This window comes from Anticarsia gemmatalis, chromosome 2 (assembly GCF_050436995.1).
Source record: "Anticarsia gemmatalis isolate Benzon Research Colony breed Stoneville strain chromosome 2, ilAntGemm2 primary, whole genome shotgun sequence".
In the NCBI taxonomy this organism is placed as follows: domain Eukaryota; kingdom Metazoa; phylum Arthropoda; class Insecta; order Lepidoptera; family Erebidae; genus Anticarsia; species Anticarsia gemmatalis.
The window spans coordinates 11,690,559-11,978,916 of NC_134746.1; the positions used below are offsets into that span (position 1 = coordinate 11,690,559).

The 288,358-nt window shown below is 35.0% G+C and overlaps 15 protein-coding genes, 1 long non-coding RNA gene and 1 other non-coding gene across 20 annotated transcripts; 9 read left to right on the plus strand and 8 right to left on the minus strand.

Annotated features, from left to right (window-relative positions):
- Positions 1 to 9,264: 9,264 nt before the first annotated feature.
- On the plus strand, positions 9,265 to 54,916 carry LOC142984810 (protein obstructor-E-like). The gene is made up of 6 exons (XM_076132646.1): positions 9,265 to 9,421; positions 24,502 to 24,559; positions 46,019 to 46,258; positions 46,736 to 46,924; positions 52,638 to 52,858; positions 54,063 to 54,916. The coding sequence occupies exons 2-6, from the start codon at positions 24,526 to 24,528 to the stop codon at positions 54,120 to 54,122; spliced, it is 744 nt and encodes a 247-aa protein (XP_075988761.1). The 5' UTR covers positions 9,265 to 9,421; positions 24,502 to 24,525; the 3' UTR covers positions 54,123 to 54,916.
- Positions 54,917 to 73,525: 18,609 nt separating this feature from the next.
- On the plus strand, positions 73,526 to 80,038 carry Kyat (Kynurenine aminotransferase). Of its 2 annotated transcripts, XM_076132672.1 has the most exons (10): positions 73,526 to 73,690; positions 73,824 to 73,982; positions 74,594 to 74,747; positions 75,943 to 76,069; positions 76,611 to 76,720; positions 77,652 to 77,904; positions 78,300 to 78,466; positions 78,781 to 78,967; positions 79,273 to 79,436; positions 79,735 to 80,038. In XM_076132672.1, exons 2-10 carry the CDS (start codon positions 73,918 to 73,920, stop codon positions 79,795 to 79,797), a joined length of 1,290 nt encoding a protein of 429 aa, XP_075988787.1. In that variant the 5' UTR covers positions 73,526 to 73,690; positions 73,824 to 73,917; the 3' UTR covers positions 79,798 to 80,038. The 2 variants fall into 2 exon arrangements, with proteins under 2 accessions (XP_075988787.1, XP_075988786.1); XM_076132671.1 differs by lacking the exon at positions 73,526 to 73,690 and having other exon boundaries at positions 73,731 to 73,982.
- A 38-nt stretch (positions 80,039 to 80,076) lies between these two features.
- Positions 80,077 to 89,516, minus strand: LOC142984830 (CIMIP2 protein GA14893-like). The gene is made up of 8 exons (XM_076132680.1): positions 89,340 to 89,516; positions 88,058 to 88,196; positions 87,759 to 87,855; positions 85,444 to 85,619; positions 85,093 to 85,255; positions 84,591 to 84,729; positions 80,647 to 80,745; positions 80,077 to 80,230 (listed from the first exon to the last, which is right to left on the minus strand). The coding sequence occupies exons 1-8, from the start codon at positions 89,384 to 89,386 to the stop codon at positions 80,161 to 80,163; spliced, it is 930 nt and encodes a 309-aa protein (XP_075988795.1). The 5' UTR covers positions 89,387 to 89,516; the 3' UTR covers positions 80,077 to 80,160.
- Elp3 (elongator complex protein 3) lies at positions 81,080 to 84,444 on the minus strand. Its single transcript, XM_076132658.1, has 7 exons — positions 83,807 to 84,444; positions 83,498 to 83,662; positions 83,155 to 83,269; positions 82,584 to 82,834; positions 82,155 to 82,320; positions 81,616 to 81,828; positions 81,080 to 81,295 (listed from the first exon to the last, which is right to left on the minus strand). The coding sequence occupies exons 1-7, from the start codon at positions 84,367 to 84,369 to the stop codon at positions 81,101 to 81,103; spliced, it is 1,668 nt and encodes a 555-aa protein (XP_075988773.1). The 5' UTR covers positions 84,370 to 84,444; the 3' UTR covers positions 81,080 to 81,100.
- A 5,276-nt stretch (positions 89,517 to 94,792) lies between the features above and the next one.
- On the plus strand, positions 94,793 to 158,871 carry LOC142984839 (uncharacterized). 3 transcript variants are annotated; one of them, XM_076132690.1, is made up of 4 exons: positions 94,793 to 95,228; positions 119,526 to 119,895; positions 136,954 to 136,986; positions 155,495 to 158,871. In XM_076132690.1, the coding sequence occupies exons 2-4, from the start codon at positions 119,776 to 119,778 to the stop codon at positions 158,708 to 158,710; spliced, it is 3,369 nt and encodes a 1,122-aa protein (XP_075988805.1). In that variant the 5' UTR covers positions 94,793 to 95,228; positions 119,526 to 119,775; the 3' UTR covers positions 158,711 to 158,871. The 3 variants fall into 3 exon arrangements, with proteins under 3 accessions (XP_075988805.1, XP_075988813.1, XP_075988821.1); XM_076132698.1 differs by lacking the exon at positions 94,793 to 95,228 and adding an exon at positions 114,407 to 114,536; XM_076132706.1 differs by lacking the exons at positions 94,793 to 95,228; positions 119,526 to 119,895; positions 136,954 to 136,986 and adding an exon at positions 151,335 to 151,477.
- TRNAK-CUU (transfer RNA lysine (anticodon CUU)) lies at positions 142,439 to 142,511 on the minus strand. Its single transcript has one exon. It is a non-coding gene; the product is annotated as a tRNA-Lys (tRNA).
- Positions 158,872 to 162,208: 3,337 nt separating the features above from the next.
- LOC142978608 (40S small subunit processome assembly factor 1) lies at positions 162,209 to 163,407 on the minus strand. Its single transcript, XM_076123120.1, has 3 exons — positions 163,030 to 163,407; positions 162,510 to 162,694; positions 162,209 to 162,304 (listed from the first exon to the last, which is right to left on the minus strand). Exons 1-3 carry the CDS (start codon positions 163,289 to 163,291, stop codon positions 162,227 to 162,229), a joined length of 525 nt encoding a protein of 174 aa, XP_075979235.1. The 5' UTR covers positions 163,292 to 163,407; the 3' UTR covers positions 162,209 to 162,226.
- Positions 163,408 to 163,830: 423 nt separating this feature from the next.
- Positions 163,831 to 180,685, plus strand: Smyd3 (SET and MYND domain containing, class 3). Its single transcript, XM_076132718.1, has 9 exons — positions 163,831 to 164,283; positions 165,943 to 166,027; positions 172,931 to 173,090; positions 174,288 to 174,415; positions 174,713 to 174,889; positions 175,280 to 175,379; positions 176,402 to 176,731; positions 177,125 to 177,287; positions 177,703 to 180,685. The coding sequence occupies exons 1-9, from the start codon at positions 164,156 to 164,158 to the stop codon at positions 177,905 to 177,907; spliced, it is 1,476 nt and encodes a 491-aa protein (XP_075988833.1). The 5' UTR covers positions 163,831 to 164,155; the 3' UTR covers positions 177,908 to 180,685.
- A 548-nt stretch (positions 180,686 to 181,233) lies between these two features.
- Positions 181,234 to 183,077, minus strand: LOC142984868 (RNA-binding protein 45-like). Its single transcript, XM_076132730.1, has one exon. It carries the CDS (start codon positions 182,731 to 182,733, stop codon positions 181,321 to 181,323), a length of 1,413 nt encoding a protein of 470 aa, XP_075988845.1. The 5' UTR covers positions 182,734 to 183,077; the 3' UTR covers positions 181,234 to 181,320.
- Positions 183,078 to 183,901: 824 nt separating this feature from the next.
- On the plus strand, positions 183,902 to 226,834 carry fzr (fizzy and cell division cycle 20 related). The gene is made up of 9 exons (XM_076132743.1): positions 183,902 to 184,525; positions 201,252 to 201,517; positions 214,668 to 214,901; positions 215,999 to 216,133; positions 217,913 to 218,027; positions 219,642 to 219,763; positions 220,737 to 220,905; positions 221,371 to 221,480; positions 221,877 to 226,834. The coding sequence occupies exons 1-9, from the start codon at positions 184,378 to 184,380 to the stop codon at positions 222,051 to 222,053; spliced, it is 1,476 nt and encodes a 491-aa protein (XP_075988858.1). The 5' UTR covers positions 183,902 to 184,377; the 3' UTR covers positions 222,054 to 226,834.
- Positions 226,835 to 227,205: 371 nt separating this feature from the next.
- LOC142978614 (uncharacterized) lies at positions 227,206 to 229,620 on the minus strand. The gene is made up of 5 exons (XM_076123134.1): positions 229,484 to 229,620; positions 229,058 to 229,194; positions 228,372 to 228,473; positions 227,868 to 227,997; positions 227,206 to 227,514 (listed from the first exon to the last, which is right to left on the minus strand). The coding sequence occupies exons 2-5, from the start codon at positions 229,192 to 229,194 to the stop codon at positions 227,227 to 227,229; spliced, it is 657 nt and encodes a 218-aa protein (XP_075979249.1). The 5' UTR covers positions 229,484 to 229,620; the 3' UTR covers positions 227,206 to 227,226.
- A 257-nt stretch (positions 229,621 to 229,877) lies between these two features.
- Positions 229,878 to 236,530, minus strand: LOC142978621 (uncharacterized). The gene is made up of 9 exons (XM_076123146.1): positions 236,439 to 236,530; positions 235,625 to 235,801; positions 234,640 to 234,825; positions 233,856 to 234,020; positions 232,969 to 233,049; positions 232,267 to 232,422; positions 231,370 to 231,555; positions 231,061 to 231,173; positions 229,878 to 230,935 (listed from the first exon to the last, which is right to left on the minus strand). Exons 1-9 carry the CDS (start codon positions 236,524 to 236,526, stop codon positions 230,381 to 230,383), a joined length of 1,707 nt encoding a protein of 568 aa, XP_075979261.1. The 5' UTR covers positions 236,527 to 236,530; the 3' UTR covers positions 229,878 to 230,380.
- Positions 236,531 to 241,661: 5,131 nt separating this feature from the next.
- On the minus strand, positions 241,662 to 249,272 carry LOC142978631 (uncharacterized). The gene is made up of 12 exons (XM_076123159.1): positions 249,089 to 249,272; positions 248,801 to 248,936; positions 248,202 to 248,295; positions 247,763 to 247,862; positions 246,955 to 247,131; positions 246,374 to 246,559; positions 245,881 to 246,072; positions 244,913 to 245,053; positions 243,792 to 243,947; positions 243,331 to 243,498; positions 242,665 to 242,780; positions 241,662 to 242,556 (listed from the first exon to the last, which is right to left on the minus strand). The coding sequence occupies exons 1-12, from the start codon at positions 249,147 to 249,149 to the stop codon at positions 241,975 to 241,977; spliced, it is 2,109 nt and encodes a 702-aa protein (XP_075979274.1). The 5' UTR covers positions 249,150 to 249,272; the 3' UTR covers positions 241,662 to 241,974.
- A 13,935-nt stretch (positions 249,273 to 263,207) lies between these two features.
- On the plus strand, positions 263,208 to 265,872 carry LOC142984884 (uncharacterized). The gene is made up of 4 exons (XM_076132755.1): positions 263,208 to 263,441; positions 264,208 to 264,309; positions 264,996 to 265,125; positions 265,484 to 265,872. Exons 1-4 carry the CDS (start codon positions 263,236 to 263,238, stop codon positions 265,772 to 265,774), a joined length of 729 nt encoding a protein of 242 aa, XP_075988870.1. The 5' UTR covers positions 263,208 to 263,235; the 3' UTR covers positions 265,775 to 265,872.
- Positions 265,873 to 268,844: 2,972 nt separating this feature from the next.
- Positions 268,845 to 270,364, plus strand: LOC142978643 (uncharacterized). The gene is made up of 2 exons (XR_012959776.1): positions 268,845 to 269,882; positions 270,053 to 270,364. It is a non-coding gene; the product is annotated as an uncharacterized LOC142978643 (long non-coding RNA).
- Positions 270,365 to 272,771: 2,407 nt separating this feature from the next.
- Positions 272,772 to 274,753, plus strand: LOC142978654 (uncharacterized). The gene is made up of 5 exons (XM_076123161.1): positions 272,772 to 272,820; positions 273,322 to 273,512; positions 273,736 to 273,831; positions 274,025 to 274,163; positions 274,380 to 274,753. The coding sequence occupies exons 2-5, from the start codon at positions 273,328 to 273,330 to the stop codon at positions 274,671 to 274,673; spliced, it is 714 nt and encodes a 237-aa protein (XP_075979276.1). The 5' UTR covers positions 272,772 to 272,820; positions 273,322 to 273,327; the 3' UTR covers positions 274,674 to 274,753.
- Positions 274,754 to 277,041: 2,288 nt separating this feature from the next.
- On the plus strand, positions 277,042 to 280,290 carry LOC142978665 (uncharacterized). Its single transcript, XM_076123171.1, has 5 exons — positions 277,042 to 277,143; positions 277,961 to 278,097; positions 278,630 to 278,731; positions 279,118 to 279,247; positions 279,769 to 280,290. The coding sequence occupies exons 2-5, from the start codon at positions 277,961 to 277,963 to the stop codon at positions 280,060 to 280,062; spliced, it is 663 nt and encodes a 220-aa protein (XP_075979286.1). The 5' UTR covers positions 277,042 to 277,143; the 3' UTR covers positions 280,063 to 280,290.
- The last annotated feature ends 8,068 nt before the right edge of the window (positions 280,291 to 288,358 follow it).

The following is a 288,358-nucleotide window of genomic DNA, read 5'->3' on the forward strand; positions in this document are numbered from 1 at the left end:
GTACACAATGGCTCGTTTGGTTCACAATGGTGGGAAACTCCCAGTCGTAAGCTTATACTATTTCTGCAGGCGAAGCGATGCGTGGATCCGATGGGTTAAGGCATAAGCGTAAGCGAGAGCGAAATTAAACTATCTCATAAAATTTTCCTCCGATTTGTGAGGTACATATAGTTAGAGATATAGTTTATCTATTCAATAGCGTATAGTTTATATAAATAAAAACAGTTTGAATGGATAAACTACCGCTAAATGTTTCTTAGAAACCGAACATAAGTCACCTATCGAATACATAAAATACACTCAACATTGTTGCACTATTTCGCATGAGTTTATTATAAAATGTCGTAAATGGAATATAATCATTAGCATAAGAGTACGATCCTGACCAAGATAATGTTTAATGATGTAAGAGATTTTAACTCTTCGGATAGACTCTCACAAAGTTTAAGTACCCGTATAAGCAACAATTAAATACATTTTATCGACATAACATCAGGAACAAGACAATAACATCAAACGCCTAACGACATGCTTACTTACGACGAGTATAAAATAATATAAATTCTCTTTTATATTATTGTGTGTGTGCGTGTGCCAATGAACGCTTTTTTAAAAATGAAATTAAAGAATTATCTTTTTTTAAAGCTCTCCGTAGTCTTATGACTTAGGACGTCGACTCAAAGCTGAGTGGACATGAGCGTCGACCTTGCGATGGGACTATCTCGTATTTAGAAAGGAAACAGCGATGGACCTTGTTTTGACTGGTCCGTTTCCGAAACCAGGCCATATTGAAAGTTGGCTCAATACTACAACAAATCGTTATTACTACATTATTATTAATAGCTTAAAAACAAGTAAAATTTAAAACTTAATTGACTTTGCAAACTAAAGTATCACACTAATTTCAAGTTTAGATCACACGCTTAATGCAACAATACTATTATTTCGTTTATCTTTTAAGTGCAAAGTAATTTATGTTGATTTAGCTTCATTCAAACTACAAAATACACTTACTACACACTACACATACACAATACACACGTAAACCTGCCGGAATGAGTTTACTTATACAGCCTAACCTTTTTTCCAACTTTGTTGGAATCGTCTTCCAGTCTCACCAGATGCAGCTGGATACTAGTATATTACATGGAGTGACTGGCTATCGCAAATACGGATAAACCTCGAAAAGACTGCTTCTCAGACTTTCAAGTTTCTCACTACTGTTAACGAATGTCAAAGATCCTTAAATATGACAGCCGGGACCCACAGTTTAACGTGTCTTCCGAAACACGGAGGAAATCGGAATGTATCATATAGTCACCTATCCACAGAACAGCAACGGTAAGCGTAGCTTAAACTCAGAGATTGATCCGCGGGGCCGTTGTTAACTAAGCCGCGCTCTTCCAAAATGAATTTACTTGACATTCGCAATATACCTACCTAACCTAACATAGTGTTAACACACATACCAGCGTCGAAGAGCTTAAATAAAATTTCTAGAGTCAAATAAAGAGTCCTGAGACATCTCAACGAGTGATATCCACGTTCCACTCTGCTTAATGAAAGAACGTAAGGGCCATTAGACGACAGGCAGACAAAATTGCGACCCCACACCCCCTCACCCCCGATTATATTCGAGAATGTGAATATTCTCGGCAAAATGAAAGTATTTCTACAATAGATGTGTTGTTTATATTCAAATCATGTTAGTTGAATTAATTTTCAACCATATTCTAGATATTTCATTTGTCTATTGTTTAAAATTCTGTACCATTGTCGTAGAAAATGAGAGTGAATCATACTGGAAAATTGATTTCGTTATAATTAAAGTTCAATCTAAACAAAAGTTGCCAGAAAAAATGACCCTATGCCGCTACCATTGCATCGGAAGGTCGTGGGTTCGCACAACTAACTGTTTCGGATCTGGATGTGCATTGTATCCGTCTTTTGTATGTTTGTAAACGCGACACAAGTGCAATTCTTAGTACGGGAGTTGTCTTTTTAAAACAAACAAAAAAAATAAAAATAAGGTAGGGACTGTGTTGTCTAAATACGGAGTAAACCTGAAACGGACTTAAAAACTATACAAAAATTTCAAAAATCAATTCCAACTTGTTCCTCAAATAAACAATCAATATTTTCTCAAAACAGCATCCATTGCAAAAGTATCAATAAACTGTGTTCGTAACAAGCACTAGTATATATCTCGGGAAAGTTCCTACGGTGGCGCTAAGCTTGGAAAATTCCTGGCTGTAAAATAGGACGTCCTTCTTTCTAAGTAGTGGCAATGTAATACAAGCCTCATATCTAAGGCCACTCCACGGGACAACTGTAACTAAGTGGAATCTACTAATTAAATAATTGTTTTGTTTAAATTTAATTTTAATGATGACGTAAAACTTATTTTGCTGTTGTGGATGTATAGTTTCAGTTCCGATTTGAAACTGCTAGTGGGAATTTATATGTTTATTTTGCTGTTGTTGTTGTATTTGTATTAGGTGGCTCACCAAAATGTAAGCTTGGATCAATTATTCTTTTATTTTGTTTCTATTACTGGCAGACATTTTAAGACTTTGTTTCAAATAACAAAACAAAAATTTACTTCTTTACTGTTATGAAGATGGTATATTAAATCATATAAATTACGCTATACTACTATTATGATATATATTATATACAAGAAGATTTGCAATACGCAAAAAATGTTATTCATTGAACGATTCTGTCATATCATATTATAGAATTATGAATGACTTCTAAATTTAATATAATTATGATATCTTAACGTGTCTATTTCAAGGTTCTATTTCAGACAGAAATATCAAAATATAACTGTAGTATCATTGAATATTAATACATTTGACTTGAACACCAGACAACGTGGGCGTAGTATTAACGAGTAAATTGAAAATACTGGTCTAGCCCTTTATAGTATTAAAATGTCTGGCAATAAGCTAAAAATAATCCTTGCTTTTATTGCCTTTACACTATTGCAGTGGTATAGGTATACAGATATTATAGAATCGAGGAAAATGAAGTTATTAAACGTCACGCAGGTTTTTCCATAATAAAAATACTTTTTTAAATTGATATTATATGTTATCGTCGTTGCATGAATATGAAATTAAATACATTTATTACAGCAATTATACACGTAGATACAAGCTTCTTCAACAAACACATAATTTTATAACTATATCGAATGCTTGTACATTAACAAATTATAGTACAATTTCTAGTGGTCTTCTCACTAGCTATGCCTGTGTCGAGAAGACCTAGTTTAATGTTTTTTTAATAATAATATAACGTTTTCTTCGCCACGTACAAGTTGAGAGAATAAAATTATTTTAAGTAGCAATGTCCTAATTTTTAATTCAAGTCTAAACTTCTGCGATGCGATTCTAAAATGTAAGTAAGATAAGATATCTACGAAAGATACGCTTGAGTTTTAAAAATCTGTTATCTCGAGTGCACTTAATTACCCGATTTATAACTATTTCGAAATTATAACAAAGCTTTGTGGATTACGCAATTCGAGTTTTACAAACGTTTTTTTCCCACAGATCTCCGAAATCGTTGCAAATTTGCAATACATAACAGTGCTTTAAATTTTTATTTTTATATCTGTGCGATGTTTAAATTGTTTCCAATCAAACAATTACACGTAAATCTGTGAAACAATCGAGGTTGAATTAAAAACTCGCATTTAAAGTCACGTATTCACCGGAAACCGTAATTTTATTTTATTTTGCGAAATGTGCAAATTGTTTTTTTTTATCAAAACAATACCTCTTTCTCATTTTGTGTTTGACTACTATAGATACTATTTCCTGACTACCGATTTTGAAAAATATTTTTAGCGATATTATGGCTGTATGCTTAGAAATGTAGACACGAATATACATTTAAGCATTACGTCATTCTAGTAACAAATGAATACCTCGAATACATTATTTTAAAGCCACCAAAATTATCTTCAGACAAGTTTGTCAAGATATTTCGTTACACCTTTATAAAATATGGTTCCTTTTACGCTAAAACGCAAAAGAAAAGAGTTGGGCCTAACACCTTCACATAAATCGCTACCTCGGTACCTTTCAGGCATATTCTTTTAAGATAACGTCACCGATATACCGCGACACGTTTCTTAAGTCTGTCAAGTTAGAGACCCTTGGCATGCACGATTTTTCTAGATTACTAGCTGGCTCGGCAAACGTTGTTTTGCATTATAAATAAAAAAAAAAATATGTTAGCCGATTTTCAGACCTACTCAATATGCTCACAAAATTTCTTGAGAATCGGTCAAGCTGTTTCGGAGGAGTACGGTAACTAACATTGTGACATGGAAATTTTATATAATTCTATAAGATAATTCTGATACGAGTTATTATTTATTTATTTATGAAACATCTTTTTAACATAGTTATTTAGTTGATGTCCTACTAAACTACCGACGCAGTTTGACTGTAGGATTGGTACTGGTATCTGAAAGTAGATCCTGGATTTTCTGTCTGGTGTTTGAGAGTACCATTGTGGTGAGAGGTTTAGTCAGTCTAGGTACTACGTTACCGAACCTTGCTGCTTCCAGGGTGCGCCGCGGGGAGGTTTCTATCCTGCACGGATTATAATTAATAACTAGCTTTTGAACGCAACTTCGTCCGCATGGTTGGTGACTTAAGACAGAATTTTCAAACAAACTTTCAATCCCCTACTTTGATCCCCTTGTAGATAATATATATTTCTATAGTAAAGTGGCCACATTATTATTAAACAGGCCATCGTCAACTGAATAATACTTCAGATCACTAATGTTCAACTTTTGTATACCTCTAATTGTTGTTAAACGCTTTCTAGGCTAGTTGTAGTACTAGTAATCTAGGGTCTCTACCACGTTGTTGGAATATAAGTGGAGACGAGGCTTAAAGTCCTTCAGTGAAGAAAAATTGCAACGGTATGTGTAAATATGTATAATTTATAGTACGTAGCGTATGTATGTCGTAATGTCTAAGCTGCCTGGATTGTTGATATACATGTTGTAACACAAGTGTTAGTGTGTTACTATGTGTAAACACGTTACGTCTGCAATGGAGCGAGGCGCAATGAATTCGGTAATTATTCAAACGTACAGTTCACAAGTGTGTACAACATTTAGTAGTGTTTTACAACTTTGGAAGATACTACAATTTACCGTGCAGTTGATCATCTATACTAATATTATAAAGCTGAAGAGCTTGTTTGTTTGAACGCGCTAATCTCAGGAACTACTGGTCCTATTTGAAAAATTATTTCAGTGTTAGATAGCTCATTTATCGAGGAAGGCTATTTATCATCATGCTACGACCAATAAGAGCAGAGTACCAGTAAAAAATGTTACAAAAACGGAGAAAATTTTGACCCATTCTCTCTTATGAGCAAGCGAATGTTGCGCGAGACGGCTAGTAGTCAATATTTTCTTATGTAGAGTCGTTCAAAGCAGATCTTGGAAGCTGACAAGGAAATCTTTATGATAGGTGGCCTCGGTTTCACAACGAATAAATATGGTTATCTGCGAGCTTATCACGTATCGCAGTTGACAACTAGTGTACGTCAAATTGAGGTCACTAATCAGTACATTGCTGCTTTGACATAGCGTATTGATCACTATAATCTAAGGGAGAAAACAATGAACAGCATAGTGGTTTCAAAATAATTGTCAACTGAGATACGTGATAGCCCCCCACGTAGAATTTGACAAATTTTTTTACACATTTGCCGATAATTTATTGAATAGGGTATTCAACATTTACCTATATGCCTTGAAACTTTATAGTCTTTACTAGACAGCTCATGGCCTTTTTACTACGACTATATCTAACCCATTACCCCATACAATCGCCATTATAAAAGCATTTTTTTATTGAATAATGGCTATGTTCAGACACTCAAAGTTATTTGGCGCATCTTATATGTTATATCGCAAAGCAATTTTCGTTGTATCTCGTAGGGGCTATAAAGGGAATATAATTTTTGTATGAGATAAAAGATGTCGCTATTTCGTGATTTAGTGGTAGTTAACACACTTTGTGAAGGGGAAATCGTTTCCGAGTTTGAGTTTTATGTCGATTAATGTATTTTCTTATGAGTACAAAGCTATTATAGTGTTTAACTGCCATTATAAAGAGGCGTAAGAACGGTTTAGTTAGTCAAGTTTGTAAACTATAAGTATGCTTAAAAGAAGACGAAATCCTTATCATTATTTAAAACTAATACAATGTTCACTCGAAGGGTGGTAATTAAACAACTGGATTGTGAGTAATTGTGACATTATAGCTTGTTATATAATGAACATAAATCGAAATAAAAGTAGTAATTTTTACACACAATATCACGCATTTGCGTTTCCAGCAAAGAAATACCGGTAAATATCCATACCCATATAAAAAACACTTTTCCCAAAGTCTCCGGGAACCAACGACGACTGTTCCCTCACGTGAGGACTATAAAAACGTGCGTTAAGATTAAGAGCCATGTCATAAATAACACGAACATATTTAACACAATCACTACTAAATCAGACGACCGAGCACATCATATTAGTCACTTCGACACTAATTAGTGCAAAGTCATGAAGGAAGTCACCTGCTAACAAATACATGCAAGTACTTTCAATTCTCACACTTTCACGAACCGTTTGTGTTCAAACAATATAAATCTCATGTTTTACTTCAAACACAGCATTTAGAATATTAATTACTGACTATTGAAAACTCATACTAACTCCCGGTTTGAAAACAATAGTCTATACTACACTATAATATTATAAAGCTGAAGAGTTTGTTTGTTTGTTTGTTTGAACGCGCTAATCTCAGGAACTACTGGTCCGATTTGAAAAATTCAGTGATAGATAGCTCGTTTATTGAGGAAATCTATAGGCTATATATCATCACGCTACGACCAGTAGGAGCAGAGTAGCAATAAAAAATGTTCAAAAACGGGTAAAATTTTGACCCATTCTCTCTTATGTGACGCAAGCGAAGTTGCGCAGGTCAGCTAGTGAAAAATATAAGTAATGAATAACTACCTGTCAACTTATCTGATGAAATTTGGATAGCGTTATACTCATTCATTGCTCATACTATACTCACTTTATCTACTGGATAAGTCAGCAAACATTTATCCGTATGCCGTTAATTGGTCCCTATTATAAAAAGATAAGTCTATCTGAATGCCTGTCTGTCATGCTTTCGCAATTAAATCAATTGACACGAAATTGTATTTATAGGGTGATATCTAGATCACCTATCATATAAGAAAAAGGCTATCCAAAAAAATTACGCACGCGGAATCAAAGACGGAAGCAAGTTGTACCAAAAATCATATTTTTTTTTTATATCGAAACACATAATTACCTATTCGAAGACCAAAATCTACGTACCAACAGTTCGTGTATTAATTGCGAGAGCCTTGAGGATTCTCTGGCCAGTCAAGGTTGGGCACTGAACTCACAGGTTCCTTTTATTGTCTCCTACCTAAAGGGTAATCGACATTCCTGGCTGGTGGCGATGACTCAAAACTACTTGCACTCGCTGTAAAAACACTACGAAATAAACATGATCGGCAGGTTGTACTTCCGCAATCAACCTAACTAGTTATTTTTGAAGTAACCCATCTATCCTGTTTTACCATATTGTTTTTATTCGAGGGTTAATGGTTAACAGTAATAAAGTCGTATTATGCGCCATTTGATACGGCAAATGATCTATTTATTTAGTGTTAATATTGCACTTATGATAGTGTATATACAATATTAGTATATTACAATGATTGAATCTACCTTTAGCTCGGAAACGGGGTAGAGCGTTGATGCCTTGAGAAGAGCTGGCATGAACTATTACTGCCATAGATCACAACCAAGAACAATTTTTTAAAAGTCAAACACCATTAAAGGTTCACCCAGTCGCCCATCCATTACTTCGTAAGTAGCTGCTGCAATTTTTTTATTAGTCAAAGATTAAAAACGAATAATTGAAATCGCGATAAATCGAGAAAATAGGATGTCATTTTTCATCTTTAAGAAACACTAATCAAGCAACTAAAATATAAATAGTTTTATTAATTAGCGCCACCCAAATTCCTAAGATGCCTGCCTTGTCTCTACAAAATCGATACCTTACTAATATCTTATGAAACAATTTCCAATATCCAAGGGAATGTCTAATAAAATGGATAAATACGATCCCAAGATAATACTACTAGAATGCCTAAATATTTTGAAAAAACAGATTTATAATAACTATTAAAACTTCTAAATATATTTCTTAACGATTGAACTATAAAAGTTAATTAGCGAATATGGGTAAAATTCGTAATATTCTGTGGTAATTAGCAAATAGTCGACACGTCTGTCTAATGAGCCTAGTAGAAATAAAACAACATGCCACTGCGTTACAATACCTTGCTTTAAAAGTGGTGTGGAACTAGGAACAATAATTTACTCACAATAATTGCTGAAGAAAGATACCTACAGCTATTAATACTGAAAACGTTTTACATGGGAAAAAAGGCTTAAGTTTCGAAGCTTATTTCCGAATACATAATTATGTTGGAAAATGTACATCACAAGCTTTAAAAAACACCATTAAAATAATCAACAGATAATCATTCATGATCACACAAAAGGGCCGTTTTGACTACAAAAACAAAATGCCGATGGTTAAAAGCAAAATGATCTCATACATTTTCTTTCATTCTTGAAATTGGTCGGTATGAATAATTACATACGATTAAACAGAGTGGAGTCGTGAAGGCAAACGTGCTCTGTCATTCATCATTTTCATGTTTATTAAGCGTGAAGTTTTTGTGAAATTCGTACATTAATAACGCTTCTTGCGTTACTTTCTTTTTCTATAATAAAATGTCATCAAATTTGATGGATCAGCGCCCAAAAACGCTTTTCGGAGAAAACACTGGCCTGAAAATTAGAAAATTTGATGACACAGAAGAGCGGTTTTGGTAAATTTTCCATCATTCATGTAATTTAAAACATTTATGTTGTTAATTTTACTTAATAACTTGCCTTAGTAACAGTTGACAAAGCTCGTCTTAAAAGTACACATACAAAAACTTAATAAAAATGGAAGACGCATCGCGGGAACAATCGTCCATTCAAATAGGCAAAGTTCAACGTACATAACAAGTGTTATAGTCCTTCCGAATTGAGGAGACCCTTCATTACTTAAGATATAAAGAAAGGAAGGTGCATCTGTATACAGTTAATATTACGCGAAACAAGAGTGGTGGTGTGACGTGCACATTCACCTGCGCTTGCGACGATTCCGCAGTCGTACGTTGCGATCGCCGGTAACAGACGCCATTTTGGAACGTATTTAAATTTCGAACTTTTTAAGTGTGTGTTGTCAACGTTGACGGATCTTTCCTTTGCGTAAGTATTTTATTAATATCGTTTTTTTATAAATATTTTTATGGCTACAATAATTTATATTTACGAGTGTAAAGCGGTCTTAAACAGGATAGAACTATAAAATTAAGCTCGTTCATAATGAGATTCAATAAAATGAATTAGTGCATAAATTGCGCGGGCGCAGTTATGCATGTTGATAGAGTAAGGACCTTTTAACATATACATTGTTATTATCGTGTTATTCCTGTTTTATTCTTTCTAGAACATGCTAGAAACAAGTACATGAAAAGCCGGTCATTGTAGAAGTTATTATGTTACCTAGATGTCAACGACAAAAAACAAATTAAGCAAAACATAATACATTTATGTTTTTCGACTCTATTACTTTTTGCTGTATTTAATTACATGCGATTTTCATCAACTTATAAAACCGATAGCGTAATTTATTTTCGTTTTAGCTTTTTGCTATGAATTAACGAGCTTTTTGTCTTTTTATATAAAAAAGTCTAATACGACGCAAAACTATTTCATTTTTATTCGTTTTATTATTTAATACACAAAACATATTATTAGGTATATCTTAATGCACTACAATTTCGATTAAATAAACCCATATAAATGTATACTATTTCATCACGTTTTATTTTTTCTTTCCTTTTTATTTCTATCTCAAATTTACAACCTCTTAAATATTATACCATATTTACATAACAAACATTTATACATAATATCGTGGCTTATTCCACGTGCTTATAAGGGTAGGCATGCACTATCATCATTATATCACCCAATATACGTCCGCTGCCGGATAGGCCTCCACTATAGAACTCTACAATGCCCACACATACTAACATACTACTATGCTATATAGTTTAATATAACAGTATACATGAACAAAAACGATAATCCGTTAAGTTATGTCACAGTTAACTCAGTGAAAGTGTTAGGAAGTTTGACTAAGTCAATACGTTTCCTCATTACTCCTTCGTTTACTTGTATTTATATACATACGTACATTATGTATATACATACGTTATGTACGTATTAGATAATATGTTACGAGGTACATATGTGAACGAACGCCTGGGAAATGTATGTTCTAGATACATCCATGAGAAAAGCGAAAGAAATTAGGTGTGGGATAGAAAAATGTGTGTATTTATGCAAATAAAATAAGTCACTATTTAGAGTTGAGTTTGGAATTAATTAATTTTAATACGGTATTAAAGTATATTATATGATGTGGGATCTCTTTAAAGTATTCAGGAAAACGTAACATTTTCTACAACAAAACTTTTTCATGTATAAGTAATGTCCCACTGCTTGGCAAGTAAGCATGGGTCCCCCGAAATGTGGAAGGAGCTAGGTTCTGAGTTCAGAACATTCAAACAGTATCAATACTAATGTAATTTATTGAAGAAGGAGCTAGGCTCGGAGTCTAGAAAATTCAAACAATATAAAATACCAGTTTACTCTACCACTAACTAAAAAAGATTACATAAAAATCTCACACACTCTGTAGACACGTATTTATACATAATATAACGTGTTAATTTTGTGTCGCACAAAATGTTTAAAAAAGGCGAGCAAACAGTCTCGAACCGTTAAATAAATATCTATATTTGATATTAATTATACAAGAATATTTCTAAGAATCATTGGCAATTCATTTTCAACGGAGGAAAAGGTAAAAAAGCAGACTGCTTTCCGTTTTCCTTTAACGTAAAAATTAACACCAAAAACGCGAATTAATTGGTTAAATGTTTTAAATGCTTGTAATTATGTAGTTTAAATGTATTTAGAAAATGTAATGGAATCTGTTGTGAAACTACCGTTTTTAAAAGTGTTTAAGTTTCTATAATTAACTAGCTTCTGCATTTAACATGATTTTCCCGCTATTTCCCGGTAATAAAGTAGACTTTAGACATTACTTGGGAATAAATCAGATGCTCGAGTATCTATTTACAGACTAACTAGTTTCTGCATGTGACTTCGTCAACATGAAAAGATTTCGTGGGGTAAAAAGTATCCTATATGCTGATCCAGGTTATAAGCTATTCTATGAGTGTTCCAAATTTCATTAGAATCCTTCTGTTAATAGTAAACTAACTAAAAATAGATTTTCCCTGTTAGATATTTTCGCATTAAAATATTTCAAGGACTTAAAAATACGTATAAACGTTAAAGATATTGTCTCTAGAATATAATTAAACTTTTACAAATATTCTTTATAAATTAGCAAAAACATCGCATAACTAGTTTCTTCATGATAATAAGTTCAAAAGTTGTCTTACATTATTTAACTGTCATTTATCTATATGTCTGACATTATTTCTAACTGTCACAGTGTAAATAATTGTACAAGTATAAATCACAGCAACTCTAATGTATTCTAATTAATTAACAAAAATCAATAAATATAGCATTAGAAAGAATAGCTATTAAACTAATCGTTTAAACATAAAATGAATAATCTCAAAACCGGATACATCAGATTAATAGATTAAAACTATCTAATTTGAATAAACTGCTAAATGTCAACGTAACTACAGGAATTAACGTGTAGATAATTAATAAATAACTGTTTGAACTACGTTATTGATATAATATGTATAGTTATAAAAACTGTTATTGAATTTTTACTAGCTCTTAACTACTAAGTACTTGAAAAACTGTTGTTTAATTCCTGGCAGCGACTTAAACACCTAATAACTTCTTAAGCCCGGTTTACATATGTACATTTAGCGGTGTTTAATACATTTAGCGGTAGTTTATCTATTCAATAGCGTTTTTTTAATGATTTTAAACGCTATTAAATAGATAAACAACCGCTAAATGTACTCAGAAACCAGGCATTTGGCGCATAATCTTATAAATCAAACAATAACAGTCAAAACGTAAAATATCGTTTTTACAACCGTTATTGCTATAAAAAGCGGTTATTTCTTGTTGTCAACCTTTTACCCGTTTCATAGTACGAGACCATTGACTCATAGAGAACAGGAAACAGACTCGTTATTATCAAGTGTTTACAGTTCCAGAACTTTCTATATTTACTGGACAGTCTAGAAATTATAGACATAAAAGGTAATGGAGATACGGCAAGTCATAATGTAATGCTATGTGAACAATTCTTTGACTTTCTATTCACTAATGATTGCAAACGAAACGTTGCAGAAATAACATTTTACAAAACGAGTAGTTTTAAAACGTTAATTTAATTTTAAGATTTTAAACTGTACACTTAATATTGCACCTTATACTATGCTTTTTACCTTTTACTCAACCCATGGCTGTCCCACTGCTGGGCAAGGGTCTCCTTCCAAACAAGGGGTAGGTGGAAACATTTTAGTGCAAGATCCTACTTTAAGTGTCTTGAAACCTCAAAATTACTTAATACCGAAGCGCTAAGGAGGTTTATGTGTTTATAAATCTATAAGCGTAGCCTAAGTCTAGTCTCCAAACTGGTATTTTATATGGTCGAACAGATTTTTCTTTCCGTTTCGTCATTTCAAAATAGATAGCCCATCTAATGTAATAGCTAAATTCTATAACGGCTTCATAGAAGTTGGGCTACAATTCCCGAACCCAAGTCACAAGTAAACTGAACTGAAACACGCAAGTGATTCAATCATAAGTGAATTTGAGGGGTTGGGTACACTCTATACACTTCACTTATCGGGAAATTGTCGAACAAAAACACAGAGACTCAATGTTATAGAAAGAAATGTTGAATACCATGATGTTAGGATTTTTCCAAGATTTGATCCACCACAATCATGTTTTGCCCACTTTTGGGCAAAGGTCGTGTAACAGAATGAGGAAAAGTAGCCATTCAGTCAACTCTTACATAACGTAAAAACAACTAGCCGATTCCTGGCTAAAGATCTCCTTCCAGATTAAAAGGAATGAAGCCTTACAATTTCTACGTAAAGAAAATATATAACGTAAAAACAATTAGCCGATTCGTGGGTTGAAATCTCCTTCCAAAATAAGAGGAATGAAGCCTTTACAGAACTCTCTATAAAGAACATGCATAAAGGAAAAACAACAGCAAAACTACATCTCGTATTCACAAATAAGTAAACTAGTACGTCCACAAATAACAAACGTTTTTCAACAACAAACTGTGTTACTAGAATGACAGCTGAACTGCATTGTTTTCCAACCATTATTTAAACGAACAGTTAACTCTTAACCTCTTTTACCTAAAGCAAGCAAAAAGACAGTTTCACACTGTTTCTCTAAGTTTGCCGATGACACGGTCTCCTCTTAACCCGCCCGCGTCCCGCGCTCGCCCGTTTTATATCGCAATACGCACTGTGACGTCATAAAATCATCGGCAAACTGAATACGAACGTGCATGTAGTTTTATGTAGAAATTGACAACCGGTTATGTGCATACGGCAGGCAATTCCAACGAGTGAAGTAATGTACGCCTTAATGCAATCGCCTAAAGGAAACATAAATACTTAGGTGCGTGTTACGCATGCTCACATGCGTGTTATACATATATTACATAGGCGAATGTAAATATACATAATTGTATGGACATTTAATAAGGAGAACGTTTGTTAGTTTTTCCGTTTATTTTGGATTCATGCAAACATTTTTTAGGTCTTTCACTAAAAAAGAGATTTGCAAAGGTTTGGTGTTGCATAATACACGTCTTGTTGACTGTGTTTAAAAAAAATGGTTTTTCTTTTAAAATTGGCTCCCACGTTAAGATTTTTCATAAGTAACAAATGTGTAAAAAGATTTTTATGACCGGGAAACATGCGCATTAAAACTTAAATATATAGAATAACACGATACACTATGGTAATAGTATAGTAAGCATAATAGTATTTACCCGCCGGCAAAGATATCTTATACACTGTTGTTTCAAATAGTTCCTACTGTTCGTAATTTTAACTGACAGTAATAAACACCTACTATATATTTATTTTATAAGCAATACATATCATTTGTATCTTCAGGCGATTATTAAACTCAATAAAGTATTTCATACAAAATGTTACAAACAAGATTTAATAGCTCGCAAATCTTGTTAGAGAAAGATATTACATAGTCTATGAGTTACTACAACCATTAGGTAACTTTATCTATACATGATTTAATTATATAATTAGTTAATGATAAAGTGCTACTAAACAAAGACTTATAAAAAAATATGACTTACGTTAAATGATACATTTGCCAAATACAAAAACCAATGAAAATACCTATATTATTCAGTTGGTAAAGTTAGGGTACTACGAAAGTACCTTGCTTGCTCCCTATTACATGATATAGGTACATCGTACTCTGCCTGCACATTCAAGAATAGCAGGCATGATATTAAGTATGTAAAAATGTTTTTACATGTCTATTTCTTGAGGGATTTTCTATCACTATTCACATTGTCATCTTTAGAAGCTCATCACAAATAAATGCATTTCTAACTAAGAATAAAATAAAATAAACCATTTTAATTCGTATTTTCTCTGAAGTTCATTACCACCAATTTTGCCTTAAAAGCTACACCTAGAACCTAAAATATTTACGTAAACATTTTAAATATACGAAACATCTAGTGTCACTTTAATATTCCAACCCTAGTTGAAATCTCAAGCATTTTCTTTGCACAGTATCATAAACCAATTTAGCGGTACAAGCCGTGACTGAAAGGTCACGTTGTAAGGTCTTAGCCCTCCCACACATAAGTTGTTGACAAACAAATACAAAATTTAGCCAGACCTCCCGGTCGTGAGGATTTTGATCCAGGATTTTCTTATAAAATGCAAAACGATTTATATTAAAATTGTTTATTTAGTATTTTCCAAATGTCTCGGTTTAAATATAGCTTGAGGTCTTGTATTCTTGCCAAGTTTACGAAGCGTTTAATTTTATTGTCTTGTACGGTTATTGTTTGAGGGACAAAGCGTGTGGTTTCTTAGATTTTAATAGTCTCGTGTTATTTTATTTTACCAATAATGATCGTAAAATACAGTTTTATTTTTCGCTTTATTAATTTAAAGCAAAAAAGATTCTTTGATTATAACGCTCGTATGTTTAACGATCGTGTGTTTAAAGTGCCATCGGCTAGGTCTTTGAATGTAAACTGAAAATATTTATAATTCTAAATAATATTACCAAAAGCGACTGTAAAAGCTCCATAGCCTTACTTATTCCCGGTTTCTGAATACATTTAGCGGTAGTTTATCTATTCAATAATGTTATTTTATATGAGTTTAAACGCTATTGAATAGATAAACTACCATTTGCCTCAGAAACCGGGGGTTGATGTGTTTCTATCTGTACCTAGGAAGTTAATACAATGCTAGTTATTTCATACGTCCATACATCATCATCATCAAATTTTAATCATATACTTAAAAGAAGTAACAACCCAATAAAACGATGTAACAACGACAATCATTCACATATTCTTCCGCTAAACGAATCATAAATGTTGTCTAACAAATTGCAACATTAAAACCGCAAACTGTTAGATAAACTGTAAAATAACATATAACATTATATAACATACATAACGGGTGCTAATTCACATATATGACTGTATATAAACGATAAAAAGTCGGCGAAAGTCTTTAAACGCGGTTTAAAATGTTTATTAGAGAAATAAAAACTATTTTACACGTAATTTAGAGGAGTATATGATTTTTATTGTTTTTGTAGTGTAATTAGTATACTGACTGGAATTTGAATGATTTAATTAGACAATACTTATTCCTTGTTTTCAAGCAAACGGTTGTACAAATAAAGAGTCTCCGTATTTAATATAATGATAAAAAATCCAGCTACAAAATAATTACTTCTACCCAGTTTTCAACTTTTGAATAAGTTTCGTTTAGTTTCTTAGGTAGAATTTTGACAGTTATTTTTGACATTTAAAGGTATCCGATTAAAGAAAAAGATTAAACATGGTGCCTGTGAAACACATTTGCTCAAATGCTTTTTAAATTTACTCGCCATCTATCCTCAATCCATCCAATCGTTTTCAAAATGACGAAACATGACCAATAACAATAACAGTTTAAAGATTCTAATCTTACATCAAGCTACATCTCTATTAAACGAAGATAAAATCTTACAAATTGTTATCTAATAACACCGCATGAGTTCTGTATTAAATACCTCAACAATGCGAACAAACCCAAGGCTATATCAATATTTAAATCTACATTCGACACATAATAACCTATTACATAAAAGGTACTTAATCAAAACTCGATATGCATTGCCGTTTTTGTTAAAGATGTATTTCATGTTGGCCATATAAAGCGGTCGATGGTGCGTGAATATTTATTGGCCCACAAGTCGGTCACCGAGCTTGTTACCGAGATTATGTAAGAATTGAATGAATGAATGAATGAACCGTGGAATTATTGATCATGATCGAAATTAAAACGGATAGATTAAGGTTTTTGGTTGATAGAAAAAGCTTGATTATATTATGGTAATCTTGTTTTCGCGATCCAATTTTGCAGTACGCTAAACATTTTTTTTTTGGTATGTTACTTTAATTATAAGAAACAATAAGAACAACATAATTTTCGCAATCTATGTTGAGTTAATGGAATTTTATCTTTAGATATTTATTTTGAAATCAAACGAACACTAATTCACAAATTATTTACAGAACTCTTTAACTCTACAAGGGCCTAAATTCACCTAACTGTCGTTCTAAAAAAAGAATCATGACACAAAATTCAACCAATAAAAAAGTTGTACTCTGACGTCACAATACATGACTCGACTAGCAAGTCAAAACGTCTCATATAGTACAAATATGTATGTCCGTCCGTCGTCGGCGCCGAGCACGACCGTGAAATATTTCAATCAATTGTTTTACGTTTCTCCATACATTATTTATTAGAGCGGTGAAGATACAGAACCATGCATGCACGGTATTGTTGTTAGGAAGCATACACATCAAAGAAATATAACGGTAGCTATTCGTCCAAAGCAATGTTATTATGAATGATGAGTAAAATCATCTGAGATTATATCTCAACACATAGGGGTCACAATTCTTTTTAGAACTCTAATAGTGTAAAAATAAGCATCTTTAGAAAGCTAAGAAGAACCAAAATAAATCCAGTAACAAGAAAAATAATATGTTCATCATTTTAGACTGCAAGCCACTTTTATTTTTGTACTAACCACAAAAAGTCTTACTTTAATTCCTGAGAAAATGTATGAAGACTATATCCACACGCCTTAAGAATACATAACGTTACGCTTTTTAATTTGTATGGAGTATTCGACTCTATCATACATGGCATAAAGGTCAAGTATGAATGAAATGTAGTGTAACAGTTATAAAAATAATACTGATCACATACAAATTAATTTTTCGTGTCTTTAATTGGGATTCAGCTACTTAGATGTTGTCGAAGAAACCTAATTTCTCTAGAAGATTTAAAAAAAATACAATATATTTTATTATTATCATCTCTACCAATCTTACTCTTTCCAGCTCAAAGCTCAAAAGCTCAGTAACTCATAAATAAAGTTAAATATACACTATGATTAATAAAACCAGGACCTACTTCACAAATTACATGTACCTATATTAGTCTCACCTTATCAAATTAGAATTTTCTCTTTCATATTTTCTTAAAGTCAAAACAAACACAAAACGTAACAATCCTAACTCAACAAAGTTTCAAGGAACCGTTACGTTCAAAACGTGTCAAAGTAAAGCTAAAGTACTCCAACATGATTGGTTGAAGGCATCGTTGAAGCCGCGGCTAAGTTCAAAGGTACGCTTCAGGAAACTCGCTACAAAGTATCGAAGGAATCAACCTTGACGGCTTGTTATCAATTACTGCTCTTGTTTATAGCTTAGCTCGTTTTGAAAGGAAAACTTACGAGTACTGCGTTTAATGGTAAGATTATTCTTAGAAGCAAAAGAAGTTTGAAAGGATCACAGCGTGCGTTTTCTGGTTCTTGGCTACGTCCAGATGGACGTAGACGAAGGACGAAGACGAGTTTATAAGATTATAAACTCGTCTTGATTTAACATAATAATATTTATTGTATGAACATGTGATATACATATCTGCGCTTTTCACTTATATTGTTCGTAGTTTATTTATATTTTTGGTAGACGTCTCTTAAAAGTAGAACAGTATAAATATTTTCAACAGATTGGTCAAAGTTTAATTTCGTTACATTAATAGAAAATGTCTGAGAATGTATACAGAAAAGACACCTATTCAGCTTATCATAAAAAAACCCAAGCATATTCACCCGAAAAAGTATCACACCCATTTTAATTAAATAAATCTTTTACAAAAGGCACGTAAAATACCTACTGCTATTCTAAATTCCACCCAAAACGTGATTATCCAGATATATTACTTGTAATCCACTAACAATTTATTAATCCTTTGGGGGTTTAATTAAAATCTAATACCCGTATTATTTGTGTATTTGTATGAATAGTTAATCATAATAATAGGGTAGAAGGCTGAATAAAACGGGATAAAACTATGAGCCTTTTATTAAATTTTATTCAAGCAGAATTAATGTGACATAGGACGTAGGTCTAATATTCATGAAAGTATGCCTGAATTTGCGTACACAAAACATTATATTAAGGAATATTCTTTTACATACATAAAATTGTTTCTTATTGGAGGGTAGGTTGATACCAAAACATAAAACTAGAATATAACTTTTGGCGCGGTCATCCTATAGATGGGTGACATAGTGGTATTTGGTTTAAAGTCGGTCCCGGTTGTTATCAGTTAGATAACAGTCGTTAGACCATGGCGAAGGCCTTTCAACCGGCTTGAACAACTTTGACACTAGGTTTACCACTAAACATAAGTTAAATTTAAAAAAAAAATCTTTATATAAATGAACGGAAAATCGCAATAAGCTATCTTTAACTACGGATTACGAAGCGGTTAGTTAGTAAGTTACACAAAAAGGACATGATCCAAGTATAACTCGGAAATGGTTAAATTTCAAAAACTTCAGTAACAAACAATAACCGTTAGTTACCAACTGTTATCTGACACCAGATATTTCACAGTATATCTAGCTAAAGTCACTGATAAACGCGAGAGGAAACTCCACAGATCAGACAAGAGTTTGTCCCAACTAAATGTTGTTACACAACTTTCAACTTCCGTAAATTGAATCGGAGAATGCTCGAAAGTCTTTCTACTAGACGTTTAAACTTCGGCGCCAACTTATTTTAAAATATGGCTGGATAACAGTTTACTTTTAAAGTTTTAACGTGTGAAAATAACAGTATTTGATATGATATTTTGAAATGTAGATATGTTATGGTTAGTTTATGATAAGGATAAGTACTTGTAATTAATTATTCACTTCTACTAGACGACTTTATTAACGTTTATTCCTGCAGTCTTACTTTATATAACATTAACTTCTGCATATCTTAAAAGTAATAGGTCGGGTAAAAAGTCTTTTCGCTTAATAGTATATGTATGAACTTGTAATAAAATCTTTCTACACAAAAAAGCTCGATATTTGGGTACCTCACGAGCTCACTGAAAGAAACCTAATGAACCGTGTACTCATTAGAGATTCTTGAAGCCAAAGAGATTTTAAAACAAGTTCATACATACTATAATGTGAAAAGACTTTTCCCCGACCCAATATAACAAATGTTCAATCTATTTATTGGTAAAGTAACAAGAACCTCATTATCGCCTTGTCACTTACTAGCTCCTGCCAAACCTAGTTATGCCTTTGAACTAGCAAGCTTTCAGTACTTTGTTTTCAAACGCTTAGAATTCCAAGAAATTGTCTTTAATGAAATATAAATATTAATTCACTAATAGCTTTGTGGAAAAAAGAAAACACAAAAGAATCCTCGCTAGGATTTATTTATTTTTTCTAGTAATCACGTCCAATATTATAATTTGATCGTTCAAGCGCAAAATTGTTGTCCGAATCACTGACTTTGTTTACCAACTTTGACTTTGTTTATCAAATACATTATTCATACAAGTTTCTAATTATTGTTTCGTATTTATCAAATTAATAGAAATACAAACTTTTCGCCTTGTTTGTTCGCTAAAAATGTGTTTCTCGATTTGGTCGCTTTATTGTCATAATTATTTGTTAAATTTAAATTAAATATAATTTAAGATATTAAAAGCACGAATATCGTAATATAAAAAGTTAATTCTAATTTTTTAATCTAAGAAAAATCAATTTCTTACTACACGCATACGATCATACGTACAAAAACAAATTACCAATATTATCCGAGTTAACTAACCGTTAAAGCTTATCTATGGTCGCAAACGTACGGTAAACCTAATTACTAAGCATCAACTAATCAAACCTAGTCTTCTACGAATAAGGCTGGCCGCATACTTCAAGACAACTAGCCAAATTTGGACGACGCCGGCATGATCGGTTACGCAATACGCACTAATTGCGCACTTTCACCGGCGAATCTTACGACAGAAGCGTCATTTTTTGCCGAGGTCGGGGAATATCGCTGCGTCTGTCGCAATATCGTGCGAATGCCGAGCGAATCGCATGTGCGACGCGTTGCGACAATGTGTACTGATTCTTAAGAGCAATTTAGATTTTTTTATGTGAAGATGCGATTAGTGTCGCAAGTTTGTCGTTTCGTGTTTAATGATTTTTGTTTTGGGCGTTTATGTATGTGAAACTTCCTGTGTTGTTGCACAGATTATAGAATTATATTCATTTTGACTGTATTGTTTACGACAGAGTCGTTATAAACTGCCTTACTTGTCATTAAAACTGCGGACATAAGCGCAATTATCTACAGTCGGTACCGTCGAGTATCGAGAGTTTGAATTTAAAATGTAATGGTCAAAATAGTTCCTATGGAGCCCTCTACAAACGCTGATCAGATTTTCATACAAAATTTCTCGATAATGCCTCCAGTTGTCGGTAGTCGATAATGGTTGAGAATCTAGCTACTAGTGTGTGTTTTGTTTTTAAAATTATCAAAAGTAACCACACTTTCAAACAGTCTCTTTTTCTTCTGATGATACACAGTTATGAATAAATTATACATAATGTATAAAATAACATTACTTTTACTTTCACGCTACACATCCGGAAGTGCATTATTACCATCTAGACATTCTAGGAATTATATTTAATATATTTTTTTTAAATAACACGTTGCAACTTACTTTTCTAGTGCAAATATTACGTGCACTTTCTATTTTATTTCATTTGTCAGATTGTCACTTGTCATGATGCTAATTGTATCGCCTAAGTGCAAAGTTTGAGACATGTCATCTTCAATTCAGTTCAGAAAATCACTTTCTATCATTATGTTATGAATTGTACTTTATGCCTAATGCGTGGTGAACTCTAGGCCTAACCCCTTCCTCTTTACGGGAGGAGACCCTTGCCCATCAATGGGACTCTAATGGGTTCAATTTATTTTCATTATTAAACTTTTACCAGCTTTTGACTGCTCCATCATCCACGTGATAGGTTTCTCTGAATTTAAAGTATCCTTTGTTAATCCAGGCTGTAAAGTCATCAAATTTGGTTCAGTAATTTCGTTGTAATTGAGTTACAAACATCCACCCAATCATCAAAACTTCCGCCTTTGAAAATAAATAAATAATAAATGAAGAATACAATAAAATGATTCTTAATATTATTGTTATAAATAAGTAAATCGCCGTTTAATTCTACTTGATCAATGTGACTGCACCTAGGAATACCGCGTGTGTCAACGCACTTGTAATTAGCAGCTAAATTAGAAAGGAAGTCATGCCGTATGAGACGTGTGAACACGTGACGGTTCTTGAATAAATCCTAGTCATTTATGTCACTATTGAAATATTACTTTTGCTAATATGATTATGATCTAAAATGCTCAATTATTGGTACTGAACAGATTATAATAATATGATCTATTTTGTAGATAAGCTTGTCTTTTTCTAGTTTCATAGACTTTCAGACCTATTTTTTTCTATGCCCTGTCATCACTATAACACTTTCGTTTTGACATTTTGACAGCCAAATGTTTCGTACTGGAAAAAGCTATAGCTATTATTTCAGGATTTTCTACGAGGACTGATTAGTTGTTGTTAAAGGAAATCCCACCCCAATCCATCTCTAACATCCATCTTAACCAAATACACATAGCGAAGTAGAGTTGTGGTTGAGAATCATTTCTGCAACATTTAATCGATCAATCGTCTTGATTTGCATTCAATAGCACTTTTCAAACAGATTCAAACCAATTAACTTAAAATAAAAAAGACAACTGCACTTTTAACTTCAAAACAATTAATTAAATATATCTACGGGAATTCAGAAACGAGTACTCGTAATAACAAACATTGTAGCTGCTCACTTCGCCTTTCAACTAGATTGTACGAGATGAAACCACTATAAAGGAGTGCAACGAAACAAATAGAATCACTGGAAAATGCAACAGTATACACATTTTCTATGATTTTATTGAATTATACAGCGCTTGTGTTACTGAAAGCGAGTAGCGATAAGCGTTAGCGGGTTCGTACCATTACAGTTTGTTTATGAAAAGCAGATAAAGTACTGACTGAAATGCAGTTTTCTTGTAACAAAGAAACAGTTATTTACAAACCCGATAAATAATAGAATCAATCAGTTTATATACCGAAACTCAGCAAAAGTAGCTTACCTGTATTATCATGTATATGTTATGTAGCAGTCTGCTAGAATGCCTAATTTTGAGATTGGCGAGAGTAAAGCTAAATTTCAAATAAAATGTATTGGCATGTTTTTGCTTTATGAATTCAAAACCAGTAAATGAGACGCATAACTACACGCAAATATGTATGCTAGAATGTAAAATTATGCATACCAGAGATTCTGGAAATTTAACGAGTTTTACAAATAATATTATATATATTCGCTTAGCCTTTGTTCCAAACTATGTTGGGGTCGGCTTCCAGTCTCACCGGATGCAGCTGGATACCAGTGTTTTACATGGAGCGACTGCCTATCTGACCTCCACAACCCAGTTACTTGGGTATTAACACGATACCCTTCGGTAAGACTGGTTGTCAGACTTTCAAGCTTCTGACTACTGTTAGTTAACGACTGTCAAAGATCTTCGAAAATGACAGCCGGGACCCACAATTTAACGTGCCTTCCGAAACACGGAGGAACTCGATATGTATAAGATGGTCACCCATCCACGGAACAACCTCGGCAAGCGTAGCTTAACCTCAGAGATCGATCCGTGCGGCTGTTGTAAACTAAGCCACGAGCAAATAATTATAACAAATAATATTATATTGTTGTTATATTGTAATGTAGATCTGACTTATAATTTCTAAAAAAAAATTCGAATATAACTTTATTTAGAACAGAAATTAAACAGAATTTATTTGTTAATTAATTAAGATTTCTATATTCTTCATACACAACAGAGGGTTTTTTTGGTTTTATTCCGCTAACAGTGTTACTTCGCCTTTATGCCACGATACTGAATAATATTGTTCATTGTGAAGATAGGTATTTTATATTGTTACCTCAAAGCTTCGCAATTAGTTTCCTTGTATGTTGTGAAAGCATTTTAATGCGATGCCAATTATTAAAAAAAATCTTTGCTTTTTTTCAATAAACTAAGTGATGAAGACAATTTGATAATATTTAGAGCCCGTTTCAGATTATCTAATACGTACGAGCGTCTACCAAAGTTTAAAAAAAATCTACCAAAATTCTAGAAGTTAAGCTATACGATGCTCATACATTGGTGATAAAATCGAGATTTATATAGTTATGTAAAGAGATATCTGTAAGTACATGATACTTGTCGTCTATTCTAAAATAAACAGTATCATCTGGAGTTGGGGACGTTTTACCAAAAATATAGTAAATTTTCCCCCAAATAAAATAAATAGCAATACCTCACTATAGCGAAAGAGGAAAACTATATAAAAATATGTAATATGAAGGCTGACAGGAGCGAAAATTGAAGGGGAAATTGTGCTGACCCGTATCACCCCTATGTCCTCTATACTTCTTGGAAATTGGTTCAGCCGTTTACGATCTGCACTTTTGTATGAATTACTTTGAGTGGTGTTAATATTTTGTATGTTTGTTTGTTACAGGTGTTCATTGAAACAATCAGCATCATGTTATCCAGACATCATTGGGCGGGATTAGTCGGTAAGTTCAATTTTATGCATTTTTAAATTAAATTCATTACGTTCTGAAAGAGTGGGTCCTTTGGCTCTATAGTATTAATAAGACTTTGTAATTTGAATTTTTGATAGAAATAGTCTCAAAAAGAATGATTTTCAAATTCTGTTGGTATATTCTCAATAGCAGCCTGAAGCAAAGTAGTTGCCTAGCTGAAACTAAGTACAGTCAGTAAAAAATAAACAACATCAAATACTCGAACATATTTGGACATTTTTGTATGTAACTAAATTGTAATAGGCTTGTATTAACATAGGTTTTAAACCAGCCATAAATAAGTGAAAAATAAATCGATGGTTTATTTAAACAAAAATAAATTACTTTCTAAAATGACTTTACAATACCGTTTCATAACTAAAAGCCTTAATTACTTGAAGGGCTAACAAAAACTTCGTTTTCCCTAATCGATCGGCGTCTCCGGCAGAATATCAAGAGAGGCCTAATTACTTTTATATTGAAATTTAATGGAACCAAACAAGGCGAGAGCTTACTTACTTACTGCTAAGTTTGATGAAGAAAGTTTGAAAGTAACACATGATTAGCCTTAATTAGTTTGCATAGTGGGGAGATTTTTCGGGGAAATAGAGTCAGTGTTTGGGAAACGGTATCAGTTATGTGTTTTTTTCTTAAGTGGTATTTTGTTAGTTGGACTGTCAACTCAGTATAAACTTGAAAGCACGGTTTTCAAAACCTTTTTTAATAAGACAAATGGGTTTTTAAAACGGTTTTTCGATATGGACCTTAAAATACTTAGGTTACATGAACTTATTTACTACACACACATAAAAAAAATCTATACTAAATGACAACATAACGCTTCAAAATTTAATACATCTATCACTTGTTCATAGCCTTAAAAAAATAAAACTGTTTACGAATTTCCCTACTTGCCAATTCATCTGAAGTTCACTCTACATATACCAGCAAATATCTATAAAAAGACGCTCAAAAGAGACATTCGGGTAACAGTTTTTAATTTCTACCGATCCTATCTAACGAAACACCTTATATTATATAACTAGTTTCTAGTCTAGGCTCCGATAAAACCAGATTCCATAACACCGTATTTCTAGTTCTACGAACAGTTAATACAATAACACGAGGACATTCCCATATCTCAAGAAGAATAATAAGTAATTCAAGGAATACAAGTATTTTGTCCGAAAAGCAATTTGATATAGATGTCTGCTTACACTGTTTCGCCATAACTCGCTTAATGCTATTGGGTATATAGACATATTGTTACGATAACAATCTGATAACGAGATTTCTTTCTGGGTATTTCCTTGAAAACGACTAGACCGGAAAATAGTATTGTGCCTATATTTTCTTTAGGGACTTTCTTGGTATTAAAGCTAGTCATATTTTCATTAAAAATACACTCACTTCTGTCATTTATCAGGGTTTATTCATTATCATCATTACCTTAACCCATCTCAAACCAATCTTAGCTCAGCCTGCAATTGCATTTTCATGTCTTTTATGATCTTGTTATCTTTCACCCAACCATTTTTACCAGTCTTTATAAAAACTTAAAGGACAGTTTTCTCTTATGAAAGAAAATTTGTATTGCAATCCAGTTTTAAAATATATTACCCAAAATAGCACCCACTCCACTTTCGTTTAAAATATATCAAACTATCAATTTAACCACTATATCTATACCCCACTCACATTTATATCTGCAATAAGTTTAACTTATTCGAAATTCTAGCATTTCACACCCATTCCGATTTGCATGTAAAAGCCATTGAGTAGCAGAAATCATAAAATAAATCCACCTGAGACGATTTACGAGTTACTTTGAGATATCTATCTGATCCAATTTAATACTTATTCTTGTATTCGTTCAATGACATTCTAAGCTTATATTTAAGACGTCCTCTGTGGCGCACTACCAGTGTGTCAGAAGATTCCCACAAGGAGCAAATAGTTGTTTCGGGTGTGGTTGTACTATGTGCCCTTTGTTTGTATGTTTGTAAAAGTACTCGTGACACAAAAGATTTTCGTATGTTTAATGTCAGACATCATTTGTGAATTGCCATATTAATTTATTATTGCCAAAAGATTTGCCATAAAATGCACCATAACATTTTTGGTTTAACCTCAAAAATTGGATTTACTTACGCTGATTATTTAGGCATTTTGAAATAACAAAACTTAACCAACGAAGATGTTTCACAGTAATATTATTTCCTCATAGATCATTAACAAAGGAAAAATAATCGTATAACTATGATACAGCAATAACTATCTTAATCACAATTCAAAGCACGTTCTATTCATATAATATTTCGCTTCTTGCATATAACAGCGGGCTATTTCCACAGTACTCATTTTCCATAAAAATAATCCGAACCACCTGTTATAGGCAATATATTTTTATAACAATAAACGTTACGCTTTGCATCATTAATCAAAAAACTGACCAAGTGCGAGTTGGACTCGCGTACAAAGGGTTCCGTACCATGATTTATAAAAATGGCAAAAAATGTACGTATGTGCCTAGCAGCATTCGGTGACTGAAAGCCGACTCCAACATAGTATTTGTTGTTATAGCGGCAACAGAAATCTGAAAAAATTTCAACTGTCTAACTACCAAAGTTTACTAGATTAGTATTTATTGTATCAGTATGAGTGACCACACTCAGACAACAAAGTCTTAGTAAAAGAGCTCGCGTTTAACCCTTTGGGCACGGAATTCTAAAAACATATACTATTGCAATATCGTAAAAACGTCCATTTGTCAAAAGTTCAAAGTGTAAGCCTTTGAAAACAATTGCGTTGTTTCGCAAAACGCGTTAATGTGTGTTGAGGCCGCCGTGTGTAACTGGTAACCACATTAGATCGATTGAATGCGAAAATATGCTTAACAGATCCGTGATGTAACCACAATGGCCGTTCAGACTTAAGTAGATGTACGCAATATAGAAATACGTAGAATTTATGGCACGTTCATGAACTCTGATGACCCTGATTCGTCCATCATACTAAATTAGGAAACAATAACTACTATTGTAAGGTAAGTATTATAGCAACCGGCTAGATGAAATTTTTCGACAGCAACATTTGATGGCTAATACATTAAAATGTATAACATAGGCTTACAATTTTTAAACCTAACATCCGCTCTAGCCCACTAGTACTTTAGAGAGAACATTGTTAAACTGTATATTCAATTTAACTTCTGATTATTTCGCATAAAACATTATTTCACTCTTATCGTATTAAATCTTAATCAGTATAAATTCTAAAACATTAATTACCATATCTTTTCAAGGGCTGAATATTTGCGAAAATGTACATAAGAATTATTAGGTCGGGGAAAAAGTCTTTTCGCGTTATAGTATGTATGAACTTGTAATAAAATCTTTTCTCTACACAAAAAAACTCGATATTTGGGTTCCTCACGAGCTCACTGAAAGAAACCTAATGAACCGTGTACTCATTTGTGATTCTTGAAGCCAAAGAGATTTTATTACAAGTTCATGCATACTACAATGCGAAAAGACTTTTTTCTAATATTAATATACTCTGTTGTAAAATATGAAAACATTTTGATATTGGAAGCCGGGTCGTTGTTAAATTTTACGACTAATCCCTGCCGTCCGTCACGACACCATGGCCGATGTTATTAATTTACAGCGTCCCTTTGGTGGAAAACTAATCACGTTAATGGATGAAAAAAACACATTTAAGGGTTCTTGCACACACGAGATTTTTCGCCGTGAACGCTACGATTATTTGGCCGTCTGTAGACATGGTTATCAGTGCTGTACAGATTATCTAATTCGTCTTGTGTAGCACGGCAATGTGTTGTTTATTTCACTTAGTCTTTGTACACATTTTTTTAACCTTACTGTGTATCACGCCTACTTCCGTCGCGAAACCTCGGTCAATGCGCTATATCGTTGCTATGAAATGTCCCAAAAACATTGTATTTATTCGTAAGCTCGGCTGACTTTATAGGAAGAAATGAAGCCGTGTATGTCTACAGGCTTCCATAGACATCCATACAACATTAATAAGATAGCAAAATTAACGCAGATTTTCACGGTGAAAGAAAATTGTGTGTACAAGCGGCTTAACTGTTCACATTTTGTGATTAATATCCCAGTTTAAAATCAATTCGAGGACACCGTGCTCTCCATAAATTAATATAAAAGATTGAATGACGGTGCAAAATTGTAACGTGTTTAGAAAATTATAATAACGTTTGGAAAGCAAATACGTGTACCATTTGTATTTTGCTTTGTCATTTTGTTTTTAAGAAAATGTATTTTTAGTTTATTCACTAAGTAAGCTTTGGTATAATGGATAGACAAATGTTATTTAAAGTAAATACAATGACATCTCTCGTCATAAATATTTCGCTTTACTTAATTATGATCAGAGTTTAGATTTTAATATAAGAATGTAGCTCAAAATATTAATCTCTGATATCGATTATTCATTTTTCATCATTACAAAATACTTATTTTTATTTTAAAAATAAACCGAAGCATTGTCGCCATTATTTTAGAGGAACCATTTCTCTCTTGCGCGGCGGGTATCGAACTCACTGCACGCGCGTTCGTTCCAACAAACACGTGTCCTTCGAAATTTGTGTAACAAAAGGCTTATTCTAAAGCAATTACAATATTAATTTACATCTAAACAATGTGTGAAGCCTTCGCCAGGCTTTCCTTCATTGTGAACCAAATTGATATTGTATTCACATTTCTTCGACCCGAAACTTCGCAGACTAATTCTATGAGTACTAGCAGATAAATTAGTTTTCAGTTGCCGAATAATTTGAATAATTGTAAAGTTTATCAAAACATGATTTACGCGTTTAAGATTAGTATTATTTATGTGTAACTACATAACCAAACGTTTTTTACCATTTTAGATATAGCTACGTCTCTTTCGAATAATATGATCATATTATCTCTGTGAAATGTTTGGAAACTCACAAATTCTTTCATGTCTTCGTGCTTAGGGAAGCACGTAAATGGTCGTTTTGTTGCCAATGAAGATAACAGTCGTTAAACTATGTCAAAGTCTTCAAGTAAAGTAAAGTACGGCTTGAGCAACTTTGACACTAACTATACGGCAAATAATAATAAAAAACACATAGATAGCGCTGATAGAAGCTACTAGCACTTTTCATTGCTAAGTTCTCTATTATGAAAAAATAAAAACTGCAGACCAATTTTAATTATACAGTGTCAAAGTCACAAACAAACAACAGGCTTGTGCGGCTTACCCGTGGGCTTGCCCTGCGGCCAGTGTCGTGTGGGATTTGTTCGACATCAACGCGGGCAGAGCAATTTTCTGTTAAAAATATTGAATAAATGTTATATTTTATAGCAGAAGTATGTTGGTAGATTTTATTTGCACGCGTTCAGACATTGTTCAGATTACTCTCTCTCTCTCTTACTATGCCTCTCTCATCCCTGCTATGCATCACATTTGGTAGTGAAGACAGCTTTGCTTATCTTTCTCCTCCACTTAGCTTTATCCTTGACATCGTCTTCGGAAACCACACACTCGTATTAATATTAATTATTACATAATTCGACATTGTTATATCTTTTTTTTCTTAAAATTACCTAGAAACTGGTTTTAACTTAACTATATTATGATAGGATATTCGTTTTTCAAGCATCTTTCAGAGTAATCTTCAAGCGTACTCAAATTGTAAGAATCCAGTACCTCTTAAGATTATAACACCATCTATCTTCAGTACATTCATCGTTAAATTAACCTTGGATAAAAACCTATTAAGAGAAACTATAAAACAAAACGAAGGTCGTTAAACTTCAAAAACTCATTGTCTTATCATAATAGCTAGATTTATTTAGCATTCATCATGAATTGTTTTGACAATGGCGGCTTGCAAGTTGCAACATAGACGTAGTGTTTGGGTAATCTTGTAATGAGAGGATAAACAGAAGCTAAGTATTGTTGAAGAACAATGGCATGTAGGTGTCGAGTGGATGTAGCTAATGTTTGCGAAGATATGCTGAGATATACTTTGATGTACGACTGGCTTTATTGAAATCGTTTGAACTGCAGACTATAGATTTTGTGTCTGAATTTGTACAATGTTAGGACGGCAGAAAATTGGCGTATTATTATTTTTGTTTTTACTTAAGTTTTATGTTTTAAGGACTAAGTAGTTAGACAAGAAGCTTCTATCATACCCAACTGCGCGAGACAGAGCTGTATAGTGCAATTTATTTAGTGTCAGTACTCGAAAAAATAACTACAAAATTTCGTTAAATCGAAACAAATATTTTGGGCTAATTATTTCACACATAATAACTGACTTAATCATAGCTTTAGCTTAGTCAGATATCTATCATATTATTAACGATAAAAACACCGTTGCATAAATAACATAACAGTTTAACTACATGTTCCATTAACATAACCTTCACATTACCAATCAATCATAACTTTACAATTATACTGCAAATAAAACGTAACGATTATAACTACAGCTTCGCATCGCTTGCAGTACATAACGTACCTAAGTATTACATTCTCACGACCTTCACGAGTGAATGCTTAATTAATTTATCTATTTATACATTATGTATTGTATGTAGTAAGTAGGCTGGAGCTTACATGTCGCCTGTGTTATGTTTATATTTGCATGTGGAACACCTGAGTTAGGTAGTGCTTGTAAAGTATGAGGTTGCTAATTGTTTATTGAAAGCTTGTTCTATGTTTTAGAGCTGTATTTAGTACGTACTTACCTGTTATAATCGAAGGTGTAGGCAGAGATATGTGAAAATATGCCTTACACCATTGGAATGCTTGATCCCAAGTAACAGGGGGCGAGTGTGTTGTAGAAATAGGTATACCAAGCAACTAAGATTTTAAAATAATGTGTGTTCTTATTTAAAGGTCTTTGATGAGTAAAGACTCTCCTCTAGTTTAGCATCACTGTAGAATCATGTGTGCATTTGAAGTGTTTCATATATTTATAACCAATCACTAATACGATAGTTTATAATATCTGCATACTTAACTATGCCTATTGAACCTACTCCTTTTTAACTATATTTTATTAGAATCAATCACACATTACTTCAATCCCATTTAACTTTAAAACCAACCTCACTCAACTAACCATCTCAAAAATGATCGCAACAATAACACAAACAATTGCACAGTAAATAAATACACAAAAGATTTCCACAAGATATATTTCAATTAAAAGTTTCATCTTACTTCTCTGAATTAGTGTTCCGTGAAAGAAAGGTAGAAAAAGGCGAATGAAGAACAAAAGATGAACTCTCATCTCGAAGACAATGGCCACGTTTTTTGAGCTAAAGGGTAAAGAAATGTTGCGGAATTCAATGTAGCGTTGAAAAGTCGGGATTTGGAGGGTTTGGAGAAAAGAAAAACAGATTTCAGTAAGGTTTATTCAACTGCTATGACGTATAGTATAGATAAGGTAATGAATTTAAGATATTTTTTCGAGAACATAATTATTGTCAAGCCATAGCATGCATTAAAAATTATTTAAGTAGTGACAAGTTTTTTGTTGGATTCATTCGCTGCAAAATGCTAGTTAAAACCAAAGCTTTCAAAACCAAAATAAATGGCTGGCTCTTACGTAGGCATGTGCATTAATGTGCAAGCCATAGCATGCATTGTCAATGATTTCAGTGTGTATGTTTTTTACATTCCTTCACAATAAAAAAGGCTTCCAAAATCTAAGCTTTCTAACATTACACATCCTCGTCTTCATTGTCATTTACCATCATGTAAATTCATGTTATATACTGAAATAAAATACTAGCAAAAATAATAAAAAATATAATACAAAAAGAATACTGGTAGAATCGTAGACCACATGTTCTAAACGACGCATTATTTATTTGTCAATTGTCGTAGATCTTTTCTCAAGCTCAGACTATAGGCCATTTGTGTATTCTTTATATTATTAATAACTATAATAACGTATGCAGATTATATTCATCGGCCCTGACTTTGTTTCTTGACCTAAAAAGGCTGTTTACCAATAAGGATAGCTTAAACCTTGCATACACAGACATACATTTATAAATCACTATCACTTCATATTAAAGACTCCCATCGCCAAGTCTTTCTGTGTTTTTTCGAAATTCTCAAAATCTACTGAACGGCTTTTTATGCGGTTTTCACCAATAGATAAGAGTGATTCTTGAGGAAAGTTTTGGTGTTTTATTTATTAAGGTGTGCTCGTCGTAGCCTGGGCGAAGCTAGCTGACTACAAGTATGTATTATTATTAATATAAAATAACTTTCCCTCCTTCCGTCTGTCTATTCGTTTTGCGATCAACTAAGAATCCATAGAACCGATACACTCTTACATACATATAGTAATTCCTTAAGGAATTTTAAGAAGTCTATAATTAAAAACCCCAACCCGCTCTAGGCCAGCGTGGTGGACTCAAGGCCTAACCCCTCCCTCATTACGGGAGGAGACCCTCGCCCAGCAGTGGGACATTAATGGGTTAAATTTATTATAATTTTTAAGTTAAATCTGGTGTACTTCGAGCAAAGCCGGAGTGGGCCACTAGTTAATTGTTATCAAACATTTACTGCTTAACTCAAAGGTTCCCATTAAGTAATTACTCTTACAGTTACAATACGAAACACGACAAAGATGCTATCAACCCTAATCTTAGCTAATTTAAATGCCTTTACAACATAAGCGACGGCGAGTTTAGTTAAAAACTATGGTAAATTAAATACTTGAAATTTTTACTGAATCCTCAGACCAAAAATATGTTTGCATAATGATTTGTTATATGTAATGTTTAACAAATCAAGTCTATGAATGTTTCAAACACAAGGTAGTTTTTGGAAAATGTGAAAACATTACATTTATAGACGCTTATTTAGAGAAAGCATTGGTTTTTAATTAAATTGTGATGCTTTTAATTGCAGTACCTATTTACAGTATTTTCTATTGTATGATTAGTGCTCAACCTAGTCTCAAGTCATTTGTTCAAGCCGCCTGAACACCTTTGACATGACTTAACCAATGTTATCTTCAATAGCAAACAACCGGGAGCATCTTTCAACAACAGTGATTTCTTACTACTAATATCAAAAACTTTTGTCTGAAAAATGATCAGCGCCTCTAGCGTATTTCGCTAGAACTATTCTACATTTAATAACATCTACTCATTAACAAAAAAAAATAAGTGTATCAAACACGGAAACTCGCTGTATCCGCGGTCGTTTCACTTACACTACATGAACGAGCATTACAAATTCTTCACAGATAACAATGTGCATATTCTCACGAGTACACGAGTGTGCCCGAGCGCTCACGAATGCTCACGAGTGGTCTCACGTTTATATCATAGTGGAAAAAAGTGGAAAGCGTGGGTTCTAAACTCGCATTGTTGATCATATCCTGGTAACTATCTCGATGATCTGATTATGTTGATATGATGATTGTCGAATTTCTGGAACGATTTCACGTCTAATTAGGTACTGGTTGAGATAATAATGTTACTAAGAGTTGCTGCAGAGAATACCGTGGGTTTGAGTCCAATTATTACAGCTAAACTTTTTAGGAGCAAATAAGTGTAAGTAACATTTTCTTTCTGCTGATTTTTTAAGCACAAATCTCGCTTCGCAATAAACTAAATTTCATGAGACCTTACTTAGAGTAGAGTTAAATTAGCTTAAAATATTATCGCGAGGCAGCGTACCACAATTAATTTTATCGTTGAAGAAAGTAAGTCTACTGTTAGACGAGTTAACTGCATTTCCAATTCATACATATAAAATCTTCACCCTTTTACACAAAACTTATACCATAATCAAATTAGCAGCCACACTTTGGCCTTTCCCTTTAAAATACAAGCGTAATATTCAGTTACGCTACCATTACATAAAAGTCAAGGACACGATTGTATTACGAGCTGTAAACAATTACCGATGAGAACCGTATTATTGGCAGTGCAATTTAGCCGCAAACCATAGGGCACGGTACCACTATAAATAAAATACCACTATCAAGATATAAAATAAGAAGATATTAAGTTAATAAACTAAGCGAATAACAATAAAATTATTAGTTCAGAAAGAAACTACCTAGAATAAATATTTTCTTATCGAATAACTGAGAATTTTTGACTGATCAGCGCCCCTAGCATATATAGTAAGAACTAATTCTTTAAGTCGATTTCAAATGTTGAACTGTGTCTGTAATATTTATTACCAAGTGTTGGTTCAAAGTGTTGATACAATATTTAGGAAGCAGTTGAGTTTCAATTCAATTCGCAATGCGACGCCAAACTAATAAACTTACATGATATTTTAAACAGTAGCTTCACTGTTTTGAGCTGTAAAATATCTGCTAGCTTATATCTCTTGATTTGACCGCGCCCTTAGATCAATAGAGACCCGAAACCTTGAGAAGCGATCAGGAACCCCAAGGCCACTAATATCGCTCTATTAATTGATAGATTAATTATGATAGCGTGCACTAGATATTCGTGCTAAAATTCGTGAAATGAGGAATTAAATTTTCCGTGTATGATGCATTATAACTTCACGTCTGACATCATGATTGCACGCAAGTGTATTAATTTTTGTGCAATTTTTAATCGTTTCTTATGCTGGTAATGCTTTGGGATAATCACCTTGTTATAAAACAACGCACCGTTTCCAATTATGACGTGATATTTTTTGGATTAGTGTGTATTCGTTAGTGAAATAGTCCTTAGTCTTGGTAGCTTAGTAAAAAAGTTGGCAGAGTGGAGACTGTCAAACTATTTTTAACAGAGTCTAACTTTATGGTTTGTTCGCATTAAGAAAGTTTCCCAAAAAAGACAGAGGTGTGCGCGAAAGAATACAATAAACCTTCTTTTTCCGTGTTTCTTTAAAGGTAACATTCGGTTCTTAGCGACCGCGACGCGCGACCGCGACCCGCGACCGCGACCGGGTCGCGCGACCCACTGCTTAGTATGGATTTATATGGAGTACTAAACAAATCTAGCGACCGCGACGCGCGACCGGTGGGCGCGGCTAGAGAGCAGAGTGGGTCGCGCGACCCGGTCGCGGTCGCGGGTCGCGGTCGCGCGTCGCGGTCGCTAAGAACCGAATGCTACCTTAAGGTGTAAAACAAACTGCAATTTATGTCAATATCTCTCAACAACGAATATTCAGTTCAGTGAACATCAAAATGTTAATAAACGCAAATCGCCGAGACTCAATTAAGTTCAGTCTAACGTTCAACGTATCGAATTAAAGCAATTTATTCTATACCGTCTCAGATGTCAGATTTGTTGGCTTTTTTTCGTAAATTTCCCTGTCCTCCCTCTTCTGTTTCCCATAGTAACAGGGGCCATTAGATACCTTCATTAAGGCTAAAGGTTCATTAATCACATCTCCCGCATTGTTCCATATTGGTATCATGACGTCATTAGCTATTGTTTGTAACTTCCTAACAAATAATGAACATTTTTCATTTTGATTTCTTTAGTTGATGTTGCTATTAGCCTGTTTTAATACGCGCTACTAATACTAGCATACTTTTCTGAACCTTTGTATAACAGAGCATGCGGTGAGACAAAAGCGAAACGCAGGCCATTTCGTACACCTTCGGGTATAAAAGGCGTGATATTATGTGCGTATGTAGCATTCAACGAAGTCTCATTTCGATTAACGCGCTATTTAGTTGGTTCATTCGTCAATCAATATTTTTAACAATTCTTTAATTAAAGTAATTTGTGCTGGATAAGAATCAACGACTTCCATAAGCACGATTAAAAAGAAAGTAACCTATGTTTTTTGTTCTAAAAGACGTTTAATAAGTTGGTAACTTATTTCATTCTACAGACAGAAAAAAATATTACTTTTCATTGTCTCTATTTTGGGTTAAGACCTAACCAAATATGCCTCAAATACCTATCCCAAGAAGAGGCTGCAGTCAATTAAGTCTAGAAAACAAATATTGAACCTAGGTCTAGGCTGACCGTCGAAATGAACACATAGCGCAGGATATTGCTAGAATACCCGAATTGTTTGTCTGTTTGTTTATTGGACGCTGATATTGCCACAATTTTCCTTTTCAAGCCATTCGAAGAAGATATTTGTCGAGATTTCGAGTTGTTTAGATTTAATATAACAATACTTTAAGGAAAATAGTTGCCAAAATCCTGTAAAATCATAATTGATATCGCAAAAAAGTCAGCAATCTTTACTTTTGGTCCTTAACCCATGGATAGCGTAATCTTCACTTCTTCTAAACCTTTTATTTTCTACTGATAAATGGATAAAATATTTTCTTTCGAAACAATTGCTTTGGCGAAACACAATGCCATGCTATTTTGTCATAAAAAAAAAGTTTTAATTGTTTCATTACTACTGTATTATTGGTGGGATTCGGCTTAAATCCAGGATTGCTATCGGTCTTAACAAAAAAAAAAAACAATTTTTACCGACTTCGACAAAGAGGAGGTTTTATGTATACAAATTTCGTTGCTCAAACACATATAGAGTTTACAAACTTAAAACCATTACACAATTCATGTTTTAACAATCTCGTAACTTAGTAATAAAGTTTTAGTGACTCTAACTCAAGTATTTGATGGATTATATCTATAGCAAGTATTACATAATATTATAACAGTTTATAATTACATTATAGAGCGGTTACGATTATGTTGCTTTGAAACTATGATCGTGTTATAAATCTGTTTGTATATTAGTTTATTAAACAAACTGTGGTTATCAAGGAATCCTCGTTCAAAGATATTTCGTTGCTAAGTCTATCTGACTTAGCAACGAAATATTCAGAAATGGTAAAAAATTATGAAAGCAATTATTTATTTAAAATGTCAAATACACTTATTGTTATAATCTAAAGAGCTTTTGTTTTAAACACATCCTCTTTTCTCTATTTTCTCTAATCATTAATAAATAATCATTTGAAGCGATAAAATACAATACTGAGAATATGACTTAAAAACTGTTTCTATAATACGGTATCTTTAATGGATCCATGAATATATTTAGAAGATAATATTTACAATTACGGTTAAATACGGTTCAATTTAAAGAAAAGAGTTCACCTAAGATCTTATACATATGCTTTTCTCTACATCTTGAAATTGGAAATAAAGCCTCTGTCAGGAATTTCCATTTAAAGCCGTATTGTTTTTCTTTCAACCTTGTGTTTCTTGTGTCCGTCCCACCTTGACAGACTGGCTAAGGACGAAGTATTCTTCTCACTGAAACAATATCACCCGAACGTATTATATGAAGTCAAGGTTTAATGTTGAGGTCAGCATAAGTGTCGGTTTACTGGAGTCAAGGTCTACGCATCTGCCCTACCTTGGGAAAAGGACACAACCTCTTCTATATCTATGTACAAGAAGCCGCCCGCGACTTCGTCCGCGTGGAATTCCTTCCCGTGTAAATCCCGATCCCTCTGGAACTACCGGGATAAAAAGTAACCTATGTGTTATTTCAGGTCATCAGCTACCTATATACCAAATTTCATCGTAATCGGTTCAGTAGTATTTGCGTGATTTAGCGATTCATTACTTTCGATTGTCGTACATAATATAATCATAATAATTCTGCATAGATCGTTACGGTAAAACCGGAATTACGTATTGTCAAAACGCTATCCATATTATCTGCAACATCAGCATATAGCGTAGGTTTGTCGAAAAATATATATTTTCATAAGATACGATTTCTTATATGTTTATACTTCAACTATCATAAATTATTATTATATTGTAATATCACGCTACAATTTCTCAAAACAACCAATAATAATAAACTTGCCAAATATTTTCCTCATTTCTCGTAGTAATTTCATTTCGTCATTGCCCTATGGCGCAGTTTCATCATGTCTGACCATCGGATCACATCACTTCTTACGCCATTCCACCATCATAATTATTATTGCAATATAATAATAATCATCTCTTTATGGTTCAAGAACATCGAGATTATATGATAGATATAATGACTATACTAAAACAATTTAAACGAAACATAAGCGTATAATCTCTCGTACCAAAATAATTAAAACTTTGCAGAACTTAAAACTCAAACTTTTCATATTAAAGTAAGAAAATATTGCCTTTTCTGGAAAAAAATCTGACTTTACGCGTGTAAATATATTAAACGAAAACCTTATACCTAAAAGGGACAGTCAATATTTGCTAAAAAGATCTCCAAAATAAATACACTAAATAATTTCGTACATGTTATTCAACCCATTATAGCCTTATCATATTTCTACAAAAGATTCGATACACTAATATATCAAGTAAAACCGAAAAAAGTATAAGAAATTCTTTGATTTACACACCACTGTATAAACTTATCTAAGCCCGAGTAACCCGTGTCAAATAAATCGCACACGATTCGTATTTCACACGAAAAAAGGTAAAGATTTAGTTAAACAACCTTTTTAAACATATTCTTAAAATTGCATTTACTTATACCTCTTTTATTTTAACGTAAGATTTCGAGACTGCTTGTTTTATTTACGAAACGTTATTTATTTCAAATGCATTTTGGGTTTTTGCCAGAATTTCAAATTGATATACCGTAAGGATAGCATTCTCTTAGTAGGATTGGAATTTAGAAATAACTTGTCAGATTTGCGAGTTGACTGGACTGCAAAAGATTTGAGATGTTGCTAATGTTAACAAATGTCCATCTAGAGAAGAACTTTGATCTGATTTATGATCATTTTACGCAGACATTTTTCATGTTAGTTACTATTAGAATTGATTTCGATTTTATGTTTCAACCGAATATCCTTAATTATAATAATACAATACGTCCGTGGCGTAGTGGTTTAGGTCGCCACGCCGAAACCACTGCAACGGGAGGTCGTGGGTTCGATTCCCACACGGGACAATTATTTGTGCGATCCACAAATAATTGTTTCGGGTCTGGTTGTGCTTTGTGTCCGTTGTTTGTATGTTTGTAAAAGTCCCCGCGACACAAGAGCAATTCTTAGTGCGGGAGTTGTCTTTTTAAAAAAAACAAAAACAAACAAACCTGGTATATATTATATAATTCAGTTAACAAATCAATTAGACTATTATACCTCCGGGTATCTAAACGTAAATCTATTTCAGTCACCATACAAAGTCTTTTAATTCACTCCCCCACAAACAATTAATGCTATTATAATAGAATTTGTGCACACATTGTTTTAAGTAAAAGATGAGAGAAAATTACAAAAGTATCTACTAAGATGCAAGATATATTTTCTACAAGAATGAATGTCCTGCGGGCCAATATAAGAAGAAGATCGTATCCATAACATTCAATGACAATATTAATCCAATAATGTAATTAATTAACATCAGTATTTATAATGTCAACATAGCTATCAATAAATACCTTCTGGAAGGCTTAAACTATGCCTATTAATTATCTGAATACATAATTAATTGTGATACATAGTTATGTAGTAATGTGGTTGATGTAAATGTGCCTATGTGTGGCAATCTGTCTGTCATCCACTCATCACTGTAAAGTAACTAATATTGCCTTTTTAGGAGCAATTACTATTAACTAGCAGATCCGCCTGTTACATCCATTTTTTGAGAAATACGTAGCCTAGCCTATATTCAAGCTCGGCTCTTTTGCTATAATTATTATCTATGCTTCATTACTTAAAAATCAATTTACTTTGTGAGCCTTAAAGCGTAAACGACAGACAGTCAGGCATACAGTTTCTGTTCACTTTTGACGTAAATCCTAAACATCTGATTTCAAAGTATCTGAAAAAATACGAATTGAATTTGCGGGTATTCATTACTCGCATAGCATCCGTTAGTTTTATGATTCAATTATACGTAATACTACTTATTCTGATACATAATATCCGAACAGTTTCTAAGTTTATACTCCACCGATTTATTGATTGGCAGAAAATTCTAATAAAAATCGAAAAGTTAGGTAAATATCTAATAACTTACGTTTCTAAGCAAATAACTTAACAGATCCTGGTTACAGATTTTCTGCTTCTAGCTTATCAATGAGCTGAACGAAATAAATTTTTCTGCTTTTATTTACTTACATACGTACGGTGTTAATACGGTATCATACAATATAAGAAAGGTGCCAACGATAGGCCTCACAGGGCTATATCACTAGTCTAGACTCGGTGACCTGTAGCCCGGTGCAAATTACATTACTTTTAATTTACTAGCTCTAGCGGGCACAAGTTTATGATTCTACAGAAATATATTACGCAGACTATAAAATGTATAGTGACAAATAAGGTCATCAAATATTCAGGTTGCTTAAAAAAACGAACTGGTTAAAGATTTGTCTCCTTCTGATTTGTATTGAGGTTATTTTGAACGCAGTAACGGTCTATTCAATCGGTACTGTCGAGTAAAGAAATTTTGATATTTAAAATGTACTGCCAAAATAGTTCCTGCGACGCCCGCTAGCGGCGCTGAACAGATTTTCATTAAAAAAAATCTCGCTATCTAACCGGTTGTCCCTGGTCGTTAGTGTTAGAGAATCGAGCTACATAACTTTTAAAAACTCTCACCCGCTCATATCTTAAACCACAAACATATTACAAGTCGAGCCTACATACCAGTTCACGACGTGTAGTAATAAAATCTCACTAATTTCCCAATACCAGTCATTTGGTACCTGGTACCTGTCTGCAATTGCCCTCTCTCATGAGCGCTTAACCTCTCAGTAATCGCCTGTAATCATGCACTGTTCAGAGATTAAAGATTACACGCCTATCAAAATAAGACTACCTAGTTATTTGTTTATGTAAATGTACAGTTGAGTTCCGCAGTTTCACTTGTGTTTATAGTTTATTAGTCTCGTAAGCGTTGTTGAGTAACCTATAGCCTTCGTCATGAATATGACTTTCATACATAAAATGAATTTTTCAATTCTCGTGGTCATTAGTTTTAATTTTAAACAAACTTATAATCGTAGCTCATTCACTTTAATTCCAGTATGAACTATTAGAGGAAAGCGAAACTTCTTTACAATCACTTGAATTTAAAGCTGTCTACTGTCGTTCAAGTTATGGCTGTTATTGCGATCAGGCTAGTCCCAAAATGTTTTTCAAGTCTAACTATGGATTTACAAAGCATATATTACTGTGCGATAAGGCCGCCAGTTGTACTTTCATTTTATTTTCTCTTGTTGATTTTATGTACAACTAGCTGACCCGCGCAACTTCGCTTGCGTCACATAAGAGAATCATAACTTTCCCCGTGTTTGTAACATTTTGCAATGGTTCTCTGCGGCTATTGGTCGTAGCGTGATGATATATAGCCTATAGCCTTCCTCGATAAATAGGCTATCTAACACTGAAAGAATTTTTGAAATCGGACCAGTAGTTCCCGAGATTAGCGCGTTCAAACAAACAAACAAACCCTATCAGCTTTATAATATTAGTATAAATGAAGAGTTTTCATTCATTCAAGTCCAAGCCAGGATCTGCCATAACAAATGTATTATTATATTTCAGGGAATTAAATAGAATAATACAGTTAAAGATAATACCTCTCCATCGTATTTTGTCACGCAGTCCTTAACACCCCCGTGCAATTCCGGTGAACCGGTAAACCGAAGTGTTTATCAGCTCAATGAAAATGTCCTTGTTTCAAACGGAGTATAGGGCACGAAATAAGTATTAATATCAAATAATATTGTATTAGTGCTGCAACAGCAACACTTAAAATATGTGTAAGTAAATGGATCTGTTTGTTACCCCGCTGAACTGTTACTCGCGTTGAAAATTTGAAGACCTTAAGTTCGAAGACAACACAAGTACATTAAAATTTGTTTTAAAACAATTTATTTAGTGGCCTCTTGTCAAATAACGAATGCGATAGGCATTTTCAAGATCTTCTTTTTGGCTAAATTCTTATGCCAACTTAAATTACGAGATCTACAATTTAAATATTACTCCGTTACATAAATAATTAATTAGCAGCCATTAAAACTATACGTCTAGTTCACGGCGAGGCTAAATGTCATGCATCATGGCCAAAGGTCAAAGCCTCTATTAGACGTTCATTTCCGACACGTCTTCAAGTAAATAGCTAGAGAATATTACCTATATTAATACGGGAAACTTGAATTGATATCGATGGAAATAGATCTATACTAATATTACAAATTTGAGAGAAAATCAGACTGCTGTATGTTTAAGCTATTACGGCTAAAGTACTTAACTGATTAAGGTATAAATTGGTGGCGAGATTATTTAGATATATTATTATACTCTTCTACACTGCCTCAGAAAGAACATACAAAGAAATTACAAAAACAAACATTACTTCATAAAACTATAATACTTTAAATGGTTACTAAGTATTCGGTTTAAATATTCGGTCAAAATAAACTATATTGCAAAACATTTTAAGGAAAAATCTTTTAATATTATTTGAAGCGGCAGTTAATGTCACAGGTGTATTTGCGAATAAAAAAGTTGAAGGCCTTTTATAATCAACATCCGCACGGCACTAAAAATACATGCAAAGTGTCGCGGAATCTAAAGATATCATTAAATATAGTCGCAAAACAACTGCCTCACTCGGCCATTCTTTTCACACAACACGCAAATTACAACTATCACAACTACCTATGGAGTAGTCAATTTCCCAAATCTACCAAACGTACAACGAAATACAACTCACAAGTTGCCATTTTCATTCAACATACGTCCGTTAATCATGCAGGGTCAGTTACCCAATGAGAACTACTGACTGATATTAACTTAACAAATAAGCACTTCATATGGGAGTATTGTTCCATCGTTACACGGTGTTACGTGAAGCACCGTGTTATGGCGAGCGCAGTGAAAGCGCTTCCCCATTGCGCAAGAGTGCCGAGTGACAAGTGTGCGAATTTTTATGGTAAATGTTTATGGGTGTCACGTTTTTTTGGTTCAGAATGTTGGATTTTAGGCACGGACGTGATTTGATGGGTTTTATTATGATTGGGTGGTTTTGAATTGGTTATATTATAACAATTTTAAACACAAAATATTCCTTTTCTTTGTGTAAATTTTTCCCAAAGGATAAATCGTGACGTTTTTGACATGAAGAAAACCGGTAGTGACACCAAATGCATTCCAATAATTAGCACTATACTAGGACTGGCCCGACTTTCCTTGGAGGTAGAACAATTTTATCCAGTGGATTGCTTTCATTCCCGCGGCAGTTTTGATACTAACCTTGTCCCGACAGATACAAACATATTAAAAAAAGAATCATACAGTTTAGTTTTATTGTTAAAAAAAGACATGCGTTCATACATTTCACTTTTATTCATAAAAGAAGATTGTAAAAACTCCAAATGACATAATATGTTGCAATATTCCACAAACACAATTTCCACACCGTCAATAAACACGAAAACAATAACATAAGGCAACAGACCTTTTCACACAATATAAAAACAGTCAAGTTATGCGCGACCACGGAGGAGCTCGTGGCTTAGTTAACAACAGCCGCGCCGATCGATCTCTGAGGTTAAGCTACGCTTGCCGAGGTTGATCTGTGGATGGGTGACCATCTTATACATATCGAGTTCCTCCGTGTTTCGAAAGGCACGTTAAATTGTAGGTTTCGGCTATCATTTTCAAAGATCTTTAAGAGTCGTTAACAGTTGTCAGGAGCTTGAAAGTCTGATAACTAGTCTTACTGAAGGGTATCGTGTTATAACCCAGGTAACTCGGTTGTGGAGATCCGATAGGCAGTCGCTCCATGTATAACACTGATATATAGCTGTCCGGTGAGACTGGAACCCGACTCTAACATAGTTTGGAAGAAAGGCTAGGCTGATATATAATATACACGTAAACAAAAACAATATAAGGCAACAAACCTTTTCAAACAATATAAAACAGTCAAGTTATGCACGGCCACGGTGGGCTTCGGTTCATAAAATGTATTGCGCCGTGTCGTTTCATTAATCATGTGGCTTTCCACCTATTACCAATACTTGGAAACGGTTTTATGTTCAGTGATTGAACAGATTGAGGAAATTGAGTGAGGAAAGTAGAAATAAACTTGTACATTGTGCAGACTTCCTTGCTCAAAGCTTGATTAGAAAATTATGTGGTGTGGACTTGTATCATTTGGCAATGCAATCTACACTGACTACTTAAAAGAAAAATGGAAGAATAGTCAGTGACAGTCTTGAAATTGTAAATTAGTAATGCAACAAAAATAAATACGTTATGAAGCTATAATGTTTTGAGTAGTAATCTTGGATGCACAACCTCAAAATGCTTCTCAATATTTTTTTCTTAAGCTCCATGGGTACTGAGACTATTTATTACCATGAATGATTTATTTTCATTTAACTTTCACATTTATTTTTTCTTTTAAAACTTGAAAACTTTAAATTCTGCACAAATCATATTTATATGCCTACACAATGTATTAGCAGCGGTAGTCAGTTTAGAAGTTGCAATATGAATCAGTTAATTAAACAAATCTTGAAACCAACACAATAATAATATAAATCACGTTTAAGTTAATGTTACTAATTAGTAGTTACACTGAAACCGAACTAAGCACTCCTGAGAATTGGTTAACAAATTAGTAAACCTATTTGCATGAAATCGTATACTGACTTTATAACCACAGAATTGCGAGAATATCATTCAGAAACTTAAGTCTTAGTTAGTGCTAATTTAATTTCGATTAATTACTTACGACGCCTTTACCACTGGTTGGTAAAATTAAATTAGTTGTTCATTGGCTACCTAGCTTAAAAAGCTTACCCTTATTGCTTGAAATGAACACTGAGAAATATGTATAGTTAGTGTCTTGTATGGTAAATATTACAAACTAAGACTAATTGTAAAAGAACATACAATTATACGGTACAATCAATAAAGAATACAGTACCTCGATTCTCTACCACTTTCGACTACCGACAACCGGCTAGCTATCGACATTTGACATTTAGAATGTACTGCCAAAATGTTTCCTACGACACCCGTCAGAGGCGCTGATCAGATTTTCATGCAAAATTTCTCGGTGACAGTTCGGTTGTCGGTAGTCGATAGTAGTAGAGAATCGAGCTACTACTCTCTTGTTATAATCCGGACGTGTGAGCAGTCATGTAAACCATGAAAACGAGGGCAAGCCTACTGTCATAAAAATAGTAGATACGTTTCCGATCTCCGGGTTGCTAATCAGAATGTTCAAACAGAAATTAGATATTTTATCACACTTTTCCGATTCCGATTTACCCTTGCCCAACAAAAGCATTTACACATACTCTCTACTGCTATGAGTCCCATATGGTAGTGGGGTCAGCCTTCCTGGTCTTTCTCCTCCATCTATCCTGGACATCGTCTTCGGAAACCTCACATTAATTTACACATACTAATATACAAAATTACCTCCAATCTAACAAACGTCTTTTTCTTCTTTACAGTATTCCTAGCAAGCGCATCATTTATATCTTGCGCTCAAATTGAAGACCCATGCAAGACGAAGTCGCGCGTTGTCGCCGACGACAAGTACTGCGACAAATACTGGGAGTGCGACAACGGACAGTCCATCCAGTACGACTGTCCCAACGGCCTGGTCTTCGCAGGCAAGCATAGAGGAGTCACGGAGGGCTGTGACTATCCCTGGAGGTCGAATTACTGCGAGTACCCTAAGGTTCAGATAAGTAAGTGTACTTTAATGTATTTTGTATGATATCTAGTTGTAGGGAATGTCTTCTGGAGACTTCAGATGTTAGCCTACGTGTCTGTTTATTGATTTTTATCCGTCCATAAATCGTAAAAGGGTTTTTTAAGATTACAATTATTATACTTACAGTAATACTTTTGGCTATGATCTGAAAAATATTGTTTGCTGGATACCTCACTAGATAGTCTAGATACTTAGTATTATAATGACCAATTTTCTGATGCAACGATAATTTAAAAACAATATTTTTAAAATTCGGACAATCGACCCGTGATACACACGATCTTCACCTTATGCTTAACTATTACACTCTGAGATAGAAATAACTCACAGCAAAATTAACAAGAAAGCCTTGCTTGCCTTCTCAAGCATAGTAATCATCATCTATCAAACATAGCTACTCATATCACTTTGTATTATATGCATATAATTAACCACATCCTTCTTCCCGCAGACCCTCCCATCGGCACGGAGCACTGCGACTGGCTGTACGGTATCTTCGGCCACGAGACTTCCTGCACCAGGTACTGGACCTGCTGGAACGGCACCGCCACGGAACAGCTCTGCATCGGCGGCCTGCTCTACAATGAGAACGCTCACTCTTGCGACTGGCCCGAAAATGTTGATGGCTGCCAGAAACATCGTAAGTTTATAAACTATTTGTATATTTATTTTGATAATCTTATGGAGATTTTGGAAACCTAAAGAACTGAAATTATTTATCAATATTTCGTAGAAATCGTCTGATAAAATTAAAATGCACAATTGGTCTTATGCGCGGTGATTATTTCCAAAGTCACGATACATTATTTGCTGAACGAAGTTTTGATCGAAACATCTATCGTGGTCTTAGTATCATGTGTATAAAATGATTCCTACTTTAAGTTTCTTATCTAATTTGTAATCTTAGGTACAGCTCCTGAATGAGTTAGGAAAGAATAGACTATTATACTCATTTTAAATGTGTCCTTGTGATAACGTCACTACATTAGTCTACGAATAAAACATCTAGGCAAACCTAACTATAATAGAACAGCCTTTGTTTTAATAGCCACATTTAGATAAAAATATCACATATTCATATCAAATCCTTATCGTAATGGGAACGTTTAACAATTGAGTCGTTACGCGGTTGCCAAGGAAATCTGAAACATTTACAAGCCCAGCCGTGGCTTACATTGTGTAACGGCTGTTACAATGGCCGTGGCAACCGTGACTTAATTAATTTCTTCTTAAGCCGTCAGCCGAGACGTTCCTTGGTTAATCAAAGACTCCGAGCGTAGAATGAAACAGCTTTGTAACACCTAAAGTATGAATTAGTAGTATTACTTTGCTGTTTTAGTCGGAAAATAAGCTTAAAGTTTCGAGGCAAAGAAATAGGAAACGTTAGGATTATTTGTTTGGTAGTTTCGAGTCTCTATTGACAATATTTTTATGATCCTGCAATACCAGATTTTCAATATATTAATCTGAAAACCAAACGTGTTAATTAATAGGTAAAAATAATAAAATGAACTAGAACTAGTTCAAGCACGCAATATACCATCTGTCAACACTGAATCTTGTTTTAAATAAGTCATTCGCATTCAAAAGTAGAGTAATTTTAAACAATACAAAACATAAATAACATCTAAACATAATTTCAACAAGCCTATCCATCAAACTAAACACAAACATCACCAAGTCAATAACAAGTACAATGTACAGACTCTTGACAAACACGCACGCAATGCTAAGAAAATATCACATTTGATTAGGGTTGCCATCCGTCCGGGTTTCCCCGGATTTGTCCTAGTTTAGAGGGCATCCGGGGAGCGTCCGGGGAAGGTTTCATTTGTAGACCGGGTTTTCAAAAAATAATAAAAAAAAATGCACACCACGATCAACCAAGTATATTCACCGTTCCCCCACTCCTCCCGTCGCCGTTGCTCTTCTTGTTGTCCGGCTTTCTGACTCTAAAATCCGGGGTTTTCACGTGTCTTGTCCGGTTTTCCAAATTTTAGAGATGGCAACCCTACATTTGAAACATACGCAAGGATAATTTGTCACTACACACAATAACGCATTTAATAATGCGACGCTAAGCACAGACAAGCTCATAAGTAATGATTGCTATTCGTAACTGACGTAATAAGTACATACTGTGTACCGCCACTCGCAAAAGTTATAATGCTAATGATTAAATGAGATTTTGAGGGAAATATATTTGTGTTATAAAGACATATTTAGGTATGTTTGTAAGCTAGTATTTTGACGCCAAAACATGGGATTTTGGATATAATGGTGTTGCTTTATTACATACATTTTAATGTTGCTCTAGGCTTAACTGTATTTTACTAATGCAATGTTTTGTCACAATTACGATAACTATAATTTATCTAAAAAGATTTTTGGTTTCGTACTTTCACGAATAATGGTAGGTTTAGAAGATTAAAATGAAGAAAATTAATGAAATCGTGGTAGTCAATCGAAATGTTGGGCAACGTTTGGTTTTCGTTGAATTATAGTAGGCATTTTGTTTTGTTCATAGATTTTGTCTTTTTTTTCTAACGATATATTTAATTTTGTAATTATTGTGATATACGATAAACAGTGACAAAAACTTGTTCTTCGGTTAAGTAAACGCGTGTTTGCGACCATTTAATACGATGTGTATAATATACGGTATTACCTAATGTATTTTTTACCACGCTTTGTTATTTGATCTATAAATAAAGAACAAAAAGGATCGTTTTTTTAAAAAGAGACAGAAATTAAACTCCGAAGCAAAAAGTCAATAAAAGTCTAAGATACATAATTGCCACAAAACGGGTTTTTTATAAAATATATTTACTTTGTCTTCATTAACTCATGTACAAACAAAATAAAATCGTAAATTAAATTAGCAGCACAGAATTCTTTGATAAGGTCAATATAAATATTTGGGAGAAAAAACACACATGTTTTGGGCCTTATTATGTAAATACGAAAGTGGTTTTGTATTTTGTTACATCGAATCAAAGGATTGACCATTATTTATTAAATTTAAGGTTATGTTCAAACCATATGTTATGATATCATACCAACTTTGTTGGTAAAAGCTGAATCTCAAAGGTATAATTGGATGTTAATATGTTAGCTGATGTCATAGTTTTATTCGTACATGACATTACTAAAAGTCGGGTTATTAACCTTTGACAGTATATAACCAGTTTTAATAGTAGACGTAACAAAAATCCTTCTAATTTTAGTAACAAGATACTAGAGCAGAAATATAATTATGCAATTCTTTTTAAATCAGAAATTCAAGTATCTTATGAACAATATATCTGCATGCTCTAAACGATTTAAATGCCGACATAGTCAATATTATTGAAAATAATATAGTAGTAGATACAATCCATACTAATATTATAAATGCGAAAGTAACTCTGTCTGTCTGTCTGTCTGTCTGCTACTCAATCACGCCTAACAATGAATATTCATAGTAACTTATACCTCAGATACTCGTCTAACTATCATAATTAACAAAGTGTACGGAAATAGTTCAAAAAATCGCGAATTCTGTGCCCGACTATACCGAACATTGTCTAGTGAATGAACATGAACCGTTTCACCAATCAATCATGCAACTTTCACACTAATTGCTTGTTCAATAAAGCGTATAATAGCTTAATGGTTACCGCGTTCTTTATGTAATCCAATAATCGGGCGGTAGCATCATTAATTGTTCTTATCGGGCCATCGACTTGAAAACGAAAGCGATTGTCGAACATCAACATGTATGATAGACTAGCTGACCCGCGCAACTTCGCTTGCGTCTCATAAGAGAGAATGAGTCGTAATTTTTCCCATTTTTGTAACATTTTTCACTGGTACTCTGCTCCTATTGGTCGTAGCGTTATGATATATAGCCTATAGCCTTCCTCGATAAATAGGAATTTTTCAAATCGGACCAGTAGTTCCTGAGATTAGCGCGTTCAAACAAAGAAACAAACAAACTCTTCAGCTTTATAATATTAGTATAGATTGGTATCAAGTATCAAGCTTGTTAGATCGGACTAGTAATTACATTGTCGTGGTTTCTTCCTACACTTATTTATTGCCAGTAATTTGCAGTCTATTTTTAGTGCAACGCGATTTTATTGATTGATTAGATTGCTATGAATGAGTAGCTTTCGTGTAGATTGTCTGATTAATTAATAGGATGTCTACATGGAGCAATCACGAACGACTTGTGGGGCCTTTTGTCGTGTATGAAGCTAATTGTTTAATTCGAGTATCAAATACCTAAAACGAAGACAACTTAACAGTATCAAAAACTTTTTGTTCTGCTTGTTTAATTGAGAATCTCTTCTTATGTAATATACTTTACAAGGAACATTTATCAATTAGCAAGAGTTACTAACTACTAGTCTCAGGACTTTTAAAGTCACAAACTTGCACCAAATCTAAACGATATTACCAACCGAAAGTTATCTAATACAACGTCAAAGAAGTGATGCGTAACAAACACATTGTGCGATATACAATCCATTTTTTCGCCGTCACTCCAACGACATTGATTGATGACATTGTACACACTCCGCAATGGACTGTGAGGTAACAAACCTTCATATCTACGTCCATTGGTGGGAATATATCGTGAAATAATACCGCTGACATTGGGGCAAGTCGTGAACCAGGCGTGGGAGACAAATGACCTATTAAACGAGATCGCTCCCACAATGATCTGATAATTAAAAATATCGTATTCCGCAGTTTGTTGACTTTGTTCACGATCGAACACCGCAAATGGTATGTAGATACTTTTAAAGGTTAATAGTAGGAATTGTGTTGGTACAATTGTCATATAGAATAGCAAAAGAATATTTTCATCAGTGCTTCATTTAGAGCCGTGAAAGCCGAGAGATATAAGCATTCGGCTCTCACGCTGGCCCTGCAGTGAGACAATATTGTTTTTTGTATTTCCTTCTGCAAAAACATTTGTTGAATTCATTATTAAAATTTGTTGTATATCAATATTGCTAAATCTTTAGCCGTATGTTTAAATCCGTGATTTGTGCCAGAGTTTATAATTAGTAGCACAAATCGTATCACCAGCCTCAATCCTCATTTCCAACACAAATATTCTTAAACAAATAATTGTGGTAGGCCTTTTTGTACCGATCTTAATGCCAAACAAAAAATACAAATAACCCTTTTAAAAATAAACAATAAATGTAAAAGCTTCGCGGCCGTATTTACAAACGGTGCACGTTTTTCGCTCACGATCACAGAACAAAGCGGTTATAACTTATTCAATACGATGACCGACTCAATGGACATTGTATTAAATACTAGTTCTCAGAATAGCGAAAATATTATAAATGCTGCAGTTTGTAGTTGTTTATAAGGAAAATGGAATATTGTTTATTTTGCCGTGTCGAATAAAGGGGAAACTTTTGTGTAGCTATTTTTTCTGTGGAATCAACACACTTATTAAAAGTTTAGTATCAGATTTCCTCTACTTTGTCTTGTCCACCCGTCCAGTTTTCTCTCTCATTTTAATAATTAATCGTTATGTTTAAATGTTGTTGAAATTCGATGTTAAGCTCGAAGTATCAAAATCTAAGAAAGCTCGACATATAAGGGCACGATCTATTATGTAACAAATACTAACAAACCTTTTGATACATAGGCAAAAACTGCGTGCCAAAAGAATTCAACAAAAAAATCTTGCTAAGAGAGGACTTAATTGGCAACAGTAATTAATAATGACAAGTTTGTCAAACTCTCGATGGTCCGAATTGTCGAGAACCGCGCTACTGCTCTCATAGTACAGTGTAGACTATATGTGGTTGATATAATTAAGATACCAATGCGAAGATCAAGTAAACACCAAGACTTAATCGATCGTGAGATCCGTTTCTGACCCTTCGAATCATTATGGTGATTTGTCAAATGGCGTGCCACAATTGACCTCTTACGTTGATATGTCCACGAATTAAGACAATAGTGCCTTAAGTGACAATCACATGTACAATCACCAAAGACACATTTTCCTGTAATTCGATCTCATCATCTGTATTCGATGCGAATAACTTTGGGTAAACAAACTAGGTATCGTAACCTTTAATTTTAATTGCACTTTAAACTCGTTGCGTTATAATATTATGTGTACAATAATTTAAAATCGATAACATTTTTTTGTAATTATTGGTATGTAAGAGAAAGGTGAAACAATTTCTTCTGTTCGAAATCAACAATGTTAGTGTAATGTTCAATTTCTTTGATAGCCCTGACCTTAATCAATATTCATCCAATGTCTCAAAGTAAACAGTATTCGTGCAGCTATCCCAAACTTTTATTACTATATTCACCGTTGTCTTTTCCAGCCCTCTGCAACGACGATCCCAACGGTAACGTGCCCCTCGGCAAGTCGTGCAACAGATACTGGCAGTGCCAGGGAGGATACCCTCGTCTGCAGAGATGTCCCGCCATGCTGGTCTTCGACAGGAGGTCTCTGAGGTGTGTGGTGCCGCCTACTGAGGAGTGCGACGTACCTACTACTACTGCCCCACCCCCGGAGGAAGATAACCAGCAGGAAGTTAGACAGGTGAGGATGATGAGATGACAGAAGATTTTACCAAAATGTAGACTGAAGAGAAGACTCTGTCTGTATACAATGAAGGGTAAAACTTGAGTCTTCAGAAAATCGTCTTAAAGTCTTTTTAGAACAGGAAATAAAAACGTTTATTAGCTAAGTCCAAAAGATTGACAGATTTTATGACACGGTAATGTGTTCAGTAACAATTCAGGGATGTTCTGTTTAATAAAACAGTTCTATTTGATAATTGGGCTTCTGGGGGTGACCTACAGTATTTTATTAAAGAAATCCGTGTCAATTTTACTACTTTACTCGTTTATCCAAAGGTACATATTGGTACGACCACGGTAAATAGAAAACTACATAACGTCAAAACCTATACGATCCAATCGCATAGTAACAGCTACATTTCACCTCCTGAATATTTAATACTCACTGAAAGGGATACCAAAAAGGTTCTATTCTTAAGAAAACGTCGCTTTACCAAATAAATAATACCTCTAAAATTGTATAGCAAGTTGTCTTTAAGACCTAGCACAGCAATCGTAATTAAATGGAGTAGCAAATCGAATTCAGTATCCGTACTATCGATTCTCCAAACTTGTGGTTCTACTTCGAAATGCTCAATTGATTTCGTATATTGAGACATTTGTACACGAAATGGAATGTCTCTGGAGTTCACGAAATGTCTCTTAATGTTGTGGGCTGTTGGGATGATATTGATTTTTCATTTAGATTGTTTGCTCTTCCATGGAAGTTAGACCGCGTGATTACGTGGAAATGCGAATGGTTTTGAAAGGCTCATTTGTGTTTGTTTTATTTATCGAATGAGTGGATCGCGAAATGATTCACTGAATACGTGTAAAACATATATTAAAACGTGTTACGTAGACTTAAACATTTCAAGAAGATAACCTAGCAATATTTTTTTTCTTAACGGAACTCCCGCACTAATTATAGCTCGTGTGTCGCGGGGACTTTCACAAACATAACAAACAACGGACGAAAAGTACAACCAGAACCGAAACAATGATTTGTAGTTCGCAGAAATATTTGTTCTGTGTGGGAATCGAATCCACGTCCTCCCAACGCACTGGTAGCGGCGTGGCGACCTAAACTACTACGCCAAGGATTTTTAAGTTTTCTCTTAATCCCGTGCATATCAAGGATGTCTTCTGAATCAAATATTAATTTCAAAAAAAATCTGTTTCAGCCCCATCAGAGCAAGCGGCCAAGCCAAGACTTCCAGGACCGTCCTCGACCTAGAAATTAAGTTCCCCACTTCTAGAACCTTCTAGAAACACCTTTCTTTCCAAATTCTTTCTTCTTTCACCTCGAAAGTCCTTCCCACCATTCTTTCAAACCCCATTAGAAGTAATTTATACTTCATCGTTTTACTTAGTCATGTAATTATTTTAAGTTATTAATTTAAGATGTAAAATACTGCAGTGAAACTAAAATAATACTCAATAAGTGAATCTGGCGATATTACACATGGGTTGGATTATTGCGCCACTTTTGACAGCACTTTACAGTATTGCCAGCTAAAAAAGTTTGTGAAAATGTGACCAACTTAAAAAAAAAATTGCGTAAGAGGATTTATTTTGCAAATTGTATCAAACTGTTATTTAATATCGTTCGTAAAATTGTAAGCCAGCTTTTCCTCGAAGTGTTGTCTGGAGATAAATATTTACCAAAATAAAACCTGATTGTTTAGAGTGCTGGTAGTCCCGGCATCTTAAAAACGTAAGTGCCCGTTTAGGAGCTCTCAAGATGGTATAATAATATTTATTTCTTGTAATGAACTACATTTTGAAGGAAATTGAACATTTATTGGGATAATATTTCGCCTCTTTTTTATTTGATTGTGTTAAGGGATTATCCTTGACAAAGTACAAAAATCCCTACCATGTCTTATTTCTCAGTGATTATAACTTTTATATCTATGCACGTCATAGTGACGCGATAATCTTACCCAATGTCTATAAGTTCATAATAATTAGTCAATATTTATACTCGTAAGTTCTTTTGTTCTTAATAATAGTCAATAAAATATTATTTACTTAACTTTTAGTTTTAACTTTACCTGATACAACCCTTAGTACATTAGAATAATACATATACTAGAATAGGTACGACTACGTTAACTAGTCTTGTTGTAAATTTATAATTACTGCTTAGGTATACTTTCAATAAGTATGATATATTTTTCAGTGCTAAAATGGTTATACGGTTTTTCCAACTCTTCATACATATGCAAAATGCTTAATGTTAAAACTCCAAATTTAAGATTATGTAGTACTGTCGTTTTGAAAGAACGGTTTCAAAGACCTTGCACATTTGTCATACCCAAAAGCGGTATTTTTCTTTACTTTTAGTAATAGTAGGCAAGTTAATTAAAGGTAAGTAGCGACTGTCTAATTAACCGGTCCTTCAGTGAGGAAGCTGTCGGATTCAAAAGAAGTCCTTCCCCAGCCGTTTACTGGCTAAATGCCGGTAACCTCGGTGCCTACAGTAAATTGTTACATCACGACAAAGATCAAAGAAGTTAGAAGAATGGATTAAGAAAGCGAGGAGTAGAAAAGAGAAAAGAAATAGTACTAAATGATATCCAAAAAAAAAACTATTTTACTCCATGCCGCATTTTTGAGTTAGGTCACTGTTTAAACACTTTATTTATTCAAATTTATTGACAAATCCTTTATAGCCAACAATAGGCTATGTGGGCCTATATGTGGGCCTGGGCTATAGGGAAACTTAATTTATGTATAATAAAATATTAAAAAAAAAAACATTTCTAAAAAGGTTGGTGAAAAAACTTGCAGGCGCTTTGATTAATCTCTAAATAACTAGGTCGACAAAAAGGTGCCAACTGTTTGTAAGCTTAATCAACGATAAAAGTACAAAACCTATGCACATCCTTTATGCTACAAACAAAGTAAACCCTCTGTACTCGTATTAATCCTTGGCTTCTAATTGATAGTGTCGTCTGTCAGCTAGACGATAGTTTGCTGTTCGTGATTGTTACGGGCTATCGCATGTATTTCTTCGAAAAAATGTCTTTGTAAAACATTGAAAGTCTATGCTACGCATTTTGACATCAATGAAGCAATACATACACGTATACACTTAAAAACATAATACATATTAAGAAACTGGCGTATAAAGTTGCAGATATCTATATCTAATGAGTATCTTGAAATACTGTCATAAGAACTACCCACTATTTTCAAACGAATAGGCTAATTTCCATTCATTCAGTTCACCTGTTTCAAGAAAACATCTTAGTTATTTTAAATGCAATCACCTCAATGAAGAATTCTATATACTTTAATACTATTAACCTATATTATTTGCCATAAAAACCCACATGAAGCCCTCAGTGCGTCAAACAAAGCTGACTTACGTAAATCCTGACACAGAAACACAGAAAATAATCCTAACCACGCAACTTGAACCAAAATAGCGAAACCAAATTACACTAAACACGCCCCATGATATCACTCGGGCTCCAATATCTTAAAGAACCCATTAAATCAACCCTCAAGTACCCGTGGGGATTAAAAAATACTTTTTATAACCTCCCAAATTTCCGGGCCCTTTGGCTTTGGTAAGCATTTTTTCCGTGCGTTCGTTCAGTTATTACAAGACCCGAGGGAACGATGCTCTTTTGTGATTGTGAAGCCGAATTAATATTAAATTACAATGTATTGGAAATAACGGAAGCCGACCGAGGGACAATATCACGAAAATGGCTCGGTTTGATTTTCTTTTTTTGATTTTGCTTTCAGTGGTGTATCAATATTTCAGCTTTACGACCAACAAGGTGACTGATTCACGTTGCTGTGACTCATTAATGATGAAATTCTGACTATGATTTTGCTTCATATAATGTACTGAAGTTTTAATTAAAGGCTTGTTTGTTTTTCAGATTCAGTAACACTTACTGCAAATATACTACTGCAACGTTCAAAAGACGTTATGATTTTTTTAGTCCTGATATCAAATCTAGATAACACAGCTAAAAGCAAGTCCCACATGTAACTCCAAGAATAGATTGCAAATTAGGGGTGAAGTTGAATCGACATCAATTTAACAAGCGGGGTACATTGCGCGGAATTTAATTTGTCGCAAAGTGCTCCCGCGTCGCGACTTGTCGCCAACAACTTATATACGTGTGAGTCGCATCATGTGCGTCGCTAAAAAAAGATTTATTTCTTTTGAAATGAGAAAAGTGTTGGAGCTTCAAAATTACAATTGAAGGTTTTTGTATCCTTGATATTCATTTTGTTAAAGAACCTAGATTGATTAATGAGCCTGGTGGAGTGAATGTATGGTTATTCTTTAAAATAATATGATTATGAAATCTTATTTTTTGCAGGCTTTAGATCTTTATTACTATGACTAAGAACTAAAGAGTTATTAAGTTGTTAATTACGAATTAAGAAAATATGATAATAATCAATTAATTATAACGGGTTCTTCTAATTTATTGGTATAACCCCGATAGCAACCAACGAGAAAATAATCATTAATTGACCTAACGCAAACAGTCTTTAAATCAATGTCCCGAAGTATATAACCATCCCAAATAAAATAAGAACAAAAGACTATTAAAACAAAAGGTTATTTCTAAAAGATAAACTTGGTGAAAATTTATAGAACTCCATATGTAACAGGTGCAGAATATATGACTCTGTCCGCCGAACAGACTTTGATATAAGTTTATCACCTCCATCGCTGCAAGCAAAAATATCTTTCACTTGAAATTCTATCTTTATTTTTCTCTGTAGATATCATAATATGGCAAGAAAGATACCATTATAACTATGGTATTTAATATGATATGACCGAATGGTATGACTGTCTCCGTTAGCAGTGGTATAGGTCACCTCGCCGCTACTATTGCGGCGGGAGGTTGTGGGTTATTATTAATTATTTGTGAGATCCAAATAATTGTTTCGGGTCTTGTTGTACTTTGTGTCTGTTGTTTGTATGTTTGTAAAAGTCCCGACACGAGAGCAATTCTTAATGCGAGAGGTATCATTTTAAAAGCAAAGTTAAAAAAAGATAGTAGAATATTGCAAATTTGAAGCTCGTGACATAAATAACGCTCTTATAATTAGGTAGGTACATAGTTTAAAGTGCCTCTTAGGTTGCGCAGAGGCCTCAGGTTTGAAAACTGGGTCGGGACAAAAGTATTTTCTAAGTTCTCGCTCACACTTGGATACTATAAACAAAGTCCAATATCGTTAGCCGGTTCAATGAACTTGCCAACTATGGTTTATATCGGCTAGAAGAACATTATAATATGTATTTAGTATTTGTATATTATGCTTTATGAGGCCGAAGTTTTAAATTAACTTATTATTGGTGATCAAGAAAAAGGCTTAGGTGCTGCAATTAAAATGTCATCAGTTTCTAATTAAAACCCATTTTATCTAGACTCTGGTTTGCCTTGATATATATAAAGTACCTTTCTTAATTACGTTTTTTTAAATTCCATTGTGACTTTTCCAGCATTGAAAAAGTAATTAATATAATTCACACTAATTGTCATATTTTATGGATCAAAGTCAATGAACAATCAATCTATTTGCTTGGTTATTTTTTGTGTTATTTATTAAATCTCCTGAAATCTTATTTTATTTTTTAAGTTCTTAAGGATCTACTTAGGTAGGTAATTTTTCCCAATTATTACCGTTACATAAATCGATAATATTATTAAGTACTAATAAATTGGCAATATGTTTCCCCCTACTACATGGGACTAACATTGTTAATGGCAAAACGCGAAACGAAAGAATTGTATGAAACAATAATGTACACCCATATTTCATACAATTCTCTCTTCACCTTCAGGTATCATCCATGTCATTGTGTGTAATAATAACACTAATTGTTTATCAACGTACATAAGATCGATATCCTTTCAAACGAAACCATTTTACTTCAAAGAGCCAATATCAAAATGCCGAACTTTTTCCATTCTAATTGCAATTTCTCGCAGTTCCCAAAATATCCGTTTGGAAAGCTAATCTAGTTATGAACGTGAGTTATCGGTGGTAATATTAGACTCGTGTTACACCCACCAGTATAACTTGTGCAGTTTCGATAGATATGTATGTGCAGTTGATAGGGTAGTAATTAGTATGCAGGTGAAGGGATGACTTGCTAGCAAATTGGACGGGTATAATGTGATGTTTGTGGTAGTTTAGGCTGTATAATTTGGTGCATTATTCCTTTGTTCAAGAAGACACAGCTTAAGCTTAACGTTTAAACTTTCGTGTTGCATGTTTGATAGATAAAAGGAGACGGGGATTAACGCAAACTCGCATTTTAGATTAAAATACAACTCAAATTGTGAATTCAGTTAGTTTTTTTTGCTTCATTAACAACAAAACTTTTAAGTATTGAATCTAATACAGGGTTTCTTCATTGTAATCTAAAATATTGGTTCACAAAGTTGTTAGCGTATTCGGGAGCAAAAAAAATGTATCGGCGAACAAGTAATTATTTTCTTATCGATATGAAATTGATTGCAGCTAACACAGTCATAATATACGAAATCTTGTATCCTATCATTTATTAGTGAGTAACTAGTGTGTAACTGTTCTTGTTCCCGTAACTATTGTGAAACTGTATTCCCTAAATAAATAAATAAAATAATTGATTCACATAAATGCCCACACGTCACTAACAGAAGATATCGAGCATTCTGCAGAAATGCTTTTACCCCGTCCCGACTCCAATAAACCTTTCAGAGCAATTCCACGTTTGCAATAACTTATTATCGCACGTCTTTAGTAAGCAAAACGTGCCCACTGAAAATATTCTATAATATTTAGGTATAGAAAATATTATATCAGATCAAAATAAGCTAGATTTAGTGATCAATTTTAACATCTTATGCCAATTTAGTGCCTAATTCTTATAATGGTCTTCTAATTCTGATAATAGTCATGCCTGTTGCAATTGGCAATTTACTACCACTATCGTCTTTGGAAAATTCAGTAACCATAGAAACACTAGTATAGACCTCCTAGCATATTTATCCATAAATTCTAATGATTCAACGCTCTCTTTGTCTCTCCGAGAAACTGAATTGTTGTCGATCCCGCACTTTGTAACCATTCCATCTTCCATCACACTATACATATCTTGCCTGGCGACAAAAATACAAATGTCCTTGAACTGGATATAGTTCCATTATCATTTGCCCTTTTCATTCATCTACCCACACTTCTCGTTCATCAACCGAATAATAAAAACTGCAGCTGCAATTCGTCTCTAGAATTCGTGATGCTCAAACACCCACATTAATGTCTATATTTAGCTCAAAACCACAGAAACATAACCTAGTTACCCTGTTACAAGCTCTAAAAGACACCCACGTGGTGTTCGTTTCTAAAATAATTTATACGTCGTTGAAACAGAGTGGTTTTGCGAGCGTTGCCCTCGTAAGCCTATAAAGAGATGCACGTTATAATTATGAAGGCTTATTACATAAATTCATACATGCATTGTAAAGCTTCATTTCAACAATAACCTCACTATATATATGTTACTGTAAAAGCCCGGACTGTGGTAAATCCTAAGATTTTCCGGCATAACCTAAGATTTACCAACTCTCAATGGTAAAAGTCCGAACAATTCTTTTATTTCGGACTTTTACCCCTGTTCACTTGGTAAATCTTAGGATATACCTCAAGAGCAGGTAAATGTAGCTAATATAAAATAATTTAATAGTTATAAAGAAGGAGTTTTCGGCAAACCGACATGGGTAGGTTAGGTTAGAAGGCTGAGGTGGGAGCGAGCGAAGCGAAGCTCCCACCTCAGCCTTCGTAGTTACTTTTTTTCAAACCACCCAGAAGGAGGAGCCCCGCGAAGCGGGGCTCCGGCGACATCTTCAAACTTTCATTATAACTATATTACGGCATATAATTATGTCCCTAGCAATATCATTATATTACGGCTCAAACACATTATAATATGACTTTATCAACTTTTACCGTGTCATTATGTAAATCCTAAGATTTGCCAATTAAATGGTGGTAAAAGTTCGAAATAAAAGAACGTTCGGACTTTTACCATTGAGAGTTGGTAAATCTTAGGTTTTACCGGAAAATCTTAGGATTTACCACAGTTCGGGCTTTTACAGTAACATATATAACTATTTTAACCGCTGTATAATATTGATAGATTATGTATTCGTACTCAAGAGGTATAAAATAACGAGCACAACCGCTATTCTCTACCATTATCGAAATTTGATATCCGACTACCTATCGAAACAATGTATATGAAAATTTGATTAGCGTCTCTAGCGGGCTACAAAAGAACTATTTTTCCAGCACATTTGAAAACTGACAAACTCTCGATACTCTATAGTACCGACTGTGGAGAATCGCGCTACTGGTCCTACACATCGTTGCATTATTTGCATCGATGCAAATAAATTAAAAAACGAATTCTTGAATATGAAGATAATCTAGTACTAACAGTAACTTTCAGAACTTACAATGAGTATTAAATCGTTTTGAATTAAGACAACTTCTCCCATATAACAGTTTGATAGTCGGGAACATATTCCCGTTAAAGTGGGAATAACGTTGTCATTGAAATAACTCCATTCAGCATCATTTACATGAAGTATCTGAAATTCAGAGCAGCCATTTTAACTTGTAGACAACTAAGAAGTGTCTTACAAAGCAGTTAAGTAGATTAAAACAACTTCAAAGTTACAAGGACTTTTTAAAACATTGTAGAAATAGTTTAAATTCTCATTGTAAGTTTAGTAGGTAATTACATAAATTACTTATACCTAAAATACGGATAAAGGTTAAATTAATAATGTCCTGCTAGCCGATATACGGCTGCGGCGGTCAGTTTCATTGAAACTGGCCATCTGTGCAGGACTTTGTTTATAGTGTCCAAGTGTGCGCACAATACACAGGTACACTCTCTATTCCATCACTCTCATAGTTTGGTGGGACGGATAACCGACACGACCAGTGAGAGGTCAGGCGCAGGACCGACGGCTTTACGTGCTCTCCGAGGCATCGAAAAGGTTAAATTATAGAAGGAGTAACCCGGGTAATGTTTTCATTTCATCGATTTTTAGTTAGTCAGTCTGGTGGTTTTCTGTAGCATCTCGAAATGACATTAAACTAGACTCTTATCAAACAGAATACCAAAAAAATAAATGGTAATAATTTACTTGTAGGACTGTTAAACGGTATGAGGTTATTATATTCATGTCATTTGAAAGCATCTTAACACCAAAACCGCTAACCCAAAGCCCAACACAATATATCGATAACTTTAGTGTATAGACTGAAAAGTACGACAACTTTTCCTATGAATTATGCCGTTCTTAAAAGTTCGTATAAGACGTGATAAAAATGCGACAATCAAATACAAAATAGTATTAAAATTTTAATTTTAATTACAATGTGCTAACACCGGTCAACGGACACTATCACGCATCATGAAATTAATCCCTACTAATTCTTTACATTCAATCTTTACTTTTCTTCAATAAAGTTCTATTTTCGTGTGAAAAGTTTACTTGATTCGTAGTGACAGACTGATTTAATTCCAACGACTCGAGTGCGGTCAACCGCGCGAAATAAAACACGAAGGGTTTAAGAACTTTGTGTAAATATTTCACCAGAGTTCATTGAACTTTGTAAACGAATCCTTACTCATATTATAAATGCGAAAGTTTGTTTGCATGGACAATTACATATGGACATACTTTGTTATTCGTTCAAGAAAAAGTAATAAATAGATTTGACAATACACAGTGAGGCGGGCGATTTCCTTCTACAATGCACTATTCGCAGTATCTACAAATTTCTTATGAATAATTCATGAGCGCATGTAGCGTAATTTTAACCCCAGTAATCGCGTTACCCATAGAGTTCTCATACATATCGTTCGATGAAGACGAAGTCGCAGCAAAGGCTTGAAGATTAACAAAAGCAAATCTAAATTTTAAAACCATATTAGATATTTAAGTAGAAATTTTGAAAAGTTTTGTATTCTTACAGATGTTTGACGCAACAAAACCTCAATAATATATTCCCGAAAGGCAGGAAAGGTCATAAATATAAGAAAAAGTTTCGAAGACTTTAAACAAATTGTACCTAATTATGTACCGATAGCTGTCTGCCCAGAGGCTACATAATATTGTTATGTAGATCGCTTGAAAACTTCTACAAAGAAATAATAACACTAGTCTCCTAGGTGGATGTCCGTAATGCAACGTTAGTATTTCTTTTCAGGAGTGAAAGAAATTAGGTTAGTGTTAATAATTTTGATATTTGCCATAGCCTTGATTCAACCACAAATGATGTACTAATTAATTGGAAAAACCGCCACCATAATGTTTAACGTAATTAGCTCAAAGTACACTGAACGGATTTTTACCAAAAGACTGAATGATTAATGAGGAATCGATTAGGCTCCAAGTTAAGAACAGTCTGGCGGACTGTAGCCTAATAACGTAGTAAGTACCTTGTATACAAGGTTCGCAGCTGGGTGAGGTACACAAATTTAGAATTTCAGGTTTATGCATCCGACGTGGGCCTGCTTAATGGCTGCTTTTAACACAGCTACTTCTCCTAGGAAATACCTAGAACTAATAATTACAACCCGCACTTGGCCAACGTGGTGAACTCAAGGCCTAAATCTTCCCTCTTTACGGGAGGAGACCCTTGCCCGGCACTGGGATTTTAATGGGTTAAATTTATTATTATATAAATCGTGCAGGATTAGACTATTTACTCAGTTGGACTATAGTTTTAAATACGTATTCCGAAGTGTACATTAAAATATCAGCGTCTAAAACCTACATTATTTCTCGGAAAAGTCTTAACGACATCAAATCTTCCTACGCGGTTAAACTCGTGGGTAGAACCTAATGCCTTGATATATTCTAGAACGTTCTTATTCTAACCTAAGGGTCGATTCATATTTGACAGAAGATGTGTGGAGCCGGTGGGGCGCAACTTATTTATTTTGGTCTTCGGATCAACGCATTATTGATTAAATGTATTAGGTTTAACGGTTTAATATGTATTTCCGTGCTCGAAGTCCGCAAATCTTCGATGTTCAGCGATTTCAAGTGATTACCTCTTTCGTACACAAGTCTCGTCCCCGACAATGAGTCACACCAATGATTTTTGTTATGAGCATATTTAAAAACTAGGTACTTCAAGGATAAAAAATCTGTTTTTATTTTTTTCGTATCTTCAAAAATGACCGAGATATTAAATGTCAAAGTATGGCGTTCGCGCCAAACTCCGGCGAAGCGGCCGCATGGACGTGTGACGTCATCTCGCGACGCTGCTATTTCGTCACTACTTGCCGGTACCTACATAGGCTCGTTGCGCTCTCGCGGTTTCGCTTTAAATAATTTGTTTTGCTTATAGTGGACAAACAAAATGGTTAGAAAATATTGTATTGTTCCTATGTGTACTAACTCCAGTGAAAAAACACCCCAAAAATTGTTTTTTTCTGTACCATGTAAACTGTTTTATATTTTTGCAAAAGACACCTAATCTAAAACTTAAAGCCAGGTTCAGATACTGTCAAGCGCAAATGTTAAATGGAAGTTTATTGCCTTTTGAACACTTCCTCAAGATCAAGATGCCATGTTCATACCTACCTAGCAATGAACTTCTACTAAACAGTTGATACTATTTAATGAGCAGTTCAATGACCTCACAGGCGGCGGCGAGCCGAGCGCGGCGGTTGAGTTGGCGTTGGTTTTTTGTTTTGAAAAAAGAACCCATGTTTATTAAATCTAATAATATCAAAATTAAAATGTTAGTTTAATTAAAAGTTCTCATTACACACCCAATCAAATAAGACTACCTACAGAGTAGATTCATGCGTTCATATGATAGCCATCAACCTGACTAAAGTCAGGCAGGGGTGACAATTTTTTTTTTATAATATTATTTTAAAACTATGTTTTCCAAATTTACACTTGGTAGGTACGTAACACTCATTATTTGTAATGCCAGTTGTAACAAACTTTCAATTTTATTGTTAACTACACACAAAAATATTATTAGTAGTACCTATACGAGTTCAACTTTCTTTACCTGGGTCTAGTTGATGATTGTGTGCGTGGCAATCGAGATCGAGGATATCTTAGTGGAGGCTTATTTTACAAAAAACACGATGATTAAATTTATAACACATACACATACACAGACTCTTTAAATATTAAATGCAAATCACTTTTCAAAACAAAACTCCGCATCACCCGCTGTCGAACAAGCGTGTCTGTCGCGACGTGACGTCAGCGCATAGCGCGCGAAGCATCGCAAATTTAAAAAAGCAGTGTAACTTTATAACGCTGTAACTTCGGTAATTTTGACCCGATTTTGATAAAACAAAAACTATTATTATCAGCATGAGTACACAAATTAAATGCAGTATGTTTAATAGTCATATTTTGATGTGCTGGTGTGACTCATTGTCCCGCGACTGTATTTTGTAGACTTAAATTGTAGAGTATTCTTCAGGAGACTTGCGTAGCCGAAACGAAGAGCCTAATGTTACTCGACCAATAATATAATACGCGGCGCATTTTGCGTCAGATTTGAACCGATCCTTCATGGAATTGTCCAATAAACATCGTTTAGGACTTAATTATGTCTAATGTAGTAATTAAAACTACAATAACACTTAATTATAACGCGTCTGAAAAATAAACCTCCGAATATTAATTAAATTAATGAGAATTTTAACATTGTTTCGTAAATATTGTTATTAACAGCATTTACTTATTTATTGTGAAGATATTTTATGCTTCTAATCGCTCCCACCATTTTTTCATTTTTTTTGTTCTAGTTAATAACTATTTTTATGTCAAATATGGTAATCCGGGTTATAAAATTTCGGTGCAGCAACATATCATCAAATTCCGTTCAGCAGTTTTTGCGTAGCAAATATATATATATATGTATGTACCTACATAACAAATTTTCGGATCTAGAAACACTAGCTGATCAAAGAGACATACCCTGTTTGGTCTCCACGCAAAATTTTATCTCAATTAGTTCTGTGGTTTAGCGAAAACACGTAGTAGACATACAAGTTTTCACTGTTAAACTATTAAACATGAATTAGAATGAATTTAGAACATCATAGATCGGATATATCAGCTGAATTTCCGCGAAAACATCCATATTTCCTATAAACGGGAGTTAATGGCGTCGATATCAAATAATGTTCAGTATCTTGAACACTATCACACCGTATTTAACGCTTCACTACACGCAACTGATTTAAACGGCGTCTGCAAATAACTATGTTTGTATCTATGTCATAGTGATATCACATTTACCTATTTAGGTAACAATTATTGTACTATTATAGGGTCTTCTCATAATAGCTTGTTATATTTTGGGAGGCGATATTGCCCATGAATCTGTTAAAAATTTAGGATAAAATCTTGTTGTAATACAAGATTTTGAACCGGAATAGGAATTAAGACATAAAGTATTGTAAAATTTAAAATATCCCTTAAATAAAGTTGTCTGACGGTTTACCAAAAATATATTGAAAAATACCTAAGTCATTGAAAAAGCCAAGTTAAAATTCAAATGGCTTAAACAACTTTGACACTAGTTTGACCACTAACCATACGATAAATAACAATAAGTATGGTAATGTGTAGGCGTAGACTAATTTAATAGAAATATGGCTCAAGTTAAAAGTATTACGGTTCATCAGTTAATATCTCAATACGAGGCTCTAGGGACCCGTGGGCGGTATATTTGAAGGTAAAATATGGTGTAATTGTGTTAACCACTAATTTACTATAAATAGCCTGAAAATAACCCACGGGAGTCGTGTTTGTTAATGAAATGTACTGTTAAGTTATGCGCAGGTATTTAGGTCATACAAAGTTAGGACTAGACTCGGAGTCAGTAGTCTTATAGTAAGTATAGTTCTTTTACATTGATTCTGATGATACTACATAAATGTTTTATCTTATGATTTATATTCTTGCAGGTAATAATGTTAAAATTAAGCGCCATTCATTGTCCATTTTTCTATTTGTTTCGACGCTTAGTGGAAATTTTAGAACCTTTCGTAGATTGTTACTTATTAAAAAACTCTGACATTAAAGAATAGGTACATATTGTGATACCTATCTAGACGGATATTACTGATTTTGTTTATTATCTAATCAATCAAGGTAAATCTATCAAAATATTGAACACAAAACTTAACTAATCTTCTATAATAAATTCGAAATTAAAATCCCGCCAACCATCACAAATTTCAAATCAATCATATTGCCAAAACATTTGAAATGCCAAATAGCTGGTAAAAGGTGTTAAAAGCGCGATATCGTTGTAACAAACAGTAAAATATCACGTAAAATTGTTGTGGGAAGGGGTGAACCGTTGTGATTACGTTTGCATGAATATTAATTACGTAACCGAGGGAATACACCCTGCTTGCTAAAAGAGGGCCCCGGAGACGTCAATCACTCAAGCGCCACTGTGAGGTACTCTTTATGACCTACGATAAAGTAATTTTGTACCTGGAACTGAGATATACTGAAGAATATGTATGTATGATACGTAAAAGTCACCTTTGTTTGACCAAAAACGCGTCAGTACTCTGACAAAAAGTGGTTCCTTAAATTTCTGCCAAAAAAAACAGAGTTAGACGGAATTACTCGGAGGCAGGATGGCTCAATTTCTTTATAATTTGTAATGATTATAAAAAATTTAGTCGTAATTTGCTGTGCGTACACTTGGACACTAAACAGAAACCAGTACGGTTGGCTAGCTTGGCGACTGTACTCAAATATCGGCTGATAGGACAATATTCTGCAGCCGTTAGAGTTACTAAAGACTAATTGAAGAAGTATTCGGTTCTCGTGTGACGAGATCCATTTTATTAAAATGTACAAAAAAAAAGTTAACACTTAACAAACGCCTTGTGGGAAAACATTCAGTGCGAGAATCAGATGCAAGGCTCACATTGAACACCTCATGTGAAAATATTCATCGTTCTTATGTAAAAATATGCACAATATTGTACCAACAACATAAAAATACATGCACTGAGAATATGTTAATTAAATCTTATATTCATTAACGTTTCCACTACGGTCCCGTTATTGGATTAATTAATGCCGAGAACTAATGAGTGCAGTGCATAATAATTTATTTTTATCTTAATTAATTACACTTGTAGGACTGCATGTTTCTTATGCGTAATGGTAAGAAACGTGACCAATCAATTAATTAAATATGCTAGCTGGAAATAAAGACAGCTTGATGTAAGTTTTAGATTTTACGTAATTTTCTAAACTTTAGTTTTAACTAAATTTTGCGTCACTGAAATTGTCAGACAAAAGTGAAAAAATCGCATAGGTATCATCAATTTTATGACCCATTTGACAGTCGTTCATCAAACCTATTATTGATTCTGTCATTGTCCAGCGCTATCAGCAGCGTATTAATAAAAATATACGTAAAAGTAGAGAATAGAGTATACAGAACTCGTCTTTAGACAACATTTTAGACAGCCTGTCGTATCGGAACATGTAAATTCCCAGCAGCCTTGATAAATTAGTAGTTAGTTTCCACACCGCCGCGCCGCCTACAATTTCGTGCGCCAAAATGTAATTTGGTGATCATGCGATCTAAACTCTACACTTACTTTGATACTACCTTTTTACGTATTCTTGGATGCCACGAACCATAAAACGTGGATGCATCTAAGAACTGTTCATTTAGTTTTTAAACTTAACTTAAGCTCAGATGCTTTTCTCTTCTTTTTTCGACAAACTAGGCACAGTCTGTGAATAAATATACACGCAACTATATTCTACTTATTACACAAATATTTAACTACGAAGAGAGTCTAAATATAGGATTGACCCTGCTATCATTGGATACAGATGAAATCAGATGCTCAGGGCAAGGGCTTAAATCTTTGCGACATCTGCCAGTGTGTCTTCAGACTCACGCCTGTACCGAGAAGAGATCACCATTGCACCACACGAAAAGATGCATCAGAAAATCACAGAGCAAGCACATAATAATATTAAGTTAGTGAAACCTATATAATTCATTGTTACCTAATGTAATGTAGGAACGGAAGTTGAATACGTGGCCGGGATCCCTCGGGACGCCATCGTTCTTACATATCAGTTAAGGTAACTTTTAAACAGTTCCACGAACCTAACGATAAATGATGGCGACTTCCACTGATAGGTACACATTTTCATTAGGCGTTCCCCTATTGATTATTATTTTAAGTATTTTAAAGTTGGAATTCTTCTCTTTATTAGAAAAGTTCGTAGCTATAGTATCCATGTTGATAAAAATGAAAAATAATCTTAAAAAAAAACGAACTGAAAAATTTACAGGGAAAAACTTATAATTAAAACAACACACTGGGAGCATTATAAAATGCGTGTTGGGACTTATGCCCGGTAAAATAACCTATTGGGTAGTGTAATCTCTTGCTATAATCAGAAAATTTTCAGTTCCTCACAATCCGAAACCCAATTTTTTTTCATTCCATTCACGAATACTTTAATCCGTGTAAACAAATAAAAACATTGGTAGGCAATGAATAGATTACTTGGAAAACAAACTGTTCAGATAAAATCGTGTTACTCTTACAAAAGTGTTGGTGGCAATAAATTCTACATGCGAACCTTTTTCGATTAAATTCCAATACCCTTACACACGAGGGGTAAACGAAATATCAATTGAAAAGGTAGCAGGTACCAATGTTGGTAAAGGCCTTCGATTAACTTACTATGGATACTTGTAAATGTGGTTTTTATAATACTTTTGCAGATATTATTCTAAATAGCTTTACCACGAGTTTAAGAATCTAATAAACATGAAAATACGTATTTTTGAAACTCTGTGCTATGTGTTTATCTTGGTTTGAGACTATTTGTGTTCCAGATTCTAACAAAATCCATCCAATTTTTTTTTTGTTTCAAGAGTAACCAATGTTCATAGGCATCTATACGAACTGTCGCGTCTCAACGTTAGAATGAAACCCAAATAGCATCACCCATGTGTCTGTCTGCCCATCCAGTAGTCACTTAGACAAAGCCTCCTTCCACTTAATATAGTGGACCAATTAAATTTGAAACACATGAATTGTGTCCCACATAACCCATATTTCATGTAATTCAAGCCATTGATAAGCGTATTTCTGTGATTTGAGCTACTGATTCTTATTTAGAATGATCCTCAGTTTCAACACATATTTTACACCTTCAGAGAATCTACACTATTATAACTAATAGAGACACGAATTGCCTCTCCAATCTAAGTAGAGACAAGATCGATCATAAAATATAATAAACTTTACAATACAAATAGTTTATAAGATCTATCATTCAGCTAGATATTGCATTTCCAACTTATTTATCGACAGTTTCTTTGATGCATCGTTTGTTTGAGTCTGGGAAAATACATTAACTCTTTTATACTTGAAGATCCGAGTAGAGATTTAGAAAAATCTCTCACGGTTACACATGAGCCTAGTAACACTTTTGCAGAGGTCGAAAAAAAACTTTAAAAAAAAAGTATTTCTGGTTTTAATTTCTGAGTTAAATCGTTTATGACGCTTTACGTTTCCTATCATAATATTTAGCGTTAAGGCAACAGGTTGCCAGACATCTTAGATATTATACCATGTCAAAAAGAGAATTTCTCACAAATTAGCCCTCTTCAGTCCAATCTTTACAGGAATTTCCTTCAAAGCTCCAGACATTTACGGATGTCCAATATGCTTGATTTTATTAAACATGAGAGATAGTTTTCACCGCTGGTGGCAAGTGGAAATGGGAAACGTGACTTGAATATCTTTAGAATGACAATGGACCGAAGATAAAGTATACATACGGCTTTTCGATATGTTATTAAAATTTTCCTTAGGCGTCAAAGTTTTATTTATTGGAAATCAACATTTAAATATTTCTAAAGAGTAGTCTAGTATTTTAAATTTAATCGTAGTTTGGTATAGCAAATCGAAATAACAATTAAAAATAAAAACAAACAAATTGTTTGAGTAGTTAAACAACTCATTTTTTATTACAGCAATAAACATTTTTGTATGATCAACTATGATATTGTACACCTACTTCTCTATATATAAGTTTTCTTTATAGAATCGGTTGCGACAAATATAACATTTCTTCTACAAATAAATTATCTTCTATAAATAGTTGATAGAATCAGTAAATCAAGAAGCATCCCATCGTGACTGAATCACATTAAGTAGGTCTAGATTGCACTTCGTTTGACCTATAAGCAGTCTTGAAGTAGTTCAGGCATTCCCGGGTATCGCCTAGACGCCTACTCTGTACGTTCTGAAAACTTATTTGTGCTGTAAGATACTTAGTTAGTTGACTTTGCATCAGCGTGGGTTGATAGGATTGACATAGATCGCAATTTATTTATAATAGACACTGTATTGAAATGATATGCTTTTCTTAAGCTATTTTAAATTCAGGGATTTCTTTCCCAGTACCTATCTACACATTAAACATCAAACTACGTATGGAAATCTATCTATCTATCGTATGGTTAGTGGTCAACCTAGTGTCAAAGTTGTTCAAGCCCGATAGCATTTTGTTTTATTTTTACTGTATTATAAAGTAGGTTGGGTACTTTCATATAATTCCTTGGACAGCTCAAAATTAAAAATGCGTGCGGAATAATTTAAGGGAAATTTTAATACCATTAGTGTAATGATTTTGCCATCCTTCATAAATATTTTTCAGCCATCTTATCCAATAACGTAGGGTGGTTTCATTCAGAATTAAAAACCACTTCCCTTTAAAAACAAACATCTTGTGAGGAAATTGACTTTTTGTTTTTGCTTTCATTTCATTTATGCCGAGTTCTGAAATCTTTAGGTCGTACACTTTAACAAGGGGACGAAACAACAGAAAGTATAATTATTTTTGTAACTCCAGACATCCAGTGTCCGCCTTTTGAAAAGTTTATATGAATAAACACGAACTGTCAAAGATATATACCTACCTGGTCTACTGTTCTTTTATAATATCTAGCAGCAGCAATCAAAAGTAGGTATGATGTTTGCAATAATATTGACTCCTTAGCGCATACTCATCATCATAGGCCTGTGTCCATCTATTGCAGATGATTCAGATGGTGCTGGATAGAGGAACATTTTTTCATGATATAGAGCCTTTTCTCATATACCCAGAAGGCAGAACGTCACCAATTAGCAACCGGGACCTGGTAATCAACAGTCGCGTCATCAGCACTTACGCTTAGCCCTCAGAGGTAGTTTAGACCGTGTCATATTGTACAATTTTATTCGCAATACAACCACAACTCTACCCAGTAATTGTATTCTAAGTTCCGGTCGTCCGCTCAGAAGAAAGGGGAAGCTTTTCACTGACATTCTGATAAATATTGACGTCTTTTGTAGGTGCCTACCTGCCAGAAATGTTAGTGGACTTCCCACCTTCTACTATTTTGAATTAGTTTTACTCACGATGGACTATTACTTGTAGGTACCTATTGATTAGATACTTTATACGATCTAGGTCGATAGGAAAACTTAAAGAAATTAAATGAACAATACCTAGTACTTGACTGTTTTTTTTTCTCGAAAATACTAGTAGAATGTGGCTATAAGAATGTAGGTTGAACTTATAGTGGTAGCAGAATGCAGCCAGGCCACAATCTGTTTAAATTTTACCCCAGCTCCTTTACATAAACAAATTTCACCAAAATATTTCATTTTACAAGTAGACAGATAAAACAATGTCTTCCAAAATAAATTATCATTGTTTTCTCCACCTCACAGAACCTTTATCACTCAAATATCAAACAACACGATTTTAATACGATTAAATATTATTTGAATACAAACCCTTTTATTTAGACTAATGAAATCAGTAAACTGAAAACGTTCAGGGATACAATGGACCATGAATTTCCGTGCCGTTGGTCGTAAATCACGCTTTTTCAATATTTTCTTTGCTAACACTCCATTTTAAACCTTAAGGTTAAGGAATAGAGATTAAATACAATGTGTGTAAGGGTTCGTTGTACGACAATCGTGGAGGCATGTTAATAACAAGGTAATCTTATTAAAAAAAGGTCTTATTGTGTTAGTTATTAAATATTCTAAGCATAAAATATTGCACTGTCTTGTTTAGTATCAAATAGTAAGATACTTAGTAAATGAAACATCCTGCTTAGGAAACTTTTTAATTGAGTAGAGAACAAGTACTTTAATTTTTCAAGTCAATCGGCTCAATTAAACGGTAACGCCATTACTTAATGGGAATTAATCCAATCATCTAAGTCTAAGCAATACAACTGGGCTAAATATATTTATCATTCATCATTAGTATTGTCTTAAGATCACTATATTTCATATTTTTTTACCTGTTTTATCAAATAAACATTAATAAATAAATAATATAACTATTGTATTTTAAACAGCATTTTTAGGTTAATTACTTCTAATTAAAGCTATTGTTCTAGCTGACAAGAGAATGGTAAAAAATTAAGAACCTCAATAATCATTAATTGCGTTTAGTTGCCATCGGTAAATTGCTTTGACAGCTACGACTGTCTTCTCTCTATAAAAGGTAACGCAACCAATTTATGTTGATCTTACTCGCGGTCCGTAGTACAAGCAAGACCGGGCTTTACGGTCATGTAAAACCGGCGACAGAATTTAGAAGTGTTATCAATCATCTGATAAAATATTTTTTATTGTTTACATTCAACCTAATTACTGATTAGGTTCCGGTGTAAACTAGTTACTGAATATTTAGTGAGTATTACGCATTTTACTATGTCGTGTTGACATTCGGATGACTTTTTTTGCTGTCATGTCATAATAGGTTAACTTATACGCTCTCATTTATCTGTGTTTTATCATTTATTAAATACACTACGATGTTTAGGTGGGGACAATCGTTGTGTAAGGCACTGAGCGGCCGCATTTGTGTTGTGGAAAGCAGAAGTTTAGAATACATATTAAATAATCAGTGCAGAACTATGAGTTCCGTGGCTGACAAATTCAAGTTACCTGCTCGTTATGGCACCGGCGAAGCGAGTGTTTGGTAAGTGATCCATTAAAAGTAAAGACAATATTTTGATTATGCAAAAAGGTTGATGTCGTGTCAGCTAATAATCTTGTGTAGAAATTACATAATCAATGTTTAAAAACAATGGAATTCCCATAACAACACTCTGCAAACTCTAGTATATTATTTTTTATTTTGAATTGATTTTTAGCCAGTATTAAGCCAGTCATATACTCTAATTTTGCATATTGTATGTAATTAAGTCATACTCAATAAAGATAATCCCTATTATTATGATATCTTTTAACATTTACATGTTCTTAAAACTATTTTTAGGAGGGAATACCTATTCATAAATTCCACATCAAACCTTCCTGTTATTATTACTGCTAGTGGTTTTCTTTGGTTTGCCTGAAAGTCTGTACTAGGGAAGTAGAAGAAAATGTAAAACAACCTTACCTATAGTTTACCTACAATTTATAACACTTAAAACAATTCTTATAGCCTACTTTTCATCATCTTTTTAACACCAAGTAGGAAAAACAAAGAGGATCTGTAAATAACAAAGAAATCACCTGCGAGTAACACCAAAAACTTTTTCTTGAAAATAAATCTGCTTTTTTCAATTTTTTCATTGGATATTTCAGGGTAGAATATGTCCGTTTAGCAGCAGAATCCAAGCCACCAGTTAACCTCGGCCAAGGTTTCCCTGACTATCATGCACCCGCTCATGTGACTAAGGCCCTATCAGAAATATCCAGTAATGATAACCCATTAACACACCAATACACAAGAGGATATGTAAGTATTTGATCCTGCTGACTTAATTTTAAGACAATTTCTGCTATAAGTGTATGTCTCTTGTTCTGCCACCCATTACTAAAGAGACATGACTATTAACATTTTGAGAAACAAAGGTATGTTGTTTTCTGAAACTGTATAGTTTTCGATGGCTATATAATTTGTACCAAAAAATAAAAAAGTAAATTTACTACTATGTAATTGGTATCTAAGGTTAGACAGCCTGCTTCCAAAAGGTCACAACCCAAGAGATATCTTTATTATGCTCCAGTTTTGACATAACTGTGAAATTATATGTTGTCTTAAACCACAGAATAAAGAAGAGCACACAATGTAGAGATATTTAAACTTACATCAAGAAGTTATTTCAAAGAAAATACCATAAAATTGTACTGGTTTCAGTACAATTTTATGGTATTTTTTTTCAACCAGCGGCATAATACCTACCCATTTTTTACATAAGATATTCTTCTAATACTTAATGATCTAAGAGTTCCATTCCTTTCTATCCAATTTCTAACACAATAAGAAAGAAAGAGCCATCCATATTGGCATAGAAACAGCTTTTACACATGTTTACTTTGTATTTACTTCAGTATGTAATGTATTTACATAGTTGTTGAACCTGTTTAGATAGTACACTCTCAATATATTACCATATCTATCTAATGCATGTGTACCATGACAAGTGTGTGATAACGTCATGTACTGATAGTGGAGGAAACAAATGACTTGCGTTTTTATTTGTTACTTTGTTTGTTTCCTCGGGAAATGCATAAGGAAGGAAAATAATGCTACAATTTCTATGAAAAGATTCTACCTAAGATCAATTGCTGACAGTGCTGTGTACCTATTTATTTTATAAAGCTTAATAATTTATAGTTGTTTTTTAGAACTTTCAACTTACAAATATTAACCAATGTAACCCTCATTTAGCATGGTGGATTCAGGGTTCGACATTCGAATCCTGAGTCGATACAAAAAAAACATGACTTTTCTGTCAAGAAATACCTGACGCATTGCCCAAATTAGGAAGTTGCGGTGGTTGAGCTCTGTGTCTTGTAGAGCACGTTAAGCCGACGGACCTGCGCCGGACCTCTCACTGTTCGTGTTGGTTAAGCACTTATCATTATCATACTCTTGCCAAGCTGTGGAGGACAATATGTGAAATTTATTTATTATTGCTTTATTTCAGGGCCACCCAAAACTAGTACAGAACTTATCAAAGGTATACTCTCCATTAATTGGCAGAGAGATTGACCCCATTAACGAAATTCTCGTCACATATGGCGCTTATGAAGCACTCTATGCTGCTATATTGGGTAACAATATTTTTTTTACTATTATTTTATCATTTATACCTGGAGGTGAATGCAGAGGTGCATAGAATACACCTGCGTTTTGCCATTTACTATGTTAGTCCCATGTAACAGGTAGTGTGCCTACTGTCTTATATCAAACACGTTACTAAACTCCAGACAACTATCGAAAACAATAATAACTTATCTTATACTGGTACTGTATAAAAAAAACCAAAGGAAATGTTGAGTTAATATGGCGTAACAATTACATTGATAAGCGCATCAGATTTGATTAAATTGACCCATGACTTTGTTAACTAGTGGAGAATCATATGACGAAAAAATTAAGGCCATCGTAATCTGTGATAAAATTAATAAACTCTTTTTTATTACTTAGGCATTTGAGTTCAAAATGTTCGGCTTGAACTGAAATTCAATCCCGAAGTTCCTTCGCAGGGTCGCAATCTCAGCATACTAAAGAAGCATTGAATAAAAAAGTCCAAGTTGTTCTCATACTTGTTCTAACTTAAGACCTTCTTGAACTAAAGTGGTTGTCTTCCAGGTCACGTGGACCATGGTGACGAGGTGATCGTGATAGAGCCGTTCTTCGACTGCTACGATGTGATGATCAAGTCTGCCGGCGGCGTTCCGAGGTTCACTGCCCTGCGTCTAGTAAGAAATATACAGTAGGATCTATCTTCCTACTTATATTATAATCAAATGTTATAAATATGTGAGGATAGATGGATGTACTTTCGTAGAATGAATGTTTTCGTGTTTGTGTCTCGTAAGAACGTTAGATGAATGCGAACTAAAAAGAGTATGACTGTAGAAGTATTTTGTTTTCCCTCTTTCAAGTGCATGCAAACTTGTAGGATCAAGTTTTGATATTATTTGGTCCAATACTAATCATAACTTTTTATTAGTATACTTTATACCTACAAACAAATTAGGAGACAATATATTTGTTATTTCTTGTATCTTGTATATTGATTTTACGTTTGGACCAGGGTGACTCAAGTTCTAAAAGCAATAAATCAAGTTGTGAATCTCCATGCCCTCCGGTCTGCTGCTGCTGCGGCGAGGTAGACTTGTTATACTCTACCTACCGTCAAATGTAGCGTTTAGTTATTGAAATAACTAGCTTTCTTGATTAATTCTAGGTAGATAGTCTTACAGTTATTAGTATGTATTGAGTTTTTTTTATACGAGAAGTACTTTTTATTGTGTAGAGAATAACGTAGTAATAGATTGTTCCATTCCTATAATTTGAATCATGCATACCATTACTTACTATACTTAGCTATTTCTGATCAGAGAAGTGATAATCAAATCCGGGACTTTACGATTTGCATGTAACACAATCACACTCACTCTTATTTGAAATATATCTGGCGTTTCTATTGAAAAGTTCATAAAGAGATGTCGTAAGAAAAGGCTTGGCTGACGCGGGGGATTCGAGCCGAGTCGAGCGAGTGCGAATTCAGTGAAAATCATTGACCAAATCGCGGAGTCAATGAGTGAAAGTGATTAAGTGAAAATATAGCCTAACTCATTCTGTTAGTAGACTGTAGTCTACAGTAAATTTATTTATTTTCAACAGCAACAACCCAATAAATCAGGCGGTGAAGTGACATCAGCAGACTGGGTGCTGGACGAACAAGAACTGGCCTCGTTGTTCAATGACAAGACCAAGATGATAATACTGAACACCCCCCACAACCCGCTGGGCAAGGTGTTCAATATGAAGGAGCTGGAGTTCATAGCGAATCTGTGCAAGAAACACAATGTCGTGTGCATCTCTGATGAGGTGTATGAGTGGATGGTGTATGAACCTAAACAACATATTAGGATTGGTAAGTAGTTTTGGCGTTTTGATTAACCGCTTTATGTCTCATTTTGCGGCAAGACCTTCTCCCTTTTCCAAAGCCCTGCCCTTTCTTTATAAAAAAGATCTGAAGATATGCGCTTTCAACCATTAGCGGCCTCAGCAAGCTCAGGCCAACAGCCTATTTCGGCATCGCAATGTTTACGTTTCTTTTTTTACAATCCTCTATGGAATGTGGAATAGCCTTAACTTGATGAGAAATTAAAAGAAAATACCCGACGTTTCGGCCAACTTACTACATTGTTCGCTGGTGGACAATGGACTGTTACCAATATTCCATTTGCTAATAATATAATTAAACAATATCACAAACTGCAACCTTCCATTACTATGTTGAGTACTAAGCAGTGGTATTTTGTATAGCGACTCTCCCTGGCATGTGGGAGCGCACGATCACGGTGGGCTCCGCGGGCAAGACGTTCTCGGTGACTGGCTGGAAAACCGGCTGGGCTTACGCGCCCGCCAACCTCATGAAGAACCTGCTCATCGTGCACCAGAACTGCGTATACACCTGCTGTACTCCCATACAGGTGATTGAATCGCTGTATTATTATGTAGTTAAGTAAATAATAGTGTAAAAATTGCAATTTGCTACAGGCAATTTTTGTAACATTGATCATAGCTACTACTTTTAAACTTGATAATGAATTTAAAGTACAGTTCAATAGTAATTAAATAACTTATCTCAGAAAAAAAATACGTTGAAAACGTTGGTATGCCTCATAGGGGTAGAGAATTCAGGCCTTTTGCCGAAAAGATTACGTGAACTTATTGTTTTTAAGTGTCGTTTTACCCTTATTGTTAGCTGGAAGACAGATTTAAAACTATATTCCTATTATTCTAGGAAGCGATAGCGAGTTCGTTTGAATACGAGCTGGCACGTCGCGATTCGCCGGACTGTTACCTGCGTTCTTTAGCGCGGGAACTGCTGCCCAAGAGAGATTTCCTCGTCAAAACACTGCGGGAGAACGGGTTCAATCCCACTGTACCTGAGGCTGGATACTTTATTGTAGCTGACTGGACTGGACTAGGTAATACACTAGAAAGGTTTTAGAAACTTGTCGAGTATAGTGTAGTAGTGTGAAGCGTACAAATTCGCGGAATATAATAATGTGATACAAAATGTAAGAATTGACTTCAAAACAGCTATATGTAGTCTGAATCGTACATTTCACGTGTAAATTGCGAATACATCACATTGTTTCACGGCATTGTTTCAAGAACATATTCATAATTTGACTGGTTTATGGTGTAATTTTGAAACGATTCCAAAAGCGTAGTTTGCACCCTTTTAAAAACTAGTATTATCTAATTAGAGAATTTCTCATTTCTTCAGCGAACAAAATTGACTTATCCAGTGAGAAGGACAAATACAAGGACTATCGCTTCACTAAGAAGTTCGCTAAAGAAGCCGGAGTACTGACCATCCCGCCGACTGCCTTCTATTCTGAACCGCACAAACATCTCGGAGAGAACTTTGCTAGGTTCTGCTTTATTAAGGTAAGAGACATACACATTATACACAATATTATACCATAGATCAAATGCAATAAGGGAATATAAAGTAAATATATGTCGGTTGGGAGGAGACCCCTGCCCTGCAGTGAGACTGCGATGGGTTTAAAAAATTTAGTAATGGCATTAATATCTAGGCATAACAATTTCTTCATTGCTCTTATAAAAACTACCTACATCCGATACTAATTTTGCTGTAATGATGATACACGGGCTTGTAATATGGGCGGCTCATTTAAAGGCCCTAAGAGATATTTTACATACCTATTTTGTTTCTTTACAGAAAGACGAAAACCTAGCCCTGGCCGAAAAACTAATGAAGGAGTGGAACGCTAAGAAAAAGTGATAATTTTGATAGACTATTTATTGTGATATATTGTATATTTTTATACACGTAATATAAGACGTACTTTTTATTTTTTTGGGTGCAATGTTTATAAAATGTCACGGCATTTATAAAGTTTTATTTCTTTATTCTGGGGGCTGGCTCCAATAAAAAAAAATCACTGTCAATGCCTATTAGGCTGCAATCTCCCTAAGTTATTTCGATTATGTTTATGGATAACAATAAAACCAAATTTATATTATTTTCTCGTTTTATTCCGTTTCCTCAATCATACAATTTATTCGTCAAACATTATTATCACTTCATAATTTGGACCGTATTGGTATTGTAATACAGTTCACCTTTGTTTGCAGTGTGTAAGCTTTAGGAGGCAAAATCGCCACGCAGCCAGCGCTTAGCATCTCGAGTATCATTGCCGTACGTCTTCCCAAATCTAGAAAACAAAACATAAACGATAAAAAAACGCATTAATAATGGCATTGAGCAAGGAAATTGGTTTTTCTTATGACAAAAATTTAGGCCTGTATTTTTTATTGCTCTTGGGTAGTTTTAAATTATATAGATTCAATTAAAAAAAGGATATCGTACCTTCACAAGCGGTACGAATTTGACAACGTGATTAACCTGATACAGATTACACCTACAAATAAAAATATCTACTGAACTGGATTCTTCATAAAATAAGTCCAAAAAAGGGTAAAACGTCAGTATTACCAGTGGAAAAAACTAATACACTATTGTTTTTACATTAAGATATTGCTTATACTATCAAATTGATCAGTTAATTTTGTATAGGTTGTTCAACCAATGACGCGAAAATTTCAGTGAAAATAAAAATAATAAACTTACCTGAACATGCAGCCTGGCACATGTCCAGCGTAGTTGGGCAGCATACCGACATGCTTGTGATAGATCTCTGTCGGGTTGATTGACAGCGGCGGGTCCGGCCTGCAAGATGAGGATAAGGATACGGGAGAAGGTTAGTGGAGGTAATCATCGTATACTCAAAATAGGTAAAAAGAACCAATGAATGAAAAATGGTAGTATCTTAAGTTAGAAAATGCTAAGTATAAAGCGCATGTCCAAATAAAAATAAATCTAAGTAAAATTTGTACCCTGTCAACGTGCAATAAGCCTTAAGAAGTGCAAATTTTAGATTACCGACGATTCGACTGATTAGTTTTATAATATTTACAAGCCATAAATTTTTCTAAAATCGTAAAAAGTATTTATTTCCATAACTGTAACCTGTAAAGGCAAATATTAAAATAAAACACTCTCAAACATGGTAGATCTTTATTTCTCAAACAAGCATCTTGACCATATAAGGTCCTTCCAGATGGTATCCAATCTTGGCATAGTAGTTCCTAGTGCCAACTCCTGAAATAACTGCTATTTTATCTGAACCATGTTCCTCTTTCGCAATCCTCTCGGCTTCCTCCATGAGGAGCATTCCGAAACCTTGGTGTTGGAACTTTGTAGGGTCTCGGGCATTTACCTACAAGATAAAAATTGTGATAATTGTTGCTCACGTAACAATGTTGTGTGTTCATATTTAGCCTGTAACCAAGTATCGTATATTCTAGTCGTACACAAATGCGATTTTCTCGTGTCACTTGTCTATGAACACTGAAAAAGTAAATAGCCAGTGTTCGTTAAATGCAATGTCTGTAAATAAACTATTTGAGAAATGAGAAAAATCGAAGTACCAACATATTGGAAAAATATTTAACTATTAACTTACTTCATTATTACCGCCATTTAAGAATGGAAATTGTATCTTTTGGTTACAGGCTCCTATTTCTTTATATTACTTACGGGCACAACAGATCCATAAACATGCAGCTCCCGCACAATACTGCATTGTTTGAAGTTAGCGTTAGGTCCAGGCTTCAGTTCCGGCCTGTAAGTGTCTGAAGCACACTTCCTAAGTCGGAGCAAACCTACTAGAATGTCCTGGTCGGGATCCTCGTATGCTAAGAATGTTTCCCAACCACCGTTAGCTGTGTAGTCACGACGGATTAATTCTACCTGAAAGTTATAGTGAAATTAGAGCAATAGTTATAGAGACAAGTTTATATGCAACAAAAATGCATAAAGAGTGGGATGACTGATAAAAATTAGAGTAAGTTTATTATAAGTTTTAACATTAAATAATTAAATTTGTGTCAGTATACATACGTCAGTGGCTACAAGTTTGATAAAAATATCGCAAAACGTATTTAATCTATAATGTTTTATTTCAGCATTAAGACATAGATGTAGATCGTAACAAATAATTCATATTTATGTATGGCATTTGCCTAATTATATCAAGAGGTATAAAGATTTAAGTATTAAAAAAGAAGCATGCATACCTCATAAGGCCTGACTCTATTGTGAATTTCTTGTATGCCAACCTCCCTGGTCCTGACATCACGGCAGTCAGTGCCGAGATCTGCCATTCTAGCTAAAGCCAGCTCCCTCAAGTTACCATGTTCAACTCCTGATGATACTAAAGGCATGGGAATGTCTCGCTGCACTCTGGAAAATTACAATTTTAACATTAGAATCAAATAGTAAAAAATATAAAAGATTTAAAACAATTCTGAAAGCAAACATAAATTACTGTCTTGTTACTCAGTCTCTTTGAAATTTAAGTGTAAATAAAACAGGAATTTTTAATTTTCACCAATTAACCTTGAAGTAGTATAGAAAAATAATGTATAATTTTTCTTCAATAAACCTATTTATTCATTGCATTACAAATATAGTTTTCAATAATTATTGCTCAACAAAAATATTACCTGTAAACCCTAGTCCACGGTGGAACCAGAGCCAAGATCTTTGCAATTAAATCCACCAATGTAGAAGGAGGGTAGCTCCTGTACCTCCCAGTCTTCCACAACTCATACAGACCGGTACCTCTGATCACAAGGGTAGGGTATATCTTGAGACCATCTGCCCTGAATGCTGGGTTCTCAAAGAACTCTATAAACTGTTCAACATCTCTTTCAAAGTCTACATTCGGTAGGTCAGGCATCATGTGTGCTACAATCTGGAAATAATACAATAAATTAGTAAGTACTGCTAATCATTGGAAAACACTTTGCATTGAAATAATCAAATACATATCAGATCTTGAGATGATTTCATTGAATTTGGTTTTAATTCTGTCGAATACAGAATTAAAAACTTAGTGGTTTAGTGTTCCCACTCATATATAAATATGTCCTAAATTCATATTTTCAAATTTCATTAGGACCAAGCCTGACCTGGGTCATGTGTGGGAGGTGAATGATTTAACAACTTCATTATTGTCATGCATTGATATTTTGTAAAACTATTAAGATACTAAATAAGTAAATAAATATTTACCTTATAACCAGCATCTTTAGCCAAGTTAAAGTTTTCACACACAGCTTTTACAGTATGACCTCTGTTTGTGTCTCTGGCAATATCTTCATAAACAGACTGTACACCAATTTCCAACCTGAAAAAACAACAGTTACACTTTTTTAAATGGTCTTAGAAATATGTACTCTGCATATAGTTAATTTATGTTAAAAGAACACAGCAGTTTCAAAATAAACTGTGGTAATACAAAGCAAACAACTAAAGCACAATGCTTATTTTTGCATATCATAATATCAATAATATGGTTAGTAGACATGAGTGGTTTGTATTGCTACATTTTAAGCATAATAATCTAGATTCTTACCGAGTACATCCATAGTTAAGCATATCGCTCATATGCCTGTGTAGACAGTAGTCTGGCCTTGTCTCTATTGTGATTCCAATGCACTTGGTCTTTGCCTTCTCAGAGTACTTAACAGCTTCTGCCACACAACTTGAAGTGTGGCCGGAGAGGGCATCGTGAAGGTTCCTGCAATTATACACCATAATAATTAAATGGTTAAAAGAAAACAATAACACAACGTTTTAATCATTAAGAATGGTTTTTAAGTATCACATAAAATATTGCATCATTACTTGGCAATAGTATAACATGGTAATAAAAGTTACTTACCTTATAAAATAATCTCTATAATCTTCAGGCAGACTCATAAATGTGCCTCCCATGACAATAAACTCCACTTTATCCACACTGTGACCAAGCTGCTTCAGTTGTTCGACCCTGTGGCGAGTCTGTAGATACGGATTATACCTCGCTCTTATAGCCCTCATCGATGTCGGCTCGTAACCAGTGTAACTTTGAGTAGAATACTCGAAGTCGGAGTCCGGGCCGCCAGGGCAGTACACACAAATGTTGCCGGTGAAGTTGATATGCGGACATCTGTGCGGCTTACACATAACGGCAACCACGGCTATACCCGATGCTGTACGAATAGGCTTCGCTTTCAACTTAGGTAAGAGTATCTTCTTAGCGTCAGCAGGTACAGCCGCAATGATATCTACCAATCTCGGTGATGTTCCCAGCCCGTACTTCGAGGAAATCCTCGTTTTCATCTTGTTGAGGTTAACATCCTTGCCCTGACGGTGCGCCACTAATAACTCTTGTATTATCTCAGATATCACTATCACCATCTTCTCCTCTTTAGAGAGGTTCGGTAACGGCTTTTTCTTTGCCATTTTTGCGATTTAACACTGTTTTTCACGAAAATAAATAAACTGCGCGTGTGAACTTCTGTTCACTATTTTGACAGATTTGACATAACGTCTTGTCATCAATATTTATATTTTTCGTTCAGAAACATTACATTCACGAATAAGTACAATTGAATTTTTTATTACATTAAGTTCTTCTATTTATTAAAAAATAAAATCTACATTAATAAAATATGTAAACTTACTTCACTACATTAACCGGTGCCCATTCTGTACTTTGCCTTCGCCTATAATTCGACGAGAAATCGCAAAGAGCAGAGTTGGTGAGTTTCTTCGAAGAATCTCCAAATCTTTGGAAACCGTAAGGAACATGGCCCGCAAAACCTGATAGAATGCAAAAGATTATATTGGATACTGCAAATAAAATCAATAAAATTTTTAGTAACCCGAAGGCTGTACACACGCTGTATTCAAATTTGTGCAAAAAACTTACGAACTGATTGCGAGGGATTAAAGCCCCATATTTGAGTTCTCACAAAAGAATTGTGTATTTTTCCGTAGGACATGGATTAAAAATAATAAAAGACTCGTATGTACATAAAATAAGTAAATAAATAAACAAGTAAACTTCAAAATGACACTGATGTCTTACAGAAAATAAAAAACAAACAATGACCACAAAGAAAAGGTAACTGAATGAAAGAGGTTTGCATAGTTTTAATTTTGCCGTATCACTCTCGTCCTCACCTTTCTTGACATATTTTTCTGGGTCTGCATCGTCCATGAAAAATGGACTAACTGAATGTGTCGCTGGCGATAACTTGGCTTCATCCATGGGTACATCGCGCAGTATTCCTGCACATTCTGGGCGGACCGTGACCAAGGGCAATTTGAATTCCGCTGTCGCAGACTGTAAACGATATAACGTCAATTTATATCTTGTAGAAAACGAAGGAAAATCAGAAAGCCTTCACTTTACTCGCTCATTCTTCTTTCTTCATCCATCTTCTTTCGTACAAACTCAACATTTCACGTGAAGACATCTTCAAAGATAATTTATCAGAAATCTCCATCGTTTTCATTTGTTATTAAACTTACAAATCTGTCGGCTAAACTCCATGGTTGTCCTTTGCCGGCTTGTAGGTCGACTACTCGTTCTAATTGATTTCTGCCCGCTCTCTGATTTAACTGCACTCTTTGGAACTCTGACAATGCTTCTGTGGCTGCCACTGTGTAGCGCTGACCGAAGTGAGCGTTTAGCCGTGGGAGGAACCCTATGTTTATTTAATTACATTAAATGATATTGTTCAAACAAAAATAGCTGTTAATAACCAGAGACCGGAACTGTATCACCGGGGTCACTAGGTAAATTGTTATTAAAAACATTTATCATTCCGAATTTCATAAATACTAAGTAAGTGGGTAACGAGGCACTATAAAATATATAATATTTATATAAACAACACCAGGAAAATAAACAAAGACTCATTTAGGATCACGAACGACAATATTTCCGATACAAAACAAACAATGTCCGTTATGTTCCATTGCTCTTAAATCGTGTTCAAACCATCTGATAGTATGACATAACTAGAACGACTATTGATAAAGAACGGATACCGTTTTATCCAATGATTATGTACATAATTTTGTGCACAAGGGTTCGAGGCCAGGCCAACATCTGTTTAGACCATTTGACTTGATAAACATTGCTATTTCTCGAAGTAGATCTGACATCGAATCTCTGGCAGTTATCATAAATCACTGTTGAGATTTAGATCAATTGTGACTATTGCTTTTGGCCTAATCCAAGTCTTAATAATGTCTTGTTTAGTTATAGAAGAATACAATATAATTCTAATCCGTGAACTACGGTAGTGGGGTGATTTTACCATCCAAATCTCTCAAAGAAAAGTCAAAAGTTTTTTACGTTTTATGTCAATCTGCAATGCTAGGACATACCTACCTACAAAAAGAAAAACCGTAAATATTGTTGGCTCTAAGTCTTACAAGCTGACAGCATATGGCCTAAGACATACGTGTTCAATTACAATTACTGTTAAAGTGTAAAACAACACGTAGGTTTATCACCTAAAGGCATCGCAACAACAAGAACAAACTGCAAACAAGGTTTTTCCATTTCGACACAAAACAATTAAGCGCGTGCTATAAAATATAGTCTGACTTTGATCGTATAAATATGCAAATGGCTGGATTTAATACGGCGTGCGAGAGAGAACAGGGGGTTTAGAATAATTATTCACACCTACATAGTATGGTCAAGACAGATTGTTGCGAGACTATGAGCAACAAACGCACATTACTCAAACACCCCCGGTTCGTCATAAGCTTAGTGACCAACTTAATTACGAACACAGGATTTACTTCGGTAATTTATATCGTTTGCCATTATCGATGATGCTCACAATCAATCAGACTGTCTTATGTCCTTCAGCGAGGATTCATATAACGGTAAAATGCCAAGTTTGATGAGCATATTCGGTTATGTCATCGTTATATTGCAGTTCGCAGTGTGTACAGACCATTCCTGAGCTTCAAGAAACGTACTTGCGAATTATGATGTTTTGTTATGGTACGTTAAATACATGAGTTAAATATACAATATGAAATAAGAGATGCACAAACATTAAACGCGTGAAGCAGACCGCGAAACAATATTTCTTGAAGATAATAAAAAAAAACGTTTTTAAAATGATTAAAGGGTCTCCTTTATTGCAGAAACAAAGCACATCGCATAATAATCTGTGCATAAATCGTTCAGGATTGTTTATGTCCTATTAATAATAGAAAACGTAAACATCTGCAGACCTTTAGGCTGTCAGGAAACAGTGGCATGCCTCGGACCGGTCGAGTCTCAAGAGTTCATGACTCATATAACTCTGATTCATCAAGATCTTGTAAATTCTCACACAGCCTTCAAACATTGATCAACTATGATAAAATAAGAGGACAAACTCGTTTACAAGACTTACCAAATTTAATTAGCAAGTCTGACCTTTATGATTAAGTATGACGCATCTTAAAAACTTTAATAAATTGGACAATCGTTTACTTTATTGTTGAAATTATGATTTTTTTGGCTATTTGTTGAGGAAAATTGGTAAGCTTGCTCACTTATGTGTTCATCGGTTAGCCGCGTTCAGTCCGAGCAATCTTCACGCCATTTGTCAAATGAAGGCACAAAACCGCAAATGAGTTTTGAATTAGGCAGATTAAATTATAATTTTTGTTGTAAATATGACAAAGAGGTTTTTTTGTGACGTACTAATGTTGCGTTTTTATGTAGGCCTATAGTAAACTAATTTAAAGTCTTAACAAAAAAATATTGATTTTCGTTTTATTCTAGTTTCTAATTCATTTGATTGTAAAATAAATACAATAGAGAATCATACCCTCATATCCAGGTATCATGGGATGTTTGTACACTGGGTCGCCATTTCTGAATCTTGCGTTCACCACATCGATGTCTGTTTGTGGTGGTCGGAATATCTGCCAAACAAAGCTTTAATATAACTCCATTTTCCTAAGTCTAATACAGATACAATCCGCTGCTTAATGAATGGGAAATGGCGTTGACAAACACACAACGAAAATACTCTTTTATTAGTCTAAAGCAAAAGTTTATGCTATCGTCACCTACAGTAAATTCTACGGGATGAAACGTCTTTTAATAAAAAATTAAGTTACTAACCTGGAAGTCGTCGGCAGTCCTATCGGATAGAACAAGCCGTTCCGAATGCTGAACAGCAGGATCCAAGAGAATCTTGTGTGTGGTAGACCCATAGGTGTCGCCTATACGATACTTGTACTCTGGACAATGTCCCGTGTACCTAGAAGCAGAAGATTTGCAACATTATGAGAGTAGAAATAAATTGAAGCAGACTTGTTCTTTGTCAAAAAAACCTTTTTGAAAACCCATAAAGCATGTCTGCAGCATGTCCTGAATGTAGAGTAGATTAAGTGCCTTAAAGTACAGCTTAACACGGTTAACTAATTGTTATGGGCTGAATCGAGGGTTACCTTTGCCTGCTCCAAAACCAAATGACTCATTTCACTGATGTAAGAAACGATCATTTACCGTAACTTCAAATACACAATAAACGACACAATTTATCATATTTTGACATGCGATACGACCAACGCAACGCCCTAAATACATTGTCAACATGCAAGACCTTACGAAATGGTTCTTTAAAAGTAAATTCATACAAATGGACGCGAGGTTCATCAATAAAATTTATTTGTAACGCGTTCTTGACAACGTGAGATATGTACCGTCAAATGTTGTGGAGAATTACATCACTGGCGCCAATTTCTGACAAACGTATGACCGATGAAATACGGCGAGACAGTGTTACTTATAAAGTACGCTTAATTTCACCTTACGCAAATTCGGCGCGGTTTGGAAGGACTCAGCCCTTATTTGGAGCCTTCAATCTTGTATGTACAAATGTAACATACGAAATGCACTCATAAATTTGTAATGCTTTTGTAATACTGGTAATGTAATGAATTGGGGAATATTTTTGAGAACTGCAAAGGAAAGTTTTAGCAATGCCTCTACCACACTACCAGTTACAACCAAGTTTTTCAGCATACGTAAAGTTAACCACTTAAAATAGATTTATGGCCAGATTCACAGCTTACGACTCTGTCAGATAAATCACCTGTTAGATAAAGTGACAGCTAATGTATGAAAACAACTGTCAAAATTCCAACCTATAAGCTATATATTATCTAATACTTATCCAGAACTTCTAGGAGCGCTGAAACCGGGTCTTATATTTCTTACTCGGTACATGAGTGGCATGGTATTTTTACCATAGTATATCTGAGTACCTAAACCTAATACAAGTTGTTACCCGTCAAAAACCCTCACCAAAAAACCAAAGCGAAGTTTACTACAACAACGGGTATGGTATTTCCTAATGTATTTCTCAAAAGAGCTCTATACAAATACAGCTTGTACTTACCCTGGGATATAATGGGGCTGAGCGATACTGACCAAATCTAAAGCCATTTTGTACTATTGTTTGAATTACTTCGAAAGGCTCAACTCATAATTTGTATAAAAAACCGGATAATTGTTACTGAATATAAAAATTTAATTATTAACACCAAACATTTGTTGATGTTGTTTGACATCAAATTTTGACTGATTGCCTCTGTTTGTTTTTTCTTATCTAGGTTTACTGGAGTGGCCAGTTCATAAGGAGATTCTATTTTTAAAAGTTTCTATTGCTTCGCCAAAGAAGTAAAGTATTGTTTTTAGAATAAGTTTTACGATCATTAAGAGCACAATAAAACATTATACCTACCTACCTATAAGCTGGACCTCGCGTAATGCCTCGACTTTACCAGCTCGGGTGGAAGAGCTTATGAATAGTTGCAAAAGTTTGGCTGCTCTAACACGGTAACTTAAGTCTGCAGATAAATTCGACATTAAATCGGTATGTTAGTACGATTACTCCTAAGATTTACTAGCCATTGTAGGTAATGTTGTACATATTATAAGAAATTATGTTTCATAGTGTAACTGACCCTTAATTTCGGACTTTTCAAACTTAATCAAGTTGTAGTGAATCTCCTCTATTTGTTTATCAACGTAACCGGCACGCGGGTACATCTCTATTGTTTCTCAACGTAACCGGCGTGCCGGTACATCTCTAGTTCTCACTCACTCACTCTCACTCACTCTCCTACGCCGCGCGCGCTTCTTTAGTTTTAGAGGTTATATGTGATACGAATAAGAGAGTCAGATTACTCAGATTGTCGTCCACTCAACTAGTCATATTCAATAAATATAATTGGACAACTCATTAGTTTATGTGTACTGTGTATCGCCCTCCTCTTCATTGGTGACCCCGTTGAACAACGCAAGCATGATAGAAGAAAAGGACAACGCTGACAGCAAACAAGGCAACATGGCCACGCCGGAAAGTTTTCGTGTGGGAGTACGCATACCGCCATTCTATGTCGAAAAACCGGCCTTGTGGTTTAACCAAATGGAAGCGCAGTTTATGCTCGCCAATATCAAGTCAGACGATACCAAATTTTACTACGTAACTGGCAACCTGGATTCTCAATTCGCCTCCGAAGTAGAAGACATTATCGCAAACCCTCCACCCACTGGTAAATACGAAAAGCTTAAAAGTGAACTTATAAAACGGCTATCGGCATCACGTGAACGAAAAATCAAGCAGATGTTGACACATGAAGAGCTTGGTGACAGAAAACCGTCACAGTTCTATCGACACCTACTCAACTTAGCCGGACCAGGCGTACCCGAAGAGTTCCTGCGGACAATATGGGCGAGTCGACTTCCCAGCAGTACGCAAGCAATCGTAGCTTCCCAGACGAAGACGGATATGATTGAACTAACTGAATTGGCTGACCGGATCCACGACGTTGTCGGCAACCAGGTCCCATCAACTTCAGCTATCTCTACTACTGGTTCTTCGAGCGCCCCTAGCAACAGTGTAAACACCGAGATTGCCGCGCTCTCTAAACAGCTGGAAAAGTTAGCGGATAAAGTGGAACGATTATCTCGACCGCGAGGACGATCCCGCAGCCGCACGCGTCAGCAGTCAACTACAACAAGGTCGCAGTCTAGCTACAGTAAATTCCCGCAGTGCTGGTATCATCAGAAGTTCGGAGACCGAGCCAATAAGTGTATGAAGCCATGCGATTATTCTACATCGGGAAACGCGCGGGGCAATCAGTAATGGCGGCCAACGATTGCCCGAGTGCTGGTCGCTTATTTGTCACCGATCAACGGTCAAAGGTACAGTTCCTGGTCGATACTGGCAGCGACCTCTGTGTCTACCCCCGATCGGCGCTCTCAAGACGATGTGAGAAGAATAATTACCAATTGTGTGCCGCGAATGGAACTGCTATTAATACTTACGGTTTTATAGACATTAAGTTAAACCTAGGGTTGCGCCGTGACTTCATGTGGAAATTTATTATAGCCGATGTAACAAAGGCGATAATAGGCGTAGATTTTTTATCGTATTATAACTTAGTTGTTGATTGCAGGAACCAACGTCTCATCGACAACAGTACAACGCTCTCCACCCCGGCTTCACCTGCCCGGCGTTCTGACGACATTTCTTCGATTAAGGTAAATCTTGGCAATTCCGCATACACACACATACTAAGGGAATTTCCCGACATCACTCGTCCACCAGGCATTCACCGCACTCTCAAACATAACACAGTACATCACATACGCACCACTCCCGGACCGCCAGTGTCATGTTCACCTCGCAGATTGGCGCCGGACAAATTAAAGATAGCCAGAGATGAATTTGAGTCTATGTTGCAGTGTGGTACCTGTCGAGTATCTGAGTCACCCTGGTCTTCACCGCTACACTTGGCGCCTAAAAAAGACGCAGGTTGGCGTCCCTGTGGTGACTACAGAATGTTAAACGCACGTACCATTGCAGACCAATACCCCATCCGACATATACAAGATTTTGCCCACAGTCTATCTGGCTGTACGGTCTTCTCGCAAATCGATCTTGTGAGGGCCTATAACCAAATTCCTGTGCATCCTGATGACATACCGAAGACAGCCATCACGACGCCGTTCGGTCTTTTCGAATTCCCCTACATGACGTTTGGATTACGAAATGCCGGACAGACGTTCCAGCGCTTCGTGGATGAGATGCTAAGGGGTCTAGATTTCACGTACGCGTATTTGGACGATTTTCTGGTCTTCTCGAAAGACCAGAAGACCCATGAATGTCACCTACGTCAGCTGTTCACCAGACTCAGAGATTACAGTATGGTTATCAACAGTTCTAAATGCGTGTTTGGAGTGACGGAGGCAAACTTCCTGGGCTATCACATCTCGGCTAAAGGTACTAAACCGCTGCCTTCCAAGGTCGAGGCCGTACAAAATTTTCCTGTACCTAAAACAGTAAGGGAACTTCGTAGATTTTTAGGAATGTTAAATTTTTATCGCAGGTTCATCCCTGAAGCAGCTACTTACCAAGCACCCTTAAATGCTCTGCTTACAGGTTCAGTAAAGGGCTTCCATCCTGTTACCTTTTCTTCACAGGAGCACGAAGCTTTCCAGAACTGCAAAAAGGGCCTATGTCAAGCCGCGTTACTTTGTCACCCTAATTGTAGCAGTAAGCTGGCGTTGGTAACAGACGCTTCTGACAAAGCTATCGGCGCGGTCCTACAACAACTGAACGAAGGAGCGTGGGAACCTGTAGCCTTCTTCTCCCGTAAGTTGACTTCAGCACAGGTTAAGTATTCTCCTTACGATAGAGAACTCCTCGCCATTTATGAAAGTGTTAAGTATTTTCGCCACATGTTGGAGGCTCGTGACTTTGTAATTTATACCGACCACAAGCCTCTCACATATGCTTTCAATACACATAAGGCCAATTGTTCTCCCCGCCAATTCCGTCACCTTGATTTTATCGCGCAGTTCACCACAGACATTCGACATATATCTGGGAAGAACAATATCGTAGCAGACACTCTTTCACGAGTGGAGGAGATTGCTCAACCTGTGCCTATAGAAAGGATCGCAGCTGCTCAGCTCGTGGACCCTGAATTAAAACAACTACTTACGAGCGATACTTCTCTGCGCCTGCAACAGGTAAGTATACCAGGTTTCCAAAGTCAACTGTACTGCGATGTTGGAAATTCTTCGCCTAGACCATTCATACCCAAGGAACTGCGCAGGTCAATTTTCACAAGCCTGCACTCTTTGAGTCATCCAGGATCTAAGGCATCAGCAAGGTTAGTTGCAGAGAGATATGTTTGGCCTGGTGTTAGGAAAGATTGTCGTGAATGGGTTCGTTCTTGCCTGGCTTGCCAACGTTCAAAAATAACACGACATGTTTTCGCACCTATAGGAACTTTCCAACTACCCCGATCAAGGTTTGCATTTATTCATATAGATCTCATAGGACCTTTGCCGCTATGCCAAGGTTTTAGGTATTGTCTCACCGCCGTTGACCGCTTTACGCGTTGGCCTGAGGCAATACCCTTGGCGGACATAACCGCCGAAACCGTGGCAAAGGCTTTACTAAGTGGATGGATTTCGCGTTTCGGCTGCCCATCAGATATAGTCACCGACAGAGGTAAGCAGTTCGAATCCGCACTTTTTAAATGTCTGTCTACGATAGCCGGTTTTCAACACCGTAGAACTACAGCATACCATCCAGCCTGTAATGGACTAGTGGAGAGATTCCATCGCCAACTCAAAGCTGCTATAACCTGCCACATAAATGACAGTTGGGCGGAAGCTCTGCCGCTAGTCTTACTAGGCATACGCAGCGCATACAAAGAAGACGCACAGGCTTCACCGGCTGAGCTAGTATACGGCCAGCCAGTTCGCCTTCCTGGGGAATTTTTTGACCCTCAGACTGAGGAGACTGTTGACACAACAGACTATTTGTCAAGGCTCAGGAATTTGATCAAGAACATACGACCCTCACCAGCCGCCAGACACAACAGTAAGGTAAAAACTTTCATATATAAAGATTTATCCAACTCATCTCATGTATTCCTTAGGGACTGTACTGCTGGTGGTGGTTTAAAACCGGCATATTCTGGTCCTCACAAAGTCATTACGAGAAGTGACAAAGTCTTTAAAATAATGGTAAATAACAAACCGATCACCGTATCGATAGACCGTATTAAACCGGCCTTCATATTAAGTGATCCAGATAATATTTGCTCACCATCACCACAAACACCATCACTTCACACTGACACATATCACACCACTACAAATGCGGATAACCAAGACCCCCAAGGTGCAGAGGATAATGTCGTCAAAACGACCCGGTCAGGACGCCGTGTAAAATTTCCCGCTCATTATCGCCTTTGACAGTCTCTGGAAGGGGGTGATGTAGTGAATCTCCTCTATTTGTTTATCAACGTAACCGGCACGCGGGTACATCTCTATTGTTTCTCAACGTAACCGGCGTGCCGGTACATCTCTAGTTCTCACTCACTCACTCTCACTCACTCTCCTACGCCGCGCGCGCTTCTTTAGTTTTAGAGGTTATATGTGATACGAATAAGAGAGTCAGATTACTCAGATTGTCGTCCACTCAACTAGTCATATTCAATAAATATAATTGGACAACTCATTAGTTTATGTGTACTGTGTATCGCCCTCCTCTTCAAAGTTATGACTTAGAGCCTATATTTCGTATAATACTTATTCAAACATATCTTATGTAGAGCTTTCAGCTTACTATCCATAGCGTACTGTTTCGCTAAAAGATTCAAAACAATCAGTTAAGTACAGGTTTTGACCATAGAATCAGTGCCTGCGCAGGCTGCGCGCGAGCGGCGAGCCCGCTGTCGGACTTCTTCGGTCATCGTTCGTTAACTTCGTGCTGTTTCGCAATTCGTTCGCTCGGACATCGTTCCGTAGTTCGTTTACTTCGTCCGCCATATTGAATATAACCGCCGTAGCGGTCGGGTGTGCGTACGGTGGCGCTCCGCGCAGTGACAGTCAGATAACGATGAATTCATAACTTTCAAAAACTTTGTGCATCGAAGTGGCTTTGTAATCATACAAATACTAATAAACTGTGAAGTGCTCTTATATATTTACTCATGTATTATATAGTTTCATTATTTATAACTGATCCAGCGACTTGAAATGCATGCATTCCATCGAGACTGTTGAACTTTTATTTTTTTTTCGTTCGGTGTACATTTTGATTCTTATCAAGTATATTTTTCTATAAGTTATAGGCCGTGAAGTATGGTTTTATTAGATTATGATAAACATATAAATATATTTATAGTGTTCTGTGTTGATTAGACTGTGTTGTCCAGAGTTAGCAACAATAACATAGGGGATTGCCGAAACATTCAAGGTAAGAAACTACGGCAAGACTATTTTCATTCATCATTCAATCCAAAGTCACAGATTTTTATATTTTTGTTTAAAAAATGTTTGAATATAGTATGTTGCACAAAGTTTACGTAAAGGTCAACACTACATTGATGAAAGTTTTCTGACTCGTTTACAATATTCGCAACAAATAAAAATATTCCGACCTTAGAACTCTGTGACCCACAAATATTAAGTAGGTAAATTTAAGTTATTCGTTTACTTACCTACTTATTTTAGTCACACAACTATCTATCTAATAAATATCAATCAATATGTCTTTGAAATCGATTTAATTATAATCGTCTTGCAGTTATAAATCACTGGCTGTTTAGAAGCAGGTCTGAGCACCCTGATATTTTATGCAAATATTCTCGATTGCAGTTATGACTGGCTACAAAAAAAAACATCGAAAACGTTTAATGTTAATCATCGTATTGCTGTCAATTTGTCATGTATGATCAATTTGATAGAACATCAATTTTTGATGCAGATGTCATAGACACAAACTTGGTAGTCTCGGAGTCCAGCAGAAGTTCAATCTCTGTTCCCTTCATGATAGAAATATGATTGACTAGCTTCTACCTTCGCCTTCGTCCACTTAAAAAGATTTGCCGGGGTAAATGTGTATCATATGTGTTAATCCAGGCTGTAAACTATCAGTGTACCTACCAAATTTCATCCAATAATCATAAATCTCATCCAATCATAAAATCCATTGAGAAGCGTTTTCGCGAAAGAGTTACAAATATACCTACATCCATCCATACTTATAAACTTTCGCATTTATGTATTATATTAGTAGAATAGGATATTTATGAAATTTCACACAATTTACTAACATCTTTACTTAATAAAGACTATTAGGAAATCCGTCGTGTTTTGATACTTTTATCATGTCACTGTCTAAAGATACAAAATTCTTGTTTTGCGAATGTAGATAAAGATCTTACACCAATAGTCCCCCGATGTTATCTGATACATTCATTTCGTCACTAGCTGATGTTAAAACCTTAGTCTCTTATGAAAACGTGTGGTATTTGGAACGAAATCTTCGTTCAGATAATTCATTCAGTTTCAAAATATAGTTTCTAATTCATAATATTGTGCCACAATACTACAAGGCTGCGTAGGTATATCTTAAACTACCTAAATGCTAGAAAGGATACAGCCGACTTATGGTTTCCTTAATTAATGCAGTTCTATAGAGAGAAAACTAATATTACCTATTATTAAAATAATTTCTAAACCAGTTCTGTCAAAAGTAATGTGACAAAATTATCCCCGGCTTTATTTCATGATGCCATACTACTTTACTCTAAGACATCGAACTCGCAAACTATTTTACGAGACAATATGTTTTCCAATGAAATAGTAAATCGAATAATAACACTATCTACTGCTATTTGTTAAGGCGTTTGGAGAGTTCAAGCACCTATGCCTACAGTCTCATGTTATCAAAATCGTCACCGTACACAATGACAGGCTTATCATAGGATTGATGTTGTAAACAGTCTTCTCTGCAGATGAACTTTTACTAGACTATTGCAACTGGGTCAATATACTATCTACTCCTGCCAAGTACGCAAGTTTAGAAAAAGTGGTCGAGCTCCGGTTATTAATATGAAAAGCTAACCATCTTTATTACAAGACGAACTAGTCAATCTGCCGTAAAGTAATACAAGTTTTCAATTTCTCTAACATAAAATCGCCGTTACCAGCCTAATAAAAGATTACACGTTACTAAACAATAAAACAGGCACCCATTCAGTCCCCAGTAAAACGCCTCAAAGGAATCCTGTTTGTTGCCCAGAGAAACAAAACCTCGCGACGACATCGTGGCGACGTCGTTCAAACACCGATGACAATGCACCAATCACATTGTGAACCTTATGGCTTAGAAAATAAAGCACTGAACGTGTCCAAAGCCCAGGAGTAACATTCCTACAAATCCCATTCTAGAAACTTGATGTTTCTTTGTTTTTATATCCACGTTGTAAATAACTACTGAAAGGTTGCTCAAACCACTTTCAAGTGGAAACATTTTTAAAAAGTCAGCCAAACCTTTTATGTTCAGAATAGATTGATTCGAGATAAAAACAGAAAGTTATCGACCGTTTAATTCAAACTTGAGGCGAATTAATAACCGAACTCAATTGCGATGTTGATAACAAAATTTACATAGGTCACGATTCTTCTTTGCAAGACATAGAGCACAAATTCGTTCAGAAATAGTTTTCCGGGTCCCCAGCAAGTTTTGAGCGGACCGGTTTAGAGGAAGAGTCGAAAAGTCGGTTTGCAATAAGAAAAAAAAGTGGTCAAGTTTGAATGTGTATGAATTAGGGGATTCGTATTCTCGCCGGTCAAGCTTCGCGGTATCCGCTGCAAAGTTGCAAAAGTAACATGATTGGAATCGAAATTATGTATCGTGCTTGAATAACTGCCGATAAGTCAACAAACCTATTAATTTAATTGGTAGGTATTATTGCGAGTATCCAATCACTAATCATGTTGGACTCAATGTACAACCTCGGATAAAATACTTACGTTAGACACGTACAAATGAGTGTAGATAATTACAATTAATTAAGTAAAAAATGTACGGAACTCTAAAAGAAGAGCCGCTGTTGATATTCGAGGTCGCAACCCAATTGAAGACCAGTCGCAGGTACGCTTTTGTAGTACACTTTCTCCGGTGCGTGACGCGCCCAGCCAGACATTTCTCTGTGCTCTCTGCAGGTGCAGCCCAACTCGATGGCGTAAACATGCGAATTTATGATTTGCAATTCAGTTAATGATCTGCAAAAGTTACACTTTCTCCTTCAAAACGGAGCGCAAGATGTCGACAGCCGCCGTTAATTACTCCGCTTTAAAGTCACACAAAGGTGATGTTTGTGGAAAATGTTAACACCAAATATGTCACTAATGTGCCAGCGTTTGTCTGAAATGAAAGAGAGTTCACCGCAAAATATGTAGGTTTTGAGAACAACATTCTAGACCAAACGACGAGCGTCGTGCATCTATCAAAGATGACAAATTATGAAATATCATTGACCCCTAAACGTTCGCAGACATTCTTCTCCGCAGGAAAGAATTACCTCTGTAATGCAAAATAAAACACGTGCAGGCCTTTTTTTAGATAATATTCCTAGATCATTAGAGGCGTTAATGATGAGAATCTTATAAAAACTAGTCCAGCGAACGAAGAAACAATTGGCTACGTAACCATTTGTTCGTACTTTCTTAGCAAAAACTGTGCGTTTACACGAATCGTTATAACCGCAAAATTTTCGAGAAGCGATTTGGTCAATCAATTACAAAGATTCCACCAAAAATCGTTATTTAAATTCGTTACGACTCGTTAAGAAACAATTATTATCGGTATGGTGACGAGTTTCTGACATCACTATGGGAAATAACTAAAAGCAACGTGTATGTATTAGCATGGAATTCAAAAAACAATAACGGTTGCCTCAGCACTCAATCATTTAGAAGTGAGCACTGAACATGGGATTGCTTGCTTAACAAAGTATGTTGCGAGCTATGAGTCAGGCATTATTATGCAGATTTACTTCGGTTATGCTTCATGTTTCAGCTGTGCGACTTGTTTGCGATCAAAAAAGTTCAATAACATATTTTGATAGCTACTTATTAACGCATTCCATCCATAAAGACACACATACATTATATTACATACACTGACGAAATTTGAAAACAAATACAGACTATTGACAGTTACACTAATTAAGATTAATGAAAACTCTAAAAAGTCATAAATAAGTATATAATTTAACATCAATGAAGACACGGCTACATGCAAAAATCATTAAAAAGAAAATTTTATGATGTCAGACGTTTTTGTGCAAAACTCTATTTATCTAAGTATTCGTAAAGAATAATTAAGTGTAATAATTGATCGATGACTTCTAATTACATACCTAGAGGCTTTATTGGCGTGCATTTTTTTTGGGAAATCGTGTAATTATTTAGCTAATAGACTGCATAACTTGACGAGTGCAAATTAAAATTAGCTAACGGCGCTAACAAGCTGTTAACTAAAAACAAAACAATACTACTTTATCTATGGAAAGTGTGTAATAGAGCTTCGACAGGAAACTGGCCAATTGTCTTCTTCAAAACAAGTTGCATCTGTTACCACAATGAGCGTCTTATCTGAGGTCTTGCCTTCTTGGAATTTCACAAAAGACCCATTGGTTACGTGTGATATTTGTCGACTCTTATCTTCACTGATAATTCCAATATTCATTTAGATAATTCGGTTGTTCCCTTGTATCCGGGTGTTACGCACACAGATACTGTGGGAACGAAATTAAGGATACGGAAGGTCGTTTACCATTGAAGTATGTCAATGACGTAATAATCTGGGGGCACGGAAGTGCCCCCGCAAGTCGAGCAAAAAAAAGCGGCACGGCCGTAACATCCTTTTCTCGAAGCAATTCGGGCTATTTTTGACACCCCTATAATTTCGTTGTGGATAAAACAAGAAGCCTGGATTTTCAGCAGCTAATCAGTCATTGTATAAACACGGTATATTTAAAATTTCAGTCAATTTGAACCAGTAGTTTAAGAATGACAACTTGTTAAAATTTTGAATTTTGTCACTCACTGATTCACTGACTCACTGACTCACCGATCATCAAAAGTCTAAGGTACTTCTAGCAGACTTAGAAGCTTAAAATTTAGAATACAAATAGGGTTTAGTGTCTTTATCATGGAAAAAATTAAATATTTTCTAATTTCGGTCCAGTTTTCTAAATACACCAACTGCAACAATAACTTTGCAATCCCATATAAATGTATGAGATTACAAGGTTACATTTGCAGTTAAAAAAAATACCTTTAAAACAAATAGATCGACTTGGTCATCGCAAGAAAACACAAATTCGCCATTAACATTTCAGGAGCATTAACTTCTCGTCGTGCTGTGTAGTGTGATACATACTAATAATCAAATCATGCGATGACCAAGTCGATCTATTTGTTTTAAAGGTATTTTTTTTAAATTGGCATGATAATAACATACGTAATAACTTAAGACAGAAGGTCCTTTAAGTAAAGACTAAATAGATTAATCGACTTGGTATTATATAGATCTCACAACTTTTTACGGCGAGACTTGAGGTTTTTACAGAATGTTTTTGATGGCATATACAATTTGTCTTCTGTCGTAACTTATATTTTTGTTGTTAAGCCCGAGTAAAAAATGCTGTAAGTGAATAGGAAGAATGACAACATAATAGCAATTTCATTGACTTACCGATATAGAAGGTTAACCTTAATGGATGATCCGGCAAAAACTGCTCATATTATGTGAGTTATTTTACCACATACACCTTAATATTTAATAGTATTTGCTGTAAGAAGTAATATCTGTTAAGAACATAAGATACATCCGTAACCTGCATATGTGTTCAATTTTTTTACCAACTCATCATACGAGGATGGTTAAACAAGCGATTTCTCTGCGTACAACTTTACGCCGAATATTAAGCTGATTCATTTCCCACGTGGGTAAGTAGTATAAAAATACAAAGTGAAGCAATTTCGCTTCATTCATGGTTGCGTATCTTCTCATTACACGAGGTGGTCTGTATAATTATACTGTTGCAATTAGGGACCAGTGAGTGTTGCAAGTACTGTACATTATGGCAATTTGCATTCTTATTCTACGCTTTTGTGTCGCTATTTCGTAAGTTTAGTTTAGATTGCCTTGAATTTTTGTGGCCGAATTTGAAAATTTAATTAGTGATTCAGTTATTGTTAAAACATTTTAAAATTATGTTTTATCCAACTATAAAGCTGCGTTGTGTAGAACTAAATGATTCTACAAATAAAATTACTAATAGTCGTTGTGATTATTTTTTGTTGATGAGATTCAAGCTAAATCATTCGTGGTATAATTGTTCAATTAATTAGAGTCACACATTTGCTTGAAACTCGATTTAGTAAGGGGATTACCTGCCTCTTTTTCAAGATTACTAATAATAAATGAATTACCTAGTTCATAAATCAATTGTTAAGTAGTAAATCTTATTAGATAGCGCTAAAACAGACGTGGACATCGCCGCGTCGTTGTACCACTAATGCACTTCAAGAAATCATCACTAATTGATGTTTTTTTCAAATCGCGAAATGATAAATATACTCACGCAATACGTTTCAATCGTCAGTCAAACAGAATTCCTCCGTGTAAGCACAAAATGTAACAAAAATACCTTAGTACATGTGTTGTGCAATGTATGTGTATCGATAATAACAAAAGCAAGGTCGGTGGGTATGTTACAATGGAATTTATGGGTGAAGAACATTTGTTCACTGAGTAAATCTATGAGTAGGGTGTCCGTCACGGCTCATAAGGTAGAATTTTTAGACACACTTGCTTAAAAATAACCAGCTGTGTTTGTTTATTACGGCAATATGATTGCAGCTTCAAAAAATTTAACGGAATTGTTTTACCGATAAAACACTTGCTTCTTCAGTATCTATTATTGTTTTTAATACATTACGTTTTAATTGAGTGCTTTTTACGATATCGTAAGGAAGTGTTTCCATGTTTAATACACATCACACATACTATATTGCTCATTCATTAATCTATCATCGTTACAATATGATTGATAGACTTTACTTACGCGATAGAGGAATGTTCATTTAGCTACACAGTTTTTAACAGAACGAACAGCGTATATCGTGATTCTAAGTTATTTAGTTGAAACGGTTTTCTATGCTTTCGATCCAGAGGACGGACTCAAAATAAGATGGTATAGAAACTGTAGTGCAAAAAAAATGTTTAAGAATGAAGTGATAGAGCGAAGTGGAGGAAAAAGATTACGAAGGCTGACCCTATTGCCATATGGGACTCAAAGCATGGAAGAGAGAGACAGAGAGAAAAAGAGAGAGGTTTTCTATGTGTTCTATGCTCTTGCCCCTTTTCTTCGTGCTGTTCTACGATCAATCTCCCAATAAATATCATCATAAAAATGGTTTTTTTTGTGATTCCAACCAAAATAAATAAGAAGTATCGCATATTTTCCAGCAAGAAAGTAATGATTCACCAACTTTTACTTGCAAATAGGTGCTAATAAGTTGAGACGCAATATTTTTGCGGTCACGAAGCAGGCTCTTTGTCTTTATTCGATTAGTCACGTGAAACAACAACTAAAAGCCACGCGGTATGATCTTAAGTTATTTTCTAGAAATCTAAATAGTGATCTCCCGAAAAATATAAGCGTGTTCTTTTTAATGGTTTTTTTGATAGCTATTATTAGCAATCTTTCTTTGGTAATTATAGGACCCACTACAAATTAATTAAGTACTACTTAGATCAGAACAGCAACTGATAAATCACCACTTGAAAGGTAATTATTACTTGATTACTCTTGATTATTGGTCAATATTAGATTTTTAACATATGTACCTCAGCGTCTTGGAAATCTTCTTCTTCTTCTTCTTTGTCTTGGATCGGAACAGCAAATTTCATTCTCAAAAACATGCTGTCAAGATTTTAGTTATATATTATCCATGTAAATTATTCTCATATATCAACTCTTAAGAATGTATCATAGTTATGTGTCATAGTACCCTGTGAATATCGGCTAATCAAACAGTCATGGTCCGATCGATCACGATCTTGTGTTGCGGAACATTGATATACAGGTACATTAAGGTACAGGTTATACCTGTGTACTTGATCGATTAATGGTTATGACTTTATTTACAGGTTAATTAATGACAACTTGTTTTCTTTTATGTCAAACTAGTGAGCGTAACAGGGATTGCTCTGTTGCACTCTGCTCTACCCGAATTTGGGGTTCGATTCCAGCAATTTTTTTCGACATTTTAAAACCATGATACTTTCAGCCGCTATACACCAAAAATTGTATGAATTGCAGACTTATATCTTCCTCATGAATCGTTCTATATTAGTCAAAACCTCATTTTCACAACCGTTTTATCGTAGCATGCACATAGTTACCAGGCTATGTTTTCATATTATGTACCTAGTGAAATATGATAGCTGAAAAACGTGCTTTTGTTTTTAGGAAGCAATAAACAGCAGTAACTAAATGAATTAATAACTCAGCAAAAAATAAATAAACAATTTGTTTGTTAGGCAAAATAATTTAATGCTAGCAATAAAAAAATCAGCAAGTATTGTTATTGGAAGGAAGTTACGTAACAAATAAATCGTAAAGTGAACCGTTATTTACCGAAAGTAATCAAATAGAGTAACTTTAATTTTGTATTGTTGTTCTTCTAAATAAAGTAATACCGTAATCTAATCTTTTTAATAAAACCGATAACATTATCAATATCGGTTTAATAACAAATCGCATAATACTTTGCATTTTTATAACACTAGTCATGCAAAAAAAGATAAGTTAAAACAAGCATCACGTTTTCGAACATTAAAATGCACAAAGTATAATAAATTTCCAGGGTTTTATTATTATCTACTAGTTTACAAGCTCTTATCAGATAGATTAAACAGACGTCAATCTTATCATATTGACATCTTTCAGTTATTGCAAAACGGCGTTACGTAGGATCTTATTTTGTTTTGTTGACACTTTTTCAGCTGGTTTTACAACTAAACTGAGGTATCTTGCCTTAGTCTATTTATGAGATTCATGAAGGTAAAATTCCGTTGAAAATTACGTAGAGAAGCATAATCCTGTAAAGGAATAATGAAAATTCTTGTTTTGATTTCAAAAACTGTTATTGTTTGTTAAAATCAAATCAACACTATTTTAAACTGGGCGCTCTAGGAGCTCGTATCAAGAATTCTGGCGTTACATCCATCGTAACTTCGTAATGCTAAAACCTACTGCAATATTACACATAACAGCTAAACATAATTCGATAAAAAACACTACACATAAAACGTACTCACTAGTCTTTGCTAATATTATACATTATACAAGCAAATGTATAATTGGATTGATACATAAGAGACTGTTTTACCCCGCGATCAAAGTTGCAGGCATAAGCTAACAATTCAATAAAAAAAACATATGGACGTAACTAAGTATTTACTAGTAAATAAATAATTTCGTTTGACACTTAACAACGCTGACGAAGCACGTCTTCTCGTCATGTCATCTTGAAAAGAAAATTACACAATATATCGCACATGAGTGACATAACATCATTTCATAAATGTGTAGCGACAGCCGTGATATATTTGCTAAACTTCACTAAATTAGGATATACCAGTTAAATCATATTTATATTTGTGAACGCTCTGAATATTCTACACTTCTACAGTCATTCTTTGTTATAAATCGTTCATAGTTTTGTAGGAAGTAGAGTAGTGTGTTACAAGTAAATCCTAGTCAGATTATCACAAAATACCTGTTAATTAAGCGATGCTCAATGTTTTAAACTGAAATTAAATCTCATCTTGTAGAACTGCATTACCTACAGTACCTATACAAAGCAATTTCTAAACTCAAATTGCCTTTTAAATGCTAACCTAACTGTAGAAGCAAGTATTGTAAATGATACTCTACTAAAGTACTAGTTTTCATTATTAACAAACAATGACCAACTAGGTCATAAGCCAAGCATTAATAACGATCGTCATAATAATTAGTAGCTGACCTTTAATCGACCATTGTTTCACTACAAGAAGTCATCAATGATTCCTTTCGATTCTAACACTATCGCCGTAGTAAACGGAATGTATCGTTTGAATAAGATTTGCCGATAATATAACACGTATTGTTTTGATGATTATATTTTTTCTATCATTAAAAACAATGCTGGGTATGTAATAGAAAATTTGTTAGTAGTTTAACTTTTATGTTAGAACATAGGTACTGTTTTTATTTGGCCAGAGGTCTATGACCACAAACAGGTCAAAAATAAAAGCAGTCACAAACTGCCTGTTCATTTTACCGAGAATTGTAAATGTTATCCGTCTTCCTTGTATTTTTGTTTAAGAACATTACCTCAGGCAATGTTTTAGTAATGCTGAGAGAATTAGGACTTCAGGCTTAGCCGATTCTACGAAAGTGAAGACCGTGCGAAAGTCATCCGTGGGAAACTGAATAATATTTGAATAAGTTTTTTTTACCATTTGTTTACATTATTATACAAAAACGTGCCACAGTTAACCTACAAACGAATACGTTTTATAAAAATCTAGTTCAGCCGTTTATCGAATTACTTCAAAATAAAATTAGGTAAATGCTTATCTACGTTTTCCGGTTTCATTGATTCCAATTTTCTATTTTGCCGCAATTATAAACAAACAGAAATGGAGTAAAACAATTATAAAATAATGTGTATCCGCTTACTACAACATTTAGATGTAATTATGATAAGTTGAAGTAGAAGTTAAGTGAACTTATCTGATTGGCGAACTTTATCTGAAATGAACTTCGTTTAACCTGCGACAGTCAATATATTATTATGAAAACTAATATATTACTTAATTGTTTGCACTGGAAGAGTTTCCTTGAGCAAAGACTATTTTTAAATCTTATTCAATCCTGAGCATCAGATGTTTTTCTGAGAGCAAGGTCAACTAGCATTATTCAGTGCATGTAGCATCATGTAAGGAAAGCAGCCTTCAACAGACTGACTCATAAGTCACAAACCAAATATGTACCGAGATATCAAACTTCGCTCTGCAAGAGATTTGCAATGACTGCGTTTTTGTGCAAATAGACATTAAGACTCTTAAAAAATAATCTTTATGACTATCGCATTTATTCTTTTGTCTTCTTCCACGTTTTCTCCTTTGATAAGTGGTTGTACAGCGTGAGGGATTGTTTTATAATATTCTAAAGCAACTTTCCTTGGTTGGCTTCAGCTTACAAAATAAGTATAAGTAGTTAAAGGCCTTGGTCAGTCGCTGTAACTGGAACACAAATCTAATTTGCGTACGCGCCGTGAAGCTTCGCAAAGGCCTTGTTTAGTTTCGAAATTTTTACAAAAATGCTTTAAACTGTGACCATCGATCGATTCAGGTTGTTGGGAAATGTTACGACTAGATCGGGAGGATGACCTTTGTTATTCTGCTTACATAAATGCTTCGTCGTCCGAACTGTTTTCAATTGAGCATCTCTTGCGAAGGTCGATGATCTTTAAAGCTATGAGTCTTCGGCCATAATAACTATCCAACTTTAATGGGTACGAAAATGTTTTTTTTTTCTTTTACTGCTTCGCCCAGTAATTGTCTACTGTAAGTAGTGGGTTAGGGCTGTATAAAATAAGACCTCCATCAAATTATAAGTACTAAATATTTTTTAATCTAGGGTTTTGACAATAATCATTCTTTTCGTTTTTTATTATAATTTTCTGTTGCATCTATAAAGAACTAACGGATTTTACGATTACATTATGAGTGTTTAATTAAGAAAGACGTAAGTATCCCTACTCACGTGGCCGTGCTGCTGAAAACGGTGTATGTTGATTATGTCTCGACAAACAAAAAAACGGGTAAATATTGACTCGTTTCCTCATAATATTTGATTACGTAGACTACCAAACATGACACGGTGACGTAACATAAAAATATTTGCCTAATTGTCCGATTAATTTTGCGTCACCCCTGCACGACTAGCGTTTATTTATTCAAGCTATTATAATTTGTAACAGACTCGGAATAATAAAGACCGGTCCATTTTTATTCGTGACGTCATCACAGCTGTACAAACCCAGGTTTTGCGCAGAAACAAGTAATGCATGTAAGTAACGTACGTTAAAGATTTTCAACGATGTCTTTGTTGGTCGGTTTCATACAAAAAACACACGAAACGGACATAAAAAGTGTGAATTTTAATTCGATGACGCCTCATAAAGCACAACAAAGACAATTATGTATCCTAAAGTAATTATCAAGACGGGTTCTTGTATAAAAACTTAACGATCAAAATGGACAAGCTAATAACCTTAATGGCGTATTATTCAATTATCCTACGTTAACGAAAGTGTGTCTGTCTGTGAGTCCTTGACATCAGTTGTACTGATTTCGAAGTCGCTTTGACCGTATATTACAGAAAAAACTTCCTAACTATTGCAAAGGCTTACTTAAAATGATTAGAAGCGTTTAGTTTTTGTAACGTTACGTAAAGAGAAACTCAGCCCTTTTCTAATCATAGAAGTACTGCTACGTTATCGTTCGGAAACTGGGCGATGTTCAATGCTTACAGAATCGTAATGGTGTCCGAGAGTCGAATGCCGTACCATAAAGGCAGGTTACAACGCGTGACCTCTTTTTACATGTATGGATATCCGGCTAGCTCATGGCCAAGAATAATAGGTGCATTTTAATGATAAATGGGAAAGAGCGCATTCTTTTGTGATGAAACAATGTGGAGTATTGGAGGCATGCTGCTTGGATGATGCTGCTATTTGTTAGGAATGGGATAACTGTAAAAAAGTGTAGATGATTGAATGGGTCAATACGTTTATGGGATGTTTAGAATACAGTTATGGTGTTGTTTTATTGTAGGTGGTTGGTAGCTTTATTCTTCAGTCAAATGCGTTAAATTTTCCAACAAAAACAGACTGTATGTCTGCAGGTACTGATAGTACCGCACCAACAAGTCTTATACTATTTTATAAACATTAATTTACGTTGGGTGAACAAATTAGGTAACCTAACCTTTAATTTTCTATTGCGTTTAAGAAGAAATATTATAATGCAACGGGCATTATTATATTAAATTAATTTATTATTCTACTACTTACCACCTTTTTTACTAGCAGGTTGTTTCAGAATTCATTAAACAACAATGAGTCACACCAGCACATCAAAATATGACTATTAAACGTACTGCATTTCATTTGTGTACTTATGCTGATAATAATAGTTTTTGTTTTATCAAAATCGGGTCAAAATTACCGAAGTTACAGCGTTATAAAGTTTCATTGCTTTTTTAAATTTGCGTTGCTTCGCGCGCTATGCGCTGACGTCACGTCGCGACAGACACGCTTGTTCGACTGCGGGTGATGCGGAGTTTTGATTTGAAAAGTGATTTGCATTTAATATTTAAAGAGTCTGTGTATGTGTATGTGTTATAAATTTAATCATCGTGTTTTTTGTAAAATAAGCCTCCACTAAGATATCCTCGATCTCGATTGCCACGCACACAATCATCAACTAGACCCAGGTAACGAAAGTTGAACTCGTATACCTACTACCTACTAATAATATTTTTGATTGTAGTTAACAATAAAATTGAAAGTTTGTTACAACTGGCATTACAAATAATGAGTGTTACGTACCTACCAAGTGTACATTTGGAAAACATAGTTTTAAAATAATATTATAAAAAAAAAAATTGTCACTACTGCCTCTGACTTTAGTCAGGTTGATGGCTATCATATGAACGCATGAATCTACTCTGTACGTAGTCTTATATGATTGGGTGTGTAATGAGAACTTTTAATTAAACTAACATTTTAATGTTGATATTATTAGATTTAATAAATATGGGTTCTTTTTTCAAAACAAAAAACCAACGCCAACTCAACCGCCGCGCTCGGCTCGCCGCCACCTGTGAGGTCATTGAACTGCTCATTAAATAGTATCAACTGTTTAGTAGAAGTTCATTGCTAGGTAGGTATGAACATGATATGGCATCTTGATCTTGAGGAAGTGTTCAAAGGGCAATAAACTTCTATTTAACATTTGCGCTTGACAGTATCTGAACCGAGCTTTAAGTTTTAGATTAGTTGTCTTTTGCAAAAATATAAAACAGTTTACATGGTACAGAAAAAACAATTTTTGGGGTTTCTATTCACTGGAGTTAGTTTACACATAGGAACAATAGGTACAATATTTTCTAACCATTTTGTTTGTCCACTATAAGCAAAACAAATTATTTAAAGCGAAACCGCGAGAGCGCAACGAGCCTATGTAGGTATCGGCAAGTACTGACGAAATAGCAGTGTCGTGAGATGACGTCACACGTGCGTGCGGCCGCCTCGCCGGAGTTTGGCGCGAGGGCCATACTTTGACGTTTAATATCTCGGTCATTTTTTAAGATACGAAAAAAATAATAACAGATTTTTTATCCTTGAAGTACCTAGTTTTTAAATACGCTCATAACAAAAATCATTGGTGTGACTCATTACAATAAAGTCGATAAACAAATCATTACTACGCTAAGTTTACTATTAAGGCAACAAATTTCTAGGATTAGCAGCATTGTGACAAGCAAACATTAAAGCAATAAATATAAGAATCGCCGAAAGAAAATTCGATTATAATACCAAGTAAAATAGTTAATTACATAGCTTGATACTGCAACATGTATATAAATTAACAGAAACTGTTCGCGAACACGTAACAATATTTCGTAAGGAAATGAAAAGCGGCTACATCTCGTTTTTCTACACGCTAAAAAAGTTTAGTAATCGTATTGAAAGTGGCATTTATGTTTGCAAGTAATATCATTATGAAGACGAATATCCATTTTCAACGATTCTTCATATTACTTTCAAGTTTATACTTAACCACATGATTCAGAATCATAAGATAGTTTGAGTTTTGTAGTGCTAGTATTCATCGTTATACTTAGTTTCTAGATAGACATTCACAAGTTGTTCTTGTGAAGAGACATAAGAAAGAACGAAGAGAAGAGGAAGAACGAAGAACAGACGAATGAATTGTGTGTTAAATAATAAGAGAACTAAAGGAGTCAGAAATAAAATGAGTAGTGAAAAGAATGCTTAACATTAAACACATTTATTCAGTCTTACAACATTAGAAAAGAACCTTTAAAATAATTCGGATTCAGAAAGAAGATCACGCGAGTCAATTGTATATTTTCAGGTGTTATCAAACCGCGTCTCTAGCTCATAGTTAAATTACAGTAGTTAAGAAATTCTTTTATCACGATGAACATTGCATTAGTTATACTTTTGCCACATAATTGTTTGAGCAGTTTTCACAGGTTGACATTCACAGCACCGTTCTTATCTCTAGTTGTAAAGAACGTCGGTAAAGCGTAGGTGTAGCGAGATAACACCTAATTATACTAACTAATCCTGTCTGAAAACATGTCGGCATATCTAGATCACTAGTTAAGTTAGAATCTTCATTTCCCTAGTTTTAAAGCACCTATTACCGTTCTTCTATATTATCTTATTATCAATTCTATAAGAACATCTTACTTAGAAAACATCAAATTTATTGATTGCCAAAGGCCAGAGATATGTTTAGAGACATTTTCTAAACGATAGTGACTTTCAAACAAGTAGGTTTCTATGTTTTTATGCAAAAAATATCCGCAAAAACCCACTTTACAAACCAATTCTTTACAATAGAGCTATCTTTCATGGACAAATGGACAGTATGGGTTGCATCCTACTGTTTGATTGAGTAGACTGACATTTTAATAGCTCAATACGTCTTAACAGGTAACAAATATTAGTACACCGTACCCTTCTCAAATGAAGCAAATCTTCCCCACATTTTGCACTCACAATACGCAACAAGTCTTGAAGTAAAAGGACATCGGAAATATGTCTGGAATGTCCGAGTCATGGTACAGGTAGACGGGAACAACTGGTTTGGGAGTCGGGAACCTTTTTTGAACCTTAATTTATTAGTTACACAGCTATTAAAATTATATGGGCCTTTTATTTTGGGGTATTTGGTGTAAATTGACAGCATGTTTGGATGTCGTTATCGAAGAGCTTGATTGGCAGGTGATAGACGTTTTTGCGCATCACTGTCCTCCTACTTTGGCTGGTAGAATTCCAGAGGTGATAATTTATTGAGTGTTTACGTCTTTATTAATTTACAAGCCTATAAAATGTTATCTTTTGTTACAATGTTAGCTTTGTGCACTGAATTTAATAAATTCAGTTATGACTGTGTTAACTTTGAGCTTTAAAAACTCGTGAACTCGATTTGACCTGACGAATCTCAACATCGGATACTTCTGCAATGTTATTCTTTAGTTTCTATAAATGATCATATTTATAGCATCGTGAGCCATAATTTGCCTGATCCGACTATAAGAACAAAGCTTACAAGTTATAAGCTTTAGCTAACTGATGTTTGTCTATAGTTCAATTTACTACGGCTATATTTCGTAACTGCTTTTGAAACAGCTCTCTTGTTAAAAAACAAATGGTCCTAAATTGAATAGGTGCCTATTTAAATACCGAATCCGGATTAAATATATATGGTTGTGGCCACAATAAAACAACAAATCAAGTAACAAAGTGCTCGATAAATCTTAATAAGGCATAAGTCGTGACTGACCTATTTGTGTTCAAGGTGTATGAACAAAATCGAATGGACAGGCCGATTTTGACAGCCTCCTGGACGTATATCTTCAAGGGTAACTGCGTACCACGACATACATGGAGATTATTTAATACGTGTCGCTCGTGACCTAGGCATTTGCTTTTCAATCGCAAATAACTAACGCTTGATCCCATCAACTTGATTGATAGATAGGGATGCTATTGCAGCTACTCGCAAGAAATATAGAAAACTAGCTGACCCGCGCAACTTCGCTTGCGTCACATAAGAGAGAATGGGTCAGAATTTTCCATGTTTTTGTAACACTTTTTACTGTTACCTACTCTGCTCCTATTGGTCGTAGCGTGATGATATAAAATATGCTTTTTTTTCATGAAAAATATTTTTAAAATTATTTATATCTCTTAGTATAACGAAGTCGCGCTAAGGCATATCCGCCATTAAAACAGTTGCCATGGCAACGGAATTTTGTTTATTCAATGTCATTATAATGTTGATTTTTCGCGACTGCGTTGAATTTTCTGAATTTTCCGGGAAATGCGTCATTTTCCCGGGGTAAAAAGTAGCCTATGTCCTTTCTCGGGTATCAAAATATCTCCATACCAAATTTCATGCAAATTGGGTCAGTAGTTTAGACGTGATTGAGTAGCAGACAGACAGACAGACAGACAGACAGAGTTACTTTCGCATTTATAATATTAGTATGGATTATATTTCATTTTAGATCTATAGAGCTCCATATGGGATTCTTGGCTCTACCACGATCAAACCATCTCCTTAACATCACTAATCGACAGACAGGTCAAATATATCTGCCGCCAGGCCAGCTTTTTGTAGCAGACAGTATAAATCACCGGTGAAAATGTGGTCTATCGTTCATGTCAGTTTTTTGCCAGATCTTTATCTACGTGGATGGCCGACCGCACACGATGCGGGGAATTGTACATTATTATGCGTTCTGTACCTCTGTGACCGTAGAAAGATACGGGTCGGCTTTATAAAACTTTGAGTTTAAATACGGGCGTGATAAAAGGCTTATGATAACGGTATAGGTGTGGTTACCGGTGGACCTTGCGAAAATGAATGTAGGTGTAATAATTTGATATACACAACAAGAGTGGAATGCAGTCCCTTTTGAGATTACTCGGGGCATTCATGCGGATCAAAATACGTGGGCGATATTTTTTGCTCGTCAAGTTATGCCGCGGCCGACGACGCGACGCCCGACAGACGGATCTCGTTGCGGAACTAGATGTAATGCAGTTATGAGAGCAGCGATAATGAGATGCCGTGTTGACAACTCAAACAACACCATCGGAAACAGATAATCAGATAAGACAAGTACATGTTACATTACGTAAAGAATTCAGCCTGTTTTTAATCTCTGTTCAACATATCGAGCTCATGCGTGTGAAGATCATAAAAGTACTACAAAAACGAAGGAATTTAATAAGAGCAATTAATGTTTACGACACGTTTTAGATATTGCGGAAACCTGGATATTTTTTTATCTCGCACCTGACCTCAGTGGTCGTTGAACTTGAGGCTTTAGGCTTGACGAAAATATCACGTAGACAGAACGGCGCTGCGTCATGCGCCGCCGCTCCAATAAAATAACCACTCTATCACTTATTCATCGGGAAAAGAAGTAAGTTAACCAGAAAATTGCTCCCTCTGTTATTGCATTACGCGGTTAAGCAAAATCTTGTAACCTTAAGGGTTCTCGAAAACCGCTGGTTGGCGTAACCGACTACGCTTAACATGTTTTCTCGCCAGTTTTTTCAAGTATGCATTCGAGCATGATTTCATTTCTCTTTATGTAACGCGGGTTTACGGCCGCTTTATAATAAGCGGTATGCACGCCTTATCAGCGCTGACGTGGTTTTATTTTTAGTACCAATCACTATTTGTCGTCGAAAGAACGTAACACCTGAAGTAATTACAATTTATTTTCCGTCGAATCTCCGAATTTGGGATGGTGGATTTGGTTAATGGAGGCAATTTATCAGTTTTCGAACGGTGTTGGTAAACGATAAACGCTTTGGGAATGGTCGTTTTAGGAGAGTATTAAGTGAAGTTGAAGACACCGTTATTACGAATTTTGATGAATTTTCTCGTGGTTTGCGTGTTTGGTGTGCGTTAATTTGTTGTTGCGTGCTGTTCCAACCGATTGGTCGCGCTAAGCTTGACTGCTCCGAGGTGGACCTGCAGCCTCGAGGAAGTACCTCAGTGCTCATCTGCATATCCAGTTAGTTCATGTTTACGGTAGATGCGTCGGTATTTAGGACGTTCGGACTTTCTTTTGTCAGTTAATTTGCCACTGAATTTGCTACTGTATTTTTTGCGCCTTCTTTATCCAAATAATTGCGGTGCTTTGGCGAGGAAATGAAAGTATTTAAATTTATGTGCTAGGATTTCCGATTATTTATTGCTTTGCGATTTGTAAGCATTAGATGGAAGTATAGTTTTAGAAGAAAGTTTACCAAAAAGCGGATTGCCAAATGTTATTACCGTCGTCCGCTGTGGAAATCGGCCTCTCCGACGACTATAGATCATGTCATAGAATGTCAAATACCGATACAAATACCTGTTTTTTTAAATATAAATAAAGGTCTGTTGCCTCTAAAAACGTAGTATTTGCTCACTCGGACACTAGGCTGAAAATATATTCAATTCAAAACAACCTACAAGTTTCCTTATTATTAGAACAAGTGTAAATATGGAACCAAAGGTACAAAAACACTCGGCTCGATTTCCTATCGCTTCGCCTTACTAGTCACTAATAGCTATGCGTATGAATAATGTGTAATCGCGTGCACTGAAATATACGCAGTTCCTGAAAAGTGGGACATAATCATATTTATATAAGGAGTTCTGCGGGAAAGAGCCAGTTTAGTTGGTGATGTCAAGTGTCTAGGTTAAGGAAATATTGTGATTAATTGTATTTTTATTCTTGGTATTGATTTATTGTGACTTAGTGTTGAGCATGGAATAATGGAAAATGTTATTAGTTGATGTTTTCTGGATGAAAATTTGGTATGGTAACAAAGTGAATTCTTATTTCTGCATGTTATCAGATATCATAGACTAAATTTAAGTCCCTTACAAATAAAGAGTTTTGAGATTTTGCTGTACCTACAAAAACTATAGGTATTACTACGCCAGTTTTGTTTAATATTAAATTTAAACAAATGTTCTCCCATTCTGAACTTCAATAAAATGAAGAACAAAACAATTTTTCTCACGGTTAATACCCTAGCACTAAAGATACCATACCTTATTAGTAAATATTAGTCATTAAGTAAATAACATAGCCGGCTTCCATGTCACAACATGTTAGACATAATTGCTACCAACATTTATTTATAGAATGACTAATTCCATTGCAGAATCCAATTGCAATGAAACCCTACATTATTCAAAGCTTAGTGAATCACCTGGACAAAGTCCCTGTTATAGGAACACTGTGTATACATTCTGCGGCTTTAGCTTCACGGCAGTCGTTTCATTATTTGAAGACAAAGGATGCATTTGAAATGTTATCTCCATCTACATAACTAGTCATGAAGTTTGTAGGGATATAGTTAATAAGTCTTCCTACATTTTGATAGTTTCTAAAGATACTTACCTAAAAGAATATGTTTGTAATTTTTTTTTCATTTTACTAGTAAACTAGCTGTAGTCTCTCACTGGAATGATAGGGAATCTTCAAGTCCAAAAATCTGAAACAAAGCTATAAATCCTGAAACAGTTAGTTTTAGAAGTTTACAAGTCCTTATTTATTAGGCAAACCGTAGCAGATGCATGTGTTAAAACATTCTACAGTACCAGTATCTACAACAAATCCTACTTCCCGACAGCGTACATGAACAATCCGATAAGCCGTTTTTGTGTAAATCCCTAACAAAAAGCACCAACTTTCCTTTGCATACGATAGCCGTACACCACTCTGGTATGTTGAGCATTACCATAATATACATGTATATTGTATATGTGTTACTTATCTCGCGGTTTGATCCGTTTTCTAAACGCCACTCACACTAGTTTTCTAGTCCAATGTACGACTTATAGGAGACGATAACATATCGGGTTTATACCGGCTGAATAGGCCGAAGGAATAAACGTTTTATGGTAAACTTATGTAGTTAGACTACTGAATGTATTCGTGGAAATTCCTCAGAAATCTATAGCAGGAGTAAAGCTGTCTTTGAATAATTTTATATGTTCCTTGTTGACATTCCTAGATGTAGATTCAGAGAAAACCAATTTACATTGAATACTCAACATGCAATTTCCTAAATATATGAGTTAATTCACAATGCATCCCAATCAGTTAATAGGACCTAGATGAGTTCCTTGAATGACACCATATCACTTTGTAAATAATGATGTCAAATTACTATAAACCATATGTAGGAGTATGTAATCACAATCAGATAGACAAACTAACCCATTTGCCTATAAATCCCACGGCAGAAACAATGGCAGCACTTCAATATAGTTCGTTAATACATGTCGCAACGTTCACACATGTATGAGACGCATTGTTTTATTTGTATTGAAGGACAAGTTCTATGGGTTTGTGGGGAAGGTATGTGCTATGGAATTATCAGGAGATAACGTCGAAAAGTATTGTAAATAAGGCATTTATTTTATTGTCATCTATAAAACTAACTTTAACAATCATCCGTTTAAGTATCTGAAATTAAAATGTTAAATTAAAATCTCATTGTTATCCATGACATTGGAAAATTTCATACTCTATCATATTCTAAGTTAATTATTATTTGACTGTTCAACAAAATTTTAAGTAATTAATGCAAAGGAGCATTTTAAAATTCGGAGTGTAATGTTAAGATGCTAAATAAAAGTTTGTAATGAATTGTTAAAGCTTCCGCATAATGACAACACCAGCGGATTGTCAACTAGTCTAAAGATATCCGATTAATTTCCAGACACGAGTAATTTCAAATGCAACGTTGATAAGATTATGCAAAGATATGCCGTCTGGGTGGAAGGAAAGCAATCAAAGAATCCAAATTAGAAAGGTGTAACGATTGAGATTTACAACGTGTTCCGACTGTTCCGAGTGATAGTGGAACTGTCTAATGAATTCACATCATAACAATAAGTTTCATTCGACTTCATCGGAGTTGCGTGAAAAGAATCGATAATTTTTGGGTTATTCCATTTTGTCGTCGAGATGTCTGGGCCAACTTTTTGAAAATAAAAAGAGTTTGGCAAGTCAGACAACACTCTAACAAATTTTCGCACCATATAATTACAACCATAAGTAATAATAAATAGGTTAATTTATTAAACCCATTATTCTCCCACTGCTGGACAAGGGTCTCCTCCCGGTAAGAGCGCTACAGATTTTAAAACAATGCCTTTAAATTCGTTAATTTCTGCAAAGAAAGTGAGTAGGTACGGACGCAATATTAAATAAACCATGCTAAAAGTTATTAGTATACCCATGCTAAGGGTTTAATGCTATTGGTTTCAGCACACCGTTATTGCTATTAAGACTGTACTTCATTCTGCTAAAAGTTTAAGTGTAAGTAAATATTCTGCTAACAAGCGAATATGATGTGTTCATTTTACTGCGTGTGGTCGGCCTGATTGTAGCCCTGTACATAGAACATAATTTACAAGCTTTCATCTACAAAGTACAGCTTTCCTAGCAATTTATTTAACCCGAGGATTCCTAATACCCCTTCTTAGACATACCTTAACATGATTTATCGTTTCTGTATACAATATCCATCAAGAATTTAATTCAATTATCAAGAAGCGTCTCTGATATGCATAATGCTAATGGAATCCACCAAAAAAGCGTTATTACTTAGCTAAATCACTTGCTGCGGAACCTCCTGCCTAAGTCGAACTCACTTCACCGCTTTTTGTTCGATACCCATTAGGTAACCATGGTCATCGCCCGGTAGCTTTGATTCATCAAGCTCGACATAAAGCCTATTACATAACTGTTTTTATTCGTTGCTACCGACAACAACATTACAGAAACCTACAATTTTCTTATAACTATCGTAATAAGGTTCAGTTTTCGCTGAATTGGAGAATTCGATCGGAAAATCTGAGTCATGCTACGCAGCTGTAAGCACTATTTAAAATTCCTTAAACCGTTCGAAATTCGAAACTGGCGTATTTACGGTAAAGACTGTTTTATATGGCGCTCGTGCGCAGGCGCATTCTTGTTCGCATTCAACTCTATGCCTATCGGTAATATGTTAGAATAATATGCATTTGAATTAAAATAAAGATTTAACGTTGAATGTAAAGGACCTCGTGTAAGGAATTTTGATGTAATTGATATTTTCATTTGTTAACAAAGGAAGCTGACGAAGTTTTAAATTACTATGAGAAAGGTACCATACGTTTAAAAGAAATAAGGGTTTGTGTACAATTCCACACTCGTAGATTTACAGTCCAGAATTCCCTCTGTTCACACCTTTGCCTTGGCAAACATTAGTGAAGCGAACAAATATTTGTATTGTGTGGGAACTGTGACCGTAAAGAAATGAGTTGTCGGATGGACAAAGCGTCTATTCAAAATGATTTCAAGTATTAAAACAGTCACTTTTCTCGGTAACACATGACAACATTTGGCAGAAAAATCTATTTGGTCACTGACATTTTATCTACAGAATTCTTAGTTCGAATTGAAAATATAGTTTATTTTTTAAGAAAAATACTGTTGGTTGCGGTCTTAGGCAATGAAGTAGAAAATTACATTTAGGCTTTTGGCAAGACTGCATTTTTCTTGGTATGATTTTCCCATTCAATTCGAATGCTATAGAACTTGTAAAAACGATTATTGTGCGTACAATAAAAGTACAATATCTTAACATAACGGTTTATAAGTTCAAGTGAGTGATTCTACACAATGACAAGACAAAATGTTGCGCTTTGGTTCGGCGCTCCACTTGCAACTTTCCAAATATGGACGACTTATCCCGATCAACGTTATAATCACGATAAGTGTTTGCATTTGTTTAACTGTTCTTTATAATAACAGCTTTGAAGCGAAAATTGCTTTCTTTTTTAAGAGCAACTTTAGGAGTATGTAATCTGGAACTGTTAAAATATCTGCTTCAAACCTTTTTGCATATTCACCTATTTAGCAACCAATAATTAGAATCCTTGTAAGCTTGTATTTAGACTCGCAGTCTCATAGTATTGTATCAAATCCCTATATTTTGTAATCGTTGATAAACAACCCAGAAGAATGTAGCTTATCGTAATATTTTATCAGTACACTTGTAGATTACTGCATCTTCTAGAGTACCTTGTTCAAATATGTTGTCATTTCATAAGTAAATACAGAAACCATGTTAAGGAATTTCAATGACCAACACGTATACACCAGTACACCCACTTAATAGAACAACTTTAATAAACTTATCTTAAGATTACAATCGAACTATATTAAAATACACAACACAATGAAATTATCTACATAGTTCACCTTTACGATAGAGTACAGCTTTGCACACAATACCGCCGTATCGATCATACCATCTACACTTAATTGATTCGATCCGTCTATCGATGTATCGATGTGGCTTATCTAAATTACCGAGTCCTTGTACAATTTCAACACATCAAACGTTTTGAATTAGAGCACTGCAAAAAAGACCACGAGGTTCTTTGTGCTATAAAAAACGAACTTCAAACTTACGCAACGTCTCAGTTTCTAAATATGAATGCAATAAAATTGTACAATTTGCGCATCTATCGATTACAAATCGATAAATCGTGATCATACCATCCTCGTCGACAATAATACGAAATAATAATTGGATTTTTATTACTCCTTAATGCCATCATGATCTGTATAAAATCAGATACGGAGTTATTTATAAAATTTTACATTTACAGCGCCATTAACATGGATCGGGCGTTCCAGGTCATAGTTTAACGGTTTAGAAAGTCACAAACACGAGATAACCTCCTAAATATATTATTGCCTAATATGACACTGATGAATCATTTTTTTTGTTGCAGGCTTACTTGTAGTCATCGAAAATTCCGTTCGCATATTTCCAACGGAAAGACCTTGGAAGTCCGCAGCTGACTTTGAACGCACAGTAACGCGCTGTCACTTGCGCAAGCGGCTCACCTACGACCTGCACGAAACTTGACACGAGGACGGTGGTAACTGGGTGACGCGCACCTGTGGGATGTGCCGGCAACATCACATAGATGTGCAGGTAGACGTCACCTGATTCGCACCAGTCCTGGATGAAGCCAAACCATGAAGTTCTCAACTGGCTCGAGCTCGAGCAGTCTTGCCAGCGATTCGCTGTCGAGGAAGTCAACTCTATGCATCTATACAGAAGTCGATGCACCCGCCATGCCCCCGCCTTGCGAAAGGGTGAGTTTTCTTGTAAAAATTTTTGCTTGTATTATATTACAGTTTTATACAATCTACCCGGCAGGTGGCCCCATAAAACGAAATCGTTTACAATACTAGGCGCTTAAATTGTAGATTTAATCGGTAATAAGACCAAAAAAGCGAAAGCGTGCGCCGATAAAGGTAATGTAACCTTAATGTTATGGGAGACCCAACGTCTGGCCAATTTGCTTTCGATTTTTCACAACCAAGTATAGTACATTAAAACTTTCAATTTCGGAACGATAATAATAATATCGCATTAACAAAAACAATGCAAAAAGCCGCGCGTCCGGGTTGGAGAGTTCGGTACACACGAGAGAAAGTAGCATGTCATCTCTGGTCCGAGCCACCTGGCTACCATGTTATTTTGCAACACCTTGAATATTTATTTTTTTCACATTGTCCAACCCTACTCGGTATCTCAGCTCTTTTATGGGTGTACAGCGATAAATCCTCATTTACATTTAAAGGTCGGCCACTGCAGCAGCTTTTACTGCGACATCTTCGAACTCATTTTCGACAACAGATTCCTTTCTCCGCCAAATTCACAATAGCCGCATTCTTGATAAATGAGATTACATACAGTTTGATTACAAATATTACACATGCAGATGTTCACAACATAACTTCGGTGATTCAATAATAAACAATATTGTTTCCATATTACGTGTCCAACCTTGAACGTTGTGAACTTTATCCAAAAATGATTTAACATCTTGACCACAAAACTTGAGTGACTCATGTTCTTGAGATTTGACATTAAGAGGATATTGAGATTTACAATAAACCTTTGATTAACGACATATTCATCTTAGAATTGCTTATTGGCTAATATCTTGATATTGTTATTGCTAATAATAAATAAATAAACAATTAGTACTCTCAGTATCTTCGCAAGGTCGTTATTAAGATCTAATTCAGCGCTTATAATAAAGTAATCCTAATTCAAGGCACGCCAATAAACTTTAGTTTCATTTTTGTTCGCATTCTCAGACGTTTTCCTGATCACGATTAGATAAAAGATACAAGCCGAAATGTCAAAATTCTGACCAATTTATTGTTTTTGTTTAAATCCTTAAGGATCCTCAAGGTCGTCGGCCAAAATGGTGGAAATACAAAGATTAATGAACCCAATACGAAGACGCTGTACATGTATAATTTTAAAGTAACTCTACCACGTTGAAATGGATTGTTAATTTTTGATAGGACTATACTATGAAGGGGTGTAGAGACAACCTTTTTTTTTCGCCAGGAAAATGCTTTACTGCATGTCCCGCTCCAGGGAGGAAACGGGGGCCTATCGGGCTTTATATTTGGGATACCGACTAAAAACCTGACTGTGTTCCTTCAACAGTCACCATAAAGTGGCCAGGACGCGGTACCTCCAATTGGATACTTCGCGTCACGGCTGATCAAAGTTATTCGGTATATCAGACACTAGATGCATCACGCGAGTGCAAGCCTGTTATGAATAGTTATGTTGTTATACGGCCGTTGCCCTGGGAACTGGGCTAATTGGCTTAAACGATACTGCGGAACGTCAATACACTATGTTTCCCGCCTTCATTAAACTTAATCTATAATCACCACAACATTTTTTAGGAGACGCGTTCGTAAAACATATTAGTATACTTCTTTTTAATTACTTTTACAGCATTTTCTCTACGGTCAGGTATTTAAGAAGCTATTTAATATAACGGTTGTTATTTTTGGTATGATTATGCTAATAAAATTTGTCATTTTAGATATAAATGGCAGGAAATAAAACAGACGTCGGGGAATCTGAGTCGGTTAGCATTTGTTCAAAATACTATTGCATCTGGCATACACATTTACATCTAAGACCAAATAAATAATTTTAATAACATCTTCCCTTTGTGAAAGCTTTAACAATCTGCATTATCAACTGATGACTGATGAGACAATAATAATATTCACATCTATAGTACTCCTTTACATGTTTAAACCTTTCGTATATTACCATAATCAATAAACTTTCGACATAATACAACTCTTATCTAAAGCAAGAACATCACTTAAAACATACCTTAACATTACATAACAAATTTCTATTAGAGACAAACAAATCATCAATATCCATCAGATGGCCGCTGACAACTGTATCGTGAATCAGCCGATCACTAAACGCAGTCATTACTTACTTTCTTATTTAGTAAAAGTTCATTAGCCGGTTGAAGAACAATAGCCTTTGAATAAACAGTTTGATACTATAGATAGCAGATACGATGATTGAAAACCCACGTATAGCGAAAGTGACGGCTGTAGCTCACTATGAGGTTATTGAAATCGACCACTGTGTTACGTTAGATAATCTCTTTACAGTAATGTTAGTTATGAGATGTTATCGAGAAGGAAATTATGTATTTGGTTGCGGACGTTGTGGTTCTTTTGGTTGGTAGTTTTATGGATGGCTTGTTGCTTTGTTTAAACTGGTTGAACAGCCCATCGCGTATTTTGTATTTTGACAGTTGATTTTATAACTTGTCTCGTTGCCATGACAACGGTAAAGGTCAATACACGAATTGGAAAATCATAATAATATATTATCTGCATCTGAACATACATACTTACATAATATCACGCCTTTTTTCCCATAGGGGTAGGCAGAGACCAAAAGACATTTCATTTGCTGTAACACATTTATTAAGAAAATCCCCCTTAATTCGTTATCGCCCAATTTTATTGCAAAATTCTTCTATATAATATGCAAAATGTGTTTTGTTTTTCAACTTAATTAACTCATCAACAAAATGTCAAAGGCAATTAAGTAATCGTCAGTTTAAAGATCACTGGAGTGTTTTATTGTTATCTTGGCCTTCACATATAAGATTAGCTATTAAACCAACTCAGCATAACGAATCATAATAAAAGTTATAACGTTTTTATTAAGTCACATAATCTCTTTATTACTGGACGAGAGAGTAATGACATAAACATTACATTTTGTTAGTCAAACGTATATTTTTTCAAACAAATAATAAGAGTAAGAAAACTGACGTTTTGTATGCACAATACAGTATTTTGTTGTAACCCAGATCCACAGTTTTTTTTAAACCCATTACTGTCTCTGCTTGGCAAGGGTCTCCTCCCATGTCGAGAGAGGGGCTAGGCTCAGAGTCCACCACGCAGGCCAAGTGTGTGTTGGAGACTTTGCATGTACTCAAGAAACGCTGAATAATTAGGATTATGGGTGTTTTCTAGAATTTAGTCTGTCACAACTTTACACCATTTCAGATTGGTAATACACATTAAATAAACATCTTTTAAACTAATATGTATTTATAGTCTGCACGTTAAGTTACACAACGGCAATCAAGTAGGACCCCAATTTCATTACCAACAGCTTTCATCTTACGACCTTAGTTTTGTTCCCCTTGTTTATCGGACTGTGTATTTACGCTCCTTTTATTTTATAGTAATTTGATACATACCGCAGCGGTTTTCGGATCAACTCTTTGTACTCCAATATTGTTGTCATGTATTGTTCGAATGCGGTCTACCTCCCACACTTCACTGAACGATACCGGTATTGATTTATCGATATCACTCGTATCACTTGTCTTATCTGCCATTGTGATTACTTCACACGTTTTTATATTAAACATAATGACAAACAGGATTCTATGGAAATTAAACCATAAATGAAGCGGGCGTTTTTTTCTCACACTCGGGATAATTTCCTTAGGCGATCATCTCGCCACTGTTCATCGGAATCTGCAACACCTGGCAACAAGAACAGGAATGTTCGCATTCCTTATTGTAATCTCTAATTCCATAGAGCCATCGAGCTATTATTTTAATAAGCTTTTCAGTGCTGTAATAACAGAGTGGAGTGGTCGCGTGATCGTCCTTGAGTCGAGCGTGCACAATCGCACGATTCTTTTTCTAACAGTTGCTTGTTACATCAACTAGTGAGATCGTTACCATAGCGCATTGGAAATTCTTAGTAAAATATCTGTTAAATGAATTATCTGTCATTGTCTCACGTTTCCCATCGTTCTTTACTCTATGAACGGTGGTTTCTTTTCGGAGAATTAAGATACTGTATAATAGTGTGTTTTAGCACGTATAGGAATTTCTTTTATCTGTGCACTATCTTTCTATTGTTTAGTTTGGATTATTGAATAGAAATTCTCGGAATCGTTTACAAATCACGTAGTAGTAGCTTTTAACCTGTACTTGTATTGCTTAATACTTTGGCTGATCACGCTTTCATCTACAAAATTGAAAAAGTTATCAAATTTATTTTTCCTGGATAATCTAAGTAAAGGTTCCTTTATTTTTTTTTCTCATTCTCTTTAAGATTGTTTCCTGCTCTTAGCAATTTAGTTATTGTATCTTATTACCAGGATGTAGAATCTATTCCCAAACCTGTGTTTAACATCTCCAAGCAGATGTTATCAATACTTTCATCTAATATGACCTCACGAGGCTCGTTATTTTGTTTGTCTTGTTCATCGCATGTTGCGAGTTTATCTACATTCTACACGATTATACTTCATATGTGTCGTCCACCTTTACATGCTTTCACTTCAAAAGAAACTTTGAATATTAAAGACCGAAAATTTACTAGCATTCTCTTGGTCTATTTATAGAACTCTATTCTATAAACGTGATAGAGAAATGTCATACAAAAAATAAATGGTTTTGTAGAATTTAAATAAAATTTATGCATGGGTTTATTATTGTTGGTACTTCCTTTAAACGCTATGTGATAATTATATTTGTCACCTAAATACCTATGTAGGTAAAGAATATCGTAGAGCATCTGTATATTTATGAACAAACTTGCGCAGCCGATGTCAAGTTAATTTCATCAGAATCGACCACCGCAATGAAACCAAAATACTCGTAAGCTGCAGTTATATTTCTGTCACCTGCTTCTCTCCCTCCTCTAAGAATTATAATATTTAGGAAGCTATAATCATGATTAAATATACGAAAAAGGAAACGATTGCGAAACCAGTAACAGATTTAAAATACCTATTACTTTTAACGGTAGTCAACTTTTAGTCCACTTTCTATTAATGTTTGCATTTAATAGTAATTTCCATAATGATATATCGTGACTAATAACATTGAAATTAATGCCAAAATAAATTGTATCGTGTTGCTAATACTGATTTATGAACATTTATATTATTGCACAAATATATAGAGTAATAACATCGCAATTCTGTATAATAGCTTAATTAGACAATTTGTGGTTACAATCGTTTATTTTTTAACCACGTAACGGACACTTTTTGCGTAAACTGCACTTTAAGACTTTAAGTAAGTAGGTATGTGTCAACACCCGTTATAAAAATATATTTTAAATATTTTGCTCCTCTAAAACTTTGTTTTTAGACCCGCATAGCCCCTAAAGCTAGAAATTATCTTTCATGCGTCACAATAAACCATCGTTTTCGAAAAAGGATTTTCTAGATTTGTGAGAACCCTAACATTGTTGTGATTGTAGTCTAACAATATGATGAAGGGAAGCTCAATCTGGTATTTAATGATCTCCGGTAACAATATACTTGTACAATTCAAAGGAAACCTGCGGTGTAATTCTATGAACGGAGGTACTTGTCCGATCTGCTTCGGTAACCATCATAACATGTGCGTTCGAGGAGTTGATTCATAGAACGAATAGATTCTGAATGAAAAAGAAAATAAACGCAGCACAGGATAGTGATTTCAACCTGTAACAATGGGTCTTGGTCTTAAATTGCAGAATACCAATATAGCAGTATTTTGTGTTTATTTGAGTCAAATGACTTAGTATAATTTCGGCAACCGCATAATGTTAAAAAAGCACATTTAAGTCAATCTTAATTATGTAAAAAAGTTATATAATGGCATTGTAAATTACTGGAAATGAGAAACATTACCTCACAGTCGGCAAAAAGTTACAAAAGTATAAAATTAAAGTTTGTAAAAATAAAGAGCTTCCATATCTCCTTGTTTCTGCACGGTGCGTGACAAATGACAGCTGTGTACTTAACCCGTACATTATACTACATTATACAATAACATACACTTACCCCTATTGTTAGGCATTCATTTGCAAATGTGGGCCTTTCCGGTACACCGCAGATGTTCCAAGAAAAGATACGATAACTATAAGTAAAACTTATACTTATAATATCGTATTTCGGAAGTCTTAAAATAGATATTTGAAGACGCTGTGAAAGTGACAACATGATCTTGTGATCAGGAGATACTTTCGTTTTGTCAATACTGAAAATTAAAGACTTCCGTAAAATGGTTTGAGCTTTCTTTCTATAGAACATTTGTACGGAAGTCGATAATGACGCTAAATAACAATTTCTATTTTCATAATTATTATACAAGTGATAGATTTCTTTTTATTTCGGTGGATTTTCGCTAATGCTCCATGAAATCGTTGCGATCAGCCGATACTGCTTGATCGTTTTAGAAAGATCGCTATTGTCTACAAAATCATTAAAATCTAAAATGTGGCTATCATCAACACTCTTTATAACCTACTTTTAAAAAAAGGCGGTATTATGTTTTGCTATCTGGTAGGAGGTATAGAACATTTTTTATAAGTATGTATTAGGAAACAAATCAAAGAGACACCAAATTGGGAGGGGGGGGGCTAAACTAGTTTTGTAAAGGTCTTCGTGACACCAAATTGGCCCCCGCCAATTTGGTGTCACGAAGACCTTTACAAAACTATAAACCTTGAACAAAGTGAATCTAGTATATTATTACTTAATATATCTACGACAATCAGATAAACTAGTCCGACACCATGACGGAAATATTACAATATTTCGTGTACGCAGTAGAACGTGAAACCTTTCAACGTCTCCATCTACCCGCATTTCACAACGCACGTTACAATGGTCTATGAAGAAACTGATGCTCTGAGATTAGAGGATACTCGCGATGGTGAAAACTGGATTGGCTAATTGATTTTAGAGCTATAAATATTATTACCTAATGTTGGAAGGGAGTATAACAATATTGATGTATATGCAACAGAAGTGTGTAGGATTCATAGCAAGTGGCGTTCTTTGGGCTCTGCTTGCCTTTACGAGAAAATGTCGTTATTTTATGTATGTATCTGGGGGCACGGAAGTGCCCCCGCAAGTCGAGCAAAAAAAAAGCGGCACGGCCGTAACATCCTTTTCTCGAAGCAATTCGGGCTATTTTTGACACCCCTATAATTTCGTTGTGGATAAAACAAGAAGCCTGGATTTTCAGCAACTGATCAGTCATTGTATAAACACGGTATATTTAAAATTTCAGTCAATTTGAACCAGTAGTTTAAGAATGACAACTTGTTAAAATTTTGAATTTTGTCACTCACTGATTCACTGACTCACTGACTCACCGATCATCAAAAGTCTAAGGTACTTCTAGCAGACTTAGAAGCTTAAAATTTAGAATACAAATAGGGTTTAGTGTCTTAATCATAGGAAAAATTTAATATTTTCTAATTTCGGTCCAGTTTTCTAAATACAGCAACTGCAACAATAACTTTGTAATCCCATATAAATGTATGAGATTACAAGGTTACATTTACAGTTAATAAATTATTATTACTGTAGAAAATAAAATAAATAGGTGTAAATAGGTACCTACTATATGAGGCATAACGGGAGGGGGTAAAGGGTGGGTAAGGGTGTTTAGCCCATGAAACTGAACAACATTCCCATAAGAAAATATGTTGAATTATGAAAAAAAACGTCTTTCCATACAAATTGGACTTATGTTCGCTCTACAAAAAGAAGTGAGATGCCATCAAAAACATTCTGTAAAAACCTCAAGTCTCGCCGTAAAAAGTTGTGAGATCTATATAATACCAAGTCGATTAATCAATTTAGTCTCTACTTAAAGGACCTTCTGTCTTAAGTTATTACGTATGTTATTATCATGCCAATTTTAAAAAAATGCCTTTAAAACAAATAGATCGACTTGGTCATCGCAAGAAAACACAAATTCGCCATTATTAACATTTCAGGAGCATTAACTTCTTGTCGTGCTGTGTAGTGTGATACATACTAATAATCAAATCATGCGATGGCCAGGTCGGTCTATTTGTTTTAGAGGTATTTTTTTTAAATTGGCATGATAATAACATACGTAATAACTTAAGACAGAAGGTCCTTTAAGTAGAGACTAAATTGATTAATCGACTTGGTATTATATAGATCTCACAACTTTTTACGGCGAGACTTGAGGTTTTTACAGAATGTTTTTGATGGCATTCGATTATTACGAACATGTGCTTTACCTTGGATTTCTTGACGTTGCGGAACACAAGCTGTAAAAAGTTATTTTTTATCATTTTGGTATGTGACAGGATGTTCCTTTTTAACATCTGCGCCATAATGTGTTGCTTTCCGGCTTCCGAATTCCATCTGTCTTTTTAGGTCTTCGCCATCCACCTGGTCAATAGGTAGCATAATAACGGTGTAATTTTACGATGAAGATGTCCAGCAGTGGACATCTTTTCACTAACAAACTAAAACTTTTACAAACGAACGATCTGATACAAACTACAAACACTTTTAAAGTAACAAATATTCGCACTAGGACTATAACACGAGTCACTCAACCGTGTCATGACAGACACAATGATGCTAGTTATTTAATAAATCGGGACGCCAAAGTCGTGCTGAACTTAATCAACCGTTACACTGTCTTTAAAAAGTCAAGGTCTTATAACAATACCCTAGGCTTTAACCTGTGAAGTTCTAGATTAATCTAGATCGTGAGGTACCGTCCATATGTCACGTGAGGCTTGACAAGGAGAAATTGGAGAAACCAAACCTCAAAAGAGGTAGGAACAGCCTTATGAAATATCTAGTGTATTTACTTTGCCGTTAAATGCTCGATTTGGAAGCCGAAAAGCTTTTGAAACTTGACGTTAATTGAAAATTAACTTGAAATTTTTATAGAGACATTACGATTTTTTTTAACTTAGCAATTTCTCTATGTAACGTCATGAAAGGGGGTCTAAAATTACTACAAAAAACCACTTGATTATCAGACGACCCGTAAATCACATTGCTTAGTTCAATTTCACGCATATCTGCATACAAAACACGTGTGGCCTAATAAAATAGATTGTCGTTCCTAATGTTCATCTGATTTGCCGCTACAGAAACTAGTTTCATATGTTCTAAGCCGTGAACTACACTTATCTAGGAATCTACCACATTCTTTGTTAACACGTACCGTATAATTTGTTTTAAGAGCTGGCGTCACGTTTGTGAGTCATAACTCTCATTTTCTCATACAGACGAACGTATAGATCACTGAAAAACTATCTGGAAGAATTTTGAAGTAATTTTAAGTACGACAAAGGACTTTCTTTAAAATATTGACTTCTAAATAATATAAGTTCGTATTTCAATATAGAGAAGAAAGCAATGAGCCCATCGGACAAAAAAATACACGGTTCTTATATGAATTTCATTAGACAGTCATCAATGTTTACCAGAACAAAACTAAAGTATGTAAACAGACTGAAACTGTAATTATTGCAGAACACACCATTTATTTATACGATCCAATGACTCACTGATAAGCGCTTTATAACCAAAACAATAAAACAAAAGAATTACGAACTTATTTTAGAAGAAGAATAAAATACCCAATAAGGAATACAGTAAAAAAATGTAATAAATGAAAGAAATAAACAGTTATTAAAAAAAATGCAGCCAAAGGACATAGACAACAGCAAAGAGTTTACGTAACGAAATGTAACCTATAAATAGACAGAAATCGATAAGCTAAACGGATCCGCTCTCTTTGAAGCCGTACAAGTTGATGCAAGTGCCACTTACATATTGTTATAATTCAACGCAAATGCATTCCGGTTACATTTTTTCATAGAATAACAGCTGAAGCGGTTATAATCGATGGTAAAATATTGATGTTGGGGAAATAGCTTCGGTATTCATTCGAATACTATCGAAACTCTTCCTTAAATATGCTACTGTTGTTTAATTTACAACATATCTTCATAGAAAATTGCTTAAAAATGCTCCGTTTGTAAATGTTTGACTGCAATAAGCTTCCAAAAAGTGCGTATTATTCAGATAGAGAGCTGTTTAAAACACATAGTAAACTTTAAATAAAAATATTTATATACCTTGTCTCACGAGAATATTCGAAATGAAGATATCACTGCACATCTCATATTTCCACATCATCTAACGATGTCTAACCCATTTGCCTCCAATCATAAGTAACATTTATGTATATTCATTCATATAAGCTTAACTTGTAGGCTAAGCACGTGTAAAATATCATGAAAATCGGTCTCTCGGTCGCGAAAGTGGAACAAACAAACTCATTTTCGCATTTATAATTTTATTGTACGTACAAATCATCTTGACACTAACACATGATGCAAGTAGCTATAAGATATATAAAACGAAACTAATACAAAACCAACAGATAATAGCAGATATTTCTAAATACAGTATTATTTAATTGGTTATATTTACCGTAAAGTTAGTAATAAACAAATTCGAACTATGCCAATTGACGGTTTAATCGGTTAACGCGTTAATTTTGTTCACAATTACTGTGTTAATTACTTTGAAAAACATGCGATTGTCTCTGACTGGCATCGATTGGCTTTTATACTGTTCACTCTGGCTAGTTGTCTGTTTTCTTTACTATTTTCGTAAAACATAGTCGAAAACCCATAGTAACAAACTTTAGTATGGCTGCTTGGTTGATTATACGATTTTTTGAACTGCATTGATAAGCGTGATACAATTTTATACCTTTATGAATTAAATACTAGGAATACAGTGTCAGTTTTAGCAATGAAAGTAATCCAAATTGTACTAATATTTTTAAACTGCAGTAAATAAATAAAAAACAACCTTTATTTTTAAATTGCAGTAAGTCAATAACATTTTTGATGTCAATGAACCTTTATTATTGTTTTAAAACGTTTGATTTGAGGTTGGACGTGACAATATCTGTGTCTATTCTGATATTTTAGATCTAGGTAAGACCAAATTGCTTCTTTATTATTAAGAATTATTTATACGGGCTGATATTATACATTCTTTCCAAATAATATTTGAAATATTTTTACACGCGTCGCATTGCTTCGCCTGCGTCCCTCACTAGTCACTAGGTATTAAGCATTTACGTACTGCACTCTGAGAAAAGCGACAGTCACACAAGCATCATATTTTCCTATAATAATCCAGCAATAAAACATTATTTTCTTTTTGTAAAAAAACCATTCCTGCTTTAAGAATTGCTCTTGTGTCGCGGTATTTTACAAACATACAAGCAACGGACACAAAGCACGACCAGCCCCGAAACAATTAATTATTTGTGTATCGCACAAATGATTGCTTCGTGTACGCAATGGTATTGGCGTGGCGACCTAAACCACTGCGCCAAAGAAGCAGTCAAACATTAATACGATTGTAGTGATAGTAAAACATTAACCTCATTAGAAGATTCCGAATAATCGTTAAATCAGTAACAATAGTGTCCAACACGTTTCTTAGTAACACAATCGTTCTCTGAAAGTGTGGTTATATGTATGGCTTTTTATTAATATCAGTGGTACACGCCAACGATGTAGTAAACGACAATATTAATAGAATTTTTCTCCATGTTTCGTGGGTGTAAGATTTGAAATGCTGTTAATATGAAATTGATAAATAAAATTTTACCCACGCTAAAATAGAAATTAAGTATTCATTTCATTTTAAAATATGGTACTATATTGACAAAAGGCCTATTCGTTTTCAATTTTGAAGGTTCCGTAGTCAAAGGGTAAACACGGGACTTTATTGCTAGGACTCCGCTGTCCGTCCGTCTGTCTGCATTTATTTTCGTTGTTCACCTAAAATGGAACCAAATCTGACTTAAGGAAAGCCAAAATAATATTTTGGGTTTTTATTAGTCGTGTACTTAATGGTTAAAGCCCTCACAAGTAAACAGTAAACACAAAAATAATAAAATCAGAAAAAGAAATCTCTACACATTTTCTGCCCCTAACCGTCCACTTATTGCGGGATAACCCGAAGCCAGTTTGAACAATAGATCACTTTATTATTTAGCTGTCCTTTGTATAGCAAAAAACCCTGGCTATTCGTATTTTTTTACAATATTCAAACAAATGGACGACAGACATCTTCCTAGCATTACACTGCTTGATTTCTCTTCTTGAATCGAATTTATTTTAATTCTAAATCATGTTTTAACACTAGCTAAGCTAATAACAAGGTTCAAGTATCTATTGTTCAAGGTGTCTCATTTTGCACAGTTCCGAAAGCTCCCTTATTTTAAAAAGGTACAGTAAAAAACCCTTCAATCTTTAAAAGATAGACGTTTTTTGTATCTCGAGTTTCTCAAGAGCAGCCGACATAGTAACAGCCTGCATAAAACATGGTTCTACCATTAGAAACCACATGTCTAATACTGGCTTATGATTGCGAGACAAGTGTGACAGGTTACTGGCCACTTATAAATATTACAAGCGTTTATTTCCCTTATAGATATACCACAAAAACTTGGAGTAAAGAAAAACTTTGTTACGGAGTAAATAGGAAAATGGTTTTTAATCGGTGCTAGCTTTCTGACCGCAGCTTTGCCGCCTTGGTATTCACCACCTTTGGGGTAGGACTGACAGAAATCCTCTCTTAGTGCTCCTCTACACTTCCTAAGGGATCTTTATACCAAATTTCAATTTTCTACGTTCAGTCGTTTCGGCTATGCGTTTTCCAGTACCAGTGACTGAGTAACGGAAGAGTTATAAATATATTGATTTAAGTAAGAAGATGAAACTTCTTACAGTAAGAACCAATTTCTCCCTCGCCAAATGGAAACGAAGAATAATCACGACCTATTTGACAAAAAATATGGAGAATAAATTAACCAATCTATTCCTTCAAAAGTCTAAAATGATAACAAAATATTGTTTTATCATCTCTTTTCCTGTTTTGGGAATTTAACAAAACACACGTGAACAATATTCGTTATAATCAATTGAGAACGTTGCCGAGACTTTATCACGATGGTTTCATTCACCGTTAAAGTTATTGATCATTAAAAACTAATATGCATTATATTAAGATGAAACCAGGTTGCCTTGAAACGTGCTTGAGACACATTTAATTTGTAAAGGGGACATCGGAAAACTTGAGATTTAATTATTTGATTAGTAGAACTAATATACTTACTATACCTAGTTCAATATCAGTTAACCAATGACGTCCTATTAAGGTATATTCTCATCTTCTCTAATCAAGATATGTTTGTAACTAGTATGTAACTTGGAAACCAAAGATATAAATACAACTTAACGTGCTACAAACACTAAGTCTTACTAATAAATGTCTTGTTAGCTATAATTAGTTACACGGAGTTTTGTCTTTGTCACTCATGTACAGTTACAAAATTGATTGAAAGTGACAGAACAGTCTATAACTAACCAAAGCTTAGCCAATATTTATTAGTAAGTAGATTTGCTGGACACGCAAAAACTCAGGAAGACAAATAAAATTATACTTTCTTTAATACTCACACAGCAGGCAAAACGCTCTTTACATGCGTGTTCCTTTATGATCGAAGCACCTTTCTTCATTAGCATGTTAATTCATTATAACGATAACATTATGTAACAAGTGATATATCACCGAAACATGAATATTTGTAACGAACAGATTGATTTATAACAGATTTCCTTAATTTATTTTAACTAAAACTTTGATTTAGCTACCGTGTCGTAATATTGAAATAAGCCGTGAAATCTAGAATAATTAAAAAGCAATTAATAGTCTAAAATATTGATTCGATATTTTACTTATTTCGTAACTAATTTGCTGTATTTGAAATATTAAATAACAATTTTATTGACTAGTTTAGTTTAATTTTAGATCTTTGGTTTCTGCCTACCCTTATGGGAAAAAGACGGTATATGTACTTACCTATGTTATTCTATTGACTTAGATTTTTTTTATATCAGAGGATAATAATCTTAGGCAAGAACTGAATTAGATTATAGATTATTAGGGTAATTTTATAGCAAGTATTCCCTTCAATACCTTAGTTTCTTGGATAGTACTATAATATTAGTATGCAAGATTAAAAACTTTAACTCATTACTCACGACATGTAAAATGTACTATGCTTATAGAAGGCTCTTCCTGCTTCTTAATTCTTGTAAAAAACATAAAATAAGAATGAAAAGTCCTTCACATATTCATTTATAAGCCGTTTCTCCATTTTTTTAATCAATCACGTAACATTTTAAGGATTTAAAACTATTAATTAATATGTAAAATCCTTCAGAAGCGAGTTCTTAGTGATAAATCGAAGCTAGCTGTCAAGTTAAGTGATATAATGAAGTAGTGATTAATTACCTAGATGTTAATTAAATGTCTTACCGAAATCTATGGATATTCATTAAGATTATTGTTACCTAATGTTACATCTTCGTTTAGTATTTTAAATAGGTGTTATGTTTAATTTGTTAATTAACAAACATACTGTGGATCCAATGAATAAAGTTTAAAATTTAAAAGTTAATTTATATCGCTTATTAAACCTGCTTTCATTCTTGTTATTTTTGGTTAAAATATTGTCACTCCTTTAATAGTTTTATACCTTACTTACTTTCCGGTCAAAGTAGGTAGCTATTTTTTTATAAATCAAAATCACGGTAATATTATCCGTGTCATAAACGCGTTAGCCTTTGAAGACTGTGATACCCCGTAACAGAAAAATATAATTCCAAAGTACTTTTAATTAATGCAGATAATATTTCCTCTAAGCTATCCTTAAAACAATTTCCTTCTATTTATAGTAACTTAAACTAGTTCATGTCCCAAACCTTTATAATCCCGACATACCAACTGGAGACCAAAAGATTAATGAAACACTTTGACAGTCAGTCTGTCAGTTTAACGCATAAGCCAACTATCCATACATCAGAGTTTGACACGTTTTGTTTCATCCAACGTTTAGTTATTGCTGCACATCATCATACGTTTGACATATCTTTTGTTTTGTTGATTTACTTCGACAGGGTATTAAAGTAACGGATATTTATTTATTTATTCGGTTTTAGGGTTACATATCCATAGGGTTTAAACGGGACCTTGTAATGAAATCTCTACTGCCCGTCTATCTGTCTCTAGGCTGTATCTTACGAACTGTGTTAGATAAGTAATGGTACGGAATCCTTCTTGCGTGATTCTCACTCACACTTAGTCGTTTTTTATAACGATTTCGCTTCTGTGTTATATGTTAAGGCTCCACAGGGTATAAACGAGACATTGTAATTAAAACTCTACTGTCCGTGTATCTATCTGTCTCTAGGCTCTATCTTACGAACCGTGGTAGATAAATAATGGTACGGAATCCTTCTTGCGTTAATCAATTCGATTAATAAATAGTCGGTTTTATAACGACTTCGCTTCTGTGTTGTAGATTAAGGCCTATGGCGTATTGACAGATAAGACTCAAATCAACTCGTACTACTCGTTCATCCTTTTCTATTTACTTATAGACTAAAAACAAGGAGAAATTATCGTTTCCTTCCTTTATTAGAAAGTGCGTCAATACTATGCGATTATCAAACAACATTGTGTATTGACGGAGAAGTGTACAGCCGGCGATAAATCACTCCTATCTGTCACTAGGAAGTTGTAAGTTATATGGCTCTGTGATAATGAAACAAAGGACTCTTGCACAAATATTGAACTGTAGAGTTTATACAGTCGGCACTAATGAGTATCGAGAGTTTGACATTTAAAATGTACTGCGAAAATTTTTCCTACGACGCCCGCTAGAGGCGCTGATTTATTAATAAAATTTATCGATGGCTAGCCGGTTGCCGGTAGTCGATGGTGGTAGAGAATGGTGCTACTGGAGTTTTACTTTAATATTTGTAATAGCTGTAACATGTGAAGCGCCATGGATAAGGCATCAGACTAGCATTGAAACGTCTTGGGTCTGAATTCTACACGTTGAACCACTATGAACTAACTCATAGTAGCAATAGATGCCAGTTCGTCATTCGGTTTTAAAAAGTGCGAATTAAACTTTGCTATGTTCAAAGTTAGTTATTTATTACTATTAACTACAAAGACTTAAGTTAACTTAATCCAAAGAGTACAGAAAGCTCATAATCATCTTTCTGAACTAATTTAATACGATTAACGTAAAAGACACTTTATAAACAGACTATCCCACTTGCATTTATCAAGACTTCACGATCTCTTAACAGTTACAGTAAACCTCAAATGCTCCACATGTTCTGACCTAAGGTTTTCTCAGTAATTTCCTGCTCCAATACAACGGTTGCATAAATACGCGTGCACTGTGCAGGTACCGTGAACTTAGCAGGTATACCAGGTACCTCAGTACGTTCACTCGATGGTGCAATCGTTCTATCTGTATTAGATTTTATTCCTTGTTTAGATACGTTGTTGCAACTTATGTGTTCCTGGTACAAGTCTTTGGCGTGTTACAAATTAGTTTCAGACAGCGATTTCTGCTAACCGACTTCAAAAAAGGAGGAGAGTCTCAATTCGATAATTTTTTTTTTTTAATTCTTACCTTAACTTAATTTGATAATCCGGATTATAAAAATAAATGTGCCGAATTTTATTCGAAGCCGTTCTTCGTGATTGAACAGAAAACGCACATAAAGATCTCAAAAGGTTAAAGATGTTTATTTTGTAGTAATTTTTCTTTTAATCATTTTACATTCCATCGTTTGTTTTCTATCCTTTATATTAAAAAACATAATAACTATAATTTCTTCTACTTGTTAAGAATACGTGTACTTTATGTAAAAATGCCTTGCGTCTATTGAATTAGATTAAGAATCTATTCAATAGTCTATAGACAAATATCAATTACGTTATTGTTCATTTGCTATGAAAAATGTTTCAATTGTTCTCAGTAAAGCATTGAAAGGTTCTCTATTGTGTTCTTATTGAACTGATATTTCTTTGTTTACTTAGTAAATAAATGTGCTAAAGATTTATTTGTTGTTCACAGGTGAAACATGTCCATCGAAGAAACCCAGAATCGGTAAGCATCATTTATATATTAATCATAGCTTAGCATTTCGTATGGTTAGTGGTCAACCTAATGCCAAAGTTGTTCAAGACGCATTTGATATAACTAAACGACTGTTATCTTAATGAGCAAAAGCCGGGATCGACTTTTTGCTTGCCTTCCGAAGCAAGGAGAGGCTCGGTTCAAATACCACTATGCGGTCGCCCATCTATTGAATGTCCGCGCCAAGGATTGCTTAACGCACAGATCTTACGTTTACCTATCGGTGAGCGCAACTGACTATAAGCGCCTAAACACAATATTATAGACTGTGTATTTTTAAAAACAAGGCTATAACTTTCTTTAGGCTATCTTACTCACCTCGCTCTAATGAGCATACATTCTTTATCTAGCTATAAATCTATACGCTGTTTAATTGATCGTGTTATTACAAATATTATGACCAATTACAATCTTTACACTTTTAGCAAAAACCGTCTCACAGCAGATTTTTGTAAAATCTAGACTTACAATACAATAAAAAAGAATCATTAAAATTGGTCCACCCAGTAAGAAGTTATGGGGTAACAAACACAAAAAAAATACAGTCGAATTGAAAACCTTCTCCTTTTTCGAAATCGGTTAACTGGAAAATAAACAATCAACTTGATTAAAGCTTTTGAACTTATAATACCGTGAAGTAAAGGGTTATAGAAAACCTATAATACACTACCAATTGTCCAAGACAATCTCGGTACAAGGCCAAAAAGGCGTCAATCAAAAGACAAATGAAATGAGTCACCAGTCCAAACGCAATTATCGTGGCTTAACTCGAAAATCGTGACTTACAAGTTCACACAAATACACACGTGCCTCGTGTAATACATAAATACAAATACAGGTATCAATAGCGACTTTGATTGGTTAAACCGGAAAATATAAGCTTTATTCGGCGGTCCTGTATGACTAGATGTTTGGTGAATGAGGCAAAATAAGTTTGTAAGGATCGTACCAAGTGGTGTTCTCTGCCTTCCTGTATGGGAAGAAGGTGTGATATTATGTACGTATATAAGCTTTGCAAATGTCAGTATTCAGTAGAGTAGCTTTTGAAAAGATTATTATATTATATAATATTAGTATACATACAGATCAAATCAGTGATGTCTTGCAAAGAGGTCAGGTTCGTAGTATTCGTAACCAGCAGTCCTGTGTGACAAGACGTATGGATGCGAATGAAGCAAGGGAAGTTTGTAACGCTCGTACCAAGCCGTATTCTGTCTTTGCCTACCCCTATGGGTAGAAGGCGTGATTTTATGTGTGTACCTATATACTTACCGAGAAAACAAAATGCATCGTAAAGGTACATAACACGATAATAAATATCAGTTATGCGAGTAAAAAACGCTGCGTTTTTCTTCATAAAACAATACATAATTCTTTTTATTTAGACAGAAATAAATACATTTTGAGGTGAATATTTAACATTATGTTTGTAATGAGTTACTTAGCAACTTGATTTTTTATCAAACGATTATAACGATTTATTGCGTGGATAACTTAGGGGACTTTAAATGACTGTAATGAAATCACGGCACAAATATATTGCTTCATAACATGCACCGATTTAACGTTTTTTATTGTGGTTACAATTAGGTAGTTACATGTTTAGATTCTTTGCGAGTATTTACGAAAAAAGTGAATAATTGCGTGTGGAAAATAACAATACTTATGTACGTATCGTTATGAAATCTAAGACATAAACTTTATGATACCCGTCGGTGAAAAAACCGAGGCGCGAAAATTATAAATAGCGTCTTTGAATATGTATGGTTAAATGAAAATGTATGCAAATACTAATTTACATCATTAATCAGGATCTCAGTCTAACAAAATGATAAAATAAAGTTATTTATATCTTCAACCACGTTTGTATCATGTATTGAATGGAATACATAAGTTCCCGTTCACTTAAAATAATAGATATCCTAATTACAAATGTATATTCTTTTGTCTTATTAGACCACGTGTTTTATTTACTTACGTTAGATTTCCACCGCCATTTTAACCGTCTCACACAGCATTTATGTACTGATCTTTGCCCTTTCAGCTAGCAACTGCGCACGTGTACGACTACCCATCCTTAACGCGTCACGGTTCACATACTCCATCCCTTGATTAAAAAGCAGAATTTTCAAGTTTTTCTCTTTAAAGTCGACGGTTGAGCGCGTGCCGTATAACCTATTATTTTTTATTCGTGTACGTACATTTTATTTATGCTCTTTTTGTAGATACATCCGTTGGCTGGATTTAATTAACATTCCTATGGCAACGGCGCCAAACGGTTACAGCAAGTGCAAGAACTATGTGTCGTTTACTAGGATTAGGGATGCGAAACAACGAAATAATACGAATTTATCGAAAATACCGTTATTAGGTTTGTGTATTTGATATTTAATTGTTTTTTGTTAAGAATGTATAACGCATAACGTGTAATGCTAAATCAACCTGAAAATTAACACATAAAATTACTACGTTTGGCTGACAATCTCCTCTCTTAATCCTTTAAGAAAGCAACTAATTAATAATGAGAATAATCAATTTATAAACTATCAAAATAAATCCATCAGTCTTTAAAATTCTATTCAGCCTGTGACAAAGTGTTGCCAACCTTACCACATTTTCCCGCGCTTAAAACCAATATGGCGGTCATGGTTGTAATGACTATATCTGGTTATGTAGAAATTAGTTTTTTTGACTAACATGGAGTCTAGATCCGAAGAAACGAAGTAAATTAGTCACACGCATACGGACAACTTGATGCTGTACCTGCTTGTAGTAAAAAACTAGTGAGATAATCTATTACAAGTTACATAGTACCGTACGAATAGTTTCTATGTGTACTTGAATGTACCTTGACCTGTTTACTTCCTCATGTACTGCCTAAAATTTAACTATAGCATGTATTTCACTTAATCCCAAATTTAAGTTATTAACAAAATGCATGCCGTAATTATTAAAATTAAATTTACATTCGCATTACTAAATCTATCCATACGTACATGCTTTCTGCCAAAATTATGCAAATAAAGGTTTTTCATGATAGACTCATAGACAAAATCTTATTTCTTATCGAATAAAACAGCATGTGAACAGAAAAAATGGTTTTGCGATTAAAAAAACAATTGACTCTCGAACAACTGACCTAATAAACAGAAACTCAAGCAATACATTTCATATATTCCTTTGCCTAGCACCTCATAACCAATACAACTTTTACACCCAAGCCAAGACTGGTAAAGCCTGATTGACACGATACAATGTAGCTCGCATGCCTACCGGAATTCTTATGCGCTATTACAGATACAAATTACAATAACTTGCATCGTTCAATCACCCGACGTTTAGTTCCGCTTGCAAATACTCGGTGTCATAACTTGGAGTGAAACAAACACGGTAACATTAAGTAATACTTACTTAATACGAAATAGCTGTGGATATTGTGCTGCCCAAATTCAGAGGCAAACAGCGACTCTATGATTTCGGTCGACGAGCAGACTCACTTGTTAGGCAGAGAGTTATGATTTCTAGGAATTGTGCTTACATCTTAAACAATCTTAGCATTCTAATCAATTTATACAAAACCTTAAAGTAACTGCACTAAAACCTTCCTCATCTACACTCTGCTTATTGAAAAAACCAAACGAAAAGTTCGTGTTCTGTAGCTTTTAAGTTTTAATCGCAAAAAGACATACAGACGCAAGGGAGAGAGTCGTTTAATAGTGTAGTGACGTAATAAAACATCGGATTAAACTAAATCTTTCAGACGAAAACGGATTATAACACAAAAGATTAACCTTTGTAAAGAACGGTATAACAAATGAGGGTACTTACCTATTTTGAACAAAGGCGCCATAGTTCACGGGTTATATAAAGGGTTATAAAAGTTTATAAGCACCCTGCTGAGTGATTCCGGTGATACAAAGTGTATCATCAAGTGTGATGAAATTATTATACAATAGACTGAACAATAAATTTCAATAATGCGAACTATTATTGTGATTACGAAAACGTTTATGATTTTATTATTATGACTAAATAACGACAGTGACATCGAATGTAAAGTCGATTTATAATGTTATGTAATACGTGGTTTAAATGTTAAGAGTCTAGAGTAATCTTGACGACTTTAACTTTTAGCTAGCGTGAACTATGAACGAAGATTGATATCGTAAGGATACCTAAATAACCAATGAAAACGAAGAATTTCATTAATTTAAGTTACAAACCGTCTCCAAAACAACGAATAACATAATTTGTTTCAACTTTAGGTACATGTTTATTATTTCGTCTTTCATTCCCTACAAATCAACTACATAACACAAAGTAAAAGCAAATATTAATTTGTTTTCCTCTTTGATTGTCCAACAGATACAATTTCAGACGCCCGACTTCACATTTAACCGACAACCCCATAATAACAATTTGTCAATAGACACTAAATGTGGAACGACATGTATAATTTAAACTTCACAAATGATTTCGCACAGTGAAATAGTCGCGCCGGAGAAAGGTCCTCACGATTCGCGGCGAAAGTAAATGAACAAATTGTCAATAACCAATGTCAACATCAAATTATAAGCTTTGAATGTCAGATAAGAATCAATATCATTAATATCTTTGAACAGGGTTGGCGCACAATCGAATAAAGTACATTTTCATATTTAGTTAAAGACAAAATATATTCGTTTCACGTAGAGGTACAAAAAGATTTACTTGCTAAGTTTAGGCGATGTCTAATTTACCTAGTTGAATATGTACGATAAAATACATAGATAGAATCAATTAAGTTTGTGCTTATTTAAATGTTTGGCACACAATGGTTGAAATTTTAACTGAATTAGTTACTCGTACAAACAGGAAATGTAAACAATTGCTCTTTAAGTTTCCGTAATAAATCTTAATAAAAATTAACATTAAAAACATTGTAGAAATCGATTAAGTGTTTTTAAACATATGAATAGAAAATTACTACTGCCATTAGCAAGATAAATTCGGACGGTAACCCTAATCACGAGCGGAACCGGGTCGATATCATTAGTCGATTATCGAGCACTTTCCATCATGATCGTGATTGGTGCGTCATTATTAAAAATTGCTACACATTTTATGATAATGCGCTCGTGCTGTGCACTCGAGAAAGTTGTTGTTTTAATTCGACAATCTAGGTCAATGCTGTTAAAATATCTCATGAAATTGTCAAAAAATACTTCCATTATAATTTTCCTTTTATATAAATATAAACTTCCATAGTTTTTTTTATATATTTTTATCTTATCTGTGCGTGTTCACGGCGATCGATAATGTAGGCAGGCTTGCGTGCGTTAATGACGTCTCGTATTTCAAGTACACGCGTCTGTGGTTACAGAAGGGCCTGTCACGGGTTAAAATACGAATAAAAAATGTAAATGTCAATGCAAAAAGATATCGCCCAACGTGGGGCTCGAACCCACGACCCTGAGATTAAGAGTCTCATGCTCTACCGACTGAGCTAGCCGGGCTTGTGATGGTAGCGTCGAAATTTTGCGTCACTTGGGACGGACGTCGATTTACGTGATTGGTATTATTATTGAAGTATTGGCATAACGACAGAATGTGCGCACGCGCTGCTTTTTAAGTTCCTTATCTGAACCGGTCTCCTCGTGGGAGTCGAAAGCTACCTACTCTCAAGGTTGATTGGCTTTCTTTATTTAATCACACCAAAACACAATTTTATTAACACTTGCCAAATTTCTTTTAAGATTAATGCGCGATCAAGTCAATTATGGCTTTAAAATAAGATATTTCTTTAAGATAATGTCTAGGCAATTTACCTTGGAATGAAAAAGTAGATTTTCCTTATCAGTAGAGCTCTTCCTTCCTGTCCGAATTGGCAACCTTCGATAAATCAAGTGCATGACATCGAGTTGGCAACACGTTGATAGTGACCTTGACCAGCTTTCAATGATGATGACTCAACGGCGTATGGTTTCATTAGTGCTACTGTAAGAGCAGTCTTCAAAACAATGTGGGAATTGATTACTTCCTAATATTGTTTTTATTTCATTTCACAAGGCAAAATGAGGTATTAAACTTTTCGCTTTCAAGCTGCCTATAAAACAACGTTTATTAGAGAAATATCTAGTTATAAAGAGAAAATAGAAACATTGAAATAAGACAATAATTTCACCATTAATCTTTCGCATAAATTTTAATGAATGGCTTCTGTTTTTAATAAAACGAGTGAGTAAAACCATCAATCATAAATATTCCCACAATATTGTCTAAATCGTCGTTATAGCGAATGATAAAATTAAACAAGCCACACATTCAACAATGAAAGTTTTCTATTCACTATTCACCAAAAAGCCATTTATGTATCGCCCCATAAAATCAAAACTTTCTTTTGCCGTAATAACTGATTTTAAGTTTCAATTTGCAGAATACCGTGGAAAGATGCTTACAATAAAACTCTTTTTACTTTCACACAAAGGGTAAAAAGCAGTTTTGAGTTTAAGGGGTTATTGACCTCTTCAACTTTGTACCTAAAGATACAAGTAGTTTACATCGATATGACGATAACCTAAACAATACAAAGACAAAAATAGAAATGCGCAACTGATGCTTGAAGCCAGATTTTTGCATTTACTATTTTTGTTTGTCCCATTCCGTTATACGCAACATCTGAGTAAATACACGTCTCGGCTCGTTTGAATTAACAATGCGGCTCTATAAACAAAGCTTGATTTTGCATTTTATAACAGCGTATTCACAAGTACCTATTCTTAAGTACAGTTACTTATCTCCCATCATCTAAGGGAAAGCTTTTAACTCAAACAAACAATGAGCAAAGTCGTTTTTTGTTTCTAATGCCCCAATCGCGTGCCCCTTGACACACATGAAAGAATTAAAAATAAAAACAAACTTTAGCAATTAGTTTCTGTCAAACTATTGTGATGTAACATCTACTCATCAAAGAAGATTACTGTAATAAAGGCTTAAGTCGGTGAAAGTCCCGTGTTGACTTAGTCGGTCAGTGAAAACAATGCGATCGGTCAAAAGTCACGACATTGCCAGTTGTGTAAAAACGTTGAGAAATAATTTTCGTAAAATATCTTGTGTAACGTTAGATAATGTTTAATTCAACGTCGTGTGTAATATTAGACCGAAATTGTTTATTTGCGATGCTTGTTGTATTATGAAATTCACTTATTATAACAGAAATATAAAACTGCTAAATTGCAATAGCTTATTGCAGACGTTAACAGAAATTTGAGTTTTCTAACTTGATACTGTTTATCATTTCTTGACACGCATCAGTCAGAATGCAACAGTTTCTTAAAATTACTGAGGAATTGCCGTATAATGAATTCGCCCTATCTATATTTACTATAACTATTTTAGACCATGATTACTAATTAGATTTTAAGTTTTCTTTGAGTACTTTTGAAATTACATTTGATAAAAAAGGTATGGAAAGATAAAAACCGGTTACAATAAATATAGCATACGTAAATAGGTTTCAAAAACCGACATTAATAAAAATTGATATCGAAAATATTTTGTAGAAAGGGGCAGATTATACTGCAAGAATGTTAGAAGTGTAAAATTATGCTTTCAAATAGGAAATTGTTCTAAAACCTGAATGTCTATTTAAAGCTATGGAATACTTAAGAAATGTTATAGTATCCAGTTAATAGTTTAATGCTAGTATTTCATTTGCAGCGGTGCTAAACGTCAGTCGATAGCTTCCTACTTATTTTATTATTAGAAATTAGAATTTCTAGGTAGGATTGGCAGCATTCTTTAGTACTACTTACGTTTAATAGTTTAGCATACATTGAGATATATTGTCTTAGTAACTATTTTGCAAATATTGGTACAAAATATGTTTCAGGTGTAACTTATTCAACAGTGTTCAGTCATATTTAACCCAAAGGTATGCAAAAATTATAGGTACAGACTTAGGTTTATCGTTTATCGATTTTTTTTCAGTTGTGCCATTCTTCAGGCATCGAGATCAGATTATTTTCAAATTTTGCCACTTATTATGACTTGAGGCACAATATTATAATGTCTATGATATACTTTGCTTTATACACATTAATTACTAGCTGACCCGCGCAACTTCGCTTGCGTCACATAAGAGAGAATAAGTCAACATTTTACCCGTTTTTGTTACATTTTTCAATGGTACTCGGCTCCTATGGGTCGTAGCGTGACAATATATAGCCTATAATCTTCCTCGATAAATGGGTTATCTAACACTGAAAGAATTTTTCAAATCGGACCAGTAGTTCCTGAGATTAGCGCGTTCAAGCAAACAAACAAACAAACATACAAACAAACAAACAAACTCTTCAGCTTTATAATATTATTATAGTATATATAGTATAGATAATGTACTATCCATGTGTCTGTATATTTGTCATCATAAGCTGTATTAAATCGGCTTATTTTATAAACTGATGCGCATCCGTTTTCGAAATAAGCTTGTCATCAGTATTGTCAATTTAACAAAGCTTCTTATAAAGTTAACTACCTCGGTTTCTTCATAATGTTTCACCTAAAATCGGCCACATCAATCTTAATGTTTCGTTGGAAAGTTCTATTGAATATTATCTGAGAACGTTATTCCTTTCCGCTTTCTCGTCCCACTAACATGGCCCTTTATCAATATGCACAATACTTCTTTATTGATGCAGACACACGCGGCTACAGTTCTCGGTCACTGCTATATTTATGTCAATTCACTTTGCATTTCATTTCTATTGCTTCTTGATTATTTTGTGGGACTTTCATGTAAAGCTTTTTATGAAGAGTTAGAGAGAATTTTTTGTAAAAGGGTTTCTCCATAACTTTACAAGCTAGTGGTATTTGTCAGCACTTTTCGTGTTTCATTATCATGTAAGATAATGATGTACATTTTCTGTTTGTCAAAGGGTGCCACTCTCTTAAGGTTGTGGTAATTTTTTATCTAAAGGGTGGTCTTAAACTATTGCTTGACCGGAATCAGATGTTTCCAATACTACGTGATTTGGTTTTCAATTAGTCTGAATAAATCTTGATCTTGATAAAGCGAAGGCGAACTGATTTATTTTGAGGTAAAATAGTAAAGGAAAACTGATTCATTTTGAGGAAGATTTTATGTTAGCAATTATCGATTTCCGATGATTCTGTGAAACAAATTATCCATATATGTTCAAGTAATCGGTTACTTTTAAGACACAATGGATATAAAATCCTTACGACATTCAAATAGTAGTGTAATACGCGTCAATTTTCTCAAAATGGTAAGCAAGTGATGACGTCATACTTACATATCAAGACTTATGGAGCAGTCGTAAACGTATTGTTTCACCAAACTGGTTCACCTTGAAAACTGTTCAGTATGCCCTTTGTTACTGCTTTATTCCTACTGTTTCGTTTTATATGATTTGCCATTCACAATATAGGCCCCAAAATGCATCCTTGTGCAACCCTTCGAAAAAGTGATTATTTTTAACATTGTACTTATTCCAATATTCCCTTTGTTACATTTTTTGTCCGTTTCCAAAATAAGGTATTTGAATGTACGGTAAACACACATTTGGCGTTTGACCTAAATTACTTCGGCGGAACACGTGTTTAAAATTCCGAATAAAAATTCTCAACACTTATGCAAATATAATGTAATTGTTAAGAAATTCACAAACACTACGACCATTGGCTTAATTTCTAAAAGATTATAGATCCACTCCTTACCTACAAAAGCAACAATCAAAGTATCATCAATTTCAAACCTTCAGATTGGCTTCATTATTTCAAAATCAATCACAATCATTAACATCATATTTTACTTCAAATCTCTTCCTTCTAAACCAGAAATTGACCTAAACCACAAAAATAACGATTGGCCAATTTATTAAAAACAAATTGCAGTGTCAAAAGTCAAACAACCGTCTGACACGGAAACCGAACAATAGACAAACGAGACGATTCATAACGACCCCGTAAACAATATTCTTAAGTTTTTTAAATCGTGAAAGATTAACATAATCGTAGCAATAAAAAATATAAACACGGCATAGAGATTTGTATTTATTTGTTTATTGGCCTTTTCACTTATTTCTTACATACATACACAATATCACGTACCATTATACCCGAAGGTGTAGATAGAGGTGTATGAAATGCACCCGCATTTCGCCATTAACATTTTAGTCACATGTAGACTGTATTAAGGGGCAAGCCTATTGATATATTATCATACTTTGGTACCTTCAATCTTCGTATGGAATCAGCAAAACAACCTTTCTCATGTTTCTTAATATTCTTATGAAAGGTAATACCTTCTACTTCACTTAGATCTTCTCTTTAGCAACCAGAATTAAGAATTAATCTAGATAGGTACACACATCTCACATTAGCAAGTCTTTACCTATAAGAGATGCTTCAACACATTTTAGATTTTAAACGACTTACACTAAGACATTAAAAATTCTAAACTCAGCAAAACAAGACAGCATAGTTAATTACATAAAATGTAGTCAACCACAACAAAGCCTTGAAGGCCTACATAATATTAAACAATAAGTGTGACGAACGCGGATGCATTATCAGATTTCACACTACAAACTGTCTAAGAAACCAGTTATGTATTACTATATTACTTTATTCATATAGATTTAAGCTTCGACCTTCACATTTGAGGAGTCAGCATAAAAGCATATTACCTATATTTTTTGATGGTCATTATTTCGTTTTTACGATTACTATGTTCCTGTTAACCTCAAGTTATGCAAGTCTATTGATGATTTAAGATTTATAGCTTGATATTGTTTGTAAATGATTTTATAGTTACTTGAATATAAGTGTGTTAGACTTGCAGACACACTTATTCGGTTCGGCACGTTCCTTCATTTATTAAATAACAAAACCGACTTGATCGGATTCATCTACACATATACGGTTTTGCCCGGCTAGGCCAATTGTAGCCGAACCGATTATGTGTGAAGCAAGCCTTACCTCCACGTTTGGAGTGCTATGACTGTCTATCAGGAAAATCCATTAACCGCAGTGTCAACTTCTGTATTTCTGATAGAAAACCCCAAAGTACTTTATGAATCAAACCCGGAACCTCGACATCATTAAGCGCATTTTCGACCACGAAACCAACGAGTAAAAGCAAATGATTGTCGTCATTTACCTGTTTTACCAAAATACCGGTCAGTGATCTGACCCTGGCGAGACACGCGCTTTTCCACAACAAATTAATGCCATAACATTTTACTTACAACTTAACGGGGAGAATTGACTTCACGACAACAACCTTCAAAAACAAAAATAAACCTTATCGACTTACCTTAGAGTTCAATGTTCTTTGTTCCATGTGAGCCCTGTAAATCCGTTACTTCTATATGACACTGTTTTAAGCGTGTACCGGTAGACGTAGACACGGAACTGAGCTATATTTTATATGGGATTTATGAAAAACTCGTCTCGGTTCTATTTCTAAGATCTGCTTGAATAATTCACGACGTTAGTCACGTCTCAGGGTGTCTGTTTACGCTGCATATCGTGTTACTAATGCAATATGTTCGTGTTTTAATGCATCTTGTTATAATAGACTAGCTGACCCGCGCAACTTCGCTTGCGTCACCTAAGAGAATGGGTCAAAATTTTCCCCGTTTTTGTAACATTTTTCGTTGCTACTCCGCTCCTAGTGACCGTAGCGTGATGATATATAGCCTATAGCCTTCCTCGATAAATGGGCTATCTAACACTGAAAGAATTTTTCAAATCGGACCAGTAGTTCCTGAGATTAGCGCGTTCAAACAAACAAACAAACAAACAATCAAACAAACAAACAAACTCTTCAGCTTTATTATATTAGTATAGATACTTTTAATCCCAATTTATGGAACATTTAAAGCTATTTTTAGTAGGTTTTTAGAACAAATTAACTCTTTTACAGTCTTTAAGTTAGTTCAAGATTATCATCTTGAATGAGTCCTTTGTCCTACACAATTTTAGAAATTATTTCAGCTATTACTAGAACAAGTTATTGTTTAACAGTCTCAATGTCAAATCACGTCCTGACCGTTTCAAAATTCGACAACATCAATTGCTACTTATCAACTACTGGTAGGAAACCTTACAAATCAAAGCCTCATCAACCTCTCATATCAAAAGTTTCCACAGCAGTTTCTACTCACAAGTAGCCACTTCAGAAGTGGGTAAGTAGGCACGTTTGGGTTCAAACTAACCCGTTCTCCATTACACTAATAAATTCTTCGACTACAATAGATGCTTGGCGACCACTTTCGATTTCCCGACGTTTCACAAGCGTAGGCTCATGTATAATTGACATAGGAATGTTCACAATTTTGTTTTACTTTTAAATAAGATGGTTTTTTGACTTGTGATTTCGTTTACGTGGGTGTCTGTGTGATCAAGTTTTTTGTATGCGATAGGAATGTGAAAATGTATCGTTGTACGAGGTACCTATTCAGTTGTTTCTTTCCTACTTATTTTGGATGATGGTGGCCAAAAAGTTAAAGATATCTGAAATTTCACAGTTCGTTTTACTAATAGGTATATTCTAAACGTCACCATAAAATATTACTTATAAAATTTAAATAAATCTTCCTTAAAAATGCATTTTCATTTTGCGATAGAATCTCATTGATAGACCTATCCTGAATTCCAAACAGGCTAGACTACTAGCCACATGACTCAACTGTGTCACTAGGCTTCGACTTTTGGCTTCCAATTTTCAAAGGCCTTCAAACCTACAAATCGCAAGCACATGATTTATCATCATCACGTCCAAACTTCCTTACGATATTGTATCGGGAGTCAATGACCGTGACTTCCGACGTTCAAGGCGAACGCTACATATTAAATTAGTAATTAGCCATTCTCTATTAGTCGTAGTTATGCAACACCATAGACACTGCATAGATATGCAAAGCGACGCAGGATGTAGGTGCTTGAGCGACTAGACAGTCAAACATGTCGCTAGACCACATTCCCGGGAAGATTTATGTTATTAATGAATATATTTAGCCCGTTGCTAACTCATTGATCACACCTCCCGCAATGAGGGTAGGGTTACACTTTGAATAGTTGAATCTAATCAGAACCTCCCATGTCTCTTCCGTATGAGAAGGATTGTGTGTAGTGTCTAACAGCACCGGCTAAAGTCTTTACTACCCTTGATAATAATATCTTATCAGACTTTTCTGTCATACAATTTGAATAGCATTCCGAAAACCGAAATCGGCATATTTATTTACCCCAAGACCTGCTTACTCCTTCAGCCCAAAGTAAAACGGTTTAAAAAAAAACAAATCCAGCATGCTATTTTTAGAAAAAAAAGGGACGATGGCAAAAAATGGTATGGATTTTTTTATAAAACCAACTAGGACTAAACAAACAGTTGACTGCAGTAACTATTTACTTAAACACAAACAAGTAACCTTATCGGTTTATCGACACTTATCATAGCCGTTACTTACAAGACACGTGTGTTAACTACGTAAATATAAACACCGCGCTTGTTATCAGTGTCAAATACCTCAACAACACGTTGAACAAACAAATAACAATTTTATGAAAAGATTGGTTAACCTCTTAAGGGCAGAGAAATAAACAGCAATAACGACTACTGTTATTGCTAGCCCGCGTTATCCCAATGCTGAGCAAAAACCTCCCTATGATCTTTTGCCATTTTAGTCCATTGTTCATCTTATAACACAATGGAAATACAAAACACTACGAAGATGTATAAATGATTTTATTTGATGTATAAATGAATATCAAAATCAAATCATTGATTCAAATTAGGTCAAATTTAGACGTCGTCGTTATCATTTAATTAACCCAAAAACTTACGGCACGAGGCTCAATATAACAGTATTTGCAATCGTTATGTAAAATTGCAATTTTTTGTCTCTATAGTCGATATATGCCTATAGCATAATAAAATTTAGAAGCTAAGCTATCTAGCTTTTCCCTCCACCTCATACCAAACGTGATCGTCTTTGGAACCTGAGCGCACCCTCTAATCACCTTATCGCGAACTTTCCCATTAATAAAATGAAGAGACAAAGAAAATCATTCAGGCATTATCCCCTAGTCACTTTCATAAGTACATTTACGAGGTCATGTGAATAAATAGATACTTACTTGTAAAACATGGTGTTAGGCGTAATTATTATTTCAAATCGTATTTCACCTTTGTCCCTTCAATAAAGCCTAATAGGCAATTTAGTGTTTATATTTCTACTTCTCATATTGCGTCAAATGACGACGATGTTGTGCAACGATGCACTTGAATATTTGTTTTGAACAATCTTATTAATTGATTAGTTAAGACTTGATTGGTGTGGGCGACGGACGTCAAACGTGGTTTTATTCTGTGGTTTTACAAGTGTTTCCAATTATGGTGGAAGCGGGGAAGAAAGCAAACTTATCGCCTTTCGGTGCTACCAAGACTACGAAGGTTAGAATAAAAAATATTGAAGCTTTATTCTGGGATTTAAAATTACCGTGATTTTTTGGGAATTTCCCTTCTCATCGATTTGTAACTTGAGGAAAAAAATCTTTGTATTGTCAAATACCTCAAATAAATATTGATGCATTTCATCGATTTAATATTAGTTTCATATTTTTTCAATCTTATTATTAGCTAGCCACCCTTTCTAAACTTACTCGCTATTCTCTCTTCTATACCTTTCTTTATTTAAGCTTTGCATCATCTCAAAGCACACTGGGAGAAAATGACTCTGGCATTCAGTAGAAGTTCTAAATAAATAAATATTTAGTTAGTTACAGGGTAAATAAAACTAGGCTTTGCAACGCATCTCAATTGGATTACCCGTTTTACAGTAACGCAAAATATGACAACCACCGTTATTTAATCCGTTTTAATATAGTACAGGTAGATTATATAATTACCCACTCATTTTCAAAATGACGATCTTTATCTGAAGATTGATCTGAAGCAGATGGCAGGATAGATATAATTCCCGCATCCTCCAGCAATAACTAACATATTCAGCTCTAAGCGTGCTTTTATAAACGGTATTTAACTAGTTATTTAACTAGTTGTTTCCTAGTTAATATAACTGTAGTTTATGTGCTCAAATGCTTGTGAAGGGATGTAATGTATCTTATGTCAAACGGTACATGGATCGCGCTATAATATAGTGTTTAGTGGTACATCCCAAACATCGTTATGCTGGTTTAACTGACGGATAATGATTACTCATCTTTAGTACTGGATAGTTTGAACATTGAAACTGTTGACAATATGGTTGTGTTAATTTTGATTACCTTTTAGCATTTATCTGAAACTGAGTTAAGGACATGGGACAATTGACTTTCATGTCCATTATAAACTTCTTATATTGAGAACCGTATAAAAAATACATACAGTATTAAAACGACTGGGTTGACCACTAACCATACGATAAGAAGAACAAGATCAGAAAATAAGTAAAGTCTCACGGCGTTTTTTTTTCACTCTCTTAAAATATCAGCCATGGAGCAATAAAGTGGTGAAATAAATATTATAGACATATATAATGTCATAGATACAAAACTAATTCATTTTATCAATGAATGGTTGAAATGGTTTCAGCAATTTGACTCTACTCGGTTTACGTTCATTAATTACAAAAGTAATAAACATGCATATCTATGTAAATGAAGTTATTTTCAAGTTCAAATGATCACACAATACGACTGGAATAATACTCAATTGACTCAGTTTCATAGAATTAGTTTGACGTTAATTTTATTCGCCTAATTTAGAGGTAGAATAACTTGAATCGGGAAGAACATAATTTATTGGAAATTATTAGTCATATCCATATGCATACAAAATATTATTAATACAAAAGTAACTCAGTCCGTCTGTCTAGGTCTACGCTTTCCCGCTTAAACTACTGAACATATTATATAAATAAAATTATAACCAAACAAAGTTTGAGACCCGAAGGGCATAGGATAGTTTTGTTTCCCGAAAATACCATTGTAATGCGAACTGTACGGGTAAAAAGCTATATTATTGTAGTCCACGCGAACGGAGTCGCAAGTTATAGCTAGTATAATATAAGAGGTACAATACAATATGTTTATTTTCCTGTAAGTTTAAATAGCGATGTTATTAAGCTGTTTTAAGTAATACGGAACAATCAGTCAACCTAAAACCACGACTTCAGTAACTAAGCATAATAAAGGTAAATATAATAACACATTTCATGAGCGTAATACATATTTAAGTTAATACGGATTGAAAAAACGGTCGAACTATCCTCTATGGATAAGTTTTGATAAAATACCTGCTAATTGTGCGTCTTTAAAAGCATTAAAATGCATTTTTTTTTACTTTTCATTTTTAACTGCTTCCTAGTAAAAGAATGCTGATCAAAACATCGAGAGACATAAAAAATACGATTGAAAACCTCCTCCTATTTAAAGTTGTTTAAAATACATTCGCAATTTACTCTTCACTGTGACTTTTCCGACGTATTTACATGGGTAATTTGTACGATGAACCGATTACCTTTGACCTCAATTAATAGATTAATATTCAATAAAACGTGAAGGAAAATATGACGTATAGGTAATAATAAAATTGCGATACATGTGAATACGACATTCTGCTTAGTTTCAACAAAACAGCTGACTGGACCAGCAGTAGGTAAAATACATAACGTAAACAATTAGTGTAACGGTCAAAGTCAACTAACAAATCAAAGTCCATATTAAAATACCTGATTTCTTAACTCTTTAGAACATTTTTGCACATTATTTTATGAGAAAAATATCGTGCAAAATTGTCTTAATTAAGACTGAATCCTGTATTAAGACTTTAATTTGATCGAAATTGGATCACGGGATTGGTTCTTGGGTCTAAAGAACGGTTCATGTGGACTTTTGTTAAGCAAAATGAAATGTGACTTTTTTTATCAATTTGGAATATTTTCAATAGCAGCTCCGACTTTTATAACATGCTTAGTATGTGAACTCTGCGTTAGGCAGATAAAATATACTTAAAAATAAAATTATCCGCTATCATCCGACATTTGGACCAATAAAAAACATCAAATGATTCAAGTTAGATATACAACGTGTCCCAAAACTCAACGTCAAAACGAAAACCTGAGCTAGGCCAAGTTGTGTCGGCTCTCAAAATGTATTTAAAAAAAATCTATCTCATGTAGTTTTAAAATGACAATCATTTTTGTAAAATTGGCACCCTCGATGAGCTCACGTCTACTGGGGCTACAAATGACTTCTTATCTAGTTCTTTTTTTATGTGGAGTGTGCCTAAGTAACGCTACTACAAACTTCAATTCATTATTTGCACACACCTTCATTGGAATTTCTGAAAATATCCCTTTTATGGCGAATTATGCCTTGAAAATATTTCATCACTCAACTTTGACAGTCTGTCCTGAAAAATAATTGTACTACGCTTTTTCGGCATGTACCTTTAAAAGCTGGCGCCTTAAATGGGCTTTCGAAAATGGTATTACACTTACTAAACTATTTCATAGACGACGAGAAAACAATAAAAATCTTAAGATAGTCGGTATTTAACTTATTATTAGTTCGTCATAAAACTTTCTCAAAATTATTCTGAATTGAAGTTTGTAGTAGCGTTACTTAGGCATATTCCACATAAAAAAAGAACTAGAAAAGAAGTCATTTGTAGCCACAGTAGACGTGAACTCATCGAGGGTGCCAATTTTACAAAAATAGTTGTCATTTTAAAACTACATGAGGTAGTTTTTTTTTAAATACATTTTGAGAGCCGACACAACTTGGCCTAGCTCAGGTTTTCGTTTTGACGTTGAGTTTTGGGACACGTTGTATGAATATGTCCCTGACTCATGGCCTCAGTTTTAGCACGTTTACTTATCAATCTCTAGAAAAACGAGGAAGCGAGTGATAACAACATCAAAAACATTATTCTGCCTTATCTACGCTGAAGCTGAGATAAGCTCACGAGACGCTCTGATTTTTTTCTTATCGGCTCGGAGAATATAGGCACATATACTCGTTAATCAATTATGAACCTTGTTCTGACTCATTATAAGTGGTAATCGACAGCCTACTCTGAACGACCGTTAAAATTCACAATTAACATAGACGACAATATGAAATATTCCGCATTTAATAATTTTTGTACGCAACTACGTTTCTTGACCACTGACCTCGTTGTACTACGTCGTGGACTTTGCTCCTAGCGTTGCAGTCTTACAGTGTTACAGCCAGAGATAACGATCATTAGGAATGTTTATGCGCCGATCAAAGACGCACCGTCATTGACGACATTAATTTCTTCAAGCTCTATTAGGAATCGTGTATCAATCGTACTTGACATTTCACCGCTATCGGAATGATCTTTTAAACAGACTGTACAAACCTTTTATGAAGTTAAATGTCGGTATTATTGCAGTATGTTACGACTAGATTGTTACTAACGCATATTTCTTTCTCCTTTCAGATGGATAGCAGCTCAGAAGCGATGGAGTTGAGGCGAGAGTTGGACGCGGTGAGGAACGCGCTGCAGCAGCAGTCCGAGTCGGTGTTGAAACAGAGACATCAACTCGTCGAGGCCGGGCAGGCGCTCGCCGCACGCGACAAGAAATCCGCCCAGGAGAGGAGGCTCAGACAAGATCAGCTGGCCCTAGTACTACGCTCCCTTGTATTACTAGAGTCCCGCTTGACCAGAGAGCAAAAGCAAATTCACGTTGCTCTTCAACAAAAGGAAAAAATCATCAAATCACAACAAGAAGAAATAGCCAAACTAAAAGCCCGAAAATCCTATTGCAGCAATTGCCAGCAACTGCTCGGGTTCACAAGCGAACAGACCAACATAGAAACGGACCCAGAATTTCAAAGTTTAGAAAGTACAGACTCAAGGTTTCAAAATACCTTCGTTCGGAGCTGTAGTTATCGTGAAAGAAATTCACCACCGGTATTCCAAAAAAATACTAGATTAAGTAAAAGCTTCCAGTACCAGTTGCCGAAGAGTGACATAGTGTACGGCAACACTAGTTCCAGTGAAGAAGGGAACAACGCCAGTGTCGGTGGCAAGGGTACTTTTATCAAAAATAAACAAGCATTCGTTAGACGAGACGTCTTTAGAAGGTCGAGAAAATACTCAGGAAGAAAAAATAACAATAAGTATACAGAGACCACACCGAAAGGTTACAATAACCAAGCGAACAATAGCAGCAGTGCTGAAGAGTGCATCGGTATGAGCTACCAGGTGAATCATGACGACAATGATATCACTGCGAGTCAAATCGCAAACGACATTAGAAGGGCTTCCTTGAAAATCGACCAGCTCATCGGTGAAGCTGCTAAGAAAGAGTTAGAAAACACTGCCAGTGATTCTGATAAAACATATTCTACAAAAATGGAGAGAGTGCATGGAATCAAGAGGCAAGCATCCGATGAAATAAAAGCTAACAGACAACTTTTCTTGAACAACGTTCTCAATGAAGAGAGCAATGAAAAGCCTTGGTATTGTAATGTTAGCGATCCTGAGCAAGAAGGAGATTGTTTGGAACAAAGATCCTTAACTAATAAGTCGAAATCGACGGATGATCTTTTGTCAGGCATGTGTGATGTAGAGGTTGTAGCCGCTAAGAACGATGTGTTGTGCAATAATATAATGAACAATAATGAGATATTCAGCGCAAGGTTTGATGACAAAAATAATAATATTGAATCAAGCTTGAACAAACAAGCTGCTCATGCTGAGGTGAATGAGAATTGGTACGCCAGTACCAGCGACGCAGATGAGAACCCCAGCAATGAAATTTATAAAAACAATCCAGTGTTGGAGTGCGTCAATCAAATTCTGCTTCAAAATTCATTGGACGACAGCAGCAATGACAATTCTAAGTCTAGTGAAGCGCCCAGTCCGAAGACATCGGCCAAACGTGTGCAGTTCTCTACACTTAACAGCATCTCGTATGACGAGAAAGTAAGAACTAGCAACACTTTACCTAGATCGGATAAAAGAGCAAATAAGATTGTCAAGTTTAGTTTGGAAACCGCTTCTGAACATAGCTATGAAGTGCCCAACACAGCTCAAGGTTTCCAGTACGAGATACAAAGCTTGTACAGCAATGAATATGAACCTATTATCACGAAATCGAATGATTCCAAACCCGTGCCATTGCCGCGGACGGCGCAATCCAATGATAAACCAAACATCCCCAAAATAAGAGGCTCTATAGTGAAAAATATCGCTGCTAACATAGAAAATCGTAACATGAACAATGTCAACAATGTCGTTGAAAGAAAAATTGATAACGATCTCGGGTCGATGAAGATATTCAATAAGAGAAAAGTGCCACGAACTCCCCCCGCACTGCCGCCTAAGCCAAAGAACCTTTCTGCTAAATGGAAAGCTGAAAATACTGTCAAACAACTGACAGAACAATTAGACTCTGAAGCCGTTGCGGCTAACCAACGGGTTGCAGACGTTAAGACGAGAAAAGTGGGACAAGTAGCAACTGTTAACAATATTGAGCCGGACTACTGCTCCATTTCAGAGATAAATGTTCCAGTAGTCAGCAACGGAAAGAGGGAGTTGCTACTCACTCAGCCAACGGTCGAGATACACAACGAGCAATACCCGGTGCACGCTGTCAGCCAACGAAACAGCGTCGCCAAGGTAGTGTCTTTGCCAAGGATCCAGAACAAGATTAGCGATAAAGACATTCCCAAACTTCCTCAAGTCACCGAGATTATCATTCCCGACGAAGATGATAAAACGAACGACGAACAAAACCGCTCCTTCCAGCAAACTACTGAAAGTTACTTGACTAGCTTTGTCATACATCCCCTGCAACCGAAATTGGACCCTCGTGCTTCGATTCAAATGGGCAACACTGTGTCTTCCATACTATCTGAGATCAACAAAGGTGGCAAAGGGGGCAGCAAGCAAATCAATCTGACCGAACTGGACAACCAGTTCAACCACGTACCCGAGAAGAATCAAATTAACAATGCAGAAATGCATAAAGCGGAATACTTCGACGACATAGACAAATTCGATTTGTCGCAGAACTTTGAAGAGTTTAAGATAGACGATGAACTCGGCAGCATCGTTGCAGAGGAATACCGCATCAGCTCCGGTAGCAGTGACGGTTCCATGTCAGATGTCGTAACCGAACATCTTACCAATGTACCTGATAAAGAAAAACAGCATAATAATAACACTAACAAGGATGACAATGGAAATACTGATAATTTTCTTGATAATAACGACAACACCTTGAACAAGGGTTCGTCGAAGAATGCTAAGTTGTCTAATAAGCCTGATCTCCTTTCTAATATAGAGAATTTAGAGACTGAATCCGTGAGGAACTCCGACATAGAGTCTAGCAACTCGTCGGGGAGCAACAGTGGGTCTTACAACACTGTCAAGTGCGAGCCGCGCATGGTGCTGCACAACGCGGAGATCAACGCGCCTAAAACAAAAGGATCTTTTGATTTCTTCCTCGAAACATCTGGTCTTAGCTCTAAGTCTATCTTCACACCGAGTAAGAATTACCTGGGCCTGAGGCCTCCGAGCGCCAACCACAAGAGTGTGCTAAAGCCTAAGGATATCAAAATGCGTGTGAAAAATCCTATTGCAACGAACAAAATCAACGAAAAGCCTATGACGACTGCTATTAAATATTTCGAACCTTATGTTTAAAATTATTGTTAGTTATGTGTTATATTTTTAATGAAATGCTTAAATCTATTTATTGTAAAAATGAACTTGCCGCCGTAATACTATGTACTAATGTATTTATATTGTTGTAAATATTATAATTATACCTAGTTATTTTGCAGTTATAAAATATTTAACATTTATTTTGATGTTTTATTTGAACCATATCATCTAAAATAAATAAATAGATCTACGTAGAACTTACATTAAAGGAGGTAATGACATAATAATCAAAGACTGTAGGTATAATTTTTCAAAATGTATTTGGCAGTATTATTATTTCTATAAATAATTAAATTACATCATAAATATTTAGGCTAAATTTATTTACACAATAAATAATAACTTTAAATTAGAGTATGTTACAATAATTTTCCTATTACAAAACATTCGCTTCTTTAACAAATTCTTCTCTTACACGTCTTTTCAATGTAGGACTTTGCGGTATTTTTCAAATGCTTAAATACACTTCGACTCTTGGCACTCTCGAGAACTGAGTCCAATGTCACAGTGGAACCTCCTGCCTTGTTCCCACAGTCGATATATTCACAAAAAGGCCTGTCCAGGTCATCAGACAAATTGATGGTCTCTGAACTAGAACAGCCACTGGAACCAGACAACTCTTCAAGGTCCGTCACTGAAGATATTCTTGCAGACGAAATATCTAATGAAAATGAGTCATTAGACAAGGCTTTCTCCTTCCTTCGCCGCCTTTCATTCCTTGAGTAGGGCCTTCTCCTTGCCTTCAAGTACTCTTCCGAAGAAAACGTAGTTGTCGGTCTTTCAATCACTGCTGGTACACATGTTGACAGATCCTCCGAAGTTTCCAAGTCAATAGGCGTGCCCCACTTGCGATCCAAAGCACGGAAAGCAACCGACAAATGCAAATGCAATTCCATTTTGATATATTTTTGATGTCACTTGTACAAACACTGATGGGTTAATGTACAAATAATTATTTGCAAGCCCTTTTTATATCAATTAAACTACCCCCACCAAATATTTAATTAAGTAATTGTTGTAGACTCTAATTAAACCAGAAGCTAGTAATTATTTTGGTGCAATTATTAATTGGGTGTTAATTACAGTGCTAATAGTAAATTTAGGTGTTAATTAAGCCCTATAATTATTAATTAGGTGCCAAATTTCACAATGCATAATGGCAGGGTTTCCTAATAGTATTGTCGTTATGGTAGCAGGTAGCCATTAGTAAGTCGAAGGAACAACGTAATTAAATAATTTCAGTAGCAAATTATAATTCAATATTTGCTTAATTAATTGGTTGGCTACTGATTGATAGTAATGAGGCATTTACTTACGTGCCTACAGTTATTCTTGGAGTGTCTAGTGAATTATGATACCTACTTAAATCAAAGTTCGTAGGTGACAACAAAATATGAGTGCAATAAGTCTGAGCCCAAGAAGCAGTAGTAAGTACCTAAAATAATTAAACAAAATGAGATACGATCTTACTGAAAAAACCTAGAAACAAGAGTCAAGTGTTGTTTATAATACGCTTTCGGTTGACAACTGATAATTAAAGTTGAATCAAGCAAAGCACACCATCCCAGTAAGTGTCGGTAAAAGGTAGGGAAGCGAGTCCTTACTGCACAAAAGTTTAAATAGAAAATGACTCTTGCAATTTAATTACAAAGGAGAATGCTCAAAATGTATGGGAAAAAAACCCAGGCCGTACACAAACGGTGTGTAACTCAGAATTTTAGTGATACTGAGTGATTCAATTCCAGATATTCGCCTCTATCAAATTCGATGGCTAAATACTATTTTTTGCTATTATCTACTATTTAAAAGGTGAATTTAAAAAATAAATATTTTTCAAACATTCATCACAATGATTATTTTTTGGATAATATAATTGTATAAGTAAATATCTAATACTAATAAATAATTAATTTTAATGGAACTGTGATTTTTAAAAAATAATTAACAATAAAATAATTATATTCTATCACTACATAGTACATAGAAGGTGCCAGCTGCATTTCTTCCCGTGCATACTGCAATAGTCAGTAGAGGGATGGAAGGGTTTGGTGCTTCATAGGCTATAGGCTAGCAATCTACCACCATGACAACACTTTTTTACCTTATAATAGCCCTCCAATTGTCTGCCAACCCGCATTAGACCAATGTGGTGTACTAAGGCCTGATCCCCCTTTTTGTTAAGAGGGGAGGCTCGTGCCCCTCGGTGGGGACATATATTATTATGACCTGGTGATGATGACTCATTTTTCAAAAATATATTTTTAAATTTTTTTTATTTGTAACTCAGTTACATACCTATATTAAAAATGTGTGACTCAAAAAAGATTAAACATTTATATAGGTAACTTATTTAAAAAATATAAAAATATATTGAAAACCCCTACTGAAAAGTTATAGCAAAACAGTATGTTCAGCCATCGAATTTGATAGAGGTAAACATTGGGAATTCAATTACACAGTATAACTAATTTTTAGAGTTACATAACTTTTGTGTACAGCCTGGGTTTTTTTTGAGCATTCTCCTTTGCACAAAATTCTACGGAATCTTGACATTGGTATCGAAAATTAAAATTGATTGCTATCATGTAGTTACCTATAGCATAATCACCTATGTAATCGAGGTACGTTGACACATTATATTCCAGGTTCAACTAATATTTCGGACTAATTAGGAGGTTTAATTGGTATTCAGGAAATACTCGATTATAAAACGGGTAAGTAATTAAATTCAAATTGATTCTAATTGTATTACATTACGCTACAATTACTAGTAACGCGTAGAACTGGTCACCGGCGGAACTGAATGACAAGATTTCATACGGCACCGCCGGTAAGGTGTGAATAAATCAAGGGAAGTTTGAAGGATCGTTCCAAGTGGCGTTATCTGGCCTCTGCCTACCCGTATGGTGATTTCATGCATGTATGTATTACAATACTATGTGCAAAGAAAGTAGTCAGGTAGATGAAAATATTATAATTAATTATTCATTATCACGTAGGTACCTACAGACGATCCATTTATCTATATTACACCTAATGATCGCCATTGCGCTTGATAAAATTATAATACTGGGCTGGCTGCTTTAAAAATTAATTTTTAAACTGAGAGGTTCCTGCGCAAATATGGAATCTGTGGCGTTCAAAGATCAATCGATTCGAACCTGTGACTTTATGCTTGGCTCTGAAGTGCAGTATAAATCTAGAGCTAATCCTATATTGATAACAAATCCTGCACTAAGATTTGCTCTAGCGTCGCGGGGACTTTAACGAACATACAAACAAGAGGTACAAAGTATATTTATATAAGAGTAAGTTATTTGTGGATCACACAAAAAAAAAATCTGTGTGGGAATCAATCCCAGGAGACTTCTGGAGGTATGGAGGTAGTCAAAATGAGCAAAATCATGATTAATAATGTACCTGTTTTACTGTATGTAAATAGGTGATTTAGGGGTAAAGACAGTGTACAAAAATCTGTTTTCATTATAAAACATTTTATTTAATTTTCTTGATGGCAGATTTTTTCTTCTTTTTCGAGCCTTTATCATCCTTCTTCAAATCTTTTTTCTGGACCTGAAATTAAAGCACGCAATGATCATCATCTATTTACACCAATTTTTTTTTGCACATATTTTCTTGCAGAATGTACCTACCTAAGTTTTAGTTAGTAATTTTCGAAAAGTTCACCCTGAAGGAGGTAAAATTCTAGACATGCAAAACCATAAACAGAAAGCTACTATAATATAATATAAATATAAGTTTTTAATAACTTAATTACCTTGCCATAACTACTCAATAAATGTCCGACATCATTGTTAGTCTTCTTCTTCTTCTTGCCGCCTGTTTGTAGAATACTCTTAGATCTCATCAACTGTTTCTCTTCTTGTTCTTTCACCTTCTCTGCTTTCCTCTTCTGCATTAGTTCTTTGTAGTTTACATATTCTTTCTTTGGCGGTTTTGCACCTGTAACCAAGTAAATACTTATGTTATTAAACAAGAAATAATTTTATAAAGTACCTATGTTGCAGTTGTGAAACCTCTTTTATAAGTTTAGCATTTAAATGCTAGATTGTTAGGTACGCCTCTGACGAAGTTGCTAGTGTAGTTAAACTTTATTTATTATGGACCAAAAGATCTATGCATGGTAGTTTATTGTTGATAGAAAAAGAGAATTATATATTTAATAGAGTAAATCCACCATCCATAATAAGTTAAGTAATACTTGTCATACATTATCTACACATTATTAAGTTTATACAATTTTTAGTTTATAAAAAAACAGCTGATGAGTAACTAACCTAAACTAACAGCGAGTGCAATTCTCGCTTCTTGCTTCTTCGTGGGGTCGAATCCTGACATTCCAAACTTCACAACTTCGTGACGGATTTTCTTAAGATCTATGTCTTTACTGGATTGTTTTCCTTCTGGTTTATATTCACTTTTTGTGTTATCATCTGGAGCTGCTTTCTTTTTCGCTTTGTGCGCCTCGAATTTGACAAACTGGAAGTTGCTTTCTGCGTTTTTTAAAGCAAGGGCCGCTTTTGTCATTATTATAGACATTTTGTCGATTTAATTTAGTCTAAAACAATGATTAAAATAGCAAATTATTGCATCGGGATAACTCGCACGTTGTTCGCAATGTTTATTTCGTTGTTTTTTTTAAACAAATGTCAAAGTTTTTCTGTCGATGAGTGTTCGAAACCGAGCATTTTTGTCCTCTGCTAATACTGTTCTTACACAGACATTCTCTATAGGTTGGAAAACACATTTAGTTACTGTTATTCACCTAGCACAGTATGAAACTGTTGTATTACTATTGTTTTGTCACGAAATAAGTTCGTGAGCTAATGTTCTCCTTAGAACGATATTGTTTCTCTTGATTAACGAAGTTATTTTTAATAAACACTACGTCACCATTTACAATTGAGAACAGCGAGAATGTTGATCTAAAGTTTGACAGGTCTCAAAATAATCAAATAATTTCCCCTTTTACACGAAAGCATTACCTTAAATATTTATATTGCTATCTCGTTTTTACTCACTAAAAATTGTATTAAGCCATCTTGCTGTCAAATAAGGTATTCTTTTATGCCGTGGAAATGGTCTTTAATTCAAAGTATTTCGCTTCAAGATTTTGCTTGCTTTCCTCATTTTCTTCATGACGAAATGCTAATCTATTATTAGTGTGACTTTTTGTTTGTTTTTCGTTTTGATATGCCGGCTGCGGTCGCGTCTTCACTAAAAATAATGTAACCGGTATTGAGTAGTTTAATTTTGGCCCAGCAGGTAGCGAGGCCAAATAATATTTTCGGCATTCGTAAGAACACCTCGTAACTCGTAGTAGAACGTTGACATTCCAAATACATTCTCTATCGAAGACGTACGCTTTAGTCTTAAGTTGTAACTTTAAACATAATAAGCAATATGAAAAACAAGTACAGAAATACTGATTCCTCTATAAAGGCTGGTGATTTAATATTAACGGAGCAGCCCTTCGCATTTGTTCTATCGTCTAAAGAACAAGGAAGCCGGTGTGATAACTGCTTGGAAAAGTAAGTATACACAATAAAACATGTCCAATTTTTTTTTATTGATGAAAATTGGTAAACAACAACATGCCAGCTACAGGTTAATTTCCTAGAAGTGCTTGTAAGTTATAACTTTTAAAACATTTCAATAGTTTTTATTGCTGTTGTGAATTCGTTTTTCAAAAGTATAGGTTGCTTTTATTGTTATTTGCAGGCTGAGGCAGTCTGAGGAATACAGTTTTATGATATTTTAAGTTAGTGTTGTAATTATTTATAATAATAATAATAATAACTTTTTATTTCAACCAAGAGGTCATAGGAACAGTGAGATCACAGGACAATTTTTATTTATGATAATATTTCTAAGTAAACTAAGACAAAGATTGTAGCAAATTGGTAAAAAGCTAATATGATGCTTCCAAAACAATTTAACTGACAAATTAAACATTAATTAATAATATTTAAAGGTAGTTTATCATTGTAACCTACTGCTTTTGATTTACATCACTCTTTATTCTTTATATTTAAGTTTTTATTTCACAGATTTATTTAAATTTTCAACTGCTCAGTCTTAAAACTTTCAACATACTCTAAATTATCATCTCTATAATAATTTCTTGTGGTTGAGTGGTTTCATACAATCAAATTAATATTAAACTTAACTAAAAACATATTCCATTGCTATAATATGTATCAAATATCAGGTTTCTGCTGCAACATGCATAATAGAATATTGGGAGTTTCTAGCTATTAATAGAGCTACTAGAACTCATTATTGAGCTGAAATAAAATTTTGCATTTTAAACAATAATTAACAGGTTTTTTTATTGTCTTTGCTAATGAATTAAAGGTAATTATGTTCTACATTACAAAAATTATTAAATACTAGGCACTCCATCATAGTAAGCTTTACTAAGCCAATGTTAGGCAGTGTCTCAAAGAAGTACAATTAGAATTAATAAGGGCGAAAATTTGTCCATAACTTACAACAAAACAACCCCACTACCTATCTTTGCAACCATCAAAAAAAGTAATTAGGTTTCTCTGAATCTAGATTTAAAAATATCATTATCAGTCATCAGTGACTTCAAAAATTTAGGTCAGGTGTTCACTAGTTTAAAGCTGTAATATTCTTAGAAGTAATTGTTATTTGTGTCATACATATTTTAAAGTTCATTGACCAATGCAGAGAAATCTATAGGCTATATAAACTGTTACTTCATGACTGTCTGGTTAAGAAGATTTTGATTAAAGTAGTAGGTATTCATTGATTAACATATATTTGATATTATGTGAGGCTACCTCCACATTATCTACTTAACTTAAAAAACTCGAAAGGTTAATTGGTTATACAATATTTTTTTTTAACTAGATTCTTTTTACTATAAATTCATTAAACTACTGCAGTTATTTTAACATTTACTACACCTCTTACAGCCAGAAAACTTCTTTAAAATTGAGATCCCTAAACTTAATGCTGGACTCATAATGTTGCCTTAACGAAGACCTATGGGTCCTCCCTTTACTAATAAAGAATGTTAGGTATATAGGTCAAAATTCTGATTAGAAAAGTATAGATCTAATGAAGTAACCCCTGCACTTGACATTTCAACATTACAAAACGTATTGTCATTTTATAATTAGGTGGTCTGGTCACCTATTGACCGTGTCGGTTTGTTTCAGGGGCAAAGTACTGAAGTGTTCGGGATGCCAATACGTGCACTACTGCGGCCGTTCGTGCCAGAAAGATGCGTGGGTCGACCACAAGGTATGCCTGATATGCTTTGTACTTTTACTTGCTAAATGATGATACATTTTGTTGTGATGAATTTCATTTTGGCGATGGGAGTCGTTTGAGTCCACGTTTTGCTATTGCAAATGTAAAAAAAATATTTGTAGTTAAGTTCCTATCGATTTGTTCAAGGTAACTTTTGATTAGTTGCCCAGTCTATCAAATAAAGTTGTGATAAGCATTCATCATGTTTATTATCAAAACCACGGAAATATGGGATCCTTAAAATTCCCATGATACGATTTCTGTTCACCGTATAGACCTACGTGAATATAGGGTCATTTCGCCTGTTCGCGTCCATTTAGTGCAGTTAGCAAGTTTGAAGGAGAAAATAAAAATGTTGCAGCACTATTTTCAATGAAAAAATGTATGTACTGTGGTGACTATATAGTCTAATTTAGTATTAGCTTTCAGTTTCGTTTGTAATATCATGAGTTTTTTTTAAGAAAAGGCAAACCACAGAATTAGGCTTTTCACCTACTTTGCGTCCACAAAATCCAAATTGCGTCCACCCTGAGACTATTTCGCGTCCACCAGCTTAGAAAAGGTATGAGGGGGTGATATTATTAAGGAAATATAAAGAAACAATAGATCTTTTTAATTTATTTATTTAAGAATAATATAATTGTTAAAAAAATCTCTTGGACCTAAAACTTTTCCTGTTTTTGGACAGAAAGCCAAACCGCTTTCGTCTCCATTGAAAATTATTTTTGGATCACTTAAAATATCTTTCTGATTCATACTTTCAATATTATTCAAGTTCTCTAAATCACAATCTGATTGATTCTTCTGTTCCTAGGGCTCTAGCTTTATTAATGCCCTCCGCATTCTTAAGAGATATTTCTTTATTTCTGGCCAAAAAAATTTCAATCCACTTTAACCTGGGCGGTCATTTTTGAATTTATTTTTAATCTCCCCGTCTCAAATGATTTTCTGAACAGTAATTCCTGTTTTTTCACTGGGAATCCACATTTGTATATGTTGAGAAGCCATTCAACTACCTTTTTTTCACCATGTACATCAGGGGCCGAAACAGGTCAGTAAAGTCAGTAAAAGTCAGTATTTTTGGACCTGGTCAGTAAAAGTCAGTATTTTAGAAAATCGGTCAGTATTGTCAGTATTTTTCCAAACTCACACACGTTTTTTTTTGATTTTCCTCTGCTGTTGGCCAATCTTACATTTTCGATTTGCCCAGTAATAATAATAATATCAGAGGGCTGCTTTGGATGCTCGATATTATGTTGATGATCTGCGTAATATATATGTTACTGTAAAAGCCCGAACAGTGGTAAATCCTAAGATTTTAAGGTAAAACCTAAGATTTACCAACTCTCAGTGGTAAAAGTCCGAACAAGCCGGAGTTTAAAAACTGTAACATATACAGTATATACAAAACTCCTTCTTCATAACTATGTAACGGTATAATTATATACCGTAACACATAGTTATAAAGAAGGAGTTTTGGGCAAAGCGACATGGGTAAGTTAGGTTAGAAGGCTGAGGTGGGAGCTTCGCTTCGCTCGCTCCCACCATAGCCTTTGTCGTTATTTTTTTTTTAAACCACCCAGCAGGAATGCAATGCAATGCAGGAAAGCACCCCGCGAAGCGGGGCTCCGGCGACATCTCGACATCATCAAGTGAATAGAGGTAAAATTTCGAAATAAAAGAATTGTTCGGACTTTTACCATTGAGAGTTGGCAAATCTTAGGTTATACTGGAAAATCTTAGGATTTACCACAGTTCGGGCTTTTACAGTAACATATACATGACTGTATTGAAGCATCACATGACTTCAATAGAACAGCAAATTAAAATTTACTATTTTTTGAAATCAATATTTTTGAAGTGAAAATTCTTTAGCGCCGTTGCGCACTTTTGCGAAACTTCGTAAGACCTAATTGAAAACTCGTAAGAGCTGATTGAAAATTCGTAAGACCTGATTGAAAACTCGTAAGAGCTGATTGAAAACTCGTAAGACCTGATTGAAAATTCGTAAGACCTAATTGAAAACTCGTAAGAGCTGATTGAAAATTCGTAAGACCTGATTGAAAACTCGTAAGAGCTGATTGAAAACTCGTAAGACCTGATTGAAAATTCGTAAGACCTAATTGAAAACTCGTAAGAGCTGATTGAAAATTCGTAAGACCTGATTGAAAACTCGTAAGAGCTGATTGAAAACTCGTAAGACCTGATTGAAAATTCGTAAGACCTAATTGAAAACTCGTAAGAGCTGATTGAAAATTCGTAAGACCTGATTGAAAACTCGTAAGAGCTGATTGAAAACTCGTAAGACCTGATTGAAAACTTTATTAACAAAGCTTTTTAACACACTAAAAAGGCGATGCTGGTTGACTACGGGGATGGTGGAGACCAATAACCGAAAATAAGCTTTTTAACAATCTTAAAAAAAGGATTTTGACTTCTCAATTCGACTGTATTTTTTGTTATTTCACACCATTCACCTGAAAAACGGTTTAGAAATGGTCTGTATTTGGTCAGTATTTTTGAATTTTTGGTCAGTAAAATCAGTATTTTCGACCTCGGAACTTGTTTCGGCCCCTGATGTACATTCACCATCTACACTTAGCGTTGGTTCTGGTCCCGGTTTCTTTACTCCATCTGGTCAGCGCCCTCTGATTTTATCCAATATTGTGGTCCTGGGAATTCCATAATCTTTACATATTTGTCTTACAGATTTATTTTTCTCGCGAATGTCGCTTAGCGCTTTCTTCAAATCTTCTTCTGTATAAGTTTTCTTTTCCTTCTTCTTGTTTGACTCTAAAGAACTCATCTTAAACAGAAAAAAGAATCACAGAAAACATTTTATTGGACCTACTAGATTAAAAATACTGAATAAAATAAAATATTTATATTTATCCTATTGCCAGTATTTTACAAAAAATAGAGCGATTATTTAATAAAAACGGACGCGATTTGTTACAAGACTATATAGCCTATAGGAATAGTTTGCGTCCACGTGTTCGATCTATCATTACTTTTTCTACAATCTTAATTATGTGGACGCAAATTGGGTATTACAATTGTGTAATTTTAATTACAAAATGAACGAAAACCCAATTTATTTTAATATTTTAATCACTTAAAAATAAACAACTAACTAAAACGTAAATGGACGAGTTCGCGTCCATTGTGGACGCAAAGTGGTAGTTTAATAAATTCAGTGTCGCACTTCGCGTCCACCCTGTTTTAACTATTTAATATATAAAAAAAAGCAAATTAGTAGTTAATATAATTAGTTTTTGCTATGATTCATGTCCCGAAACATCTATGTATCCTCAATTTCACATAAAACATAAAGAGACTTACCGTCAAATGCGCCGCTGCACACTATTTTTTTACTAAAATCCCACACGTCTGCACTCCGTTGTTGAACAACCAAACTTAATCTTTTTTTTTACACAGATTAAATAGGCACTCGGAACTTTTGTCTATGTGTGCGTGCTTCGTACACATTGAGGTATTGACAGTTATAACATTCACGTTCATCAGTGTGATATTATATTTATTTTCAAGTATTTTTATAGGCAGGTTCGAAAAATGGACGCGATTTAGGTGATGGACGCGATAGGGCAAACTTACCCTATGAAAGGGTACTCAGAAATAGATATAGTTTTCATTCTTTACATTCGTAGCAATTGAAACAACTAATTAAGCAAGGCGCGTAATTAATAAAAACACGTATTGTCGGAAACATACGTAGGGGTTTATTGAAACCTACGAGTATTAAACTCTTGCACATAATAAAGGGCGATCCCCAAAATAGAATAAAGACAAATTATTAAAATAAAATGTGTTGTATAATAGGCTGGTGTTGTGCCGGAAATAAGCTTGACATTTCGCGCGCTCTGACGGCTACAAATCCTTTAGTCACCAGCTGTTTCTGACCAACCCACACCTTTTACATAACTGATTTATTGATCATAACGAACTACTTACGATGCAGGAAATAAAATAACATTCAATGCAGAATAAGAACTTTAAATAATATTAAAAATATCATCCTAGTGCAAAGTCCTTTATTTTATTTCACGATGTTTTTCTGTGGTGTTTTCTCTTGTTTTTCAATGTGAAGGCAACGCCAACGCCTTAACAATTTATTATAAGAGTCAATAGCCAGAAGCCACACCTCTTTCACAATATAAAAACAAAAATAAAATAATTTGACTGTGCCAAATCAATAAAATCCGTCACTCACTGCGGTATTTAAATGTTACCGGTGCTGTCGCAATTTCTGCATTAAGTAATTGCAATTATATTGTAATTAAATCTATTTTCGATACTGCAACACTTTAAAAGTTTATATTTAATCTGCATTATACCAGATTAGACTTTCTTCCAACTATGTTGGAGTCGGCTTCCATTTCGCGGGATTCAGTTAAGTACCAGTATTTTCGATGGAGCGACTGCCTGTCGGACCTCCACAACCCAGTAACCTGGGTAACACGATACCTCTCGGTAACACTTGTTGTCAGACTTTCAAGCTTCTGGCTTACTAGTAACGACTGTCAATGATCTCTAAAAATGGCAGCATTTGGTGTACATTATGTTATTAAGGAAGCCTGCGACTAAATAACATCGTGAAATGTCTCTGGACTGCAATGAATGAGACAAGCGCAGGATCGTAAAAAATGGCGTACTGAGAGGGATGCCTATCCTCAATAGTAGATAGAAATGTGCTGAATAGATAAATAGATGTTATTTTAATATACCATGCATCGTATTATGAATAAGCCCGGTAGTTATGACACAGCTTGCGTATAACGGACAGTTGGCACGCATCAACACCTTCGGCGATATTTTCGCGCACAAAATCTTCAATAACTTACGTCAAATTACGTTTGACGTAAAAATAAATTGTTTTTCTTACAGAATTCGCTTTGAAATGTATGCCAGGTGATTTTTGCGCGGTGTTAAAAGCTTACGATGAGCTTTGATGATGATTTTATGAATGTTTAGGTAAATTACTCTTTGATTCATACACCTACAAAGAAAGAAACGTGTATATTGAAAATACTATATTTTTAAACCGTCTTTGACGGGCCACCTTTATCTGAATATATATTACATAAGAATTTGGCGCCAGCCAATAGACGCACAAAACGATTTTCCGAAAAACCCCACATTTCAGTAAAAAAATCCGGCATTAATAATTGACGTGGTTAAAGATATTCCCATGATCTAATCAGACACATTCCGACTGTGGTCCATATGTTCATTGAATGATCAAGTACCCAATTCCCCATAGATTACAAGAACAACCCTAGTACAGGATTCGGCAATGCTCTTTCAAAATTTGTCTATAAATCATACAAATAATCCAGTTTCAAGATACACGAGTATCTTCCAATGACGTGGTACATTACATCAGTAGAATGAACAATAAATTACGCAACAGTACAAATGCATTTGTGTAATTTACAAAACAACGTTTTCCGCGTTTAGTTTTGGCGGGGAGCCAATCATTCCCGATTGTTTCTTGTAGATACGATTTATACGATCCAAACCGTTGTTAAATGTTGATGGAACTAATTGCTGATTATTTGTTTAAATTGTTTTTGTTTCTATGTTTTGAATTCGGTAGCAGATACATGGTGTCATTCTTCGCATTCTGTAAGGCATAATTGGACGTAGTTAAGCAGAAAGGACTTCATCCACACTTTGAATACAATGGAGCTAAGTATGCCATCATTCTCCTGAGGTTCAAATCTATGATGTAGTGAAATCGCTATTTTTAAAATGTAGGTACAATGAAACTCCTTTTCCTACTACCTCGACTCAACCCACAGCATGAAAAGCAGACAAAATTTACCCTCAGGCGAAACCAAAGAAAAGATCCAGAGAAAACTCAAAGTATGGATTGAGTCCTTTCTGCTTAACTACGACTAATTTAGCTCTAAATGTATGGGGATTCGTTGACATAACGCTACATGCCATTTTTTTCACATCCACAACCATAGCACGTCTCTTATTTTCATGAATATTGTCTGATTGCCTATTTAGGAAGGCCTAGACGGTCCAAACGGGGTGTTAAAGACATGGATTCATCCTTTGCTGAAGAAGTCCAAGGCGATTAATGGAAATGGTTCTTAGATCAAAAGCTAATGAGAACTCATTAAATAACAAATAACGTAATGAAACTATCGGCATGTTTCCCGCACTTGAGTTAAACCATTAATTCTATATCTTTCAAATACGCTTTCAAATCGTTTTACGATATCGATTTAGAATAATACAGATCAAATAAATAATGATTCAAATGTTATTTTATTGGTCGTAACGTGGAAAATAAAAATGGTGGAAGAGAAACGGTTCGATTCTTTTGTGAATTATTGCATCCTGTGTTTTATAGGTATTCGCTTTTAAATCTTCGTTGGCACTGGATTTATTTATATTATTTGGTGTCCTGTTTTTTAAGAAAATGTTACTTGAGTATTTTCTGTAAAGCCAAGGTGCAGCATTTTGGAAAATTTTGTGTCGATTGAGTTTCCTTGTTGAGTTCATGCGTAAGCTTTTCAGCTTTTTTACATATTAATATTCTAGGTAAAGGTGAAAGATATTCTATGTAATGCAAGGAGTTTCTTCATGTTTTTTATCCATTACTGTCGTACTGTTTAACGACGATCCCCTAGTTTAATCTAATGCCTCGATGCGGGACGGACGGAGATGTTATGCCTAAATTAGTAGAATATTTACGAGAATGTTTTACGAAGTCAGGAAGATGAAGAACCGATTAACAAATAACTTTTCTAGCACAGAAAGACTTCGACTATTTGTATCCTTGCAATATTTTTGATGAATTATTCGCAGAAGGATTTTTTTTTAAATAAAGTTTGGTAATCAATAACCATTCATTTTCAGTGGGAATGCGCAAACTTCAAACGTGTAGCTCCTAAAGTACTGCCAGATGGAGCCCGGATGCTGGCGAAGATCATCAACCGATTGTACAGGGGAGATGGACATTCCTTTAGATCGTTTTACTCCGGCACTTCGTTCAGGATGTGGAAGGATTTGATGTCGCGTAAGTGACTATTTTTATACAGCATTTTACATAATGACGACTGTAATTCCCGATATTTCCTGACCACTAAGCAAAGTCAAACCAGTTTAATTACATACATTTATGTATCAACATACATAAATACATCACGACTGTTATACTCGAAAGTTTAGTATGAAATACACCCACATTTCGCCATTAACTTATGTCAGTCCCATGTAATAGGGGGCGAGACTTGCCAATTTTATTGTACAAGTCAATGTTGCCTTATCGACATTTCGCCATTTTCAATGTTAGTCCCATGTAATATGTCGAGATTATTGCACATAATGCACATTTAGTTGAATAAGTCAATAGTGCCTAAGTTGCCAAGTAACTTTGTCATTTCGACCCTTAAATGTGTATTATCAGAAATTAATATTCAAAAACAATTAGGTAGGTCTTGAAAATATTGATAAACATTTTATCCTCTTTTACCCAAGAATATTGTATCAGTAAATTCTCACTTTCACACAACCTATAAACACACTAATAAAACAGTCAAATACACATTATTTTAGAACTAAAAGCCAATACTCTTGAAATGAAACAAGTAATCCCACGCGGCGCGGCCTGCTATTAATCAAGCGCAATGAAGATGAGTTATGGTCGTTTTCTAGCCAGGTTTGAACACGTCCACCTGACTATCCACTTACGTGCTCTTGCGTCATTGCGAATATCAAGTGTCCCGTGATTGAGTATTTATAGGTTTATAGGTTTCTGATAGTTTTTGTATTTAGGGCAATTGTATATCAATTTAAAAAGTATATTGCGTATGGTCGCCAATTCAGAATTTTGTATTTTCTTGGGAAATGCTTAGAACTTGAACAATGTATCGTGTAAAGTGTAGAAATTATTTGTTTTGAGAGTTTATGTTATCAATCCTTTACAGGATTTTCTCCTAAATTGAAACAATGTTTCAATAACAAGGCCTTTATTAGTTGAAGCTTGTATTTTTTTCGAAAACTCTTTATGTAACAGCTAACTTTACTGACAATGTTTTCGTTCTCCGTTAAGGTGATATGTTACTTAAACATACAAGACTTTAAAAACTTATTGATATGTTGCCTTAGGTTTTGAACCCTGGAACAGACACAAGGAAGACGTATGCGTAAACCATTCGGTTATTACTGCTGCTAAAAATATCAAATTTAATATTTTTGTTCGTTTTGTTTGCAGATTATTCGGACCTAAAAGCGGACATGAAACGTATGGATCACTTCACTTCGTTATGTGGTGTGTTGTTTGAGTTCCTTAGAGACATATCACTGCCGAACACTGTGGAACTTATGGGATTATATGGCAGGGTAAGTAACAATAACAATTACCTATATTTATATGCTGTTTGGCTGGGGCTTCATTCTGACCCAGAAATTTAAAATCTACATTTTTTCTCAAATTTTGGGGTTGTTTTATGCCTATGGGTGTTACCAGTGGCGGTTTTGTGGCTATTATCTCGGAGTCTTAGGTTTGAATTCCGATTCAATTAATAGTATTGAATTACTACTAATGACCAGGTGTCCTAATGTATATTTGTATGGGACTATGGGAAATGGCAAATACCTTATTGCACGTATATTAATTATCGTTTCATTATTTTCCAGATGGTAATAAACAGTTTCATGATACTAGACATCGACATGAACTCGATCGGCACGGGCATCTACCTCGCGTCTTCCATACTGGACCACAGCTGCGAACCGAACGCGGTCGCCACCTTCGACGGCAAGACTATCAACATTCGAGCCATTAGGGACATGCCTTGTTTGGATTGGAATCAGGTATCATCACTTTGAGAACGATTTGCGACCCATGATTACTTTTTATTATATGATTATTACTTTACATGTCTTTTTTGTACCTAACCTTTAACCTAAAAGGTTAGGTTATATTAGACTCATTTAATATACAAAGGTCAAAGGGGGTACGTGGTGGGGAGCGGTCGAAAAGGAAAAATGTAATATTTGTAATAACGATGTAACAAATATCAAAGTTTCGCTACATTTTTCACTTTTTCTCATCCCCTGAACACAGCTACAAATAAGATGTTTAATAACCTTATATTGATAAAAAATAGCTTTGGAAAAACACACAGTTTTTAAAGTTTGAAGAGCTTCTCTTTTACATGTTTGAACCTATCGTAAAAATAACTCTTTTTTAACACATTTCAGATGCGAATTTCCTACATCGACTTAATGAAGACGCCGTACGACCGTCAGACGGAATTGCTACAGAACTACTACTTCTTATGCCAGTGTGACAGGTGCATGGGTAAATGCTTTAGATGTGCATACTAATTCTGTTTACCTGTACGCATGACACTGTCTACCCCCCTGTTTGATACCGTTGAAGGAGGGATTAGAGTACTAGATACTTTTTATTTCTGTCTGGAAAGAGGAGGGAATAGAGTACTTCCAAGAACATTTTTTTTTTAATCTGAGATTAAGCTACGCTTGCCAAGGTTGTTTTATGGATTGGTGACCATCTTATACATGTAGAGTTCCTCCATGTACTAGTATCCGAATGGCCGTAGCGTGATGTTATATAGCCTAGAGGCTTCCAAAATAAATGGTCTATTCAACACAAAAAGAGTTTTTAGATTCGATCCAGTAGTTCCTGGGATTAGCGCGTTCAAACAAACAAACAAACAAACTCATTAGCTTTATAATATTAGTTAGGCCTGGGTTTCGGACTCGATATCTTGTGATAATTGAATAGATATTTATCTTAGTATATAACCAGTTAGAAATATCTCTGGATTATTATTTTAAAATGAAGTCCTCCTTCAACTTTGTCAAATAAGCATACAGCAATCTTCTGTGCTGTCTGTACAATATATACCAGCTTTATAGCTCAAACAATATATACCATAATAATATATTACTCCTGTAGTTATAGATAAATGTTATTGATTGCGGAATCTCTAGTAAAATTACCAACATTAGATCGACGGAAACAATTATTTTTTGTAGTAGGTAAATTCATTTCCATTAACAAAAAAAGCAGTTTTGTCAGGACTTTACATACGTTGCCGACTAGTGAGTTCACCTGAAAGTCTGTTTGCTAAAATCTCTCACAAAAAGTTGATCTAAATTTTGCCATAACCAGTGAGTTTCATACAAATTGGATCGCAATACTACATATTCCCCAACCTTCTTTCTTAATAAAATCCATTTTTGTAACTGATTACCGCAATCAATATATTTTCAGTACACTTATCTTTCATCTTCCGCTCGCAGTGCATGCTACAACACTACACTGTATCTCCATATTATTACACGAACTGTTTTCAGATGAAAATCAAATCAAATACGCGCACGCCGCGGTCTGCTTAAACAAACAATGCGACCAGCCAGTCAACATACCTTGGAAAGAAGACTGCCAACTTGTCAGAAAACCGGAGAAAAAAACCGAAAACGGAGAAACCGATAACCGGATTTTGGATGAAGAAAAAACCGATTTTAGTGAGGAGAAACTTGAAAGTGATGGTAAAAGTGATACGGATGCGATACACTGTCGGGAATGCGGGACTAAGTACACTGAGAAATATATAGATGTGTTTGTCAAAACTATGGAGTTTACACATGTGCATTTGCAGAATATGGAGAGGGCGTCTGTGGCTTGTATCCTTTTTAAAAGATCTTTTAATAATTGATGTATAATGAGGCAGTTGGTTTGCTGCTTTTGAATCTTGGTAGAAGGTGTGTTTGTTAAGTTTCCAATGTGCATTATAATATAGATAAGAGCGCAATGGTTAATTGAATGTTGAATTTGCCATTGCTACTGACAGAGGACGTGGGTTAGATTTCCGTAATAAGCAAAAAATATTTGTATGATTTACTTGAGACTGTACTAAGTCGATATTTGTAACTTTCTCTGTCACACAATAGGAGTAAAAAATTCTTCCTAAAAACAAAAATATCAACATTCATTTCTAAAACTGTTTTGTAGCTCACATACAAAAAAAGTAATTTTCTAACTTTCATTTTGACATTTTCCTTGACTTATATACCCAGACGTGGACGTCTGTCAATACTGCCTGGACCGTCAAGCAGGAGTGTTACACCCCCTAAATGTGATGCACGCGGCCACGCTCGACCACGCGTTCGACGCGCTCATACAAGTGCAGCACTGGGACAAGGCCTGCGAATACGCTGACAAACTCATTCCTTGCTTTAGGTATTGTACTACTATTTTATATCAGTAGATAAGTAAGAATTTTCTCCTCCCTCTATCCATAGATAATATCAGGCCTGTTCTACCCGAAGGTGTAGGCAGAGGTGTATAAAAATTCACCCACGTTTCGCCATTAACAATTGCAATTCCTGTTGCCATCGCCTTCCTATTGTTGTACAATATTATTTATATTATTCAGTAAGTAGTCTTTTGTTAACGATCTGTCTGAGGTTTTTATTGTAGCTCTACCCGCAACTTGTTTCCTCTCTCCTAATATTGACCATAATAACGTATTTTTCAGAATCATACCATATTAAGTAGTTCCAGTTGAATCAATAGTCATCATAAGAATTTGAGACATTTTCTCATCTGTTTCCGTAGTATTTGTAATTTATCGAATTACTTGTACTGCTTCCAGGTTTTACTACGGCGACAGAAACCCATTACTAGGTCTTCTCCACCTCAAATACGGGAAGATTCTCGTCTACAAAATGGAAAGCGAGAAAGCCTTAGCGCAACTGAAATGTGCTGAGAAAATAATAAAAATGACTCATGGAGACAAACACCCGTTGTACCGACAACAACTACTGCCATTGTTGCAACAAGCCATCATGGAAGCGTGAACATAGTGCCTGTAGAACAGACATATTTATATCTGATGTATGAACGCTTTTTATTATTCTATAGAAGCTGTGAACAATGTACCAGTCTAACCCCCGGTTTCTGAGGTACATTGAGCGATAGTTTATCTATTCAATAGCGTTTAAGCTCATATCTTCTTATTGTATAATTATTCGCCCGACTTTGACATGACTTAACAACTGTTATAACAACCGGGACCGGCATTTTAAGTACCCTCCGAAGCACGGAGATGCCCAATTCAATACCACTGTGCGGTCACCCATCTATGGAACGACCGCGCCAAGGGTTGCTTAGCCTACAGATTGTTTACCGACCGGTGAACGTAAGTGGCTATGGGCGCCTCAAAGCTCGTATAAACATGACATTTTGAATAGACAAACTACCGTTAAATGTGCCTTAGAAACCGGGCATAAGAGTGCTTTTCCACCAAAGATGTGATGTGCTATGCTACTGTTGATGCGTTTGATATCTACCAATCATACTCATAAATGTATAGCTTTGCACTGGTGGACACGGATTCAACTAAGATATGATTTTCATATGCAAGGATGCGTGCTATGGATAGTCGCGAGCTGTGTAGCTATGTGCTACTTTGCGACAGCTTCATAGAATACTAGCTGACCCGCGCAACTTTGCTTGCGTCTCATAAAAGAGAATAGGTCATAATTTTCCCCGTTTTTGTAACCTTTTTTACTGGTACTCTGCTCCTATTAGCCGTAGCGTGATGATATATAGCCTATAACCTTTCTCGATAAATGGGCTATCTAACACTAAAATATTTTTTTAAATCGGACCAGTAATTCCTGAGATTAGCGCGTTCAAACAAACAAACTCTTTAACTTTATAATATTAGTACAGAAGTACAGATATTATTATACACTAGCTGACCCCGCAACTTCGCTTGCGTCACATAAGAGAGAATGGGTCAAAATTGACCCCGTTTTTGTAACATTTTTCACCCGTACTCTGCTCCTATTGGTAGTAGCGTGATGATATATAGCCTATAACCTTCCTCGATAAATGGACTATCTAACACTGAAAGAATTTTTTAAATCGGACCAGTAGTTCCTGAGATTAGCGCGTTCAAACAAACAAACAAACAAACAAACAAACAATCAAACAATCAAACAATCAAACAAACAAACAAACTCTTCAGCTTTATAATATTAGTATTAGTATAGATGTTTTTCGCACCGCTACATAGCTTAGTATTGGTGGAAACAGTCAAATAGTTTCATAGCATAGCTATTACATCTTCGTAGCATAGCTGCATAGCACATCTCTGGTGGAAAGGCACCCTAAAGTTGTAAAGAAAAATGTACCAGTAAATGTACTAAAGGTTGTCAAGTCTACTGTCTGTAAGAGATTGGTATACCATAGTTCCCTGGCATAATAACAAAGCTGTCGCTATTTCTGGTTAAATGCGATATTCTTCAAAACTATTGAACAAATTTTCATGAGATTTTTACAGGAGTGAGGTTTAAAGCCTTGTGTAAAACTCTTACAAAAAAGATTTTGAGGATGTCTGAATAGTCTTTTTACTGTGACCAGTTTCCAATATTGGAAAGAAATTGCCTATCTAACTATAGTAGACCTATCTCTTACTGGCGATAGATTATAAAAACTACCAATACCCTTGGTTCAGTCCCATACTGCCTTAATACATAACTTGTTTTAAAGTTTATGTAACGAAAACTTAAAATCATATAAATTTATGACGTTAGTCGATAAAGCTAGTCTCGTGATAGGAGAATCAGTGTTTAGCGTATTTACGTATCCTAGCGAGTTAGATGAAGATTAGTAGCATTCCTATTAGCTTGATTGCGAAAGTTAGGTCAAGGAAGTAAGAAATGTTTGGATAACATTACAGCCAGGATTTATTAAAACTGCAAGTTGTGAATGAAAAGAAAGCATTTGAGTTTTTAAACAGCCAATAGGTAAAGGTCAAGAAGGAATTGGAAGCTTCCAAAATGTCTGCTTTCGGCAATCCATTAGTATACTAGCTAGAGATTTCTCCATATACCATAATAGCATAAGATTAAGGAATCCACGCAAGATAGTCGCGTGTTAAGTTGCAATAAATCACTAGTTTCTATTGCGCAGAGCGAGCGATCTCGAATAACGGTTTATTTAACAAGAGTGCCTTACAGAGAACAGAACACCATATGAGCGAACTTTTTATTCGTTCTTGAAAAGCAATTAGGTATATGGTAGACCTCCAGTTTTAGGTCAAACACACCCGCAATACTACGAATTTGGTATAGTTACAAAAAACGTGTGAAATTACATTCTAATTACTAATTACAGTCTACCTAATTAATGTCCTAAGATCAGTACTAAATCGCAATAATAGTTTGTAAGATTTTTTGAATAAAGATAATTAAATCTTATATTAAATTATTCTGTATCACATTTACAAAGTCATTTATATATTGTTAGTAGCCAGGAATTCATAGTTATGAAACTATGATGTTCATCATTCCTTTGGCAGATTGTAAAATAAAATAATTTACTATTTCATCTATTAGATTTATATAAAGATATATTTACCATTTTTCAAAATAATAGCTTAACGTTTTTACATTATGAATAGAAATCTCGTTCATTAATCTTATAATTTAGATAAAAACCATACATCAGATATGAATATGACTTTACAAATTATATTTGTCAATTAATTTTTATATTTACAAGGCTGTGTAAGCAATAAATTGGATTAAGTTTACTTGTTTAGATGCCTTTATTAAATAAAAAGTATTTGAGGCTAATTTAGTGATGTTTTACTTTATTCAAAGCAAAACTTTGCTGCTTTCTAGTTATTATACCTACCTAAAACATCATGAAAATGTTTAATTTCAGAAACGAATCATATTTAATAGCTATTCACTCCAAATCCCCCTAGGATTGCTGAAACCCATTGCAGGATTTACCATTTTCATTCCTTAGTACAAATCTGTTTAAATCCTCTAGCTTTCTCTCTTTCTTAGCAGCTCATTACTTACATACTTACCAATCTTAATCCAAATTTATGAAATACTTTAATATGAACTTTGCATTGCTAATTTCCAATAACATTTTATCTCAACATTATTTCTGCTGGTAAGAAAATAGATTAGAGGTCCCATTTACCATGATATTCCAAAAGTAATGTAGAAAAGGTTTGTCAATAGCGTTTACCAGGATATTGTCAGTCAGTAGGACCAATACTGTAACAGAAGGAAGTGGGTGAATGTAAACTGGAATTTATAAAGTAACTTTACAAGGAATGTCACTCCATAAATCTCAGCTCAAGAATAATGTCAGTAAGTTGTGGTACAAATTTTATTTGTCAACTACATTGTCAAGAAACAGTTGTCTGTTGATGTCCATGTCCTGGGAAGGTATAGAAGTCCTGTCAGTCAAACCTCCTCCTCTTAGCAGAGTTCTCTTCCTCTGCCTCAATCACCTTTATACGCACACCACAAACCTCAGCTCCATGCAATGTTTTTATAGCTTCATCAGCCGCACTTACAGAAGCATAACGAGCATACCCTACAGTTTTATTAGGCAGAGTGTACACATTAATCAAATCCCCAAATCTACAGAATATATCTCGTAAAACTGTCAATGGTGGTGGTTGGGGCTTGCACACCAAGAAACATCTCTTGGCAACCTCACTGTCAATGTCTGCCAGTGGCTGTGGAGCAGGCAACTGTACACTGCAGTAGTTTAAGTCATTACTGTCATGGTCCTCAGATATCCCTGCTGTAGCCATCTTAATCAGCTTAGAAGCCTCGGCTATAGCTTCAGCCAACTGAGCCAAATCAGGAGTGGCTGAATTAGCTGCAGCTTGAACAGCTTGTTTTAAATTTTGTGCCACAGATGGTATCCTTTTATAATTTTGTTCATGGTGATCAAATTTTGAGTTAAATGGTTTAACAAATATTTTTAAACCAGGTGGGTATTCAAACTCATTCAACTTCTGCACTGCATATGCTGCAGATATGGGATTAGAATATGAGACATAGCCTTTCCCACAATTTCTGGCCAAGTCTAGTAAGAACTGACAGCCTACCATTCCTGGTACAATGTCAAATAAACATTCAATATGCATTTGTGTCAGACGCGGGCAACACATGAAACTGACTTGAGTGAAACCACCTGAACGTGTATTCATCAAGGAGATTAGGGTAGATCTTTCAGTTGATGTTGTTGCCAAGTCATTGATATTGGACTCAAAGGCGGTCCGGACAGGTGTAATATCTTGCTTAGGCATCGCAAATATAGCTCTATACTCTCTAGGAGCCTCTTCAAAAGCAACAGCTGCTTCAGAGAATTTTCTAAACTTAACATAAGCAAAACCCCTTGGTTCGCCAGTATTTCTATCTTTCTGAATAACAATAGATTCAATGTGACCGAATCTGCTAAAGGCCTCAGAAATATCATCCTCCTGAACAGATTTGGGAACTGTAATGAATAGTCTGTTAAATCTGTCACTGTCATGTTCATTTCTATCAGTTTGTATGTCGGACCGGTTGGCGGCTACCATCACTTTCAACGGACGGTCGGATGGTCGAAGACATTTTTTATTCATTTCCTCTAAGGCAGCAGCTGCCTCAGAAGTTTTAGAAAATTTAATATATGCGACGCCCCTCGGTTCTCCCGTGTTATAGTCGCGAGGAATACGAATGTCTTCAATAGTTCCGAACTTCGAGAAAGCCTCCTTGAAGTCATCCTCTTTGTAACGCCTGTCACAGACTAAGAACAGCCTTGAATACGCGGGACTATCCTCCGTGGTATCTTCGTTATGTTTGCGTCGGCTATTCATATTGTAATTTAATCCAATTCAATTAAACTGACTCAACCTTACTATTACAATCGATTGCACTTAAATACTTAGCAAACTATTCGACATAAATATAGCAAAAGGTGTTCGTTTCTTTGCCCAGAGCTCATTCACTGTCTTTGCATAAATTTATATGAGATTTAAAGTTAAAACTGCCTGCAGTATGTATTTAAAATTCAATTGATGGCTATTCAATTAATTCGATGTCCAGAACTAGTGATATTTATAATAAAATAGGTATACAATACAAATTAATATTACACTCAGTGATACCAGTGATACAACACAACCAACATGGAGGACTGTGAGTTTGTTTGAGTGAGTGATTGTGACATGCATGACATTGACATGACTGACATCAATGGTTTCTGGGTTCCTTGCTTCATCATGGGATGAATATGAATTACAATCTTGCTGATTCTTTTTTAAATTACACAAACGAAAAATAAAACATATTTATAATATTCGCAACCAATAATCAACAATTTTTCTTTTAGGTTTCGCTTATCTATTACTTATTAGTCTGTAGAACCATAGTGTTTACAATCCAAGCGAAAATCTCTATGAATCTTAATTTTCATTAACCTTACGAGAATATTATGAGACAGTAAAATCAGTGTAGGTATAGAATTTGATTTTTATGAAAAATATATCATGAATCATTAACAACGATCATCATTAACATCACACATTTTGATTAAACTCAGTCAAGTGAGAAAAGTCATGGGTGAAAGCTAAAAATAAATAAAATGAATTTCTAGTTAAACTGTTAAATAATTATTTAACGAACAATTAATAAATTTTAATCTATATTTAAACATTAAAGAGAATGAAGCAAATAAAGTTTGTAAGGATCATACCAAGTGTAGCGTTCTCTGGTAGCTGCCTCCTCCTATGGGCGAAAGGCATGATTTTATGTATTTATTTAAACAATTTATTGAAATTAATTATTATTTATATCAAAAATTACAGTGTTAAATTATATTACACGCAACAAATAATGGAAACAACATATTTAGTTTACTTTGCTACTAGCGCCGTTGCTAATTCGCTATTAAAACAAACATCTTTCTTTACAAAAATTAAGTCAAAAAGAACCGTTGTATTCAAAGATGTCAATTTTTTTCCTGTAGCAACATCACTATATTTATGCTATGACATAGTCCGCGAAAGATCTTATTTATAATGAATTTTATCGTTTTTACTACAATATTCTACTGAATTGATACGTAAAACATCATCAAAATCCTCGGAGCTGTGTTAGTGATACGTCAGATTAACAGTATAAGCATATTTGTGAGAAAATCTCGTTATGTTTGTTATCTTTCATTAACCGTGGACAATGTATTCACTTGTGCTTTGGAGCATGTCGATTAAAGTCAAATGGTTCACAGCAGTCAGTGAGACCACTCCTGTGTCCGATGTTTTTATTTTTGACGCCGAGCACTGATCTAAACAGTGTTATCGGGACGTGTCAAAGACGGACGATGCTTTATTGAGAACATACCTGTTCTTTTAATTTTATTCTAGTCTACTTATCTTCCATATACCCTCAAACTTGGTGATTTACGGACAATTTGAACTTAATTCAGTTAGTGTGTGAGACTCGGACAGAGAACGTGCAAAATGTTTAGTAAACACTATGAGACAAGGTTGGTGCAGCAATGCAGCCCCTTGAGCAAGAAGCAGTGCCTCAGGTTTCCAGCAACACATACAAATGGAGACAGATTTACGCCATGTCGTGCTGGGAATAACTGGCAGACAGCTTTTCAAGGTGAGTTCTAAGTTTGAATAATAAAAAAAAGATGAGATACCTACTCCAAAGAAAAAAATTAGAGCATGTAATAAGGTGAAGGTTACAACATCTTCAATTTGTTATTACAACATTTTTGATAACCCAATGGTCTGTACATATTAGTTTTGTGAACTCTTGTGTAGACTATCTATATTCTAGGCTTCTAATGTTGATATGATTATTATAAGATAGTAACTTGAACATAGTGAAAAAATAGAACATATTGTATATTCTAAACTCTTTGAAGTAAGCATTATTGGGATACATTGACTTAAAATTTTCTGCTGTGGAGTATGTGTGGGTAAAATTATAAATTTTTCTGAGACATTTATATTTTGAACTAGGTATTCTTTTTTAATAAATATAGTCATTGGTAGGTAGTTTTAATATTGCCTTTTTTCATCTAATTAGTAAATAATGGTTTTATTAGAATATGAAGAAATAGCGGGGAGTCCTTTATTACATCTATATTTTATTTAGAGACTGATATATTGGATAGTCCAATTTGCTTTCCGAACCGACTATTTTCACACCTATACAAAATATTACCCATTTTGTTATGTTAGACTTGAAGATAAATGAAATCCTTTTCATATCCATCTGGATTGTTGTGCTAGGTATAGTTAAGTTGTCTAGTGTCTGCCTACCCTTATGGAAGGAAGGGATTCCTTTATGTAGTATGTTTAAATGTATGTATCTTAAATTATCATGTTTAGAAGTCATTATCAAATACCTACAACAGCTTCTTAGTGAGTCATAAGAATTATATCCATAACTATATCTATTTAACTGCAACTATAATCTAGAAAACCTTTAACCTTATAATAAATTATGTATTTCTGTATAAGGCAATACAAGTGTATTACTAATCTATGTGCGATGATCTAATCTTGTTCGGATTTGTTATGACTTAATGATGACAACAAAAGGCTTATTTGTAAATTTTAAAATATCCTTTTATATAAATGCAGTACCTTTTATATAAAAGTGATTTGCTAAATGTGTTGCTAAGCGCAAAGTTCAAGAAGTGCTCAACCAATTTGACTTGAAATAAAATTGTCTTAAAGACATAGGGTTTATATGGAGACAAAAAATACTTAGAAAATTTGTGAGGGCAGCGCTCGTGTCAGTTAGTTGTCATGTTAAAGTAGGTAGGTATAATTGTTTGTACATTTCATATTTGTCATTTAGGAAAAACCACATTGAATTACCTAGAGTCCTAGAACAATGTAAAAGGATTCCTGTTATGTTACTAAATTAGTTTAATTATTTCTGACAATGGAATTAGTGATGTTTGGTTGTCACAGGTTTAGAATCGATACCTAGTATTGAATATTTTGACCTAAATGGGAAAACCATTTGGGAATTAATCCACTGTGATCATTAAGTAATGTAATTACTGATTATAATTTCATAATAATTAGTAATGTAAGTGCTTGTAATAATTAAACAATGACTCAAGTGTTATATAATTAAATTGTTATCATGTCAAAAGATTCAAACCTAAATGTTATCATAAGTAAAACCTGTACTACTATAAAGTATATTTCAAAGGATTAAAGGTTATTAAAGGGTTGATTATTATGTGCATTGAATGTATCTTAAATCCTTTTACTTAATATTATAAGTTTGGATATTTGTCACTTAATTACCCCAAAACTACTGAATGGATATTGATGAAATTTGGTACACCAATTGTTTATAATCTGGTTTGACACATAGGTTTCTTTTTTCTGCAGTAAGTCTCCACACAATATAAAATGTTAGTCAGCATTTGTATGACAACAGTGTAGGGACATGTTAATGTGTATGACATTGAATTTCCTGTTTCCAACTAAGTCCATTTAGGTCAGCGTAAATTGTACCTATTTACCATTACATCAGTACAACACACCACTTAAACATCATTGTGTGATAGTGCATTTTGATACCTTGAGGAAAGATGCATGCATGTTATCTATACCCAAATGTGTTGCAATAGCCATTGTAATTTAATTTTCTTAATTTTCCTTATATTGTTTAGTTTTAATGAATACCTAATGTGTCTTGTCTGTCAAGGTCATGTTTATGCCTAAATTTGATAATGAAATAAAAAATTAAGTAGATACCTAAGTTAAGTGTAATCTACCTAAACTGAAGAAATACATCGCCGAATCGCGTAAAGCATACCAAGCTTTACAGTTCTTGATGATTCCATAGTCTTGCCAAGTCCAAAATCGGCTCCTTGAGCCATTATCCCCCACCTGTTACAGAAGCATCATGTACCTAACAGTAGGATAACAATTGGTTAATTTTATTATTTATTCTTAAGTCACTAACCAATTTTCCGCGCCGAAACTTTCAGTCACGCTCATCCGTCATTTAGCACTTCGCAAAATAATTCCCATATTCGGTGGCGTTCATTAAATAACGTAATAATTTTAATTTACTATGCCTGTCGACTTACATCTAGTAATAACAATGACCATTACTTTCGGCCTAGGCAAAAAATCTGCTCATAGCTAAATTTGGTCACGCTTCAGGGTTTTGTGATGTGAACAACCTGTTTACAGGTTTCCCAAGGCCATGACGTGTTTTAGGATGTAGAGAAAGATCTTTTGTGCCTGTGAATGGCCCGCTGCAGTATTGTGCGGACGGTGAATAGACCGCATCAACTTGTTCCGTAGGGTTGCTCTATGTCGTAGGAAGTCGTTGCGTCCTACGCCAGTTATCAACACCCGTATTTCGAATATGAGAACCAAATATTGGTCTCGCAAATTATATTGTCATAATATTTACACAAAACCCTCACAGCTACTGGCAAATACAAATCTGTACCGGAAAAAAACATTAAAATTAAATAATGCTGGTAGATTTAAATACGCCTTAAAACTGACTGCCAAATTAATCAGCAGTTTAATCGTCAAAAAAGACAAAAAATGATCAAGCTTCCTTTTTAGAAATAGTATGGAAACCCATATGGTCTGTCGGTCTGTTAGTGAACGTGTGGGTGGTTAGGAACATTACACCGCACGTATAAGATTACGACCGCATGGCTTGTCCGCCCTCTATAACAAACCTTGTATTAGGTATTGTCATTTTGTCATACATTATTGACACTCCACGATATGGTAATGGACGCTAAATAGCTTTGATTTTAAGGAAAATTTTCTTTCTGAATGTATAATATAAAAGGTAAACTAATCGCCGGTCTTATATCAAAAAAATCTACGCTTAAATAAGAACTTCGAGACCCAAAATCCCTAATTTTTCGTCTAATATTTTAATCTAGAAAGTTTGTTTCACTACGCTTCAACATAACGAGTCGAGATCAAATTCAGCTCACAGTTACCTAAATTGTAACCTAGACAATCTAATAGTATTATTTTTAAAATTTACTTCGAACTTATGATATCTCAGAATTACGTGTGTAGAAAATAAGGTAATTTACAGTAAGTTCCCTGGCATGTAATCACCTCTTTATGGGCGTCATTAGACGATTCTCATTACCATTAGAAGTGGAATAAGGAAGGCCGGTAGCTCGTTTGCTAATTTAAGTAGCCATTAAGTTTCTATCTAGGAGTTTGTTTAAGGTTTTATTTACGAAAGCAAAGAGTAAACTGATTCTTAGAATATGTTGGAAATAATAGGACATTTCAAAGCTCGGTCTCATTTTGGATAAATATTGTGTAGAAGGCATCAAACGTATTCTTGTATACTAAATTGTACTGCTTTTGACCTGGGTCTAGAACTCCTGTAAATTCAAAACCGATTAAACAGGTGTAATACAGCTTAAGGAAAATACCATCCAGTGAAGAACCGGCCTTTAAGTCATACTTTTAAATTTCTTTTTTACCATTGCGTAATGCCTAACTACTTGGTCTAATTGCAACTAATAATAAATGTTCAGCACCACAAAAAACACGTATGAAGTATTAAGTGGGTGTACCAATCAAAAGTCAATAATCTAAACTTATTGTCTTTTTGCTTGCTACCGCCTAATAGACCATAATGACAATGATTCGGACAAAATTTCGTATCTGACCGTAATTATGGGTTACGCTAGGCTGATATGGATGTTTTACTTTTCTTATTTTCTGTAGAGTAATTGAAACTGGAGCTTGCAGGTAGCGGTACTCAGCGAATAAATTGTTACCGAATTTAGCCCACAAATGATTTCGTAACCAGAGATTTCTATGTAGCATCCACTTGAGATTTATGCCCTATTCGTAGACATTTCGATTAACAAATGCAATCCGCAATATCATAACTTTTTTTGCAATTCAATTAAGCCTGAATACCTACAGATAGATAAAATCTGTATCTGTCTAACTCGCACTCAAAGAATGCGGTAATAAAAGAAAGAGATAGCTTTGAATTCAAGTCTAGAACATGATCGGTTTGAATCCATTAAGCCGCATCCGCGTTGTCTGAAATAGTCAAAATTACCCGCTGTCTGGGAAACCTGACACGCGCAAATTGCAGTCAACCACCTCGGAAATAACCAGACACCTTTTCAACGCCACTTAAACAATTTTCTAAAGTGTAGCGTTCAAAACCGTATAAAGCATCTCCACGTTACACTACTGTAAAGCTTTTATTACTTTTCTAAATCATAGCGAGCTCCAGTACCATCCAATTATCAGCTTTTCCATGAACTTCCAGCTAATTAGTATACAGGGTGAACGGCCCTCGGCTCTCATTTAATTAAAACTCTTTTTGTTCCTAGCAAAATTAAAAATGCGACTAAATCATGGCACCATGAACAATGGTGGTTTATTTATAATTCATAAAGCTTCGCGCTTGGCTACCTGGACGCTATTGTACGAGTCGGGAGAAAGTTCACTAAATCATTGTTTAACTTAGACTAGACAAATGTGGAGGAATTATTACGTTTTATTGCGATGAAAGTTTTTAATTAGCGTAAGTTTTTAATTGTATGTAACGGTATAATTTGAGGTGCTTTGGTCCCGACTCCCGAGCTTCTGTATTAAATGAACGTAGGGAGTAGTGCGGTATTACGGTACAAAATTGGTTTCGGTGCGTCCTTCCTAAGGACGAGTCGGGATCCACTCGTGCGCATCCTGCACGTGGCCGCTGGGACACGTGCCACTTTATTGTTATTGATATTTATCTTAATCTTTGAATAAAGTCTTTTGTCGCTTTTTGAAAGCCTTGCGCATTTAATTTCGGTCAGTGCAGTACGGTATGTGGTTTTGAATATTTTTCAAAGGGTGCATATTAAAGTAGTTTAGTATAGAAAAAATGCATTGGTTTTTTAAGCGCGTTGTTCAATAAGTTCACGTAACGCACGATACAAGATCCATCCAACCGTAATACAAAAGTTACGAACTTTAATATTCCTAGTTTTTAATACTGATATTAACAATATATTAACAGAAAAGTGTTTAATTAAAGCTATTTTATGTTTTTGCTAATATCGTGTGATATATGATAATAATACGATTATAGCATTAATTAGTCTAGGGTTTGGTTACTAAGCGTGAAGCTTACGTGAGAGCCTATACTAAGGCTGTCTAACAACCCTTTTTTGAAAAATTAACAAACTACATCAACTGGAACTAACGAAGAATTATTTCAAAAACTTCCTGCCGATCCCAGAAACTTCTTCAAGAAAAAACATCTAAGATCTTAATGTTTATACAATTATTTACAAGAGAAACTAAATGTGTACCAACCATAATATCTATAGCACGCCTTCGCAATCAGTTCCTAAGGGCGTTAACACTGTAGATAGTTCATTAACATGCATTAGTTAGGGCATCAAAATCACTCGAGCGGATCCATTACGCAATTCTTGTTCAACCGAGATTAAACCAACTTTTTTCTACGTCGACTTTCATAGTACCGACTTTACTTTAAGAATCTTTTTTTCTGGATTAATTTATTGGAGGATTTAGTTTATAGGAAAGGTCAAAGCCATGTGGTAGAGCTAAGAATAGTTGAGTCTGTTGGTTTATTTTTAGATGAAGGGATGAGTCTTGTACCGTCTTCCTGCGGCGAAACGGATTTAGTATGTATTTTTATTGACTATATAGATTGGTTTTTAGTTTACTCGGGACTTGAATAAAGACACATTATCCCTAAATTACCTACACAGATTTTAGTTCTATAAACATTTCCAAAGAACGTCTTTCTAGTGAAGTTATTAATTACACGAACAATATACTTTCGTACGTTGTTTTCGTCACAATTATCGAATCAATTATCGCCAATATTATTTCGTTTATATGCATTTACTTATCAAGCCCCGATAAATGCAATAACTTTTCTACCTACTTATTTTTAGGTAATAATTAAATTTTTAGGTAACTTTTAGGTAATAATTTAAATTTGTACTAGTATATTCAATTACTAAGTCTTGTACCTCTCGCTTCAGTGATTTTCGCACAGATTTTTTCCAATTTACTGTGACTATGAACCGTGACGCACCTAGACAAAGGACCGATGCCCTTGGTAACCAGTTTATTAATATTACATGAGGAATGCTAGACTTCCCTTTCCACTTAATAGCAGTCAATTAATAAGTGTCTGGAAGTAAAACTAATGCGATCAGAAGATGTAGGGTGAAAAAAATATGCTCTGGTCATACTTAATATCGATGTTTTCATACTGATATTGTTTTCCTACTAACATTTATTTTGCGGCTAAATATAATAAAAATAAATATCCATTTATGACTTCTGGACCATTGGAAAACGAAGCAACTCCTCTGAAAACCAGCCAATAGAAGCATGCAAAGGATATAATCCTATAGTTTTAATTGAACTATTCTTGGCGAAATTATAATCCGATTCTTCAGGTTAAGTCAAGTGTATACTATATAATAATACTTTAATAGTTAAAATTCAAAGGGGTAACACTAGTACAATAATAATACATAATATCTAGTTCCATAAGATTTCTCATGCGAGACGGATTATGTCGGAATATGTTTTGCAGTTCGCGTGAGGTCTTCGTTAGCACCGTGTTGCTCGTTTGATAGTTTTTAATCACCATCATCCTCGTTACGGTCCGTGCTATTCGCATGTGTATCATTTGCTAGCTATTTTAATTTTGTATGATTTGATTTCTTTATGTGGTATGCTAAGTTTACGAGTGTTAACTTTGTGTGGTTAAAACACGCCAACGTCCGGTTTACTTGGTGTTGGAAATTTATATTATCCTGAAGTTTCAGTTATTTTGACTCTCTTAGGTAGTTGTCTGTCCTGTTAAGTCTCATCTGATTTAAAGGCAATTACTAATAGACTTGAATCTATCAATAGCATTTTGACGTTAAAGTACAGGTTGTTGGTATTACAGAAAATGTAATATCTGCTATATTTATGGTGCAAGTTGAAGGCCCGCTACATGAAGCGGCAGCAGACCACGTGCTAGCGACACAAAGCTACAGAGGATATTTCATATAAATATATAGAAACCAATAATATCGCGAAGACATATCGTCCACAAACGCTTCATATAATGGGCTTTCAACTTGTACCTTTAATATACTAGATATTACAGTTTCTGTAGTTACAGATGTATAGGTATTTCTCGATTCTAACCAAGAATGTGATTCTTTTTCCTTCAAAGCAAATTAGTCAGGCGGATATAGCAACTTTGCCCCTGCATTAGCATGGTAATTATCAACCATTACACCAATCACGGGAACTCTCCGGTCAAAAGTCATTGGAGTCAATTATAGGCAGTTAATTTTCGTCGTATGCGCTATTAGTGAGTAGCTTTTGTGTTTTGAATGTGTTTAACCCATCTTCCTGCATTGTAACATTGCACAATGGGTCTGAGTAGTGAATACTGTTGTCTGCATAGAAAGGTAATTATTCGTAGAGCTTTTGTGATTTTGAGACTTAGGTACGGTGAATTATGGTCTATTTTAGTTTTGCTGTTAAAATAAATATACAAGTGTGTAGTTTGCTGCATAAAAATGTTAGCCGCCGATTATTACAATAACTACAATTTTGGATAGCATAAGTATTTAATTCCTCCAAAATCGCTCGAAACATTGAAATAAAAGCCGCGAATTAATTCAACCAATCAGATATTTTCGAAAAACTGACGTGTACCTTTTTTCATACTACCTATATTAGTATACGTGTTTTATTTTTGTCTATATCTGCGTCGAATCCCTGACCTCTGCCAACCACTCTTACATACTTAGTGTAATATTCTCAAAATATGTTTATTATCAGTTAATATATCGTAGAATGCATTACCGATAGCTTCTGCAACCTATGCGACAGTGATAATTATACGAGAGTAACTCCACCCGTCCTACTAACATCGGGAACAAATTGCTGGACTCTTTTGATAACGTCTTTATCACTTTATTGCTATGGGCATGTAATTGCGTATTTAACCTATTTTAAGACTTTAAATTTATTTTAAATATCTTTAAAATCCAACCAAGGCTAATATTTCTTACCTTTATTAACATTGCGCTCACAATATTCGTGGTTAATACAAAAATATTTGATATACAAAGACCTCCCAGAATAAATTACCGCCAATTAATAAAAATCGCATCAAAACACGTCCATTAAATATGTTTAGCTTCACCTATTATCATCCGTGTGTCCAAATTCTTAATTTCTTTATAATTTATTCGTCAAATATTAATTTTGATCGTCTCTCCAGTGGCTATGCAAATGATAACTCTAAAAGTCATGTTCGGACTGCCTGAATATCACACAGTGATGAATCACAGGTATATATTATTTTTCGGCTTATTCAAATTTCTAACAAAATGTATGCAAAATACTTCATTGTTACTTGCAGTATTGCTATAAAAAGCTTACTGTCGGTCAAGAATATCTACCTCTTTTATCGGATGCCGTCTTTTTGTATTTGAATGTTTTAAAAATCAAGATAACCGAAGTCCAAGAATTTGTACAATTCTCTCGGTAACTTTAATCAAAGCGCCAAAACCATTTAAGTTTATAGCAAATAATTGCATTTGACGCGATGAGGATCATTCTTGCACCTGTGTAAACTTTTACACGATTCCGCTAATTTTGGGTGGGCGAATGCATATTTGCACCATCAAATTCTGTAACTGACAAATTAGCACTTTCGGACACATCAAGTAAGATAAAGTTCCATATTTATCTTAAATCTCGGATGATTGCATTGAATTGTACGCATAAATTACGATTCATCATTACATGTTTTGATATTCGTATGCTTTTAGCTTATCTTTAATGTTTAGTAATGATTTATGAGCGATCTCAGACTAATGAAATGTCATTTTTATTGCACTGTCGTGTAGGTGAGCCGGTAAAATAATTTGCCTTTTTCTAATATTGTGACTGCAGAATTTTATGTGCGATAATTCTGTCTAGTCTTAATAGGAGGCTGACATTTTAGACAGGTCTATAACCAGGTGCATGACATGCGCGGATCTGTAGGTACACCTACAGTCATATTTTACGTTTGACCAGCCTTCAACTTGCGATCAGCTGAAGTGATGTCATCTCGCTGCTATTATTTAATATTTGTTTTGATGCATAAATTCGCGATTTGATGTGAATTTACTACATTTGTAATGATTTTATTCTAAATCTGTATTTGTTGACGAAATGCTCTAGATTTTTTATGATGAATGTCACTCGAATCAGCTGACTGTGATTCAGCGTTTGTGTCGTGCGTACGCATATCTTGTCTTTTAGTATTCCAAATGTTTTAGTTCTCAGAAGTTCATTGTACCAATCAGCTGAGTCAACTGCCTTCGTATTTTCCCCTTTTCATATCAAACGGCTATAACTTTGCAACAAAGTTACTTTGTTAAATATTTTGACTCGGAACCTGGCAATGAAATAAATAAACATTTATTGTAAAAATCCTGATGTTCTTGTTTTACATAACAACTTTTATTTCCCCTGAATCCATAAATTAATTGTCGTCATGCAAACCTTGCATCTCTTTTATAGATTTTCTAAGCAAATGATATCATCAGTTTACACCTATGTTGAAAAACCATTGTCTGATTTCATATATTGACGACAATCTTAAAAATAATACGTTTTTTGTATAGTGACAAGTCTAGACGTGTTGAGCGCCCTCCCCGCTGTCAGATATCAGCTGTACTGAGAGTTAGGTATCCACTAAGACGACAAATACACATTGTTCAACATTCATCATTCACGTCATCAACACGAGGATTTAGTCAAGTTTTTTTGGAGCTATATTTTTATAGACTTGTCCGTCGCGGTCGGTGCCTAACCCTATCACGGAATTCGATGCAAGTTTTTAGACGATGATTCAATAAAATGTTGATTGATGCATGTTTTGATTTCTACTGTCAATGTATTCTTAATTTATGCACGATAATTGCTCATATTAGACGATTTTGCACAATAAAATAATCGACTAGCAACAGACACGTCAGATTAAGTTATTATAGAAGTGACTACACTTGTAAATATGGAAATCTTGTAGCGAGTTGAATGCTTTGAAAGCCTGTCGGTCCGCGCCGAGTAACTGTTCGCTCCGAGATTTCTATGGGTACTTAGAAGAGTACAATTTGAAAGTAGGTTGGAGAAATTACGACGCCTAGGAAAAGCACTGAAGCGTTGTATGCAGCGTGGCTCTGTTGCACCGCGTTAACTTATACGTGCTCAAACATCGACGAATATATATAAATGTGTCGCTCGTAGAAAATAGTGGGTAAATAATGTGCACTTTGTTTAGCTTAGCGGTATTTTAATGAAGGCTTGGTTCCTGACGACATTCTAAATTCCGAGCTCTAACACCCGACTGTGAGCTGTTACAAAGGCAAACATTGCTTGTTACATTGTTTGCCCACTTATGCCAATAGTTATGGCCTCATTGAGGTGCCTGCTACCAGTGGTTCCACAGCGTGTCAGAAATATAAGTACAGTGTTACAAAAAACTTATTGAACAGAAGCTCAAATAAGTAGGCAGCGTTTGAGGTGTGATGACTGGATAATCGCTAGTGGTTTCCAATGACACACGGCAACTAATAACAAATGATTCTCTGTACAAATATTGTCAGCAGTAGGTGTTTTTTCTCCTTTTTTATGCTCGCTAGTTGAATTATTATTGCTAGATTCCGTACACGTACATAGCAATGCTATCGTGATAGATCCAGTTGACGGCGATGTATTTTCTAGCATTGTCACATGGCATTATTTAAAGCTTAGAACCGGATGATTAATGTCCTAGGCATTAGCATGCATTGTTGTTTCTGTGTATGTAATTGCTACAGTTTTTTATATTGTCTCCGCTCTTGACACCTGAGATGGACTATAAATCAGTTGTCAATGTGTTGAATTTGGGCCGATGGCATACAATGCTCGGTAATCAATTGACGTCTACGTCTCCAAGATTTGTTCGTCTGACATCATCATCTGTGGCTAAACTCAGATGATCTTTGACATGTTTGAGCTCGAACACGTCTAGATTATACTAAGACGTATATGATTTAAATCTGCCAATGCGGTCGTATATTTTTTGTCAGGTAGAAATATTGACTTTTCGAGATCATTATAATCGCTGTCGGTAATGAAATAGTCGGCAAAAACGTCCACATATTCTATTGGTATTAGGTAAAAATTAAACAAAAAATGTTTTGCATGCAAAAAGCTGAATCGCTCACGATCCTCGGCTATGTGTTAAGTAATGAACCACGTTTTTGGTTCAATGCACTCACGAATCTTTATTTTACAGAATATAAAATCGGCTGACTATCAATTCATTTGTATTTGAACTCATTATTTGCATCGTGTGCACGATTTCCTTGGTCTAAATAAGTGACTAGGAATGATTGCTCTATAATTCTGTACTGAATTGAGTGCATTATGAATGCAGGACCTCTTATATTAATATATTGTGTGTATAGTATGTTTGACATTGTTCCAGTGGGCGCGCGGGCGGGCGCGCCTGTACGCTGTACAGTATCTGAGTCATGTCATTGGTTGCGCTACAGCTAGACAATTGTGTGTGGCGGTTCAACGCACCTCATTTAGGTTCACAGCCAATTTTCCGTTTTCCACATTGCGTCACTTGACGCCACTGTTTGAGTTCACTTGGTTCTCTCACAGCTGTGACAGCAAGTTGCCGGTTCCGTGTATGTGAACAAGTTGCAACAGGTACGCATAATGAGGAAACTTCTTCGTTATATGATATCACTTTCTGACTTAGCAGAATTAATCAAGACTGAGAAATCTCTGCAATTTAAATAATGTGTACCTACAGACACATTTTCATATTGAAACCACGTAATACGCATTCTGTTTTATTTAAATATTTGCGTCAAAAGCGGCTTGGGATATCGTACCTTTCATTGAACCTCCAAATTTTATCGCTACCAGTTAAATGAGTGAAATTTCTAAGAATAAATTGTTGTCTTGCGATGCATGCATCTAGTATTGTATTGTCGTTTCTTGGCCGGGTCACCCGATAAGAGAGTCGATAACCGGTGCATTATGGAACTACAAACACCGCTACTGTTCTGATAACTTTTCAATAGCGTTATTGTGTGCATGGCCCTAATAGCAGATAATGTTTCTAAGGTTAAGGAACCTGTTGCGCAATCTAATATCTAGCTTGAAAGTGCAGCGGCGCCGGCGCAAGATGCACTTAGACGTCAGATAGGACTGTTTGCGATGCGCTCGCTGCGACGGATCCCGTTAGTGACCTGACTTCGCTAGCCAAGTACATACCTAGTACTTGCATGCACTACGAGCTTAGAATATTATCGAGAAATATACCAACGTTCTCAAGGTAAAGCAAATTGCATTTCTAAGCAATATCCTACCGAGAATAGGATATTGCACTCGGTTATAGATTATTCCGTTAGATTGTGACCAAGTATTCTAGGTTATCCGTAGTGAGCTATTTTCCAAACACTTGTGATTTATCGACAGGTATGACTTGTTGGAATTGCTAGTTACGCAATGCTCTAATGACGTGTACACATGAGCATTTATAGGAAAACGTGGTTTGAGGTTTTTGCTTACATTCCACTGAGGTTTAAAGTGTTGATTTTAACACTTTTCCTTTGGAAATTATATGGAAATGTGTGAAAAATCTGTAGTGTTTCTTTTTGTGCACTCAATGATTTCGTTTAAGAATACATTCCTGTCAAGGTCTAGACGAATGCAAGTTAAGTTTAGCTTGGACACTTTCCAGGAAAATCTAATTCACATGCATATAAAATGCAGGCAACATTAGTAACACCTGCCTTTCACACACTTATTTTCTTCGACATTCCAAGATGGAAGCAAGTGTATGTAGTCCACAAATGTAAATAATTCGCCAATACTTATCGGCCTTCAATACCTAAGTATTGCCGTACCTACAGGCATATCGTAGAATCTAGGCCAGGGCATGCTATCAAAGCACCTGCCACTAGTTGACTACTAAAATAGTAACGTAATTAGTTGTTAGTTACGGACTGTATGAGGCCGAGGTGGAACGAATCTCAATCATTTGTTAACCAAATAAGTTTTTTGGACTGACAGTGTAAGAGCATAATGAGTTCAGCGCGGGAGGCAAATATTTGAGGTTATGAAACGTGTAGGTTATGAAATGTTTGTTACGAAACACAACTTCCAGTAAAATTTTAATGGCGTACTTTTAAACTGAATTGGTTTAAAAAAGTCGCATTAGTTTTTTAAGTCAAAGCTACAAAAAAGTCACTACTACACTAAAAAATACGATTGCGCTTACAAAGATAAGCAGCCATTGTACAGGTTTTTGTATCAGGATTTTTTTTCACCTGCTACTGACTTACGATAACACACATTCTGGAGTGCGTGACACACTTTCAGTGAATTTCGACTGATAACCACTGTCTGGCTCCATTTAACTTTTCACTTTTATTGAAAATTCTTCATACTAACCCGTGTTATCGTTATCACCGACCGATTCCATTGGCTCGTCTACCGGTGTAATGACTCTTATCTTCACCATAGCATTCATACAAACGTTCCCAGCAATTTACTCCAATACAATATTTACTAGAACAATTCTATTGAGTCGGTTCAACCGATCAGAAATTGGGGCCAATTTGTGGCCGTTCTCCGTGTCCAGGAGAATTGGATGTGGGCAGACGCCATGTAGGTGGAGGCCTTGCAAAAGACTGTTACGCTTAGACAATTAGTTGTTTTCTCACCTCGGCAAAATAGACTCTATACCTTTATAATTCAGCACGGATTCGCGTCCGTCCAGGATGTTGACGAATTTGGCGATGTTCCGAATTAATTATGTCTGCGGCGATGGTCTGTCACGTAGGTGACCAAATATAGTTGCATGTATAACGTCTGCCACCTTGTATGGCGCGGGCCCAGGAAGGAAGAGGTGTGAGTGAACCCGTGCGTGAGTTAGGCACACGGGAACAATCGATGTTTTTATTCATTACGCTATTATTGAAATGCAATTTGGAGACGTGCTTCCGATCCGATGTTGTTTGGGAAGTGCATCGACCACGCTTCGCAAATGTTCCATCGACGTCAATGGCCTTATATTGATTTAAAATAACATTTATTACGATGACACGAATGACAAAGTATTTGAACGATTAGCATTCTGAAAAAGTTGCATCGAGTATTAGCAAATACAACAATGAACTGATAAATTTGCTATCGACATCACGTATTTTTAAACGATTAAGTGTCTACCTACTTTTTTACGTGTCTCTTGTACAAATTAGCGTTTTATTTATTTTGTGCTAATAAAATAAATATTTATGCATTTTCTCACACCACAATATCTGATATTGATTTTAAAAGACATTCACTTAAATGTTCTATTTATGTGCTCTTTTTTGCACTAGACCAATAAATATTTTCGTTAATAGATCGAGATAGTAGAAGTTGCATCTTAATAGTTTTATAATTTATGATAATACAACATCTAGACATCTTAATATTTCATTTCTATTATGGTTAATATAAATATAATGCAAATGAACTATTGAGGTTATTCCAAGTATTGCTAAGGACCATGAATCATGTTTAAGTGCATTATATTTGTTTAGTGAATCACTGTATAAAACTTCTTAGCAGTGGTAGTAGGGAATGCAGGAATATATTTTCGGCGATATCTCCCAGGTCGTTGCTAATCTGTCCATCTCGCCACTCCGCCATGTGTCTTTCGTGAATTATTTCAAGGTAAATGGTTATCTAATAATAGTAATCTGAAACGAAAGTTGAATGTAATCTCTGAACTGATGATGATCTCGTCTGATCAATAAATACTAATAAAATCGCATTTATAGCTATCGCCGAGTCGAGGAAAATAATTTATTTTTTGCATTCGTTTGTAACTTCACCTCTGACAGACATAACTTTTTTCTGCAATATTTGGACGCTTAAATTATTATTTTGCAGCCAATATTGAAAGTTTAGTTATTTAAGTGTTGAAATTAATATTATTTTAAAGTATTACAAGCAGCAAAAAATATGTTGAAAAAGCTTGTATAAGTTTCTGTTTAATAAATCACGAAAACAGCTCATCGTAGTAATTAATCGTGCGTGGTTGTTCTTAGTGAAATATGTTTAAATTATAAGGTGACCATATTTTTTTCTTGAAGCGTGAGTAAGTTGGCACGTGCTCATTGTGTTCGTCCACATGGCCACGAGTGCTCCGACAGGATACCGGCTCGAACACTGTGGCGACAAAATATAAATAGTCGTTTGATTTTATAATTAGTTCATAGATCCGACTTTTTAATTTATTTCACCAGACGTCTAGATTTTTTGCATCTTGTTTGCTAGATTGATTTTGATTGATTTTTTATGTTTTAGATGCAAATTTTATATGTGTAGTGGTTGATAAAAATAAATGCTACTGTTTAAGATCGAATAAGATTATGTCTAAGTTCAAGCTTGTTAGTTATTTAGCTTACTAATTGCCTTTATAATTTTGACAATGTTTCATAAAAAATATCTCTTGACGTACTTACTGTAGTCCTGATTATCATCTCCGAGTAAACTACCGTCGTTTCAGACACGTTATGAAACACTGTCACGTGGTTACAACTAATTTTCATAGAACAATAGCCAGGAAATGGTATTTATTTCCTGTGTCTTTTTAAACAAGTATAAGGTATTATGAAAACCACTGAATTTATTCTTCCTTTTGTGTTTAGTGGCCAGTCTATTGTCAAATATTTACATACTGCCTAAGGGCCACTGATACGGGTCAATGACCTGTCTTATTTGACAAGTGTGCGGAGCGATTTTTTATAACCTCCAAAGCACAGCTTACCTTGAAACTGTGTAACGAACAAGTAATGAGTAAATGAGTTATAACTTAGAAGTATGTAGAGTTTCGATTTTTTTCTTTTATATTTGTTTAAGTTAGTGCATTTATTATACTTACTCTTTTTTAAATAGCAGATGAGTCTATTACCTGCTATTGGGTTTTACAAAATATTTATATTTAATACAATAACTCAAAATAAGGACAATAACAACAGTTTATTGTATGTCTGCGCTCTGATGATGTTTTCCCTAATTTAGCAATTGTTTTAGCCTTTAGTGTACACAGTCTTGATAGCCTGGGTGCTGCGTCATATTTATTTTAGCCTAAGATTCACTTATAGGTATTGTTATTTTATGTCAAACAATGACCGAGAGAATAATTTCCTGTTATGCATTTGAATAAAATTACAGCCAATTATGCGTCCAAAAAGACATTTTGATGTACAAAAATCACCGAATTTTCTTTTTTTTTACAGCAATACACAGAGGAACTGAAAACCAGCCAGCGAAGAAGGCCAGGGGGGATGGTGGGGGCGACAATGGCAGTGGGGGGCGTGATCAACATGCGTACAACTGCCTCCTTCAAAACGAACTCCTTGGTGCCAGGATCGAAGAGGTCCGAGGGCCATCAGCGACGTGCGCTGACGGGAACAAAGCCAGCCTAGGATCTGCACAGACACCGAAATCGTCACCAGCCTATTTGCCAGTCTACAGGTTTAACGCGTTAAACCAAAATTTAGCGGTAAGTCAAACTCTTTGCTTTAGCGAATTTCTTGTCTGAATTAAAATTTTGGTATAGGTGCTGCCAAACAACTTAAGAACAAATTCCCGGAGTTCAAGTAAAGTGTAAAAGATGCTCGGTAGATTGATCTACCAAGATCTGCAATTGTTTTCGCTGCTTTCATATTTGCTCAAGTTGTTTGAAAGCACCAAAATACATTTACTAAACTTTTAGACGTAAATACTTTTCTAAACACATATCTATTCGCAAATTTTCCGCTTACTTTTATGGCGACGTGTTTTATAGTTTACCCTTCCTGTTAAGATACAGAGTTGGTTACAGACTGATAACGGCTAGACATAAAATCTATCTGCTTATGGAAGTTTCGCGGCGTGCCTAATAAAGACTGCTGACGTATTTTAATGTTGTTTCTTGCAAACTCTATGTCTGTTAGGCGTTTGATTAATAGGCATAGGTTTGTTTAAGATCGTGACAAAGAATTACAAAAGGAATGTTTCTGAAATTGAAGAATTTTAGCTGAAATATCCAGCGTAGTTTACTGTAGTACGTATCGTGAATAGGTACAGCTCAGTTAATTAATAATTAGTATTAATGCATTGAATTTATAACTGGTAGTTACCAATTTGGATAAACGGATTTCCTCCTGGATACTCCTTTTTTGTCCTGACTTTCCTCGGTCAAAAACAATTGTTTGACTTCCCTTATCTTCTATATAAAAGGACAATTGTTTCACGTTGTTAGGAAAATAATCATGTTTTAAATAATCCCATGTTAACTAACTACTTGTTGCTGTTGATATTTGATTTGTTTATCTGTCGTGTTGGATCCATGCCAGCCGGTTAGTTCGATGCTCTCGGCTACTTACGACGGTTACTAACTGAACCGAATCTTGGCTGTTCTAGTTTTGCGTAAGAAAGTCTTTCTATAGTAAGCTTTCTTTATAGAAAAACTTGAAGAAAAATTGCTTTGCCTTTCACACGATCCACAAAAGTTGTTTTAAGTCTGGTTGTTCTTTGGGTCTGTTGTTTGTATATTTGTAAAAATCTCCGCGACCCAAGAGCAATTCTTAGTGTGGAAAAAAAAACAAACCCTCAACTACATTATTCCTTCTTGATTACTTGCTGTTGAAATGATCCTAATGAATAGCTTTTGTTATACGTCTCATAATCATTATTTATTATTATTTGTACTTAGAAATTCAGTTCTGTGCTGTATTATTTTCATTCGTAGAATAAGGAAGTAAAACTATCTACTGCCATTGCCCTCAAAGTGCATCTTCGAGCTTCAAATGAATGATTGGTGCAATTGCGCGGTCGAGCGTAAGTTTATTCAGTGCGTGACGTAACAAATCGGCCGTGGAACCAACAAATGCGGTGTCACGATATTTTGTTATATTTCTTCCATGCAAATTGTCGAACTAGTCCATGTTGCTTGAAGACTTTGAAAGTTTTAACTGTTATTATAAAGAAAGCCTTCAATACGCAGTGAGAGAGAAATTTGTAAAGGTACCCCAAAAATCTTTGTTTCTTTTGAACAATCCATGTCACTGTAATCAAAAATCTAACAAAAAAAGTGTTCTCACTGTACACAAGCTTCACATCAAATAGGCTACAGTACAAAAAAGTTGCATGTCTAATTATATTATATCTGAGTATAAACGACTATGCCATAGACTTGCATGTTTCTACTGTGTCTAATTGCACATGTTCTTTTGTTTCGCGTTTTTGCAACAAAGCGTAATCGGTAATTCGTGTTTTTTGTGCAGTTTTGAATATTTCGTTGTTGTGACTGGCCACCCCGATTTTGTCCAGACATAATCCAAAATGCATGACTAAAGTTTGTGTACTATAGATTTTTAGTTAGACTTGACCTCAGCACGTTTACTCATACTATGGGACTCTATAACGAAGTTATTTAGTATTAAAGTAGTATTGGATATACATAATTGATATTACATGTTCCCTAACGGGACATACCCACTTACAGTAATGTACGCGAATATACAAGCGATGCAAAAAATATTGCAAAGGTAGAAAAAAACATACAAAAACCTTTTCTCTTTATAAAATTAGCAGGATTATTGTGTTAAAAAAGAAATATTCGTCAAGTCTGTATGCGCCAAATTAAGCCTTTTATATCCTGACGAAATTTATTGACGCGTCACAGTGATGTATATGAACATATTTTGATTCCATGAGTTATTTAGACGGCTAATGGCGATTGGCGTATTGTCAAAATGCATTTTGTTTATTGCACAATAAAATGAGCTCTTAATTTGATTTTGTATTTATGAGGCTTTTTTACAGTCATTCGGGTTCGAATTTTAGACGGTAACAGGTTGTGGATATCCTGTATGTTGCTTTAATGTGCGTCTCGTTTATTGTATAGTATTTTTAGTTTAGGCGACATAACTAATGATAAATTAACAGGAAAAACCTAATTAGCTTTTGACTAAAAACTACAGAATGAGCAATATAAAATGTCTATGTACAACCGAAAAAACTTTTCGTAACATCAGTTAAATTCACCTCAACAGTGCAGGCAAAAAATATGATAACCACCCGTACATTTTATACTTACAAAATAAACGTAATTGTTTTGACCCGAACACTTAACCCTGCTGGTGCCAAATTGAATTTGCCAATATCGACTTATAATGTCACGTAAAAAATCCCATCTAATGGCAGCCAAACACCGTCGTGACAGTATCTTTGACCGTAAGTAAAGGATTTTAAACATCCCAAATGTAAAACTTATTAACCGGCTGCAAACATTGATTTTTATTAGTTCTGTTTCGACTGTTACGTGGAAAAATTCGTGTTACATTATCGAAATATAAGAATTTGTGTTCTTAAATATTCCGTTTTATTGCTGCTTTATTTTAAATGAATTTGATATGATTTCAATAAGATACATGCATATTAGCAGCTTAATGCGTTGTGACCGAACTTAACGAGGTTTAATTCGATTACACGCTTTGATTTTAAAATGCTCGATTAAAAAGATATGCTCTTATTTTTTACCATATTTTTGTATATTCCAGTTTAATTTGTGTGCTATGTTTTAAAGAAAACGATATAACTAATTAGGCATTTGTTCATATTTCAACGTAGCGCGATAAATGGCCAACATTTGATGACCCTTTCTGCCTAATTGTTGTCCCTTTGGGACTATCCCTTATCCTAAGCTAATTAGTAATTTAACCTACGGTATTAAGTTCGTTAGTTTTGTCGTAATTTCCCCAGTAATCAATCAGAAATTAACGATCGATAAAAAAACCAAATCGTAACTTAAGTTTTACTGTTAAGTGTATCTCTTACTATAATAAATTGATTTTCAATTTATGCCATTAATTTCGTAAGTATTTGATGAGTGATTGACGTGACTCAAGATCACAGCAGTCAACACAATGTCTTTAAATTATGGTTAAAGTAATATTCAAGTGTTTACACATAAACACTTAAGGTACAAGTTTATTTTGTGTGCTTTTGACTCAAGTACCATTAAGGGTTGTTTAAACCTTCCTCTGATATTAAGACAGAGTGAAAACAATGAACAATTGATTTCGAATTCATCACTTCCATTGGATTTCTTTCTTTTTGATTTAATGTGAAAATATTGAATCTAGATAATAATAGTTTCTGAGAGAAGCTTTTCAAAGAAATATGTCTGCTTTGACATAAACCTATTTGATCTAAACCTACTTGACTTCGTGTTCTAGCCATCAATAAACTAACAAGTAGATATTAATGTCATGTGAGTCTCTTTTACTCCTATGCGAATAAATGCATGTTAGCTTCTGTACAATTTAAATAACAAACAAATGACGACATAATATGAAATCGCTGAATCAATCTGTCGGTCGGTCTCATTGTAATTGGATGCGGAGATCGAATATCGCGCTATTCTTATAAAATATTGTGTCGAATATGTCCTCACCCGCATGTCATGTGAGATGTATTAGTTTCAATGCTATACCAATGTTATTTAGTTAGAAGAATGTATAAAAACCACTAGTGCACTTTAATCTTTGACTTGCCATCATAAATATGTATAGTTTTTGCGTTACATCAAAAATATTAATTAGTTATTCAACTAACACTGGGTTTTTGATGAATTCGTGACGTTGTAACTGTTCATTGACTGTCTGAAGCAGTCAATAGAAATGTATTCACATTTATTTTTGTACGTGATCTTAGTATGTTAATGTTTGTATGAATTTACTTATGTCAATAGAATGATCCGACAGACGTTCAAGAGTTTATTTGCAAGTTTTGCTTTGCTTTACTCAATTATATGAAATCCTGTCAACGTAGTTGTCTTGTGGTTTTAATGAATCTCGCGGTTCAAAGAAAAGCTAATTATTATTGCGCATAGCACGACTTGCGCGACTCCGGTAATGTTTTTTAACCAAAAAGTGTAATCGTTCCGGTAATGACATCAGAAAATATTTCTGAAATAAAAAAAATCAAGTTAAAAGAATATTTTCGACCTCGACTTGTTCTTATACAAATATTATTTTATAGCGTTTGAGTGGTGAAAGTGAGTAAAGTGCAAAATTCGAGTGTCGTTGGGTGCGCGGGAGTGGATATCTAAACTTGTATGTCAATTATCACGAAGCGCGCGTTTAGCGTCTGAGTGACAACAAGGATATGCTAATCACCAAAGTACTCATGTTTTTGCACATTTTTTGTTCTCTTTCTACACAATGCAAATCTTTTTATTTGCGATTTTATTTCTTTTATCCTTGTGCATTGTTTTTTAAATCGAATGTTCCTATTGTGTTTTTATCAGTGCAACATTTTTTTTCGGTCAATCATCGGTCGATCCGTCGTTAGTGACAACGACTGTAAGCAATAAATTATTTATTGTCATTGAAATTTTACGACAATTTGGATTTTAGTTTGTTTTAGTTGACAACAAGATGTACGATGACGTTAAAATGCATAAATCTTGAATGTCCTCAAACCATCGCAAGTGGTAATGGATCGTTCTTTTTCGGTTATTACTACGTTAGTTTTCTATAGCCTATTGCAAAGTCGTAATCCTCAAGAAAAATGGGTTTAAAACTTCCCTGTAGATGTATATTAAGCAAAAAATAATGTTATGGAATTTTACATACTTATATTTTTTAAATCCATACACATTTCTATGTATGTAGTATGAATGTTTTACTTTAATCTAAGCAAAAAGGAAAAAGATCCGTATTCGTGTAAATACTTTTTATTAGCATGCATTAGCCGCTTGTCAGTCTGTATGGAGTGATGATGGTCATGCACGACCCGGCTGCTACTCACGCGCACACGCTGTCAACGGGTCAAGAAAAAAAACACTACATTAAATACCTTCTCATAACCATGCTTTATTTGCTCTTACTATTCATCTGACGTGGGTTTAGTTCTCTTAGAAATATTGCAGAAAAAAAATAATACCACAAAATTGAACCTAGCCAGGTTTTTTCAATAAAAAAAAGTATACCTAGCTTTTAAATGAATACGTGGTATCACGATTGCAGAAAACACATATCACTTGATTGATACCTATTAGTTATTAGTGAAATGCTTCGACCTGCACGTGGCCGACTTCGAAACATAATCGCTCATTCATGACTTATGAAAAAACAAAAATAGTAGTCTATGCAGAGCCATAGATCACAGAAAAAACACATTAAAACATCGCATGAAATTCTAAGTCTAAAGCGGTGCCACCCACTGGATTATTTTGCATTATGCACTGCATACTAATTTTACAAGACAAAAAATGCATTGTTATTTTGACACGGACCTCAATGCGCTCCCTTCCCATATAAATTTTTTCCGCTCTGCATACGTTGAATTTTGGAAAAGACTCCGAATAACAAGTAAGCCATTAAGTTCTAACTAATGTCTATATGTAAAATGTGTTAACGATCTAAAGATATATGGAAGATCTTTACTTGCTTTTTGTTGTCTTGAATATTAAGATGCTGAGTCGTTAAGCAGAATCTAGATTTTTACTTTTAAAACTAAAGCAGCAGCGTGGTTGAAGTATATAATTTGTTTACGTGACTAACTCTTAATCTTTATCCCCTCGTTCAAAAGTTTATTAAATTACATTTGTCATGCGAAGTGATGACAGGAACACAATCAAAAACTAGTTTTTTTTTTCAAAATAGTCCCAATTTCACAGTCTACTATTAGGTTCGAGATTTCACACTTATTCATTCACACTAGATGAGAATTGTAACATTTCACGCGACTTAGGACGTCTGCGACCGAAACTTTTGCATCACACAGTCGACCATTTGGACCACATTCGTGTGTCGTTATTGCGTTTCGGTCTGTAATTTTATCGCCTATAATTCCATCTGAATATTCCCAGGTGTAAATAATTCCGAGGATAGACAATAAAGGTTTGGAAAAAAATTGGCAATCAATTGTTTCTGTAGCGATTTCAAATCGATTTGTTCTATGTGTGCATAACATTGTTGGCTAGGTAAGAACCTGGGAACGCACGCTATTAATCTGTTTTATTGCCCATAACTATAAACACAGATGCATCTATCACTTCGTAAGGAAACAATATGGAATAAGGTTAGGACCATTATGTACGAATTCATTGTTCGACTAGATGTAAAGTCACGATCTCAGAAAGCTAGTTTCCTGTTAGCCACAGTTGTTAAATAAAATTTTACGAGTCATGTTTTCATAAACCACCTTTTCCTTTGCTTTAGAGAGTATTTTAATGTTACGATTTATAATGAACTGACGCTAACGATAATAACAAATAATGTTTTGCTGCCACAACGCTGTGGTCAATAGATAATGATGCGGTAGAACCATTACATAAATATCTGCTAATGACAGAATCGTAATGCTTGTTATTTAAGTATTATTGATAACTTGTTTAAGCTTCTAATAAAGCTACGCGCCTGTTTCAATGTCATCTGCAATTTATAAAAGCATTCGACATAATATCGGGTGATCGGCAGGCGCGACTAATCGCATGTTCACGGCTGGGATCGTCTCTCCTCTTGAGCCCTAGTCCTTGATCGGGGAACAAGATAAGTCTAGACATCTGGCAATTTACAAATTTTGCGCATGCGCATTTCAATGATGTGTGCGATTCTAAGTTCGTCGATCCGATTATATCACGACAACTGGTGATTTTTTCCACCAGCAAAATGTCTCAGGACGAGTCCGTGATCAAAATTTTCAACGCACGAAGTTTTAGCTCCTGTCGTGACGCATTTTTGCATCACTGCAAAAAGTAGCTACAGCAGAAATCGGCTTTTAATGCTAATTTTTTATTACCCACACCGACAAAAAATAGAAATGTTTTTAATTCTGCCAGTTCACGCCAAAATTATAATCGATTTGTCTATCCTCCAAGCTAGAAAATAATATTTTTTGAAATGATAAGTTCCAATTAATCACGGTCACGGAAGTAGCCAGTATAAATATAAATCTCATATAAAGTGAAGTTTCGATTTATAACTCACTCGTCACTATTATTCTGTAATAAAAACGAATGTAAAATCAATTAGCTCGAACCAAACGATTGGTGCACGCTACTAATTATTTAAAAACTCAGAGATACATACATTAGTGCTAGCATTTGCCATGTAATAGTTTTAAAATGGTCGACCATAAAAACTTTTCTAAGTAATTCACCACGGGGATTGCGTATTTGCTCATCAAATGGTTATTATAAAGTTTTTTTAGCAGAGACAAGTTTAAGATTAGATATAAAGTTTAGTCTAGACTTAGAGGTCATTGGCAGGGGATGATTCGTAAGTTTCGCTATGCCAGTTTGTATGAATGCATTTTTTCTTGTAATTTTTTATCCAACTGCATGAAATCGATTTCTTTGTAGTTGTTTTTGGACACACGTCGGCCGGCTGCCGTAGTGTTGTTACAATCTAGATCATGTCTTAGATTGTCCTCCCGAATTGCTGCACAGTCACGTTTCTGGATCATTGTGTGGGTGCTCTTTTAATTTCCGAGACATCTCGATATGAATTTCTCGTTAATTATATCTGAATTATTTTTTATCGTTACCTCGATACAGACACTTGCAACCTTGAATCTGAGTTTGTTGCCGGCACCTACGTGCTTACTTTTTTGTCATCGAGCATTGATACGAAAGCACTGATTGACATTAACAACTAGCTAATCATAATGCAGATGTCCAAATAGTTATCTGATATGGGACTAGTTTGGTTTCCAAATGCGACAACATCGGTGACTGACACATCACACGACTCGAACGATGTATCATTACAATAGAATGTGATGCGGCTAATATTGGCTGACTAGGTATTGTGTATTATGTACGGTCTATGCCTAAGTATGGCCTTTGATATTTAGGTACGATGTTCGTTTGCTGCCATTGTAATGCTGAGCAGCAAAAAGAAATAACATCGCATCGTGTAGATTAAAGATTAGAATTGCAGCAGAAATAAAACTTAATAACTGCCTCAATTTAAGAGTTATAAACTGCAAAAAACAGTGGTTTATGTTTACAAACCCGTTTTGCATTACTTTAAAAGGACGGGTCTATGTAGTCTGAGTAATGGTGTGCAAAAGCGGCTCCCGTGGCATCAGCAGCCATTGAACCGGTCACCAGAAGTGCTCATCCGTGTTCGCTCACTGGTTTGTTTACAGAAACAACAAAGTCTACTGGTACCTACGCGAGGGAATTTCGCGTGAGGCCTCTACTTGGCCTTAATTTTTTTCCAAAGTACATATTTAAACAAAGACTTGTGTAAACAGAGGCTTTTTGCGATCGAGGCCCCATAGGGTTACGCATGTTGACAGTGCTAAATCGATCGATTCGATGGTGTGAATCAAGACATCCGTGCCTAGTGGCTAGCATTCAAGTATTCTATTTATAATGTCTGACAAGATTACGCAGTTTCCTGGATAATCTTTATTACCATCTGGAAATTAAAACGAACCCCAGCATTAACTTGATTGGTGCACGAGCAATCAATATCCCTTTACAAAAATAGATCACTTCTGCGTTCAACCGTTAGAGAAATACTGGGCTTTGAACTTCGTTGCAACCGTGAAAATAGAAAAGAAACTCGGTGGACGATGTTGTAACCGCAGCGCAGTTTTTTATTCGCATTCCCGCTGCACTTGATGAAATGAGTAACGATTACTCAATATTAGGAAACAATGACTCTTCAATTCAATTTAGTTTTTTTATATTTGGGGCGTCCCATAGATTATAGGTTTTATGGCTTGAATTATAAAACACCGTGCTCTCTTTTTATGACCTTTGTTCTGTGAAGTTAGTTCCGTGTTTTTAATTAGTATTCTCAGTGTATGGTTTAGCGTCTGAGTACTGAAAATGTTCACATTCGTTATGTTTGTGCAGTGGATCGTTTTGTTTTATTGCACTAGCTCCGACGTGATCTGCCTACGGAACTGGCACAGGTCACAACTCATGTATAGTACCAATCAATCTGCTATCTGCGATCTAGTCACTGCTGGATTTTTAGCTTTTTATGCGTCTGCTGTTTGAGGTTAACAAACTTGCGTTTCTGATTGCTCATTCATCTTACATCATTGTGGTTTGCGTTAGATTGAAATTTTTCATTTACCTGCCCGGCTCCTGTATCATTAGTATCTAATACAATTTAGTCTCGCTCGCCTAGATTTAGTGTTCATTTATTAGATTTTTTTGCTGCTGCGATACGATTACATTCGTCGATTTCATAAGTGTTTTGATCTCGAGCTAGACCAGACAGACCTCTATTGTGGACAATTGTAAAGTCCATTGTTGTGGGCTTTTTGTCTGTTTGCTTTGAATAAGCCAATTGCGATTCGAGGAAGTGGACAATTTTGGTTCTAAGTTGTTGGTAGCTAACTCACGCTATCTATAAAATTTCGTTAAATAACGAGCTGATGTAGGTACCTACTTGAAGTTACTGGTTCTATAGTGCGTGAAGGATGTAAAGTACACTTATTTTTTTAATATTACGTTTTAAGTAGTCACTTGAGGTGTTGTTGACTCACACACCGCGTAGCTTAGGTAGTTAAGTAAACGTCTATTTATTACATTATGACGTGACCGTCGGTATTGCCGGCAATTCGGTATGTGATTGCGTAAAAAGTATCCGTAATTCGCGTAATCAAAATAGCATTAGCGAAGCTAAAGTTCTTAAAAAACGTTTGATCATTTTCGTAATAGTTTAATGCTTTTGTGCTTAAACACGCACCGCTTGTGGTCTTATAACAGTTAACTTGGTCTTTAAAGTCATTATAGAAAATAATTCCTATATATAGTCACTTTGTTAAATGTTTTTTTGCTATACGATTGGTAATCCAATTTTATTATTAGCTTTAGATACAGGATGTAGTAGTCTTAATTGATATTGCTAGTTCAGGCAACGGAATGTTACATGATAGCATTTTCATTGCTGTATGCATTACGTCTGTTATATGCGTTAGTAACTAGCATAGTTAATGCGTCGGTAGCGAGGTCGTTGGTACACGATTTATATCTAACATGCAGTCTAGACCAAACGTGATGTCTACTCTACGATCATTCCCATGTGATACTCGCATCACTACTCTAGCATCATCAACAATCTAAATTTCAGCTGACGCACCAGTTTTTGTATCTAAAAACAAGTTGCAACCTGCTGCAGGCTATCTACTATGATGTAATAAATATGCATCTAATTTTAAAACATCAAGGTCAATGTGTCGATGACCGCCGGGGGCGGGGCATCTACTAAGTCAATATCTCCTTAAGTGGCACTTGCGAATTAATCATCGTGCATGTCTCGATGCACTTTCCATCTTACTCCAGGTGTGCCGTTAGTATCTTGATTCATTCATGATTCGGACTCTCGCTAAATTATTTGTTATTTTTGTGGCGCTTCTCACTCTTTCCGTATATCATTGATTGAAAACCAAATTCGGGACGAAACAACGGTGTCGTATGTGTTATCTCGTAGTATTACAATGTAAATCTTCTCTTTATCAGCGATTTATTGAGTGCGCTTGACTTTAAACATTCATGTTTATTGTGCTCGTGCGTTTGTACCACCTTATGTTTTTCGTTGACGTAGGCGTCACCCAGTTGTGTTCCCATCTGAATTACCTTACAGTAAAATGTGTCCGAATTGGATGCGACACGTTCTTTTGTTGTTGCTGTTTTCTTTAACTTAAATAAGGCTCGGTTCGCGCTCGAGAAACTACCAATATTTTCCACCCACGCGGTCAAATTCTATGCTGCAACAATAAAAGGATTATTATCAGCCCCGAAAATACACATATGGTAATGGCGACCCACGTTATGTCTCACGAAATTTGAGTCTCTTTATGAAGGTGTTATTCATCTAGATTACTTAGGAGTCCGTAATAAAAGCGGGTTCACGGACACTGACACGAACTGCCGCGAGTTTAACGAAATTCTGCACTTTTTTGCAGTAGAATACTTAGAATTTCACAGGACGTTTGTCGGTGCGAAGTTTCACATTAAAAATGTCAACATCGTAATTTCGTACGGCAATAAACAAAATGAATGCAAGTTTTATATCTCTGTAAATAATTGTTCCGCGCAAACTCCGGGTCTTAACGAATTACCGTTCTCGCGGTTTATGTAAGAGCTGCCTTATATGTATCGATATTAATCTTAGATTTGCTAACGTTCGATAGACGTATAGTAGCATTCGCAGATATATCATCAGGTGTTTTAATTCCGGTCGTCAATAACACTAATCAAAATGCGTTGTGTAAGAATTATTCTGATGATTAATTGAAAGCATAGTATAAAAAAATCGCTGACAAATCGAGACGCTATCAGACGTACACGTTAGGTTTATTGCGTTTTTTTTTCAGTGCCTTTTTATTCGAGTGTTTCTGACAAAAGGCATGGGTGGGCGAACTTTTCAAGGCCTAGCGTTCTGCTTCAGGATAGTTCTCAATTTGCTTCCTCGTTAGAGTGTGTTCTCGCTAACTATACTAATCGGCTTGTTCGTCTTCATTTCGGCCGGCCCAAAAGTTGTTCTGCAAAATCAATTTGAATATTTTTGCATTCATGTCTAGATATTTCGGAGACTTTTCGCATTAAGTCTAGGTAGGTTTTTTATTGTTAGGTCATAAGTTTTTTGCGCGCGTCATGCTTAATTTACAGATCTTTTACCTCTCGCGGTGATTGTTTCGTATGCGTTTTATATTTTATTATGTTTTTTTGTTGTCTAGATTAGAATTCATCAAAATATATCGTGTGCCACTAGCATGTAGTGTTGAAATTAGCAGATTCAATTTGTCAATAGTTTTTTGTATAATCATCATGTATAGTGGTGCTGGCGTGTTTTTCTGTTTTATTACCGTCATGAAGCTAATGACTGCTGCAACATTTATAACTTTAACACTACGCAACAATCTCGAGCTTTTGACTGATACGTTCATTTTAATTTATGTTCTTTAATCACGTTTAGTTATTATTTAACATGAAATGACTCATATTTTTTTGAGGTTTATAGAAACCTTTATCTATTGTTGTCTCGTTGAGATCTGTAATGAGATTTTTTGCAAGTCGTGTAATGAGATTGTCAAGATAGACAGCTTTTCGTAATAGCGGTTTATTGACTACCGTTCATTGTACTATTGATACCGCCTAAAAAGTGTTTCTATATTTGGCTATTATTAAAACGGCCAGACTTGTTATTAAGGAACTATTATAATAGTTATTAGCTTGGTTGGATATTGCATCTTTAAGTTAATTTTCTTCAAGTTTTTGCTAGTTTTTATGTCTTGACGTGAGGTTTTTAGAAACATGATCCCGCGTAGACATAATGAACAAGTTTTGCTTCATTTATATGCACATTAAATGTTGCAAGTACATGCAAAAATATTTTATTGTTTGTCTTTCTGAGAATGACCTCACAAACACACGTGTTTCCATGTGTATATAAGTTTATCTTTTATCTTTTCCTTAAATGAGAAAGCTTATCTTAGAGTTTGTTCTGGACAAAGTCCGTGATAAGCTTTTTAATGCGTCATGCAAAAAAGATGCCAAGATATTAAACTTTACTCATAGTATTAATTGCATATCGAATGCTTAAGCGAATTTTATTAAACTACGCTATGCTACTTTAATAAAACTTTTCTTTAAAACACTAAATCTAAAGCGCAATATTCTCTTTCAGGAGAACATAGATCCGTCACCATACAGCCTATCACCAATATCAGCGAAGTCTGAGAAACTGTTGCGGTCTCCCCGGAAGGCGACGCGCAAGATATCCCGGATTCCTTTCAAGGTGCTCGACGCTCCAGAGCTACAGGATGACTTCTACCTGAACCTGGTGGACTGGTCTGCTCAGAACGTGCTCAGTGTGGGCTTAGGCAGCTGTGTTTATTTGTGGAGTGCTTGTACTAGTCAGGTAAGATGTTGTTACATGTATTTAATTGATTGCCGTCATGTTATGTTCACTGTGTTTGCGCTTCGGCCATCGCATCGTTAAATTTGACTCTAAGAATGATTATATATTAAAGGGTAACTCTTTTTTTTTATAGGCTTTCGATTGTATGTTCTGATTTTAAAAAATAACGTAGCTTAGATTCTTGTACCCAACGGAAATTACGTCTTATTGAAAGAATTGAGGTTGTAGTTGTAGATGTAATAACAGAAAATGTGGTTAGTAAGGTCTATATCTCATGAAGATTTTTGTCAAAAAGCGATTTAAAGCGTGATTTGTCAGAGTTTTAGAAACGCATAAAACCTCCCGCTACATCTTATGCATGTCTAATAAAAATATATCATGCTATTAATAAAATAATCACTATAGGTATGTTTCTAGTGGTTGCATATGTAATGAATGTTCTTTATAACTTTATCAGGATTACCATTTTTTTAACATAATTTGGGCGTTTCTCTAGAATACAAAATGGTTCTCTAAATACAATAATCGCCATTTTGATTTATGAACAGACTTGCCTTAAACAGTAGCTGTTTTCAAAGAACCTGTTTTACTGAATCACTGATTACATTATGTTTCTTGTTTCTTTATTGATCGCTTTATTTTTAAAATAAGGCTTCCTTGCCTGACAGCAAATGAAGATCGTTCATCAAACGCCATTCAATTTATGCAACTACTAGTTTCTGCTTGATATTTTACGGCGATGGGAAAAGTCTATCAGTTATATACTACCACATATTCATAAATCTTGAAAGCTAAAGAGGGGTTCATTGTTAATTATTAATTATTTTGATTTCATACAAATTTACCGACTCTGATGTTAGTCTAACTAATCTTAGTTCTTAAAAAATCTTAGTTCTAAACTCAGTTATTTTTGGATCTCCCATAAATTTCCTTATAGGCTCGTATTCCATATAACAACACTACTTTCATGTTTTATGCATACTATTTTACTCTGTACAGGAATTAACACGAACTGTTACGTTGGATTTCTTGAAGTTTCAGCGCAGTCGTGGTGACTGTTTTCTATATCTCGTATTAAAACAAAGTAAATGTTTCAGGTGACGCGACTCTGCGATCTATCATCGGAAGGCAACGCGGTCACATCAGTAGCGTGGAGTGAAAGAGGACATCTCGTTGCCGTCGGCACGCAGAAGGGACATATCAGTGTTTGGGATGTTGCTGTTAATAAAGAGGTAAGAAATATTATGCTATCAGGAGAAGTCTAGCACGGCCTTCAGATTCCAAACTAGAGCTTGAAATAACCGAAGCAAAACTTTAATAAGTCCAATTAAGCATATATACTTGTACTTATCACACAATAGATTTGTCTACTACATAGCTGCAAGTAATTATTTTTCATTACCAAAAGGGCTATAGTGTTAACGGGTCTTTAAAAAGGCTATTTGACTGTTGATTGTAGCCCGAATATGCTCGTCCACTACATGGTTATTAGTGTAATTTGATAGTCATCTCTCTGTCTATATCTTTGAGTAATATAAGCGTTCAGTTATATAAAGCGTTTCTAATAAAAATTACAATAATCAATTTTATATTATATGCCAATATAAATCCTAATTACATTTCTACCGGGCCTTTTATTGCATTAGACTATAGGCGAATTATCGTAAGCTAGATACAATTTTTCATATAAATACCTCCATTGGTATCTGCCAACGGCATACAAATGACTTTAAATAGGCTCGCAGTATCTGGATGCAAATCTAGCCTTATCTAGCGGCAGTTAGCAATGGTATAAGAGGCCGGTTTCATTATCACGTACTAATACTATGTATAGGGATAGACCAACGGTCGTTTGAACTGGAAGACTGATATTTTGGACTGAATTTTGAAATATTTCAGTAGTGAGATAATGTAGTTTTGTAGGATGTGCCACAATCCATAAATAAAAGGTTTGCTTTATACAGAGATAATAAAATTGTTTAAAATCTGGTTAACGAAAAGTTTTCCATTAAGATGTGGTCTTGGTTACGTTTTTGGCACTGTGGTTAAGGTTACCACTACGCTCCTTCTTCGCCCTGAGCTTGTGGGTAAGATTTCCATAGGTACGGAAAATATATTTTGTATTTATTTGTACTTTACTTTCGTTGTTTATGTCTGTAGAAGACCCCGCGATACTACATATTATATTGAACGTTATTCTAAGTGCAGTTCTTTACAAGTTATTCTTATAAATTTGCCATGTTCAAATGTGTTATTGCAACGGGCCGATAGTGCAATATCTATCAGTACCGGTGTGGGCCGGCTCTATAAGTTATGCATCCTCAATCTAATGCAACCACTTGAGACGCGGATGCACTAGTTTTATTAACATGCACTGTCCCTCCGACGTTATAACATCTAATAAGTATATAAAATTCTCGCGTCACAGTTTTCGTTACCATACTCCTCCGAAACGGCTTGACCGATTCTCATGAAATTTTGTGAGCATATGGAGTAGGACTGAGAATCAGCCAACATCTATTTTTCATGCCCCTAAGTGACACTTTTTTTTATTGCAAAACAACGTTTGCCGGGTCAGCTAGTTACTTATAAAATATTATATGTAATGCTTGGCCGCTTGGTTTAACGGCCGATTGATTGAAAAGAGTAAAGAAATTTATTGTTAACGAGATATGACTGATAATATTATGTGGAAGTGTCAACATGGGTCAGCTGTATCGGATTTATTGTTTTATGGTGAAGTATATTAATAGAGCGTTTCATAGAGCGATAATAAAGACACTCATGATTACTTACTTATAATAAGAGACTATAATACAAGCTTCCAATTTCACTTAGGATAGGCATCTGACAAGACAAAATAGGTTCGCTGGATTAGCTATCTGGAGTCCAAATTGCGGCACAAAATTTCGTCAATATTCGATGGTCCTTGATTTCTTTAGCAACCTGGAAACTACTGGAAAGTGACTGGCACATTAGTATGAAAACTAACTAGTGTTATTTGTTTATAGGTAACAAAACTACAAGGACACATCGCGCGGGTGGGCGCATTGGCGTGGAACGGAGATATCCTCAGTTCCGGCTCCAGGGACAGGCATATACGGCAACGAGACACGAGAACACCACGTAAGTACCTTGTTTCATATAATACAGTTATGTATTAACACGTAATAAGTTCCCACATTGATGCGGTGACTTTTAAAAGTTGTAGTGTGGTTTTGTCAGCGCCCCTAGTGGGTGTTTCAAGAACTATTTTATGTTGGATATTTTTCTAGATTGTTTTTGTTTTGAATACGTACTAGTTTCTAGGAAAGGTTTGTTCAAAATGATATAAATTTATTGTAGTTGTAGGGTGAGTGCGTAATTGAGTAAACTTAAACGTAATAATTGTATGACTTAAAAGAGTACATTAACACAAGTGATTATAGAATCTGTGATCAAGAAGCAACTAAAGTTAGTTTTAAAATGACATCTAGTTTATTATATTAAAGTTTCAAACATTCTAGATAAGGAATAATCCTTGTTTGTTCATTAGAACCGCTACAGCAGTTTACGAGTAGTGTTATGTATGTTATTTATATGATGTTGTGTTTGTTAGCTGATATAACTGAGAGACAGGGCCCTGCAGTGCAAAACTTGTTTAGCTACTAGCGTTTTGTACAGAGGCTCTCAAACTTTGTAGGTCTTATGTAAGAAATTGTTCTTCTTGCATCTATGTTAGTTTTATGGTTAAAAACTTTCTATATGTTGGTGTTTTAGGCTTAAAGCACAAAATATATATGGACGGAGTGTCAGATAATCTTAATAAACGTTATTCAATACCTAATCCTTTAGAAATCAAACATATTTCTGAAAAATCAAACAGATCGAGTTCTCATAATATTTTTATAAGCAAAATAAATTCATACAAACGAGTTTTTTTTTGCCTTGCTAAGTCTAGGGCTTTTCTATAGGTAAATTACTTTAATCATGCATTATTTTTCGGCTAATAATATAACAATCTGTGAAAACGTTTTATCCGTTGAATAAAGTAACCGCACTATAAAAAAATGGTTTGGAAATCAGACATCGTAGTGCAAAATACTATGTTGTAAAGTTTGAGAACCTCGCCCTAAAACACCGTTGGTTGAAAGCAACGGCTGCGCACGAGTGCACGACTGAAAGTTCAACGACAATGCAATTATGCACAGATGTGTATACCTATATTTACCTAGCGTGTATCTACTAACACCTATGTACTGTTACGGTGCATCGTGATTTATGAGTAGGTACTATAGAGTATGTGTGTGTTTGTGTGTGCAATGCATCTGTCGTGTTGCGAGGTCCATTTTAGTTGATATTGGTTTATTTACTGATATTATTGAATATGCTTCGATTTTATTATTATACTTAGATTAGTTTGAAATTCAAAACTGTAGAAGGTTTGTTGTTTCCGTCGTCTGTATGACTATAGTTTGTTAACTATCATAGTTAGTTATTTTTATTTATTTATTGTGTCAATCATTTAAGTGAATTTGAGAACTTATAATACTGTCTTCAAGACAGTGAATTGTTGTTCATGATTGCGTTTGAGTGAAAAGTTTTCCTACACATTGTTATTTAGCTTAAGTTGTTTATAGTTTGCGACGACAACAAATGGCTATCACAAAGTTTAAATAGTGCCCAGCTAAACATTTGTGCCAGAGATTTGTTTTACAGTTTTCATCGACGTATAATTTAATGTATTTTTTATTATTACAGCGTCACAAGCATCACGCGTACTACAGGGGCATAGACAAGAGGTTTGCGGTCTGAAGTGGTCGCCCGACGGCCAGTCACTGGCATCCGGCGGCAACGATAACAAACTCTTTGTGTGGTCTATGGTGAGTTGATAAACTATTATCTATGGTTGAGCAATATTGATGGGTATGGTGAAGAAATCTTATTGACCCTAAAGGTCCTGGGTACGATAACGGGATGGAGTGCAATGATTTAATAAGTCCGGTTTTAATTATCTATAAGTTTTAAATCGAAAGACAATATTGAAATATTTACTTATAGAATAATGTTTTAATTCGTTTTAAATTAGTTTAGTATTAAAAGATAGTTATAACTACAGGTGACATAGGTACCATTGAAATATAGCTAATAAACTTGTTAGAGCTTTTTAAGGCTAACATTGCTTACAAAATCTCTATAAAATTAAAGAGCTAAAATTCTTATTTAACAAGATCCCTCGATGAAGGTAAAATAAATAATTTAAATAGTTATTGACTTTATTACCCAATTGGTGTCTATTGTTTGATCGTGGGACTGTGGTCGCCAATGATAAACTGATAGGTGTTGTGGTCACAAAACTATCAGGTTACCACCGAACACCGCGGTAGTTCATGTTTCCGGAATTATGCAATACTTTGAACACCTATTGACTTAGTTTGTGAATTTTGACCCAATTATATTGTTGTCGATGTTAATTACCTATATATTTTTGTCGTTAAAACCTACATTTAGCGTGAGAACTGGCGAGTCTATTGCCATGAACAGGTCATATCCGTTACTATTGAGAATATTTCAAATTTGATTTCGAATAAAGAAATCCTATATACTTTGCTAGGCCTAAGAATCAAAACAAAGAATTCAATCGGATACAGCGACCGTAGCGGTCGAGATGCTAGGAGGTGCTGGCAATATTAAATGCTATAAGATGGACTCCTCTAACATAAGTGACTTTCTTTGACATTCTTGTTTTGCATACAGATTGGTAAGACAATCTTTAATCTTGTCATCAATTCGCTTTCTTATAAGTAACTTTTTTATATTTATAAAAATACATAAGATATGTGTATATGTGTGCAGCACTCGACGTCGCCGGTGCAGACGTACGGCGCGCACGTGGCGGCGGTGAAGGCCATCGCGTGGTCGCCGCACCAGCACGGCCTGCTGGCGTCGGGCGGCGGCACGGCCGACCGCTGCATACGCTTCTGGAACACGCTCACCTCGCAGCCCATGCAGTGTGTCGACACGGGTAACTATTACTTCTACTATATTTTCTTTAACAGATAACTAACTTTACCTTTCGTAGGTTGTACGTCTTATGTTACGTACTAAACGCTATCTAAGAAGCTATAACGTAGTTCTTAACGATTACTTTATAATGTCTATTTTCTTTAACAGATACCTAACTGTTCCTATGTTAAGTTTTAAACGCTATGTAAGAAGCTAACGTAGTTCTAAATGATTACTTTATAATGCAGATATTATTAAACCAAAACACCACACCTTAACTAAGTAATTTTATTAATCCATGGAAAAACTGTTTTTATATTAAGCTCAGACTATCTTTGACTAGTAGACAAAAACCTTTGTAAAGTAGACAAATGCCTTTATGGATTGTTAAATTCTTTGAGCGTTTGTGAAAAATCCATGGACAATCTGTACTTGATAAGTTTTGAATATTATTTCTTTATTAACTGTTGTGTTGTTTGCGCAGGATCTCAAGTGTGCAATCTGGCGTGGTCGAAGCACTCCAGCGAGCTGGTGTCCACGCACGGATACTCGCAAAACCAGATACTTGTATGGAAATATCCTTCGCTCACGCAGGTATGTACTTATTCTTAATCTACTACTGACTTCTGACTATTTAAGTAGCATATAAGTTTCAAAGGGCTCAAAATAGACGTATAATTTTCATGGGGCTCAAAACATCTTTAAGTAGCTAAACTTGACTTTTAGTAATGAGTTTTGGAGTCAATATTTTAAATTGCAACTGTCACTTGATTGCGTATACAGTAAATGCTTAAAAATCACTGCGCATCTTGCATTTTACTGATTGACTGGTATCATGATAAATGACATATTTTCTTATGATGTGCTTGATGTGATGATTGAAATTATTGTAATATTTCCGCAATAAAAAAGATATTTTATAGTAAAGTAGATTGAAAAAAGTTATCTAGAGACTCTTCAGTTTCAAAATTTTCATAATTTTTATTGCAGGTGGCGAAATTAACCGGTCATTCGTACCGTGTCCTATACTTAGCATTATCACCAGACGGCGAAGCCATCGTCACGGGCGCGGGAGATGAAACACTGCGCTTTTGGAACGTCTTCTCAAAAACACCCTCACATAAAGAAAATAAGAGCGTTCTCAATCTTTACACAGCACTTAGATAATTAATTAACTCACACTAGCAATAAGGAGTCGATTTGCCAGTCGCCGACACGCCGACAAATGTCGACGATATGATGTTGGCGTTTTATTTCAGAATTATGTCAGTGATTTGCAGATTGTCTTTGAAATTCCGCCGACATGAAGTCAGCGACATATGTCGGCGACATGATGTTGGCGTTTTATTTCAGAATTATGTCAGCGAGTTGTCGATTTCAAAATAGTTATGTCAGCGACATGTAGATTGTCTTTGAAATAAAACTCGCTGACATGAAGTCGGCGACATATGTCGGCGGGTCGGCGTCTTGTATGTAGACTCATTAACACAAGCGTTTTACGTTGCAATATTAATCGTGATAAGATTATATCAAAACATTTCGGTGTTAAAAGCGCACGTGTCATAGTTTATAGACTTTTGTAAATATTAGCTATATATTTATTATTTATAGAAAACGTCTACTATCGTGGTTTCGATACATTTTTTGTTTATAAGCTGGACTGTTCGGTCATTTGTAATCTTTTTGGTGGTTTTTGTGGATTGTATAATATAATAATGACAGGTATTCATTGTGTGATAAAGATTGAATCTTGCTGTCTCTTTCCCGCAGTGAAATGTCTGTTATTTCCTTATACGGTCCTGTGGAAAGTTCGTCTAAGTAAATTGATGTAAACATTGTGTTACGAACTATATCAAATCTTTATTTTATACATAGTGTACACTAGTTTGTATATAAATTATATATTGTAATATTACTTGTATAAACGGGAATTCAGTTGACGCGTACATACAAATAAACAAACGATTAATATATGTTTTCAACCTTATTTTCAAGCGTTTAAGGCTGAAAATCGTTTAAAGAGATATGTTTAAAAGTTTGTGTATTTCTATGTACGTAATATACTGTATATAGATGACTGCGGTTCTTTGATAGAACTGTATGTCTGTTTTATTTCGATATGTTTATTAAGACAGAGTGTAATGTAAAAGACAATATTGCATTAAAAATATATACTTAGAAAAATACATAGAATCATGCCCTTCTCCCATTGTGGAAGACGTGATTCTATAAAAGTATTTCAATTGAATTTTCAATAGTGTTAAAAATCTAGTTTCAGTCATAGCAAGATAAGCTAAAATAATATAAAAAAACTTGTTTTCATTCGAATTGTCCCTTAAAAAGTTGTATGAATCATACTGCTGGGCAGATTAAAAGTCTTTACTTTACACTCTGATTTTTAAACTAGACTTTGTAGAGACTCGATGTGAAAGCCATACATTTTAAAATAAATAGTCACAGACATTGAAATATAAACTTTACACAAGGTAAAGTCCAGAATTCTAGATTATTAAAATTATTACTTGATATTCCAAGATTTTAAACAAACTGCCTTTCCTATAAATTCTTTTGTTCAGCAGTCGTGGTTTGTAGTCAGTAACGTATACGTACTACTTAAACTAACGTATACGCTGTTGAGTATTACTCGAATTAACTAGTTAATTAGTATCGAGTAAATCACAAGGTTTTATACAAAAAATATGTTCTTAGCCATTTTATTGAGTCTCTCCACTGTCTACTTGAAATTTAGACGAAAAACATGTAATATTTTGTAGTCATTTTTCCATTTTGAATTTACGTATTATTTCTAATGAAATTTTAGTTGATTTGGTTTTTGGTTTGTAAACTGATGTAGGACTAATTGTAACGTTTTTTTTTCTGTTTCAGCATTTTTAAATACTTGAATCGTTTGAGAGATACATTTAAGATACAAGTTGATCTTACTTGGGAGATAAAATTGGTAGTTTTATGTTAAACAAAGGTTTCTTTAGTTGTTCAATATATTAAACAACTAGATCCCTTAACAGCTAAACCCAGAAATGTCTTGTTAAACAACTCTTAAAAGAATCAGGCTGTTTTTGTCACTTTGATCTGTATTTAGCGACAGGAATATTGTAAAATCGTTTTCGTCGTTTAAATCTGAACGATGTTTCTGTATTTAGCCGTTAAAGAATAAATTTACCAAGTTTTGACCTGCGACGATGCACTGCTAATATCTACGACGTTCATCGACGACGTTGACTTGTAACGACGTCACACAGCAATACAAGATTTGTATTCTGTATTGCTGAGTGACGTTGCTGAGCGACGCGTTGACGCAACGCAGTGTTCCGACTTCGCCTTATATGTCATCTATCAACTATTCTTTAGAGATGTAATCCTTTCAAACGATTAAAGTTTATAGTTCGAGAAGTAATTAGAAGGAGTTAAACAGTAAATGGAAACAAATGTACATTAGTACGATTATATATTGAAATAGCGAGAAAATTATTAGTTTGTAACGTAAGTATCGTGTAACATGAATGGCAGTTATAATTATTATTTCGATTTGGAGGTGCCGGTGTTTGATCTCAGTACACCTATGATCTTATTAAGGCAACGTTATAAACTTATTTATTATTTTCTTTTTTGTATTTGAAACTTGTAGTGTTTTCGTTGAAATCTTATTTTTTTATTAGTAGCTTAGTAATAATCGCAAAATTACGATTCCCATAGAGGTCCCATAGAGATAGGCAAAGACTGTAGTCAAATCTTTTTGTTTGTGGTAGATAGAAACATACGTACATACATAATATCACGCCTTTTTCCTTTGTACTCTACAAAGGTAGTGTAGGCATTGACTATTTCCCATAGGGGTAGACAAGTTAGATTGATTGATAGATTAAATTTCATAATTATATTTATTGATAAAATATGTAATGGTATTGTTTACGTTTTCGTGTCATTCCTGTCACAGCATTTATATTAATATAAATAATAAATTTTAAAAATATCAATTTAGTAATTTTAACGTCTATATGTATCTGTACTTTTGTTTTCATTTAGTACAGTAATGACATAACCATTCTTTACAAAAAAATCACGCAAGTATTTTGGTTTTTTGCATGTCATCGTCTTCCCAAATTGACATCGTATGATATTTAACAAATAAATTAATTCAGTGAAACGTGTTCCATATGACTAAGCTTCAATTTCTAAAAAACACTTAATATTTAAGTTTTTCAATAATTACGATTACACTACAAGTAAATACTTTCCTTAGGTAACCTCTAAATTGTCTAAATGTATGTAGAATATGATTAAAATCCTACTAGAAATAATTATAGTACTAATTAATTATATATGACGAGTGCAATGTTTTAGTTTCTAAATTGTATTGTGTATATACGAGAGTGCGACTAATATAATATGGTTTAATCAATTTTGCATTGTCCTGTTTAGGCGACGAGATATCTTAATATATTATTATTTAACTTCACTGCTATGTAAATCTATATTTTTTTAATAAAATCTATTTTTTCAAGTATATTTGCTTTCTACACATATTAAAAAGCAAATGGTCTAGAAAATTTAAAGGTATAATACTTTTATAGTTCTTGACTTTTCGGCAATTTTTCATTCAACGCACATTCGTAATATCTATCAGTGTATTATTAACTATTTAAAATACCATAGTAACTATTTAAGTACCATCAATTGTTATGTATACTTTAAAAGACATTTTTTTTTCTAAAAATTAAGCAAATCGTTTCAAATGCCGATCATATTTGCAAAATAAATTATATATATTTAAGATATACCCTCGCTTCTATAGGACAATGCTATAAAAGGACTGGAGCGAATCTTAACCAAATATGAGCATTTTTCGTCCTTTCAAATGATGTGTAATTTGTGCGGTGTGTTTAACACTTAGATTGACCTCACAATAGACGTGTACACGTTTTGCTAGACTGCGGCGTGTGTGGATAGTGCACGTAGTACTTACATCTCGTAATATAGCCGTATGCATTTTCCACGCACACAAATCGCGTCGTTTACGCACCGAGCCCGTTGCGTGCACGCCCGAACAACGTGCACGTATAATGTGAGGTCAACTTTAACACCTTTATTCTAAGTAATATACTAGCTAATCGTCAGATAACTAACAACGCGTAAATCAAATTTCTGTTTGTTATATTTTAAACCTTATTAGCTTGCGTTTTGGGTTTAAAATGCTCCTTCGATTTCGGCTTTGTAAAATCTGTTATTATCGACGTCTCTTTCTTTTGCTGTAGGAGTAAGAGAGATAGCTAAAATTACTTGAATAAGGTGTTATGATCCGTGTTCCGTCTACGTTTGTATTGTTTATAGTTTTAGTTTAAATAAGTGGTAGCAGTTTTTGAATTTTGTAAATTAAATTATGGTGGAGAGAATATGGTCAATATTTTTTACAACAACATTATAGCCAGGTCATTCAAATGTCTATAATAGAGAGATTAACTCAATATATTTAGTTACTGATTATAAATTATGTACTTGGTCACATTATTTGTTATTTTCTTCGCATATGTCTGATAATTCAAATTTATCTATGTAATTATAAGCACACACGAAATTAATGCCTAAAAATTTCTCATTTCTTCATACTTTCCTCTCTAATGTAACTATCTTTCGTCCTTTCTTTTAAAAAGGGCAATCATATTTTGTCCTTTTCTAGTTTCGTTTTGAGTGAAAATTGAGACAAAATTTGTCTGCTTTTTTTCAAGAAAGGGTGTGCATGTGTCTGTAAATCTTATATAATTATTAAATAATATAGCTTAAGAACTAGTAGCCGACTACTATTTATATAAAAGAGTTATTTATATGAAATACAGAGTGATTAATATATTAAACTTGTATAGACTGCCGAAATACATATATGTTGTTAATTTTAATTTACTTTAGAAATAAATGTTTGATTGTGTGCTCTATATTGTAGTTTCTTTTTTAGTCCTTGTTTTTTCGAGGGAAAAATCCTTTTGGATTCCCGGCTTTTCTGGGGCCAAAACCGAGTTTAGTGGTGCTGCCTGCCACCAATCAACCTGGTAACCTTTCGATGTGTGGATGGAGGAACTCTGGGACCTTAAATACTCTCTAGTCCTATATAATAATACATACCTATGACCTCAATACCAAACAATATAAAATAAAGAGAACATTTAATGCAATTGCAACGTTAAAGACTCAATCTTTCGTCGATAAATTTATTCTGTAAGTATTTTTTTTTACATTCTCTCTGGCTAGTCTACGTACCGAAAAGTTTGAAAAATCTTTTGCAGAAGACCACTTGCAAATAAAACTATTTTTATTGAAAAATCAGTAGCTAACATTTATTTGTATACCCCATTAGATGGTTTAAATAAGCCAGTGCTAAAATAGCATCTTTCAATTTATCTTCACTCCACACATAAGTCCTTCCAGCGAAGTCTTTAGCCGCTTGTTCGAACTCCAATTGTTTTTTGTTTATTTCGGAAGCTACCTTTGCTGCTGCGAAAAAAACTACTGCTTCAGTTTTGTATGTCTCTGGATCTGCTGTCACTTCTCTATGGATGTCTGGATCACATTTTTCTAGGAGTAGATTGTTACATTCTTTTCTTATTAGTGCTCTTATCTGAAATAGTAGAGAAATGAATAAGTTTCAAGTTTGAGTAAAAATGAGTTATTGTTTGTTGGTCTCACTAAAACTCGAGAAAGGTTAGACCGATTTGGCTATTTAACGTTTTAAAAAATATTTGTTACGAACTAACACTTCAGTTAAGACACATACAGGCAGTTTAAAATTTTAAAATATGTAAAAAGAAAGGTAAATTGTAAAATCATTGTAAACCCGAGCGGGGCCGCACGGTTTAACAGTATGTATGTATTAATATTATAAGTATACTAGGCATAAGTTAGCAGATCTCGAGTTCAACTCCTGAGTCGAAGAAAATATAATAAGTATTAAATTTTTGGGATATATCTTACGTTATCAGTTTTATTTTTGATATCAATGATTAATTGCTTGGTCATCTCAATAGTCTTCTGTGGTTTGTAGGCACCCTCGAGAGCCAAGGCATCGATGTCGTGTTGGTAATGTTCATTGTAGTAGCTCTCACTGAAATTAAAACGTTCTCTTTTAGGGTTTGTCTTTGTCCAGCTTAAGAACTAGTTAAATTTTAGCTTGGTGTAAAAAACGTCGAATTTATTACAGTACAGTCGGTACCATCGAGTATCAAAATTTTGACATTTGTAAAAATAGTTCCTACGCCGTCCGCTAGAGGCGCTGATCAGATTTTCATACAAAAAATTGCTCTAATCGGTAGTCGATAGAAGTAAAGAATCACCCCTTAGATACCACTGTGTCTGAGTCTTTGCGAAGTCAGTTATGAGGAACTTGTCAAATCTAGTCTGCCTTTAGGTTTGTTTGTTCGTAAGGAACCGAAGGATGCTATATCCTAAAACATGAAATGAATCTAAAAAGGCACTTACTCACAACCGACGTTTGCGAATGCTTGAGACTGTAGTACGTGCAATATTACAGTATAATGTCGTCTTGGGTCATCTGCTGACGGGATTTCACCTTCCATAGATCTAAAACAATCACAATCATTGTTATACAAAGGTCTTTGCCCAAGGTCGGTAGAAAATTAAGTTATGCAAGTGGAAAATGTTCCATTGTTGTATTCTACTCAGACGCGATTCTATCATAATGTTTCTCTCGCCAGAAACGTGTGTGAATGATAAGTATGCATCTCTGATATTCTATACTGGCAACATTCCGTACTATTTAATTTGGTAGTTTATTGCATAGAAATTAATAAAAGAATAGATCAATATTGAATCAGAAATTACGGTTTTCAAGCTTTCACAATCCTTGAGTATTAGTTGGATGACCTTCGTGGTGCAGTAGTTAAGGTGTTCGCCGCGCCATTACCATTGCGTTGGGAAGTCGTGGGTTCGATTTCTACACGGACCCATTATTTGTGCGACCCATTTCGGGTCTGGTTACACTTTGTGTCTGTTGTTTGTATGTTTGTAAAAGTCTCCAAGACACAATACAAGAGCCATTCTTAGTGCGGGAGTTGTCTTTAAAAGGTTAACTAAAAAGGTTACTAGGCTACTCGATTACTATAAAAAAATAATACAATTAAAAATATTATTAATAGAATACTTACACTATGTTATTTTCCAGTGCTTCTCTCGCATCTTCCAGTTCAGATTGTGCTGCTATGTACTTCGGAAGGTTATCGGAGTATACCACGTTCATACATACGACCAGTGGCATGAGTAAACGCAACACGGTAGTCTCCATCTATAAAGATTTATATTATTATGAATTTATGAGAATATTCATGTAGCAGGACTTGATTTTATCACTTTTCATACTATTACTTTTGTAGATTTCCAGCGCAATAACATAATTGCATCGAAAGTTTTATGGTAGCTTTGAATAAATTAGACGAATCTTGATAGTTTCTTTACCGTTTAAAAGCTTATGTAGTAGGCACTGTTTTTAATAAGAAAAAAGTTATCAAATCAATTCTTTAATTTAATTTGAATTGATCGAATTATCTTTTGATAAAAATGATGTGTTTACTTACCTTATAATAACTAATTTGTAATATGCCGTCTTAAAATCCGATCGTTGTTGTGAATACGCCACAAAGCACTTTATCTTGAATATATTATAAATACTTTTGATTACATGCTGAAGTGACTTTCCTAAACGTGCAATAAGAACAAAGGATTTGATAGTCACGTGTAATTTTATTTATGTTGTTAAAAATTAGTTACGATTTCTACGTAAGAAACTAATTACTTGGATTATAAGTAAAATAAACCTAATCACTTAATATGACGCTATTCCATAAATTATTGTTTGACTTTTCACGTAACACATATACCTACCTACTTACGTGCGTCTTTTTATTATTTACACGATAATTATTTCTAAACTAAGTACCTAAATTAAATTGCCGTTAAGTAAAACACGTATGTACACAATTAGTTTATTGTATTTTAAATTCATTATTATACAGTTTTTTAATAGGAAAAGTATTGACACATCATCACTTATATTTTTAAATAAATACCTTCTTTACTTACAACTAATTGTAGAATACTACTAAGCCTAACCTACAGATAATGTAAGATGTGTTTACACTGTACATAATGTTTATACATTCAATATTTGACGATTTATCACATAATAAGCCTGAGTAAAAATTGTTTTTTGTAACCTCGGACGAATAAGAGAGGTGTTATAATTTGACAGTTTGAGCTGTTAAGTTCGACATCCATGTGTCTGTATTTGTGTCTGATTTGAGTACTGTAGCACTAACAACGGTTAACCGATTTGAATGCGTTTTGCAAGATCTGTCTATAGTCGGATACTTATCTATTGTCATGTACATTTGCACCTGTTTTCTGTGATTACCAATCGCTTGAGTATCTACAAGTACGGTTTATACTTTGTTATATAAAATTATCAGTCGTATTTACTTCCTACTACTCTCTATTAAGTTACTATAGTTAGATTTACTGTCTTCAGGTTGAAAATTAACATAGTTATCAGTGCCAACTTCAGAAGCAGTTCCTCGACTTCCTTTCTTCAAAGCATTGCTTTTATTCTTAAGTTCTTCTAAGAAATTATTTTTAATTTCATTGTTATTACACTTTGGTATGTTGCTGTAATTTGTTTTGCTCTTTTCTTCTAAGTCGTTATAGTCTTCACTGCTCGAAGGTATGTCTTTAACAATGTCTAGTTGTTCGTAAGGTGTAGGTAACGCAGATCTTATATTTTGAATGTTGGGGAATAAACTCGGGTCAATTTCTGTATAATGACTTTCAGTACAAGTACTAGTAGTCGCGAGCCGCTTTTTGTTTGGCACAGCGTATGTAGGCGAACCAACATACAAACTATTGTTTTCCATCACTGAATTTTCATTGTTTACAGATGTGTAAAAGTTTGTAGCGTAAGCGTAGTCGTATGTCTCCCATTGTCTCGGATAAGGTGGTATTGGATTGTCATTATTAAAGGGTTTATAAGGAGCCTGCAATAAAATAAACATTGATTAATTATTTTTTACATTGCACTGAGACTTAGAAAGATAATTTCATGCAGTTTAGAAACTTTATGAAATTCAGCTTTTTATAACGAAGAGTTATTAAGACATACCCCATTTTGATTCTTGTGTTTATTTCTCCTGTGTATAATGAAGCAGATGCCTGCAATGATAGCCACCAGGGCTCCGGCCCCACTAGCGATAATCGCGAGCAAGCCCGTATCATCTACAAACACATATTATACCGTTGTTTGTATGTTTGTAAAGTCCCCGCGACACAAGAACAATCCTTAGTGGGGAAGTTTTCTTTTTAAAATCGAACCTTAGAATTAATTTCATTTGCAGATATTTGTAAAAATCTGAGACCCAAACTGATTATGTTGGGACATTTTTGAGAAGTTACTCATTAAAAGATAACTTACCATTCAGTATCTTGAATTTATCTGAATTTGTTGAGTCCGATACTCGATGTAACACGATTGTGTTCCGCTTAGTATATTCATGAAGCGCTGAAGCTTCACAATATATCTTAGTCATGTGATGTTCCTCGTTCAAGGGAAAATTGCCTTTAATAGATTTTCCATTCACTCCTTCTCCAATTATCTTGTCTAAAGACAGAAAACTAGTGATATTATGTATGTATGTATGTATGTATGTAATACATACATAAGATCAAGTGTAAATAGGTGGTAGGTAGAACGTCTTTCACGACCATACATTAAATATTTACCATTAGTTGACCCGCGCAACTTCGTTTTTTACTGGTACATCACGCTACGACCAATAGGAGCAGATCCTATTGGTCGTAGCGTGATGATATAGATAACGTACCCGGTATATTGCAACAGGCTCGCCCTCTATCACATGAGACTCACAATATTAAAGGCAAAACGCGAATGTATTTCATACACCTCTGCCTACACCGTCATGATATTATGTATGCAACTGTAGCGCAAGAGGTCTCGGGTTCGAATCCTGATTGGGGCCAAAAAGTCTTTTCTGACTTTTCTGTTAAAAAAGTTCTCAGAGATTGCCCGGAGTTATGAGGTTGTGATCGTAGACCTCCGTGTCCCGAAGAGCACGTAACGCCATCAGTCCTGCGCCTGACCTTTCTCTGAACTATAGGCTAAAGGAATAGAGAGTGTACCTGTGTACGGTGCACACATTTGGACACTATAAACGAAGTCCTGCACAGGTGGCTGGTTTCAATGAAACTGGCCGCCGCGCCATAGTCGAAATCGGCGAGGACGACATTAAGTATGTATGTAATTTAATTAATACAATAATATTATACAAAAATAAATTTATTTCGTACTCACCTCCAAAAATCAGTTTAAGGTTTTTTTGTTCTTGCGTACTGCAAGTGATGGTCAGTTCATCATCAGGTTTGTATCGGTATGCAATGACCCATTCGTTCTCATTGACACTGTATTGATACAATGTATTGTTTGAAACTAAACCTGATAACTGTGGCTCTGCAAACATAAATATTCTATTCTTTAGAGATTAAAATTTGTTAGGAAAATTTATAGATATCAATGTTCAGTAGCGCGACTTTGTATCGAGTACACACTTTACTATCGAGTAAGTAAGTTCCAATAATTTATGTAGGTATGGCTCCACATGGAATGATTTCACGATTTCCCAATTAAGATAACAGTTGTTAAACCAAACGCCTGTCGGGCGGATTGAATAACTTTATTGATCTTTTCAACCCTTTACTGTCCCACTGCTGGGCAAGGGTCTCCTCCCAAACGATGAGGAAGGATTAGGCCTCGAGTCCACCACGCTGGCCAAGTGCGGGTTGGGGACTTTGCATACCCTGAATGGCCTCAATAAATGTATTAAACAAATTTTAGGCATGCAAGGTTTCCTCACAGTTAGAACAAGTGATAATTATTTCTAATACACACATAACTTCTAAAAGTCATTGGTGTGTGTTGGTTCGAACCTGCAACCACTTGTGTGGGAGGTGCCAACTTAAACCACTCGGCTAGATAGAATAAAATAGTATTTCTTACCGCGATGACGGCTCTTTAGTATATTAATCAAACAATGAAAGTTCACGGTACTGAAACATCTGTATGATTTTATTTCGGAACCTGAAAATACACGAAATTGGTTGAAATGCTGTACAAAGTCATAATAAATTAATACATTTTTATAAATACAAAACATTAATGCAGTTCTTTTCAGATGGCTAAGTTACAGCACCGACATTTTTTGCCCTAGGAGGCTATCACGTATCTCAGTTGACAATTATTTGAAAGCCACTATGCTGTACATTGTAAGGAGCTCGTGGCTTAGTTAACAACAGCCGCGCGGGCCGATCTGTGAGGTTATGGGCGATGTTATACACATCGAGTTCCTCCGTGTTTCAGAAGGCACGTTAAATTGTGAATCCCGTCTGTCATTTTCAAATATCTTTGAGAGTCGTTAACAGTACTCAGAAGCTTGAAAGTCTGACAACTAGTCTTACTGCAGGGTATCGTGTTGTGTACCAGGTAAAATGGGTTGTGACCATCATCATCATCATTTATGTGTAAGTCCACAAAGACTGGCAGTAACAAATAGGCAAACGTTCGTTGCATAACGCGGTGTCCTGCGCTAGCGACGAATATGACGCGACGCGACGTCGCGGAGACTTTTACAATGGACACAATACACCCAGACCCGAAACAACTATTTGTGGATCGTAAAAATATTTGCTCCGTGTGGAAATCGAACCCACGTCCTCTCGACGCGCTGGTATTGGCGTGGTCGCCACTACCACTGCGCTACACATATTCTCTCTAAGATAGACTATGAGCGGTCACCCATCTATATGACATCCGTTGTCTAACCTACTGAACGTTTGTTCACTTGTTAAGTCAAAACGGCGAGAGCATCTAAGAAAAAAATATATTACCTCGCGGGCTGGACTCAGTATAGTTAATCGGTATGCCTTTATACTTAAATTCACAATGAATGGATGATTCCTCTGAGCTATATATAGGCCTATATCGATACGTCTCAGTTTCATTGATTATCTGTGGCGCTAACTTCACGTTGTTAACTCTCACTCTGAAATTATCTGCAATTAATGATACTTATATTATATTCACGTTTGTACAATTAAAACGTTTGGTGTTTAATAATTAGGAAGTTGAATATCGAAAATTGGGTATTTAACTATAGTCAAATCAGCTACTCTTTATGGAATATCAAAAATACATTTTAGTATAAAAATATAGAGTAGTGAGGTCACGATACCGTATTTTCGTTGGAATCAAATGAGTGCCTAATAAAATGTTTCAGGCTGTAATAATTACAATTTCAACATTATTTACGAAAAAAATAGCGTAGCCTGAGCATCTTAGATGAACCTTTTACGAGTACAAGTTTACTTAATATTTTTTCGTCAAGAACACAATTATGATATTTCAAATGCATTCTCTCTTTTTTTTCATTATTATAAGACAACTCCCGTATTAAGACATTTGCTCTCGTGTAGCGGGGACTTTTACAAACATTCAAATAACGGACATAAAGTACAACCAGACCCCGAAACAATTATTTTGGATCACATAAATCATTTTTGCGTGTAGCGTCATGGCGACCTTGACCACTGCGCCACGGAAGCAGTCATACCACAGCATAGTAGGACGTATATTTCACAAAAACATAATATTTGTATTGAATAAGACACTTACTATTTCGATTTACATGTTCGTTAACTGTAAATAGAGTTCGATATGTAAACTCTTGTTGATAGTCGTCTAACGGCGATAAGGTAATGCAGTCAATATGCGAACCATTGTTTTCAGCACTCAACGTCTGAATAAACGTCAACTGATACTTATCCCGAGGCAGTCTCTCAACTTCTGTGATTTTAGTACCTAGAATAACAGTAATTTCATACAATAAATAAATAGAATAAAAATTAGTCCATTGAAATGTTACATGAGATTTACATTTCTTAGAGGACGCAATTTTATTTTTGGATCATGTGAAAATAACTATAAAAAAAATTGCACGTTTTTGCTTATAACTTCTTTAATTGTTAATTTAGGACAAAAATTATGAAACATAATTATTTGTAGGCAAAATAATTTGCTACAAATTATGCTTTTACAATTTGATTGTAAGACGCATAGTTTCCGAGATATAGCGAAAATAGTGTTTCCACCCCCTTTTCCAAGATGGCGGCCGGGGAACAAGGGTGGCGGCCCCACAAACTTCAAGTTAAGCTTCTATTGACCCCCCCCTACATGTCCCAAAAATAAAATTGCGTCCTCTAAGAAATGCAATCTTCGGCCCTCAAATTGTAACATTTCAATGGACTAAAAGTCCACACGGACCAACGGTAGTCTAAATATGTATGTATAACTCAAAGGTGACTGACTGATATACCCCCTGTTTTTGAGGTACATTTAGCGGTAGTTTATCTATTCAATAGCGTTTCAACTCATACATAATTAACAGTTTGAATAGATAAACTGCCGTTAAATGTTCCTCAGAAACCGGGGGATAATTATCTATCAACGCACAGCCCAAGCCACTGAACGGATCGGGCAGGATTTTGCTAAGAAAGGATTTTGATCAATTCTACCCCCAAGGGGATAAAATAGGGGATGTAAGTTTGTATTGTTTTTCTTTGTGGTTAAAATCTAGTTCGTTTATAAAATTTACTCTTACCTTGCGCATTGTAGTAGCGTAGTTTCAATGCACTGTTCGTATAATTATGATTGCAATTTAACTCGATAGTGTCACCCACTTCGCCCCTGTATTCATACAAACCATCATATCCCTCCACAGAAGAACTCGCTATTGCAAAATTTAGTTCTGTCTCATCGAGTTTTACTTGTGCTTTTCCTGAAATATAACATTTTGTTTATTTAAAATGCAATTATTTTAAATATTTTCCCCTACGTTTGTTAATTACAACAATTTAGTGAGAATCTAAATAACTAAATGTGTTCATTATTCACGAGGAATTGAATCTATATAAATAAAAATGAATCACTGAAATGTAGGTATACGCGCATAACTTTTGAACAACCAAACTAAATTGGATAATTCTATAATTAATGTTTGTATCTGACGGGACCACGTTTGTATGGGCTCGATGTGAACAATATGCCCACGAGAATGGAATCTACGGGATATTAAATGTAACCTAGCATTACCACTTGAATGCTAGGAACAATTGACGCCCACGCCGGCAAGCCACGCTACCCGCCGGCATTGTACCTCGATTCTCTACCACTATCGACTACCAACAACCTGCTATCGACATTTGACATTTAGAATGTACTGCCAAAAAAGTTCTTAAGACGTCCGTCAGAGGCGCTGATCAGATTTTCATACAAAATTTCTCGATGACAAGTCCATAGAGAATTGAACTACTGTTCCAATTGTAGAGAATCGAGCTACAGAGAGCGAGCTACTGTAGCTATATAATTAATTTATCTGATGGGATTACAACATTTATATTTAAAAAAATACTTACTTGTACCCTTCACATGAACTTCAAATATGTAATATAGAGTTGTATTCGTTTTTTCATTGTGTGCCCGACATTTCCACCTTGTACTCATATTGTTTTTAACTTTAAACTAAAACAAATTAAACTGTGAGGAATGCGACAGTTTCTTATTCTGTCGTATCAACGGTCATCATAATTACTATACAGTTGTTGACCATAGTGGCGTCCATAGCGTATTTCAATTGACAACTATTTGAAAGCCACTATGTGCTTTCCAAAGCACGTAGGCCCCAGGCATTGGCTTCCTAACTCCAGGCAATCTCCTAGAAAATCCTAACAGAAAATAATAATATTTTTGGTCCGAGCCAGGATTCGAATCCGGGACTAACGACCGAGCTACGAGGGCAGTCAACAATAACAGCAACATTGTATATTGTGTTATAAACAGATTGATTGGATACAATAAACTTACCCTCATATTCATAAAAATATATGAAGTTATGAAAGGCTTATAAAGTGTTTTGTTTCTTTCGCTCCTTAGCGAAATGAAAAAGAGAAAACATATTATAGTAGCTTTTTAACTAAAATAGGTTTATAGTGTGTTTATGAATAAGAGGGTTAGAACATAGAAGTTGACTTACTTCGTATGATATGCCTGAATTTACCGAGCGAGTAGTTTTAATACCTTTGTCAGGCATTAAATTCTTATTTATTCTATTTTTACATCTGAAAATTAAATAAAACAAAATTAGTGAAACATTTCTAGTATTCTGAGCCTTGTTCGCATCCCTAATTCCCGCCCTTTATGAGTTGATATTTAACTACTTGAAATGATTTTTATCTTTGTCTATTCTTCATACTTAGCTTCAACGACATTGGTTCGCCGTTTAAGATTAAGATTTTTATATTCAAAAAAGTCCAAAAACGGATAAATCACTTTATTTTGCTAAAACTGTAACGGAACGGAACGATATAGAAGAATATAAAAAATAAGGGCAAGTGCGCTTCTTGCTGATTCCAGCTATAAATATATAAATCAATTTCGACAAAAATATTAACTAACGGGGACAGTATTGTAAATGGCAAAACGTGGGTGTATTTCTTACACCTCAGTTTACACCTTTGCGTACAAATCTGTACCTCAGAGATATACAACTTTAACTTATAAAACAAAAAAGCGTAGAGGTAAATAATCTTGTGGCCTTTTGAGGTCCTTTACCAGTTGGACATTGGTTGATTTAATGTCAAATACAATTGGATATATCTTTTCACAGATGTAATATTATGTAAGGTCTATTGTATACCTCCGATGTACAGAAATAATAGGCAGGATGTAAAAAATATAATGTACGTCTTACTGAACATATTCGTTCAAAATGTTGCTAAAAACTAGTTGCATCAACTCATTTTCCACCACGTTGATAATCTTGTGTTTGCCGGCAGATAATACTGCGCTTTCAAAATCATTATTGTCGAGTACCAGCTTCTTAACTGAAATAAAAGAATATTTTAACACTAAAGACAATAAAAAAAACTAAATTAATATGAAACCTTATTGCTTTATACAGTAATATATAGTTATATATTTTTTGCTTTTTATAAAGACAACTCTCGCATTACGAATTGCTCTTGAGCCGCGGGGACTTTTACAAACATACAAATAACGGACACAAAGTACAGCCAGACCCGAAACAACTATATTATATGATAATTATATCTAATACACAAGATAACTTCGAAAAGTCATCGGCGTGTTGCCTCGGGTTCGAACCTTCCACCACTTGCGTGGGAGGTGCCAACTTTTACCACTCGGCTATCACTGCTTATGCACTCACAAGCATAGTATCTTATCATAGCTGACTTGCGCAACTTCCCTTGCGTCACATAAGAGATAATGGGTCAAAATTTTCCCCGTTTTTGTAACATATACATGAAATATAACTCATAGCCTTCTTCGATAAATGGGCTATCCAACACTGGTAGAACTTTTCAAATCGGACCAGTAGTTCCTGAGATTAGCGCGTTCAAACAAACAAACTCTTCAGCTTTATAATATTAGTATAGATTATACAACAATACTTTTCATTTAAACTTACCAGCCTCAGTGTAGGTTAGCAGAAATACGGCCACAGTAAGTGCACACAGAATTTTCATTTTACTGAACAAAACATTTAACTGAATGTATTTGTATATAAAGTACAACTAATTTGTCCAACGATCCTTGTGACACTAACGTTTGGGATTTATCCTCATAATACTACTCACACATAATAATAAATAACTATGTACTTTCCTGAATTGAGACGAGCTCGTGGCTTAGTTAACAACAGCCGCGCGCATCGATCTCTGATGTTAAGCTACACTTGCCGAGGTCGTTCTATGGATGGGTGACCGCATTATATACATCGAGTTCCTTCCTGTTTCGTAAGGTACGTTTAATCGTGGGTCCCAGCTGTCATTTTCAAAGATCTTTGACAGTCGATAACAGTTGACATTGGTGTTTAAGTCTGACAATCAGTCTTACTTCAATATCGTGTTATACCACAGGTAACTGGGTTGTGGAGGTCCGATAGGCAGTCGCTCCTAGTGAAATATTGGTATTTAGGTGCACCCGACGAAACTGGATGCCAACTCCAACATAATTGTTAGAAAGGCTACGCTGGTGATAAGTTATTAGCCTATACAATATGATTTCTATTGAATAATCTTTCTTTCCTTTCTTTAAAAGACAACTCCCGCACTAAGATTTGCTCTTGTGTCGCGGGGACTTTTACAAACATACAAACAACGGATACAAAGCACAACCAGACCCGAATCAATTATTATTCGTGGAGCGCACAAATAATTGTTCCGTGTGGGAATCGAACCCACGACCTACCGACGCAATGGTAGTGGCAAGGTGACCTTAACCACTGCGCCACGGAGGCAGTCAATAGGGATAGATATAGCAGGGAAGGCTTAGAAATGGAAGCAAAATACATAATTTTGTCATTTGTAGGTATCTATGAGTAACAGAGGCAAAGCCCATGATTTTATCCATATAAGTTGACTAAATGATTTACACCCAAGCCTTGGTCAAATCGTAATATTTTACAATATTTTTTCCCGTTACAGTTTACATTATCACAATTTTTGCGGAATTTACCGCGTTATTATTAGATTTTAATATTAAATAAATACACAATGGTTATTCGAGTACCTAATATATGAGAAAACATTTAGTAATCAATTATATTATATTCACATGAACTTATAAAACTCAAACAAACCATCAGGAATCGAATTTAGAAACTTAAAAATAGCAGTGGTGTGATTGCTTTGACAACATACTGCTATTTTTGTATACTTTTTTTTTTTTTGGTGTCTTTTTAAATGAAATAAAAAAATATTAGCTGTCAATTATTTTGGCGGTAAAGTCGTTTAGGGTTATATTTGCGGAGTGTATTTTCGTATAAAATAAAAATAATGCACCTTAATAAGTGATTTATAAAAAAAAATTGTAACAGCGGGTGTGTGACGTCGTATTTAATATAATATATACCTAAAGACTTTGATTTACTTATTACTGTAAAGAAGTGTATTAATTACAATTTTAAAATAGAAAATCATGACACAGATTTTTGATTAACACTAGATATAATAAAAGAAAGTTATTATTTCTAAGCAATCAAATCAAAATTATTTTTTTCAGGCTACTGCTCATATACCACCTGTAACATAATTAACGCACATCCTGAAATTAGTTAGTTCAGAATCGAAAAAATTTTTTTTTTTTAGAAATACTTGAAAGTTAGTAAATTGTAGACATTGTCTTCATAAATCACGTTTAAGTCATGTTTAGGTAGATACCTAGGTAGGTACGCCATCGCTACTCGTGTGAGCCTGTGCGTGAGTGCGTAGGTTTATTGTGACCATAGAATTTGCAGGACATTTTAAAAACAATATGTTCCATAAACAATATCTACAATAATCAAATTATTATACTGATGCATTAATTGTGAATGAAAAAGGATTTTCTTGTTGGGGTGTCTGAGGATGTGCGTTGTTTCCGTTACACATTGTATAAATACTTCAACTAAGAGTAAAGTTATTGGCATGTTGCTTCAGGTACGAACACTTACCCATTGGCGTAGGAGACGCAACTTAAACCACTCAGCTATCATTGCTTTAAAATATAATCATAAGAAAGGTTAAAATAATTTGTTAATCGTTACCCAGTGTTAACCGGGCGAATCCAGAACGGGCTACTATATACTCATTTGTTTTTGTTTTTAGTACTACGACATCAAATATATGATCCAGTATTTTTATTAACGGGAAAACGTGTATGTGTTATCCTTGTTGACTAATTATTTATTTATTTAATTTAGGATTTAGCTCGCGTTATTTTGATATACATATGTCAACTAAACTTAATAACTATAGTTTAATATAAATGCGAAATTTTGTGAGGGTCGACGTGTATGTTTGATATTCTTTCACGCCGAAATTCCTGAACATATTTCGATGCACATACGATATTTTTACTCTGAAACCTTTTCACATGGACACAGACGCAAGCAAAAACTAGTTTATTATATTAGTTTGTCTGAATATAGGAATCTTTGCGGTCAATCTTGTTCACTAAACCGAGCATTGAATGGACTTTCCATTTACGTAGGAATAGTCATTTACGTGACGTCACGTTTTGTTACCTATTCGCGAAATACAAACGGTATCTTATGCACTGAGAAATATTCTAATATAAATAAGAAAAGACCAAAAGCACTTTGGCCGACCCGGGAATAGAACCCTCACAATCAGCAGTTGATTACACTACCCACCGCGAAACGGATGCACCATTTTTGAAGTACATTATTTCGTTATTTTCAATGTAACATTCTCAATACTAGAAAGTACTGACTGAAAAAAATTGTGTTTTTGAAGGGCTTTTTATCTACCGTACCACTGCTTTGCTTAGGTTAGATGGTTAGGTCTTCAGTCCTTCATGCTGGCGAAACGCGGGCTAGGGACTTTGCATGTCCCAAAGAAATTCGGTCCCTAATAATACACATATAACTTAACAAAAATAATTAATTAATTAACAAAAATTCATTGGTTTGTCGCCTCGGATTCGAACTGTCGACCACTTGTGGGAGGTGCCAGCTTATACCACTCAACTATCACTGCTTACTAATTGATACAATCAATAAATTATTCAGTCATTTTTATCACAATTTTATTACAATGTTTTAAAATAATAGGAGTTCTTATACAATAATACGTAACTTGAATATATTTTACAGTTCATTTTTTTATACCTAGTTTCTGTCAAAATATACATGTCAATATTTTTGAGAGAAGACTTATTTATTTTAGTGAGTACGTCGATCTGACTTCACATACTATTAGTGCTTACATACATACATAAAATCATGCCTTGTTCCCATAAGGTTAGGCAAGGACCAAAGAACGCCACTTGGTACGATCTTTACAAACCTTCCTTTCTTTACCTTGTAAGTACTTGGTTAACTTATTACAATTATACAATCATATTTTTGACAAATCTTCATTCTTATAATTACTGTAGTTCGTTTCCCAACGACTTTTCCATCTTTGGATCTTTAGTATGACTAATATCTATCAAATTACTATAACTAGTATTGCTGTCTACACGTTGATAATTAATATAAGTATTAGAAGCTTCATCCAGAACATTATCGGAACGTTTTTTAATCAACTTCTTTAGAGAACTTCCCTTACTCTTATTTCGTCTCAAGTTCTCATAGCCAATGTTATCGTCAATATTTTTTGATACATCATCAGTTTTCTGCAATTTGTCATTTTCACTACTAGATGGCTTGTTTTTATCACAGTGTTCAAAGGGTATCTGGTAAGTTGGTCCCGTGTTTTTAATTTTGTTGATAAAATTTTCATCAATTTCTGTATAATGGTTTTCGGTATTACTTGTAATCGTAAGGCGTTTTTTGTGTGGCGTTGCGTAAACAGGTGTTCTTAAGTATAAACTATTGTTAGTCATTATATAATTGTCATTGGTAGTAGGTGTATATATGTTCTCTGGGTATGCATAGTCGTATATCTCCCATTGATTTGGAAACGGCGGTATCGGGTTATCATTGTCGTTGAAGGTTTGATATGGACCCTGGAAAAATAAATGAAAATCACATTCCGAAGAAGCATTTCCGCATTTAAAGCTATCAGTGCAAAGGATTGTATGAAATAACAATTTCATACAATCCTTTTTACTTACATTTCTAGGATGTCTGTGTTTATTTCTTCTGCAGCGGTAAAAGCAGCAAATACCGACGATGATGGCAACTAAAGCTCCCATTGCTCCTCCGACGATCACAATCATCGTATTTTTATCTACAAACAAATCAACAATCTCATTCACCGCGACAATAAAAATATTAAAAACTTGAACAAATTATTCAGTAGCCCGATTACTATCGATCACTATCGAGAATCGACAACAAATCGAAATGTTAAATGAATGTCCTCTAGCGGACGTCCTAGAAACAATTTTTGCAGTTCATCTTAAATGTCAAACTCTCGATACTCGATGGTTTCAATTGTAGAGAATCGCACTACTGGCTAAGTCATAAAAATAGCGGTTTACAAATTCGTAAACAAACAGCATAATTAGATTGGAATTTTAGCTGAGCATCTTTAATAGCGGAGATTTAGGAATCGTGGTGATGGATTGAGAAATTAATGAAAATAAATTAAATTAATGTACTGACTAGTTATTGTTTTTTTTTTGTTTCAACATGGTTGCTTAGCAGTTGAAAAAATACGACTATAAAATATTTTTTTATATATTTTGCTCCATACTGTGTTATTGGCGGAATTAGGCATAAAGCCAGGATCGCCACAAAACAAAAAAAAAAATACTAAATGTCAAAAGAGCTCCTACCTTCTGGGTCAAAAAATTTCAAAGGTGGTAAATACTGCTGCAACGCAATAATGTTCCGTTTTTTCTTGCCATTTAACTGTATAGATTCACAAGTGATATTAGACATATTGTGTTCATCGCTCAAAGTAAACACGTGTTCCAGTGACCTTGAATATTCGTCGTAATATTCTGAAATAAATAAATGCTATTAGACAACTCACACACGGTCCCAAACTAGTACTATGGTAACTAAATAACTGAAAAACCTACTTATATACTTCTAAATACATACTTTTAAAGATAATTCACAACCATGCTCAGAACAAATACTCGTGCTCATCACACAAAGATTAGTCCCATTAGATTAGGGTGAGATTCGAATCCACCACACGTGGCGCTACGGCTATTGCGGCGACCACTTTAACCACTGCGCCAAACGTTATTATTATCATTATTAAGATTCAATAAATTATGGGACTTACTTCCAAAAAGCCACCTGACTCTCTCGCCCTCCTGAGTGCTACAAACCAGAGAGATATTATCACCAGCTCTGTAGCGGTACACGTTCACCCATTCCTCATCACTTACACCGTATTGATACAGAATATTTCTCACTAATAGTCTGGATATGATCGGCTCTGTAAATACAAAAACAATTAATTTTTTAAGGTACAGCAATGTTTTTCAGGGAAGTCAAAACAATTAAACATAATTAGTTTGTGCTTCTGTATTCATCAATATTATGTACAGTCGGTACTGTACCTCGATTCTCTACCACTATCGACTACCGACAAAACCGGCTAGCTATCGAAATTTTGACACTAAGAATGTACCTACTGCCAAAAAAGTTTCTACGACGTCCGTCAGAGGCGCAGTGCCTCGATTCTCTACCACTATCGACTACCGACAACCGGCTAGCTATCAAAATTTTGACATTTAGAATGTACTGCCAAAATGTTTCTTACGACACCCGCCAGAGGCGCTGATCAGATTTTCATACAAAATTTCTCGATGACAGATCGGTTGTCGGTAGTCGATAGTAGTAGAGAATCGAGGCGCTGATCAGATTTTCATACAAAATTTCTCGATGACAGTCGGTTGACGGTAGTCGATAGTAGTAGAGAATCGAGGCACTGATCAGATTTTCATACAAAATTTCTCGATGACAGATCGGTTGTTGGTAGTCGATAGTAGTAGAGAATCGAGGCACTGATCAGATTTTCATACAAAATTTCTCGATGACAGTCGGTTGTCGGTAGTCGATAGTAGTAGAGAATCGAGGCGCTGATCAGATTTTCATACAACATTTCTAGATGACAGTCGGTTGTCGGTAGTCGATAGTAGTAGAGAATCGAGGCACTGATCAGATTTTCATACAAAATTTCTCGATGACAGATCGGTTGTCGGTAGTCGATAGTAGTAGAGAATCGATTCACTGGCACTGATCAGATTTTCATACAAAATTTCTCGATGACAGTCGGTTGTCGGTAGTCGATAATAGAAGAGAATCGAGCATCAAGAGTTTGACAATTTGTAAGTACTGCCAAAATAATTCTAACGGAGCTCAGCAGAGCCCTTTCGTTTATTAAAATACTATGCTTACCACGCTTAAGGCTCTTTGTAAGTTTAATAACACAAAATTTTTCTCTCTTCTCAGAGTTTGTAAAGCGATAGACGAGTACACCCGTTGTAGTTGTGTTGATTAAAATACTACGACGCCATGGTTGCAATTGCTTAGAACTGTCTGAAAGTGAAATATTAATAAGGTAAACGTTAAACAGTTGAAAGCTTTTTTTTAATAAATTTAATTCGTGATTTAGGCTTTTATTCCCAAAATAATGAATATAATAATCAGTTATTTTACTAAAAGTCTTGCAACGCGAAAGATTAGGTATATTGGAGAAAAAAAGTCGTGAGTATACCACTGGCGGGCATGAATCTTTTTCGGAATGAGGACAGGATTAGGCCTTGAGTACACAGCGGTGGTCAAGTGCAGGTTTGGGACTTTTCGACAAATTATCGGGGATCAAAGCACATGGCCACAGTTGACGGTGTGAATTCATGGCCATGTGCCATGAATTCACACCGTCAACGCCAGAATACACACATAGTTTGGAAAAATCTTTGGTGTATTGCCTTGGCTTCCAACCTTCTACCATCGAATACTAACAGCCAATTTCTTCATAAATATCTAAAGTAACAGCTAAAGCCATTAGGCGCCTTTACACACACGCTCTTTCGCGCGTGAAACAACAAAGGAAAAAGCGCGCGCCGGGTTCATCTGTCATACAGCGCGCTCTTCGCTCACTTTTTTTCTTCGCGGGCTTGACAGATGAGCTTGACACTCTTTCCTTTGTTGTTTCACGCGCGAAAGAGCGTGTGTGTTAAGGCACCTACTGACTTCTATTTGACACTTATTTAAATTCGTGGAGGTAACAAATTTGGCTGACGTTTTAACGTTAACCCCATACTTTGGCTGCTACTTTTGACGAAGAAACTGGCCTTTATACCGCTCGATTATTACAGTTTTTGGATAATAACAAGTAATAAAACAAGAGCAGTGCTGCTTACCTTTAATAACTGACGTAGAAGAGTCTATATTGTCGGTAGCATATACCAATTGACCCAACATCGATTTATTTTTATATTCACAAGTAATAGTTAATTGCTGTAAGTTGTAAATAGAACGGAATTGATAGGTTTCAACACCATTGACATGGTGAGGTGCTAACTTCACACCGTTCACCTGCATTATGAAGTCATCTGGAAAAAATAAGCAATTAATTAACCAATTATATAAGAATAATTAAACTTTAAAAAATCTCGACCAGTAGCACTGTACAGTCGGTCATTTTGAGTATCGAGACTGTGGCATTTAAAATGTACTGCAAAAATAGTTTCTACGACAACCGCTAGAGGCGCTGAACCGAATGTCATACAAAATTTTTCGCCAGCTAGCCGGTTGTCAATACTATTTTGTCAGTGCATTTTCAATGTCAATCTTTCGATGCTCGACAGTTTCGACTGTAGATAATTGTAAGTTTGGTTATGGTTGGTAACTCACTGTACATTACTCCTTCGTCTTGTACAATAAATATAGTTCTGTACGTAAATTCTTGTTCATTTTCCTCTTTTGGCGTTATATAAGTGCAGTCAATATATGATTCATTGTACTCAGCTGTCATAAGTTGTCTGAAGATCAATTGCTCTTTAGACCATAATGGTCTCACAAAGTTCATTAACATGGCACCTGAAAAAACACATTAGTCTGTAAAATATAGGTTTAAGTTTATAAAAATGCCTAATAATTTTTAGCCTTTTTTTCTACCTGGTGTTAATGATAGGTTGACAGTAGTTACCAATAGTCAGAAGTTTGAAAGTCTGAAAACCAGTCTTACCGAGGGGTATCGTGTTATAACCCGGGTAACTGGGTTGTGGAAGTCTGATAGACAGTCGCTCCATGTAAAATACTGGTATCAGCTGCATCCGGTGAGACTGGAAGCCGTCTCCAACATAGTTGGAAGAAAGGCTAGGCTGATGATAAGTAATGGTAGGTTGATCTTTACGAGTTCCAGGGCGGAGATTTTACAGATGGGCTTAGGAAACTTAACTTTGTGGTTGTCGTTATGACATTGTAGTTCTTACCTTGTGAATCGTAGTATCGCAATCTCAAACTACCCACATCGTAAACATGATTGCAAGCCAACTCGATAGACTGATTAACTTCACTCTTGAACTCATGAAAACGGTCGTATTCCGTCACTGAGCTATTAGACATTTTAAAATTTAATGCAAATTCATCAATAGTTATTTTCGGCATTCCTGAAATACAGAAAAACTAATTAATTTAAATAATACATACATAATATCACGCCTGTTTCACCTGAAGGTGTAAGCAGAGGTACATAATACAGCCACGTTCCGCCATTAACAGTGTCCCATATAAGCTTTTGCCTTTTACCGGACATGTTATCAAACTTCGGGCTGCTATTGACATTCTAACATAAATTAAAATAACACCAACCGTACTTAACTTAAACTGGGAATCAAATCTCATGATAAGAGTTTGGGTACACTACCAACCACGCCGCAGATACTGTCTGCTGCTTGGTACGGCCTGTACCCCTATCACGTATCTCAATTGACAACTAGCGTACGTCAAATTGATGCTAACTATTCAGTATATTGCTGCTTAGATGTAACCTGTTAATCACTATAATCTAAGCGAGAACACTATGTACAGTACAGTGGCTTCCAAATAGATCAGCTGAGATACGTGATAGCCTCCTCAGTCATTAAAAAATGCTAACGGGTTTCAAACGCGATGAGAACCATCCCGTGACCACGGTCGATGCAATTCGATCGAAACGTCCGGCAAATAATATGTAAATTTAAAAAATAATACTATCAAGTTAATACATTATTGTAATTGTTATAAGTCTTTAGTACTTACTTGCATCTTTTACTCGAATATCAAATAAAAATGAAAGTCCCCTCGAACTACTAATCGTGTGACAATTCCACCTTCCATTCGAACTTTTATCAGCTAAGAACTAAAAACAAAATTATTGTAACAATATCTTAAAGTAGTTCTCAAGTTGAAGAAAGGTAGTGGCAGCAAGCATTGACATCATGATTGTCATGGAGTAAGCGAAACTATCAGATATCCGAAAAAAAACATATTAATTTAGGTGAAATATTGATCTATGATAGTCGTCACAATTATTGAATCTACCACTAGCTTGGAAAGAGGGTAGAGTCGACGAGCTAGTATTTTGCCCGACCCGGAAATCGATCCCTCGATATCAGCAGTCGGATACACTAATGACTGCACAGACTATGCATAAACCAATGATATCTTTATAACAAAAAAAAAAAAAATGTTTACCCACATAGAAAATAGTACTATCATTCGTGTAAGTTATATTTACGGCATCTACTCTAAGACCACCCATTGTGCTTGAGGCCCTTTTTGGTTTGTGGCAGCTGTAAATAATAAAAAAACCATAGAAATTAAGTTTTCACACACGGTTACCTGATTCCAAACTAAGCAGTAGCATGATGTTATACAGTCGGTACTGTCGAGTATCGAAAGTTTGACATTTAAAATGTACTACCAAAATAGTTCCTACGACGCCCGTTAGAGGCGCTGATCAAATAATACTTCTTGAGTGTAGAAGCTGGCTTCGTTTGCAGTTGGGAATTTGGGTAATTAAAAGTCAGGCAAAGTTTTTCCTTAGGTTATATCAAGTGACTTCGAAAAGTCATTGAAATCTCGAGGATCAAATCCTTGTATACACATGTGCTAGAGGAAAACGTTATTTACGGGTATCACTCGGTATATTAACAGTAAAGTATAATAAAATTAGCTTGAGCCCGAAGTGCGAGTGAAAAAATGTGTGCTAAATTTTATTAAAATCTATTCAATTTATGAGTGACAAACATACATACGCCTTTGTAAAATAAGGAAGATATTATAACATTGTCTTACTTTAAACTTGTCACATTGGTCCTTTCGAAAATCAGACTGACTTGGTCATTTTCAGCAACCGTGAAAACCTTTTGTTTTTTAGTTGATGATACCGTTTCTCTTATATCATTCTTGTCGATTCTCATAACTTGGTTTTCTGTAATATAATAATTACGTAGATTAAAAATGCTTTTAACAATGATACACCAGAAATACGCGTTTAATTTTTCAAATTACAATGGAGTTTAATATAACACTAATTTAAAGATCCATTTTAAAAATCCTTTGCTTTTACAGGTATATACTTACCAGCCTCGATATATATAACTAAATACACAAAAATAATAATCACTACACATAAAGTTTTCATCGTAGAAAACTCCAAACAGTTGTCATAACAAAACTACAATTCACTGTCGTTTATACTAAATTAATCTATATTATTATATGTGTAATAATATTCATGCAGACTAATGACATAATGTAGCACTGATTCCTATCCAACTAACTCCTGTAATGTACTGTCCTGTACTGTATCTATCACGTTTTCCTCATAGTATAGGGATTCTATATTTATGCGTGTTATTCCTTGGACTTCAGTAAACAAATGTAAAATATACCTAAAGGTATATAGCTGAGAATAAACCGATTATTTCATCTTTTATAAAAACTCAAAAAAAAAACTTTTTGGGATAGATTTCATTTTCTAAGTTACTGTTAATATAACAATAAGATCCTAATGACTAATTATCATCTTGAAACACGGTTATATGCTATTTTTGTATGTCAATTTATGTGACTAAATAAATAAATGTGTGCTTCTGAGTTTATACCAATAAATTAATACGGCCTAAGACGCTTCGTTAGTTTCCTTCAAATTATATATCAACAATATGCCTTTTAAATCTTTTAGGCGTTTCCTGAGTCAGTAGGTTAAATATTAGTGACTAATCACAGTTCATAGTGCAATTAAGTCTACGTCACTGGCTTACTGACGTGGTAAGAAGGTACAGAAAGGAAAATATCCTCATGTTTTTGACGAAAATGCTTATCGTCTCGTAAAATTTGCTTATACGGTTAGCTATGAAGGCGTGACTAAATAACTTTCGCATTTATAATAATTAATTAATATGGATTTAATTGCGATGTGTGTTGTTACGTCATCAAAGTCTATTTCCTTACAGTTTGTAATTGTTGGACAGAGTTTTTTTGTAAAGGAAGTCGTTTAACCTTTTGTTATTATTGTTGAAACGAGGATGGTTTCTTTGAAAATGGTGTCCTTTTCATCAATAAATAAGTGGTTTAGTTATGTGAAGGATAAATAATGTAAATGTTAGTTTAATTTTTATTACTTCATGTCATAAAATAAAGCTCCCTTGACACGTCTGTCTGTCTATTTGCATTATACTCAAAATGTACTGATAGGATTTTCATATAGTTTTCACCGAGAACGATTCGATAGCTTTAAGTGTATAAGGCGAAGGCAATGCGGCTCCTTATACTGATTATATATTATAACTAGCGGACCCGACAGACGTTGTCCTGTCTACGCGTCTTTAATTTGTAAAAATTAACTTAACCGTTACTAAACCATACTCAGATCCCCTTGAACACACCCAAAAAATTTCATCAAAATCGGTCCAGTTGTTTAAGAGAAGTTCAGTGACATATACACTTACAGAAGAATTATATACATAAAGATTGAATGTGAATAAGTCTAAAGGAACATAAACATTTTATTTATTGGATTTGACCATTAAATTTACAATCCCGAGTATAATAGCTGAATGGAACTAGTCATCAGTTTTCAGTAGACTGAGTCATTATGACTCTGTATATAGATTTAAACTCACCCACAATAATGCACTGCGTAGTGTTCAAGTAACTTTTGAAACTGTATAATTGATATTTATTAAGGGATTGTTTGGTAAGAATTGGAGGCTCACTTCTTACCGTCTGGATACTTATTCAGAAGTATACTTATACCTTTTTTTTAACACAACTCCCGCACTAAGAATTGCTCTTGTGTCGCGGGGACTTTAAAAAACATACAAACAACGGACACAAAGCACAACTAGGCCCGAAACAATTATTTGTGGATCGCACAAATAATTGCTCCTTGTGGGAATCGAACCCACGACCTCCCGTTGCAGTGGTATCGGCGTGGCGACCTAAACCACTGCGCCTCATGGTTAATGCATTAGGCAAAGAAGAATATATATATACCTAATAAAATACTTAGGAAGTATACTTAATAACATGGTGACACATACAAGGAGATCTCAGCTATAGTCCTACGATTTTGTAGACAGCTTTGTATGTTAGGCGGAGAAATACAAAAATTTAAATTTTCAAATATCCGTGACCCGCGGGCTGCATCTGATGGTGGTTAATTTGGTCATACATAGAACTTTTCTTTATAACCTAGATAAATCTTACATGTCAAGACTCTCTAGTAAGTTGTGAGACTATACCAGCAACTTGAAAATGAATGTCAAGTTGTAAAAAAAATATATTCACATTCATAAAACACGCCTTTTGGCCAAAAAACGCCATTTGGTACAATCTTTAAAATGTGTCCATTATTAATTAGGTACTGTGTAATATTACAATAAATTAAACGTAAATTGTTTAATTGTTTTTTCCTTAATTAAGAGCATGTAGGCAGGGCTTTAAAATTGGATCGTTCCACATAAACAAGTACCAAGCAATGACTATCCTGTTCGTGACCCAGTTGCGATGTACATGTTATAATTATAGCTTAGACAGTGTCAATATGACTTGACCTGAAGAAATAAACGTTTTTATTTCATTCAAAAATCAAAAAAGACAAATCTTTGTGTGATGAGCACGAGTATTTGTTCTGAGCCTGGATGTCAACTTATCTATATAAGTATGTATTTAGAAGTATATAAGTATGTTTATCAGTTATTTGGTTACCATAGTACAAGCTCTGCTTAGTTTGGAATCAAATGACCGTGTGTGAATTGTCCAATGATATTTATTTATTTATTATTTTTACCTGTAGCCCGATTTTCTACAGTCGGTATTGTCGAATATCGAAAGTTTGTCATTTAAAATGTACTGCCAAAATAGTTCCTACGACGCCCGCTAGGGGCGCTGATCAGATATTCTTACAAAATTTCTCGATGGCTAGCCGGTTGTCTATATTCGATAGTAGTAGAGAATAGAGCATCTGATGACTTAAATAATCGTGTATTCTTCTTCTTTGTCTCGTTCCTATCCCACTTAAGTAGGGTCGGAACAACAAGTTTTCTTTTTCAAAAACATGTCGAGGATTTGGTTGATGATTGGCAGCCAGCCTCCTGCCTGATGTCAACCCTTCTTGGTAACCTTAATAATTGTGTAGAGCTGAAAAAATGTAAATTTAAAAGTAAATGGTTATTTGTTTGTCTTTTATTTATGTTAAAGGGAAGCTTGGTATAAAATTTGGTAGAATGATAAATTATGATATAGAAAAGTACATAGCGCTCTCGCTATAAAAAAACGCGGATAAAGCCGGACTACTAGAGTAGGTACTGATGATATTTCCATATACATTCATCTTAATATGACTTGTTAAAATAATCGCAAGTAATTTCTAATCTCTACTGAAATTAGCGTACACTTCAAGCTGTGTTGTAAAAGCGACATCTAGCGATGTAATCTTGAACTAAATAGAAATATGTGACAAGTAGCAAAATAGGTTGTTCTGAAGCTCAAGTGCTTAAGAAGTTCATTACAATATCTTATGGTGTACAGATGGCGTTATTTTTAAGTAAATACAATGCTGAAATAAAAATATACAGGTAAAGTTAGGGCCGATCTGATATATCTTTTCTTTAACAGGACAGTGCAAGCAATTCTCCTCGTGGTTACATATTATTATGTTTTAATAATATTTGTGGTTGGATATGCATTATTGTCCTTCTAATTAATATGTTATTAACAAATGAGGAAATTAAGTCGAAAAATTTAAAATTGCGGCAATTCCCAAATGAGGATACAACAGCATACAACATGCATTACTAACTTTTCGAAGTTATGTAACTTGCTTACCGGTAAACCAATAGTACTTTGCTCGACGAGAATCGAACCCAAGACTTCATGATTAATTGTAGTAGGTTACACTACCAACCTCGCCACTGAAGCAGTACTGCAGCACAAATTTAGTTTACAATATTTGCATTCACGCCTTTAATTTTTTAAAGATCTTTCTTTTACAGTCAGAAAATTGAATGTCTGACAACCGGTCTTACTGAGGGGTACAGTGTCATAACCCAGGTAACTGGGTTGTGGAGGTCCGGTAGGCAGTCGCTCCATGTAAAATACTGGTATTCAGCTGCATCTGGTGGGACTGGAAGCCTACTCCAATATGGAAGAAAGGCAAGGCTGATGATGCATTAACATCAATAATCCGAATCAAACTTCATCGAAATGATTACTCACTACATTCTTAATTACCTATTTTCCGTTTCTGATATGCGTATTTCAGTTGACAACTAGTGGACGACAAATTGATGACATGATTTAGTACATTGCTGCTTTGACTTAACGTGTTAATCATTATAATCTAAGGGAGAAAGCAACGTATAGCATAGTGGCTTAGTTGTAAACTGCAGGATACCTCTGTGTTTTTACACTGACTAAATGTCGAACTTTGCCTGTATTGTACCACGGAAAGTATGCAATTGGTAAAACATGACTCACTTTTTGTTTCCAATAGAAACAGAATGCAATAAACTAATTATATGAAACAAATAAGGTTAGCAATGCTAATATAGTTTATTCTTTATTTTTCCGTTATCCGTAATAATAAACTAAATGACGTTTGAAAAATTAATGGAAATTTTATTAGGTCAATATGTTGTATTTATTTCAGCTGAAGTAGGGCCTTTTATACGCAAGATTTTTGTTTTATGATGATTATTTGTGCTTTTGTCTTTATATCCAAAAAAACTGAAAATATGACTATATCAAAGACTGCTTGTGGAGAATTAAATACAGTTTGTAAATGCTCTGTAAATGTGGTCTGGGACGATGTTCTCTTACTGCCAAACTATTGATTGCCCTTAGCTTAATACTGAGTCCTTTATATCCTCAACTTAAAACGACACATTATTCTACAAGGCACAGTCCTACCATTTATAATTTAGTTAAATATATTAATTTTGCGCCAAATATAATTTTCGATACGGCGTCACGGTCCGGCCGTTACTCAAAGTCCCTAAACGAAGTGGTACCATTAAAGATTCTTCGTTAGTTTGGAAATAATGGCTCTTTGGACGACTTTACTAGAATTTCGACGGTATTTTGTAATAATAATTGTTATTAAGTTAAACGAAAGGGACAATAGGGATTTACTGTTTCGATGTAAATGGGAATGCCGGGGAAGGAGGCCTTTGAAAGACGTACCTACCAATTGTAAGCGAAATTGTCGACTTTCGATTTGATCATCTTGGGAACTTTTTATTTTGACTTTTACCACCAACGACCTAAAATAAAAACAATAGCGAATCTGTACCGACTATGTGTAATCCACAAATAATTGTATGATCAGAGAAATAAACCCACAAGCTTTATAATGGCAGCTTCATAATGAACACGTTAATCATTGGTTCGCGAATATTGCCCATATTTACGAAGAATTGAACACCATATACATTATAATCAATACTTTTAATTAATAAATAAATTTAAACCATTACTGTCCCACTGCCGGGCAAGGGTCTCCTCTCGTAATGAGGGAGGGGTAAGGCCTTGAGTCCACCACGCTGGCCAAGTGTGGGTTAGGGACTTGAATAAATGCACGCCCTCAATAAATGTATTAAACCAATTCTAAGCATGAAAGGTTTCCTCACGATGTTTTCCTTCACCGTTGGAGCATATGATAATTATTTCTAATACGCACATAACTTCGAAAAGTCATTGGTGTGTTGCCTCGGGTTCGAACCTGCGACCACTTGCGTGGGAGGCATTAACTTATACCACTCGGCTAGGCGCTCGTAGCCAGTTGTGCTCACCGGTCGGTAAACGATTTGTGGGTTAGGCAACCGTTGGCGCGGTCATTCGATAGACGGATGACCGCATAGTGGTATTTGAACTAGGCGTCTCCGTGCTTCGGAGGGCACGTAAAAAGTCGGTCCCGGTTGTTCTCAATCAAGATAACAGTCGTAAAGCCCCGTCAAAGGCCTTCGGGCTTGAACAATTTTGACACTAAGTTGACCACTAACCATGCGATAAGAAGAAGACTAAGTACAGTAATTAAAATTCACACAGCTAATTGTATCAAGATAATCTGCTTCATTCAATAACTAGCTTTTACCCGCGACTTCGTCCGCCACCTGAATTTTCCCATGGAAATGTGTCATTTTCCCGGGGATAAAAAGTAGCCTATTTCCTTTTTCGGGTATCAAAATATCTCCACACCAAATTTCATGCAAATTGGCTCAGTAGTTTAGGCGTGATTGAGTAACAGACAGACAGAGTTACTTTCGCATTTATAATATTAGTATGGATATGGATATCTAGTTGGTAACAATGTTAAAATCGTTGCCTGCATTTTCCACGCAAGTGAGGATGGTGTCCGGCACAAATTCAATTTCATGACAAATCTATTAGTGGCTCCTTTAGGAGTTCTAGTGCAGTGGACAAGCTGGCTAAGTAATTGGATCGGGACGCTATCTGATTGCGGCCCTGATATTAAATGGCTCTAGAAAAAGAAATTGATTTGGAATCTTTTTATAGTTTTGAAGCGATTAAAATTGTTAGAAAAATTTGCGATAGTTCCTTTAAAGATTTTAACTGGTTATGGGGTATAATATTCATATTAATAATAATCATTTCTCACCTGCATAAGTTGACAATACTTTTCAAGATTTCAAGTGACTTGAAAGATAATGATAATTCTTCATTATTAAGGATAACACTAATGGCCTGCCCTTCCTTCGTTTCATAACAATATCTATACTAATATTATAAAATTGTAGAGTTTGTTTGTTTGTTTGAACGCGCTAATCTCAGGAACTGGTGCGTAGTGAAAATTTTTTTGCTGTTGGATCGCTTAATTATTGAGGAAGACTAGAGGCCAAATATAACATCACGCTACGACCATTCGGAGATGCAACGAAAAATGTTACTAAATTGGTGAAAATTATGTTTATCTTATGTGACGAAAGTCGAAAGCGAAGTCTTATGTTGTGCGTGTCCGATAGTAATAGGCATGCCATCAAAAACATCTTGTAAAAGACCCCAAGTCTCGCAGCTCAATCTCTCTGCCGTAAAAAGTTGTGAGATCTATGTAATACCAAGTCGATCAATTTATTTAGTCTCCACTCAAAGGACCTTCTGTCTTAAGTTATTACATAAGTTATATATTCATGTTTCAAATGCTTATTTATAATGTTTTGTTAATTTAGCTTATTGTACAATAACACAAAAATCTATTTAAGATTTGGATTGAAACTTTTTATCCACAGATGAAGTTACGGGCGTATGCTAGTAGGAAAAATAATGCACAAGTTGGTATAATACTTAAATACAAAATGTTGTTTTTGTTTTAGCGCCATCATAAACGTTTACGATCAGGCTCATATCGACGCGTATCAAGTTTTTAGTGGTATTTACCGTCGCCCTAGTGCTGCCATCTGGTGCAGTATTATGTGTCATTTAGAGGACGTTTGAATAAAACTAGCTATAAATAGTAATAAACGCTCATATATTTACCCTCTTTAACATAAACACATTATAAACCTATTTTAGTTAAAAATCTACTAAAGTATGTTTTTTTATTACTTTGTAATTAGTGTAATTGGCCTGGCCGTTCTAATTTTTTTTTATCTAGCCTATTTCTGTGTCCCACTGCTGAGCAAAGGCCTCTCCCCTAGACTTCCAGTCCCCTCGGTCGCAGACATTATAAAAAAAATATTGTTGGCTCTGTATATGAAACTAAACTCGCCTCTTAATACGTAGGAAAATATTTTAAAACTTTCTATATTTCAGTAATTATTGGAAACTTTTCAACTAAAAGTCCAATAGCTTCATAACTCAATCTGATATCGACATATTACAGTTTGGTATTCATACATACTTTACATGGATAATTATAGTCTTACTACACATAATTGGCGTACAAATGATCATTTACATTGCTCGTAGCAAAAGCTTAGTATATTTATAGTTGCACTTTACGGCAATTAGCTTTCGTGCATCATAATTAAATATTAACATGCTGGCTATTATGTTTCTGTTCTAGTTATTACCTGAATTTACAGGGAGGTGATTTATTTAGCAAATTATGCTTTTAACACACGTATACAGTGCCGTAAAAAAATACCATACTAAATGTCCTACTAATATTATAAACGCGAAAGTTACTAAAGATGGATGCATAAACTCTTAAACGAAAAAACTACTTGATGACTTTTAATGAAATTTCATAAACAGATAGTTTATAACCTAGATTAACACGTAGGATACTTTTTACCACGGGAAATATTTTCACGCAGACGAAGTTGCGTTGGAAACTAGTAAAATATAATACATACATAAACTACATAAGATTTATAGTTACGACATATAAACCTACAATTTCCACCATATTGAAATTGCTCACGCCTACCTACACGTACTTCAGTAAATTGATATTTTATAATACTTTTACTTCGCTAACCAAATGGAGTAGTTTAGTTGCTACACGCAACGTTTTTTTATGATCTGGCTAGTTTATGAGCGTGGCTTTGTTTGCTTAGTTATTGCTTTGACACCCAGTATGAAGCAATTACAATTTCAGGTATTATTTTAGATAAAAGTTGACGAAATACCGATTAATATGACCCACTAAAGGCTCTTCTTGATTGTGATTGTTTGACATCGTCGTTCTATCGTTTATAGTTTACTAAGTTACTAATACTAAAACTTCTTATATTAAGGCGGTGGCAAACTTAGTAGCTTATTTCAGGCTTTCAGGTAGGTAAAACTAGATTTTTAAACATTATAGCTTGATGTTAGCTTGTAGTAGTTAACCAAACTAATGGACATTAGTTTGGTTAACTATCACTGAGATTTTAACGATTGTGAGTGATGGACATAGCTACTTTCGTACTTTTCATATTAGTGAGTGTAGTGGATTATTAGTTATAATCCAATAGGTAACTAACAAAAGCCTAATTATTCTCCAGAGGGAGCATTGGCACTTTACTACCTAGGTTTGTTTCACGCGATCGTGTGACTCATATTAATAGGTACAGACAGAAATAAATAATAATATATACAAAGACAATATGTGTTAAGTAGTTGTCAAAGAACTAAATACAGTAGGTTAATCCACCACACAATAAACAAAACATCGTGATGATACCTTGCGTGCCTAAAATTTGTTTTATACATTTCTTGAGGACATGAAAAGGTCCTACACCGCACTTGGCCAGCGAGGTGGACTCAAGGCCTGACTTCCTCGTTCGGAATGAGACCATTGCCCAGCAGTGTGACAGTAACGGGTTAAATAAACTTATTTAAACTAAGACTATAATAGTATTATTTTAGTTGAAATAAGCACAGCAATAATGACGAACAAACAAAGCCAAAAATAAGTGGACAATTAGAACTTCATCCTTCTAAAATAAAGTTCCTATAACACATAATGATATAGAAGTTTCAAAAAACGACTTCAAAGTAAACGGTTCTATAACAAATTCCTATAAAGGTCGGCCTTAATAAACTCTGAAAAGGCGAAGAATGACCCAACCGAGTTTCCAAAATCCTTTGGTACTCTCTAGAAACATGTGTGTTGAAATTCTCAACATATCAGCACATAAATAACATTTGTACGATACGCCCTTGACCTCTAAGAGCCGGGACAAAAAACGTACAATGAATAGTAAAGATTTATTTGTTCGAGAAATGTTTTGGCAATACATTGCTTTCATATTTCTGTTGACAATTGAACAAGGGTGGGTTTTGACGTGAGTTCCGGCTGTCGGTTTTCTAGGCTAGAAATGTTTATTTTGGTTAGTTGCTTTTTTGAAAGTGTGTTATATGTATGATACATTTATTTTTAGTAAAGATAGGTTTGTTAGAAGTTAATTTGATTTATTAATAAATAGAATCAAACTTCATTCATTAATATTATTTATTGACGTTTGTTTTAAAATGAGTCACTCGAAAAATCGTATTAATATGTTGGCAGCACGGTTTGAGGTCCTATTTCTTATCAAACGGTTTTTTTAAGTATGCTACAGGTTGGTACATATTATTACAGTTGGTACTGTTGACTAGTGGGCGCTTGACCTTTCAAATTGTACGAAGAACATAATTTGTATACTAACTAAGTTATCAGTACCTCTATTCTCTACCACTATCGACTACCAACAACCGGCTAGCTATCGAAATTCTGACATTTAGAATGTACTGCCAAAATGTTTCCTACGACACCCGTCAGAGGCGCTGATCAGATTTTCATACAAAACTCGATGACAGTTCGGTTGTCGGTAGTCGATAGTAGAAGAGAATCAAGGCACAGGACCTCGTTTCTCTACCACTATCGACTACCAACAACCGGCTAGCTATCGAAATTTTGACATTGAGAATGTGCCGCCAAAAAGTTTCTACGACGTCCGTCAGAGGCGCTGATTAGATGTTTAAACCAAATTTCTCGATGACAAGCGGTTGTCGGTAGTCGATAGTAATAGAGAATCGAGCTACAGCTTTTTATATTAATGTCAATAGCTAGCCGGTTGTCGATCTATTAATACAGACCTAAACCAAAATAGAAAAACGGAACTATAATCTATGGCATCGAAAAAAAACTCATGAATTAGCGCATCAAAAAGCATCTATTAGCATTTTCTACGAATAGTAATTAACTACATATGTTACAATTACTGTAGCTGGCTTATATTTATGACAATTACTTCGTTAATCAATTACAGGTCGTTCTCTGTCTAGGGCGTGTTGTCATTGACGTTTCACGTGACAATGGGGCTCATTAGCTGGAATTAGCCTCCCCTGACTATAGCCCCATGGCTTCATAAAAGCAATGGTGTACTTATGTTTACTTTTTATATATCTATACGTATTCTAGACATTTCTATATAGTAGGTAAGCTCTATTGTGAATCCGACATCTACTTCTCTTATAAAAATAGTGAAACAGATCGAAGATTTACCAACTTCTTCTTCTTCTTGTCGTATGGTTAGTGGTCAACCTAGTGTCAAAGTTGTTCAAGCCGCCCGAAGGCCTTTGACGTGGCTTAACGACTGTTATCTTAATTGAAAACAACCGGGACCGACTTTTTACGTGCCCTCCGAAGCACGGAGACGCCCGGTTCAAATACCACTATGCGGTCATCCATCTATGGAATGACCGCACCAACGGTTGCTTAACCCACAGATCGTTTACCGACCGGTGTGCGCAACTGGCTACGGGCGCCTCAATTTCAAAATTTACCAACTGTAACACATTTAAACATAACTAAAACTAAACTGCATTTAATAGCGACCTAAACGACTAAACTTTTTTGTCCCATTACTGTCCCACTGCAGGGCAAGGGTCTGCTCTCAAACGAGGGTGGGGCTAGGCCTCGAATCTTCTATCTTCATATTTTTGTTAGATTGTGTTTGATCACCATAAGATAAAAAGAGAATAGATTAGGTTGTTGATTATTCCGCTTAACCTGATCGCTACGCTTTATTTGTAGGTATCACAGCAGTTTGAATTGAATATTTTTGTATCGTCTTATACATTACTTGATAGCTTCTAATAAAAATCTATAAACAGTGCTAATAAGTTAATTTCTGCATCACAAAATTAAAAAGTAACATAATATTGATCATAAAATATCAAAATTATTTAATACACCACAAAAACTAACCACTGCCATCGCTGAACGTACTTCTCCAATAAAGTCTTTATCGTAGGTATTAGGAATAAAACAAGACCCTTCAAATTACAAGCGGAAACAAGGAACATGGCAGTCGCCGTAGACGAGTCGATTACTTCCGTCGCCCGCGACACTCTGTCTATTAGATTACACCCGAATCTTGCATAACATCAATACAAAAAAAATATTACCCCTAAAAGCTGGTTATATTTTACTCATGAGGGTTCACTCCATTGCTAGATTTCAGTATATTTTGTTATACCTGGCCGCTTACTAAACTATCTCTATCTATAATACGTAATTAACAAGATTTTAATTTTCGAGTTTAGTTGGATGGTATTTGAATCTTCTAACTAAGCTTATATTATTTGTGAAAGTACGAAACCAAAAATCGATTTCGACATGTGTAGTTATCGAACATCGAAATTGGAACGAATTTTAGAATTAACGAAATATTTTTAAGCACTTCGAAAAATTTAATTCGTGAATAATAACAATAACGTTTACTGCTTACACGAATTTTCAAATGTTCGATTGACGTTTAAGGCCGGTTTCAGAACCTCTGAAATCTTATCCGTTAGTTTAGCTGGTGGATAATTGACAGATTATTTCCTCATTTTAAGAAAGATAAATAAATCAAATAATTTTTCACTCCAATACTGGTTTTCTACTATCAGCAAGTCAAATTGTTTGTAAACTCACATAAAATGTTACATTGTTTATAATTTGAATCAAATCAACAATCTGTGCTTTGTTTATTTACTTGTAACATATGACTTTTCCGATAAAATTCGCTATTGGGAAAAAACCTAATAATAATGTTACACAAAACCTAATGATAAACAAATAGCTTTTGCATTTTTTGTGATTTATTTTATCAAGCTCATACATAAATAAAATCATGTCATAGGGGTAGGCAGAGACCAAAGAACGGCCTTGGTACGATCCTCGTCGGTCCTAGATGGATGTATGTATGTGAATGATGCAGGAAAATTCCGTAATCCTCCATCCATCTATCTAAGACCGCCTTTTTTTTTTTTTTTTTTGCGTCAGGAAAATGCATTACTGCATGTCCCGCCCCAGGGAGGAAAGCGGGGGTCTGTCGGGCTCTCCCGCCGGCAAGGCGTTCCGGCTAACATGGGCATACCGATTAAAAAACTGACGGTGTTCCTTCTACAGTCACCATAACGTGGCCAGGACGCGGTACCTCCAATCGGATACTCCGCGTCCCAGCCGGTGACGGCCCGCTTTGGATGCGGGCCCTACTTCGAGCGGGGCGGACTTGAGGATTGTCCCCCCCTTGCTCTCCACTTCATCTAAGACCGCCTGCTACGAGGACTAAGTATGCACCTGACTGTTTTTCAAAACGACGCCGATTCCATTCCGCGTTTCCATTTACGTTCGCACAGTAATTTAATAATCATGTAAAAATTGTGAATTGTCAACAATATCTGTGTCCCAGGTGACATAAAGCGTCAACGCGGTAGGCCCAGAAAGAGATGGCGACATGAGTTGGACTCTCATACTAAATATTGGCATGAAATAGCTGTAGACAGAGATAGGTGGAAAGAGCGAAGAAAGGCCTTTGCCCTGCTGTGGGCCAATAAAGAAATAAAAAATTAAAAAATCCCTTTATACAATATGGCTGATGATAATTTAGTAAGAGTTACAAGTTTAGTAAGAGTCTAGACCAATGGCTCCAGGCACATGACCGTCGGCTTATCGTGCTCTTCGAGGCACGGAGGTCAATCTCTAAAAAATATTTTTAGAAAAACTCAGAACATACTTTTTGACCCGACCCAGGATTAGAACTCGAAACCTTTGCGCGGCAATCGCATACACTAAGACAAACAAATACATACTGTAGCTATTTATAGATAACTAGTATAACAATACTTATATTAGTTCCTTTTAATTAGATTACTTTATCAAATTAATTCACTACGCTCATTTATCTTAATAACACGTAACAAATCACTGCTGGTATAAGTAATGGATGCGTTGCTGTAAAGATTTATAGAAGTACTTGAAAGCGGTAAATATACTATTACATTATTTGCTTCATTTGCCTTCTAAAGTAGCGCGGTTCTCTACAATTGGGTCATCGAGTATCGAAAGTCTGACATTTAAAATGTATAGCTGAAATAGTTTCTACGCCGTCCGCCAGAGGCGCTGATCTGATAATCATACAAAATTACTCGGTAGCTAGCCGGTTGTCGATACTCGATAGTAGTAGAGAATTGTGCTATAGCTTATACATTTTAAATAATAACTGCATGTTTGGCGCAGTGATTAGAGTGGTCACCTCGTCGCAATAATCGTAGCGCCTCGTGTGGCGGGTTCGAACTCGGGACAAATATTTATGTGATGAGCTCGAGTATTTGTTCTGTTTATTGATCTGTATAAGTATGTATTTAGATGTATATTAGAATGTCTATCGGTTGTCTGGTTACCATAGTACAAGCTCTGCTTAGTTTGGAATCAGATGACCGTGTGAGTCCGTTGTCAAAAAAATATTGTTGTTAAAATAATATTTTTCGCAATTTATTGATAGAGTGTAAATATTTTCTAGGTGACAATGAAGGTGTTATATCTACTCGTATTGCTGCTAGCAGCTTGCGCTTATGTGCAGGCGTCTCCGGCAGAAGTTGATGAACTAGCGTTCGCAGGGCCAGTTGACGATATTATAATAGGCGAACCAGACTGGAACGCAAAACCCCCGCCATACAAGGAAGCGAAAGCTTTAGTCGATAGGGCTGCGATTGAGATTCAAAACCACCTTTTGTAAGTACAAAAGTATCTTCTTCTTATCGTATGGTTTGTGGTCAACCAAGTGTCAAAGTGGTTTGAGCCGCCCGAAGGCCTTTGACTTGGCTTATCGACTGTTATCTTTATTGACAACAACCAGGACCGACTTTTTACGTGCCCTCCGAAGCACGGAGGCGTCCAGTTTAAATACCACTATGCGGCAAATGACCGCGCCAAGGTTTGTTTAATCCACAGATCGTTTACCGACCGGTGAGCGCAACTGGCTATGGGCGCCTCAGTAAAAGTATAGTATAGTAAAAAGTATCTGTTCAAAGTAGAAGGATCATTTGTATAGACGAACAGTACAGACTGGTGAGATGCAATAAAATATGTACATTATATTATTTATTACCATTATTACGTGGTAAAGAGGCAACTTTTCCTTTTTTTACAGGAATTAAGTAAAATGGGGGTTACTTGGTCAGTTAACGATCTCTTTTTATATAAAGATTTAAAAAATACAATAAAATACCTATTGTAGCGCGATTTTCTACAGCCGGTTATATAGAGTATCGAGAGTTTGATATTCAAAATGTATTGCCAAAATAGTTCCTACGACGCCCGTTAGAGGCGCTGATCAGATTTTAATACAAATTTTCTCGATAGCTAGCCGGTTGTCGGCAGTCGATAGTGGCAGGGAATCGAGCTACTGAGAACTTCAAGTTTCGTGATCAGCATCAAATAAATACTTATGCAGTACAAAGAAGCTATTTTGTTAATGTGTTTTAATATTTTGTTTTAGTCCACTTTCTAATAATATCGTGAACCTGCAGAGCTATAAAAGACATTACGCTATAGCTTTCAACGTTCTTCTAAGTCAAGCACAAGGGCGTACTGATTGTCAGTAAGTAAATAAATATTGTTTTACTAAAGGTATGCAAAGTCCCCAACCCGCAATTAGCTAGCGTGGTGGACTCAAGGCCTAACCCCTCCCTCTTTCCGGGAGAAAACAGTTTTTTTTTGTTCAAAGTTATTGTTCTTTTCACAATTTATGTACTTGTAGAGGTGTCAGTTATCTAAAACCAAATGTTATTAAGGGCCTCATAATTCTTTTTCCGTCAACAGATAAGTATTTTATGGAGATTAAAACTAGATACCTCTCACCTAAAGTTATTTGGCAAGGGACAAATTTATTTACCTTGGCCTCTCCTACGGATTCAAAAAAGTCTGACCGTTTTGATGTTTCGATGTGTTATGGAGTCTATGCAACAAAGTCGGTAATTCATCCCGCCGACGCAATTTGCTGAAGACTTGATATCGGTGGCTATTTTCAACTTTCACCGTGTCCTTTCGATATTCGATAGCGACCTAACAGCTTGTCATATATCCCTCCACAACTGGCATAAACTAGCATTAAGTAGACCACAATGGCGCTCCAAAATACACAAATTTTAAACGGTCAACTCGTCTGTCCCGTCTTCAGTCGTCTGTTCAAAACTTTGGCTTTGCCAGGCAACAAATATATTTCAAAAGTCTTATGGAGTCTGACTTTGGTGTGTAGAATATTTAACTAAAGAACATTCATTTCAGGGCACCTCCCTATGAAACCAATTATCAAGTGAATCTAAATACCAGCGCTGTCGAAGGTCTATGTAACCCGCAGAAAGTTGTTGATAACGCCAAAGCACTGCTTGATGGCTTCAACATGCAGACTGATAAAGTAACTATTTTTATCATTTATGATTTAGTTTTTTTCAAATAATGTTGAAAAGATGCATATCCGCTGGGACGGAATCGGAGCGTAATGATTTATTGCTTTGTACTTCTTTCTATGGTATTGCGTCTTCTGGATCGGCGCCACAGAAATTAATGCAAAATGACAGGTCCGTACGGTCTGACTCCGACGCAGTGAACTTAGAAGCTTAATGCTCTAATATTTTCTAATTTTTTTACTGTTACAAGTAAAACAGAGGTCATTTTTCATAAAAAAATATCGATAATCTTCGAATGCAGTGACACGATTCTCTAGAATTGGAACCACCGAATATCGAAGTTTGACATTTTTCGTTTCCTTTCAGATTCAAGAACTGATAAGAAAACATTGTCGTCCAGATCCTTTAAACTGCAATAGTGTTGTTGATTCTCAAGTTAATGCCGCCGAACCTTCAATCAAAGACGAAGTTTCAAAGCTATTCGTGGGTGCCAAATCAGCGGGATCATTTCTTCAAAGGAACAGAGAGTTTTTGCATGAATCGCACAAATTACGAAGTCTTAGTTACGTTATAAGTGGAGTTCATAAATTGAAACACGCTGTACTTACACTCCACGATCTTTTGAAAGCCCTTGATATAGGTGATGGAGAATGTTAGTAACGATACTACTATTGCTAGTTCCTTGATTCATTTAAAAAGCAAAATTTTATCTTCATATTTTCGAAACAATTCTTAAAATAAACATTGAATCATTGTATGTGTATTTTCTTTGTTTTGACTTTCCTATACTTTCACTTATTTGCAAATATAATAACATGGAATAGAAATTGGTTCGTTAAGTATTTTGACTTTACTTGAAGGCTTGTGTCCCTTCTCACACTTTCATGATTTTTATATTTTGCAGGGGAATAGTATCTGAATTGTTCCTATAGTTGTTTTTCTCACAATAGTGTCTGCATTTTGCATACTTGAAATATTGTATACTTATAGCATTATTAGAAACATCACATGCAAAAAGAGATTCTCGTTTTATCATACATTTTAAAAATAACAAAAGGCATGAATTGTGAAATAAACTCCAAAAAGCAACCCTTGACTGGGTGAAAGGAAAGCACACGACTGTGCCACTACAGGGATGGACTTCTCGTAGTGGAGCCTTGTTAATGATGTTTTTTTTTTGGCTAATGCATTAAGCATACACCTGCACCCTGGGTGGAGTGCCGGTTCGGGACTTTGCATTTTTTTGAGAACTATATTAGCTTAGCCTTTATTCCAAACTATGTTGGAGTCGGCTTCCAGTCTCATGCAGCTGAAATATCAGTATTTTACGTGGAGCGACTGCCTATATGACCTCCACAACCCTGTTACCCGGATATAACACGATACCCTTCGGTAAGACTGGTTGTCAGACTTTCGAGCTTTTGAATACTGTAAACGACTGTCAAAGATCTTCGAAAATGACAGCCTGGGCCCACAATTTAACGTGCCTTCCGAAACACGGAGGAACTCGATGTGTATAAGACGGTCACCCACCCTAACCTCAGAGATCGATCCGCGCGGCTGTTGTTAACTAAGCCACGAGCTCCTAACAATGAACAGCATAGTGGCTTTCAAGTAATGTCAACTGAGATACCTGAAAGCCTCCCTCAAAAGTTGGCGCCGGCTGTTGTTACTTAGTCATCTGAAAAGAACTGAAGCGCATGAATTTTTTGTACGTATAAATGTATTTATTTATTATGACTGTACAGTGTTTTAACCATTTTCGTGTATTTTTAGGTACCGAAATAAAATTATACAGATGTTTCAGTACCGTGAACCTTCGTTGCTTTGCCGAGATTGATATACTAGAGAGTCGTCATCGCACGATCACCCATTCAAAGATCATCCTCGGCAAGCGTGGCTCAATGAGATCGAGATCAATCCGCGCGGCTGTTAACTAAGCCACGAGCTTCACCATTCATTCAGTTTCATTCTTTCAAGAACTGTTTTAGATAGTTCTTTACGCATGCAAGCCTTCGTCGTAACGTTTTTCTTAAACGTTAAAGCAAGTAATACTACATTATTTCTAATACTCGCACGAAACTTAATAAGTCATTGGTGCGTCAGCGTTTTTAACAAAAAAACATTGTTGTTATAGTTCGTAGTGTGGTTCTAACGAAATTTCAAATTTAATGTTATGTTTTTGTTTAAATATTGGTATGAGCCGAATTTTCATGGTGTTATTCATATCCTGTCATAAAAATGGAAAGTTAATCATGTAACAGTACTTTTTACTGATGAAGAAACTATCCAAATTGACAAGTCGAGTTTTTAAGTAGGGGCTAAGAACGGCCCACGTCTGAAAAACCACAGTAAGATCCTAAGCATAACCACCGTACAAGAAGACTGTCATATTTAAACAAGATTAATAAATTAATGTCTGACTAGCCGATAGCAGGCCGACGGCGCAGGACATTTTTATAGTGTCCCAGTAGTGTGTGTACAAGACACAGGAACATCTATCCCTTCAATCTCATAACCCAGTAGGACGGATAACAGACACAACCAGGTCAGGCGCAGGACCGACGGGGACCTATGATCTACATATGGATTTCTATGCACGTAAAACTTTGATTGTAGTGTCGTCATAATATATATTATTATAATAATAAGGTGCCCATAGCCAGTTTCACTCACCGGTCGGTAAACGATCTGTGGGTTAAGCAAACCTTGGCGCGGTTATTCCATAGATGAGTGACCGCATAGTGGTATTTGAACTGGGCGTCTTCGTGCTTTAGAGGGCACGTAAAAAGTTGGTCCCGGTTATTGTCAATTAAGATAACAGTTGTTGAGCCACGTCAAAGGCCATCGGGCGGCTTGAACAACTTTGAGACTAGGTTGACCACTAACCATACGATAAGAAGAAGATAATATATTATTATGTAAACTATATTTGCAAATTGAAACTTTAAAGTAATTTAAATTGCTGTTCAATCAGTCAAATTTTAGTAACAATAATTCAGTTACAAAAAGTAATACTTTAAACTATGAAAGTATACTTACACATATTTTTACACGTGCCCGTAGAATTGCAAATATAGGAACATAATATGACGATACTATTATAGTTTTGTGTACCAGAAATAGGCACACAAATATATATATCAAGCTTAGCCTTTTTTCCAAACTATGTTGGAGTCGGCTTCCAGACTCACCGGATGCAGCCGAATATCAGTGTTTTAAATGGAGCGACTGCCTATCTGACCTCCACAACCCAGTTACCTGGGATATAACACGATACCCTTCGGTAAGACTGGTTGTCAGACTTTCAAGCTTCTGACTACTTTTAACGACTGTCAAAGATCTTCGAAAATGACAGCCGGGACACACAATTTAACGTGCCTTCCGAAACACGTAGGAACTTGATATGTGCAAGATGGTCACCCATCCACAGATCAACCTCGGCAAGCGTGGCTTAACCTTAGATATCGATCCGCGCGGCTGTCGTTAACTAAGCCACGAGCTCCTCTTAGGGCAATGCCTAATAGGCACACAAATATTCATACTAAATCAGAGATAACTTTGACTTTAACAATACCCTAAGGATTAGTGGACGATTAGTTTCCTTTAATAAGCTTATTCTATGAAATTAATTCATTATGCTTATTTATTTCAATAACTCGTAACAAATTGCAACTGGTATAAAAAGCGCAAACTATTGATCAGACGGTATAGAAGTACTTTTGAAAGGGTAAGTGTATTCTCAAATTAGTTTCTCCTTTTAATTTAAATAATAATAATGTTAATGGGTTTCTTGAGTCAACAATTTTAAATTATGTCAATAAAGTATGATTTTTGATCGAGTTGTAATAACCGAGGGGCAACCTTGCAAATAGTAGATAGAGGATTCAAACCCGGGACAACACACCAATGACTTTTCGAAGTTATTGATGTATTTGAAATAATTCATATGCTTTTTAACGGTGAATATAAGCATCGTGTTGAATTGAAACCTTGTCCGTCTTGACAATTCTTAAAGGGATACAAATACTCCATCCCGCATTTGGTTAGCGTTACCTACCAATATCCTGATGAATATAATATCGCGATGAAACCATGCATGCGTAAAATTTGTTTATTACATTATTGACGGCCTGCAAAGTCTCCAACCCGCACTTGGTCAGCGTGGTGGACTCAAGACCAAACCCCTTCCTCGTTTGGGAGGAGACTCTTACCCTGCAGTGGGACCGTAATGGGATAAAGAAAAAAGTTTAATATTGTATTTTTGTTAATATATATTCGTGGCTTAGTTAACAACAGCCGCGCGGATCGATTTTTGAGGTTAAGCTACGCTTACCGAAGGGTACCGAAGGATACCCAAGGGTATCGTATTAAAACCCAGGTAACTGGGTTGTGGAGGTCAGATAGGCAGTCGCTTCATGTAAAACACTGGTATTCAGCTGCATCCGAAGGAAGAAGCCGACTCCAACATAGTTTGGAAGAAAGGCTAAGCCATGATGAATAATGATGATGTTAATATATATTAATTTTCCAGGTCACAATGAAGGTACTATATCTCCTACTCGTGGTGCTAGTGGCTTGCGCTTGTACGCACCCAGTGATCAATGACGATGTGGATGACCTAGGGTCTAGAGTAGTTGATCAAAATCCTGTGCAAGTGGACGATCTGATTCAAGCCTTTCAACTTCAAGTTTCGTCGCGGGTTCAACCAGACGGCCGCATCCTTAAATTGACGTCGCTTAAATAAATCCTTTTGTATAAAAAAGTAAGTTTTAAGTATCAATCATATCAATATTTTATTGCATAATTGCAGGGAACATATTTATTTTGAGCTTTGCAATAAGTTTTATGCATCGTATTTTTCTTCATGTTACCTCACTATTTATGTATGTGAGTTGATTGTATGTTGGTTAATAATATTGTTATTACTTTCAGGTACTAAATATCACAAACAAACACTGCGCTAACGTGTACTCTGCGATTTTAAAGTTCATACTGAATTAATGTTGGGGATAAACCACCACAAGCATTAGAAGCATGCTACACAAACAAGCTATATAAGCAAGATATACAATATACTACTGGAAGGTCCCAATACTGTGAAAGCATTTCTTAAAGGCTAATTGACTATTCTTACATCAATCGCAGAAAATACTAGGACACCGATATCTTATAAAATTTTATATTTACTTTAGACTCTATTTTCTTCGCATGTTTTGGCAATAAATGTGAGAAAATAAAATTAAATTCGTATTTTCATTCGTCTACTGTACTTTTAGATTTTGTCCTTCTTCTTCTGAGAACAGGCCGATAAATGGGTATTTTGAATTCGTTTTACTCACAGATTGTCGTAAAGTTCAACAATATTTATTTACTCGTTTGACAGAGGTAATTCTTGAGAGAACTATTATTTTTAAATATAATACTAATATTGCATTTTTTCAGGCTAAGTCTTTGAGGTATAAAATATTTACAATATGTCCGTTAGTGCATATTAGGATACATGCAAATTTATTAAAAGTTATATTACCTAACTTAATATTATACGTATGTATGCTAAAGTTTTGCTGTAGATTATTCAATTCATCATCGTATTGGCAACCGGCTAGCTATCGAGAAATATCGTATGAAAATCTGATCAGCGTCTCTAGCGGGCTTCATAGGAACTATTTTGGCTGGTCATTTTAAATGTCAAACTCTCGATACGCGAGAGTACCGACTGTAAAGAATTACGCTACTGTAGTCAAATATCAGAATGGCACAAATGTAGTGTTGATTTCCCAGTTTATAGTTTTAATGCATATGTTACTGTAAAAGCCCGAACAGTGGTAAATCCTAAGATTTTCCGGTAAAACCTAAGATTTACGAACTCTCAATGGTAAAAGTCCGAACAATTATTTTATTTCGAGCTTTTACCTCTATTCACTTGATGATGTCGAGATGTCGCCGGAGCCCCACTTCGCCGGGCTTCTAGGTGGTATAAAAAAAAATAACCACGAAGGCTAAGGTGGGTCAGCCTTCTAACCTAACCTACCCATGTCGGTTTGCCCAAAATTTCTTCTTTATAACACGTTATGATATGACTTTATCAACTTTTACCGTGTGATGATGTAAATCCTAAGATCTATCAAGTGAATAGTGGTAAAAGTTCGAAATAAAACAATTGTTCGGACTTTTACCATTGAGAGTTGGTAAATCTTAGGTTTTACCGGATAATCTTAGGATTTACCACAGTTCGGGCTTTTACAGTAACATATACATGTGTACAGTAAAATTCGCTTCGAAGATGGCAAAAGAACACAAGTATCGAGATTTGACGTCGAGTAAAAATCAAGGCTCCATCAAGTCAAACCGTTTATGAGAGTATAAAAAAATATAAAATGGCATACAAGAATTTTCTGGTTGAAAATTAATAGTTTAGTACCTATTATAGACCCTGGAATCATTATCAACCATAAATTGTCGTAAGTGTAGACCTTTGTGTGAACATTGGCTTCATACTCTATCAACTATCGACAACCGGCTAGCTACCGAGAAATTTTGAATGAAAATCTTATCAGCACGTCTAAGGGGCGTCGTAGGAACTATTTTTGAAGTACATGTGCCCCATGGTAAAGAATCGCGGTAGGGTCTTTTGATACGGGCCTTATACACGAGCATGCTACTAAGAATGAAGAAGATATAACTAATACTTAATATGAACCAAAAATTCTGTAATTGCATCAGCGACTGCCGTGGACATTTCAACTTCACGGCGTAAAACTTTGAAGCGTTCTTGTATTCATAGTAGTGAGAAAAAAAAACTGCCCAAGTCGAGGCTACGTTACGGAAGTACGCGATACTCATCGGTTACTCATAAAACATTAGAAAAAATTTAGAAGATTCGCGCTCTCGATCTAACACTCTACTTCAGTAGCTCAATTCTCTATTACTATCGACTACCGACAACCGACCTGTCATTGAGAAAATATGTATGAAAATCTGATCAGCGCCTCTGACGGGTGTCGTAGGTAATGTTTTGGCAATACATTCTAAATGTCAACATTTCGATAGCTAGCCGGTTGTCGGTAGTCGGTAGTGGTAGAGAATCGAGGTACAGTACCGCGTTGTCTACCACTATCGACTATCGACTATCGACAACCACTAGCTGTCGAGAAATTTTGTATGCAAATCTGATCAGCGCCCCTAACGGGCGTCGTAGGAACTATATTGACAGTACATTCTAAATATCAAACTCTCGGGGCTCCACTCGGATTTACAGTTGTTGAATTATATATATTGTTTTTTATTTTATACAAGGAATTTGAGGCTGTGTCAGTGAAGGCACAGTTAGTATAGTAAGGAGTATGTGCAGACAATATGTGATGCGGAACGGAATGCAGACAACACCAGCAATGTGCAGGGAGGTACTGCGCCTCACGTGCTTTACGTGCTTTCGAAGGCACGGAGGTCTGCGACGTTAATTTTCTGAATGTCAATAATCAGCAACATTCAATGAGCATTTATTGACGGAAAAACTCATGATCAAATCTTTGGCAAGAACCGGAATAACTTTTAAGATAACTGGATTATTAGTTTTCTATAATTGGATTATTCCATCAAATTAATTAACTATGCTTATTTGTTTGAATAATACGTAACAAATCACGACTGGTATAAGTAGTGGTTGCGATCGACAAGGCCATAGAGAAGTATTATCGAGGGTAAGTGTGCTGTCTTTAAATATCAAAATTATTAATAAATAATATCGTGACAAAGTGCAATATAAAAATTATATAAAAATATATAAAATAATATTTTACGACCTTAAAAAAACGTCAAAGTTTTCGCTTTACTATGACAATTGCTTCAGGTTAATTCTAGCATATTCAAAATTAAAAAAAAAATTGAAAATGAATCTTTAAACTTGTATAACTCGGTTCAAAGCGATCCTACAGGTTTTGTGCGATACTAACTATTGCTTCAAATGGCTAGTTCTATCGATACATGCAATTTTTTTTTGTGAGCCGGCACTTTAAAAAAGGCCCAAAATGGATGATCTCCTTTCTCGATAGTTAGCCGGTTGTCGGTAGTCGGTAGTGGTAGAGAATTGAGATACTGATTGCGTGACGTACTTATACAAAAAAAAAACACAAAAAGCGGAATCTAATATTTTTTTTATTCTCTAGTATATATCTAATGTTTTTTCTATTCTCAATTTCTAGGTAAACATGAAAGAATTATATCTATTTGTATTGCTGCTAGTAGCTTGTGCTTACGCGCCGGCATCGTCGTTATTTGTGAATGCGACAGATGAAATTACTACAGTAGAACCACCGGCACCGGTTTCACGTTCATTTAAAGCGGCAAAAGAAGTACTTGACAGAGCTGCCAAAAAAATTGAAGCTCACGTAACGTAAGTAAAAGACGTTGCTATTTGAATGCTTGTCATACTCGAAGATAGGCAAAGGTGTTTGAAAAAATTGCCGCTTTATCCTATTTAATTTTGCAGAATTAGGCTCGATTTAAGCGCTTCTAAATATCTAGAGATATGTTATCCGACGTTTAAATATAACCTTTTGAACCGGCCCATAGCAGATGCTTAATTTTGTTTGCGTATATTCAATATTGTGTTTCAGCTCCATTGCTGATTCTGGACCTCCACAGTTGGAAGATCACAGACGCCATTACGCTCAAATCTTTTACGTACTTCTCACTGAAGCTGAAGCATGTTTGTAAGTAAAATGCCGACTTAAGATTTGTAGTGCGATTCTGTAAAGTCGGTACTGACGAGTATCGAGAGTAATGCAAGTATAGTTCTTACGGCGCCCGGTAGAGGCGCTAAATAGATTCCAATGTAATATTCCTCGATAGCTAGCCGGTTGTTTCTTATAAAAAAACTTCGATTAATTTCAATTTTTATTTTAGGCAACATCCTCTACCACCTCATGGACTAGGTTACCAAGAACGTATAAACCTAAGTGCACCTAAAGGTTTGAGCAGTCCACATGAAGCGGTTGTCGAAACGCAACAATTCCTTGATGAATTCAACAATCGAACTAGAAAAGTGAATAATTTTATTACTTTTTAATTGTTTGACGCTAATTGCCTCAGTAGTAAAGGGAATAAGTCACCCACAAAAAAAGCTTCCGGTTTCAGAACATTAAGCTACTACTCAGATTATTAAAAGAATTGATGAGAATTTGTTACAAAGCGATATTATTATTCATTAGACACACATATAACTTATAAGATTAATGGTTTATTAAATGTTATTTTTCAGATCCAAACACTCATAAATGATCTTTGCTCTAAATATGACGATTGTGACCATAAAATCGAAGCGAAAGCGGGTGAAAGGATACTCGAAAACGACATTGCCAGGGAAGCAAGAGTACTTTTCCCAGGAGCTAAAGCTGCAAAACTATTCCTTAAAATACACTCAGGAATCCTGCTAGCGTCGGACAAGTTACAAGGCCTCAACTACGTTGTAACAGGAGAAAAAGCACTAAAAAATGCTGCACAAGCACTTTGTGAACTTTTGAGAGCTATGCGTATAGTGCCTTACTCGTTTTAAACATTTATTTTGCATTCATTTGCTAGCTTATTCTTTTCGAAATTTTTCTAAATCTTGAAATAAACATTGAGGCATTCAAAGCATAGTGTTTTATTTTATCGACTTGTTTTATTTTTTGATTGTTAGTTAATTGAACACTCACCCGTAGATCTGCTTCCTTTGCAGTAGCAGTACACTTTGAAATAGATGAATAAACCAATCAAAATTAAAAAAACATTTTGTTAAAAATAATAAAGCATACTTGTACATACCTCAACATTTATATTGAATAGAGACGTATTGCGCGATGAGTTCACACATTTTCGAAGATCTTTGACAGTCGTGACCAGTTGTTAAAAGTTTGAAAGTCCGCCAACCAGTCTTACCAAGGTGTATTGAGATATAACAGGTAACTGTTGTGTAGGTCCGATAGCCAGTAGCTCTATATAAAATAATGGTATTTAGCTGCATCCGGTGAGACTGAAAGCCGGTTCCAACATAATTGGAAGAAAGGTTAGCCTTAAGATGACCAGGGTATACACTGCCAACTAGTGGCAGCATAAACCCGTATAGTAGAATAAATAGCTCAGTAATGTGCTATTGGAGATATCGCAGTCCTTTAATGGATGGAAACAGGTTGAGAAGATAAATTAAAAAAAATAATTATAATAAACTAGCTGACCCGCGCAACTTCGCTTGCGTCACATGAGAGAGAATGGAACAAAATTTTCCCCGTTTTTGTAACATTTGGTATTGCTACTTTGCTCCTATTGATGATGATGATCATAGCGTGATGATATATAGCCTATAGCCTTCCTCGATAAATGGACTATCTAACACTGAAAGAATTTTTCAAATCGGACCAGTAGTTCCTGAGATTAGCGCGTTCAAACAAACAAACAAACAAACAAACTCTTCAGCTTTATCATATTAGTATAGATTTAACCCATTAATGTCCCACTGCTGGGCAAGGGTCTCCTCCCGTAATGAGAAAGGGGTCAGGCCTCGAGTCCACCACGCTGGCCAATTGCGGAATGGGGACTTTCCATACCTTCAAGAACTGTTCTAAAGAACTCTCAGGCATGCAAGATTGCATCACGATGTTTTCCTTCACTGCTGGAACAAGTGATAATTATTGCTAATACACACATAACTTTGAAGAGTCATTGGTGTGTTACATAGAAAAAGTGTGTTACATAGAACATACATAGAAGTTAGATTGTAAACTTCAGTATAATAAGAGTGACTTGCTGAATAATGACATGTAGTTAAAGAAATTGAAGTATTGAAGTATATTTAATAAGCGCTTGGAAACATATCTCAAGATTTAACCTTATGTTAATGTTTTGTGATTTGTATTTATATATTAATAAAAATAGGCGTTTCACCAAGTCAAAGACCTATCAACAGTAGAAAATTCGGAGAATTATCGCAACAAAATATTATTTACCGTTAAGTATAGGCGTGCGTCAGGGAAGTGTTTTAGGGCCAACGCCCCTTCTCGCCGTTGTTTGCTTAAGGTTTGATAATTGTGATAATCAAATTAATTACAAAATAATTTGTATCTACGCGGTATATCTTGTTTCATGAACATTGTTGAACACATTTTAAAAAATATATATAAGAATAACAATATATATATATTGTTATTCTTGTTTTCAGCGGTTATCCCGTATCGCGACAGATACGATTTTGTATTTTTTTCTCCGTTATGTATTTCCATATACAAAACTTTAAATTCTTCAAAATTGCTGCTATTCATGTCAATCTTACAACATTCCATCATCGCGCCTCCTGCCTCCTTCTTCAGAGCTGACCATATTGAGGTTGAGTGTAATATTAGGACGGGGAAAAAGTCTTTTCGCATTATAGTATGTATAAACTTGTAATAAAATCTTTTCTCTACGCAAAAGCTCGATATTTGGGTACCTCACGAGCTCACTGAAAGAAACCTAATCAACCGTGTACTCATTTGTGATTCTTGAAGCTATATTGATATTTTATTACAAGTTCATACATACTTTAATGCGAAAAGACTTTATCCCCGACCTAATATTACTGATGCATAGGTGAAAGTGGCTTCGTATTGCTAGTTTTGATCATGTGATAAAAATATCGGGGATTCGTTTAGCTTCTGGTAAAGTGAAACAATGAGTTAAGCAATATGGAGTTTGATTATGGAGTTATTTTACTAAATTTCACTTTAAAATACCACCACTTTGTAACCCTTAACCAGACAGGAAGCCGTGAGATAGACTAGTTTTGTAATTAATAATTTTATTTACCAAGAAAAAGTCATAACTTTTAGATTCAAATGACGATAATGTTAATGAAAGTTATTTAAGAACAATAGTTTCTATTTTCAGTTAATCTGAAACGTCTATGTATGGATTTTATTACCCGAAACCAATTTCTTCTTATATAAAAATACCTTTTAAATTACTATATTTTTGACACCATTGTGTTAGTGATACTCAAGATACGACTAAAGGCAAGTTGTATTTTCAATAGAAAATTGGGTTATTTTTTAAATATATGACAATACTTTAAAGGTCGCGGTACCTTATTGATTGCAATCGAAATACTCTTCTTCTTCTTTGTTTTGACCTTATCTCACGCAAAGTACGGTCAGCACAGCATTATATAGCGTGCACGATTTATCTTGCTCATAATGAAGTGACAATGCTACACATTTTTAATGTAAAGTAACTGGATGAAACAGACCACCGTGGTGTATCAGCCTGCGGGTCATTGATGTTCTGTATTAGAATTTCTATACTTCTGCCAGCCAGTCAGTCAGTATGCCAGTACAGTCTTCAAAGTTGTTGTACTGTTAGCACTTTTTTTTTTTCGTTCTAATATGTAATTTAATTATGTTATTTATCTATAATTTCTATAGTATTAATTTAATGTTATTATTTTATGTATTATATTAGGTTATTTAAATTAAATTTCTATTGTATAAATTTTGGTAACTCTGTAATTGGGTATTTTATATAAGTTTCGATCTTTTTATTGTCTGTTTGCAATTTTTATGTATACTATACCTGTTGAGTTACCTGTAAATAAATAAATAAATAAATACTGTAATTGTTAGATATGTATATCTAGCCTCAAAATATGCACTATAGCTCGCACCTAATTACCTCGAGTGCCTTGATATAGCAGCAAACCAGAGGAGAACGGAGAGACGTAACAACGACGGTTTTCAACTGTCACCAGCATTCTTCTTTTATCCTCCATCTCTCGTTTTTCCGCAGTACCTTGCTTCTATATTGAGACTTTTAACTATAACAAACATATTTCAGATGATAATGCTACTACTAGTATGTATTCTTGTGCTGGGAGGTATGACCGATGCCAAGTTGTCTGATTCACCACCACCGTACTTACAAGCAGCTCAGGATCTCGACACGGCGGCTTCGAAACTAAAACAACATATACTGTGAGTTTATTTATTTAGTGTTTTACGGCTTATGACTAACTGTTGAATAGTTTATCTAATAGATAAAGTGACAGCAAATGTATGACATCGTCTGTTCTAATGTTGATATGCTAACCGATACTTATTCGGAAGTAATTAAAACAGAAAAGGAATCCCTATTTTAATTTTTGTCTTTATCAATGGTCAGTGTTTGTTTTTTGTTTACTATGGCTTTTTCAAGAGCGCCAGCCTATAATTTATCAGATATAGGTTTTTAGTGTTCGGAATATTAATTAGTACGCGTAGCGAATTTTTTTTTAATTTTTTCGTATATACTTTTAAGTTTTAGACGTTAAATACTTTAAAGCGATTCGATAATTTTGTAAGCATAGCTAATCCATATTTGAGAATCAATATTGGTAGGAAACAGTCCCTCTGGTCATGATCTGTGTAAGGATACTTTACTGAGATTATTGCGATAACTCCATACCTCCCAGCTATCTTAATACCTCCGCAATAAATTAAAGGATATTAAACTGTCTGTCCAATCTAGCTCCATGGCCGGTCATATACCTGAACTGGACGACCACAGACGTCACTACGCTGACATCCTTCACGTTGTTTACAAAGAGGGAGAGACACAGTCGGGTTGCGAGTGAGTATATCATTTTACCTTAGCCTTAGCTCTGGCACGGTTTATTTAAAGTTAGATGATATTAGATTGATAGGAAGGTATTAATGTGGGTACAGAAAGCTGTTCAGTTTTAATCGGATCCAGTATAAAAATATTTCTTTAACAAAACAAAAATCCTAATAAGTCCATTATTACGATATTGGAAGAAAATTGAGACGTACCTATTTCCCCAAAATATGAATAAAAGGTGACTTAGTTCTATGAATGCCCGTAATTATTTCAATACGTACGAAAAGAACAAAAGTACGTGACAAGTATTTTTTGAGAGAACTTAAAACCAGGCAGTGTCTCTATTGTGATCGTAGGTAATAATATAAATAAGTGTTGTTTTTTTTTTTAAATTTCAGACATGAGTCATATTATGAAAACTATGAAAAGAACGTCAATATATTTGCTCCCGAGGGTATACTAGAACCAGAGAAAGTAATTAGTGAGACTCAGAGACTGATTGACAACTTCAACAATGAGACTAGCAGGGTAACTTACCATATAATTTATAATAACCAATAATTCTTAGGGCCAGCTGCACAGTCTATAAAAAAGTGTAAGATAATAAACTATCTATTAAATAAAATGTAGGAAAATGAATGAAAACAATTGTCAAAATTCCATCTTAAGAGGTTTCTAATATCTTTTCAAAACTAGTGAAAATCGGGCCCAAGTATCCTAAATTACACTTTCCACTATATTTTGAATAGCTACTCACAAATTTGATTAAGAACCTTATTACATATGGTTTTATATAAGTATGATTCCTGATTATTTTAATTTGATTGTCTGGTTTTATTATTTTTTAATAATTAAGCGAAAATTAACGCGTACATGCATTTTACTTTAAAATGCTCGACGTTTCGGCACCATTGAGGCAGTTTACGACAACAGCCAGTAACCTGTCCGGCAATTTTAGGTATAAACGCATTAAACAATAATTTTTAAACATTAAATAATAATTTTGCAAAGCGAAACTATAAATAACGTCTAAGTTATTCATATTTCAGATTCAGCACGTAATATTCACAAATTGCATTTTACCTCGCAATAATTTATGCGACCATATCATTGATGACGCAGTAAACAACATGTTTTTGGAAGAGGAAGCTAAGATATTTCTCGACGGCGGGATAACTGCTCGAGCATTTCTTAACAAACATAAAGAATTTTTAGCTAAGTCTAAGGAATTGAGCGTCCAAGAGTATATTTTGAATGGAGCGAGAGTTTTGGAAGAGACTGTAAGAGATCTTGGACAACTTATGACAGATCTCGATCATATAACCTGCAGTCAAAAGCAATAGTATAGCCTAACACGTTTCCAAGAAAAAATTGATCAGTTGTAAAAGTAGGATTACTAGGCCGGTACTGTTTATTATTTAAAAATTTTGTTAATGACGGTGTATTCATTGTAAACTGAATTTTTTATACAAAAATGTTCCAGTGGAATAACGTCAGGGTGTGTATCATATTTTTGTTTCTGACTGTACTTATCGACCTATTGTCATGCTAATAAATAATTCCGAAAAATATGCAATATGTTCTTATTAAATAGCACTTTTATGAGTGCTGTTTAAAGTAAAGTCATTTTAAGCTATTACTGTGCTACTTTACGTTACAGATCTTCTGTAATAAGAGACTTCATAGATGCCGTCTCGCCTTTGGATTTGTTTGTACCGCACTTGTTTGTTTGACACTGTCAAAATCACAGCACAGGGTTGAACATACTTCTTCATTGCGTTAGATCTTGTTAGTATGAGGATATTGGGTGGGGTATTTCTCTACTACTATCGTGTCTTGGTAGTTTTTCCTCACGTGAAGACGAGATGGAGACGTGTCTTGGTAGTATTTCCTCAAATGAAGACGTGCCTTGGTAGTATTTCCTCACATAAAGACGTGATGAAGACGAGTTTTGGTAGTTTTTCCTCACATTACAACGAGTCTTGGTAGTTTTTCCTGAGATGAAGACGAGTCTTTGTAGTTTTTCCTGAGATGAAGACGAGTCTTGGTAGTTTTTATTGAGATGAAGACGAGTCTTTGTAGTTTTTCCTGAGATGAAGACGAGTCTTGGTAGTTTTTCCTCACATGACGACGAGTCTTGGTAGTTTTTCCTCACATGACGACGAGTGTTGGTAGTTTTTCCTCAAATGACGACGAGTCTTGGTAGTTTTTCCTGAGATGAAGACGAGTCTTGGTAGTTTTTCCAGAGATGAAGATGAGTCTTGGTAATTTTTCCTCACATGACGACGAGTCTTGGTAGTTTCTCCAGAGATGAAGACGAGTCTTGGTAGTTTTTCCTCAGATGACGACGAGTCTTGGTAGTTTTTCCTCAGATGAAGACGAGTCTTGGTAGTTTTTCCTCACATGACGACGAGTGTTGGTAGTTTTTCCTCAGATAAAGACGAGTCTTCGTAGTTTTTCCTCAGATAAAGACGAGTCTTCGTAGTTTTTCCAGAGATGAAGACAAGTCTTGGTAGTTTTTCCTGAGATGATGACGAGTCTTGGTAGTTTTTCCTGAGATGAAGACGAGTCTTGGTAGTTTTTCCTCAGATGAAGACGAGTCTTGGTAGTTTTTCCTCACATGACGACGAGTCTTGGTAGTTTTTCCTCACATGACGACGAGTCTTGGTAGTTTTTCCTCACATGACGACGAGTGTTGGTAGTTTTTCCTCAAATGACGACGAGTCTTGGTAGTTTTTCCTGAGATGAAGACGAGTCTTGGTAGTTTTTCCAGAGATGAAGATGAGTCTTGGTAATTTTTCCTCACATGACGACGAGTCTTGGTAGTTTCTCCAGAGATGAAGACGAGTCTTGGTAGTTTTTCCTCAGATGACGACGAGTCTTGGTAGTTTTTCCTCAGATGAAGACGAGTCTTCGTAGTTTTTCCAGAGATGAAGACAAGTCTTGGTAGTTTTTCCTGAGATGATGACGAGTCTTGGTAGTTTTTCCTGAGATGAAGACGAGTCTTGGTAGTTTTTCCTCAGATGAAGACGAGTCTTGGTAGTTTTTCCTCACATGACGACGAGTCTTGGTAGTTTTTCCTCACATGACGACGAGTCTTGGTAGTTTTTCCTCACATGACGACGAGTGTTGGTAGTTTTTCCTCAAATGACGACGAGTCTTGGTAGTTTTTCCTGAGATGAAGACGAGTCTTGGTAGTTTTTCCAGAGATGAAGATGAGTCTTGGTAATTTTTCCTCACATTACGACGAGTCTTGGTAGTTTCTCCAGAGATGAAGACGAGTCTTGGTAGTTTTTCCTGAGATGAAGACGAGTCTTGGTAGTTTTTCCTGAGATGATGACGAGTCTTGGTAGTTTTTCCTGAGATGAAGACGAGTCTTGGTAGTTTTTCCTCAGATGAAGGCGAGTCTTCGTAGTTTTTCCTCACATGACGACGAGTCTTGGTAGCTTTTCCTGAGATGAAGACGAGTCTTGGTAGTTTTTCCTGAGATGAAGACGAGTCTTGGTAGTTTTTCCTCACATGACGACGAGTCTTGGTAGTTTTTCCTGAGATGAAGACGAGTCTTGGTAGTTTTTTTTCACATGATATTCCCTTTTATGCTTGGGAAAATCAAACAGTCAATAATATTTTGTCTCGAACTACGATACAGCTTTCAAGGCCCCGTCTCGAGATAGTCGTATTCTCGCTAAGTGCCGTCGGCTGCGTAGGAAATATTTGATACTGCGTGTGTTATGTAAGTTTAGCAACTAATATTAATCTTGGAGTCTGTCTGTACTTAAGTAAATTTGTTTAAGGGTGAATAATATCATTGATGTAGAATCTTTATTCGCAGTAAAATATGTATTTTATTGCCAATATACATCTTTATATTATTATATATAATTCTTCTGTAAGTGTGTATGTCACTGAACTTCTCTTAAACGACTGGACCGATTTTGATGAATTTTTTTGTGTGTGGTTAAGGGGATCTGAGAATGGTTTAGATTATTAAAAAAAGTTTAAAATTTTCAAATTAAAGACGTGTAGACAGGACAACGTCTGTCGGGTCCGCTAGTACTATATAATACAATATAATAATATAAACGATTCACCTAGATTTTAATTAATCATTCAATGTTTTTTCAAAAGTAAAGACAATGCATGAGACAGACTATCGTAAGCAGCATAAATATTGAATCATATACATATACTTCGATAGCCGGGAAACTTGCGTAAAGGCTTTCTACTGTATTGGTTAAGAACAGATTCAAATATTTTTAACACAACATTATTTGCAACCTTTAAGTTTATATAATAACTACAGCTACTACTATAATACAGCTGCTATCCTGTGCCTCGATTCTCTATCACTATCGACTACCGACAACCAGCTAGCTATCGAAATTTTGACGTTAAGAATGTACTGCCGAAAAAGTTTCTACGACACCCGTCAGAGGCGAAATTTCTTGATGACAGGTCGGTTGTCAGTAGTCGATAGTAATAGAGAATTGAGCTACTGTAAATTATAGATGTTAATAAAAATTCAGTTGAATCTACAAAGTTGATACAACAGAACCTCCTCTATCTAAACTTTCCGATATAAGATGTGATGTCATTTATAAATAAACAGTCCAGGCAAACCCACAGCAAGTCACAAGCGTTGTAATACCGCTATATAGGTCACAATATGATCATTTGCTCATAAACAGATGTCGGGGCGGCCCCGAGGGACGCGCCGACCTTGTCGGCCGGGCGGAGCGAAACTTTCGGCTTACGTTCAAATGCCTTTATATAGCGAGCACGTGTTTATGTCTGTATGTAGACTTGTGTTTGAGTGTTGGTTTTATAACTAAACTGTGTTATGTAAAGTATATGGCTACCTTAGTTATTCTTTACGATCAAGGAAAGAAGGCATGGCAATAAATTACGGAATTTAAAGTGAGATTTTGCGGCTAGGCAGTTTTTCACTAGCATTCTAGACTTAAGTAATCGTATCTTATTGCAATTGTATTCTTTTGGCAAAACTAAGTAGCTCCAAACATTTTTTCTTTGAAAAGATACCGTGTAAGTCGGAAAGAAACTTGCATAATAAATAAAATTAGGGCCGCCATTCCATAGATAGTAGTTTGTGGTATTTCAGGAGGGCATCTCCTTGTTTCAGGCACTATATAATAAGTTTATCCCGATTGTAGTTACATTAGATGAGTTTACAATCATTCAGTCGTGAAAAATATCTTCGAAACCGTTAACCAGAGGTTGAACACCTATCATTAAAAAAAACGAGAAAACTAGTACTAAAATGCTAAATAACTACAAAATAAAGTAATTGAATCTACATTTAAGCACGTGTTCTTGAAGCCTAGTTCATTAACGGTCAAGAGCTATCGACTGGGTCTCTTCGACCTTGCCTTCAGTTACACACAGATTACGACGCGAAGTTTCTATGTGCTCCCTCGCAGACTTTACACACGGCTAATGCGTTTATCTTGTAAGTGCGAGCGAGATAGCGATACTGAAGATTAAGTTATGTTTATAGATGCTGTTTCCTTTTAAAACTGAAGCACAACTTTAATATGTTATAGATAGTGTTTTCTTTTAAAAGGACTAGTTTTACGACTTGTACCTAAGTAAGTGTTAGATAACCTATTTGATGGATAAAATGGCAGAAAATGTATGAAAATTACTGTTGAAATTCCTTCAGATATGCTAATTGATATTGAATTATTAAGAGGAGAACCTAAATAAAAATCTGTAATAAATAAAAAGTTGTAATAAGTCCAGATACGATTTGAATCACAACTGTGTACCTATATTAGGATTTGTTTTGCATTGCCACAATTTGGAAATATAATTACCATGATAGGCACTACAATTAACACAAAACACTTAAAAAAGAATAACAGACACGGTCGTAAAGAAGGCATTATTCAGGTAGCTAACTACTTATTATATGAAATTGAACATTTATTATCAAAAATTCCTCCAAAAACGTCTCTAGCGAATTTTGGCAGTTAGTTTAATTTATGTCATGTCAACCAATAAAATATCATTTTGGGTCCTCAACTAAATAACCTTTCTACAAAACTGTCACAACAAAAATGATCTATATTGGATTTATGATAAAAAATAACGACAATTTGTTCACGATTATTCGAAAAACCAATATCCATTTATACTACAAGATATCTCTCAAGCATTTTTATTAAATCCCTAAAAATCAAATTTCACATATAATTTGATTCAATAAAAAGGTCGTTCGCATTGAAAACACGATATGTATGGAAAACTTGATATTTTTATTGCTTTATGAACAAATTAAATTGATTTTTCTAACATTATTTTTTACGATACATGAGCTTTTAGCTTTAGAAGTCATCGTATAAGTTTAAAAAGATTTGCAAAAAGAAAACCATATTTCCTATAAAATTTGACGAACTTCTAAATAATTATTGACAGAAATTTTGACAGTTGAAAATAGTACTTTATCCGTACCTTGATTCTCTACCACTATCGACTACCGACAACCGGCTATAGAAATTTTGACATTAAGAATGTAATGCTAAAAAAGTTTCTACGACGCCCGTCAGAGGCGCTGATCAGATTTTCATACAAAGTTTCTCGATGACAGGTCGGTTGTCGGTAGTCGATAGTAGTAGAGAATAAAATTGTCCGATCGATCCGTGAATCAAACCCGAGACCTCACGCTTAGCAGTTGGAAGTACTACTTACCACCCCACAGTTATGTGACATATTATAAGCTCAAATGTTTAATTAAATAAGTAAATCCAATCACAATCAAACTCTACCATATTATATTTATTTACCCGTTAACAAGCATCACAAAGCAACAATAACCTTTCAGTATTGAGATTGTATTAGTATCAAATAAAATAACCAAAGAAATGGCAGGTTTATTCCCTATAATAACAATGCCTATTGCGTAACCTAATTTACTAAGTGCTAGCTCATAATATTATATCGTCGGCCATTCTCACGAACAGACATATAACTGGCTAAACAATTTATATACCTAATGTAGCTAATTTAAAGTAGCGTTACGTATCGAGTGTCGAGAGTTGAACGTTTAAAATGTACTGCAAAAATAGTTCCAACGAAGCCCGCTAGAGGCGCTAATTAGAGATAGTTTCGTGCAAGATTTTTCGATAGGTAGCCGACGGTAGTCGATAGTGGTAGAGAAACGAGCTACAGGTCATTGTTTTTTAAATCTAGTCGAAAATGTGATCAATCTAAATGTTTATGAATTTAACATAAATACAACGCAATTAAACATAAGTCATTTTTTTCCTAAACTATTGCCTCCCTATCGGAAGAATGATTGTGATTATATGCATGTATGTTACAGATTTTATAAGCTTATGCTATACATAAATTTTATTTTTAAAGGCTTTTGGCATTGTTTATCATACAATACCAGCTATCCATTCTAGTTTGTGCTTGTTTAGCAGGTTCATATGGAATTCTAAACGTTTCGATGTCTTGACAGGCAATTACCTTTTTGTCGACCGCTAGAAAATTGAGCACAATTTCAAGGACCCGCTAAATAGCCAAAAGAAAGTTCTTTTGCTACTCAATAAGTCAGCGTTTCTTTGGTTTTAAGAGTAACAAATACGAGATTTACGTTATACAAAAAAGGTAATAATCAAGGTCCCTCACAAACATGCTTACGGACGCCCAGGACTCCATAGACCACAGGTTAGGCGATTAACACACTGCCCCGCACCACGCAGCGTAGCGCGTGAATGCGTGTTCGAACGTTGCTTGTAAGTATCTCCGTTTGTATGGAAAACGCACGAACGCGCGTGATCCGCATGAACGCGCGTGGATGCATTTTCTGTGTGTTAGACTGTGCGTGTTTTCCATACAAACGGAGATACTTACAAGCAACGTTCGAACACGCATTCACGCGCTACGCTGCGTGGTGCGGGGCAGTGTGTTAAGCGCCTTAAGACCCACTAGTCTAAGATCTTTAAAAGGACCCGTATTCAGCATTAAAATAACCACTAAACAAATACCATTAGAAAAATAATCCTCTCATTTCCAGAATAAAGTCTGTCTATACACAAAGTTGTCTTTTATATCATTAAAAGCGACGCATAAAGGAAATAATTTAAATTCTCCATATTTCTTTATTATTTGCGCTACGCGTTGGCGCTAAGCTTGCGTATGAACTTGTTCAGTTCCATTGAATCAAAGAGTGCGTTTACTTGCACTCGTATTGCACTGTACTAGCCTAGTGGAAAATTAAAATTATATATTTTGTGTACAATTGGAGAGCGGAACAAATAGTAGATTGATGTGAAGTATATAAAAAAGTGCACTTGAAAGTCTAAAGTTTGAATTCTGGATAAGATGGAATGTTAAACGGTTTCTAATTCCAGGATTACAATTTTGCCAGGTGAAAACGACCATTTATATATCTAGAAGTAGCAACTCAATCAAATAGAAATAGCAACCAAAGGAAATGTAATAAAAAAATCGTGCATAAATAATACTCCAGTGTATTGCCCATCAAAGAAGTCAGACTCGTGACCTCATAACACAAAATCACTTTCAGACCCAATATTTTCTGTAACAACGTAATTACGTAATAAGCCCTCATTGAAGACAATTTTTGCCACAATCTGCTCCACTTCTACACAGCCACTTACATTGAAAAGGGTTAGGCATCACAAAAATACGGAAAAATCTCGCAAAGGAGCATTGTATAGCATTAAACCAAACGATTTACCAACGATACAATGCATCATTTTTTTAATCGACAAAAACCTTTGCTAAATTCTTTCTAAGTAGACTTACTAGCTAAAATAATAAAAAATGGAAAGGAAAGTCTGATCTCCTAATCTCAAAACGTTTGGAAATGACCATATAGAAGTAAACTAACGCTATTGGATGGAATTTTATTTTATACTACTATTTTTGAATTCTTTTCCTTTTAACTTTCGTAGAGAAAGGAGAAACTAGAATCAGGGTAAGTGTAATTAAAAAGAAACCAAACATCTCACTGGTATCAAAACGGGCCCAGCCTTTTGCAATGAGCCCAAATCAAACCAGCAGAGTCGCGGTGAAGATACTGAGAAAAAAAATTATTTAAAATTAACCTTAAGTCCTGTGACATGACATAAAAATATGGCAACTTAGAACACGCCGTGTCCCACGGTTAAATCAATCTTTGGCATACCGATTTACTACCAATTATCTTCATGTCATTGGAGCTAAGGTTAATTTTAAATTGATTTATCCTCAGGAACGCAATTCTGTTAAGTCTTTACTGACAAGTATCGAAAGTTTGACATTTAAAATGTACTGCGAAAATAGGTCTTACGGAGCCCGGAGAGGCGCTAAACAGATTTTCGTTTAAAATTTCTCGATAGCTAGCCGGTTGTCTGTATTCGATAGTAGTAGAGAATCGAGCTACAGTATTTTTACAGCGCCTGCACTGGTTTGCGTTGTACCATACGGTTTTACAGACAATGTTATATTTCAGTACCTCGATTCTCTACCACTATCGACTACCGACAACCGGCTAGCTATCGAATTTTGACATTTAGAATGTACTGTCAAAATGTTTCCTACGACACCCGTCAGAGGCGCTGATCAGAGTTTCGTACAAAATTTCTCGATGACAGTTCGGTTGTCGGT

Bases quoted from the DNA above. Each gene is read 5' to 3' on its own strand.
- LOC142984810 (XM_076132646.1), top strand. From the start codon at position 24,526: ATGTTATCCAGACATCATTGGGCGGGATTAGTCG. The intron at 24,560-46,018 runs GTAAGTTCAATT...TCTTCTTTACAG, and splicing joins TCATTGGGCGGGATTAGTCG to TATTCCTAGCAAGCGCATCA. The intron at 52,859-54,062 runs GTGAGGATGATG...AATCTGTTTCAG, and splicing joins ACCAGCAGGAAGTTAGACAG to CCCCATCAGAGCAAGCGGCC.
- Kyat (XM_076132671.1), top strand. From the start codon at position 73,816: ATGTTTAGGTGGGGACAATCGTTGTGTAAGGCACTGAGCGGCCGCATT. The intron at 78,467-78,780 runs GTGATTGAATCG...CTATTATTCTAG, and splicing joins CCTGCTGTACTCCCATACAG to GAAGCGATAGCGAGTTCGTT. The intron at 78,968-79,272 runs GTAATACACTAG...TCATTTCTTCAG, and splicing joins AGCTGACTGGACTGGACTAG to CGAACAAAATTGACTTATCC.
- Elp3 (XM_076132658.1), bottom strand. From the start codon at position 84,369: ATGGCAAAGAAAAAGCCGTTACCGAACCTCTCTAAAGAGGAGAAGATG. The intron at 82,835-83,154 runs GTAAATATTTAT...TATTATTTCCAG, and splicing joins CTAAAGATGCTGGTTATAAG to ATTGTAGCACACATGATGCC. The intron at 82,321-82,583 runs GTAATATTTTTG...GTAATTTTCCAG, and splicing joins CCGTGGACTAGGGTTTACAG to AGTGCAGCGAGACATTCCCA.
- LOC142984830 (XM_076132680.1), bottom strand. From the start codon at position 89,386: ATGGCTTTAGATTTGGTCAGTATCGCTCAGCCCCATTATATCCCAGG. The intron at 88,197-89,339 runs GTAAGTACAAGC...TTCTGCTTCTAG, and splicing joins CAGCCCCATTATATCCCAGG to GTACACGGGACATTGTCCAG. The intron at 84,730-85,092 runs GTGAGGACGAGA...GCATTCTATCAG, and splicing joins AGAAAAATATGTCAAGAAAG to GTTTTGCGGGCCATGTTCCT.
- LOC142984839 (XM_076132690.1), top strand. From the start codon at position 119,776: ATGAAGTTCTCAACTGGCTCGAGCTCGAGCAGTCTTGCCAGCGATTCG. The intron at 119,896-136,953 runs GTGAGTTTTCTT...TGTTGTTCACAG, and splicing joins TGCCCCCGCCTTGCGAAAGG to GTGAAACATGTCCATCGAAG. The intron at 136,987-155,494 runs GTAAGCATCATT...TTCTCCTTTCAG, and splicing joins ATCGAAGAAACCCAGAATCG to ATGGATAGCAGCTCAGAAGC.
- LOC142978608 (XM_076123120.1), bottom strand. From the start codon at position 163,291: ATGTCTATAATAATGACAAAAGCGGCCCTTGCTTTAAAAAACGCAGAA. The intron at 162,695-163,029 runs GTTAGTTACTCA...ACTTGGTTACAG, and splicing joins TGCACTCGCTGTTAGTTTAG to GTGCAAAACCGCCAAAGAAA. The intron at 162,305-162,509 runs GTAATTAAGTTA...CTTTAATTTCAG, and splicing joins TATTGAGTAGTTATGGCAAG to GTCCAGAAAAAAGATTTGAA.
- Smyd3 (XM_076132718.1), top strand. From the start codon at position 164,156: ATGAAAAACAAGTACAGAAATACTGATTCCTCTATAAAGGCTGGTGAT. The intron at 174,890-175,279 runs GTATCATCACTT...AACACATTTCAG, and splicing joins CTTGTTTGGATTGGAATCAG to ATGCGAATTTCCTACATCGA. The intron at 176,732-177,124 runs GTATCCTTTTTA...TTATATACCCAG, and splicing joins GGAGAGGGCGTCTGTGGCTT to ACGTGGACGTCTGTCAATAC.
- LOC142984868 (XM_076132730.1), bottom strand. From the start codon at position 182,733: ATGAATAGCCGACGCAAACATAACGAAGATACCACGGAGGATAGTCCC.
- fzr (XM_076132743.1), top strand. From the start codon at position 184,378: ATGTTTAGTAAACACTATGAGACAAGGTTGGTGCAGCAATGCAGCCCC. The intron at 214,902-215,998 runs GTAAGATGTTGT...TAAATGTTTCAG, and splicing joins GGAGTGCTTGTACTAGTCAG to GTGACGCGACTCTGCGATCT. The intron at 218,028-219,641 runs GTAAGTACCTTG...TTATTATTACAG, and splicing joins ACGAGACACGAGAACACCAC to CGTCACAAGCATCACGCGTA.
- LOC142978614 (XM_076123134.1), bottom strand. From the start codon at position 229,194: ATGGAGACTACCGTGTTGCGTTTACTCATGCCACTGGTCGTATGTATG. The intron at 227,998-228,371 runs GTAAGTGCCTTT...TTTTAATTTCAG, and splicing joins TTCGCAAACGTCGGTTGTGA to TGAGAGCTACTACAATGAAC. The intron at 227,515-227,867 runs GTAAGATATATC...CTACTATTTCAG, and splicing joins TCAAAAATAAAACTGATAAC to ATAAGAGCACTAATAAGAAA.
- LOC142978621 (XM_076123146.1), bottom strand. From the start codon at position 236,526: ATGAGTACAAGGTGGAAATGTCGGGCACACAATGAAAAAACGAATACA. The intron at 235,802-236,438 runs GTAAGTATTTTT...GTTATATTTCAG, and splicing joins AGTTCATGTGAAGGGTACAA to GAAAAGCACAAGTAAAACTC. The intron at 230,936-231,060 runs GTATGTCTTAAT...ATTTTATTGCAG, and splicing joins AACACAAGAATCAAAATGGG to GCTCCTTATAAACCCTTTAA.
- LOC142978631 (XM_076123159.1), bottom strand. From the start codon at position 249,149: ATGAAAACTTTATGTGTAGTGATTATTATTTTTGTGTATTTAGTTATA. The intron at 247,132-247,762 runs GTAAGTACTAAA...TCTGTATTTCAG, and splicing joins TATTCGAGTAAAAGATGCAA to GAATGCCGAAAATAACTATT. The intron at 242,781-243,330 runs GTAGGAGCTCTT...ATTTGTTTGTAG, and splicing joins GAAATTTTTTGACCCAGAAG to ATAAAAATACGATGATTGTG.
- LOC142984884 (XM_076132755.1), top strand. From the start codon at position 263,236: ATGAAGGTGTTATATCTACTCGTATTGCTGCTAGCAGCTTGCGCTTAT. The intron at 263,442-264,207 runs GTAAGTACAAAA...ATTTTGTTTTAG, and splicing joins GAGATTCAAAACCACCTTTT to TCCACTTTCTAATAATATCG. The intron at 265,126-265,483 runs GTAACTATTTTT...GTTTCCTTTCAG, and splicing joins TCAACATGCAGACTGATAAA to ATTCAAGAACTGATAAGAAA.
- LOC142978654 (XM_076123161.1), top strand. From the start codon at position 273,328: ATGAAAGAATTATATCTATTTGTATTGCTGCTAGTAGCTTGTGCTTAC. The intron at 273,513-273,735 runs GTAAGTAAAAGA...ATTGTGTTTCAG, and splicing joins AAAATTGAAGCTCACGTAAC to CTCCATTGCTGATTCTGGAC. The intron at 274,164-274,379 runs GTGAATAATTTT...GTTATTTTTCAG, and splicing joins TCAACAATCGAACTAGAAAA to ATCCAAACACTCATAAATGA.
- LOC142978665 (XM_076123171.1), top strand. From the start codon at position 277,961: ATGATAATGCTACTACTAGTATGTATTCTTGTGCTGGGAGGTATGACC. The intron at 278,098-278,629 runs GTGAGTTTATTT...TGTCCAATCTAG, and splicing joins AAACTAAAACAACATATACT to CTCCATGGCCGGTCATATAC. The intron at 278,732-279,117 runs GTGAGTATATCA...TTTAAATTTCAG, and splicing joins GAGACACAGTCGGGTTGCGA to ACATGAGTCATATTATGAAA.